Source organism: Cryptomeria japonica, chromosome 6 (genome assembly GCF_030272615.1).
Source record: "Cryptomeria japonica chromosome 6, Sugi_1.0, whole genome shotgun sequence".
NCBI classification, from domain to species: domain Eukaryota; kingdom Viridiplantae; phylum Streptophyta; class Pinopsida; order Cupressales; family Cupressaceae; genus Cryptomeria; species Cryptomeria japonica.
Window position 1 is genome coordinate 117,988,913 of NC_081410.1, and position 277,039 is coordinate 118,265,951.

Here is a 277,039-nt window from a genome sequence, read left to right on the forward strand (position 1 = left end):
AAAAGAGAAACTAAAGAGAAGAAGTAAGTAGAGTAATAGAGGTAAAGGAGGGATAATTTTCAAAGGTAGAGGTAGTTTTGGAGGAAGAAGTCCTAACCAAAGGTCTAGTGGTGAGTCTATCCAAGGAGAGAAATTTGGGGACTCAAGTAGCAGAGGAGGCTATTGTGGGAGAAGACCTAATGGAAGAGGTGGGACAAATGGATCAGGGAGAGGATCCAAGTTCTCCAGTATGAGATTTTATAACTGCAATCAGATGGGGAACCCGACCTACAAGTGTCCAGAGAAGGCCTCAACTTCTTAAGGTGGTGAGAGGAGGACCACTTTGACTCAAGAATATGCAAGGAGTGTGACATCTCCTGAAGTGAATTTGACATCAGAGATGGGGGAGAACCTGATGATCAAGAGGACACTTCTCAAGGAACCAGTGAAGACTAAGCCACCCCAAAGTAAGGCTTTGTTTAGAATCAACTACAAGCTTCAAGGTAAGGTTTGTAAAGTTGTCATAGATTCAGGATCTACAGATAATAGTGTGTCTTTGGAAGCAATAAATAAGTTGAATCTTCCCATAACCAAGAACAGTGCCCAAAATGTAAAATGCCAGACATAAATAAAAGAGCCATACCAGAAAGTATTTTTCTTGTCTTTGTTGATTTTTTGGAGGTTTGTCATGAGCTCTTTCAACATCACACTCCAGACATGATAGTGTGCATCCTCCTTTACCATTTGATGAGCAATCAAAATATTGTTTGCGGAGACATATTTTAGTAGGTTAGACTAATAGACATTGTAACCAATAATCATCACGACAAAATTTACATCAATATCCCTCACATCATCAACCCTCATTGATCATCCATCAAAATTAGTGTCGGTAAGTTTGTTGAGTTCTACATTAGATAGCTTACACCTAGGGCTGGGTACACCTCCAATTTTGTGTAAACAGGTGACATTCTTGATCACTTCCTCGGTGATTTTGTATGACCGATCCAACTAGATAAATTATCCATGAATGCGGCTCAAAATGTATCGGACCCATTCCACCTCATCAAAAGTGGGAAAATCCATGAATTGCATAAAACCCTTCCTCTGCCAGTGAGAAAATTTCGATTTCAACTAGTTGTCGGTGATCAGGGTTTCTGTGAAAACGCAAGAGTACAACTCATATCCTCCAAGCTCCTCGATATTGTAGATAATGTATGCCCTAATATATTCTATGTGAAGAACTCCATGGCAAACACTCAAGAATGCTCCCAAAGGTTCATCCAGAAGGGACTTGAAAGGATGCTTCTTGAAAACAGGATGAGGGTGGTTCTTGATTTCCACCACCAAAGGAGTGTCAATGTTCAATGAAGAAGCCATGATAACCAGATACTGAAACTAGGGTTTCTGCAAATGAAAAATACCTCAAGACACTACCGGGAGACGAGATTGCTTTTGAAAGAAAGTGCTTGCACAAATCACCTTGGACTCTGAATCGCTCTCAAAATAGACTGAATTATCGATCACTGTGTGAAGAAAATAACTTTACTTTTCCCTTTTATCGTCGTTAACCCTAATTTCTCACTGTCATAAAGGTTGCTAGGAGGGCTGACCGGTTCCAGTAAACATCTGAAATTTTTTAAGTGCCCATCCGCAATCAGAATTCTCTGACTACAAATCTAATCCAAGGTATTTGCATGATCTTCAATGATTTGCCTACCGCTACGGCAGAGTGCCTTAGTTACCAGTTGTGTCTACTACCGGTGTAGGACCTGATGACTCTATTGAGTGATCTACTGGTGGTGTATCTGATCTTCTTACCCATATTTTCTCATGTTGTTTTCTTATGTATTCTACTTTTGCCTTTCCCTTCTCATTTGCATTTCCATTAGTTGTCGGTGGGTTCTTACTTTTTCAATATTTAACAATATGTCCAATCTTGTTGCATGTATAAAAGACAATATTATTCTTCTGAATTTCTTTATTAAACCCTTGATTTCCTTGATTTCCTTTTGATATGCATTGGTTAGCCGTATGTCTAAATCTACTACATGCATGACATCTTACATTTACAAGACCGACGATTAATGCATTGTTCTGATTATTCCTATTTCTACACTGACTAGCCATATGACCATATTTATTGCAAACAAAGCATGTACCATTGAATTTGTGAGCATTAGGTAGTCTTACTGGTGATTTCTGGTTCCGGTTGTTGGTATGATTCTGCTTTTGTCTGAATGATTGATCTTGTTGTGCAGTACCAGAGCTTTCTCCTTCTTCATAACCAAGACCTCTCTTGTCATTTGCATCTCTTTGATTCTTCACTAGTTCATCAAGTTTAGTATATTTGTCTTTTAACTTTTCCTTGTACTGATTTGCAATGACCAAGTCATCTCTCATTATTATAATATGTCTCTCAAGTTCCTATTCATTATTCCAAGACTGGGTCAACTCAAGTTTCAACATGTCATTCTCATGTGTTAGTCTGTTGCATTCATCAGATCTATCCTTCAATGCTTGAGCTAGATTTTCTTCATTTTTCTTTCTATCCTCAATAGCCTTACACATCATCATGGTTAGAGCTTGCATGTCATTCTTCAAGATATTATTCTCTTGAGTGAGTTTGTGACATTGATCATTCATAGCATCTTCCTCATCACTGTTCTGATTTTGCAATTGATCACATATTTCCTTCCTCTTAACCTTAAGAAGTGAAAGCTTTCCTTGCAATGAAATTATGTGTTCTTTGAATCGCTTTAGTTCATTTTTCAATTTACTATTCTCCATCTACTCATTATCAAGATCCTCAAGAGCAAGTCAAAGTTTTTGCTACAGACCAGTTTCCATTTATTCCAAATTCCGGATCTTCCTCAAGTGGTTAAACTTCTTCCAAAGAACCAAGCTCTCATATGAATTGTTGGAATCCAAGAAGGGGGGAGGGGGGGTGAATCAGTGTTCTACCGATAATGTTAGTTTTGAAATTATTGCTTACTAACAGGTTAACATTAAATAAAATTAAAGTGCATACACCAAATAACACATAAAGAGTGAACACCATAACACCAATATTTATACGTGGAAAACCCTGCAAAGGGAAAAACCACAGTGGGGCTGATACCCACAATATCTATATACTTTATCAAGGTATACAAATATTACATGAAGGGGATTGCACATGCAATCAGACCAACCACCTAGAGCTCACTGCTCAACACAAAAGAAGAAGTCTCACTGACTTACAAAGCATTACAAAGTAATTACAAGAAGAAGTAACTTATAAGATGCATCCGACCATGCTAGATAAGTTCTGGTTCATGCTTAGATAACCTTCACTATGTATCGGTTTGTTGATGCTTTGTTCTGCCTTGTTCTGCTACCGATTAGGCTGTGTACGTGAAAGTGCACACAAATATTCTATTCACTAACCAAAATGCATACCGATAATCTTTGAATAATTCGCAACCAAAATTCACATTCCAAACTTTATATCTATCCATCGCTGAAAGGATCTCCTTAAATATCCTCCTAACTTCCACCATGTCGTCTTCAATGACAAGTATAAACCTGCCAGTTGCTAGATCATCATGAATATCAAACATAATCCCAATGATCATGTCAGACTTCACACAATACCATAAATTCCATGAAATAAATAATCAGGGCCATAATATCTCCTAGTCATGTCCTATCCATTATCGGGTTCCAAATACGTGTTACCAGGATCAGTTATCAGGATCAGGACTTAGCCGGTTGTGAAGCGAAGTGAATGTTGTATAAGTGTAATGAATGTTGGTTAACCCAAACAAAGCAAAGTGATAAAACAATGAATCCAAATAAAGAATATATACACCTGGAGATGAGTTCCCATGAGTTGCCATTAATGACAACCCAAAATGCCATTAACTCTTACAGGATGAGTGTCAATTGTCAACACAGGTGTGACCGCAATGACCAAATTTATCACAGTACTTAGACAACAACTAGTAGAGGTGTCCATCAACAATTGAGTGCACCTTCTAGGGGTGGTGGTGGTATGGGCTGGAATACAGGATATTTCTTTTGTGGACAATAGGGTCACATTGCTAGATATTGCCCCCAGTAGCGTGCATAGGGATCCAGTTATAGACCAGCTACCTCAGAACCTACAGTAGGAGATGCTGACAAGAGCCACAAGATTCATGTAGCGGTTGGAAACCGCCAAGCAGAACATCAGAGAACTATAGTGGAGGCATCAAGTGTGTTGCAAGGTACTACTATATCTGTTTTGTTTGATTTCAAATCATTTGATTCTTTTATATCACCTTCTCTTGTTAAGCGATGTGGACTAGCGGCAATAGAGCAGGGTGTTAGGTGGAAAATAGAGTTATCTTCCGGGGTTAAGGTTGTGGTAGAAACCTTGGTCCGTGGATGTGAATTGCAAATTGGTAAATTGCATACCTCTGCGGACCTGCGTATCATGGCTTTCGGTTCCTATGATATTGTTTTAGGCATGGATTGGTTGTCAACCAATCAAGCCGTCATAGATTGCCAAAATAAAACACTAAAGTGTTTGGACCGTTCGGGTAGTTTGATGGAAGTGGTTGGCATATAGAGATCTGTTTCTCTATGCTTGATTTCTGCTATGCAGCTCAAGTGATGTATGCATTAGGGATGTCAGTTATTTCCCGCGTCAATGAATGACTTGGAGATGGATGAAAGTTGGGAGGTATCCCTCGATGATCATCCCTTGTTGAAAGAGTTTGCATATGTCTTTCCGAGTGAGATATCGGGTGTGCCTCCTAAGAGGGACATTGATTTCAAAATTGACTTGATGTCGAGAGCTGAACCTATCTCACGTACACCATATCGGATGACAACACAAGAGCTCAAAGAACATTAGTTGCAGTTGGAGGACCGGTTGGCAAAAGGGTTTATCCAACCTAGTGTCTCTCCTTGGGGAGCACCTGTTATATTTCTGAAGAAGAAGGATGGGTATCTCCGCCTATGCATTGACTACCAATAGTTGAACAAATTGACAGTGAAAAATCATTACCCGTTGTCGAGGATTGATGATCTGTTTGACTAGATAAAGGAGCTGAAGGTATTCTCAAAGATCGTTTTGAAATTGGGTTACCACCAGTTGAGGATCATGGAGGCGGATGTTGATAAGACAACTTTCCGCAGTTGCTAAGGCCATTATGAGTTAATCATCATGTTGTCTTAGTTGGCTAATGCACCATCTGTTTTCATAAGCCTTATGAATGGCATTTTTCAGGACATATTTGGATAGATTCATCCTTGTGTTCCTTGATGACATACTAATTTATTCTAGGACCATGGAGGAGCATGAGGAACATATGAGTCAGGTATTGCAAAGTCTGAGGGAGAACAGGTTGTATGCAAACGTGGATGAATGTGAATTATTTCAGATTGAGATCAAGTATCTTGGGCATGCCATTTCAGGAGAGGGTATTGCAATGCATCCCTTGAAGATCCAAGATATTCTAGAGTGGTATGCACCTACGAACATATCTGAGGTTCACAGTTTCATGGGTTTGGCAGGTTATTATCGAAGGTTTGTTTAGGGGTTCTCTAGGATTGCTCATCACATCACTTCCCTGCAGAGAAAAGGGAAGAAATTCATGTGGCCAAAGAAGTGTCAAGTTTCCTTTCAGATTTTAAAGGAGAAGTTGACCAGTGCACCTATTTTGGTAGTCCTTGTTCCATCCAGTGATTTTTTGGTCTGCATAGATGTGTCTTTGGAAGGATTAGGTGCGGTGTTAATGAAATATAGGAGAGTGATTTCTTATGAGTCCCGTAAACTTAAGAAACATGAGCTTAATTATCCTACACATAATATAGAGATGGCGGTTGTAGTGCACGCTTTGGTTCATTGGAGGCACTTTCTCTTGGGGCATCGGTTTGAGTTGCATACAGATCATCACAACTTGCAGTACATATTTACACAACCGAACTTTAATGCTAGATAGAGAAGATGGATGGAATTCCTATGTGAGTACGATTATTTCATTGGAAAATAACTCTCGCATGCATTGGGAGTTATGGCTAGCGGGAAAATTATTTCATGGAGCTTTTTTGAAGGGAAAGGTAGAGAGGCTTTTCCCGTGAAGGAAAAAATTGAGGAAAAACTCTGTGCATGGAAAATCTATTTGGTTGTTGGGAAAATGGAATGGAATTTATTCTGAATTTTGCAAAGAATTTGAGTATGGGGATTGAAATCATTTGTTGAAGTCTTGATTTGGCTATTTGGCTCTCTGAATTAAAAAACCGAGGATCATTTGGAGGACTTTGCATCTACCTTTGCACACATTTTCCTATTGGTGATTGGAGGTAGGGATCCAGATCCTTCTCATTTGCATGAAAATATTTCTTTATGTTTGTAGGAAATTCTTGTTGAAAAGATAAATGGTTTCTCTATTTGCCTGCATCTACGACTGTGGGAAGCTTCTCCCACAACCATGGGAGAACCCACGACCGTGGGTGAAATCCCCATGGCTCCCCTTTTTATATTTGCAAACATTAAACCATCGACCAAAAGAAAATGTTGTTTTGTGCGATGTTTGATCATTCAACAGTTTAATTTTTATTTGATAAATTATATGTGTGTGTGTGTGTGTACACACACATATATATGTATGTGTATTATTTATTTACCATATCATATATGTACATAAATATTACTGAGACACTTTTTAGATTGGGAAGTTGGTATTTGAATATATATATATATATATATATATATATATATATATATATATATATATATATATATATATATATATATATATATATATATATATATATATATATATATATTCACATTTGCGATTTGTTCTTATAGTTCATAAAGACTGGATAATCTTCAATTTGTTCAGTTGTTAATCAAAATTATATGAATTAAATTATTAGAGGAAGCCTCGATTACCTTAATGTAGAAAAATTAAAATATTAATATAGGATTATTAGGAATGTATTGTGATTTAATGAATTATGTTGAGATATTGGAAATTAATGATTAATATATACCCTTGGTGTTCTTTTGAGATTGGGATCCTTATATTGTATGGCATAAAGAGACATGTATTTCTATTAACTTTGGTTTAATGGAGTAATGATGTCTTGTCATTTTAATGCTATTGTAGTCAACTTGTTATTCTGAATAAATCTTCTTATTCTTGATGTTATGAGACCTTATTCATTTCCTTGGATCTTTCTGTCCTTGTGGGGAAATGTTCAGTTGAGTAGTTCTATGTTTTGATTCTATGTTTTGATTCCAGAGGCTTTGGGAGGGAATTATATGGTTTCTTTATTGTATTGCCATGTTTCTCTTGTTGGATTATAGTTCCAATCTATATGATCTTGGAATCTAGATGGTGATTCCTAGCCTAACTTGGATCCTCCATGTGTGTTATCTTAATCTAGCAAGAGAGACTAGTCTTGCCATGGTATTCTGATGTTTTACCCTCTTGTGATTTTCGGTTGATCTTGGTACTGTTTGGTTTCCTAGGTGCAATCATGGGGGAGTGACTTTCATTGGGGGTCGACACCCAAACTGGTCACTAGGGTAACTCAATGAAAGTTTGTAATAAAGTGAAAACATAACATAATGAATTTGGGTGGGTAGTTAGATAACATTAAATAAGATTAATCTTGTTGCCTCTCTTACTCCTGAATGCTTGTATAGGTTCAGGGTAAGTTGAGAAGGCCTGGAATGGCGTCCACCAATCTTGTCCCCATGAAAGGTTGGTGTGGTTCACTAGAGTTTGTATGCGGGCCAGGGGCTAGGAGAGGTCACCAAGGTAACCCAGGATGGGGGCCGAGACCTAGTGAAGACCTACCATGGTAACTCATGACAACCTAGTGATGACACTCTCCCTAGTTGCATACCTAGTGGTTTCTTTGGTTGATCATATGTGATTGCTTGGGCCTCTGGAAATTGGATGTTGTCCTTGTGATTTTCTTTGATTTTATCTTGAGGTTTTCTTGAGATTGTAACTTCGTGAGCCTTGTGTGAGTCCTTGTATCTTTATGTATACTTCTTCTATCTCTTGGGTCTGACTGATACCTCATAGCACAGGGGGTGGACCTAATGGTACCACATGGTTGGGTGGAGTGCTATTCACACCCATTGGGTTTTGGTTTGACTTGCATCCTGATCGAGATTGTTTGTGAGAAGACTGAAGATGTACATTATGTTCCAAATTTTGTACTCACTTCATTATTGTACTCTTGGAGACTATAACCTTATGGATACCTTTTAATGTAAACAATGATCATATCTATACTCTCTTGGCAATGTATTATTATACCTTGTACCTTGTAAAGGACAATGTAATCTTATTTGTAAAAGATCTCATTTATTCACATATGTTTGGATGAGTTTATTTATGTAATTTCATTGTGGGGCCCTGAGGAATCTTGTATGATTTTATATTATCTTGTATCATCATGTTGTTCATTATAATTGTATGGTTTATTCTTCGTTTTAAAAAAAATATTTGCATTTTTGTTGTTTATTATGTTTTTTCCTTTGGGCCTCATAGCGGGGGCATTACACAATACTTGTCTAAATAGTTTTCCCTCTCTATCATGATGGATATAGATATATTTTTTCATCTCTTTTAGTCTTTTGTTTGCAATTTCACACTATCACTTTGAACTTTTTCGTCCATTCTCTTATGAAAATTTAATCTCAACTCTAATTAACTAGGTAATTAGTGTTGAAAATAGTTTTATTTGCACCATATTACATGCACTAATTTTTTATCTAAAAGTTCTTTCTCATTTACAAAGTTAAACCAATTCATATTTAACCACGATGCAAAAAATTATATTAGATTTAATCTTATCACATTACCTCTTACTAATCAACATGATACTTCCACTCCTCTCCCTAAGGGCTATGATATTAAGGTGTTTATGGATGTCATTGGGTTGCAAGACACGAGAGCCAATGATGTATGTTCTTCCTTTTTCTTTTACACATACTTTACTTTGCACTCTTTATGAACTCTATAGCTTGTCATGGCATGTTGGTGGTTTTTATTGTCTGTTACATTTTTATTTGGTTGCATGGTTTGAAGATTTATCATACCATGAATCAACCAATCTCCATATATTATTTATTATTGTTATAGTTCATTCAATATCAGTCCAAATAAATGACCAAATACTCAAACATTGAAAGAGCGTGAAGTTGAGAATGTGAAGAAAAGATCTAACAAATGAGGCTACTTAATGAAAGTAAGAAATTTAACACCGTAGAATTATATATATAATATAATAAACTAAATATGTACATGAAGCATCCACTCAAGTCATGTAAGAGAAGAATTTGGAGAAAAAAATGCAACAAATGCAAAATCTTTGTGTAATAAGAAAGCGAATCATGAAGTTAGAGGTACAATCTCTTTTCCATCTCAAGATGATATTGAACAAATTATTAATCACCAATTGACAATACAATAAACATGCCAAATATTCATAACACAATAATTTATGCCTTTTAAATATTAAGGATGAACAATTTTTTTCTAAAAATACAAATATATGTAATAAGACATACCTATAGAGCTCAATAGTTGGACATAAAATTCAAGTTATGCAAGGACACATTTTTACTTGGTACCATCATTTCAATTGTATTCTTGGTAAGGAACTATACATTACAACCACATAATGAGGTTCAATCATAATACAACCACACTTAGGCCGCTACATTTGTGCATATAGAATTCATTCATGCACTTGATAGTATAGAGAAATAAATAAATATCCCAGGGGTGTATAATTTTTATATTAGTGATGAGTGCACTCATTTTATAGAGTTTGTGTAAGGTTTATCTGAGATATCCCATGATACTATGTTTAGCGAGAACATCACATTTGGTTAGGAAATCATATAGTTAGATAATTGTGCATCACAATTCAAGAACTCATGTATGTTCTATTAGTTGAGTGGGATGCATAAGATGAGTGTTGTTCAACAGATATGAGATTTCTTGTAGTTTAGGCATGAAAAATGGGAGAATGATGGTGTAGAACCATGCATTAAAAGAGCCTTAGCGTGACAAGATTAGAAGGACAAGTATAGTGAAAATTTTATTGATGCACCATCTATTATTGAAGGATGTGATGCTACAATAAGTGTAGATAACAAAGGTAAGTCTATAATTCATGGATTTTTTTGGTTTGTCGTTGAAGCTAAAATTAAAAATTATGAGGATTGTTGTACATTAATATGATCAATTGAGCTCCACTCTTTTAGAATCTCAAGTGTAGGTTCATGGACTATTCATACAAGGTATATGACATGCTTTTGTTATCCATATGCATATATTACCTGGAATAATTGTGACTCAAAAGAGTGGATGGATGAATGGTGTATTAGAACTTTAAGCCTATTTGAGACACATTGACTTTTGGGAGCACTAGAAATTAGAGATGAAATCATAATTTGAATTTGATTAGATTTTAGATCTAGTTCAACTAAGTATTGTAGATTTGTATATTTAATAAAATTTTGTTTTTTGTTTATTTCATAGTATTTTTATATTGTTTAATAAATTCATCTTATTAAATGCACAAATCAATGTAGAGTGCATCTTTATGTAGTTATTATAGATGAAGATAATGAAGAAGGATCACATTATTATTTCAACATTATGTTGAAGAAAAAATAAATTGGGTTCCTCTAGTATAGATGGAGAAAATATTTAGTATCCTACAAAATTAGTGGTTATTATTGGAACATAGCTTAGAAAGTACCCAATGAAGCATCTAATGTGTGGTTGTTCGAGGACTTTGACACACACGTATATAACCTTGTTGTGGCATCAAACATTTAATTGATAAAAAATAGTGGTAGCTAAATAAGAACTTGCGATACTTGACACAATAAAGAGTAAAATAGATCTACATGGTTTGTTGGATTGAATTGGTTGAATGACTCAATGGTTGTACATGGTTTGTAAGTATATTTTGCACCTTTTAATCAATTTAATTCTAGGTTGTTATGCACTTCTAATCTAGGACTTTAATTTGATCATGTTATTGGACTTTTAAAAATATAGATTAGTGGTGTCAAATAATATTTTACCTTCTCATGGTTGGTGTAGTAGATATTTTTTATTTATTTTTTAGCTCATTTACAATCCAACCATGATGAAAAATTCACTTTTATTTCCAAGTCCTCCATCTTGGTTAGCCACTTGATTATTCATTTCACTTGTAATCATGTTAGAATTTTGCCAAATAAAAAATAGCTCTTAACTAGTCAGATGGGCTTTGTTTGATAACAGTTGTTCAAGTTGGCCTAGGCCCTATGGGGTGCTTGCATTTCCTCTTTGGGATGTTTTCATATGTGTCCTAGGTGTATTCATCATTACATACCCTTTTTCATGACTTCAAGGTATTAATCACACATGTGTGGATCTGCAACATTTTCTCCTATAAATAGTTGGTTGCATTAGTTTTTTAACTGATACATAGAGTTGTATAAAGGAACCATAGGTGCCTAATGTACATCTATACCCTTTAATAAAATGTCTAGGTGTACATACAAGGTTTTTTTTAACTGATGCATAGAGCTATAAAAAGGAACCATAGGAGCCTAATATGCATCTATACACTTTAATAAAATTTAGTTGTACATACAAGGCTCTTAAGCTACTTTATTTTATCATTTTATCCTTGATTTTTAACTTTATCGGGTGTGGATTCTTTCCTTATTTTATTGGCAAAATGGAGATCCCCTAATTTTTCTTGAGCTTTTGAGTGAGACTCTACGTTCTTTCAAATTTTTAACTTGTTTGGATGACATAGATCTTGGTTGGTGAGTTGATATAATATTTATAGGTTCTAGTTGACTTACATGTTCTATATGTATTATATGCTACAATGTGTTTTAGTTGGGATTAGTTTGATATTATTTCATTCATTTTAAGGGTTTTGACATGGTATTAGTTTGAAGAGTCTTGTATGTGGATGAACTTCATTGCTTCATTCGACTTCTTGGCTTACATGGATATGATTACAATACTATAGAAATAAATCGACAAGAGTATTTGAATCCACTTTGTGACAATTTGATGGTTGGAGGTCTTTATGTTGAATTTGAATATATTTTTAAATCATAATTTAAGATCCAACCAAAATCTAGATCTACAAACTAATTCAACAAAATTCAATAGAGAACTACTATGCAATGTAAATGAAAACATAAAACAACAAAGATTATACCTTTACATGCATGATAGGCTTGTCTCCATTGTTCTCCTATCCTCCATAATCATATATTGATGATGGTTTGCTCTCAAATTTGTGTTTCATTTGCACAAGAGCTCAAGGAAGAAGGGATGCAGTTAGGATGATGTATGCTAGAATAATTTTGGCAAAATGTAGGTATGATTGCTTGTAGATGTTCTTTTGAAATAAAGGAAGGAAGCCTCTTTTATAGAGATCATCTTGAGAATGGAGAGTTTAGATTAAGAGATTAAAAGGTGTGTGTGCGGGAAAAGCGGGTCAATGAAACTTAAAAAGTGAAAATGTGGTCTCAAAGAGGCTTGTTCACACACCCAGGGGACTTCTTGGTGCAAGTTAAGGAGTTATAAAGAATGACTCAACTTCCCAAGGTTGGTTCCATGGTTCTCTATCTCACAAGGTCCCTCAAACCAATGCCTTTGCTCTCAGATCACTGAGAAAAGTGGCTTAGGGATGACGAATGCAAGAACGAGGGATGCTTATGATTGGTTTAATTATGAAAATGCATCCTATCTATGCATGATTGTACAAATGCAATAAACTAGATTATAAGATGACAAGATTGGTAGCAATACTATCCTAACATGATATACTAGTTTATGATTTAAACTAATGATAAAGGAAATAGTCTAAAATGCTTATTAGATTCATTCCTATTACAAAGAGAAGCTAGATGTATTGATAAATTTGAGCATAAATGAGACACTAAAAGCTTGCATGGATCCTTAAAATAGAGGAATGAGAGCTCTATTTATAGTGAAAATAGGGAAATGGATGGTCAGGATTGAAAGAGTTAATCAAGGGTCAAGTTTGAAAGTTGTCAATCCATGTTTACAATTTTCACCAATGAAATGGTGACAATCGTCAACATAAGACTGGTTGAGAGGAGAGGTAAGAAGCATTAAATGCTTGAGAAGACCTCATGGTTACCCTAGGAGGTAAGGGTTAAGGTTAGGTAAGGGTTATCCATTGGATAAAGCTGTTACCCAAGGGGTAAACTGTTGTGCAAAGGTTAAAGGAATAACCATGGTCAAAGCAATAAATGTTTGATGAGACCCTTGGGTTAGATGGAGGTTAAGTTAGTCAACAAGTCTCTAACCATGCCACTAAGGGTTAGTTAACCATTAATGGTTTGAAGACTTTGGGGACAAATTTGTAAGAGTCCTTCCAAATTTGGGGGTACTTCAATGGATAAAGGCTTTAATGTCTTTTGAAGACTTTACTCCAAATTTGAGAAGTGACCTCCTCAAATTTAGGGAAAAGGGATAATGGATGAATTTGGGGTTAATTGATTAGGATTAGATGGATTCTAGAAGAAATTAGGAATAGGGTTTAGGATGCAAGTGGGAGATGTAGGAAAATGCAAGTGGGTGAGGGAAAATAGAATTAATTAAAATAAATTGCTTTATTTCAATTTGGTTGCAATTTGGGAAATTGAATTAATTAGATTTATTCAATTTGGGGTAAACTTTTAATTAAATGTAAATTTAATTAAAAAGTAAGAAGAAGGGATTTAAGTAAATAAAATGATTTATTCAATTAAATGACATAAAAGGGCTTAAGTGAATTTAACTAAATAAATTGAATAATTTACTTAATTAAGTAGAAGAATGTGGGTGATTTAATTAAATTAGATTTAACTAAATAGAGGAATGAACATAAAATATTCATTTAGGAATATGGTCATTTGTATATGTCTACGTTTTGCCCCTCTTTGAAGTGACGTGTGTACATATGTTGATTCAAAGAAAATGATGTGTCGTTATGATTTAGTTATGATCAATTTTTATGTCGAGATGTTCATGTCGTGCCCCAGATTTGATAAATGATGCCCCAGATTTGATAAATGATGCCCCGAATTTGATAAATGATGTTGATAATGCCCCCTCGGGAGATGAATCAAAATTTTGAAAATTTCATTTGTCATGATAAATTTGATTGTATTTTAAATTTTTGTCTATGTTGAATGCGATAAATTGATTCATCTCTCGATAATGATGTTGGGTAGGGTTGTATGAGACACCATGAGCAATTTTCGCATTCCTCTACGTAACCCTAATTTTGATTTACCCTATAAAAGGGAAAAAGTGATTTCTTTTTGTCTCATTTGTGCTTGTTGACTTGAGAGAAATTGACACTTGGAGAGAAGTCAACATGCCGATTCCATATTCTACTCATCAATTCGAGCGCGTGCGGAGGTATTGGAGGCCCGTTGCGTATGGACCATCGGTAAGTCAACCTTTTTGACCCCCTTTGGATTTTTTATTTTGTCATTTTTGGTCATGTTTTCAAATTTGTCATGCGGATTTGTCAGGTTAGTGCGTCGGGGTCAAAACATAGCGCATACGATATGTTTTAATGAAATAGGGTAGCGTCTGAAAAGTTTAGGGTAGCGCATCGGTAGTTTAGGGTAGTGCTTAGGATTAGGTTAGTGCACCGGGATTACAGGGTAGCACAGAGGGCAAAACGGGTAGCGCATATGGTTTCTAGGGGGTCGCATGGGTAGATCTAGGTAGCGCGTAGGTGTGACCTAGCGCATAGGGTTAGATATGTAGCGCAAGAGCAGGATAAAATAGTGCATAGGGTAGTTTAGCACTTAGGATAGGTAAGGTGGCGCTTTGGGAGAAAAGGGTAGTGCTTAGGTGCTGGCTAGCACATAGGGTGGATTGGGCAGTGCATGTTAAGCAGTTTAGCGCGTAGACAAGATTGTTTAACGCATAGGGAAAATTTTTGGTATAGTGTGATTTGTGAATGAAGAAAATTGGTAGGTTGATGCTAGTTCTGTCGGGATAGGTGCAAATTGTCGGTTTGCGTGTTTGCTGTCATTGCTTTGATAAGTTGTCCAATATGAGTTCCAATATAACTTGATTTGATTTGCAAATTTTCAAGTTGATATAGATTTGATGTTGATTTGATATGATGTGGTTTTTGATATGGATGTTTTTGATATGAACTTGATTTGATTTTCATTGTTTCAAGCTTATATATATGCGGAGCTCGAGTTGTTTTACAAGCTGCATTGATTATGGAACTTGAGTTGTTTTACAAGCTGATATGGATGTGAAACTTGAGTTATGTTACAAGTTGATATGAAACCTGAGTTGTGTTACAAGTTGATATGAATGTGAAACTTGAGTTGTGTTACAAGTTGATATGATTTAATGGATTGATATGATGTGGAACTTGATTCAGATTTTCAAAGTTTCAAGTTTTGATATGCATTTGATTTTGATATCTATGTTTTGATGAGGAAACTGATATTGGACTTGCTTTGCTTTTCGACAGGAGTGTCTTGGAGTGGTTCAATCGCGTGAGTGATTTCTGAGACCGTGGTCATTGATACCACAATTGACACAGGCTGATAGAGATATTATTGAGAGGTGTGGCATGTCCTTGTTGTTAGACATGCCTCAGTTTTTCATGAACCGGGGTTTATTTACAACATTGGTAGAGAGGTGGCACAGTGATACGAACAACTTTCATTTGGCAACAAGCGAGATTAAAGTGATGCCTGAGGATTGTTACTAGATTCTACGAATTCCTGTGGTAGGTGCATTGCTACCCTATGAGCAGACTGAGGAGGGTGGGACTGAGGCACTTCGCCGAATTCTATAGGATGATACCGTTTGCGGGTATGAGATCCCCTAGCATGAGTTCTTAGATTTGGATCACGCTCCTCTACCATTAGTTTTGGTAGGTTTCATAGGTGGTTTCTTATGTCCCGATCATAGGTTGAAGGGACTGGCCATGGGGTGGGGATTGGTTCTGGAGGACATGGTGACGCAGGGTTGCCGATTTGCATGGGGGTCAGCTATGCTAGCCCACTTATATAGGGATTTGCATCAAGTGGTATACTTGGGTTATGGCAGTTTATCAGCTGGAGTGACACTGCTACAAGTATAGGCGTGGGAGCATATTCCCGCAGCTAGGCCACTGGCGGACAGAGATAGGCCTGTTGGTTGTGCATATGCATACGTATACTGAGGGATAGTTGTCCAGCGTAAGCTAGGCAAACTAGAGCACTGGAAGAGAGTTTTGGATGATATTGATACGGTCGTCTGACGACCATATACAGGTTGCAAGGTATGGGCAGAGGATGGGATGGAGATGCCCTATGTATATATGACCAAATATTTGATAGGGCAGACGTCCTTTGCTATTGAGGGGTTTCTACATAGCCAGGTGTTGCGACAGTATGGTTGACAGTAGGGGATTCCACTGGGAGCATGTTTTTATGCTCGATGGAGACAAGATATTCCAAATTGGGGACCTACGATTGACAGCGCGATGACAGTGGAAGAGTTCTTTCATTTAGCCGACCAGATTTGGGATTGTGCCCCTGAGATAGTGGATGTTGGGATGATAGATGAGTTTGCAGCACATGCAGTGGCTAGGATATCAGATCCATGATTCCCGCTTTTGATGATGAGGAGGAGGTAGACGACGGAGGTGATGATGGACGAGGAGGTGATGACGGAGATGGTGAAGGAGGTGGCCGAGGTCGGTGAGGAGAGGAGATAGAGGGATACAGGTGGAGAGAGCAAGGCGACAGGCTGCGATGGATAGAGAGAGAGGAGGTTTGGCTATCAGAGCTGGGGGTGAGGAGAGGGTTGGGGAGGTGATAGTAGTAGTGGGAGGGTATTATGACTTTAGATGACTGACCCAAAGGAGGAGGTCAGATGTTTTACCTCCACCTGCACCGAGGAGAAGTAGAGGGACAAGGGGTACCCCTTCATAGGTACCGTCGTAGATGCGGATTCCGACGCATGTGGAGGATGTGTAGATTAGATCGCTACAGTTGTCAGTGCAACAGTTGTTTGCGTGTCAACGTCAGATTATTCAGCTGACCACAGAGTGTGATACTGAGATAGAGCGGCAGGGTCGAGCAGAGGAGCTCATAGCGAGTTTGCAAAGAGCGGCAACAGGTGGCCTGATGAGAGACACCTTGAGAGAGCTGGCTTTGAGAGCCAAGGAGGCGGAGTATTACTAGCGCCATTATGAGGATGCGGTGCCCAGGGAGCATTGAGTGTAGAGTTTCACCACGTCGAGATCCAGTCGATCTCGAGAGACTGGGTTGAGGACAGAGAGCATAAGCGTGAAAAGACCTCCTAGATAGGATCCACTTGAAGATCCAGGTTTTGGGACATTTGTAATGAGACTGTCTCCCTCAAGAGATAGTCATACCTAAGAGATGTTGTCTCTATTGTATTTTGATCATTTTGTTGCATTGGCATAGACATGACATATTTTGTACATTGATCATTATATATATATATATATATATATATATATATATATGACACCATTTTCTTTGATCCTTATGTGATGTGTTATGGATTATGCTTTCTATATGATTTTGTTTATTCTATGATGATGCAATGCTTAGATAGATGCCTATGATGTGATATGTGATGAATATGATGTGATAATGTATGATGTTGTGAGATGTATCTTGAAAATGAGATGTATGATAATGATATGCTGTGAGATGTATCTTGAAAATGAGATGTATGAAATGATATGTTGTGAGATGTATCTTGAAAATGAGATGTATGACATGATATGCAATTAATTGTAAAATGATATGCAACTAATTGTAAAATGATATGCAACTAATTGATTTTAAGCATCCTCATTCTGGATTTGTCATCCCTGTATAGCAACATGTTGTTTGCTTTCTTTGTATGTATCATCATTGACCCTTGATTTGTTTTGGGATATGTTGAAAATTTATACAAGCATAATGGTATAATTGAACCATAATGACCTGAGAAAAATTTACATGATTTTTTATTTTGCAAGATAGGACAAGCGTCAAGGTATAATTGAACCAAGATGACTTGAGTGCGAATTGCGTATAAACAGACAAGATTAAACCATTTGTATGCGCAAAGTGGAATCATGTCTTCAGTGATATGTTGTGAATCACATCTCGAGACAGGTATCAACACAGTACAAGTGATCGCCTCACAGACAAAAAACTAAAAAAATATTGGAGTCCTCATGACATTCTCCAACTTTGAAGCATTGTTGAGAAAATTTAGAGGATCCAATAATTCAGAAAGTTCAAGTGCAAAAATAGTCAAAACTTTATGCAAGATGCAACATTTGATACTTCAGAAAATCATCCATCATATTTTGTGAATCTCGTTAAGTGATCAATGTGTGGTTTTGTGATTCTGTGAGTTTTGTTTGCTCGATATGATGTTTTGAGTTTGCGACAAGTTTTGATATCTTGAACGTGCTGCAAGTTTTGATTAATAGTGCCCCTAGCTGAGTGTGCCTCTTAATGTGGATATGTATAGGGATTACTAAGCCATGGTGAGATGTGATGAAATGATATGATGATAAATCAAGATATTGACTACGCTAAGTATGTCCTGGATGGATATTATGATAAAAATGTCAGGCAATGGCCGATACTGCTTTACTGTGGATATAATGGTATGGATATAGATATAGGAGTTGTCCTCTCACAATAGCGCCTGTTGCCAGGTTTTCACCAATTGCTTTTATTGTACCTCTTTATTTGTTTTTTCTTGATTTTTTTATTTTTTGACTTTTCCGTGCATTAGACTACTTAAGTGTAGTATATCTTCATATGGATGCTGTTAGTTGGTTCGTCGAGCACATCTCCTTCTGAAGCTATTAGCTGATAGGCACCTGATCCATAGGCTGATATAATGACATAGGGACCTAACCAGTTAGGTTGAAATTTTCCTTTCTTTTCCCGATCTTGCTGATTTCTAGGATTTTCTTTGAGTACTAGGTCACCAATTTTAAAAATTCGGGGAATGACCTTATGGTTGTAACTCCTGCACATGAGTTGCTGATATGCTTTGAGATGAGTGTAGGCACATTGGCATCTTTCATCTAGAAGTTCGAGCTCTTGCAGTCGGTTAACTCGATACTCTTCATCTGGGATTAAGCCTTTCAAAGAGACTCTGGGAGATGGAATTTCTACCTCCAGGGTTAAAATTGCCTCTGATCCATATACCAATGAATATGGTGTAGCTCTTGTAGGTGTGCAGATGCTAGTTCTGTATGCTAAAAGTGTTGGATTGAGTTGTACATGCCAATCTTTGCCTACATCATTCACTATTTCCTTTAGGATTTTCAATATTGTTTTGTTGGATGCTTCTGCCTGACCATTCCCCTGTGGGTAGTAAGGTGTAGAAAAATGATGTTGGATTTTGAATTTTTCACATAGTTCTCGTACATCTTGGTTTTTGAAAGGTCGTCCATTATCTGTGATGATGGAACTTGGAATGCCATATCTGCAGATCAGATAATTAAGGATAAGAGAGGCAATTTGTTTCCCAGTCATTGTGGTCATGGGGACTACTTCAATCCATTTGGTAAAGTATTATGTTGTAGTTATAATGAACTTGTGTCCATTTGAAGATGAAGGATGAATTTTGCTGACCAAGTCTAGTCCCCACTGACAAAAGGGCCAGGATGTTGTGAATGGCTGCAGTTCCTGTGCTGATGCATGTATAAGATTGCCATAGATTTGGCATTTAGGAGACTTCTTTGCAAAGTGATAAGAGTATTTTTCATTGTCGGCCAGTAATATCCCATTCTAAGAATCTTTTTAGCAAGAGTAGTAGCACTTGAATGTGTGTCATAGATACCTTCATGAAGCTCGTGTAAAGCGGAGTCAGATTCATTACGATCAAGGCAACGACGAAGAGTACCATCTAGACCTCGATGGTACAAAGTATCAGCAGTAAGAGTATAACGGGTGGCTTGTCGGATAAAGTTATGTTCTTGGTTTTGGGACAGGTCAATGGGTAGGATATTGTTCTTTAGATGGTCATATATCGGTCCATATAACAGAGAGTTAGAACCAATCAAGGCATAGATAACATGGGATTCAGAATGGTCATAGGCTGGGGAAAACAATTGCTCTACCAGAAACTCATAATGATTCTGTTGCTCTAGAATTTGCAGTAGTGAAGCGATAGTAGCCATGGCATCGGCTGCTCTGTTGTCCAACCTTGGTATTTGCTTGAAGGTGATGTGTACAAAATATTGTTTAAAATCATTCACCATTCGCTTGTATGGTAGCAGCTTGTCGTCCTTTGTCTGATAGTCATCGTTGATTTGATTTATAACTAGTTGTGAATCTCCGTAGACTTTTAATTTTGTGATTCTCCATTCTACGACCATTTCGATGCCTATAACCAATGCCTCATATTCAGCAACGTTATTTATGCATGGAAACATAAGCCTATATGATCTTGGTATAGTGTGCCCTTCAGGAGTGATGAACAAAATGCCAACACCTGAGCCATGTTGTGTAGGATCCATCAAAGTATAAGGTCCATTGTTTGGTGGAGATAGCAAGAACATCTCTGTTTGGAAATTCGATCTCCATAGTTTGTTTTCCAGGTAGTGGTGCTTCCGCCAGTTGATCTGCAATTGCTTGTCCTTTGATAGCTCGTCGCTCTGTGTAGTGGACATCAAATTCACTGAGAATCATGACCCATTTAGCCAATCTACCTGTAAGAGCTGCTTTGCTAAGTAAATATTTGAGAGGATCAATTTTTGCAACTAGCTTAATTGTGTGAGCTAGCATATAGTGCCAAAATTTTTGAGAAGTAAATACCACTGTTAGACAAGCTTTCTTAATGAATGTATAGTTGAGTTCATATCCGTTCAATGTCCTGTTGATGTAATAGATAGCTTGCTCCTTGCCTTGTTGATCCTCTTGTGCTAACAATGCCCCCAATGATATGTCTGTTGTTGAAATGTAGAGAATGAGTGGCTTCCCTGCGATTGGTGGTACTAGAACTGGTGGGTTCATTAGATATTGCTTGATTTGGTAGAAGGATTCTGCACATTTGGCTTCCCATCTGAATGGTACATTTTTATGTAGCAAATGATTGAATGGTAGACTTTTATCTGCTAGTTGAGCGATGAATCACTTGATTGACTGAAGTCGTCCTTGTAGAGATCTGAGCTGGTTGATGTTCTTTGGTGGTGGCATATCCATAATGGCTTGTACCTCTGCTGGATCCACTTCAATACCTTTAGCTGAAACTATGTAGCCTAGTAACTTGCCTGATGTAACCCCAAAGACACACTTCTTAGGGTTGATCCTGACTTGGAATTTCTCCAACCTCTCAAAAATCTTTTCTAAGATGCTTAGATGTTCTTCTCTGGTGAAGGATTTAGCTAGTAAATCATCCACATAGTCTTCCATGAAGGTATGCATCATGTCATGAAAGATTGTTGTCATTGCTCGTTGATAAGTTGCTCCTGCATTCTTTAAGCCAAAAGGCATGACATTCCAACAATACGTTCCCCAAGGAAAGGTAAACACTATTCTATCTTGATCCTTCGAAGCTATCTTGATTTGATTATAGCCTGAAAAATAGTCCATTAGTGATAGCATTGCATGGCCTACTGTGAGGTCTACAATTATGTCGATACTGGGTAAAGGAAAGTCATCCTTTGGACAGGCTTTGTTGACATCTCTGAAATAAGTGCATATTCTAATACTGCCATCTAGTTTTGATACTGGTACAATGTTGGAAATCCATTCAGCATAGTCGATAGGTCGAATGAACCCGACATCTAATAGTTTCTTCAGTTCAACTTTAACCATGAGTGCCACATGTGGATTCATCTTTCATAGTTTTTGCTTGGTTGGCTTAGCTCCTGGAGTAATGGATAGGTGATGCATGATCAATTATGGATCAATCCCAGGCATATCTGCATATGACCAAGCAAAGTTGATTTGCTTTTCTTTAAAAAATTTAATAAATTCTAATCTTTCTTCCTCTGTCAGAGATTCTACAAGGTGTATATTTTTGGTTGCTTCTGTAGTACCAATGTTGATTGATTGAGTGGGCTCAATCAATATGGGTGATCGCTCGTGATAATGCTCAGGAAGAGTGTCAAGTATCCCATCTTTAGGTGCCTTAAAAAGGTTTTCACCTCAGATGCATCCTTTATTTTTACTTTTTTGTGATCTATTGCTGCCATTGACTGGTTTTCAGCAGTAGATCTTTTATTTTGTTCATTTTTGTGACTGAGAGACTTGGCACTCCCCTGGTTGCAAATGTCGTTACTTTGTTCACTGGTAGAGTATGTTTTCGGGTTAGCGGTACACAAGTAATGGATAATGGATTCGTCATTTGGGAAAATTGTTATATCATGAGTTTCAGGTTCGTCCTAGTCTATGAGGTTAGGAAAGACAAGTGGTAAGGAGTCATTAGGTGGATCAAGTTATGTTGCTATAAGTGTCAGAATAGAGGTATCATTGTGATTGGCTGGGGTGTTAAGGAAGTTAAGAATTTCATCGAGGTCTTCGATGGTATCATCTTCCGTATAGACTTGCTCATAATGTCGTTGCTTGTTTTCCTTGACATCATAGATATTTTGTGGACCAAATTCCAACAGTCTAGATTTTGTGTCGCGTTCTTCTTGAAAGATGGTGCATTATTATCATTTGCACAAATATCTTCAGTAATGTTAGAACAACTGCCCCATTCATATTCATTGGAATCAGTCTCAGAGGTATTATCCCAGATTCTTGCAGTGTTGTGAACTGGTATGTTGTAGGGTGAGAAGAGGTCTTTGATGATTGATACAAGTTTGATAGTTTTCTCTGATTCTATGTCAGATCCTGCTTCCACTCTTTGCATTTGTTCATATACTGTCTCTCCTCGGGGAGGAATAATGTAATTAGGAGGTGATTCTTCTTTGTTGGATATTAGTTCTTGAATATGATGTGCTTCTACAGTAGATGCTTCCTTCTTTTGATTGATAGGTTGCCTTTGATATTGCTTTTGTTCTTGATGTTCACGTTCTTTGTGTATTGTCTCAGTTGATTCAAATAGTGCCTTCTGCTAAGAGTCTTCTTTGTATTTCTTCTTTTCCTTCCACTGAGGTTTTTGATATTTATCTGGTGCCCTCTTTGGTAGTAGAGTGAGTTCAAAGCCCAATCCTTTTTTGTCTTTACTGAATTGTGAAGGAGGATCCAATGGTTCTTTGATGCCTTCCTGACGCTTACCAATAGGTCCTTTGCCATTGTATCCCATTTGTTGCATGATTAAGTAGCCTTTTCCATACAGGTGTGTTGGTATAGCTACCTCCATAGTAGTCGCTCTGTCCTCTTCCTCATCTTTGTACAGCCAACTAAGGATGTCCTTTTCCTCTGATTCATGTGCTACAGTGCCTAGTTGGATAAATGTGCCATCAAACTTGGTGATGGGCCGAGTTTCTTGATGTGTTGATGTTGTAGGTAATCCATGAGATTTAGGTGATGTTGGTAAGTTGGCCAAACACATGGGTTCCAAAGAGTACTCTCCCATGCCTTGCTCTTTAATTTTCATTTTCTGCTTGAAATCTATAGACAGTGACGTAGACTTTTCTTGCTGAGGATCTGGTGTTGAGTAACTTTGTTTTTCTCTATTATGCAGAACCAAACTGTCTTGGGCTGCCCCCATAGTATTACAATATTGAAATGGATTATGATCTGCTGATGTAGAAATATCCTACCCATTGTAGGGGAATTTAACACACTGATGATAAATAGAAGGTATTGCTTGCATTTCATGTATCCAAGGCCGACCCAATAAGATATTGTATGTGAGGTCTATGTCTAAGACTTGGCACATAGTGTCCCTCTGTATTGGTCCTACTTGAATTGGCAACATTACTGCTCCTTTAGATGATCTTTCTTCATCATCATATGCTTTGATAGTGATCTATTTGCGTGGATCAATAGATTGCTCAGAGAAGCCTAATGCACAGATAAGTTTTAAGGTACAGATATTGAGTCTAACTCCTCCATCTATTAATACTCTTTTGACTCGATGCTTGTAGACCAAGACTTCAATGTGTAGTGGAGTATTGTGTGGATGGCTCAATGAGATACTATCATGCTCAAAAAAAGTGAGGTGATGAGGCCCTATCATATGAGCCACCATGGCTTGGAATTTGTCGGCATCCAGATCTTGAGGTACATTTGTTTCTAATAACGCTTGTTCTAATATGTCTTTGTGTTTTGGCGAAAGTTTCAACAACTCTAGTATAGATATTTGAGTAGGAGTTTTGTTTAGTTGACTTACTAGATCATATTGAATTTTGGCTACGGTGTTTGTTGCTGACATATGTCCCTTCAAGACATATTTTTGAGCTCTGGTTGTTACGTTGATGGATTCATGTTCATGGATGTCCTTGATTGTGATAACATTTACTTGATTGTCTTCAGTTGATATATGATTGATGGTGTTATTGTATATGTGATTGATACGAGCTCCACATGTATCATTTGAGGTTGAAGCTTCATCCTTCTTGTAGTTTGGAAGAGGATTCTTGAAGGCTCCATGGTCACCATTTGTCTTGAGACCATCGACTGTTAAATGACCTCTATAAATCATGTCCTGAACAATGTTTTTCAACCTTATGTAATCATTGGTTTGATGACCTTTGTTGCGATGAAAATCACAAAAGTGTGAGTCATTCCACCAGGGTGGTTTGATTTGTGGTTCAAAGTTGTTGATTACTGGTAAAGAGATAATTTTGTTTGCCAAGAGTTCTCTGAATGCTGACTCTAGTGATTTCCCTAGTGGTGTGTAAATGCATTTCGGAAAGTTGTTTGCATTACCTCATGAATTGTTATTAGGTCCTCGATTGGTGTTATTGTTTTGGGTATGGTTGGTGTTGTTTGTGTTGAGTTGATCTTGATTGGTATTCGGTGCATAAGTGTTAGTGCCTTGGTTAGCACCTTTGGGATTCTTTGTAGCTTGAGGATTACCTGATAATGCAAGCACAGGCTGCTTTGATTTTGGATCATTTGATTCATTGCTTCCTTCATTTCTAGTGTTTTTGTTTCTAGTCCAGAACCTGGATTTGTCTAAGTTGTTGTTGTTTTGGTTGTTGTAATTGGATGAACTTGTTCCTTCTTTGAATAATTTCAATGTTCCTTTCTTGACACATGCCTCTTCTACTTGGATACCATTCTCAATCAATTTAGCAAAAGATGGTATGCATTGAAGTTTGAGTCTGTAACTCATCTCACTATTCAAGTTGTCGATGAAAATTTCCATCTTTTCCTTTTCGGGCACATCACGAGGATATCTCGAAACCATACGTTGCCAACATTGAAGGAATACCATGAATGTTTCATTATTTTTCTTTTGGGTATTACAGACATCTAGCATAGTGATAGCATGTTGAATGTTATAGGAATATTGAGTAATGAATTTGTTGACTAGTTCATTGAATGATCTGACAGGAGGCATGATTTTGGATAACCAGTCCATTGTTTTCCCTCCCAAGATTCTTGGGAATAACCTCATCAAATAGGTATCATCATGATCAAACTCAAGACTCATTGTACAAAATTCTCGAACATGATCACGGGGATCGCTTTTCCCATCATATTTGTCAAATTTGGGAACGTTTGAGTTTGGAGGAAAAGGCACCATGTTCAATCATCTGTCAAACGGATAAGGACAAATGTCAATTAATGCATACCGTACTGTTGTCCCTTGTCGCATGTCTTGCATTTACCTTTGTAACATTTGCATTTGTTGAGTGAGAGCAATCAGAGGTGCATTATTTTACCAAGGGAAGAGTTCCTCCCTTGCATTAGTTCTAGGCTGAAATGGTGTATGGAACGGTATGTTTTACTCGGGGATGTTTTGCTTAGGTATATTTTGTTCTAGTAGATTTTGTTTAGGAATATCTTGCTTAGGGTCACATGCTTCTTCCTCTCTTTGTCGTTCTTGATATTCGTAATGTTGAGATCTTGTTCTAAAAATGTTTGTGTCTAAATCTTCAGGAAGTTTAACACCTTTTCTTGTGAGCATGAGTAGATATTTTTCCTTGTCGTTTTCCATGAGTCTTTCCACAAGCTTTTGAAATGAAGAGCTTTCTTGACATTCTTGAAGAAGTTCTTTAGAAATTTCGGTGTCCTCTAGATTTGGACGCTCGAAAGGATTTGATAATCTCCAATTCATGCTGGATTTCGGTGGCATTTTGCTTTGTTTGTTTCATTGAGAGCGAGTAACAGCGGGTATCTAGTAGAAGCTTTCTGTAACAAAAGGAATGAACTATTCTTCAACATTTTGTTCAAGGGTTGGTGGTTCAAATCGGGGTATGTTGTAAGTGATGCAGTCTTTGGGAAAGAATGTTGGATTGATCTTTCCTCCACAATTTATTTGTTGGTTGAGTGCGAACTTTTGACAAAATGCTCTACTCCTCAATGGTTCCTTGTCAAATTCATTTGTTTTGTCTTGAAGATATAAACGTATATGACGAAGGAATGTTCAATGAGATTTGAAGACTTGACGATTGATGTATAAAAATTTATTTCTTTTGGCAAGTTTTGAAGAACTCGGTTGCTGTTTCTTTAACTTAGTGTTATGATAAATATTCTTTCTTAGAATATGAGGATTAGTCATGCACAAGCGATCAATGGTTTCCTTTGATTTGTTTTGGATTCAGTTTAGATTATTTTGGAAACTCAATTTTTACTTTATCAAAGTGAAGGTTTAGATGCCCGCTCACGACAAAGTGTGTCAAATGATATGGAATACGAGCTTTCCTGATATGGAAACTCAATTTGACAACTTGGATTTTTTAAAGCAAGTGTGTTTTGGGATAGAAATCCGTTTGATTGAAGGACCTGTTTGCCACTTGTGATGATGTTTCCTGATTTTGATAGGAGAGATATGTTTATCCTGCGACTAGTTTTAGATTTTAGACAACTTTGTTTGATGGAAATTTTGCCTTAGAAACAACTTTTGATACTCTGTTTTTGTTTTTCTGCTTGATGAAGTTCAGGCTGATGAAGGAAAGCTTTTGAAATTGTTTTCAAAATTTTCAAAATTGACCTTTGTTTTGCCCCCCGTTTTTCTGGTTTTGGCTATGCGCTAAAACATAGACGTAATGCACTATAGAAATTTCTCAATGCGCTAGCGAAAAGACTCTATGCACTACGCTGCCCTCTGATACGCGCTAACTGGTTTATTTTGCTTTTGCCTTGGTTCAAAAGGTTATGCGCCAATATGGGTCGCCTATGCACTAATTGTCAAACCCTACACGCTAGAGTTTGGCTTCCACGTGCTAAGCTGATGCTTCAACGCGCTAAACTGTTTTCAAAACACGCTATTTGAAACTGCTAGTTTTGAATTCTGGTGAAGCGCTAATGTCAAGACTTAATGCGCTAAGTAGAAGGTTTAATGCGTTAAAAGATGGTTCCCACACGCTAAGAAGTTTCTCTTATGCACTAAACTGCCTTGATATATTTTGACTTGGTTGTTTTTCTGTAATTTTGGAATTTTGCTTTGAGTTTTTAGTGCTGATAGATGATTTTCTGAAGTAACAAATGAAAGCACGACACCAAAGAGACAACCATTTTTCTTAATCTAAACAATAAGTGTATGTTCTGCGAGGATGTATTCAAATCCCCAATGTTTCAACAGGTTTAGATACAACATGCACTTCAGTCAAACTCTTTATTCAAGGGTCATAAGCAATATCATAGCCCACTAGTCTCGATACTCCGTCAGCTCAAACAGCTGTGTCACCCCCTAGGGGGCGCCCGTTTTTTTGCCTTTTGCCAGAAATTAACTCAAAGTGAATTGCTTCACAATTGAGTAGTTATCTTGGGAGATATATGGTGAACGATCTTGGGGGCAAATTCTTCCCCACCCTTGCACTATGATATTGCAAATGTCTGGTTACTGACTCGGCTCAAAGTTTCTATGCTAAGGTTTGTAATCAAGCTTCCTGTTTGACCGTCAGTGATAAACTCCCTCAGGAGGCTTCCCAACCTTTAGAACAAAGGCTTTATGTATCTCAAGGATACTAGGGGGAGACTAATCGCTGCGCGCAACCATTAAAAAAGACTTTCATCACTTTCCACTTTTGATTATAGTGAGTTGGAACACTTGGCGTCAAAGTCGTTTCCCACTTAGGTCGTTCCCTTCACATTGACCAAAAATGGCTTTAAGAGTTTTTCAACCCCTCGGGAAGGCAGGCCTGCTAAAGGATTTATTGCTTGAAGTAAAGAAAGTTTTAAGAGTGGTTTGGCTTTTTGATCACCCAATTAAGGGGAGAGCATATACCTTCCACTTTCGAGACAAAGCACACAAGTTCTTTTTAGCCTTTCAAAGCAATGATTTGCTAATTCTATATGGAGATGTTGCTCCACGAAAACATGGTGTTCCTTTTGACTTTTCAAGGCAACGATTTTCTGATCTATTAAGAAGGAACTTGGTCAACACAATAAATGTGATGTTTCGTCAACAAAAGAAATCGATTGAAAGGGGAAGATCTTCCCTCTTTAGTTGCAAAAGACTTTTGGAATTTGTCTGTTTCTTTACTTTGCTAAAACTTAAAATGGATCCTTTTATGCACCAAAGGATGGTGAAGTTCTTTTTAAGCCATTTGTTTGAAAAACTTGAAAAAAATTGATTTGTTCTTTTTAAGATCCAATTTGAAATTTTTCTCTCCTAGAAAAGCAAGGAAAATCGTTTTGTGGTTCTTTTTAAACCCAAACAAAGTGAGTTCAATTTTATCCAACAAGAATCAAAAAGCGTTATATTTTAACTAACTTAACTAAGCTAGTAAAAACCTTAAACTATTTATGATCCTAGAAATAAAATTAAGCTCCCATCTACAATAAACTGTTAAAAACCCTGCAAGATACCAAGTAAAATCGTTAGAAAATCTGTGGGTTTGGTGGACTTCAACAAGTCTAATTTCACATTCGGTTATAGTTTTTAATTTTGCCTCTGTCTGTGATGCGCTACAGAATAGACTGTACGCATTACGAGATAATCCGAATGCGCTATCGGATAGACCCGATGCGTTGAACTGTTTTCCAAATGCGCTACTCTGTTATTCTCCCACACAAGATCTACAGGAAAATATTAGTGTGGATGATGCGGTAAGGTATGGTCTGCACGCGATGGGGAATGAGTCCCATGCACCAAACAGTGAGTCAGATCGCTAAAAGATCAACCAGATGTGCTAAGGGATGTTCCCTATGCATTGATTCTTGTTTCCCGCGTACCTCCAAAAGTGTTTATTTTTTAAAAACCGATTTGATTAATGGGGTAATGCCCCATGGTGGGCACCAGAAATGTGTGCGGGAAAAGTGTGTCAATGAAACTTAAAAAGTGAAAATATGGTCTCAAAGAGGCTTGTTCACACACCCATGGGACTTCTTGGTACAAGTTATGGAGTCATGAAGAATGACTCAACTTCCCAAGGTTGGTTCCATGGTTCTCTATCTCACAAGGTCCCTCAAACCAATGCCTTTGCTCTTAGATCACTGAGAAAAGTGGCTTAGGGATGATGAATGCAAGAATGAGGGATGCTTATGATTGGTTTAATTATGAAAACGCATCCTATCTATGCATGATTCTACAAATGCAATAAACTAGATTATAAGATGACAAGATTAGTAGCAATACTATCCTAACATGATATACTAGTTTATAATTTAAGCTAATGATAAAGGAAATAGTCTAAAATGCTTATTAGATTCATTCCTATTACAAAGAGAAGCTAGATGTATTGATAAATTTGAGCATAAATGAGATACTAAAATCTTGCATGGATCCTTAAAATGGAGGAATGAGAGCTCTATTTATAGTGAAAATAGGGCAATGGATGGTCAGGATTGAAAGAGTTAATCAAGGGTCAAGTTTGAAAGTTGTCAATCCATGTTTACAATTTTCACCAATGAAATGGTGACAATTGTCAACATAAGACTGGTTGAGAGGAGAGGTAAGAAGCATTAAATGCTTGAGAAGACCTCATAGTTACCCTAGGAGGTAAGGGTTAAGGTTAGGTTAGGGTTATCCATTGGATACAGCTTTTACCCAAGGGGTAAACTCTTGTGCAAAGGTTAAAGGAATAACCATGGTCAAAGCAATAAATGCTTGATGAGACCCTTGGGTTAGATGGAGGTTAAGTTAGTCAAAAAGTCTCTAACCATGCCACTAAGGGTTAGTTAACCATTAATGGTTTGAAGACTTTGGGGACAAATTTGTAAGAGTACTTCCAAATTTGGGGGTATTAATGGATAAAGGATTTAATGCCTTTTGAAGACTTTACTCCAAATTTGAGAAGTGACCTCCTCAAATTTAGGGAAAAGGGATAATGGATGAGTTTGGGGTTAATTGATTAGGATTAGATGGATTTTAGAAGAAATTGGGAATAGAGTTTAGGATGCAAGTGGGAGATGTAGGAAAATGCAAGTGGGTGAGGGAAAATAGAATTAATTAAAATAAATTGCTTTATTTCAGTTTGGTTGCAATTTGGGATTGAATAAATTAGATTTATTCAATTTGGGGTAAACTATTAATTAAATGTAAATTTAATTAAAAAGTAAGAAAAAGAAATTTAATTAAATAAAATGATTTATTCAATTAAATGACATAAAAGGGCTTAAGTGAATTTAACTAAATAAATTGAATAATTTACTTAATTAAATAGAAGAATGTGGGTGATTTAATTAAATTAGATTTAACTAAATAGAGGAATGAACATAAAATATTCATTTAGGAATATGGTCATTTTTATATGTCTACAAGGTGAATGACCAAGTAGTGAAAAAAGAATCTATAGGATTGAAGGGTAGGTAAAGATGAAGGGAGAAGATTAAGAGGTGAGTTGACTTTGGAGAAAAAAAAAAGTGAATGAAGAGGCAATTGACGCTTGTCACATGCCTACAAATTTAGATTGTGATCCATGTAAACAAGATGGAGGGCTAAGATTAAAGAGGACAAGGGCGAGTGAATTAATTAAATAAATAAAAGTATTTATTTAATTTATAGAGGAAGGCCTAGATAAATTAAATAAATTAGATATTTATTTAATTTAGGAAGGAGGGATCTAAATAAATAATAAATATTTATTTAATTAAAAGACAATTTTAGGTGCCTATAGGAGGTATGTAGTCTTAAAAGCCATGAAATCCTTCAATTTTAAGCCACTTGATTTGCTTGAAATGATAATTATTGAATATGTGTATAAGAATTTAAGGTTATGTTTTTTTGTCCTCGGCCATGCTATTTCTTGCCTTTATAAGTGCTACTACACATGCTTTTATGAACACCATCATGCTTGCACATGTCTTGAGATGGGATATATATTACATATGTAAAGGAATTATAAATGAATAAATTGGGTATTTATATTTTTGTGATGTTTAAACCCTTTAAATATTTGTGTAAAAAAGTCCTCCAATAGTCCTAAATCAACCATAAAACCCAAGTTGACTAAATTTTTTACTCTTATTATAATTTTGCGGCATTGCAACAAGAGAATAATGTTATTTTAGAAAATTGTTTTGACAATTCATACATGATAAGTGAGTTTGAAATAAATTAAAAAATTCATGATTATATACATATTTCAAGCCAAAAACCAAGTCAAGGGATAAATGAAATGTTATGCATTAAGTTTTATTAATTGTCATACTCGAGTACCACTATTCATTTATTAGAAGGATACTATGTTGTTCCTAGATGGTCATACAAACCCAATCAACATGTTGGGTAGTCTTCTAGTTTGAGTGCAATCAAAAATTCATTTTGAAATCATTTGGAAAAAAATAAAGAGATTAATATGGAATGGAAAGATATCACATAAATGGAAAAGAACATCCTTCATGGAAGATTCAAATTGTCACAACTAGGACAATTATGAAACTATTTCTAATACCTTACCCAAACGTTTTTGGTCCTTTCTATGAGTATGAGGATGAAGCTAGTGTATTATTAAAATTTTCAAAATAGAATCACCAAATGAAAACATGATTATACTCCTCAAATGCAAATGAAACTATCATATCCATGAGGCCAGTCATAGGTTGTGATTAAGAATGTAACCCTTGTCTTAACAAACTAAGTGATCGCTTTTATTGGAAGTTTTCTTCTCATGTATCATGCCAATATCTCTCCAAGACTAAGAGCTCCTAAAACTCATCAAATCACAAAAATGTTACTTGGTGGGGGAAGGACCTAGTAACATCTAAAAATCATGCACATTGTTAGACTATTACACCCACATTACACCTCACTATCATAGGATAGTCATTTTGCTAGCTGGATGGTTGTAAATACTTGTACATAGTAGCCTATTCTACGTAATTCATTGGGATTATAATTTTTCTGAAGAATGTGATGATTGAAAGAGGATTTTTCACTATCAAAACAACCTTTTGACTATTATAACAATCCTAAAAATATATTGTGGTTGTCACAAATCATCTAGATCAACCACAAGCATGTTGGTTCCTAATTTTTCTTGGTGGCTTAATTCATGTAGAAGGTGATGGATATATAAGACATGAAAATCAAGAATGTAAAAGCCAAGTGGATGGCAAATTTGTGAATTTGTCAATGACACCAATTTTTTTAAAGTATAAAATTGATAGAATTAGTGATTAACATGATGCATTTTACTATTTATTGATTGACTTGATTATGAAAATTTTGATGCTCTTCTTTTTGGTTCCATGTGTCATGGGGCCAAATTGACTACACCAAAACATCAAGATGGGTGGTTGAATTGTAGGGGATGCACCAATTCAATCCCTTGATCTGCCAATTCTTTCAAGCTACATTATTTTGAGACAATCTCTTAAGAGCCTTGGGAGAAAAAATACCAAGTATGACGAGTTAGTTCTAAAAGTTTGTGGTAGTTACAAGTGTTTCAATCCACAATCATCTATTTTCGTCCATTTCCTTTCCTTATTTCTTTACCATTTTCCAAAATGTACCGTAATAAAATTATTTATAATATTAACAATTAAATCATTATTTGTTGTCATTTTGTGGTATTGCTCATCTTTTCTTATTGTGCATGTAGGTGTTGAATTCCTAGATTTGATTACACTTTATATTTTTGTTCATACAAGATAGTATCGTGTTGCACAAATGCCCTCACAAAGCATTGATATTTACAACAAAGAGTCATCTGTTTAGTCTAGGTTCTTTATTTTTAAAATTTTTGATTCTATAATCAAAAAGTGGTTTTAGTCTCTCAATTTGTTGTCATTTCCACCAATTCATTTCTTAGAACATTTTAGCTTGTTTTTAGTAGCATTTTCCTAGTCTTAAAGTCAAATTTTAAAAATGGGTACAATCAACATAATATATATAGTAGATTAATATAATGATAAACTTTTGTTGATTTATCCTAATGTAATTAATAGAAATCACTCTCAAACAAATCTATAAATTATCTAGTAGAGTTAAATTTCATCTCATACAATAATATCATCTCTATACTTTTTTCACTTTTATATATTTAAAATATAGATAAATTATTTAAATAAACAAATTATGAATTATTTATTATTAAGTATCACATTAACTAGTTACTTTTAGGCCCCAAATTCTATTATATATTAAAAAAACGTAATATTAAGGTAGCAATTCTAAATAGGACTCCCTAAAATATTTCAATGATTTACCCTAATGTAATTAATTGAAGTTACTCTAAAAAAAGCTATACCTTTTTTAGTAGAATCAAATTTCATCTCTTGCAATAGTATCACACCTATACTTTTTTCACTCTTATATATTTAAAATATAGATAGTATGTCTTATAAACTAGTAGGTAAGTTGTTTGTTATTAGTGGTTAAATAAACAAACAATTCATGAATTATTTATTTTTAAGAATCACGTTAACTAATTGTTTTTAAGTCCCAAATTCTATCATATATGTGTAAAAACATAACATTAAGGTAGGGGAAGAGCACCGATAGCCGTCATAGCTAACTTCGCGCATCCACATATCCTAAACAGTACATCGGATTTTAATTTTTTTTTTTAGTTGTCTTCGTATGCGACTTAACTACTTATAGCTATTGATCTGGCTTCTGGGTAGTAACGATGCACGTTGTGAAATCAATTATGCGCACAAAGGTCAAAAAGTACACATTTCAAAGTGTCACCTGATACCTAACTAAAGATGTTCTAGTAACCGTAAACTCAAAATCGCTAGTACTTGTTGACAAATGTCCCAATAGTGGTGCACAAATGTTCCAATAGTGGTACACAAATGGGACAAATGTTCCAATAGTTGTGCACAAATGGGCCAATTAATTACAAAAAATGATCGGCTATTGGTACAAAACAAATTTATTAATGGTGTTTTCACTATGAAGACTATTGGGGGGTCAACATGACAATAAGGTGACGGTTATTGGAACTATGGTATCTATTGGTACTCTTCCCCTAGTGACTCTCTAAATAGAACTGCCTAGAATGTTTTAGCAAGTGTTGCTAAGAATTGTTAGAATCATTTCACAACCAAATGGTTTCATAGATTTTATAACAACAAATACACTCAAAACTTTGACTTGGAAAATTTCAAAAACTTACAATGTCATAATCTAATTTACACAAACAAATGTTAAAAATGTTAACGAAATTTCTTTAACAACTAATACTACAAATTTTAAACTCACTAGACATTAATTTAATACTGAAAAAATCTCAAATTCCTAAACTCATCCTAAAAACACCCAAAAAAACAAAAAAAAATTGAAAATATAAAAATGTATTTATCCTATATAAATTCCTCCTAAAACCTCCTCCATAAAACCACTTTCACATGTAAGACACTGCTATATTTTGTAAAGTGTGGGGAAAAAGTTATTAATAATTTATTGATAAATTCGAGAGGAATATAATTAATTCTTCACGAGATGCATCCAAATAGAACAGACAGGCTCACGTATGTCACGGGAAATAATATATAGTGGTCAAATATCAATAATTTCTCGATCAGATCTTTTCATGATTACTCTAAACTTTCTTAATTAAGTTTTCTTTGGGACTCTAGTTAACTCATACAAAATAATAAATATATAACCAAATGTTAACACTGGACAAAAATCATCTTTTCATGTTGTACCCAAAGCTGATCTCAATCAAATCGGTCTTAAATTGCATTGGCTTGCAAATGAAAAAGGAGGTTCAAAGTATTTTCCTCCCAAAATTTGCCTGGTTAGAATTTTGTTGGCCTCATCAGTCCAGTGGACTCCATCCCAATTTATATAAGTGGCTGGATTTGCACATGACTCTGCCTTTACTGTTTGGCCATTGAGTTTGCCACTTACTCCACATTGTATAGAGTATATATAATTGTATTTCCCTCCAATTCCACAACACGCTCTAACGGTCTGCTTGAACCCTGTAAAAACGTTTCAAGTATTGTATAAATTTAAGTAAGTTTGTAGATTAGCGATAAAATCATAGATGAGAAATACATACCCACTTAGTATATTTCAATATGAGACATACATATCCTACCTCCTACAAGATTTGAAGTTACGGACTCGTAGATTTTATGACTCACCGTATTTTGATGAATTGACGATGAAGTCATAGATGATGTCGAAGGTGTTGACGTAGATAATGGTAGCCCCCTTGAGCTGGGCCCGCAATCCTGCTAGTTGTCCTCTCAATAGCTGGTTGTAGTAAAGCACTGCATCATTGTAAGAAATAGAGCAGCCATTCTTGTCAAAGTCTGAGGAAGAATGAGAGAAATAAGTGAGCCAAAAGGGTTGGCATCCTTGTGGCCCCACATCCTTTACTAGAATTGTGCTTGCGCCTGCATTATACAAGTCCTATATAGATGGACCCATTGAAACATTAGTCATTATCAATTTATTAGACAAATGTAAATACCTACATTAAAATAGATTATTCAAGGCTGGAATAGTAAAGATTCAAATCTTATTCTACAATCCTCGAGAAAATTATATTCAATTCAACAAAGGAAAGAGGAATGTTTAGACTGAGTCAGTAAAGACTCATTTCTTGGTGATTGAAAAAAAACATTGGAATAGGTTTCAAATAGTTAATAGACTTTATAAAGTTGAGTTAGTAAAGATATGAAAACGAAAGTTTAAAATAAGATATGAAGAATCAAAAAGAAGATAGTACAGTCAGCAACTTTAAATATTAAATTAAGCCAAAAGAATACAAATTATACACTATTTAAGATAGCTCTATTACATTAGAATATGTTTCAAACAGTTAATAGACTCTTCTAAAGTTGAGTTAGTAAAGATATGAAAACAAAAGTCTAAAAGAAGATATGAACAATCAACAGAAGAGAGTACATTCAACAACTTTTTATATCAAATTAGGCCAAAATAATACAAATTATACAGTATTTAAGATAGCTCTATTACATTAGAATATGTTTCAAACAGTCAATAGACTCTTTCTGAAGTTAAGTTAGTAATGATATGAAAATTAAAGTCTAAAAGAAGATATGAAGGATCGACAGAAGACAGTACAAGTTAACAGCTTTAAATATCAAATTAGGTCAAAAAATACAAATTATACACTATTTAAGATAGTTTTATTATATTAGAATAGGTTTCAAACAGTTAATAGCTGAGTTCCTAAAGATACGAAAACAAAAGTCTAAAAAAAGACATGGAGAATCAAAAAGAAGGCGGTACAAGCCAAAAGAATACAAATTATACATTATCTAAGATAGGTCTTACAGATTAAAATACCAGTATCTGTATTCTGATTTTTGATTTAATTAATAAATACAGAAAAATGTCTAAATCAAGTTGCATTCTATATGCTACATAGACATTGTTGACTAAAACAGTATCAAAACATTTAAAGACAGAAACCATTGAAATGCAAAAGACAACATAAAGAATCTAACAGAATACAGTACAGTAAACAAATTTTCCTATTTAGTAAAATATTGAATAGAAAATCTGATTGTCATACCTTAACAGCATTTGCAACACCCTTTGCCACAATGGGCAGAATAGTCTGCTTGAGTTGGGCAGGGGTGAGTTTGAGGTTCATGTAACCATAGCTGAAGTCATTTCCACCTATTTCCACTATATAAATTGCTTTTTTAAATGTATCTGCTGTTGGAAGATATCCCTGACTACCTGCAAAACACAGCAAATAAACATCTTGCCATTTAAGAGGCACTGTTGCATCATGCATGGTCTCTTTTGTTTTTATTTCTGTTTTTTACCCACACGTGATTTTTGCATTGCACTTTGCTGCAGAGTTTGCAGGAACCCATGACTATCACCATTCACTACTGACTACTACCAGAAATGGAACTTCTAATTTTACACACAGTACCTTATTGGTTGACTCCCTATATCCAGCAGACTGAAAGATTTTATTATATTTTAATGACAGTGATCCATAGCTCCTTATAAAACAAACCTTGCACATATACCAATTTGGACTTGTTGCAGACAGGAAACAAAAACTGTCCTTTTGTCTGTAGTATACAGACACTCTGTCTTTATTATACTGAAACGTATACACGTGAGGCTGACTTATAAATTTGTTTAGAAGAGTTTAAATCAAAGTGCATGCACCACATAAGGAAAGAGTAAGTGAGAAGAATGATTGAAGATAATGACTGGTCAAGAAAAAATGATGATATTGCTATTAAAATTCAACTGTATAGTTTTTAAGTCAAATTTATTGATTTAGGTTAATGAGTAACGATTTACAAGAATTCATGTTAATTTGACTCATGTTTCGTGAGTAGTGATTCACAAGAACTTATGTTGCATCTAAATGATATTCACTCATAAAATGAATGATACACTCAGTACTCATTACATCTAAACGATATTCACAATATTATAAAAGTATTTATAAAATCGATTCAGATTTCACAATAAATTATCTGAAAATGTAACTGTAATGAATGCAGCAGCCGACATATATACCTTTTGTTGCCAAGACTTGCTGCTTGAAGATCTTGAATTGATTGACTTGAACAGTGAGAGAAATCGGAGCAATGAATGAGAGATCTCGCACTGTGGCCCCCGCTGCTGCAAAGTTAGCCCCGTGAGCGTAATTAGACCCCACAGACTGCAAGTATGGACTCAGAAATGGTAACCCAAGTGCATATGCTGTTTGAATCCATCGAAAAATTCGAACTTTTTGTTAGAGCACCTTCGAGACACTGAATCTGGCTTAAATGTCAAATCAAGAGTTGAAATTCCACCAGTTTTAACAAAGAATCGACTTTTCATCTACATTTTATTAAAAGCAAAGAAAGTTAAGAATTCATATGAACAAAAAATGGATAGAAAGGCTTAACAGATGGTGATATCTGTGTAATCCAGTTGTTTTCATTTGAGAATTTAAAAAGAATTAAGAATATATATGGAATACAGTTGTGAAAAGACATGGTGGAAATAGATGAAAGATAAAAGACATTTGAATTCTACAAATCAGTGATAGTACCCATTTAAAACTGTATTAATCAAGGTGATTTAAGCATGTTTTAGCAGAAAAGTAGATGAATTCCCAGCTAATTGAACCCGTGACCTTCTAGTGATCTCTGGACTGGTTTTTTAACTGAGTTTTACTTGTAGATATGCCTAATTTAAAACAGTGAACCCATTATATTCTTAGGAGCTAAAGGCATGGGCAATGGCATCCTCTGCATTATGCTGATACAACTGGATAACCTGCAGGAGTTGGGACTCCTCTGGGTTTAGCTGTTTCTATAACCTGCATAATGGCATCCTCAGAAGAAGTTAAGACTGTTATTCTCAATCTCTTAGACTGTTCAGTCTCGTAGACGTCATTCATTCATAGCTTTACGTCATAATTGATCATCAGAATTACAGCTCTGTCCATGGATGTTTCTAGTGCCATCAGAAATGTGGCCATGCAGATTAGCAAATGGAACTTAGTGGACTGCATTTTGGTAGCAGTGCAAAAGCCCATAGGAATCCCTGTGTGGAGCTATCTGATCTTGGACTGTGTCACACATGGTGGAAAACAACAAGCTGTTATCTAAACATATATTCAAAATAGAATTTGTTGTGGGTATTACAATCGAAATAGCAGGTAGATTCATGAGATTGTTTCTAGAATCAATTGTATATGATTTTGAATTCACAATTCAGATCATACTCAATAGAATCCAAGCGCTAAACAAGTTTATCACAGATCAATTAGTGTACATGAAAGACCTGAGAAAAGACATTAAAAAAAGATGGGTTTTTGAAAATCAACACCACACAAATTCAATTTTTTGAACAACTGATACACAAACACATTTGGATTGCAGAAAGATGCACATACATACCCATAAAATCAATGGACAATCTCCCATCGCTGTACCTATTAACTGGCCTTCCAAAGTATGTTCTCCCATAGGGAGGATTCTCAGCAAGCATATTATACGGAAAGACAAAATGGATGGCCCCTGTATCAGAGCTAGAGTCCCCAAAATTGAAAATTGCAGGAAAGTTGCAGGCCCCCTCACACAGTACAGCCAGTCCAACAACTCCATACAACAAAAGCAAAGCCCACATTCTTCCTTTACTGTAACCACGATCCATCAAATGATGATTACATATAATAGCAAACTTCTTTCCTGATCCTTTGCAAGTTCCAAAGCATCTCCCCCACACACAAATATACTCTGAAAAAGTTTAGGTTCTAGTACTCGTCACGTTACAAAAAGGCTGCAAAATACTGAGTGTAGTCCACTGCAGAGAGTTGAATTGTGAAAACAAATGTCCGCTGTTATCGCTAATCAGTACAACTGTCAAAAAGTGATAAAAATTATGCCCATTGGCATTGTTCACTGCCCGGATTAGTGTCATCGACTGACAAATAGGATTGAATCTTTGATTCGATCGTAGTGTTTTGTTTTTCTGATATGAATTTGTTTAGAGTATAGTGTGACTGACAGCGATGGAGGAGATGAATCACATGCTGGCTGTCGGATTGCTTTGTGTTTGCATGTGGGCAACTGCTAAAACCTAAGATCAAGACGATTGATGTCACTGTGGGAAGATTAACCAAAAATGTGCAGAAAAAATCTCTTCTTTCAGTTGTAGGGTCCTCCATTGTTTTTATCTGTAAGTGCTCTAAATATGGGTGGTCCAAGTCACTTTCCACGGTTGGATATCTTCTTGTGTGATTCAATGACCTTGGGGAATGGTTGCTCTCTTGGTTTTAGTGGGTATTTTTGGGAATTATCTATTATGGAGATGTTTGTGCTCTTGGTTTTAGTGGGAATTATCTTGTAATTTGATATGTATTGGTTTTTGTGAGTTGTTGAAAAATATAGATGATAGTTGTAGATTCGATTTTTTTGGGTTTAAAAGAATTCGTAGAGAAGGAGGTTATAGTGGTGTGTGTTAGGATTTCGGGTCTTATTAGATATTCAATTCTCTAGGTTTACCTTTACATGGGTCGAGGGCAGCTCATGCAATGTAGGTTATAGTGGTTTGTGTTAGGACTTTGTTTCATGGGTCTCATCAAATATTTGATTATCTAGGTTTTACCTTTGCATTGGTAGATGGCAACTCATGTAGATGTGGGTTATAGTGGTGTGTGTGAGGACTTTGTTTCATGTGTCGCACCAATTATTCAATTCTCTAGGTTTACCTCTGCATGGGTAGAGATTAGCTCATGTAGATGTGGGTTATAGTGGTGTATTTTAGGATTTCGTTTCATGGGTCCCAACAGACATTCAGTTCTCTAGGTTTACCTCTACATGAGTGGAGGGCAACTCATGCAGACGTAGATTATAGTGGTGTGTGTTAGGACTTTGTTTTCAAATAAATGCAAATTATTATAACTAGAAGCATCACTTTCTATCTAATATGATTGATTGATTTATATTCTCATAAAATGTAAAACCTTAAAAATACAAAAAGTAACATATTTTAATAAAGATATCGATAACAAGAAAAAGACATTTGAATTTTAAATTAATAATTTTAAAATTAATAATAGAAATTTAAATCCTCTACCTACTCTTACGAATTGAATTGATAGACTAATATTCTTATTTTTTTAATTACACAAAAAAATATTTTTTTAAATGAAAAATATAATAAATTATTGAATGTTATGAAAATATATTACAAGCTGTAATTACAACGTTATTCCATCAAATTCACCCCATTTATGAATGTTATGGAAGGGAATGTAGAAAATATTTTAAAAACTTCATTTTCAACTTAAATGCCAATATAAAAAGTTGGACATACACAAAGAACTAAGTATAATTTTTTGTACTACAAGAGCATATTTGAATTAGATAAAAAAAAAAAAAGAAACACTTTGTCCAAACATTCATACCAAAGAACATGAGCATTATATTATATTTTAAATTGTCAGTGGGCCTCTTAAACTATTGATTATATCAAAATATTTTCACTGAATCCAATCTCTATTGTGAATATTTAATGCTAAAGATATTTAGCCCTGCAAAGTGGTATGGGCATTTCCTTTTTTTTTTCATTATATTACTCAATGCACCATATCACATAGAGAATAAATAAGCAAATCTATATTAGGTGCATTCTTAGTAAGAATTATATATAAACAAAATTCCAAAACAAGAAGCAAGGTCCTTTTAATTATAACCAAAGATATAATTCTTCTAGATTTGATTTTAATAATTAAATTCTTCTTGTTAAATAATGTCATATTGTATAATATGATAAAGTTGTATTTGTTTGAAATTATTTCTATAATATATATTTATATATAATTTTCTTTTTAATAAAATAACACTTTTGTTTCTTTACCATCTTCATAAAAAAAAATTTATTATAATTTGAAAACCTTAAATCTCAAAAGCTAATAGAAGTAACTAGAAACTTATTTCCTTGGTACTTTGGGGAAAAGGTGAAAGGAGGACACTCACATGAAATGGATTATGGAGAAAATGACATGTCACTATCTACTTATAAAAAGTGACCAAAAAAATATTTAGGAAAAGTTAAGGGACCCACAAAAAAACTAGAACTCTCTAAATAATGTCATAATGGAGTTCTTGAGATATAAAGAGTTGGAATTGTTAAATGTTTAAAAATAAAATAATTAAAATAATAGTATTTAGTTTAATTTTGATGAATATTTTTTAAATTTTTCCTTTTTTAAATTGTCAGTATGTCAATAAATTTATTGTTTGTCATTTTAGTTTTTTTTTAATGACTATAAAAATAGCTTTCATATGTAAAGATTTGAATCATGTGTATGGATTTAAAAGTTGATAATTTGAATATCAAAAAATCATTTATCTTGCTATTTGTAAATGGATTGTTTGTGTTAACATCGTTTAGTATTGCGCTAGGCTAGGATTGTCCTTCTTTGGTCAAGCCATTATTATTCATTTAATAATTTGGTAAAATGAAAGAAAAAAAAAACAAGAAAATATAAATGATGCATAATAGATGTCAATATAAGTTGACCATGCAATGTAGATGGTCTGTGATTCTATGAATACGTCTTTATTTCTCTATTTGATTTCTCCGATATTTTCTCCACTGAAATTCATAAGTGCAAATTGAAATAGTGTTTGTTCTTAATTAGAACACACTAGCTCACAAATTTTGTGCCCAAGTTGACATATAACAACTAGTTGGGGGGTCAACTTAGGCTCAAAATTTAAATTCTTAAGTTCTAGAGTCCTTTATCTACTTGTAGAACTAAATTAGGTAAATTCTATGCCTATAAATTTTACCTAATATAATATATGAATAAACTAAAGATCAAAGATCAAATTCCCTTGGAATATGTGTAGATATGATTAGATTACTTGTTGACTTTAATGGCAAAAATATGTTACTTGTACATTAGTCATTACACAAAGGACAACCTCTTCAACATGGGCCCATAATGAAGGGAAAAGAGAAAGGTGTAAAAAAATCCACTTTACATTTTGTCCATGTTTGGTTTATATGTGATCTACTATGAAAATGCATGATAATGTAAAACAAGTCAATATCAAATTAAATATTCATATACTCATTTAAAGGATACATTTTTAAGGATGATAATTTTGTGCACTCTCCTTGCTTTTAGTGTTCCATCTTGTAATCTATAAATAAAAAAAAATTAAGAAATAGTTCATATATTAAAAATAAGCATAGACAATAACTTTTTTAAAACTATATATGGACAAAAAGGAAAAAGGAAAAAGGGTGAAGTACATTCTTTCTAGAATAGAAATAGAACTTTAATTGAAGTGAAATGGATAATATGAATCCATTTGGAATGAAAATGGTCATGAGTTAATCACAACCCATACTCATCAAAGAAATAATAATGACATTATATGTCCTCCTCTAATTGGTTGCACATAAGTGATTCGAGGATTCAGATGATTAGAGAAAAACTATGATCATTTAAAACCAAAAAATCATGAAATATCACCATGGGATAAACAAAGAACATAGTGTAGCTCATATTTTTTACATATACTCTATTTGAGAAATCCACATTGTAGTAGATGGATTCCTCTAGTTACCTTCATGTGATGCATTCTTTGATCCTTACATCTTCATTATGATCCATGGGTTTCACTTCTTTAAGTCATAGATCATTTTAATGATTCACACAACTCAATATTTGAACTACAAGAGTCGTGGCTAAAGGTTTCATTTGGCTCTTGATGCCTTGAAGTCATTCATAACCTCCATTTTCATGTTTTTTGTATAAGACCTTAGCCTACACATTATGAAAATCCTTCAATGTCATAGTCTAACATGTCCAAAATATTTATTATTTGTGAATCCCTTACTCACATGAACCCTACCTCCAAATTGGTTTCATGACATTTTGCATCCTTTTTATGACTTGGTAGAAAATTATTCATATATTATTTATCATAATCCATCTCTCTCTATCTCTCTCTCTCTCTCTCTCTCTCTCTCTCTCTCTCTCTCTCTCTCTCTCTCTCTCTCTCTCTCTCTCTCTCTCTCTCTCTCTCTCTCTCTCTCTCTCTCTCTCTCTCACACACACACACACACACACACACATGTTCAAAATAATTTTAAGACCTTCACCATGTTGGTATCCTCTAGGATGTGCTAGTCATTGATCTTTGATGGTTTCCAATGGCATAGTTATATCTATATTGCCTAGTTTACATGTTATTGATCATAAATTTCTCATGAATCCCATTCTATTTTTCTATTTCTAATCCTTTTCAAGAACTTTTAGAGTTTCTAACACATATACACCATTCGTATTGTACCATTTATCTATGTTGAAGACAATCTAATGATTTAGATATTCTTGATCTATCCTTTATAAAATGAATCAAAACCCTTCTTTGAATATCTTCATATGGTAGGATACACTCCTCTTGGTGATGTCAACATGATTATCCTCTAGCCAAAATTATTTGGCCTTTTTAGTACAATATGATATCAATCTAAGATGGCTCTTTCTATCTCATGTTTGATATGCACCTCTACCACTTCAACATATTGATCACAAGTGCCATAGAATTTATTCATCGAAGTGTTATAGATGGTGCATGTAACTAATAGAATTAAAAAATGCTCCAAACATTTGTAATCAAGTTTCTAAATGGTTATGTGCGCCTATCTTCAACCATTTATTATGTATTGACTAGAGATCATTTGAATAATGGTGCAATTATTTTGATATCTATCACTTCTCCTCTTATTCTCCGTTCTTCATAAACTCTTCCAATCTCCTTCAATTATGATTGCAAAATGATTCTTGTAGTTGTATAAATTTGGTTTCATCCCCAATGCAAATATATTGTGTCTTTTGATTGATAGAAGTACATGTTTTGACTTTTATTCTCCATAATTCATCTCAAAGAGTGCCCACTAGTTTGATTCTATGATTGTTTTCCCATATGAGAATGAATTATTTGTGTATATTGAGTGCTCACTATCCATAGATGTCAATTAATGTCATTATATATATATATATAGGTAGGTGTGGATACCTAAAATCGATTACATCTCATGACATGCCTAAAATCATCTCCTAACATCATGTCATCACCATATTACTAATTAATTAATTAAGATAATTTATCTTATTCATCTAAAATGAATAGATCAATCCATTGTCCGGGTAAGTGCACAAAGATGGTGGTAAAAAAGGGGGGTATAAGTGGACACTTTTTTTTTCTGAAATCAGGTGAACCTAAACTTGGAGGCAAAATTTGAAAGTCGTCCACTCAAGATATGAAGATAATCAAAGAACAAATATTGTATTACTCTGAATCTAGTTTCCAAACTACTAATTTTTTTCAAAATTGTATAAGATTAAGGGGGTCGAATCCTTCGCGCATTAAAAACAGACCCTAATTTTTTCTAAGAAAACATAACATAGTGTTTGACGTGCGCATCAAAAAAGTCATAGTTAGATTTAGTATTTTGACAAATCCTTTGACAAAAAGATAGTTGAGAGTGAGCACTAGAATATGTGTATTTGTTTGTAATTTTTTGTTTTTTATGATTTTTCCAATCGAGCACATCCTGAAAATTAGGTACCTGTTCGTGCGTGAAGCATAAGTTGCACTAAAAAAATCAAAAAAATACAATTTTTTTTTAAATTGTAAATAATCAAGTGCACTACAATAATATATAAAGTTTTTAAAAATTGGATAAGTATATCAAAAGTTATTAAAAAAATGGTACACGTATGTCTGTGAGAACTATGGAGACACTCGTAAAAGAAATTCAATAATAATATGTTGTTGTTCAAATTTTTTTTTAAATATATGGTTAGAAAGCTCAAAAGATGGGTGAAAATATGGTGGCAATTTTAGAAATACCCACTTGATAAAGTGTAAACTTGATGATGACAAAGTCGAGAAACCAAGTTGATAAAATAAAACACGTCAAAAAGGAGGGAAATGGAGGGAAATCAAACTTCCAAAACGTAGCTTTGTCATCCAGGCCTATTTCCAAGCCTAAACAGTCAAAAAGCGCATACGGGATACATATGGTATAAAAAGTGCGTACGGGATACTTATGGTGTAAGAAGCACGTACGCTCTATCTTTACTATAAACAACATGTACGCGCTACTTTTGTTTAAAATTTGGGAGTGTGTATAATATGATATTGTATATATATAATATGTGTATATACATATAATATATAATATTTATATTGATATGTACATAATAATATATAATATACAATATACTAAGTATACATACACACATATGTGTGTATGTATGTGTATTGTCTCCCTCTCTCCCTCTCTCAAGCACGTACAAGGTCTCTCTCTCTCTCTCTCTCTCTCTCTCTCTCTCTCTCTCTCTCTCTCTCCCCTCTCTCTCCTTCTCCCTTCCTCTATACCCCATCCCTCTATCTCCCTCTCTCCCCCTCTCCCTTCATCCATACCCCATCCCTCTATCTCCCTCTCTCCCCCTCTCCCTTCATCCATACCCCATCCCTCTCTTCTTCTCTCCCTCCCTACTTCTCCCTTCCTCAATACCTTCTCCCTCTCTCCCCTTCTCCCTCCCTACTTCTCCCTTCCTCCATACCCCATCTCTCTCTCTCTCTCTCTCTCTCTCTCTCTCTCTCTCTCTCTCTCTCTCTCTCTCTCTCTCTCTCTCTCTCTCTCTCTCTCTCTCTCTCTCTATCTCCCTCCATACACCATCCCTGTCTCTCTTCTTATCTCCCTCCCACTCTCCCCCCGCTCTCTCTCTCCCTCTCTCTCTCCCTCCCTCCCTCTCCCTCTCTCCCTCTCCCTCTCTCCCTCCCTCCATTTTCCTTCACATTTTCTTTACTACAAATAGCGTGTATGGGGTATTGAGTCTATTAGTTCGCTGCCCTATCATAACATTTTTAAGGCGTAGGAGCACGTACAAGGTGGAAAAAAATATAGTTGGGCTGAAAAAGAAAGACAAAGACAATGTATGAAGAAATTACATGACATAAGAGCAATGGGAGAAGAAGGTATGTCATCCTCAACATCTCAATTCGATTTACCAAATAAACATAATGCACCTTATGCAATTGAAGAAGAGACATTTGATTTACCATATGAACCTAATGCAATTGAAGAATATACCACATTGAATAATCAATTAAATGATGAGCATACACCTGTTCTATTTGATGAATTGAATGTACACAATGCATCGATGTTAACACCTCCTAGAATCATTTGTAGCTGTAGACACCTAAAATTGTCTAGTCTAATTAAATAAATATCTTTATTTATTTAATTATTTTAAGCCTAATTCTTCTATTAATTAAATAAATCTTTATTTATTTAATTAATTAATTTATCCTCTTCTAGCCTTATTTCTCATTTAAATAAATACATTTATTTATTTAAATTATCCTTTTTCTAAATTAAATAAATACTTATTTATTTAATTGATCCCACTTCCTCTATTAATTAAATAAATCTTTATTTATTTAATTAATTCATTAGCCTTTTCTACCCATGACACATGTCATTCATCTCTTAATTCCTACACTACCCACCCTCTTATTATTTTCTTATTTTCTCTACCTACCCTCTAACTTTAGCCGACCATCTATCTTTTACACCTCTCAATCTTATCCCTCCATTTCTTATAGTGTCTTCTATATAAGGAGATGCTTCCTTCATAATCATCCTAATCATTCTAATCATTCTATTCAACTAATCAACTATTCAACTAATCGATCTTTGAAGCCTTTTAGCATTCAAACTTTCATATGCGATCAAGCCTACTTGCAACCACATTTATATTATTTGTTGAGCTCTTGTGCACACATAAAATCTGAGAGAAAATATATCAAACAAGATCAATGGAGATAGGAAGAATGGAGATCCAAACTCTATTGGACATGTGATGGTATAATCTTTGTGATTTCATTTGATTTGCATTGTCTTAGGTAATCTTCATATGTTATGGTGGATCTTTGTTGTTGTTAGGCTAGGGTTTTGTGGTTGAATTTATTTAGTCTTTCAATATTGTTGTTTCCATTTTCACCATAAACAGTAGGAAACCAAAATATCTAATTGACATTGATGAGAATATATTGAAGCCAATGCCTGATAAAATGAATGAACAAACTTGTAGGAGAATGGTTAAAATAATATGGCAAAACTATTTTGAAAACTTAAATCAAACCGGAAGATGTCAATTAATTGTTCAAATGATTAAAAATTTGAATTTTAGAGAGGCAATGAAAATTCTGGGCCTAAGATCATCTAAAGTAACAGCGAAAGAACTATTGTGAGAAATCTATTTGATGCATATCAAGCTATTGGTTCAAAATCACATAGTAAAGATTCTAATGCTGCTCAAACAAAATTTTATGAAAGATTCCTTGAAAAGTTTCCTCAAATAAGAATTTCTCAAAGATTTTTTCAAATGGAAAAACTTTTTTATATTAAGATTAATCATGTACGCACCACGTGTTGTTGTAGGATGCATATTGAATTTTTCATGCACTATGATATTTTTTGTCATATTTGTTCTACTTTGCACACTAACAATGTTTTGCAGGAGTGCAATATACAAGCACCTCCTAAGTCGGTAAGAGAATTTATTTCAAGTGTGCTATGTAATAGGCATGATGGTTGCATTTATTATAAGATGCCTTGTTTGGAAGGGTCTTGTGCTATATGTGGTGGTTTGCAACATTTACCAAGATGTGTACATTTGAAGAGCACACATGAAATTGGTAGGAAACTAGTTTCTTTTGGAAAATACAAGATAGTTGCATATGGAGTTAAAGATGGAAAATATTTGAAGAGATGTGATATAGTGAAAAATGATATATGTGTAGCTGAATTTATGAAAATGTTTCAAGAGAAACTAGTTTATGAGTACATAATGCATACGCATAGATCTCGATGGTTAGATGAGCAATTCAAGTTATGTAAGGACACATTTCCTCTTGGCAGCATTGTCTCTATCGTTGATTTTGCTGAAAATTATACACTACAACCTCAAAATGAAGTGCAATCTATGTATTATCATTCTACACAAGTTTCTATTTTTGTACACATAACATTCATGCATACAGATGATATCACGGAGGAGGATAGAAAGGTTGTAAGAGAGTATCACTTCTACATAAGTGATGATCGTACTCATTCATCAGAGTTTTTACAAGGATGTTTTAAAGTTTTTTATGATAATTTAAAGGGAAGAAACATACAATACAATCGACACTTAATATGGTCAGATAATTGCACCACACAATTCAAGAATGCAAGGATATTTTATTGGTTGACAAGGATGTATATCACAAGCAGTGTACAACATTTTTGGAATTTCACTAAGGCTGGACATGGTAAGCGAGAGCACAATGGTGCAAGAGCATGTGTAAAAAGAGCCCTAGCTAGAGAAGACTTGAAGTATGAGGTGGTGTTGAGTTGATAGATGCAGAAACAATTATGCGATGGTTTAAGTCTACGATGGGTCCAGGTAATCAAAGTACGTCAATGGTTCGTAGATATTTTTAGTTGATCACTGAATCTAACATTGCAAACTATCTATATTGTTGTACAGTTGTAGGATCAAGTGACATGCACTCATTTATGAGTTCAAATGCAACTTCACTAGAAATTTATACGAGACAAATGGTATGTTTTTGCTCTTCATGCATGTATTGTTTGTGGGAAGAATGTTAATCACAAGAGTGGGTTGACAAATGGTCTTGTAGACCATTGGTTCCCATTGATACATATCAAATTCCCAAAGAACTACAATTAAGCCAGATGGAGACTGTAGACGTATAAAAATGACCATATTCCTAAAATGAATATTTTATGAGTCATTCCTCTATTTAGTTAAATCTAATTTAATTAAATTACCTACATTCTTCTATTTTATTAAGTAAATTATTCAATTTACTTAGTTAAATTCACTTATGTCATTTAATTGAATAAATCATTTATTTAATTAAACCCCTTCTCTCTACTTTTAATTAAAATTATATTTAACTAATACTTTACCCCAAATTGAATAAATCTAATTTATTCAATTTCCCAAATTGCAACCAAATTGAAATAAAACATTTTATTTTAATTAAATCATTTTAGTCCTCATCCACTTGCATCCTAACTCTCTTCCTAACCCCCTTCTAGACTCTTCTAATCACTTCTAAATTAACCTAACCCATTTCCTAAATATTGTCACATCCCTAATCAAAGGAAAGTCACTTCTCAAACCTTCAAAGTCTTTGAAAACCATTAAAGGCTTCAAGTCTTCAACAACTTAAAACCTTAAAAGTCTTCCAAACCATTAATGGTTAACTCAACCCTCTTGCATGGTTAGAGACTTTTTGACTAACTTAACCCTCATCTAACCCAAGGGTCTCATCAAGCATTCATTGCTTTGACCATGGTTATCCCTTTAACCCTTGCACAAGAGTTTATCCTTTGGGTAAAAGCTTTATCCGATGGATAATCTTAACCTAACCTTAACCCTTACCCCCTAGGGTAACCATGAGGTCTTCTCAAGCATTTAATGCTTCCTACCTCTCCTCTCAACTGGTCTTATGTTGACAATTGTCACCATTTCATTGGTGAAAATTGTAAACATGGATTGCCAACTTTCAAACTTGACCCTTGATTAACTCTTTCAATCCTGGCCATCGATTGCCCTATTTTCACTATAAATAGAGCTCTCCTTCCTCCATTTTAAGGATCCATGCAAGCTTTTAGTATCTCATTTATGCTCATATTTCATCAATACATCTAGCCTCTTTTTGTATTAAGAATTAATCTAGAATAGCATTTTAGAGTATTTCTATTATCAATAGCTTAGAACATCAACTAGTATATCATGTTAGGATAGTATTTCTACTAATCTTGTCATCTTATAATCTAGTTTACTTCGTTTATAGAAGCATGCATAGCTAGGGTGCATTTCATGGCAAATTTAATCTAAAGCATCCCTTGTTCTTGCATTTGTCATCCCTAAGCCACTTTGCTCAATGATCTGAGAGAAAAGGCATTGGCTTGAGGGACCTTGTGAGATAGAGAACCATGGAACCAACCTTGGGAAGTTGAGTCATTCTTCATGACTCCATAACTTGCACCAAGAAGTCTCATGGGTGTGTGAGCAAGCCTCTTTGAGACCACTTTTTCACATTTTGAGTTTCATAGACCCGCTTTTCCTGCACACATTTTTGGCGCCCACCGTGGGGCCTGAACCCACGACCCCATTAATCAAATTGGTTTTCAAAAATAAGCACTTTTGCAGGTACGCGGGAAACGGGAATCAACGCATGGAGAATATTATTTAGCGCATACCGTACACTGTTTAGCATGTGAGGTTTATACTCTAGCGCGTCAAGTCCTTAGCTTAGCGTATAATCTTAATTGACCTTTTCTTGTAGGTCTCGGTGCGGAAGGAAAACAGAGTAGCGCATCCAAAAAATAGGGCAACGCATCCAGAAAACAGAGCAACGCATTCGAAAAACAGAGCAGTGCATCCAACTCATCATGTAGCACGTACAGTCTATCCTGTAGCACATAACAAACAAAAAACAAAAATGAAATTGTAACCAAACTTAAAATTAGACTTGTAGAAGTCCACCAAAACCTGGATTTTCCTAACTGTTTGATTGGAACTTTTGCAGGACTCTGACAATTTCTTGTAGGTAGAGCTGGATTTTATTTGTAAAATTAAAATAGTTTTAAATTTTACTTAGTTAAGTTAGTTAAAATTTAGAGTCATTTAAATTTTTTTGTTGGATAAAATTGAACTCACCTTACTTTGGGTTGTAAAACGAACCACAACAACAATCTTTTCTTGCTTTTCTAGGAGAAAAATTCTCAAATTGGGTTCTAAAAAGAACAAAACAAATTTTCATTTTTGCAAAATCAAAGGGCTTAAAAAGAATTTCACTATCCTTTGGTGTATAAAAGGATCCATTTTAGGTTTTTGGCAAAGTAAAGAATCACACAAAGTCCTAAGATCATTTGCAACCAAAGAGGGAAGATCTTCCCCTTTGGATCGATTTATTTTGTTGGCCAACAATCGATTTATTTTGTTGATGAAACGTCAGATTTACTTTGTTGACCTTTCTTTTCAAATAGATCAGAAAATCATTGCCATGAAAGGTTGAAATAAACACCATGTTTTTGTGGAGCAACATCTCCATATAGATCTTAGAAAATCATTGACTTGAAAGGTAAAAAGAACCTTGTTTGCCTTGTCTCAAAAGTAGAAGGTATATGCTCTCCCCTTAATTGGGTGATCAAAAAGCCAAACTACTCTTACGCTTTCAGTCATACAGCATTTAAATCCTTTAGCAGGCCTGCCTTCTCGAGGGGTTGAAAAACTCTTACAGCCATTTTTGACCGGTGTGAAGGGAACGACCTAAGTGGGAAACGACTTTGACGCCAAGTGTTCCAACCCACTATAATCAAATGTGGAAAGCGACGAAAGTCCTTTTCAATGGTTGCGCGTAGCGATTAGCCTTCCCCTAGTATCCTCGAGATACATAAAGCCTTTGTTCTAAAGGTTGGGAAGCCTACCGAGGGAGTTTATCACTGACAGCCGAACATGAAGCTTGATTACGAACCTTAGCATCGAAACTTTGAGCCAAGTTAGTAACCAAACACTTGTAATATCATAGTGCAAGGGTGGGGAAGAATCCGCGCCTAAGATCACTCACCATATATCTCCCAAGATAACTACTCAATTGTGAAGCAATTCACTTTGAGTTAATTTCTGACAAAAGGCAAAAAAATGAGTGCCCCCTAGGGGGTGACATGACTGTCAGAGCTGACAGAGTATCGAGACTAGTGGGCTATGATATTACTTATGACCTTTGAATAAAGAGTCTATTTGAAGTGCATGTTGTATTTAAACCTATTGAAACATTGGAGATTTGAGCACATCCTCACAGAACATACACTTATTGTTTAGATTAGGCAAAACTGTTATCTCTTTGGTGCTGTGCTTTCATTGGTTACTTCAGAAAATCATCTATCACTGAAAAACTCAAGGCAAAAACTCTAAAATTGCAGAAAACAATCAAGTCAAGGTAGTTTAGCACATAAGAACAACATCTTAGTGCGTTGGAACCATACTTTAGCGCATCAGATCCTATCTTTAGCACATAAAGTCTTAACAGTGACGCTTCATCAAAAATCTAAAATCAACAATAGCAGTTAGCACATTCTGAAAATAATATAGTGCGTGGAAGCATCAGCTTAGCGCGTTGAAGTCAACCTTTAGCGCATAAAGTTTAAATGTTAGCGCATAGAAGGCCCATGTTAGCACATGACCTTCTGAGCAAAAACTGAAATAGTATAAATTAGTTATCGCGTAGAAGGGGGCAACATAGTGCATAGGGTCTTTTCATCAGCGCATTGTGAGCTTTTTATAGCGCATCGCGTCTCTACTTTAGCGCGTGATAGAAACCAAAAAAATAGGGGACAAAACAGAGGTCAAATTAGAAAATTTGGAAACCTCCTTTCATCAGTCTAAGCTTCATCAAAACAGAATACCAAAAACCAGAGTATCAAAAGTTATTTCCAAAGTAAGTTTCTCATCAAACAAAAGTTGTCCAAAGTCTAAAATTGGTCGCACGATAAGCATACCTATCCACTCAAAATCAGGAAACCTCATCACAGATATCAAATAGGTCCTTCAATCAAGCGGATTTACATCCCAAAACACACTTGTTCTAAAAACTCCAAGTTGTCAAACTGAGTTTCCATATTGGGAAAGCTTGTATTCCATATCGTTTGACACACTTTGTCGTGAGAGGGCATATAAACCTTCACTTTGATAAAATAAAACTTAAGTTTCCAAAACAAGACAAACTAAATCCAAAACAACTCAAAGGAAACCATTGATCGCTTGTGCATGACTAATCCTCATATTCTGAGAAGAAAGAATATTTATCATAACATTAAGTTGAAGAAACGACAACCTAGTCCATCAAAACTTGCCAAAAGAAATAAATTTTTATACATCAATCATCAACTCTTCAAATCTCATCGAACTTTCCTTCGTCATGTGCGATTATATATTTAGAACAAATCAAATGAATTTGACAAGGAACCTTTGAAGACTAGAGCATTCTGTCAAAAATTCGCATTCAGTCAACAAATAAATCATGGAGGAAAGATCAATCCAGCATTCTTTCTTGACGAGTGCATCACTTACAACATCCCCAGATTTGAACCACAAACCCCTGAACAAAACATTGAAGAAGAGTTCATTCCTTTTATCACAGAAAGCTTCTACTAGATGTCTGTTGTTACTCACTCTCAACAAAACAAACAAAGTGAAATGCAATCAAAATCCAGCATGAATCGGAGATTATCAAATCCTTTCGAGCATCTGAATCTAGAGGATACCAAAATTTCTGAATAACTTCTTCAAGAATGTCAAGAAAGTGCTTCATTTCAAAAACTTGTGGAAAGAATCATGGAAAATGACAAAGAAAAATGCCTACTCATGCTCACAAGAAAAGGGGTTAAACTTCCTGAAGACTTTGACACAGACATGTTTAGAACAAAATCTCAACATTACAAATATCAAGAACGACAACAAGAAGGAGGAACACGTGACCTTGAGTAAGATATCCCTGAACAAAACATACCTGAACAAAATACACCAGGACAAAACATCCCTGAGCAACACATCCCCGAGCAAAACATGTCGTTCCATACACCATTTCAACCTAGAACTAATGCAAGGGAAGAACTCTTCCCTCGGCCAAATAATGCCCCTTTGATTGCCCTTACTCAACAAATGCAAATGTTACAAAGACAAATGCAAGACGTACAACAAGGGAAAACGGTAAGGTATTCATTAAATGAAATTTGTCCTTATCCGTTTAACAAAAGATTGAACATGATACCTTTTCCTCCAAACTCAGACGTTCCCAAATTTGACAAATATGATGGAAAAAGCGATCCCCATGATCATGTTCGAAAATTATGCACAATGAGTCTTGAATTCACTCATGATGGCACCTATTTGATGAGGTTATTCCCAAGAAGCTTGGGAGGGCAAACAATGGAATGGTTATCCAAAATCACACCTCCTGTCAGATCATTTGATGAACTGGTCAACAAATTCATAACTCAATATTCCTATAACATTCAACATGCTATCACCATGTTAGACATCTGTAACACCAAGCAGAAAAACAATGAAACATTCATGGTTTTCCTTCAACGATGGCGGCGTATGGTTTCAAGATATCCTCGAGATATCCCCCGAAAAGGAGAAAATGGAAATTTTCATCGACAACTTGAATGGTGAGATGAGTTACAGACTCAAGCTCCAATGCATACCATCTTTCGCTAAATTGATTGAGAATGGAATTCAAGTGGAAGAAGCATGTGTCAAGAAAGGAATGTTAAAATTCTTCAAAGAAGGAACAAGTTCATCCCATTACAATAACCATACCAACAGCAACTTGGACAAGTCTCGATTCTGGACTAGAAACAAAAACAATGGAAATGAAGGAGGTAATTAATCAAATGACCCAAGATCTAAGCAGCTTGTGCTCGCATTATTAGGTAATCCTCAAGCTATAAAGAATCCAAAGGGTGCTAACCAAGACACTAATACTTACACACCAAATACCAATCAAGGTCAACCCAACACCAACAACCCCAACCATGCTCAAAACAATAACACTAATCAGGGACCTAATCCAAACTCAAGGGGAAATACAAACAACTTTCAAAAACGCATTTACACACCACTGGGACAATCACTGGAGTCAGCATTCAGAGAACTCCTGGCGAACAAAATTATCTCTTTACCAACAATCAACAACTATGAACCACAAATCAAACCACCTTGGTGGAATGACTCGCACTTTTGTGATTTTCATCGCAACAAAGGTCATCAAACAAATGATTGCATGAGACTAAAAAGCATTGTTCAGGACATGATTGATAGAGGTGATTTAATGGTGGATGGTCTCAAGACAAATGGTGACCATGGAGCCTTTAAAAATCCTCTTCCAAACTACAACAAGGATGGAGCTTCAACCTCGAATGATACACGTGGAGCTCGTATCAATCACATCTACAATAACACCATCAATCATATATCAACTAAGGATAATCAAGTCAATGTCATCATAATTCGAGATCAACGTGATCATAAATCTGTCAATGTAACAACTAGAGCTCAAAAATATGTCTTAAAGGGACATACGATGACAACAAACACCGTACCCAAAATTTAATATGATCTAGTCAGCCAACTATGCAAAACTCCTGCTCAAATATCTATACTAGAGTTGCTAAAACTTTCACCAAAACACAGACATATTGGAACAGGTGCTATTAGAAATGAATGTACCTCAAGATCTGGATACTGACAAATTCCAAGCCATGATCGCTCATATGACAGGCCTCATAATCTCACTTTTTCTAAGCACGATAATATCTCATTGAGTCATCCACATAATACTCCTCTCCATATTGAAGTCATAGTCTATACACACCGAGTAAAATGAGTATTAATAGATGGAGGAGTTGGACTTAATATATGTACCTTAAAACTTATTCGTGCATTAAGCTTCTCGGAGGAGTCTATTGATCCACACAAAAAGATTACCATAAAGGCATATGATGATAAAGAAAAATCCTCTAACGGAAAAGTGGTGTTGTCAATTCAAGTTGGACCGATACAAAGAGATACTATGTGCTAGGTCTTAGACATAGACCTCACATACAATATCTTATTAGGTCAACCCTGGATACATGAAATGCAAGCAATGCCTTCTACATATCACCAGTGTGTTAAATTCCCCTATAATGGGCAGGAGGTTTCTATATCTGCTAATCACAATCCATTTCAACATTGTAATGCAATGGGGGCAGCCCAGGACAGTTTGGTTCCACATAATAGAGAAAAACAGAGTTCCTCAGCACCAGATCTTCAACAAGAGAAGTCTAAATCATTACCTAGAGATTTCAAACAAAAAATGAAAATCAAAGAACAAGGCATGGGAGAATACTCTTTGGAACCCATGTGTTTGACTAACTTACCCACATCACCTAGATCTCATGGATTACCTACAGCATCAACACATCAAGCAACTCAGCCCATCACCAAGTTCAATGGCACATTCATTCAACTCGGCACTTTAGCACATGAATCCGAGGAAAAGGATATCCTCAGTTCGCTATAGAAAGATGAGGAAGAAGACAAAGCAGCTACTATAGAAGTAGCTATACCCACACACCTATATGGAAAAGGCTACTTAATCATGCATCAAATGGGATACAATGACAAAGGACCTATTGGTAAGCATCAGAAAGGTGTCACAAAACCATTGGATCCTCCTTCACAATTTAGTAAAGACAAAAAGGGATTAGGCTTTGAACTCACTCTACTACCAAAGAACGTACCACGCAAATATCAAAAACCTCAGTGGAAAGCAAAGAAGAAGTACAAAGAAGAATCCTAGCAAGAAGCACTATTTGAGTCAGCAGAGACAATCCGTAAGGAATGTGAACATCAAGAAAGGAAGCAACATCAAGGGGAGTCCATCATTCACAAGAAGACAACATCTACAGAAATCAATCATATTCAAGAGCAAATATCCAACAAAGCAGTATCATCTCCTAATAACATCATTCCTCCCCAAGGAGGGACAATATATGAACAAATACAAAAGGAAGAAGCAGGATCTGACACAAAATCAAAGAAACTATCAAACTTGTCTCAATCATCAAAAACCTATTCTCACCATATAACACACCAGTTCACAACACTAATAGAATCTGGGATGATACCTTTGAGACTAATTCCAATGAATATGAATGGGGTAGCTACTCAAATGCTACTGAAGATGCCGCTGAAAATACTAGTTCTATATCCCTTTCCCAAGAAGAACATAGCACAGAAATTAGACTACTTGAATTTGGACCGCAGAATATCTATGACGCTAAGGAAAACGAGCAGCAACATTATGAACAAATCTATACGGAAGATTTTACCATCAAATACCTCGACGGAATCCTAGACTTCTTTAACACCCAAACCAATTGCAATGAAACCTCTATCTTGACACTTACAACAGCAAAACTTGATCCACCAAACGATTCCTTACCACTTGTCTTTTCGGACCTAATAGACGAGGATGAACCCGAAATTCATGATATACCAATTTTCCCGAATGATGAATCCATTATCCATTACTTATGTACCGTGAACCCAGAAACAAACTCCACCAGTGAACGGAATAGTGATGTCTACAATCAAGAGGGTGCCAAGTCTCTCAGTCGCAAAAATAAACCAAATAAAGGATCTGATGCTAAAAACTAGTCAATGGCAGCTCTAGATCACAAAAAGTAAAGATAAAGGACACATCTGAGGGTGAAAACCTTTTTAAGGCACCTAAAGATGGGAGACTTGACACTCTTCCTGAACATTATCATGAGCGATCACCCATATTGATTGAGCCCACTCAATCAATCAACATTGGTACTACAAAAGAAGCCAAAAACATACACCTGTCGGATTCTCTAACAAAGGAAGAAAGATCAGAATTTATAAAAAAATTTAAAGAAAAGCAAATCAACTTTGCTTGGTCCTATGTAGATATGCCCAAGATTGATCCATATTAATCATGCATCACTTGTCTATGGCTCCAGGAGCTAAGCCAGTTAAGCAAAAACTACGAAAGATGAATCCACATGTGGCACTCATGGTCAAAGCTGAATTGAAGAAACTATTAGACGTCGGATTTATTCGACCTATTGACTATGCAGAATGGATTTCAAACATTGTGTTAGTTTCAAAACCAGATAGCAGTATCAGAATATGCACAGATTTTAGAGATGTCAACAACGCCTGTCCGAAGGATGACTTTCCTTTACCAAGTATTGACATAACTGTAAACCTCACAGCAGGCCATGCAATGTTATCACTAATGGATGATTTTTCAGGATATAACCAAATCAAGATCGCTCCAGATGATCAAGATAAAACAACATTCACCTATCCTTGGGGAACATACTGTTGGAATGTCATGCCTTTTGGCTTAAAGAATGCTGGGGCAACTTATCAACGAACAATGACAATAATCTTTCATGACATGATGCATACCTTCATGGAAGACTATGTGGATGATTTACTAGCTAAATCCTTCACCAGAGTAGCACATCTAAGCATCTTAGAAAATATTTTTGAATGATTGGAAAAATTCCAAGTCAGGCTCAAGCCTAAGAAGTGTGTCTTTGGGGTTACATCAGGCAAATTTTTAGGCTACATAGTCTCAAAAAAGGGAATTGAAGTGGATCTAGCAAAGGTACAAGCCATCATGGAAATGCCACCACCAAAGAATATCAGCCAACTCAGATCTCTACAAGGATGGCTCCAATCAATCAAGTGATTCATCGCTCAGCTAGTAGATAAAAGTCTACCATTCAATCATCTGCTACATAAAATTGTACCATTCAGATGGGAAGCCAAGTGTGCTGAGTCCTTCTATCAAATCAAGAAATACGTAATGAACCCACTAGTTTTGGTACCACCGATAGCAGGAAAGCCACTTATTCTCTACATTTCGACAACAGATAAATCTCTGGGGGCACTGTTAGTACAAGAAGATCAACAAGGCAAGGAACAAGCAGTATACTACATCAACAGGACATTGAATGACTATGAGCTAAATTACACATTTATTGAGAAAGCCTGTTTAGCTGTGGTCTTCGCCTCTCAAAAATTCTACCACTACATGCTAGCTCACACAATTAAGCTAGTCACAAAAATTGATCCTCTCAAATATTTACTTAGCAAAGAAGCTCTTACAAGCCGATTGGCTAAATGGATCATGATTCTCAGTGAATTTGGTATCCACTACACGGAGCAAAGAGCTATCAAGGGACAAGTAATATCAAATCAACTAGCAGAAGCACCACTACCTGGTAAACAACTAATGGAGATCAAATTTCCAGACAGGGATGTTCTTGCTATCTCTACAAAATAATGGACCCTATACTTTGATGGATCATTTACCCAACACGGCTTAGGTGCCGACATTTTATTCATCACTCCAGAAGGACACACCATACCAAGATCCTACAGACTCATGTTTCTATGCACAAATAACATTGTTGAGTATGAAGCACCGGTCACAGGAATCAAGATAGTTGTAGAATGGAAAATCACATAACTAAAGGTCTACAAAGATTCACAACTGGTTATCAATCAAATCAATGATGACTATCAAACAAAAGATGACAAGTTGCTACCCTACAAAAGAATGGTGGATGACTTCAAACAGTACTTTGTAAACATCAGCTTCGCACAAATACCAAGGTTGGACAATAGAGTAGCCGATGCAATGGCTACTATCACTTCACTACTACAAATTCCAAAGCAATGGTCTCGTTATGAATCCCTGGTAGAGCAATTGTTTTACCCAGCCTATGAAAATTTTGCATCCCAGGTCATCTACGCCTTAACTGGTTCTGACTCTCCCTTATATGGGATGATATATGAGTATCTTAAGACCAATATCCTACCCATTGACTTGTCCCGAAACCAAAAACATAACTTTATCCAACAAGCTGCCCGTTATAGCCTTACTGCTGATACTTTGTACCGTCAAGGTCTAGATGGTACTCTTCTTCATTGCCTTGATTGTAATGAATCTAACTCCGCTTTACACGAGCTTCACGAAGGTATCTGTGGCACACATTCCAGTGGTACTACTCTTGCTAAAAAGCTTCTAAGAATGGGATATTACTGGCCTACAATGGAAAAGGATTCTTATCACTTTGCAAAGAAGTGTCCTAAATGCCAAATCCATGGCAATCTTATACATGCACCAACACAGGAACTGTAACCATTCAAAACATACTGGCCCTTTTGTCAGTGGGGACTAGACTTAGTCGACAAAATTCATCCTTCATCATCAAATGGGAACAAGTTCATTATCACTGCAATAGAGTACTTTACCAAGTGGATTGAAGCAGTCCCCATGACCACAATGACTAGGGAGAAAATTTCCTCTTTTATCCTTAATTATCCAATCTGTAGATATGGCATTCCAAGTTCCATCATCATAGACAATGGGTGACCTTTCAAAAATCAAGATGTGAGTGAACTATGTGAACGATTCAAAATCCAACATTGTTTCTCTACACCATACTACCCACAAGGAAATGGTTAGGCAGAAGCATCCAACAAAATGATATTGAAAATTTTAAAGAAGACAGTCAATGATGCAGGCAAAGATTGGCATGTACAACTCAATCCAGCACTTTGGGCATATAGAACTAGCATCCGTACACTGATAGGAGCTACGCCATATTCATTGGTATATGGATCAGAAGCAATTTTACCCCTGGAGGTAGAAATTCCATCTCTCAGAGTCTCTTTGAAAGGCTTAATCCCAGATGAAGAATATCGAGTTAACCGACTGCAAGAACTTGAACTTCTAGATGAAAGATGCCAACGTGCCTACACTCATCTCAAAGCATATCAACAATGCATGTGCAGAAGCTACAACCACAAGGTCATCCCTAGAAACTTCAAAATAGGTGATCTAGTACTCAAAGAAAATCCTAGAAATCAACAAGAACTCAAAGAAAATCCTAAAAATCAACAGGATCGAGAAAAGAAAGGGAAGTTTGAACCTAACTAGTTGGGTCCATATGTCATCATCTTAGCCTATGGATCAAGCACCTATCAACTAACTACCTCCAAAAGAGATGTGCTCGATGAACCCACCAACCACATCCATTTGAAGAAATACTACACTTGAGCAGTCTAAATGCACGGAAAAAGTAAAAATACAAAAAAATCAAAAAATTAGAAAAAGCAAAGAGAAAGATGCAATAAAAACAAATGGTGAAAACCTGGCAAATAGGCGCTATTGTGAGAGGACAACTCCTCCATCTATTCTTATCAAACTTTTGTATCCATGCATCCAAGTACTATTGGCCATTGACCAACACCTTTGTCAAGCTAAGCATTATCCAGGACATACTTAGCGTAGTCACTGTCCTTGTTTATCACAAATCATTTCATCATATCCCACCATGGCTTGGTAATCACTATACATATCCACATTGGGAAATACATTTAGCTAGGGGCAACATCGATTTGCATCCTGTCCTATCAACATATCACACATTGCAACAGACTAGGCAAATCGTGTCAAAACCAAAATTCAACAAAACGTGAAGAGAATCAAACATGGATACATTTAACGGATTCACAACACATGATGGATGATTTTTTGAAGTAACAAATGTTTGCATCTTGCATGAAGTTTTGACTATTTTTGCATTTGAATTCTTTTTGCACTATTGGATCCTCTACATTTTCTCAATGATGCATCGAGCTAGAGAAAGTAACGAGGACTCCAATATCTTTTTAGTCTTTTGTCTGGGAGGCGATCACTTGTACTGTACAAAGACTTGTCTCGAGACGTGATTCAAAGCACATCACTGAAGACATGATTCCACTTTGCACATACAAATGGTTTAATCTTGTCTGTTTATCCACAAGCAACATTCAGGTCATCCTGGTTCACTTATACCTTGACGCTTATGCTATCTTGCAATATCAAAAATCATGTAAATTTTTCTCAGGTCCTTACGGTTCAATTATACCATTATGCTTGTATAAATTTTCAACATATCCCAAACAAATCATTGCTCAATGATGACACTACAAAGAAAGCAAAACAACATGTGGCTATACAAGGATGACCAATGCAAAATAAGGATTCTCAAAACAATTAGTTGCATATCATTTTACAATTAGTTGCATATCATTTTACAATTAGTTGCATATCATATTATAAATTAGTTGCATATCATGCATCTCATTTTCAAGATACATCTCATACATCCTACATTATCACATCATATTCATCACATATAAAATCGTCTAAGTATTGTATCATCATATAAAAAGCATTATCCATAACACATCACATGAGGATCAAAGAAAATGGTGTCATATATATATATATATATATATATATATATCAAAATGATCAAATGTACAAAATATGTCATGTCTGTGCCCAACACAACAAAATGATCAAAATATAATCGAGACAACATCTCTTAGGTGTGACTATCTCCTGATGGTGATGATCTCGCAGCAGATGTCCCAGCACCTGGATCTCCAGGTGGATCATGTCTAGACAGCCTTGTCACGCCTCTGCTCTCTGTCCTCGACCTAGTCTCTCGGGATCAACTAGATCTCGACTGTGTGAAACTCTGAACTCGGTGCTCCCTGGGCACCACGTCCTCATAGTGCCTCCTATAGTACTCTACCTCCTTGGCTCTCACAGACAACTCTCTCAAAGTGTCTCTCATTGGGCCACCTGCTATCGCTCAACTCCCTTCAAGCTCCTCAGCTCGACCTAATCGCTCCAAAACTGTATCCCGCTCTATGGTCAGCTGTGTGATCTATCGTTGCTGTGTCATTAGTTGTCCCTACAACTGTTGTACTGACAACTGTAGGGCCCTGATCTATGCATCCTCTTGATGGCTCAGGATCTGAATCTTAAGGGGCACCTGGGAAGAAGTACTCCCCATCCTTCACCCTGTCCTCGGTACTGGTAGGGGTAGCACATCAGTCCTCCTCCTTTGAGCCGACCATCTCAACTCTTCAGTCCCTCCCATTGCTCCTATCACCTCTCCTACTCTCTCCTCAGCCCCCTCCATAATTGCCAAGCCTCCTCTCCCCCAATCCATCGCAGCTCGCCGTACCACTCTCTCCACCTGAATCCCTCTACCTCTATCTCCTATCCTCCCCTGATCTTCTCTCCCTCGTTGACCTCGGCCCTCTGCTCCATCATCTCCCCCATCATCAAATCCTCTATCACCACCTCCCTCCTCCTCCTCATCATCAAAAGCGGGATGCATCTCCGTTGGACCTGATATCCTGGCCACTGCACGAGCCGCAAACAATCTGGCAAAATCCTCTGTCATGCCCGCATCTAATATCTCAGGGGCGTAGTCCCATATCTGGCCAGCTAGCTGAATGAACTACTCTACCACTACCGCACTATCAAGAGTGGGTCCCCAATCTGGTATATCCTGCCTCCGTCGAACATATAAGCAGGTCCCCTATGGTATCCCCTGCTGTCGTCCATACTGTCGCAAAACTTGAGTGACTAGAAATCTCTCTATAACAAAGGGCATTTTCCCTATCAGATTTCGGGTCATGAAGACATAAGGCATCTCCATCCCATCCTCTTCCCATACCTCACAACCTGTATAGGGTCGATAGATGACCATATCAATATCATCTAGAACCCTCCTCCAGTGCTCTAGCTTGCCCAGCTTATGCTGGACAACTATCCCTCGATATCTGTATGCATACACACACCCGATAGGCCTATCTCTGTCCACTAGTGGCCTGGCTACGGGAATATGCTCCCAACACCATACCTGTAACAGTGTCACTCCCGCTGATAAAATACCATACCCCAAATATACCACCTCATGCAAATCCCTGTATAAGTGGGCCAGCATAGCTGACCCCCATGTAAATCAGTGACCCTGTGTCACCATCCCCTCTCGAACCAATCCCCATCCTACGGACAGTCCCTTCGACCTCCGGTCGGGACATAAGAACCCACCTATGAAACCTGCCAGTATTGATGGAAGAGGAGTGTAATCCAAATCCAAAAACTCCTGCCAAGGGATCTTGTATCCGCACACTGTATCATCCTGAAAGATCCTACGTAGTGCCTCTGTCCCACCCTCCTCCAACTGCTCATAAGGTAGCAATGAACCTACCACAAGAATCCAAAGAATCCGATAGCAATCCTCTGGCATCACTATAATCTTGCATGTAGCCAAATGAAAGGTGTTTGTATCACTGTGCCACCTCTCAGCCAGCGCTATCAATAACCCTCGGTTCACAATAAACCGAGGCATATCTAATAAGGAGGACATGCGACACATATCAATAATGTCTCTGTCAGCCTGTGTCAATCGTGGTACTAATGCCCACGGTCTAGGAAATTGCTCACGTGACTACACCACTCCAAGACACTCCTGTCAAAAAGAAAAACAAGTCCAATATCAGTTTCCTCATCAAAACATAGATATCAAAATCTCATTCATATCCAAAACTTGAAAACTTTGAACAAATCTAAATCAAGTTCCACATCATATCAATCCATCAAATCATATCAGCTTGTAATACAACTCAAGTTTCAAATCATATCAACTTGTAATACAACTCAAGTTTTCAAATCATATCAACTTATAACACAACTCAAGTTCCATATCAGCTTGTAACACAATTCAAGCTCCGCAATTCATATCCAACACATTCATATCCAAAAACTTGAAAACTTTGAACAAATCTAAATCAAGTTTCACATCATATCTAAATCTACATCAAATCTATAATAACTTGAAACATCACAAAACCAATCAAGTTATGTCAGAACTCATATTGGACAACTTATGACAACAAACACACAGGCGGACAATTTGCACCTATCTTGACAAAACTAACCTCAACCTACCAATTTTCTTCATCCAAAAAAAGTACACTTTACCACAAAAATTTTCCCTATGCGCTAAACAAACTTGTCTATGCACTAAAATATCCTCATGCGCTAACTTGTGCTCTTCATGCGCTACCGAACCTACCCTATGCGCTAGACAAACCCTGCGCGCTCCCCTCTTCTTCCAATGTGCCATCCAATCTGCCCTATGCGCTAGACAAACCCTACACGCTACCCTATCTTGCTTTTACGCTACCTATCTAACCCTATGCGCTAGGGTACACCTACGCGCTATCTGGCTCTACCCATGTGACCTCCTCATCCCCCTATGCGCTAGGTCTATCTGATGCGCTACCCGTTTTATTCAATGCGCTACCCTATGCACCTAATGCACTAAACTACTGCTATGTGCTAATCTAGTTGACCTATGCGCTACCCTATATCTTTCAGACGCTACCTAACTTGACAAACCCTACGCGCTACGAAATTTATCGTATGCGCTACGAAACGACCCCAATGCGCTAAAACGTAAAATCTGCCTGACAAAACTAAAAACATGATCAAAAATGACAAAATCAAAAATCAAAAAGGGGTCAAAAAGGTTGACTTACCAGTGGTCCATACGCGGCAGGCCTCAGATACCTTCGTATGTGCTTGAATCGATGAGAAGAGAAAGGAACCGAAATTTTGTCTTTCTCTCCAAAAGTCTCTCTCTCCAAGGTCAACAAGCACAAATGAGACAAAACAATGCACTTTTCCCCTTTTATAGGGTGAATTGAAATTATGGTTTGGAGATGGGGCATGTATCTTGCTCGCCATCTCCATCTAACCCTAACAAACATTATTTATCAGGAGATGAATCAACTTTTCACACTCCACATTGACAAAATTTTAAAATGGAAACAAAATTATCAAATTAAATCAAATTTTCCAAAGTTTGATTCATCTCCCGAGGGGGCATTATCAAACATCATTTATCAAATCTGGGACATCATTTATCAAATCTGGGGCACGACATGAAAATCTTAAAAATGACATCACACTGATCATAATCAAATTTTGACGACACATCATTTTCTTTGAATTAACATGTGCACACACGTCACCTCAAAGAGGGGCAAAATGTAGACGTATAAAAATGACCATATTCCTAAAATGAATATTTTATGAGTCATTCCTCTATTTAGTTAAATCTAATTTAATTAAATTACCTACATTCTTCTATTTTATTAAGTAAATTATTCAATTTACTTAGTTAAATTCACTTATGTCATTTAATTGAATAAATCATTTATTTAATTAAACCCCTCTCTCTACTTTTAATTAAATTTATATTTAATTAATAGTTTACCCCAAATTGAATAAATCTAATTTATTCAATTTCCCAAATTGCAACCAAATTGAAATAAAACATTTTATTTTAATTAAATCCTTTTATTCCTCATCCACTTGCAAAATCCTACATCTCCCACTTGCATCATAACCCTCTTCCTAACCCCCTTCTAGACTCTTCTAATCACTTCTAAATTAACCTAACCCATTTCCTAAATATTGTCACATCCCTAATCAAAGGGAAGTCACTTCTCAAACCTTCAAAGTCTTTGAAAACCATTAAAGGCTTCAAGTCTTCAACAACTTAAAACCGTAAAAGTCTTCCAAACCATTAATGGTTAACTCAACCCTCTTGCATGGTTAGAGACTTTTTGACTAACTTAACCCTCATCTAACCCAAGGGTCTCATCAAGCATTCATTGCTTTGACCATGGTTATCCCTTTAACCCTTGCACAAGAGTTTATCCTTTGGGTAAAAGATTTATCCAATGGATAATCTTAACCTAGCCTTAACCCTTACCCCCTAGGGTAACCATGAGGTCTTCTCAAGCATTTAATGCTTCCTACCTCTCCTCTCAACTGGTCTTATGTTGACAATTGTCACCATTTCACTGGTGAAAATTGTAAACATGGATTGCCAACTTTCAAACTTGACCCTTGATTAACTCTTTCAATCCTGGCCATCCATTGCCCTATTTTCACTATAAATAGAGCTCTCCTTCCTCCATTTTAAGGATCCATGCAAGCTTTTAGTATCTCATTTATGCTCATATTTTATCAATACATCTAGCCTCTTTTTGTATTAAGAATTAATCTAGAATAGCATTTTAGAGTATTTCTATTATCAATAGCTTAGAACATCAACTAGTATATCATGTTAGGATAGTATTTCTACTAATCTTGTCATCTTATAATCTAGTTTACTTCGTTTATAGAAGCATGCATAGCTAGGGTGCATTTCATGGCAAATTTAATCTAAAGCATCCCTTGTTCTTGCATTTGTCATCCCTAAACCACTTTTCTCAGTGATCTGAGAGCAAAGGCATTGGCTTGAGGGACCTTGTGAGATAGAGAACCATGGAACCAACCTTGGGAAGTTGAGTCATTCTTCATGACTCCATAACTTGCACCAAGAGGTCCTATGGGTGTGTGAGCAAGCCTCTTTGAGACCACTTTTTCACATTTTGAGTTTCATAGACCCGCTTTTCCTGCACACAGGGACATTAGTGGAATTTGACCATGCATCCGACCTAGTGGATTCAGATGATTTTTTGACTTAATTTTTTTGCAAGTATTCTTTTTGGTTCATTTTTTTATACATCACACTTTATTTTTGGTATTAATTATCACTTTATAAAATGCAGGTCATGTGTATGCTGTTGTTGCAGAAGAGAACAATGAAGAAGGAACAAATTACTATTTGTGTCATTGTATTGAGCCTAAGATAAAATTGACAACCACAATCATTGACAGAGAGGGTATTGAGTACCCAATAGGGTCTGTTGTCATGACAGGAACATGGCTTAGGAGATACCCTATCAAGAATTCTGATGTTTGGTTGTTCGAGGACTTTGAAACACACAAACATATTCTTTATTTCTCTAACCTTGTTGCAACAAATATTCATTTCATGAAGTATTGTGGTAGACCTCATAAAAAGATTTATGGAAAGTTCGTGAATCTGACCACGAGACAATACTTGACACAATACAGGTTAGAGTCGATCCTGAAGGCTCACTTGATTGATTCTATGGTTCAAAGTAGAATGATTTTCAGAATTTTGTATATATCATCAAGGAATTGTTCTATATTCATTTTTTGTATATATAAATGCTCATGAGCTGATTTTTACATGTTTAGGGGCATACTTTTGTATATTTAAATGGCAATGAGTTGATTTGTACATATTTAGATGCCAAATTTTGTATATTAAAATGGTGATGAGTTGAATCGCACATATTGTAATGCAAAATTTTGTATAAAAGCCCATGAGATAATTTGTAAGAATTTTTTTTGTATATTCAAATAGACAAGAGCTGATTTGACCACATTTAAAGGCAAATTTTTGAATAATATGTGACAATGTTTTGTGACTATATTTTGAGTTTATGTGATGTGATAAGGTCAATTATGACCATTATTGATAAGGTCAATCATGAGAATTCTTGATTCCTTTATAATCATGGATAATTATTTGAGTCATTATCGGGTCATAGGAGTCATACATTGAGTCTAGATACAATCTGAGCAAAAATTGTCAAAAAAGTTGTCAAGCAACTTGTACATCACGTCAGTAGAGTATGACTCTCGACATTCTGGTGCTTTGGCATGCACGAGAAGAGAGTGCCTAGCATAAACCTGCCCACCTGGACACACTCGTGACATCAGTTTGTGCACATGATGAGCCAAATCAAGTCTAGCATATCTTGCAAATTTGCATTGCATGCAACTGACAGTTTTTGCAATAGGCAAAAAAATACTACCAATTGAAAATGGCTCTGAGTCGTAAAAAAATGAGATAGGCCATTTTAGAGGAGCCTCACATGACCCCATAGGTTCAAATGGATCAATCATATGTGCCTTGGATTGAAAGAAATAGTTTGTCAAAGTTTGACAATTTTTTGGACTCAGGGCACTTGAGAAATCACGTTGGTAGGGTGGTGCAGGAGCACCTAAGGGTTGAAATGCCCTTAACCAATTTTGGTTTGTGAGACCTTCTAGTGGTCATGTAGATACATAAGGACTGGCTCTAGTCCATTTTGTATGGTTGTTTACTTGCAGTTTTTAAAATTTCTCTTATCGGCAAGACCTACCCTAGATCGACAAGTCTTACCTCGATGGGTTCGCCAGCATTTGGAGTGGTTCACACTTACCTCGATGACCCAATAAGTCGTCAGTGCTCGAAGTATTATTATCAGGTATTGGAGGGAGTAGTTTCAAGTTTCCCCGATGATTAACTTGACCTATATTCGAACGGTGATCACAGATGATCCTACGGTCGTCTCTATACTGCGATGGGAAAATGATCACCAGATAATCCTCACGACTTGGCAACAAAGAATGTACAAAAAAAAAGAGGCGAGTTAACGACCATGCAGGTTGAAGGTGGATCAACGGCGGTCGCTATACCTTAATGGTGAGATGCACGAATGTTATTCCACGTGACTTGGCGACCAAGTGGTGGGACCTGACAAGTTAGCAACTCAGGCGAGTTAATGAGTGAGAAAGTTCGGGATGATCGGACGATTGTCACTATACCACTATGGCAAGATTCACAAAGGTTATCCTCTGTGACTTGGTGACCAAGGTGGGGCCTGGCAAGAGAGCTTCATTCTGGGTGGTTAGTGAGGTCGTGCTAAGGTGGCAAGGTAGGGACCCCGGAGCCAATCAGGGGGTGCCACGTGGCAAAGCGCTGAAAGAGATCAAGGAAGATCAGATGGTTAAATTTCAAACCGTTGGTGCAGTTGCAAATGGAGACCATTGGTAACGAGATTTATCTCCTCCAATAGGAGGAGTTCCAAATAGAGGTTGTATTTATAAAAAGACCCAACGGGCATCTGTAAGAGGCTAATGATTAATCGTGGATCATTGATCGTTGTTTATTGATTGCCTCGGAGAGCGCATTTTGTTTTTCTGAAATGCAATAGAGAAGTCCATTTTTTGGTTTTCAATTAGAGTTTCATTTCTATTCATTTCACGTAAGTTGTTAATGTAATTGTTTCATTTCTCCATTCTGTGAGTTGTTGGTTTGAAATCGTGAATAAATTTGGGATCTGTAAATAAAGCTTTCCTTTTCAGTTTTTGTTCCCTATTTGCAATAATCAAATGGCTCTGACTTGAAACTCCACAAGATCTTTGGAGATTGTCAGGCAGAGCCAGAAATGTAAAGTAGGTTTTCATTTGAGAGAGACCAGGAAATGGAAATCACCATTTCTACACACTGAGCCTAGGTGAGCTTGGTGATAGTCCGGCTAGGTATCAGTAATTTGAAGGAGATAACTTGCAGGGGAAGGAAACTGCTGAGAACTAGGTAAAGATCTAGAAGGCTACAAGCCTGAAAACAAGACATTGTGTAACCATAGGGAAAAGTTTGTTAAACCAAACAAGATGGGTGGTTTTGCAAAAAGAGAGCGAATGTGTGTGTGTCCTAAACCCCTGCAAGGATTTCATGAACAATCTTACTTTGTAAGCTTGAGGAAGGTGAGATAAGCAAACAAATGGTAGGGAAGCCCTTAGAAGTCTAGAGGGGTAGACTTGGAACCCGGAAATGGATAGAAGAAAACCATCAAAGAAACCAAATTGATGGCAAACTAGGTTGCCTCCCTATCATATTGGTATCAGAGAAAGGCTAGACTTGGGAAGAAAGTAGTTGATGCTAGGCACTAAATCAGTAGGAGAAAATAGTCTCAGAATGGTGGCCAATGCAGAGTTAGCCAAGAAGATAGAAGATCAGAAGGAAGAGAATAGAATCGTGAAAGAAAAATTGCAACAATTGGAGAGCAAACTAGATGCAGTTGAGGATAAAAATGAGAAGGTAACAATCCAGGTCAATGAAGGGAAGGGTAAAGAATTAGTGGAAGAGGATAGGATACCTACCCCAAACCTTGTCCTACCTGAAGAACCTTTCCTTAAAGCAATTAAAGCCTTAGGAGGAAAATCCCTAGAAGGGGTGCAACTATTTTATGGGAAAATGGATCCTGAAGTAGTTATGGAATGGATTGAAGGATTGGAGAATCACTTTGTGTGTGATGGAATTAGTGAAGCCCAAAAGGTGAAGGTAGCTAAGTCTAGATTGAGAGGAGCAGCCTTGACTTGGTGGAAGTTTATCCAAGAAGAAAGGCAAAAATAGGGTAAGAACCAAATAGCCAGTTGGAACAGAATGGTAGCCAAGGTGAGGGAAGCCTATGTCCCTGAAGATTATGAGATCCAACTGCACAAAAGGAAACAAAACCTGAGACAAAAGAGATTTGGATGTGAGTAGTTACACTGAGGAATTTCAGAAATTATGTCTGAGATCCAAGGTAGTAGAGGATGAGAGCATCAAGGTAGCCAGATACTTGAATGGTTTGAGATGGAATATTCAAGAGGAGTTGAGTTTGTTATGTTCTAACACTGTGCATAAGTGCTATCAAATTGCACTGAAGGTGGAGGAAAAGAGTAAAAAGAAGCAAGAACAAAGCAACAGAGGAAGAGGCAGAGGAAAAGATGGTAGAGTCCAAAGAGGCAATTTTGGTGGAAGAGGAATAGATCAAAGGTCCCAAGGAGAGTCCAAACTTATAGAGAAAAGTGAGGATTCACATAGCAAGAGTATCTATAGAGGAAGGGGATCATCTAGCAACCAAGAAGAGGTAGATCTAGTGGCCCGAGAAGAGGGTCCTACTTCTCCACCATGAAGTGTTACAATGGCCAAAAGTTGGGTCACCCTACCTATAGATATCCATAGAAATCCTCTCCATCTCAAGGAAGTGAAAGAAGAGTGTCATATGCGCAAGAAGACGCAGAAAGCAGTAAGACACAAGATGTGAGCTTAGCTCCTAAAGATTGATAAAATTTAATGATGACAAGAGCTTTGATTAAGGAACCAATCAAAGAAGAACCAACTCAAAGAAGAGATTTGTTTAGAATCAAATGCAAGGTCCTTGGTAAGGTTTGTAGAGTGGTGATAGAATCAGGGTCTACTAACAAAAGTATGTCAGAAGAAGCAGTAAGTAAACTGAAGTTGAAAATAATTCCACATAGTAATCCATATAGGGTCACTTGGCTCAACAAGGAGCAACATGTGGTAGTGAATGAACAAACATGGTTTGAGTTCAACATAGGTAGTTATAAGCATAAAGTCTTGTGTGACATCCTTCCTATGGATGCTTTCCATCTATTTCTTGGTAGACCATGGCAGTTTGACAGAAAGGCCATTCACAACAAAGAGAATAACTCTTATTATTTTCAAAAGGATGGAGTTACATACCATATTTAGTCCCTAAGTGATGAAGGAGAGAGCAGCAAAACTAAAGGCCCAAATGTGTTACTGGTAGGTGAAAAGGAGTTCATTAACACTCTCAAGGAAGGACAAGGAGTGGAGTTTGCTCTTATAGTGAAACCAAAAGAAGCAAAGCAAGAAAAGAAGGTTCAAATACTTCATGAAGTGCAACAGATACTAGAAAATTTCAAAGTGATCATATGTGATGGAGCACCAACAACCCTACCTCCTATTAGAGCCATAAGCCATCAGATTGATTTCATTCTAGGAGCATCATTACCCAACAAGGCAGCCTATAAGATGACTCCTGAATAGAGCAAGGAAGTGGTTAGACAATTCCAAGAATTGTTGGACCAAGGGTTGATAAAAAAGAGCATAAGCCCTTGTGTCATACCTACAATGTTAGCACCCAAGAAAGGAGGAACATGGACGCTATGCACAAATTCAAGAGCCATAAATAGAATCACTATAAGGTACAGATTTCCTATCCCAAGAATTGAAGACTTGATGGATTGCTTAGGAGGTGCAAAGTACTTCACCAAGATTGATCTCAAGAGTGGATACCACCAGATCAGGATAAAGGGAGGTGATGAATGGAAAACAACCTTCAAAACCAATGAAGGACTTTATGAGTGGCTTGTTATGCCATTCGGTCTTAGTAATGCTCCCAGTGCATTCATGAGACTCGTGAATGAAGTGCTGAAAGATTTTATTGGTAAATTTGTTGTTGTATACCTAGATGATATCTTGATTTTCAGTAGAATTAAAGAGGAACATCTAGATCATCTTCGTATTGTATTGCAAAAATTATATTATGAGAAACTAACAATAAACTTAGAGAAGTGTGAGTTTATGAAGCGGGAACTTGTCTATCTTGGATTTGTAGTTTCAGGAGGAGATTTGAAGATGGACACATCAAAGGTGGAAGCCATCATAAAATGGCCAACACCAAAGATAGCAAGTGAAGTAAGAAGTTTTCATGGTTTGACACAGTTCTCCAGGAAGTTTATCAGAGGGTTTAGTGAGATTTGTGCACCCATACTGGATACCATCAAAGGAGGTGTTAAGACTAAGTTTCAGTGGACCAATGTAGTTAACAAAAGGTTTGAACTTTTGAAACAAAAGGTAGCTACACAACCAGTACTCATTCTTCCTAGTTTTGATAAGTTGTTCACAATTGAATGTGATGCAAGTAATATAGCAGTTGGTGTTGTTTTGAGTCAAGAGAATAGACTTGTAGCTTTCTTTAGTGAGAATCTCAATGATGCCAAGAAGAAGTATTCATCCTATGATCTCAAGTTGTATGCTCTTGTCCAAGCTCTTAGGAAGTGGAGGCACTACTTGTTACCTAAGGAGTTTGTTGTTTACACAGATAATCAAGCTTTAAGTTTTTTGAATTCACAAGATAAGTTGAGTCATAGGCAGGTTAAATGGGTTGAGTATTTGCAGTCATATACTTTTCTATTAAGCATAAGGAAGGACAATGTAACAAAGGTGCAGATCCTTTGAGTAGAAGGCTACTAACAGTGCAAGAAGTGCAAATTCACAGTATTGGAGTTGATTACTTCAAGGATTTGTACCCCAATGATGAAGATATTGTAGCCATTTACAAGGTTTGTCAAGAATTTCAGAATCACTTTCATAGTGAAAAGCAAAATGGATGTTTGAGTGGTCATTTTGGCCTTAATAAGGCATTGGAACTTGTGCAAAGGTTCTACTATTGGCCCAGAATGCAGAGGGATATCCGAAGGTATGTTGAGCAATGTATGGTTTGTCAGAAAGCTAAAGGTACAACTACTAATGTTGGTCTTTATCAGCCATTACCTATTCCTACAAGGCCATGCGAATGTGTAAGTATGGATTTTGTGGTTGGATTACCCAAAACAAAGCTTGGCTGTGATAGCATTTTTGTTGTTGTTGACAGATTCAGTAAGATGTCACTTTTTGTTCCTTGTAAAACTACCCATGATGCTAGTCACATTACACACTTGTTTTTCAAAGAGGTTATAAGAATCCATGGTTTGCTAGTTAGTATTGTTTCAGATAGAGATGTCAAAATCCTTTGACATTTTTGGAAAACTCTTTGGAAAAGACTGGGAACTTACTTGTCTTTTGGTTCAGCCTATCATCCCCAAACAGATGGTCAAACAGAGGTGGTCAATAGGACACTTGAAAACCTTTTAAGGTGTTTGAAAAAAGAATATGGATAGAGTTGGGATCAGGTTCTTTACCAGGCGGAGTTTGCCTACAATGACAGTTTCAATAGATCTACTGGGAAGAGTCCTTTTGAGACAGTGTATGGTATGCACACACGAGGTGTTATGGAATTATGAGATCTTGGTAATCTGTCACACAGAAGTGGTCAAGCTGATGAAGTCACTCAATCTATGAAGGAGGTTCATGACCAAGTCAAGCGAGCTCTCCAAAATTCTTCACAAAAAGTTAAAGCCTGCGTTGATGCCACCCGGAGAGATGTGCAATTTTTGGTTGGAGACTTGGTGATGGTACATTTGAACAAGGCTTGACTTTAGAAAGGGGTTCCCAACAAGCTACAAATGAGGAGACTAGGCCCATGTAAATTTTTAGCCAAGTATGGCTCTAATGCCTATAAGATTGATTTGCCATTTGATATTGCTTTGTCTCTCATTTTCAATGTCACATATTTGGTTGTCTACAAGGGACAACTTCCCAAGGAGGATGCACAAGTTTCAAATGTTCAACAATTGCTTGTCGACCTGCCATTACTTTCTCCTTCCATGCCTTAGGTTGAGAAAGTGTTGGATTCTTGTGTTCCCAACCAAGAAGACTAGACACCATGTCTACATGGAACATTTGGTTAAGTGGCTGCATAAACCTGATTCTGAAGCGATCTGGGTCCCTGAATCAAACTTTGTTAAGTCAAGAATTGATCTTTCATTGTTGTCGCATGCAGTCACTTTACTTCTTTGTTTTGAGGGGAGTATGGTGCAGGAGAACCTAAGGGTTGAAATGCCCTTAACCAATTTTGGTTTGTGAGACCTTCTAGTGGTCATGTAGATACATAAGGACTGGCTCTAGTCCATTTTGTATGGTTGTTTAGTTGCAGTTTTTAAAATTTCTCTTATCACAAGACCTACACTCGATCAACAAGTCTTACCCCAATGGGTTCACCAAAGTTTGGAGTGGTTCACACTTACCCCGATGACCCGATAAGTCATCAATGCTTGGAGTATTGTTATCGAGTATCAAAGGGAGTAGTTTCAAGTTTCCCTTAACTTGACCTATATTCGGACGGTGATTGCGGATGATCCTACGGTTGTCGCTATACCGCGATGGGAAGATGATCACCAGATAATCCTCACAACTTGGTGACAAAGCACATGCAAAAAAAAAGAGGTGAGTTAATGACCGTGCAGGTTGAAGGTGGATCAACGACGGTCGCTATACCTCAATGGTGAGATGCACAAAATTTATTCCCTACGACTTGGCGACCAAGTGGTGGGACCCGACAAGTTAGCAACTCAGGCAAGTTAACCAATGAGCAAGTCCAGGATGATCGGACAATTGTTGCTATACCGCTATGGCGAGATGCACGAAGGTTATCCTCCATGACTTGGCAACCAAGGTGGGGCTCGACAAGAGAACTTCATTCCAGGCGGTTAATGAGGTCATGCTAAGGTGCCAATCAGGGGGTGCCATGTGGTGGAGCACTAAAAGAGATCAAGGAAAATCAAACGGTTAAATTTCAAACTATTGGTGCAATTGCAAATGGAGACCCTTGGTAACGAGATTTATCTCATCCAATAGGAGGAGTTCCAAATAGAGTTTGTATGTATAAAAAGACCCAAAGGGCATCTGTAAGAGGCTAATGGTTAATCGTGGATCTTTGATCATGGATCGTTGATCATTTTTTGTCGATTGCCTCGAAGGACACATTTTGTTTTTCTGAAATGCAATAGAGAAGTCTATTTTTTGGTTTTCAAATAGAGTTTCATTTCTGTTTGTTTTACATAAGTTGTTAATGTAATTGTTTCATTTCTCTGTTCTGTGAGTTGTTGGTTTGAACCCATGAATAAATTCGGGATCTGTAATAAAGCTTTCCTTTTTAGTTTTTGTTCCCTGTTTGCAATAATCAAATAGCTCTAACTTGAAACTCCACAAGATCTTTGGAGATTGTCAAGGAGAGCCAGAAATGTACAGTAGGTTTTCATTTGAGAGAGACCAAGAAATGGCAATCGTCATTTCTGCATACTGAGTCTAAGCGAGCTTGGTGATAGTTCGGCTAGGTATCAATAATTTGAAGGAGATAACTTGCAGGGGAAGGAAACTGCTGAGAACTAGGTAAAGATCTAGAAGGCTACAAGCCTGAAAATGATACATTGTGTAACCATAGGGAAAAGTTTGTTAAACCAAACAAGATGGGTGGTTTTGCAAAAAGAGAGCGAATGTGGGTGTGTCCTAAACCCCTGCAAGGATTTAGTGAACAAGCTTACTTTGTGAGCTTGAGGAAGGTGAGATAAGAAAACAAATGGTAGGGAAGCCCTTAGAAGTCTAGAGGGGTAGACTTGGAACCTGGAAAGGGATAGAAGCAAACCATCAAAGAAACCAAATTGATGGCAAACTAGGTTGCCTCCCTATCATACGGTATGAATCTCAACGTTTTGTCACTTTGGGATGCATGAGAGGAGCATTCCTAGTATAAACCTGCCCACCCGGATGCGCTCATGACGTTGGTTTGTACACACGATGAACTGAATCAATTCTAGCCTATCTTGCAACTTTGCATTACATGTAACTGAAGGCTTTTGTAGCAGGCAAAAAAATGCTACCAATTGAAAATGCCTCTGAGTCATTAAAATAAGAGATAGACCACTGTAGAGGAGCCTCACACGACCCCACAGGTTCAAACGGATCGGTCATATGTGTCATGGATTGGAATAAACATTCTCAATTTTTGGACTTAGGGCACTTGAGAGATCGCGTTGGTAGGGTATGAATCTTGACATTCCAGCGCTTTGGAATGCACGAGAGGAGCATGCCTAGCGTAAACCTGCCCACCCAGACACGCTCATAGCATTGGTTTATTCACACGAGAACCAAAATTTGACCATTGCGAGCGTGATGGTGCTCTTGCACCACACACATATTATTGTTTATATTCATATTGTTGATTACATAGGCAAATATTTATTTAAATTTATAAAAAGCCAGCCACCAAATACAACGAATACACAATAATAAACTAAATACAAGGAGTTTTGTAGGGTTAATTCGACATTTTAGAAACTTTATCAAATCATATTCCACGATTGCAATATTTTATATCATAGATTTTTGTTGTTTATATTCATATTGTTGATTACATAGGCAAATGATCAATTAACTTTATAAAAGGACAACCACAAAATACAATGAATACACAATAATGAACTCAGTACACATTTATTGGATCAAATATCAATATTTATATATATATATATATATCAAAAAAAGGCATGTCTGCCAAGTCAATACAAGTATTACAATAGTGTGGCATATGCCATGTCCAAATCGACATACAATAAAAATGTAGAATATATCTACATGTATTGGTCATTCTATGACCACAACTAACACTATATGATCCTAAACTTGTGGTGGATCATCAAAATCAAGCCTCTTCGATGCAGTACACAGCTCTATAGATGGCTACAAAACCACAATTCAAAGCCAAGTTAGAATTCTTTTGTAGAAAACAGTTCACAATTAACAACATAAGTATGCATTTAACTATAATTCCTTTGCAATTGAAATGTAGATTTCCTCATCAGTTGATCTCGGAGCTAATGTCTTTGCTCTCCTCTCCTTGTCACTCTTAGGAGTTTTCTTGAAGACAAACTTAAAAGGATCCATGTTATGGCCGAACTGCGAAGGGGGCTATTGTAGATTAAATGTACAATTAATAAAATGTACTAACATAAATACATCAAAAATACTTAAAAGCTATAATATAGAGAACAATGACGTACCAGTACCTGAGATGCTTCTCCAATGGACTGAGGATGGCTCACCATCAATGGAGAAACTATCGCTATTACCTATACAAAAAATGATCAAAGATTAAATACAATTAATATAATGATAAGTATTGTAGGTTAAAAATAATTAATGTAATATATCAAAAAAAAGTGTACCGGATCCTGAGATGCTTCTCCAGTGCATGGAGGAGGACTCACCATTGATGAAGCAACTATGGATATTTCTTGTATGAAAAAATTATAAGATTATAATTTATCACAAGTTCACATGTACACGTGCATATAATCATGAAATCAATAAAATAAAGTAGAGATGCATACCTCCACCCTCTCTCGATCCACGGGTGAATCAGGTGCATTCAATAAATCCACATAGCTCAATGGCTACTGTACATGTAAAATAGACAAAAAACACCAATCAATCTGCAAACCCCAACTAAGACTTGATTTCAACATTTTCAAACAATTGTACAACTAAAAATGTGTTCAATTACCTTCTTCCCACGTTTTAGCGTCTTCAAGGAATTGTTTTGCTTAGGACGAGGCCTAGACGTGGAGGGGGTACCCTAAAAAAATAAAATTAACATGAGATATTAGTACAGATAATATATTAAACATAATTTTAAAAATCTAAAATGAAATGACCTACATATTCCATCAAAACAATACATAAAAAGGGTTGTACAAAATATGATACCGTATAGCCTTGTAGGCCAAAATCGATTGTTGAGAGTGTGATGTCATGAATCTGGGACATTTGGTCCCTGTTAACACCTACAAACCAAAAATTAGACCAAGCATTAAAGATAGTTAGTATATCTTTTAATTTTTTTGAATTCAAAGTGTACTACTCTATTTTAACATGTTACAAAATTTATACCTCAAACATCGAAGTTGCAGTTGTAGTAACTACGAGAGGAGTATGGGATACCGTTGCTACATCCTAAAATGCATATTATTGTTGGTATTTGCATGAACATTGCAATAATGATATGTTATGTTGTCATTGATGTCAATAAACCGGTAATGATATTGTTGTAATATTGTTACTATAACCGATAGGAAGAATTTGTGAGGAGAACCGGTAACCGGTGTAAACCCTATCTATTGATGTAACCGCTAAACCCTACCTGTTGTTTTTTATAAACCCTAACCGATTAAGTTTGGTGAATTGGTTATATTGGTTTATGATCTGATGATCAGCGGTAATGATTATAGCACATATGATTATTGTGTGAAGACAATTTGAAGAGATATTGGCGAGTTGTTGTAACAGTTTTGTCTAGGGAATGAGAAAATGTATTGCATCTAATGCAAAGCGTGTGATGAGTTACTAAGTTCGATGAAGCAGTGATCAAGGAGCGATCAGGGTTTTCTTGATTGATGTGCAGAGGTTGCTATGTAATCCAATGGTCATACTTGAACTGATTTGTTTGTAATCTCTATGAGAATTAGGTTTTCATTGTGTTACTGACCTAATTGATTTGTTTATAAGGTCGATGAAGTTGTTTAGTTTAATGAGATGGCAAAGAGTTAGCACAGATCAGTTGAGTGTGTGGTTGCCGAACGGAATGACGTATCTACAGTTTGAGTAAAGGCAGATAGGAGCATGAAATGGATCTGATTAAGCAAGTGTAGTGCTATTCAGACAGATCAACAAACTCTTGTTGTTTTCTAACAATTACAATAAAATTGAAATCCCCTAACCAAGTAGGCGCTAACAAGCTTGGTGTTATTAAAATTCTCTAACAAGGTGATCCATTAGTTTGGATTTTCAAATCTTCTACCGAGGTTACTCCTTACAAGGTATTGCTTCTAACAAGGCATTGTAGTCAATCCCTTAACCGGGTGATTCATAATAGGATCAGTTCTTAACAGGACTTTTGTAAAAGCTTTAATAGGCTAGGCTCCTAACAAGGTGAACTTCAGAAGAGTTCAGATAGTTATCTTGTGAGTCTCATCTCACCGTGGTTTTACCTATTCGGGTTTCCACGTCAAAAATATTTGTGTCAAGTGGTTAATGTTTTTGTGGTTATGTTTCTTATAGTTGATTTACTTAACTACTTAGCTATTTTGATAAGTCATGATAACCGGAAGCATTGAGAAATGAAGAAGTTGTTTACTGTTAATTTATTGTAACATTTAACCAGTTTATCTTATGAGTTTTTATCTTGACAGTGGTATTTCATTGATAGTTCTAAGTTTACTTTGAGAGATTGAATTTTGAGATTGGTGAAGTTTCTATCAATTTTTCTATCTGCTGATTCACCCCCCCTCTCAATAGTTGACCGGATACTTATTCTTTCATCATACCATCAATTATTTGTCTCAATTTAAATTGATGCATAAATGAAAATTCATTTATGTAATTACAAATTTAAAGTGACTGATAAATAAAATGCTATGAATTCAAATCAACACACCTATGTCTGTCGTTGATGGGCAAAGACCATGTCCATCAACTCCTCTGTTAGCGCCAAATCCTCAATCATGCGAGTCTGCCATCTACTCCCACAAATCGTACACGAATGCGATGTGGATCCATCTGCAACGACCTCATCATCTTTCCCTAAGCATATCCTTGAGCAACTGACACACATATGATGAACGGGCTCTCTATCGCCACCTGGAGAAACTAATGGCTCATCATCCAATACAAGAGGGTGTGCTAACGACGTCCCATGTTGGATGATGACACCAGTCAATATTGTGGCTGTCTGAAGAGTCTGTAGCTCGACTCTTTCAGCTCTACTGGGATAGCCTGGTGCACCTTGGGTTTGGGTGCTAGGGGGTGACGACTCTCCAGGGCTACTCACCTATGGGCTCTAGGTCTATCTTGGGCAGAGTTGCCACCTCTACCATGGAACTCTCTCGTGTCAAAATAGTTTGGCCGCACATTGAGGACAATCTCACAGTATAATTTTCTCAAAAAATATAATGGAACCTCATAATTATTACAAGGTGGATCATCAAAGACCATCCACCACCTCTGCCAAAAAAGATTCTTCATCTGCACATTGGTACACCAATGTATGGGAAACCTCTTTGCATTAAGAGGTAACAAATCACCAGTTTTAGGATCAACAAAAAGGGCACATATTTGTTGTTTACTAATATTTTTGTTTTTCACTCCCTTGTATGATAACCCATCAACATAGTATTGACAACACCTATCCCTAAAGTTTCCCCATTTTGTAATTTGTGTGGAAATGGTTGTGGCACCACTAGCTAATGTTTCTAAGCTAGTGGCGAGGGATTTATGATGCTCAAGCTCAGATGTTTTCAATTTATTAATCAGTCTATTTATCTTAAACATGTTTTGCCCTAACTGATCAATCAATAGCTCATGTGTTTCAAGTGTATGGTCAAAAGGAGGAACTGGAGGTGTATCTTGTGGGTTTTCTTCGAGGTTTTTAGGAGGTGCATTTTGTTGTTCTTGTTGTGGATTATCAAAATCTGGTTTTTGAAACAAAAAATTAAAAAACCTAATCAAAATAAATGAAATTAAATTCAAAACGTAAAACAAATTGAATAAACGGGAAAGAAACACAAAAATTAACAAAAACTAACCTTGATCCATAGCATCTAGAGGTGAAATGAGGTAGCTTGTTTGTGGTTTCGTGGAGGATATGGAGGAAAAAATGTCGTGGTCACAAGAAAATAAGACCTACTTTTTTTAAAAAAAATTGTAGGTACCGCGTACTCGATTCTTTAGGGCTTATGAGTGCGTACGCGGTCACTTTCCTAAAAGCAGCGCGCACACACTCACTTTCCTAAAAGCAATGCTTACACACTCACTTTCCTAATAGCAGTGCATACGCGCTCACTTTCCTAAAGACATCACGTACGCGCTATCTTTTTTAGGCTCGGGAACAACAAACCTAAGCGTATACAGGGTGATTTCAAATTTTAGAACCGCCTACGCACTGCTTGTTTTTTCATTTTTTTTTTGGGTGGTGTCCACTTTTCTGACCACCATCTTTGTGCACATACCCGTCTAATTAACTAAATAACTTTATTATTATTCAATTATTTTATTTAATACATTATTCTAAAATAAAAAATATATTCTATTTTCTCTATTATCTATAAATAAATAATTCAACTATTCACATGACTAACTAGTAAATAAAAATCTGAACTAATCTTACATCTCCACCATTCATTATCATACTACATCTTTAAATCTTGAATCCATTCATATCTTCAACCAAGAATTTATAAATCAACCTCCAATCCTTAGTCAAATCATAAACAGATGGTAAATTCATAGGTACATGCTACATAAATCTTGCATGACTCCTTCAGCAACCACGTCAATCACACCATAAGCAATCAAATTCAACAAAGAGGGTTTATATTGGTAAGAATATTAAATAATGTTTTTTTAAAGTTTTGTTTAGCTCAATTAAAGGCATGGTTTGATTTAGAATAAATGGTTTACGGCCAATGAAAAGGGTTATGCATCTTGTATAGAAATAGTTATTTTGGATTGATTAAAAAGAGAACTTGGAGAAATTTCCAAAAAGTGATCACCTTAAATATATGCATCAATACCATGAAAGATATGGTAATCTAAAGTTGATTATTGATAAAATTTTTAAGTGTGACTTTTAGAAAAAATTACATCTTACAATCTAAATGAGGAAATCACATTCTATTTTTTTCAAGTTGATAGAAATGTTCAAATCTATTTTTCTATATTTTTTCTTTTCAAAATTATGGTAGAAAATAGGATTTAAAAGAAATCGAACCCTAGTTTATGACATAAATTTTGCATATGAAATCAAATTTAACATTTTTTTAAAGATTATTATAATACTATAAAGAATCCATAAGTTACCTCTACTTTTCTATTTGGAAAGGTTATTTTCATTTCTAATTTTAATTAAGTGTATTCATTATCATGTCCAAGAACTTGAACAATCTAACTACTAATGCTTGTGTGCAAGTTCGCTTGTTAAAGACTAAAAAATAAAACCATTTTTCACATATTTTACTTTTATTAAGAAAAAATAACATTTTTTTATGTGTTTTCTTTAGTTTACATTTTTGTGTACATTCATGGTTAAGGAGGTGCATTCTTTCCTCTTACACTACAAGTTGAACTTGAAGATCAAAAATATATTTTCTGAGTTGCATCTCTATGCCTTAGCACCTAGAGATCAAAAACAAGTGTCACTTTTTAATTTTAATTTTAGTTGACTTGGATTCATCACCAAGTGTCAACTCAAACCCTCATGTTCAAATGATGTGTAAAAGTTTGGGAGAGAATCAAAACAATATCCCATTTAAGGACATTTATCATTTTTTACTAATCTTGTAAGGAACTATACCTTGAAAAGTGAAGGAGGAGAGTGGTTTACACTCTTGAGAAAAGATATTAGAGATGCCCCTTATTTAACAAAATTGGACCTCATCTACCTTTGAGTATATCAAGGACTGCCTTTACAAAGTCATGACAAGTCTAATTAGAAGACTTTAGTCATACATAATTGCACGATGCACCCATAAGTGGTTAGTGTCAAGAAGTTACACATCATGTGCCTCTAGAAATGGAGTTGTAGGACAAATATGTTCTCCTCTCACATCTCAATGTGATATTTAGGATAAAAAGTGGTTAGTGACTCTTAATGTGCATTATGTTCCATGCTTAGACAAGACATTATCAATGGGTTCAGAAATTTATATGCACCCACTATAATAATTAGGTTGGTGTATCTATTTTGTCTTCTATACCATTGTGCAAAGCCCATAAAAAAGCTCAAAATATAAACAGTTTAAATCCAACCTAACAAAAACAAGTAGAATAGACCCCTTTTTGATGAGCTTATTAATTTTAATATTTTCAACATAGAGACCCTTGAAAAGAGTTTAGATACATCTTTCATTCTGAGTTTTCTTCCTACGTGTCACTTTCATGAATGGGAAGATCTAATGCATACACCTTTGGTATTGTTTCTTCCTAAGGGGAGGAATTTTATTTGACGATCATAGACTATTTTTTACATCTGTTTTTGAGTAGCTACCATTGGCTCTACAGGGGGGGGTTTCTTTGTCCTTCCACTTTATTTCTCCCTCTATTTTGGGGGAGAATACTTCTTTTTGTGGGAGGGGGATTATTCTTTGGGGGGATATTCTATGTAAATGGGTACCAAGCATGGCTTCATTTGTTGGGACCCATCATCATATTTTCACCCACCTTAGAACCTATTCTTAAGGGGGGTGTTAGTGTAGGTTTTTGTTTTCCTAGTAGGATATTTATTTTCCTTTAGTCATAGGTTTTTCCCACACTTTTACTAAGATTTCTTAGGTTCATAAAGTGAGTTTAAATAGGATATGATGTTGAGGTGTTCTCTTCCATAAAAGGTGGTGTCCCCATCCTTAAAGCATGGATCATTTTCTATTTTTAGACTACTTACTGGTCACACCCTATTGGTTGGATTTTTCACCTCCATCCTCTCCTTAGTTCTATATAAATTCATTACCTAGCTTCCATTTGTCATTATTTTACATATATTTTGATGCTCTTGCATAGGTTTGCATTCATGTACTTTGATTCATGTAGTCATTCTTCTACAACATCTATTTAAGCTCCTAATGCAATATCATTATCTTGACATTTGCAAATCTCTTGGAATCATAGGTCTATAATTGTTATTTTTCATTTACATTTTTATTGCTTATTTCTCTCATATAAAGATATTGGTTATGCATCTATTTCAGGTTTCTATTACAATCATATATATCATCCAATCATACCTTATACAAAAAATATATAAAGGATTTTATGCAAGGGCTAGTAGCAAAGTATCGCCATCTACATAGAAAAAAAATATGAGGAGTCTAGCGACATCCTCAATCCAATGCCATGATTCTCCTTTAGAAATTACAAATATATTGTTAGTTATAACGACATCAACCCAAATGATATTAAGGTTATCCAAGAGCCTCCTAGTACAATCCCCTCCTAACATCATGAGACATCATACAAGAATAATAGTGATCCAAATTCTATAAAGGAACTCCAAGATCCCTTTGACCTATCATCGCTACAAGTTAACTAATGAGGGAAGGAAGAAAAATATGTTTCATGATATCCATAATATCTGAAATCCATAAGTGCCATCAAGCCTAGAGATAAACTACTAACCAAAAAATAGTATTAAAGGTTTCTATTAAAGGCCTAATCTACTATGGAATATTGACTAAACAATAAATCCATCTTAACAACAAATAAATTAAGGCCATATGAGGAGCACATTTTTAAAAAAGATCAATTTTTCTCCCGACCAAATCAAGATCAAAGAATCCAAGACAATTCCATCCATCCTACAATAAAACCCCATGAATAAGAAACCAACATCTATCATATCCATCATCAAATCACCTCCTCTTCCTATAATGAGACACTTGATTCCCTCATACACAAATAAACAAAATGATCGCATGGAGCATATTGAAAATCTATTTTAAAAAGATGTTGATCATATTGAGCATGAGGACAAGAAAGTTATGATTATTCACACTAAGAATATAATTTATCAAGGTACCAAAATTATGGATGAGGAGAAAGTGAAAAAACTTATAAACTTTTCCCAACCACCTTTGTTTAATTTTCTTTCCTCCTAAAGGAGAAAAATTAAAAAAATTGTGACCTCTAGGTAGCTTAAGATGGATTTAAATCTTTGGCCTAATAGTGGCATGTTGTGATGGTTAAGTTAATGTGTTATTGTTCTTGCCATCAAGGTTCAAATCCCATCGGTTCATAGCTCCCGCTTAAAAGCATTTACCCCTTTAAAAAAAAAGATGGATTTACATCTTATTTTCAAAGTGACAAGTATCCTATCACAAATTCATTATGTCAAATCATGAAATATCAAGGCAAATGATTATACATCCATGTGAAAGGAAAGTTAGATTTTATACACATTGATGCAAATCAAGGATTTTAGGGCGCCAGATAAAAAATATCCTAATGAACAAACTAAGGATGTTACTGATATTTTTGTAGATTCTAAGGAAGCCTCTTCAAAAATCCAAAATGATTCCTCATTTTGCTCCTAAAAAGAGTTTGTTTCCACTAACCCTTTTATTAACATCATTTTATATCACCTAAATTATTTGATCAAGACCAACAAAATTACACACCATACAACTTATTCCAAACTAATGAAGTAATCATGAAATTCATGGGATTCAATGATAATATTTCCCCATGGACCTTTATATAGGTTTTCAAAGTGAGTTGGATACACTAGAATATGAAGAAGTATCCGACAAGAATCTACAATTCACCATGTTAGAAAGTATCAATATGCAATACCAAATCCAAATATCACTCCAAATTGAAACATGGGTACAGCAATAGAAAAGGAAGGAAAAAGTGATTTGAATCCAAAAATAAGAGAAGTAATTAATTAATTTAAAGCATCCAAATATGTATCTATAAAGCCTAATTCCATCTTTAAACCCAAAAATCTAGCATACCAACATCTGAATCTTATGCCCACATTCCATTCCAAGAATATACATATTCCATCTAAAATCCAATCCCAAAGTATTGATTTCAAATCCAAACATCCCAATCCTAATCCCAGTTTTTCAAAATTCATGTGTTTCCATAAATCCAAAAATCTAAAATCCATTTAGATTCTTATATCCTAAAACCTATAACTCAGACATCCAAGATTCACTTAGATTCTTGAATCTCAAAGTCTGAACTCTAAAATTCCAGGCATATTCAAAGTTCCTAAATCCCATACACAAAAAATACAAAATTTGTCATCCCATCAAAAATTATCATCTCATATAATGGGGCATGGTGAGTCAAATTGTTTGGTCCTAATTCTGCTTGGTCAATTGACATCTACTCATGCCTTCGCAACCACATACTCACATCCACCCATTTTACATAACCAATTTTATTATCCAATGTATCTCTTTAATTACATCATTTTAATCCATTTTTTTTTGTATAACCACAACACATAATTAATCCAACCTACCTCCCATCGCATTTTTCTTGGTGACATCCTCTGAAATAAGGGATCTGGTGATACCAATTTTAAGGTATTTGCATTTGGGAGAAGCTATCTTAGTAATAAAAAAAACACAACAACATCCATAGAGCACATTACAATAGCATTGTCCATGTGAATTAATTTTAAAATAGTACAACATTGGTTTACCATGGAAAATGATGGTTGAGAGCTAGAACTAATTACCATCATGCATCTCTAGCCTAATGTAGCATCAACTTAGAAAAAAATAAAAAAATAAAAATATAGGAAAAATCACAAATATATATAAACATACATACAAAATATAAAACAAAAATTATAAATTATAAATTAAAAAAAAGTAAGTGGAATAATTTCATAAAATGGTGAAACCCATTCTTATGGTACTTGTATATTAATTATATATACAAATCCTGCACTTGGTGACAATCTGTCTTATCTACCTACACTATTCATCATTTAGAGTCCCTCTTTAACCATCCATACCATCTCTGCATGCATGTCCATCATACTAACATGCTCATTTAATTTTGTGCATCCATCCCCCCTTCCCACTTTTGATCTTGATAAGAACAACAAAATGATTATGAGACATGCTCTGGAAACTTTCTTCACATATCTTATATCCTACCATGAACATGTCCTCCAACAATCATTGTAGTGCAATGTCATGAGAAACATATCTAGAATGAGGGCATGTTATTCCTAAGTGACATAGTCCTTAGATATCATATCTTATATTCCTCTATCAATCCATCCCCCATCCATCCCATCCTAATTCCTAATCCCTCAATTATTCCATCTAGTTTGTCCTTCATCCTTGTCTCTAGACTTGGTCATCCCTTATCATTTAATTGAGACACAACCCCATCTAGTAATCAAAGAATAATAATATCCAAAATAAAAATACATCTAGGAACAATAAAATCATATCCATATAAATAATCTCAAATTCAAATCTTCTAAACATCCAAACATAGGAGCAAAGTAAAAACACTCCAAATAAATCTCACCAAATAGATTAACACCCACCCAAAATAATCCATAATCTTTGTTGCTCATATTTATACAAACCATGTTAACTTATTGATGCCAACTTGGGAGGATTCTTATAATGACATACAAATCAGTCTCTAGCTTAGCACAACAAACAATCAATTAGGGAGATATTTCTTCCAACTCACCTAACAACCTAGATGTCTTTGTGCATAGACAATATCATGCATATTTGGTTCCATGGCTTTCAATGCTTGAGACACTACCAACATTGATCTCCTAAGGCTTATGACAACCTACTATACCACTTTCGAATATAATTTAAATTTTTTAGTTACCAAAACCGTTGGTTCCTTCACTATCCCTCTACCCAGCTTGTAGCCCTAGGTTTCTAGTTTTTCAAACACAAATCCCAACCGATGTCTGAACTCAATCAAATCTCAATGGTTTTGGATACAATTTTCCCTCTTACAAAATATATGTCAAAATTGTCATATGGTGTTTTGGAACACATTGGTAAAATTAGGACTTGTGACAGTTTTAGGGGCTCAATTAGCCTTGTTTGACAAAGAAACCCCTCCAAAAACTTGCTCACTTTCAAAACCATTGGTTCTAATAGATGTAAAACAACACCAAACTAGGGACTTCATAGGTTTTTGGCACCCCAAACACACCAGGTTTCACACAACACTTCAATTTCACTAAATTATTACTATTTTCAAGCTTGACACATAGAGATCTCAAGCTAGGGCTTCTTCAAACTAACCCAAACTCAATCTTCCTACTTTGGACCACCAAAATCATTTAAATCAAACCAGAAACTCCCATTCCATTGAATTTCATAGAATTTCATCGGCAGAATGGTTTAGAAATTCATTTTCTTTGTCAAAACCCTAGGCTTTGTGACTATTTTTAGGAAAAATTCAATATCTCCCTTGATACTTGATGGGTCAACTTCAAACCACTACCAAAATAAATTTAACTCATCCCTCTATCTAGCCATGTTAATTTTATGCCCATACTACTAAGTGACAGATCGTACAGGTCTCAGAAATAACGATAAACACAGAAAATTTACAAAAAAGCAGAGTATTCATATTATTTCTTCACTAAAAACAACAACCAACCATGCCTCTGATATTTTGAGGCCATATATACATGTTTACAACTACCTCCAATGGTTGGAGTTGCCAAAATGCAACATGACAACTTTTCAAAGTTGTAAAGTTGCTTAACAACTTTTACACATTCTTGACAAAAATTCACCTATGAACCCTATATGACTTCTAATCATCAAAAAAATGTCCAATGAGGTCAAATAAACTTTACAACACAGTTACACACAATAAGATTCTCATTGACAATTCCTTACCTTATTATGACAATAATTGACATATCTTGATTGCATGGATTGATTGACCAACATGACTCTTTCAAAGCATTACAAATGGTCCATATGAACTTATTCCAACCTTGACATGACATAAAAGACTCAACCTATCCTCATAGAGGCCTGAAACACATTGGGTTCCCCTGCACCATACACCTGAGGTGAGAAAGATTTCATTCTCTAGATCAAATGAGTTGTTGAATTGAGACTCCATGTTGTTTGATGTCCTCCTCTGATATCCAGGAATCATATTCATATGGTAAACCATGCCACTTGACCAAGTATTCATTGTATACCATGTGTCTTGTCCTCTTGATCTCCCTTGTGTCCAATATAGTTTCAAGTTTCATGGGCTGGTTAGGTCTTTAACCCATACTTCATCGTCCACTTTTGCTACACCTGATTCCTGACCTGCAACCATGGATCCCTTAAAGGGATAAAGATCAACAACATTAAATATAGGGGAGATAGCCACTCCAGGAGGGAGTTCTATCTCATAAGCATTTTGTCCAAACTTATGGACCACTTTGCAAGGTCCTATCTTCTTCATCATTAGCTTGGTGTATTTTCCCTTAGGTAGCCTTTCTTTCTTGAGATGTACAAGCACCATATCCCTAACCTTGAACTTAACATTCCTCCTCTTTTGATCTTCATGCTCTTTATACTTCTCCACACTTTTCTTGAGATTTTCTCTCACTTGCTCATGGATGTCTTTCATTGCTATTGCAAACTCCTATCCTTCCTCACTTCTCCTCTCCATACCTTTCAAATCTCTGACTTCATATACCCCTCTTGGTCTCATGCCATAGACAACTTCAAATGGGCTATTTCCTATGCTCCGGTTAATTGAATCATTATATGCATACTCTGCTTGGGGAAGTACAAAATCCCATTGTTGACCATGCTCCTTTGTAAGACATCTTAAATAGTTTCCAAGTGACCTATTAACTACCTTTGTTTGTCCATCCATTTGGGGATGGTAGGAAGAACTATATGTCGAAATTGGTGCCCAGTTTTCTCCACAAGGCCCTCCAAAAGTGACCTATGAACTTAGAATCTCTATCAAATACAATGGTTAAAGGAAGCCCATGAATCCTTACAACTTCTTTGAAAAACAAACCTACAATAGTAGAAGCATCATTTGTGCACTTACAAAGAATAAAATGTGCCATTTTACTGAATCTATCTACCACCACAAACACATTGTCAAACCCTCTTTATGATCTAGGCAGTCCTAAGAAAAAGTCCATGCTTATACTTTCCCAAGGCCTCTTTGGTATAGGCAAAGGTTGATAAAGGCCTGCATTTGAAGTTGTTCCCTTTCCTCTCTGACATCTGGTACAATTTTCCACAATTCTCCTCATATCCACCTACATCTTATGCCAAAAATAAAATCTCCTAACCTACTCCAATGTTTGGTCAATTACAAAGTGTCCACCGAGACTCCCACAGTGTTTTCCTTGATCAAGTTGGCTCTCATAGAGAACTTTTGCACACACAACTGAGCACCTTTGAATAATAGACCATCTTGTAACACAAAGTCTGCAAACTCACTATGAAAAACATCTGATAATTGACTACAAATAGAAATGCATCCTTGAAATTATCATCATCTTGGTACATACCTTTGAGCACCTCTATGCCTACACTTTGGAGTTGGATTTACTGCACCATCAAGTATCTCCTGCTAAGAGCATCAACAACTTTTTTTTCTTGACCTTTCTTATTCTTAATTTTGAAGATGTAGTCCCAGAAGTATCCTACCCACTTCATGTGCCTATGATTCAATTTGTCTTGACTATTCAAGAAGCTTAATACATGATTATCAGTGAACACAATAATTTCCTTTGGCAAGAGGTAATGTCTCCATTTCTTGAGGGCTTGTTTCATTGCATAGTTCTAGATCATATGAGGAATACTTTCTTTTGGTTTCATTTAACTTCTCACTGAAAAATGCCACCAACTTCCACTCTTGACTCAAAACTGCACCTATAGCATACCTGCTTGCATCACACTCAATGGTGAATATCTTATTGAAATTAGGTAATGTGAGTATGGTTTGTTGATTCATTCTCCTCTTCAAGTATTCAAAGCTTTTCTCTGCTTAACTAGTCCATTGGAACTTACTCTTCTTATCTCCCTTAATAGTGTTTATGATAGGTGAACAAATGTGATTGAAATTCTTAATAAACTTTCTATAAAAGGTTGCAAGGTCATGAAATCTCCTTACCTCTGCTACTGATTTAGAGGTTGGCCAACTTAATATGGCATCTACCTTTGTGGGATCCATCTATAATTCACCTTTGGAGAGTACAAAACCAAGGTAGACAATCTCTTCCCTCATGAACTCACATATCTTGAGATTGATCATTAACTTCTCATTCAGCCTCCTTAACACCATGTCTAAGTATTGCATACGCTCCTCTTTTGTCTTGTTGTATACAAGGATATCATCCAAGTACACCATGACAAATCTACCTATAAATTATTTTATGACCTCGTTCATCAATTTCATAAATGTGTTAGGGGCATTGGATAGCCCAAATGGCATTGTTGGCCACTCATACAAACCTTCATTGGTCTTAAAAGAGGTCTTCCACTCATCTCCTACCCTTATCCTGATCTGATGTTACCCGCTCTTCAAATCAATCTTTGAGAAATAACATGTACCCCCTAAATTGTCCATCAAATCCTCCATCCGAGGTATAGGAAATCTATACCAATCTCCATCTTTCTTGGGTGCCAAAACAATAGCCACTACACAAGGGCTCAAACTTTCCCTTATAAGGCCTTTGTCCAACAAATCTTGAATTTGATTTTTGATCTCCTCATTTTATGCAGGTGTCATCATGTAGGTTGCTTTATTTGACAAGCTTGCATCGGGTATAAGATCAATGTGATGAATCACATCCCTCATGGGTGGTAGTGAACTAGGCAACTCCTCCACAATTATATCTTCATACTTGTCCAACATGGCCTGCACTTCTTTTGGTAACTCTTTTCCATCTGTTGTTGTTATAACTGATGTAAGCTGAACCCAATGATGGAATAACCAATGTCTCCTTCACTCAAACTCTTCAACAACTCTTTCTCCTTGACCACCAACACACTTGGTCCTTAATGGTTTGCCTTGTCACTTTCTTGTAGGGGTGAAAGAGTGTCTGACACTCCATCCTTCATTATCATGTTTGTATTCTTCTCCCCATCATGCTTGGCCTTTCTATCAAACTGCCAAGGCCTTCCTAGGAGTAAGTGGCATACATCCATAGGGATGATATCACAATGTATCTTATCTTTTTAGGCAGCAATGTTGAATTCAACCCAAGTCTTCTCATTCACCAAAAATTGCTACCCTTTATTAAGCTATGAGACTTTGTAGGGTGTAGGGTGAGTGTTCCTCTTCAACTTCATTTTTTCTACCATCTCCAAAGACACAAGATTATCAATAGAACTAGAATCTACCACTACCTTACATACCTTTCCTTCTGCTTTGTAAGTTGTCTTGAACAATTCCTTCCTTTGTGGGGGTTCTTTGGTGATTGGTACTTTGAGCAATGTCCTCCTTACAATCAAGGAATCACCTACCTTAGGAGTAACATGTACTGAAGGTGAATTCACACTCTCTCCAACCTCTTCTTGCACAAATTGAGCCCTACGCTCGCCTCCATGGGAACTTGATGCTTCCTCTGGGCATTTGAAGGCAGGGTGACCAAATTGGTTATAGTTATAGCACCTTCCAGAGAATTTAATAGAGCCTCTACCATGTACATTAAACCTTCCTCTACCATTAGGCCTCCTACCTCTGAAGCCACCCCTCGTTTCACTACTTTGTTCTTAATTCCCACTTGATTCACCTTGCGCTTTTTGTGAAGATGTTCTTCCACCAAAAGATCTTCTTCCTCTAAATATTTTTCCTCCGCACCTTGACTATTTTTCTTGCATTCTATTTATCCTCTCTTTTGTTTTACATGTCATTTGGAAGCACTCCTCAACTGTCCTGGGCGACTAGGCTTATCTCATCTTGGATATTAAATCTTAGGCCATTCATGTACCTGGCCACCTTCTCTCTCTCATTCTCCATATGGCCAGACCATATACTAAGTTTATGGAACTCCTCGCTATAGGCTGCAACATCCAAATCCCTTTGCTTCAAATCCTGCAATCTCCTAAAGACTTGGATTTCAGAGTCTACAAGTAAGAATCATGCTTTCACCTTGTCCACCATTCAGTCCCATGAAGTGATCTTGGGCTTGTTTTTCTTTACCCTCTCTTCTTGGGTGTAGTTTCACCATGTCAAAGTCGTTCCCTTTAACTTGGTTTTTTTAAACTTAACTTTCTTGTCCTTTGCTACCTCTTTGTACTCAAAGTAATTATTTAGAGCATCTACCCATTCTATCACCTCCTCTCCATCCATTTTCCCCCATACATAGGAAGGTCTATCTTCACATCAACAGTCTCTCCTGTTACAGTCCTCAATGCATTTAGAAACCTTCTCTCTTCAGGAGTCATCTATTCTTCTTGAGGTCTTTCCAGAGGGTTCCTACTTTCACCCTCTTCCTCTTCCTCAGGGTGACTATCTTTTGTAGTTCCATTACTCCTTTTGTATGCATTGATATAAATATGTAAGGTTGCGTGTGTTTTGAGATGCCAATCTACAATATTATTTATTGAAGGTGCAAAGCTCACACTTTCTAGAGTTGTAAGGTGCAAGTATGCAACATAATTGCCTAGTTATAAGATTGTTTAGGTTGAGATCAAATTTGAATAGATTATATCTTCTTTAAGGTTGTACATGAGCATATACCATTACACTTTTCTCAAAATAATTATCATTACTCATAGATTCAAACAAGGAGAACTTGGGACATAAGGGTGACTTTGCATGAACTGAAATAAACACAATGGCAAGCAAGTCAGAGAGACCAATTGTGTGTTGGTGTTGAAAGAAGTAATATATGATGTATGGTATGTCTTCGAGAAAAGATGCATGCCTATTGTTTTTCCTCTAATAATATGTGGTGAAAAATAGGCTTCATTATACGTAGTACTATAGTTCTCGTGTTCTTTTGGTTGTGGAAATTAAGTTTGGAATTTTTTGATAGTGTACTATTATTCCTAGTAACTTGGTGTAGAAACCTATAAAAATGGCTATGAATGAAAAGGGATATATGGGGTATTTTTGCACTATAATGCTAAGAAAGAGACTAGCAGAAATAACCACCAACTCATTAAGAGGGATCCCTATACATGAGAGAAGAACATAGATTTGTGTCTAATGAATGTTATGTGCTCTAAACTTAGTGAAATCTATGCAAAAAGATATTGGAATGTATACATAAGTGAAATTTTATTTGATACCAATGTCATACAATGTAAGAGATCCATAAATGTCTAGTAAAAGTCTATTCATCTATTGAACAAAATTCAGATTGAGAAATAACATGTCCTCTAGCATTGAGGATAATTGTGAACCTTCATGTCTATGCATGGGATTTATCATCATAGTTTTCCATCTAGTGATGTGTTGATTTAAGTATATAACTTTTCCAAAATGTATTAATGCAAACTAACCTGATGAGAAGAGAAAGTATGTGGTATTGCAACTAGTGCATGCAAAGTAGTGTGACAAGGAGTGTTATTTTCCCACACAATATTGATATTAATATCTTGATGTTTACATTAGTTACCGACTATGGAATATACTTAGCCCCAACTAAGGACACATCCAATCACAATGTAATCTCACATAATGGATATTTTTCTATCCAAAGAGATATTAAAAGCAACACATAAACTTGTGATAAATTACTTTCTCCAAAGATTACAAGGATGAAGATCCCAACAATGTCCAAATGTATGAACTTTGCACTTCCAATGGTTGCATATGATGGGGTTGCAAAATTATGTATTTCCCAAATTTCTTTACATCTAGGGTGCAGCTAAGACATATGTTGTTCTTGGTGATGGTGGTGTTGTATAAAGATATATGGTTTATCTTGCAACATATGATGTAGTCTAAAGTACCACTAAGAGGATTGTGCTCTTTCTCAAATAGGCAATTTCATAAAATATTGTTGAGAAGCCCATACCCCTTTTCCCGATTAAAAAAAGATCCATTAAGTTGGAGTATATTGAAGCATAACTTGAAACACAAGTGATGGTGGGGCATAAAATGTGATAGAGATATGCCATTAGTATTTAGATATGGAAAAATGATGTAGGAGCATCCTCGGTTCTTGTTAATCTTGCATCAACCAAAAACATTTCCTTTCAGTTTGTTTTTCGTTTTGCAGTTTCAACATTCCTTTCTGTATTTTCTTGCATTGGTTCACCAGATCTTGTGGAGCTGGATTTTGCTTGAAGACGTGATCATCTTCCTTATTCCTAAACCGTGAAGCATTTGAATCATTTTCCAGCAAGTTATCGCTTCCAAATTCCGAGACAGTTTCAAGCTTTGGATACCGGAACCGCCTGGACCTATTTTCCTATTAGAGAATCTTGCGGATCCTTTACGTAGCTTGTGGAGCCCCAGTTCGTTGATCCCGGTGTCCCTTGGTGTATCGTCGACCTTCCCTCTAATCCGCACTTCATCCTTTGGATTTTCTGGAGGAATCTCTTTGGTGGAGGCCGACCTGTTGGTTCCACGCGTTTGATCTTGTTCTTTGGCATTTGATCCCTTTTGGGGCTGATCGGATCCCCTTGGATCGTATAAACCAATGTAATTAAGCTTGAGAATTCATTCCAGGGAAGTCAGATAGAACATAGAGGATAGATCTTAGATTTAGAGGTCCGAAGTTGACCTGTTCTGTAATTGAGCATGTATGTGGTAGGCCAATGAGCCGAATCTTGTAACCCAGAGGTTACCAGTTGCTTGTAATCAGTTTTCATGATCTAATACATTCAGTTCTACATTGTCTCTGTCATAACCCTCTTGTTTTTGTTGAGTTTACACTTGCTGCCCGGTCTGAGTGGATCTATTTGAGGTCCCTCTTAACCGTTGACTACACCAAAAAAGTAAGTAGGACTTTCTCTACCTACCTTGGGGTCAATATTGTTCTAAAATCTAAACTTCACATGAAGATAATTTGTTGTGCATTAATCAACTTTGTCAAAACATTGGCCATTGTAACCCATTTTATTTAGTAATTTGAAATGTTTCTAAATAGGCTAAAGAAACTTGATGAAGACTTGGAATGTTATGTACATAGGCTTTCCAAATGTTCATCCATCATTTTATCATGTAGCTTATGTATCACATGTGACAATTTATTTATTTTTGTTTTTATTAAAGAGTAAATAGATTTAATGAGCTCCTGAAAGCCAAAGACATCAAAATATTAGAACAAAATAAGATAATAATAGAAAAATAAAAAAACTAGACTAGGTTTTGAAAGCTCTTTGAACCTTTTACGACTCCTCTAACTACACAATGACATTTCCCTTCCTTTCAATTTGCACACCCTTAACTTAGGGATGGGGATTCTAAAACAACTTCAGGAAGACCTTTCTTCCTTCTTTGAACAACCATCCAAGACATACCATTTTCAAATTCCTTCAGTTGACAATAGAGGAGGGATTCCTCAATCAACACCTTGATTAGTGTCTCCTCACACAATGAGGAAGAATGTCCAACCAAATATATAGTATCTTGTAACAAATATACAAATTAAGTAGGAGCATGATTATTCCCATAATCTAACTCCATGGCAATACAAACATATGAAAGAAAAGTCCAAATGGGTTCCAAAACAAAAGCTATAGTAGGGAATTTCAAAATCACTTCGATTATATCATTCCCAACAAAATTCATCATCATAATCAAGTGTAATCCACCACACACTAAGGAGGTAGGAAAAGGATCCACATCGAATATAGAGTTAGAGAAAACATAAGCATGCATTATCAAATCATCAAGGAGGGCATTACTACACCATACACTTGATCCCATAGTATTATGATGAGAGTAGGAACACTCAAAAGAGATTTTTTGGTAGCAAAGCATCATCTAAATAAGAGCTCAATGATCTTGTAATCAATTACTAGAGTCAATTTCCTATCCTCAACCATCAAGGCACCCCCATGAAGACCCCTAGAAATGTCAATTGTCACAAATATATGAGCAAAAGTAGAACAATTAATATTAGGATGTGGAATGCACCTTTAGAAAGTGGTTGATAGCATTGTTGATATCCTCAATGTTGGCAAATGCACACTCCAATGAGATATTGTAGGTGATTGAAGGTTTTGTCATTGATGGCAACCTTACAATCCTATGACACTGGCAAGACAATTTACCGACACCAACAAGGTCAGACTCTACGCCGGCACACAGACCACCGGCAGTGAAAGGAAGTATACCAGCACAGAAGTCGACAGGAATTTTGTTTATAATATATTTTGTAAATTATTGTAAAATCATTGTAAGTCAACTTGACAAGTTGTAAAATGACTCATATATATAAGAAATCATTGTAGAACATTTTAGTGATGGATGAAAAGGAAGTTAATAGGCGAAATAACGCATACCTATTATGCGAATTATAGGTTAAGGGTTTATGTATGAAGCAGAGCTATAAACCGGTACTGGATCTGGCATAGTGGATGCTATTTTGAAGTAGTACAAGACATTGGATTTATATAATCCATTTTGTAAGTTAGTGAGACTTCCATTTTCTAATTGAGCAGTGAGCTCTAGGCACTTGGCCTTCTTGCATGTGCAGGCCCCTCTTGTAGCAGTAATATTCTCTTATTGGCCAGTAAGTGAATATTGTGGGTCACAAGTCCCACCGAGGTTTTTCCCACACCAGGTTTCCTCGTTAAACTACTGTGTTATGGTGTGTTTTTCATGTGGTTGTTGTTATCTCTGTTTATTCCATTATTTCTTGTTTACCGGTATACAGTATTGATATGTTTTACATGTTTTAAGTTAAGAAAATCTTACAACCGGTTAGATACTGATTCACCCCCCCCTCTCAGTATCTTTGGGAATCCTAACAATTGGTATCAGAGCTTGGTCCTCTATTTTTAGAAGCCTAACAGCTTGAGGAAGATCTTGACACCGGTAGAGATGGAAAACTTGATGAAGCAATTAGAAGCAGCTCTCTCAGACTATGATACAAAAAAGTTGAAAAATATCAAACTTGAAGATGATCTAAAGGCTGCACGGGATATTATTCAAGCACTTCAAGAAAATCTTACCATTGCAAGGAACAAGAGAAGAGAACTTTGTGAAAAAATGCAAAATGAGAACGATGAAAAGGAAACTCTTAGTGATCTAATGAATAAGCTGAAACAAGAAAACATGACAACAAAGAATGAGATGCAAGATATGACTATGAGATTCTGTAAGGAAATTGACGATAGGAAGAAGAATGAAGAAAATCTAACTAGAAGACTGAATGATGTTGCAAATGAAAACACAAGACTTATGAAAATGATATGTTGAAAACAGATCTGATGCATGCACAAAATAGCTCAAATGAACTCATGAGACAGAAAGGTATCTTGGAAAGAGAACTGGATACTGCAAATCAGCACAAAGAAAAATTCAAGAAAAGCTCAGAAGAACTTGGTGACTTGTTGAAGAATCAAAAACCTAATGGTGACACTAATGGCCTTGGCTTTGAAGCTGGTGAAAGCTCTGGTACTGCAAACACACAAGATCAAGGCAAACCGATAAGACAACCTACTGCTTATAAATTTAATGGCAAATGCTTTAATTGTAACAAGTATGGTCATAGAGCAAATCAATGTAGATCCACTAATTAGCAAAATACCAATACACCCACCGGTCAATGTTCAAAATGCAACAAAGTTGGTCACAATTCAGAAAATTGCAGAATGAATGTAAGATGTTATGTTTGTGGAAGATGTGGACACTTATCTAATCAATGCAGAACACAAACCGGCATAGGGTATGGAAAAGCTATTCAGAATAATAATGTGACTTGTTATGCCTGTAACAAGATTGGACATACTGCTAAATTTTGTAGAAGCAAGTCCTCACCGGTAAATAACAAAGGTCCTAGTTTGAAAGGTAAAGAAAAAGTTCAAGAGGTAAAGCAGGAATTCTCAAAACAATAGATCAGGGAATTAGAACTAAATAGTGATAGGAATACTCCTCCACCGGCAGAACAGAGTAACACTCCACCGGCAGGAGACTCTTCATCCAACTGAAGAAAATTCCTTTGAGGGTTTGGCAATCAAATGTGAAACATGCTATTATTCCCTCGGTTGATGGTGAGAAGTTGAAATTACTTCTATTACGGCAGATAAGTTAAGTCATTATTTAACCGGCAAGCATTAAATGTGGTGGTTGGCAAAAATAACATTATAAAACAGTGTTTTGGCTCCATTTTCATTTCACCGAGCATTCAAACCTTCGAGAGCGTGAAAATTCCAGAGCAAAGGCATTCCGAGCAAAGAAGTGAAGCAACTCATCAAGAAATCATTCCTAAGGCAGATAAAGGTATTTATAATCATGGCTTCTTCATCTGTTCCTGAATTCATAGCAAACCCTACTATTGTCGAAGTGATTAAACACCCTAGACCCGTATTTCAGTTAGTTCCTGAAATTGCCAAGAAAGATGATAATGTTGGTGCTTTTTCTCAAATCCCTAAAGGAGTAGTTTTTGTTGAAGACCCTAGAATGTACATTCATTGTCACATAGAAGAATTAGGTGATTAGGAAATCAAGAATATGTATAAGTCTGTAATTTGTGATGAATCTGGTAATGTTAAACCTGGACACAAGATAGTAGAAACCCTAGGTTTCATTGAAATTCTCAGTATTCCGGATTTTCCTAAGGATGTTATAAGGATAGTACTAAGCAGAGTACATGGTGCATTCTTCTGGTTGGACTCAGTTCACAAAATCACTAAAGAAGCAGTAAAAGTTGTGACAGGGTTACCCTCCACCGATAACAGACCTGATAAAACAAAGGTGGTCTCAAATGACCCAGTGATTAACCTAACCGGCACAACATCTGATAAAAGATCCTTAAGGGTAAATGATGTAACAGATATCAATGTTAGATTCATCAATATGATCATAGGCTATGAAACCACACATGCAAATAGGTTAAACTCAGTCTCGAGCCTATGCATAAAGAGTGCCTATGACATGAATAATGATAATACAAAAATAGATGTGTGTGAATGGCTTAAAGATGAGCTAATTGACAATTTGGGAAAGATTAAGAAGACAAAAAGGGGACATTCAGATTTGGAAATCTACTTGTCTGTCTAATGCTACACAAAACCAAACAAGTACCTGGTATCAGTAACAGAAATCTTGGTTTTGACATACCGATAGGCAAACAGTTGTCAGATTTACTAAACAACATGGGAGAGAACAAAGAAAAGAACATAGATGAGTATTTTCAAGCATTGAAGGCCCGGATGAAGACCAGAGTCAGATTGTCACAAGAAATTGTAAACAAGTATAAGGATGAAATTTGTTTTGTTATAAAGAAGGATGAAATTTGGATGGAGGCAGTTATACCAAGAACCATTTGGGTTACTGAAATGGGGTATGAAACTGATGACCACATAATAGAAACATATGCAAAAGCCCTTGTGGAAGCTCCTAAGGAACCTAAAGAAGAGGTATTTGGCAGTGCTGAGACTATTGAAAACCAAATTCAATCAAAGAAAAGGGTTAAGAAGGTTGAAGCAACAGTTAGAAGAGGATCCAGGCAAGCAAAAGCTATTAAGGATGATGTACTCAAACAAACTGGTATTACTAAAGATGAGTTAGAAGCACTTCAACCAGAAACTCACCTTTCACTGGTTGGAAATTCTTCGAAAAGTGATATACCAACTGCATTCAAAAGAGTTGTGAAAAAAAGGAAACCTTCACCGATATCTACACCTTCTCCTAGAAGAACCTGACAGAAACAATAGGCAGTAAGGTCCACAGCTAGGAAATTAACTCCAAAGAAGAAGTTAACCCCTAAGAAAAAAACTCAACAAACCATTGCTCCAATTGACAAACTTCTCAATGAAATAACAGAGGATGGAAAGCTGAAAAACATCAACAAATTATATGACTCATTATCAACTGATGATAAGGAAAAAGTTGAAAACAGTGTAATCCTACACTTGGATATTTACAAGAAATTTTTGATGCAAGTTGTGGACGAATTACCGGCAGAACTATTCAAAAGACTTGAAGCTAGAAGGCAAGCTGTTGTAGAGCTTGATAAGAAAATAAAAATTGAAAAACTACTTGTTGTATATCCAGTCAACTCACCAAATGAGATAGATAAACTGATCTCAGAGGCTAACCGGTCAGTATTTTCAACTGCACACCGACATGTAGCACTTATGGTTGGTAGAGTGAATGAAGTTGCAGAGGAAACAACTAATGCATGGGACATATTCCTTGTACAAAAGGAAAAGCAGGAAGAATATCGAAATCCTAAACCCATCAAAGTATACCAAAAAGATAAGGATAAGGGAAAAGGTAAGGTTGGTGGTCCACCCAGCATAAAAATAACATATAACTTATCCCCACCGCCTCTAGATACTCCACCGGTATTTACCACTGACAATCAACTGGCTAGTGAGAGTATGGATGTATCACATGAGGACACAAATCCAGATTTTGAGGTGTTATATACAATGAACATTGACACTCAGAAAGTCAATATTGTGGTAGATAAGGATTCAACAGAGAAAACAGATATGGCAAATGAGCCACCAGCAACAGATAGCACAGAAAGTAAACCGGCAGGTGACAACACTAAGAAATAGGCAGAGCAGCCAGCTCCCTCACAGCAATAGGTTCATGCAGAGACAGTGCCACTGGCAACAACTAAGCAATCTAAACCTTTGCTTAAAGAGATGCAAACACAAATTGACCTACCAGAGGTCACCACAAGCAAAGAAATTGCTCCCACCGACGGAATACAAATTGTTGACTCTTCAAATGCAGAATTCAAATCGAAAAATGTGACAGAAGTTCTTTTGGATTCTATCAAGAAGATAACAAAATGTAGTTCACAAGCATACAAAGCAATTGATGACACAATTCCAATTTTGAAAATGATAGCACCTAAGTGCAATGTAGATAATAAAGATTCTTTGAATCAACTTGACACATTGTCTAAGTATATTACTGACAACACTGTGACAGTTGAACAAATAAAAGAGGAAGCATTCAAGGAAAGACTAGAGAAGGAAAAACACAAATTCTTTGAAGAAGAAATAAAGAAGTGTACAAGACAATTTGACACTCTTTTACCGGAATTATGTAGTACATTGAAGGAATTTAAAACCTTGTACAGAGATCCATGTAAAACTAACTTTTTGACAGTAGATATAGACTGGAAGATCAGCAAGATACATGAAGAAATAAATCAACTAGCTGATAATTTCATTAATTTATCTGAACCATTATCAATTTTTGAGCAGAAAATAACAGGTTTCAGGAGGAACTTCTAAAGTTGGAAAGAGAAAAGGAGAGAAGAAAAGGAAAGGCTAAAGATCTGAAATGGAGACTTAGTCCAAAATTGGACTACCTCGCCTCCTTAAGAAAAGAAATGTCTGATGCTTTAATTCAAAGACAGAAAACACTAGCAAAACAAATGCAACACCTCACCGGTACAATTCAAAGGACAGAGGTCGCATTAAAAGATAGCAAATGGTTCATTAAGAGCCTGAATCTGTTATTGGCAGATCTTTTTCAGATTGTAACCAACCGGTTACAAGTATGAAACAGGAAACCATACTCAATTGACACTTTGACAACCTTTCTCATTGATGCCAAAGGGGGAGTAGTGGAATGAGAAAAATAACCAGCAAATGACTCATCAGCTCAAGGGGAGCACATATTCTTTTGGTACACAAATTTTGGCAAGACAGTTCTGGCAGATTCTTTTGGATAACAATTTTTGGATTTTTCTCATGAGTGTTGCCATCAATGCCAAAGGGGGAGATTGTTGGCAAATACACACTCCAATGAGATATTGTAGGTGATTGAAGGTTTTGTCATTGATGGCAACCTTACAATCCTATGACACCGGCAAGACAATTTATTGGCACCAACAAGGTCAGACTTTACACTGGCACACAAACCATCGGCAGTGAAAGGAAGTATACCGGCACAGAAGCCAATAGGAATTTTGTTTATAATAATTTTGTAAATTATTGTAAAATCATTGTAAGCCGACTTGGCAAGTTGTAAAATGACTCATATATATAAGAGATCATTGTAGAACATTTTAGTGATGGATGAAAAGGAAGTTAATAGGCAAAATAAGGCAGACCTATTATGTGAATTATAGGTTAAGGGTTTATGTATAAAACAGAGCTATAAACCGATACTGGATTTGGCATAGTAGATGTTATTTTGAAGCAGTACAAGACATTGGATTTATATAATCCATTTTGTAAGTCAGTGAGACTTCCCATTTTGTAATTGAGCAGTGAACCCTAGGCACTTGATCTTCCTGCATGTGCAGGCCCCTCTTATAGCAATAATATTATCTTATTGGCCAGTAAGTGAATATTGTGGGTCACAAGTCCCACCGAGGTTTTTCCCACACCAGGTTTCCTCATTAAACTATTGTGTTATGGTGTGTTTTTCATGTAGTTGATGTTATCTTTGTTTATTGCATTATTTCTTGTTTACTGGTATACAGTATTGATATGTTTTACATGTTTTAAGTTAAGAAAATCTTATAACTAGTTATATATTGATTCACCTCCCCCCTCTCAGTATCTTTGGGAATCCTAACACTCAAAACAAGAGTCGTCCTAGAACTAGAAAGGAAGGTTAGATAATCCCACCTAAACTAGTGTAATTTTGAGAGATGGTGACTTGTTCAATACTATTAAAGTTGTCACTCTACATGCAAATAGACTAGTTATTCTTCCTTGGAAGTCATCATGTTTCTCAAATTTTGTATGACTTGGTTATATTTCTCCTTTACTTGAATTGAACTACCAAGGAAAAATTCAATGAGCTAAGAACTTCACACAACGAGGTCTACTAACTTTCCCATAGCAAGGATGAGGGTTTCTATCTTTTAATAGAGTGTGTCTTGCAATTCTTCATTTCCGCTTTTGAGATGTTGAATATCACTAAGCAAGCATTAATTTCCATCTATGGACTTGAAAAGTGTTGCTTTAACTTGGTGACTATTTGATTCCTTTCCTTCTTTTCTCTCAATTACATCACAAAAGGTTACTAATCAAAGTATTTATTTTTTGGTGTTGGTGATGTTTTGAGCACATGTACCTCTTATCCCTTGCCAATAAAATTTTGCATTATTCACAATAGTTTCTTAGCCCAAGTAGTCGCACAACCCATAAGGTTCATCACTTGTAGAAAAATATAAATTTCCAACTTGTAGGTCTACAATTTGTGAAGTTCACATCTTATACAGAAAATATTTTGGATTTACTCTAACAATACATCCAACCTTGTTTGGATATTACAACACAAGAAGCCTTGTATTTTTACCTTTTGCATAATTGCACAAGCAACACAAGCACCTTCAAGAAAGGTTCATGCATCTTTAAGGCCCATTTGTAGTTACAAACATTTCAAGCCTAAATTTGTTTTATCTCATAAAATCATTTATGTATCTTGTAGCTGATTTCACACCTTACACAACATAAATCTACCACGTTGTGTAAAACTAACTCTGTATATTATGTAAAGATTGTGTACAACAAATATCACTAGATCAAGATTCATGCACACTACAAGATAAAGTTTTGACAACAAAAAGCACACATCTACATAAGTCTAGGTTAAGGGAGTTGAAGTGGTTGGCACACAAATGTGTTCGTATAAGGAGTTATCTCTAGTAACGTTGTAATAACACCAAATTTTGACCTTAGACAAAACGAGAGAATTCAAACACAAAATCCATCATATGTGGAAATTCCAATCCCATAATCCTTCTAATGCTTTGAGTCGTTTACATTAATTTAACCTTGGATACATGAATCCTGCATTGCATTCCTCTAGATACTATATGATGTTAATGGTGAATACATTAGCTCTATATGTTATTTGTTAGCTCTATTGAAGGGCATAATAGTGCTATTACACATGGAAATGTTTGATTCCCATTGTATTTTCACCATTTATCATGTATTAGTTAAGTAAATTTCTCTTAGTTTGTGGATTATCCTTCATGCATTTCATCAATATGGAATAGATAATTGGTATTAGACAAAATCTAACCATTCTTTGTTTAGTCTCCAAATCGATATAAAAGAATTAGTAGCCAAGAAGTTTCTACCTCACATCTCAATTTTTATTTGATCATCACATTAATATGGAGACTTGGCATTTCAATATATTCTTATTCATAAATCATTCTTTGTGTGGTCATCATATCAATATAGATAATCAATTTAAGTGTGATTCTTACATCATATATTGATTTTTTTAAGCTATTTACGGGAATTGGTATTGTTATCCATAGTTGGGTGCTATACTAAATTAGGGAATTTAAGGGGTTAGAAAGCTTATTTACCCTCTGAATCAAATGTAGAGAGGTAGAGTTGTATGATTGGAAAACTATTCCAACTTTTTGGGCTTTTAGTTATTTTTATGGTGCTATATGATTATGACTTTGGGCAAGCAACATATCTAAGGCGAAGTAGATGCAAATAGAGAGAATTCAAAAGCAAATGATCACCAACAAGTTTAGAATAAAAGAGTCAAACCCTTATGAGACTTTACTAGCTAAACAAAGGGATGTTCATATGGAAGCCATTATTATGGTTCATTTGTAAGATATTTCAAAAGAATTGATAAGTTGGAAGCAAACAAATGGCCTAAGATTGTCTTCAATGAAGTGATAGAATGAAGTCATGGATAAGGTAAAACAGCAAGTGGATGAACCAGTGAAATATTTATTTAAATGTTTGTCCTAGTGACAAGAAAGTTAATAAGGCATTTGTCATAGAGAAATTTTGCAAGCCTATGTGGGGAAGAATTCTCAACAAAAAGAAGAAATATTATCTTGAGGAATTAACCCTAAATGTGATCATCAACAAAAAGCATACATAGGAGCGAATGTCCCTTAGAGGACAAATATTCTAATAGCCCAATTAAAAACTAATTCACATCAGCTTAACTGTGAAATCGGGAGGTAGAAAAGGACAAAAGAAGCTTGGGAAGCGAGAGTGTCTTTTGTTCTTATGGAATAGAAGAATTAGAAAAACACTTTTTTTTATTGCAATGCCTTCAAGAACAAGCTAGCTATAATTCTGGTTAATGCTACTCTACCTAGTTTATTTATTGATGAGTTAGTTGAGAAAATTGGAGAACTCATTGGCACTTTCAAGGGAAATATAAATGAAAGCCAAAAGGCTTGATTGGGTGACTTTTTTATTTTACTGCATGAATGTCAAAAGTTATTCTATTCTATTTTGATTGAATGAATGAAGAATGTTAATGACATTGTTGAACACAAGCTACCACTGAGAAGGGGGGGGTGAATAAACGATTACCAAACTTTACCCTTTTCTATCCTATGTGTGCATACCAATTAATAGATCTAACATAAAGTAGACATAATGGTTAGATGGGAGAACGACACAAATGCAACCACATAAAAGGGAAATCACATAACATCAGATGTACGAGGAAAACCCAAGATGGGAAAAACCTCGGTGAAAAATGTTGTTGGAGACTACTGCTCCAATCCATCCTCACAATGAAAACCTTAATTACAACATTTAGGGCAACAACCCAAGGAGTACCACTCCTGCTTTAAGGCACCAACCCAAGGAGCACCAATCCCTGATTTTAGAGCACCAACCCCTGCACAGAGCTACAACTCAATGATTACAAAGTCATATATTAAAAGAAAAGTAATATCCTTGTTACAAAAGAACTTTGTAACTCGCACATATGTCTCTACACCGATTCACCTCTACACAAATCTTTGTCGGTTCTCTACTTACCTTCTCTCTACTGCAACCTTATCTCCTATTGAAACTCACTCTCTACTACAACCTCACCAGTTCAGATTCTGCTTCTTCTTCTCTGCCAGTCCTTTTCTCTTTGTCGGTTCTCTTCTATCACACTGCTGCTAACTAGCACCGGTCTTCTTCACTCCACCAATCCTTTGCTATCTGATCATTGGTGCTTCTTAGCTAACTGATTCTTCACAGATTATGACTCTACTCTTCTCTTATGTGCAATCTTCTATGTCGGTTCAATCACTACCAGTGCAATTCACTGTCTGACTCAATGATAGTTTACCGGTCTTCTCACCCTCGCCCGTTGAACTCTTCTTACCAGTTCTCTCTCAAGCACACAATCTCCTATGTGATTGGCAATGGATTCTTTGTTGCTCTTTCACTCTCTATCTATCATCACCTGGCCTACAACATCATCAATCATCTTCAGTCATGAGTCGACATGTTTATCCTTGAGTTTTCTCGCCATGACTGACATTCAAACTTCTGGCTCACTAGGGTTTCTTCATCGACCACGAGGCAAACCAAATCCAATCAAATCTTCATCCAAAGATCGACCTCCTGCAATGGATTAATCACTGTACCAATCCTGTTGTGTTCAGAACACGTTTGCCCTATTTGGCAAACACGACACCTCCTTCGATTTGCACTTGTCAAAACACCTATGAAGCGATCACGCAGATAGCTTTACCTACCCTGATCAGCACCTGGACACTCGGCCTTGATCATGAAGTCATCAAATAAGATCACTGTCCTCTAATCAGTCTCGATTCGCCTTTACTCTTATGTCTTATCTCGAAGACCTATGATGCATTCCATGCATAATAAGAGATAAGCTCTACTTACCGATGGGAGTGGATCCTTGTCATTTGCATCTGGGATAGCACCAATATGGCTTCCCTGTTAGAGTAGGCATATCTTCAAACAGGTACATGTGATCTGGTTGGGCACGCTCTATCAATCTTCTCATCAACCTGTGATATCTTCTTCATTAGGTGACTGCATCTTTATTCGGTGGGAGTTTTGTTGTTTCACATCCAAACATTATACCAATTGGCACTTCTGCATTAACTAACCCTGCAGATCTACTTGTCGATTGACAACAAAACACTTACCGATTGTTATACCATACCGGTCTCCAGACCATGTCTTCAACACAAGTCAACACTCACTTGTGTACCAGTGACTCCAGTGACCATTATGTAGGTTGACACTCTCTTCTTTACCGGTGACCTGCTATGCTAGTTGACATCAAAGGCACCACTTCTGGTATGCATCAATGACAACCCTGCTCATCAATCTCCCATACTAGTTGTCATCCTATACTAGTTGATATCAATGACAACACAATGCCAACAATCTCCCCCTTTGGCATTGATGTCAACACATGTAGTATTCAGTATACTACAAATTCTCTCTCTCCCCCTTTGTGTGTGCTATGGATTCTCACACATGTAGTATCTGACATACTATAGATTCTCTCTCCCCCTTTGACAACAATGGCAAAGTGCACTGACAGGGTATCTCTCCTCCTTGTGTCTATCGGGCACTAACAGAGTTTTCTCTCCTTTTTCTCTATCGGATGCTTCTCCTCCTTTAACCATCATACATTGCATCCTCTCAATTCACAGCACTTGAGATGAAGGGCTCAACCACCAACTAACACCAATTGCTCAGCAACTAAGTGTATATACAAACCGGAACCCTATTGCATATACAAGTCTGAAACCAATTGAAGGCACATGTGTCAGTGAATACAACATACCTGTCAGTCAAACTACATCATCTGCCCTTAATATGTAGAAGCCATTCTGACCCCAAATTGTTGATACCAAGTGTTGAAGCTAACACTGATCCCAATTGTATCTGTTTCGATACCAAATGCATGTTCTCCTGTGCAAGTAACTTTCCCTCTTTGCAAGCAACACTCTCGATGGTCCAGTTGTGATTTGAGTTGGATAGACATTGAAATATCTCACAACCCTGGACACTTCCAAAGAAACAATCATACCGGTACAGTCATGGACACATGCACTCCACCTGTGTCCAACATGTTTGATAACAATCATAAGATATGGTTGTCAACTCCCCCTAAGTCATAGACCTTAGGTCCTCATTGCCTGTCAGGTTCTAAATTGGAGCTCCAATCTACACCATATACTGGTTGAGTTGTGCATATGTGATCAACTAATGATCTTTCAACTCCATTATATCCATCACAATTTATGACATGATCCTAGATGTACACAATGTCATACAATATCACTATCACGCCACATATCAAACCGGTTAGCCTACAAAGGATGCATGCATACAAGATTAGCTACTCGGCCAACATATGTCATTCATGAATTTTTCAGTACCACCTGAGACATAAACTTTTCAATCCATGCTACCAGAGTTAATGCAATGATCTCAGACTTCATTGACTTACATAACCTACACTATCGATTAGTATTCATATCGATACCATACTACACATATCGATTTCCTGCATCGGTCCATCATCTCTACCAGAGCACCTACCTTTAACTCATGTCTTCTTGTGTCAATTTGCTTCCGATCCCAATTGCAAATTTGCCATCCATTGACACATGCAGCACTGATTCATCTTTCATCTGTAGATGTGTAGTCAAGGCAGCCACTACACACACTTGTCATCTCATTTTCTTCCTTTATGTTGGCAGCAACTTGTTCTTCCATTTGTCCTCTTCCACTGACGGGGTGAATAATATGGTCAATGTACTACTCCCCCTAAGGTCCTGCATCTCCTTTAAGCCTTAGGAGATATCACTTGTGCATTGAATGCACAATGCCAGTCCATGGTCCTACTCCCTTCCTTCTTCTTCCATACCTACTTGGTCTCATTCTTCTTCCCATTTTCAGTCTTGGGAGAAGATCTTACTTTCTTTTGCTGATTGGTCCTTTCTCTACCGGATTCTGCATTACTACCAGAAGCATTGCTAAAGAAGCAAATAGTGTTCATGCCATATGCATGAAAGGAGGACCTTTTGTCATACCGGTTTGACCATCTCCTTCTGGTCATGCTTTTGTAACCGATGGACCACTTGATCTTGCAAGGGCATTTCTCCTTTTGTTCCATGCAAGTCTTTGACCTCAATATGCTCTATATCCATTTCTATGTTGAGCATAGCTGCTATATCGGTTGTCATATGATTGCAATCCCATCTTTCTGCAATCAGGGCTTCCATGGCCAAAGCCATTACACCTCCGACAAACAACAATATTGTTTCTAGGAAGAGCATATTGTCTATTCCTAGACTTCATTTTGCATTCACCTGCCATATGGCCATATTCTTTGCATGCAAAACAATAACCGAAGAAAGGGGGCACATAACTTACAAATTTGTTTTGCCATGCTTGTGGAGATCTTGTCAGCTTAGTATCTCCATGTCTGTTTCTCTGGGGATGGATCCTGGGATGCTCACTTTCTACAGTTCTTCCATATGATCCCTTCATTTCCCACACTTGTTTTGTCTTGTGGGCGATAGCATTTACTTGTCTTCTATCGGTAGTAGGTCTTTTATGTTGTCTTCTTATGTTCTTGCTTCCGGTGAAGCTGTCTTCTCCCATCTTTCCTTTTCCTTTGGGATCTATATTGTTTCTCCTTCCTGCAGCATCGGTCTTCATCCTTAGCTTCATGTCTTCACTGAGTGTAGTCAGGTCAACCTTCTTCCTTGGAGCATTCCGAACAGTGAAGGTTTGTCCCTTGATATCTCCATTAGAGGAGACAAATAGAATGTCTTGGTGGGGGAGATTCTTGCTGGTGGAGCATTCACCAGCACCACTCCCTAATCCTTCGGTATCCTTGGAATGCTTTTGTTTCTTTAGCATTTTATCCAAGGCATCATTGCTGCCATCAAACTGGATTCTTGCCTTGAGCTCATCCTGACATTTCTCAAGGTCATTTTGAAGATTCTCCATTTCTCCTTCTAGTTGTTGATACTCTTTATTCTTGTCCTCTAGCTCAGACTCTAAATCTTTACACCGGCACTCATTGATCTCTTCTTGTTGAGTCTTCGACTCTGAGATACATTTCTCAGATTCTTCAAGGCATCTGATCAACCGGTTACGTTCCACAACCGCAACATTCTTGAACAACTTGTATTCATTCCTCACTCTACTGAATTCTTTGAGTGCACTTAAAAGTTCTCTTTCAAGATCTACTTCTGCTTCATCTTCTTCTTCACCTTCACTATCACTGCCAAACACATCTTGTTGGTAGGAATGATCTGCATGATCATTCTCAGATGTGTACCTCTCATCTTCTGATTCTTGAGCCATGAAGAGGTGAGTTTCTTCTTCATCATTTTTGTTGTTGCATACTAATCTACCTTCATCTGCAAACTCATGTGTTACATTTTCCTTCTTGCTTCCACAAACTGGTTCTGCAGTGCTAGGCTCATTTCCATGGAGCTTCTTCAATCCGTCCCATAAACTCTTTGCTGATTTGCATCTATCCACCTGTGAGGAGATATCATCTGTGAGACCACAAAATATAGCCTTCATTGCTACATCATTGCACCGATATCTTCTTTTTGCTTCTGAATCGATGGGAGGACTGACTTGACTAGGGTATCCATTAACAACTGGCATCCACACATCAAACCCTAAGGAGGATAGCTAGACTTCTATCCTACAACTCCAAATAGAATAATTTGAACCATCAAAAACTAGAGTAGGGATTGACACTAAACAAACCATTTTGTTCAAATACCAGAATCTACCCAAGTTGGAGAAAGCTTATCAACCGGGAACATATCCTATGATACCAATTGTTGAACACAAGATGCCACTGAGAGGGGAGGTGAATCAATGATTACTAAACTTTACCCTTTTCTATCCTATGTGTGCATACTAGTTAATAGATCAAACATAAAGCAGTCATACCGGTTAGATGGGAGAATGGCACAAATGTAACCACACATAAAAGGGACATCACATAACATCAGATGTATGAGGAAAACCCAAGATGGGAAAAACCTCGATGAGAAATGTTGTTGGAGACTACTGCTCCAATCCAGCCTCACAATGAAAACCTCGGTCACAACATTTAGGGCAACAACCCAAGGAGTACCACTTTTGCTTTAGGGCACCAACCCAAGGAGCGCCAACCCCTAATTTTAGGGCACAAACCCCTGCACCGAGCTCCAACTTAGTGATTACAAAGTCATATATTAAAACAAAAGTAATATCCTTGTTACAAAAGAACTTTGTAACTCGTAAATATGTCTCTTCACCGATTCACCTCTACACAGATCTCTGTCGGTTCTTTGCTCACCTTATCTCCTGCTGCAACTCACTCTCTGTTGCAACCTCACTAGTTCAGCTTATGCTTCTTCTTCTTTGCCGGTCCTTTTCTCTTTCACGGTTCTCTTCTATCACACTGCTGCTAACTACCACCGATCTTCTTCACTCTGCCAGTCCTTTGCTATCTGGTCACCGCTGCTTCTTAGCTTACCGGTTCTTCACAGATTATGACTCTACTCTTCTCTTCTGTGTAATCTTCTATGCCGGTTCAATCACTACCGATGCAATTCACTGACTGACTCAATGACAGTTTACCAGTCTCCTTACCCTCGCTAGTTCAACTCTTCTTACCGGTTCTCTCTCTCAAGCACACAATCTCCTCTGTGATTGTCGATGGATTCTCTGCTGCTCTTTCACTCTCTATCTATCATCACCTTGCCTACAACATCATCAATCGTCTTCAGTCATGAGTCGGCATGTTTATCCTTGAGTTTTCCAACCATGACCGACATTCAAACTTCTGGCTTGCTAGGGTTTCTTCATCGACCACGAGGCAAACCAAATCCAATTAGATCTTCGTCCAGAGATCGACCACCTACAACGGATCAATCAGACTCCGCCAATCCTATTGCGTTCAAAACACGTTTGCCCTATTTGGCAAACACGACACCTCCTTCGGTCTGCACTTGTCAAAACACCTATGAAGTGATAACGCAAATAGCTTTACCTACCCTAATCAGCACCTGGACACTCGGCCTCAATCATGAAGTCATCAAATCAGATCATTGTCCTCTGATCAGTCTCGAGTCGCACCCTTCTGCTCTCGACCCGTGAAACACGCTATCGACATAAATATCGACTAGTCACCAGCTACTTCACTGACAATGCACGGTCCATAGGTTTGACACTTGGACTCCATGTGGTGTCTCTGTCGACATCCACCTCTGCTGAGTCTTTTGAGTCAGTTCAGACAAGATCACCGACCAACCACACAACCGAGTTCATCTACATGTTCTCATATCAACTGGTTTGTCAAAGTAACAAACATATCCTTCATTCTCTATATCGACAACATGTCATGTCTACCTGACTGATTTGGTGCATATCTTTGATCTCATGCACCCAAGGCAACTTAGTGTTTCGCCTGTTGATCTTGTATGAGCCTTAAATCACTTGCCTTCTACTCTTATGTCTTATCTCGAAGAACTATGATGCATTCCATGCATAATGGGAGATAAGCTCTATTTATCGGTGGGAGTGGATCCTTGTCATTTGCATCCGACATAGCATCAATATGGCTTCCCTATTAGAGTAGGCATATCTTCATTTGCATCCAGCATAGCACCAATATGGCTTCCCTATTAGAGTAGGCATATCTTCAAACAAGCACATGTGATCCGGTTGGGCACACTCTATGTCAGTCTTCTCATCAACCTATGATATCTTCTTCATTAGGTGACTACATCTTTATCCGGTGGGAGTCTTGTTATTTCACATCCCAACATCACACCAATTGGCACTTCTACATTAGCTCACCCTGCAAATCCACTTGTCAGTTGGCAACAACGCACTACCAACAAAACACTTACCGGTTGTTATACCATACCGGTCTCCAGTCCATGTCTTCAACACAAGTCAACACTTACTTGTGTAACGGTGACTCCAATGACCATTACGCTGGTTGACACTCTTTTCCTTACCGGTGACCTGCTATGCTAGTTGACATCAAAGGCACCACTCTCGGTGTGCATCAATGACAAACCCTGCTCATCAATCTCCCATACTAGTTGCCATCCTATACTGGTTGACATCAATGACAACACAATGCCAACAAACATCACGAGACCCCACGATTTAAGGGAACAAAAGATGCACAATTAACCCATTTTTTTATTCATTTATATGTTGGTTCTTCTCTTATGGATCTTGAGCAAGAAACACCGCATTTTGTGAACCGTCAAGTCATTATCAAACTAACTATAGATATCTTCATATGCTACATACTCATTGATAAAATGTCATTCAGAAAAATGCTAAGTCTTTTCTTTCTTCCCAATCTTTTAGATTAATTATCTTCAGAATTAAGGAATGTATAATTCAGAATTCATACTATCTTAGGTCAGTAATTGTGAAGGATTCTACTTAGCTCTAGGAACAATGATGAAGAGTGGCATGAGGAAGGGTAGGGAGGAAGTTACTTTGGGTTTCCACTATCTGCAGACTGTCCCTCATCACTTCATCTATGCAGTGATGATGCCTTCCAGCTACACGCTGAAGCACATGAACCGCATGATGCTGAAAATGGAGAAGCGACCTGCCTCTTCCTTGAGGCGGTCCACAAGGGGGTCATCGGCCACTTCCGAATCCAACTGAAATCCTTGACAGTCTGAGTGGAAAGTGAGGACTATGAGGCCAAGGTTTTCACATGTTTGGGGTACTTAGTAGTTCTAATCTATCATATGATATCACACAAAATACAATGAAAGCAGACCAAAATTCCTTCACCTTTAAATTCATTGGATGTCTTGCTCTCAACTCAACTAAATTTGTTTGTAATGACGATGAGAGTCTTCTAACCCATTCTATGCCGTGAAAATGGATCCAAACTGCTACTTCTGGTCTCGAACCACATACATGGAGGGCTTTCTGGAGAAGGCCACATAGAAAAGAATTCCTTTACCCAGTCACAACGAGGCTGTGGAATTGTATAGATTATAATTTATATGAGATGAAGTTCATACACTGAAAACCAAATTTATCATCATATCCCTTGGAGCAATGTCCCAGCCTTGTGCGGAATATAAAAATTTCAAGTACAGGACATGTCAGTTTCAAACAAAGTAGTTCTCCAAGGTACCATCACAATGGTAATTTCTTCTGATTAAAAATGGAAAATGATCTAAGTTGTAATTGGAAATATGTTTGTATGCTCGGAATTCTATTTTGCAAATCAAACACAGTAGAGAGAAATCCTTAAACTGTAGATATTTCTATTCTGAATTTAAGAAATAGAAGGAAAATCCATTTTAATAGAGTTATCTACTAAATCATGTGAATGCTATGATTGCACCAATATCCACAAAATGATGGTAACCATATTTAAGCCGCACATATTGGTATGCATAACATTTGTTGAACTAATCCTATAGACGAAAAGCTACGACTTGATAAATCAAAGTTTCATTAAGTACTTCTAATTCCCTTTTCACACATTAGAAGGTATTCCATCCGGTCTCCAGAGATTCCCCCATCAATAGCACATCAATATTTACAGAGCAACTCTTGAGAATTTGAGTAACTAAATCTGTGTGTGCAAGAAAATATGTGTGCCTGTTTCTCGTGTTGCATCATAGAGCTCAACAACTATCTAAAAGTATGGATATAGATAAAAGCATCATAAATTATTTGTTCGTGCATGTCCACATGTGTTAAAGAGTATGCCTGTTCAGGGTGCTGCATACAACAGAGACCCGTGGCTGAACTCTAAAACTAGATATAGAAAACTGCATGTAAAAAATGATGGTTTACTAATTTAAACATGGGTAGTAGAACAATTGAGTTTTCTAATTTGAATCCTGACAATTATTCTATAGCAAACATTTACCAGATCACAATTCACCAATATCAAGCTGATGCCTTTTCATTAGCCAGCAAATCCTTATCGTCATTATCACTAGGTACATCAGGACCAGGAGGGACCCCTCCTGGATAATCTGTTGTAACTAGACTTTTCCCAATTGCACTGCAAATAACAATGATGTTACGTGTCAAAATTAATGAAATAACAAATATGGAATGGAAAAAATGATATGTTTTTAAGGGCTTTGGAATGGCACACAAATAAAATCATGGTCGCAAAGAATGAGTTAACCACAAACAGATCTTATGGTGAAAATTGCCCTATTGCCTGTTAGACTCGGCTGAATTTGGTTGAGATGGGCTGTCGCTGTTCACAAACCATTAGTTTAGAGCCTCAAAAAATTTGAAGGGAGAGGATTTGACATCCACAAATGGACCTTGGTTAACTAAGTCTCATAGCTCTCTTATTAAATAAAAAAATAAAAGAAAATTAGGATCTTCCAAAAAGGAAAGTGTAAATTTGTATTCACCTTCTGTCTGTGAGAACCATTGATCTAAGCTCACAGTTGGTAAAACTGCATAAATGAAAGCAAGAACCAAAAATGCGAGTCAGCAGTAAAATCTGAAAATATGAATAATGAATACATAGTATTGAACTCTCAATCCTACAACTGTTTTTTCATTAAATCTGAAATGAAATACACTGCAGTCCCTCCAAATTGGAATGAACATATCACTCACACTCCTGCCTTTCTTTTATAGATGAAGAAGGCTACAGAAAAACATAATATCCATCTCTGCGCATGCACAAATTAGAAGCTAGGTTATTTTTTACCCTAACAATTTTGAATTGTAGCTGGAAGCACTTTCAAGTTTCAAGTCTCATTGACCTCTACTTTGGTCATTTCTACACATGAATATAGCTATTCCTTCTTTGGTTTTGTTCTTGTTTTTCGTTTCTTCTACACACTCTTTCATATATTGTTTGCGTAGTATACTAAATTTTTCATCAAAAGTAATTATCATAGTCCCATATTTTAATCAATACCAAATTACAGCAATATTTATGAAAAACAATTGAATTTTCTTATAATTTGGAGCATTAACCAAAATCACAACTAATCTTAAAAATCCTCTGTTTTGCAACATTGTGTTTAAGGTAACAATCATATTATATGCCTTATACTTTAAATATAGTGCCAACTCAAAATCCCTAGTACAGACAAAAGGTGAGAACACATCTGATTCATATATGCAAACTACTTCCCAAATGCTATATCTTGTGGTTATGTCAACGAAACAAAACCTATTTTGTTGTCCCTATACTTACTCGTTGCAGATCTCATTTCTAACAGATGGGTCGCAATCTACCCCAAAGAGAGCCAATGTATGTCGCAAAAATCCACCATGTGAAACAATTGCTATTTCCTTTTCCTTTCTTGTCCATAACCTGCAAAAGTGCCATCTTTATCAACAAAATGAAGTGATTTAAAAAATTTGAAATAATAAATGTTATTTATAATATGCATTCCCAAAGATGTTTTTGTTTCAGAAAGGGAAAAAAAAACTTTCAGACAACCATAACATGCAAGTGATGGAAGGAACCAACATGTTTCATGGTTCCTCTAGGATAATTGATGTCACTACTTTAATTTAAGACCACTATGTTATCTTTCAAAATATGTTCTATACTCAACACAATCATACCAAAATCTGATTTATCAACACAGACTTAAGATAATTATGTGTTGTCCCAAAGCAAACTGCTACTGAAACTAACATTTATAAAGCAGAAGTTCGATGTATATTACAGATCTTATCTCGTATCACAAATTTTAATTAAAATTGGCTACATTACACAACCTCATGCCTACACTAGTGTGAATAAGATTTCACACCCTTGGTGCTACTACCAACATATGATTCTTAATTTCTTTCCATTCATAAATTCAATGATATAATAATTATTATACAAGAAGTATGGTGATACTCCAACTTGTTCATGACTGATTTTGCTTCTACTTGCTACTGTGTACCAAGAACTATGCTTGAAATCAACTGAATGTGCAATTGTGATGCTTCTTAGTGCTAGAAATGTGAATCAGCTTGCAAGTACAAAGAATTCAGTAAGTGCACAAAAAAACATCACACTACAAGGAGGACACAAGATACACCCAGGAGAGACCTAATGTTGGAAAGCCCCAGCATGGAAATGGGGCTGTACATCCTTTCAACCAAACAGCAAGATTAAAAACCAATTCTTCTCTCATGGAGCTTTCAAGAACACCATGAACCCATACATCCATGTACCACACTCTAACTTTCTCCTACTCTAATGATGCAATCAACAATCGTCATGCTCAAGTAGAATGCATATTGACATGACAATTCCAGAATTCACTCCAGATGATTATTTGTTGCTTTTCTTAACCCTGCATTGCTTTCATAAGATTCCGACTATCATTATTATGCACACATTGGGTCAGAAAAAGGAGAATGCAACAAAACCATCTCAATAGTTGGAAGGGTATGTGCTCTAACTTCCAATCTATATTGTCTGTTTGTATGCCCGTTTTCTATGATAGGATTTCAGAATTATAAAAATCTGTTACTGATGTGAAAATTACAAGTTCAGGGGATCCCGAGTCTCTTGTTGCAGTCATTAAGACAAGTTCACTCTGGATCAAATCCATCATGTTTGCATGATAACAGCTTCTGGTTGAATGTACAAGTTCCGTCTGGGCAAAATCTGTCACTGACAAGTTTGGGTAGGATCTCCCACAAATTTCTGGATGCCATAGCATTGTTTAATGGGCTCTGTTGTTTTCTCCTGATGGAAGCATTGAAAAGCTATTGAATAGCTGTCTCCATCCAGGCTGCACAAGGTTTTGATAAGCTTTTATAAGTTCCCCATGCCCATCAAGCATGTGTCTTTATGTTTAAAAGCTAGATTTGTCAACCAAGGGATCAACTAAGTGTCCCCTTGGTCATACAACCATGCTCCTGAATATGACTAAAATACATTACATACAAGTAACCCAATTTCTTATCAAAATGAATCTTTCCAATAATGCTTGGATTAGATGAAGTAGGTTTATATATCATCCTTGTGGGAAACTTACATGATCTTGTTGATACATCTTTTATTACAATCCATTGTGTTTCAATTTAGGTATTGCTCTATAAACTAAATGTGATTGAAAAAGCCACCTCATGGCCCTTTGATATCTCAATGATGAAAAGAGTATGTAAGTAACCACTGGGTAGCTTTAGCCCTGATATTAATAAATAAATAAAAATTCCTAGCATGAAAATGTCCTGGAAAGGTGAGTTACAACCATAGTTTATCTGTATATTCAACAAACTAAACCAAGTCATGTCAACAAGAAGGAGAACTGTGATTAGTATAGATATTCCATATCTAATTTACCAACATAAATCTGAAATTTAATTCCTACAAACTAATTGTTCTACTTGCTTTCCCTTCAAAATTTGCTTAAGAAAACAGTCTTGGTATGCTTAGAGATGAGCTGCTTAAGTGCTGTAATTAATTGTATATATTTGTATTCATGAATTGAAAACAACAAGATTTAAAACACATCACAAAGTAAAGCACTAACAAAAGATAATTGTGGAAAGCAAACAGTACAGGAAAACTAAAGATTTTAGACTTTCACAATTAGACATAATAGCATGTATCAGGATGCCACTGTGTAATGTTTTTCAATTGACATTTTGAGTCTCCTTTAAGACCTCTCATCAAATAAAACATCCAGAAGTATAAGGCCTTGATTTCCCTTGTCACTATCTCCTTATGACATTATAAGTTTAAACTTAAAGCCCTTGTCAGACCTTCAAGGATACCACACAACAGTTTCTTAATCCGTGAACAGTAAAACAGCTCTGCAACTCGCTAAATTCACATACTATATGGGACTCAATACACCCAAAACCACTAAGAGATTATCAAAACAAATATTGGTGTCCACATAAAGAAAACTCATCAAATAAATCAAAAATAGTATCTAAAGAATGTTAAGACTTTAAAAAATGAAACTCAAAATGTATCTCCCTCCTTAGAGTTCCATGGAGTCTGCTATTTTGTCAGGTAGCAGAAATTTTCAACTCCAATCAAAGCCATTTGAAGTGTCTTGGTTGGTGCAGGACAGTTTCTATTGCAGCCAAACATGTATGACAGGTTTGACCTCAGTCAAACTTGTCAGATGTACGTATTTCCACACTTGCTTCTAACTCCTAGGTGTCCAGATCACCAGGGAAATCATTTTGCACCTGTGCCTATATCTATAACTTCTGCAAAGTCCGTTTTTCAGCTAAACTTGTCCTGTAAAGGATACGTATAGTGTCTTCAAGTAGCACAATTAGTCAATTAGACTAATAATTTTGATATGATTAGATCAATTAGCTTTGATTACTAATAGTATTGATCTAATTTGGATCACCTAGGCAAGTGTTTGCACAAGTAGCTAATAAGTTGTACCCAAGTTCATCTATTTTCCAAAGCCCCTCTCTATTTCTTCTATTAAGACACAATATTCTCTTCTATTGTGACAAACTGCCAGAACTGTAAAAGTTGTTCAATTCTCAATTCAATATGCAAGATATATTTCTATTATCTGATATGTATTATTACGTTCTTATTGTATATGTCTAACTATCTTCTTGCTTGTGGCAAATGAGAGGAGCATTTTAATATTTTCTATGTCCTATCTCACGAATGCCACTTACTCTAAGTATATGAGAAACAAGGCACGGTCAAGCAATGCCTTGATCGGTCATGACCGATCAAGACATTACTTGATCGTGTCTTATTGTTAATAACTTAATACTAATAAACTGCATGTTACGTAAATGTCAATCGGTGTGGAGTATAACCGATAATTATCGGTGTTAACCAATCGCTACCACCCGATAGTATATTGGTGGCTGTCAATGCTAACAGCCGATAGTTATCGGTGTGTTAGACTTGACAACCAATAACTATCGGTGTAGACTAACACACCGATAACTATTGGTGACTAACATAACACTACCTGATATGCATTCGATATATACTATATGCACCCCGATATAATATGCAATCCGATAATATATTAATCGTAGTCATCATTATGTTAGATCGATATTCATCTAGATACAAGATTTATTAGATAGATGAACATGAGAAAGATGCATAGTATGATTTAATCAATAGTTTGGTCATATACAAATATAGAATGACTATCAAGGATGATTCAATTGCTTGATGGTTTTATCATAGTTATCAATATGATAAATGATTGAATGAGAGACTTCATTTATCTCTCATTCAATCATTTATCTTACCGAAGCTATTATGCATTAACAAGAACAAGCAAGACAAATTGCAACTTGTGCAAATGATGTGGACTTGGAGACCATAAAGACACTAGATGTCCAAAGCAAAAGGCTCGCATCAACGTGATCTATGTTAAAAGGGAAAATAAAATATTGCCCATAACTCAAGCCCAAGCAAAGAAGGTTGTGTACCCAGATCTACATAAATAAATTAAAAAAGTTGGTCAAGCAAGAGCCAAAATGGAAAATGTTATGGTTAACAAAAGACACCACACAAATGCAAATATAAGTACGGTAACAAATCAATTACAAACATATAAAATATTGCAAGGCAAGTACTTCAAACCACCACACCAATTAAAGTAGTGGATTTATTACAAAGTATTCCTGAACTTCAATGCAACACCTCTCGCATTTGCATTCTTACATTATTATTTTGAGATCTGGTTCATATAGCAATACTTATATATGATCATTCTAGATCATGTGTACCACCATTCTTTTTGTATTGGCACCTATTTGGTGAACTTTACAAGACATTTATAGTATTATTATAGTGTGTGTATAATGTTGTTGTTATTTCAGTGATTATGCACATGTATGATCTTGCGACTCTTTCATGTTTATGATGTTGACCCCATTCGGGGAAATTGTATGCACTTTGGCTATTATATGTGCGCACAAGTACCCTTGATGTGTGTTGAGTAATTACAAGTACAAGGTATCGACTTCACCTAGCTCGACACCTTTCAACGTACCCTAATGGTTGTTATGAGGAGATATCACATTGGCCAATTCCCACTATACCTTACCCATTGAACTCAGTTGAGTATGATTTCCCATGTTATAACCAATGTTATATTCTGAATACCGTGATCAATAATGTTTTGAAAAAACCTAATCCCCTTACTAATTGACCAGTGAAGAGTGTTCAACTATATTAATTTGCATTTTTCGTAAAATTTATTATGGAAATGAATTTTGTGGTTTTGAAGGGCAATTTAATATGTGAAAATCAATATGGGGCTTATGTCTATTCATTTTAATGCATTGCATAATTAGGGTAAAATTTACTTATTTGGGAATTAAAAAGTATTATTTTATTTCAAAAAAGGAAAATGTGAATTGGGGTCTATTTTCGAGAATTTAAGTGCATGAAACCCTCTTTGTGCATGAAATTTGGAATTTGGATTGGGAAGCCATTTGTGAAGGGAAAACAAAAAAATTTGCATTCATGTTGTGAATATGCTAACCAATCATGCACACTTCTTTATTATTTCTCAACAAATGACCAAATTATTTTTCAAAGAAGTGATTAAGTTAAAGGATTACCTAATAGCATTGTAAGTAACAGAGATAGTAGATCCTTTAATGGTAACCATTATTTCAATTGACAGGTGCAAAACTCACTCCAAACACAAACTACCACCTCAAACCAATGGATGGACAAAGATAGTATAGTTCCATGAGTATTTGAGAAGCTACATTTCAGATAGCAAACAACATGGGTCAATTTGCTCCATTTGAGAGAATACAACAACACTCCCTACCATATGTCTATAGATTTGTCTACATTTATGGCACTATATGATTATGATGCTCCAACTTTGATTAATTTGGTGTTTACAGGTATCAAGGTATTGGCTGCTAGTGACTTCATTAAGTATAGCCAAGACATGTGAAGAGAACTCAAAGACCATCTTCAACAAATTCAAAATCAGTAGAAGCTCTATGACGTCATTGCCATTAGAGAGAAGAAGTTGACGAATAGAAGCTCCATAGAGTACCTAGTGTGTTGGAAGATTCTCCCTGCAAAAGATGCGGAAAGGCGGAGAGATACTTGAGCATCCAGATTTGCAAATGCTTTCAAGCAACCAATTTTAGAAAGGATAGATTGTCATGACCCTTTCACAAAAATGGTCTAATTGAAGACCCACATCTTATTTCTATTTCCCATAGGCTAATCATCTTTTTTAAAAGGGTAATTTAAATATCATTATTGATGCTAATCAAAATCAGAAATTTTAAAGTCTATGTATTACTTTATTAATTATTTAAAAGGTACCTTTAATTTTACTTACAGGGAAAAAGTAAATTAATAAAGAGCCCAAATACAAGGTGCCTATATAGTGTTTTGCGTTGCACACGCTCCCTATCGCCGACAGGGTCCCCTTTCCTTTTTTGGTCTTTTCGCCTTCACCTTGTTGAGTTCCGCACAGAGTGTCTCGCGTCCTTTTGAGTGAGCCCATAATCAGTCCGTGAGATGATGATGTTATGATCGGAAGAGCTTGTGAATCCGTATGATTAGTTGAGCCTTCGGGCATGAAAATTTCAAGAGATCATTTAAGCTTGTGAAATCGCCTAAGATAGGCGTAGGATGATAGAAACCGGCGAAGTCCACCAAGTAAAAGGATAAAGCATCTGAAGGTCACATGAGGACCCAAAGACGTCGATTTTCGTAAGAGGATATAGGAGAGATAAGAGGAGGCAAAAGTATAAATTTTCAAAACCTCCTTCGAATCCTGAAATTCGCACCAAAGAAGAATCACATGATGTTTTAAAGAGTTTGCAAGATGGATGAAAATGGCGATTTTCGCCAGCTAGAAGGTAAAAACGCGAAAAGAAAAAAGAGCTTGCAAAGTGCCCCAAAATGCCGAAATTGGCAAAAGCACTTAAAGGACCAAAATTCGCATTTTGGGGGGCAAATGTAAAAGGTTAAAAGGCTGGCAAAATGACTCCAGACGCCGAAGTTTTCAAACACCACTAAAGGTCCGAAGTTGGCAAAGTGGATGAAGTCGCCGAAAAGCGCATTATGGCGTGAAAGTTTTAAAGTTAGAAAGTTGGCAAAACCTCTTAAAGTGCCGAAGTTGGCAAAGTGCGTGGAAACGCCAAAGTTTTCAAGGCATCTTAAAACGCCGAAGTTTGCAAACTCCAACCAATCGCCGAAGTTTTCAAATCCCCCCTAAAGCCCGAAAATCGCATAAGGGAGGAATAGTGCGTAATAAGGTTTCAAAACATTCAAAAACCCCGAAAACGCATACAAAGGGGTAAGTGGAAAGTCTTTTTAAGTTTGCAAAGGGCACATAAAGCCCGAAAATTGCACTTTTAGGTGAAAATGCAAAAATACAAAAGCTTCCAAAACCCATGAAAACTCCCGAAGCTTGGCAATATCGTGGGGTTAAGAGGATTTTCGAAGCACCGTTAGGAGAGAAAATTGCCATAGAAGAAAATGCAAAAGATTAGAAGTTTAAAGGGAGAGTTGTAAGGCACCCATCTTTGACGCCCAAGGTAAAATCACGCAGAAGCAAATCACCGAAATCCAACCAAGGTAAGTTGCTAAACCTAAGTCCTCGAAACTGCAATTTTTTTTCTCCAAATTTTAGGCGCGAAAACCTAGAATAGGGAGTTAACCGTTAAAAACTCAAATTGCAGAACTCTCCCATTCAAATTTGCAAGTTGTGCGGATTCACGTCATTCATTTCGCCGGGTAAGTTGGCTTCGCCTCTCTCTTGAAATCGTCCGAAATAAATGCAAAATCGGATAGATCTATGTGCAAAATGAATTGAATTGATTAAATCTGAAACCGCATCTGTTTTCATTTATAAGACATTAGGAGCAATTAAAATCAGAGTCTGTTCCTAAGAATCAGCTAGAAAACACATTTTCAGACTTGGGAAAATTTCTCAAGCTTCGTCCATTTTGAAAATTGATCCTAAAATGCCTAAGTATAAATTCGTAATCGAAAAGCTTCATAAGTATCCATGTTTAAATCAATTAAGCTTTTAGCTAAGGTGTCATATTGTTCATTAAATTCGGTTTTCAAATTGATCCTTGTATGCTGGCATATCCGTTATCTAGCTCGCTTCACTCCCTTTATATCACCTCGTAATACGCGTCTGGTTGTGCAGGATAGATGCCTAAATCGGCGGTAGAATCATCAAAGACACCTGCTGTAGCCGAGACATCACGAGCGTCCAAATCAGATATCCCTCGCAGAGTCAAAAGGATGAAGTATCAATATTAAAGAGGGGGATTGAGGGAATCAAAAGTTCAGAGGGTCTGGGAGAATGTAGGTGATACTGACCTAGGGCATATTGATATTCAAGATTTCAGAAACCGAGTCTTCTCCCCTAATGCCTATGGCAGGCCTAGGTGGATGATGGAAAGCGGCATTGCCTAGGCAGCAGGATCTCCCCCGGCAGTGCAAAACTATGAGCTAGTAGTAGAGGCTGCCCGACACTACCAACCAGGCTCCAGATTGGTGCTCCTCGAGAACATAGTCCTCGCTAACTTCACTCTTGAAGCCATTGGAGACACATTTGACATTCCCTTCCCGAACAACCCCATAGCAACAACAATAGATGAAGTGCAGGGGGCATATGATATGAACCCCGCCAGATGCAGAACACTGATAAATGAAGAGTGGTACAAGGAGAGAAGACCTCCAAGTGTCAGGATTGGGAAAAAGACCCCTAGAAGCAACTTTCACAACGAGCATGGGGACATGGTCACATTACGCAGTAGGATTATGGGACTTCCCCAATCCAACTACTTTGAGGAATGGATGTTCTACTTCACAGAACAGGTCTTCACTGGGAAATCCAAGTTTGATTGGGCCCAGATTATAAGCGACAACATCCACACCCAACTAATCGAACTTGGGACAAAGAAGTACTTCACTATGACCTCCAATTTGGTCTACATGTTTGCCAGAAACCAGCCACTACCGGGTTTGATCATGAAAGGTGAAATTGGGAATGGGCCTGATCAGGTGAAGGTATACGATTGTTATCCACAGCTACACTATCAGGACATAGCTCAAAGAGAAAGGAACAGCCCTGCCTATGGAGTTGGTCAGTATGAGCACGTCAATGACGCCTTCACAATGCGCCTGGTCAGGCTGATGCAGGGAGGATTACACATAAGGCTTTCAGAGCAAGCTACTATTCTAGTACAGAGGTATGGGGCCTAGTTCATCCAGTTCCCAAGGTTCTCCTACATCTAGATAGCTGGCTTTGAGGGTGCTCATTTTCGACTTCCACGGTACCCAACCGACAAGATAGTTCTCCTGGAAGTCACAAGGCAGTCACGTCCAGCAAACAACTTACTCAGAGACAGGAAGCAGTCTGAATTCGCATTCCCTATGGTTATAGGTAATCAGGATGTCTATCTAAAGAACCCATCCCAGTTAAAGGAATCCTTTGCAGAACTAGCCTCCTATGGCCTACAAGAGCATCTTCCAAGGAAATGCTTTGATCGCGACAATCTGGCAAAGAGGGCCTATGGCAGGCGATACAGAGCAAAAGAATCAATTGAAGATTATTGGAAGAACTGCTCTGATGACTATGAGGTCCGAAGGCGCGAATATTCGAGGTTGAGTGTGCAACAAATGCGACTCTATGAATACCGTTGGATCCCAGATCAATTGACAGATTCAGGAAATTGCCTGCAAGTCCGGATTTTTGAGGCGATAAGACATCTTTTGCCAGGAATCGATTGGTCGCAAGACCCGATCACTGATTTTGAGGCGGTCATGGCAGCCCTAGGAAGATATACTGATCAGTGGTTGCACCAGCAAATTGAGCGACTTATACATGAGGGAGTCCAGTTCACCTACCACTTGATGGGTAACCTTGATTCTTAGTCCTTTGAAGATAAGGGAACTTCCAGTGCACCTAAGGAAGAGATTGAAAAGCCTGAGAAAAGGAAGAAGGCTAAGGCCAGCAGAGGAACTCGAACATCCAAAAGAACAAGAAGGGAAAAGATCACTATTAGGAGACCAGAGGTCACTTCACCATCAAAGGACCCCAGTTCGTCTGATGATGTAGTCGAACTAGATTATATACCTGCTCCGCCTTCCCAAAGTGATATTGACGCATTTGGAGCTGATGATCCTCCTGCACCCGACGTGTTGGATGTTGAGCCAAGAGCCATTGAATCAGCCGAACCTGATAACCAAGTTGAGGAAGGAGAGACTCCATCCACTCAGGGGATTGAATTGCATGAACCCACCCAACAGAGCCACCATGAATTGCTACTCCATAATACTACCAAGGATGACTCCACTGTTGAAGGAGAGCAAAGGATAGATGATACCCACGAGCCTGAAAAGACTGAAGAACAACCATCACATGAAAATACTAGGCAATTGTTCAGTGAAGTGGGAGAGAATTCGGCTGCGAGCAAGGAACTTGACACTTCCTCTACTCCTCCTATAACGGAATAGCTGCAAATATGCGATGAGCCGGCTGAAAACATTAAAGAACAGAGTGCCCATTTAACCATAGCATCAGCCCAGACTGTACCTCAAGAATGGTTAATTGCTCGAGCTCAGCGCAAGGCGCCACCAAGCCATCCATCGACTTGGAGGACATCTTCTCACATATAGACCAAGCCAATGCCAAGGGGAAGAAAAAGCCCAAGGCGTATTCCAGGATAACCAAAGATGAGCAAAGGAACCGTACCCTTCATATTGCCACCCCACCTGTAGACAAGCCAGTAGATAAGATTACACTGGCTGATTATAGCATCACGACTATCCCCATCGGACGAGCCACTAAGGACCCGGAAAAGGAGGAATTCAAGGATTCAGTACAGAACATGCTCAGGCAACTTGAAGAGATGACAGCTGAAAAGAACATGTATCAAGCTCGTGCTGAACAGGCCGAGGGGTACATTGACCAACTCCTACGACCATTGCACAATGCTTCTAAATCCCACATTCCCCCAACAGCATTCGCACAAAGAACCACGATAGAATTTGAAGGAGTACGAGATACTGCAAAGGCCGTCAAGGAATGGATGCGAGACCTTAAGGAAAAAGGAGAGCAAATTATTGAGGAGGTAAAAGAAATGGCCCACCATTGAGAGACCATTTTGGTCAAGTTACTCAAGGTAAAATGAGAATGCCTTAGAATCCATGAGGTAGCTGCTACAACCCTACCTCTTGTAAGGGCCCTTTTCTGGACCCAAGCACAAATCCCCACGCTCTCCGCCATCCTGGGCCCCCATGATATCGTGTAAGAACCCAACTTGGCTCTCCTCTGCTGACTGTTTCTTTTGAATGCAATAGATTTGAATTTGTTTTGGTTTTTGAATGTTTATAGATTTTTTTGTGTTTTTTTTTGGTAATAATGAGCAATGAAACAATACTGGAATAAACTCCTATGCTTAAAATAATACTGGAACAATAATATTACTGCTGGAATTAATTTACGAAACTATCAAGGGAATGTTTGTTCTGTTTTATGGCCAATATGCCTAGAAAACAAATTCATTACAATGTAAGATAAAAACTTGATTTTTGCTGTCCCAGTAGTTGAAAAAAATCTGCCAACTGCAAATTTTAATTTTTTTGAAAAAAATTACTGTTCACGCGGCACTGTAGCAATCCGTACGGCGGCACTATTCATGCGGTACTGTTCACGCGGCACTGTAGCAATCCGTACGGCGGCACTATAGCGTTTACTGTAGCGCGGGTACTGTAGCAGCAATTGTATTTTGAAATGATTGCTTCAATTCTGATTTTTAATGGCTGCCAAATGAAACTGTAGGTCTGCAATTAATATATATTCGAAAATCTGCATACCCTAGATGTCTTCCCTTCTTTTTAAAGCCCAAATAGAACTCCAGAATGAAGCTCTCCTGAAATGCCAAATTTAGTGGATATTTCACCACCTCAAATGGTTGCAACACTGAAGAATTGTCGCTCTCCAATGGCTGACTGAATCAGAAACCCTTGGCTTCTTCTCCCAAGTTCATAACAAACAAATATCAATTCTCTGGATGGATGATATAAAATGAGCTCTTAAGTCCCTTCTTATTCTTTCTTATGAGAGCTCGAACACTTTCTTGGCCAATGTGGGATTAAAGACATATTCACACATTATAATATTAAAGTGACTTTATTATTATAAAGTTACTTTATAACTTTATAATAACATTAAAATATTTAAATAAATCACTTAAGTCACTTTTAATTAAATTAATTAAATATAAAGTCACCTTTTTTTATTTTATTTTATTTAATGACTTAATAAGAAATTAATTTAATCAATTTCTCCTTATTTCTCCACTTAGCCTTCGGAGAATGTAAAGGCTAAGAACTCCAATGAGATGCTAAAAAGGTGGGGACATTACAGTCCGCCCTTCCTGAAATTGCTTGTCCTCAAGCAACTTCAACTCCGGATGCTGCAAAATCTCCTCATTCTCCCAAGTAGCATCCTCTACTGGCAAATCCTTCCACTTCACCAAATATTCCCGGATGTTACGTCTCCTCAAGTTCCTTTCTCTGAAATCAATGATAGCCTCCGGTATCAAAACAAGTTTTCCCTCATCATCCAGGGGTGGTAGTACTGTAGAAGGCACAATATGATGTCCTAGCGCCTTCTTGAGGCGTGACACATGAAAAACGTTGTGCACCTTGCTCTCTGTCGGTAAATCTAACTCATAAGCCACCTCTCCCACTTTCCTGATAATCCTAAATGGACCATAGTATCGTGGCTTAAGTTTCTCGGCACCACTCTTCTTGAGAGTGGATTGACGGTAAGGCTGCAACATAAGATACACCATATCTCCAACCTCAAAAGTCCGCTCAGTCCTCTTCTGATCTGCATACTGCTTCTGCTGATTCTGTGCCTTAGTTATATTATCCTTGAGAGTCTTAACAATGTCTTGACTCTCCTGTAACAAATCACCTGCACTGGGCACTCTACTGTCACTCAAAAGCAGATCCATAAAATTGGGTGCCTCATACCCATACAGGGCCATAAAGGGTGACATCTGAATAGACATGTGATAAGTGGTATTGTAGCAATACTCACAGAGATAAATCCACTTTACCCATGCCTTTTGTTGCCCTGCTATATAATTTCTGAGATATCCCTCCACCCATTTGTTCACTATCTCTGTCTGACCATCTGTCTGAGGGTGGTAGCTAGTAGTCGGAGTGAGCTCTGTCGCACACAACCTGAATAGCTCCTGCCAAAAGTGACTCATAAACCTGCTGTCCCTGTCACTCACAATGCTCTGAGGTAAGCCATGTAATCTGAATATCTCCTTGAAGAACAACTCTGCCACCTGTGTAGCAGTGTATGTAGCAGTGATCGGAAAGAAGTGTGCAAACTTCGTAAGGCGATCCACAACCACATATATGCAGTCCCTGCCTTGGGCCCTAGGCAGTCCTGTGATGAAGTCCATAGACAAACACTCCCACTTCCTATCAGGAATCGGAAGTGGCTGAAGTAAACCGGCTGGATAGGAGTGTTCTTGCTTATTCTGTTGGCAGGTGGGACACTCCCTAACATACTGAAGTACCTCTGCTTTGAGCCCTTTCCATGTGAAGCGCTCTCTAATCTGCCGGTATGTCTTGTAGTAACCAGGATGTCCTACCATAGGTGAATCATGAAAAGATTTCAGAACCATCCTCCTCACTGCTGATCCTGGAACCAAAAATATTCGCCCTTTGTAAATGATGAGCTCGTTCACAAGGGTGTATCTGCTGTCCTGAATATTCCCATCTATGAATCCAGCTGCCCAAGTATCCTTTGCATACTCTGCAAGGATCAAGTGTCTCCAATCCTCCGATATGTCTGTCAATAAGCTCAAATGGGGCCGACGTGATAAGGCATCAACAACTACATTCTGTGTCCCCTTAAAATATGTAATGTCAAAGTCATAGGACTGTAACTTGCTCACCCACTTCTGCTGCCTATCATTGAGATCTCGCTGCCCCAAAAAGTATTTTAGGCTATTATGGTCGGTTTTGATACAAAATTTGCTACCTACCAAATATTGCCTGAATTTAGCCAAAGCATGCATAATGGCTAACATCTCCTTATCATAAATGCTGAAGCTCCGCTCTGGCCCTCTCAATTTCCTGCTCTCATAAGCAATAGGGTGCTTCTCCTGCATAAGCACCGCTCCAATGCCCTCCCCGGAAGCATCACAGTGTAGCTCAAAAGGTTTGCTGAAATTTGGTAATGCTAACACTGGACAAGAAGTCATCAACTCCTTAAATTTCTCAAAACACTCCTATGCCTCAGGAGTCCACAAGAAAGCTCCCTTTCTCATCAAATCTGTCAAGGGTGCTGCATGCCTAGAATATCCATCCACAAACCTCCTGTAGAAACCACATAATCCCAGAAAGCCCCTCAACTGTGTAAGGTTCACCGGTGAAGGCCACTCCACAATGGCACGAATCTTTTCAGGATCCATGCGTACGCCCTCTGCACTAATGATGTGACCCAAGTACAACAACTCTGTCATGACCAAATCACACTTTGACTCCTTTGCATACAAGGACTCTCTGCCCAATATATCCAACACCGTGTCAAGGTGAACCAAGTGCTCCTCCCAAGATCTACTGTACACCAAGATATCATCGAAGAAGACAAGTACAAATTTCCTCAACTGAGGATGGAAAACCCGATTCATTGTTGCCTGAAAAGTAGCAGGTGCGTTAGTTAGCCCAAATGGCATAACTACAAACTCAAAATGGCCACAATGACATCTAAAGGCTGTCTTCTCAATGTCCTGCTCTCTAACTCTGATCTGGTGATAACCTGATCTCAAATCTATCTTTGAAAAGAAGCAAGCTCCATGAAGCTCATCTATCAACTCATCGATCCTAGGAATGGGGTACCTGTTTTTAATTGTCTTCCTATTAAGCACCCTGTAATCAATGCACATCCTCAATGTCCCATCCTTCTTCTTCACTAAGACCACTGAAGAAGCGAAAGGAGACTTACTTGGTCTAATGTGGCCCATAGCAAGTAACTCCTTTACGGTTTTCTCAATTTCATCCTTCAACCTCTTCGGATGCCTGTAAGGTGTAATCATAATGGGTTTAGCCCCCTCCTCTAACTCAATGATGTGCTCAATACCCCTGTCTGGTGGTCTACCTGGTGGAATGTCACTGAACACCTTAGAGTGTTTAACTCTAAGCACCTGAATATCAGGAGGATATTCAATCTTCTGCTGTCCCTCCTGTGATGGCATCAACATGCACTCTGCTGCCCACTCTACCTGATCATGTCGAATCAATCTAGCCATCCCCCGGAAAGAAACCATCCTGAGATCACTGTCCCTGATTGCCTTAAGAATATGTGTCTTCCCATTCACTTTAAACCTCATCTCCATCTCCTTGAGGTTAAGAGTGAACTCCCCAATATCATGCAACCAACTCATCCCAAGGACTATATCTGTATCTCCCATAGGCACAACATAGAAATCTGCCTTAAAGTCATAATTATTAACTTTCAATGGGAGTCCAGTGATCTTACGATCACATTTGAGGACATAGCCATCAGCTACCCTCACTCTAATTCCCCCAAACTCCTCTGTTTGTATGCCACGCTTCTCCACCATCCTAGCATCAATGAAATTATGAGTGGCACCTGTATCAACCAAAGTTATGACTCGCTGTCCAGCAAGCACTCCTCTCATCCGGAATGACCCTTCTTGCCTAATACTTGTGAGACGAGCTTCCCTAAGTTGCCCATCTCCTTCCCCATCATTGGACTCCATTTTAGACAAGTTTTCAGCCTTGTCTTCCTCTTTTTCACCATCTATTTCCTCTATATCAGACTGCTGGTCTGAGTTATCTGATTCTGATTCCTCATAGTATGCCCACATAACTCTGTTAGCTTTGCCCTTTGGTCTAAGAGGACAATCATGGTTTGCATCATAGGGTCCTTTACAGTAGAAACATAATTTTTTCTTCCTCAAATCATTTAATGTTTCCCTGTCAAAAGGTGCTGGAGTTTTATCTTTAGAATCATTTTTAAAATCAGTCCTCTCTGGTTTTTTATAAAATGGTTTGTTATCCTTACTAGAAGATGCTCCTTTGGACTGAAATTTGTTTGTTGGGACTGCATGTTCCATACTTCTTGCCTTTTTCATAGCTTCCTGTAAAGAAATAGGATCAAATGCCTTTATCCAACCTCTCAGTGGTTCGAATAGGCCCTCAATGAAAAGAACTATCAATCTACGCTCTGAAATGTTTGGCACCATGACTACCAACCGCTGAAATTCACCAATGAAATACTCCAAGTTGCCTGTTTGTTTTAGCTGTGCTAAGTCCCGGAAGTAAACCTCTGGATCTTTCTTGTCAAATCTTTCAACCAACCTATCCACGAAGTCCTGGTACTCTGTCACCTGATTATGTTGAAGTGTTACCAAACCATGGTACCACCAATCATGTGCTACTCCCTCCAAATGCAAAGTGGCGTATTTGATAGCTTCAATCTCTGTCATTGGCCTCAGTGCCAAAAATGTGTCAAGCTTATGAATCCAAGCTTGAGTTGTCATCTTACCACTCCCATCAAATGTAGGCATAGTAAGCTTGCCTGTAACTCTATTCAGCTCACTATTTTGACCTCTAGGCCTCCTATCCTGTCTGAGTGACCTATAATGCTCTCTCCTCTGATTTACAAACCTCTCGAATGTCATCCTCTCTCGTACCTGTGGAGTTAATAAATCCCATTCGTCATTCGCAGCCATGAGGATATCTGCGAACATCTCCTCTCCTGGTTCTCCTGTAGGTGCTACCTCAGGCTCATCTCTAATGAAGGTAGGACGTGTAGGCCTGTCTGCTGTCCTGGAATGAGTCCTATGAGTTCTAGGTGACCCCACTGCACTCCTGTTATCCCCTTGCTCCTGATTCTGTCTGTCTTGTGGGTTCATGCGCTCAATCATGGTGGTGAGTGCCTGCAAGGCCTGAGCCATCTGCTGCTGTCCTGTAGCCATTACTCTGAAAAATTCCCTTGTTTCTTGCTCCTCATTCCTATCGCCTCTGGGTGGGCTACCCCCTTGCCTGTCACCCATGGTGCCCGGCTGCCTGTCAAATTCTTGTTCCCTGTCAAACAAAGCTCGCCTGCGAGTGTAATATCTGTGAGAGCCAACCTCAGGCGGCTGCATGTGATTGCTAAACCCTCAGGATGGCAGGATTTAGCTCTGATACCAATGTAAGAACCCAACTTGGCTCTCCTCTGCTGACTGTTTCTTTTGAATGCAATAGATTTGAATTTGTTTTGGTTTTTGAATGTTTATAGATTTTTTTGTGTTTTTTTTTTGGTAATAATGAGCAATGAAACAATACTGGAATAAACTCCTATGCTTAAAATAATACTGGAACAATAATATTACTGCTGGAATTAATTTACGAAACTATCAAGGGAATGTTTGTTCTGTTTTATGGCCAATATGCCTGGAAAACAAATTCATTACAATGTAAGATAAAAACCTGATTTTTGCTGTCCCAGTAGTTGAAAAAAATCTGCCAACTGCAAAATTTAATTTTTTTGAAAAAATTACTGTTCACGCGGTACTGTAGCAATCCGTACGGCGGCACTATTCACGCGGTACTGTTCACGCGGCACTATAGCAGTCCGTACGGCGGTACTGTAGCGTTTACTATAGCGCGGGTACTGTAGCAGCAATTGTATTTTGAAATGATTGCTTCAATTCTGATTTTTAATGGCTGCCAAATGAAACTGTAGGTCTGCAATTAATATATATTCGAAAATCTGCATACCCTAGATGTCTTCCCTTCTTTTTAAAGCCCAAATAGAACTCCAGAATGAAGCTCTCCTGAAATGCCAAATTTAGTGGATATCTCACCACCTCAAATGGTTGCAACACTGAAGAATTGTCGCTCTCCAATGGCTGACTGAATCAGAAACCCTTGGCTTCTTCTCCCAAGTTCATAACAAACAAATATCAATTCTCTGGATGGATGATATAAAATGAGCTCTTAAGTCCCTTCTTATTCTTTCTTATGAGAGCTCGAACACTTTCTTGGCCAATGTGGGATTAAAGACATATTCACACATTATAATATTAAAGTGACTTTATTATTATAAAGTTACTTTATAACTTTATAATAACATTAAAATATTTAAATAAATCACTTAAGTCACTTTTAATTAAATTAATTAAATATAAAGTCACCTTTTTTTATTTTATTTTATTTAATGACTTAATAAGAAATTAATTTAATCAATTTCTCCTTATTTCTCCACTTAGCCTTCGGAGAATGTAAAGGCTAAGAACTCCAATGAGATGCTAAAAAGGTGGGGACATTACATATCGGCATTTTTAAAGAATGGTACTGGATTATCACTACAAGGAATGAGACAAGGGAAATCATTGACAAAGAGCAGGATGCATGCGATGGAATTCTGAACAACACGCAAGAGCTTGGCAAGACAATCCTCCGATCAATGGTTTTGGGGTGGAAGAATGATCTGTCTGATGACATGATGCCACCAGACTAGGAGAAAAGATTAAGAACAGACAAGATCGCCTACTCGGCAGAGGACCTTGGTTTTGCCGATCAACTGCATTCAGACATATTGTGTTTTGAACGTAATCGGTCCAGCTAGCAAGATGGTTTGAGGCATGTAAACTGTTATCTAGAGGGCATGCAGTATAAAATTCGTCATCCCCCTATGCCTTCGTTCAATTTACTATTCCAATTGTGCACCAGGTTTCTGGAGTATGTTCGCAAAGAATGTGCAGCACGTAGGGACCTTTGGAAAGAATATTTGCATGGCGAAGATGAATTCCTGGTAAAAGGATATGAAACTGGAAAAAAAAAAGTGCTTTCCTAAAGTGCCTTTTTTCTTTTAAATTTTGAAAAGTGCACTTTTTGGCCAAAGGGTCATATTTGACTTCCAAGTCAACTGTAAACTTAAAACTTTGTGTATGTGCACTTTTTTGAATTATTTTGGATAAGTTTTAATTACCTTTTTAGGTAGTTATTGCTCCCTTTGGTGTAGTTGCTGATATTTACCCTCCATTTATGGGTATGGGTACCTTCTGTAAGGATGAATCTAGGCCACTTGTTTAGATTAAATCTTAGCCATTCATCTATTTTTGAAGCCTATTTAAGGGGACTGGTTTTCCCTCATTTTGTAAGAAGTTCATGGATTGTTGTTGAAGCTCTGGTGAAATTTATAGGATTTAATGCAAAGTTAAGACTGTTTCAATTTTATTGTGAGTGCATGGTCTCCTTCTTCACCAATTTGAATTATTCAGTTATATTTCTTTCATTTCCATAGCATTTTCTAGATGAACATCTGATAGAATCCTCGTTGTTCATACCATTAGGGACTAACTGATTGTCTTTCCTTCTGCATGGTTAATCTGAACCCTTTCACATGCTTAGTTCGGTTATTGAATACTCACTGAATGAATGTTAAAGTTCTGAAGTTGTGTTTAATAGCATGAAAACTCTATTTTTCCTTGAAGATCGCACTAGATTCATACAAATATTGTGCTTAAATGGCTGATAGTGTTTAATCTAGTTATTTGGAGGTGTATGTCTGTTTTCTTAATATGCTATCTTAGTTAAATAATTTAGGCTTGCTGTACCTCTCTTTCCCTATCCCTCTTTTTTCCCTTTTTTTACCAAGAAGAATCCGCAGTCCTGCTGAAATAGTATCATGCAACTGAAACCAATCAATAACGAGACTGTCAAAGTTTTAGGGAACTTATCCGGCAATTATCCACATAACCGTAAGTCCCCTTCATGTTTCCAGCAAAACACATCAAACCACTGAGCAATCCCGCAGTCAATACCTGACAATCAAAACCTTGAGGTCATCCCCTTTGATCAACAGAAACAGTATTAGGGATTTCCTTATCTCAAGAGAGGATAGGATACTCAGCGAGTTCATTCTATTCTGCGTTGGCCGGATGAAGTCGCAGGTTCAACGATTTTAGACACGTCAACATATAGGAGAGGCAAGCACCCAAGTTAGTCAAGATGTCCAAGATAAATGCAAAAGCATCATAAGGAATTCCAAACATTATGAAAAATGCCTAAGAAAGGAAGCAATTCAATATTTCGGAGTTGAAAGTGGAAAAACATTATCAAGGAGAAAACCAGGTGCATTCCCAAACATGAAGATGGAAATGCGTCACACAAAGAAGGATTCCCAAAGTTGAGGAGTGAAATATGATCAAGGAAAAATGATAAGTTAAGCAAAGTTAGAAATTTGGTCAAAGATGATGCAATTTGGGAATATGATCCATCACTTTCGTCAAAAGGCTTGGAAATGTTTAGTATCAAAAGATATTGTTCAAAACACAAACACTTCTTTGTGATGATCTACAAAGAGTAGGCTGAGTTGGCACCCATTCATCATCAACCAATCAGGAGATGCCACATCGACATGTCCAAGCTCAATGTGCCTGACTCATCCTACAATGCAGACAATTACACATGTGGCACTACATCGAATATTGTTCCATGTACCTAACCTCATTTTTCATTGGTTCACATTCAAAGAAGAATATGTGTCCTAAATAATAAAATATTGTAATTTTCTCATTGGTTGAAGGAAGTTAGTTATAACTAACCTTAATTAGGGTTTCATCATGTAATCTCGGCCATTGATTCACAATCAATCTAGGCAATTCAATTGTAATTGGGTTGCCTATATAAGGCTCAAACTTCTCATTTGTAAGGGATAATAGACAATGGTGAATAGTTAGTAGATAGTTGATAGTTAGCAGTTAGAATTAGAGGAGGGGGAAGCTTGAAGTTGTTGCCAAGACTTGTTGAAATTAATACATGATTTTCATTGAAGCATGGTGAATCTTTGTGTTGTTGCAACATTTTGCATGTTTTCTTGTTACTTCTCAAATATAGTTGAAGTTCATTGATTATAATGGAGAAATGTGATGATATTTGATGGAATCCCGGTTCATACCATTTGTAATTTGTTGATTGCAAGTTGCAGTGCATGGTTAGTTTGAGCCTCACTAAGCACAAGTTCGATTGTGGATATTCATTTAGATTGCGCCAATCTTGGGTATTTGATGAATGTTTACAATATGAAAATTCTTTGTTATCCTTTGGAGATTGCATCAGTTTTGTGTAGTTGTTTCTGCATGGTGAAGCAAGGCTTGATTATGGATTCCATCTATCAAAGCGTCATCCTTTATCATTATTGTTCTTAGGATTACCATAGACTCTCTTAACTTTTTATCCTTTTGCCTTTTTATTTTCCAAGTCAATTTAGATTCCACGTTCCAGCTGTGTTCATAAGCGTAAGTCCCTTTGTGATTACCAACATATCACATCACATACACTGAGTCTGTCCACAATATATAGTCAATTTTTCACATTGCAAACCTTGTAGTTGTCTCATTTGATCATATTCTTTAGCATATGAGGCTTCTTTGTTCAAGAGAAGATAGAATACTTGATATTTTATTTTGTGTATAAAGTGTATTAAAAACACATCAATGGTAATAAACTGTGATGAGGATATCACCAAGAGGAGATGATTTCATCTAAAATCAAAGCCAAATGTATATGGAGAGCACCTTTATGGCTAACAGTGATGCCTCGAATTAAGGTGCTAGAAGGTAACCTATGCCTCTAGAACTACGAATACCCCCTGATCAACAAGTCTTACATCTGAATGCCAAACCCAAACATAGAATATAATTGGAGGAAGGCCTTCTTGGGCTGCACCTGAGTCTTAATAAGAAAGATAACATCTCATGATACAATATCCTAGAAGGTACCTGCAGAAATAAGATTTCAAATCAGTAGACAGTATGTCATTGCATCTATGACATACCCATGCAGCACAGCTGTAAATTCATCTCACCATTTGACCACTTTATAATTCATCTCATTAGTATTTGCTTTTCTACAGTCTTATTTTTATAATTCAATCATGATAGGCACACTTACTCTTTAGAAGCTAAATTTTTCTCTGTTGATAACATTGACACCATCTGATTTTCTTTATCTGCCAAAACTCTCACAGTTCCAACTAATAGCCTGCATATCTTACATGTCAGCTAATACCTTTATTTTTCACTCCCCTTCATTTATCAACAGCCTCCTCATTCCTAATGATTGGAAAAAATTATAATATGTGAATATAATACCAGGCATTGTGAATATCTTTTCCATGTGTTTGTTTTGTTACCTGCCCTAAATTTTATCAGCCATTCAAGATATAATACTATTTTAATTTGCAGTAAACACCTTATATGTGGTCAGGGTAGTGATTCTATGTAATGTCCTCACTTTGAAATAAAATTTAATAATAAATGATAATAATAAAATTAAAATATTTAAAATTAAATTAAAATATAAAATAATATAATTAAATATGATTAATTAAAAATTAATTAAGTTAATGAAAAGTCAAAAGACATGAAAGGAAAAGTTGCGACTCCCTCAACAATGAGATGTAAAAGGGAGAAGAGAACCTCATATGAGAGGGGGGATAATTTGGAAATGAGAAGTGCAGATCTAATTTAAATAAAAAGTACAGATCTGATTATGAGAGGTTGTGTCCCTTTCAAAGGGCAGAAATAATGAAGAGTTGCACTCTATCAAAGGGAATGGTGAAAGGGTGTGTCTCTTGCCAAAGGGCATACATGATGAAGAGGTGTGACCTCTCCCTCACATTGAGAGATATAAAGGAAAGGAATCAAAAGCATCTAGTAAGGGCACCATGGATCAGATCAGGTCAGAACTGTTATTAAGTTACAGGCAGTAACATCCTTGTTCTTGGTGGTATGCATGGGGATGTGTTTAATAAGTATCCTTAATATATGAAGCCCAATAATGTTCTTATGAAGAATTAATAGTAATACTAATATGCACTGCAATATGTATGATAGTCATACTTAATTTCATATACGTATTCATAATACATAAGAAATATATATACTTATAGTCTAAATCATGTTATTACTTTCCGTATTTAAGAAGATGGGATTGAGATGTTCCAAAGAGGGGCAGTCTAAATCCAAGCAATAGGTTAAGTCCCAAGATAGGGTGGGGATCAGTGACCAATAAGCCTTGAGGGTATAGACCCAAGATAGGTAAGGGCTTGGATCTATAAACTTTGAGGGAACCTATTGTAGTTGGTCTCTAAGCGCTTTGGTAACATAAGTAAACCCTTCTCCCTTAAAACTGAAGTAGTAGCAGGGTTTGATATCTATATTAAGAACTATGAACAATGAAATAAATCAGCTAATGAGGAAAATAGACAAGCACTTGTTAATAACTTACTGAAGAAAATCCATCAATTTTAGTATATTTAAATAGATCAGGTAGGGGACATTACATTCTACTATTTGGTAAAGTTTCAAAACTTAATGTTTCTTTTGATGACAAACTATAAACTTCAAGCCTTGGCACTGCTGTGAAACATACATTTATGGTTGGATGCTACAAAACAGAAAAGATGGGTTTCCTACCTTCCACAGATATTTCCTCTATTGCAATATTGTACTTTCAAATTCATTTTGAATAGCCTTGTCAACCTTGGTGAAGTACAAACCAGTTATAAAAGAAAATCCCACGTGCTGCAATTTCTTCTTCTTTTTCCCTGACATCTGGTTGCCACAGAATATCTTCATCTGCTTCGATCTACAAGACAATTCCAAAGAATCCAGTAAATTTTTTATTGTAACCAAGATAATAAAACTCTCTGTTCTCTTCCACTATTCCACAAGTACAAATACACCTTTCTTCAATCTACCATAAACAAGCAATGTAAATCTTAAATCAAAGGGTGTCAAAGAATTGACCATAAATATACCATTGGATTAAAAAGATGAGAAATGCACCAGAGAAAAATCAATGGCAGGGAAAATAGGTCGATATTCGCTGATGCTTCTCCTTTTGTCACACGGAAGTACTCCCTGAAAATGACAAAAGATATTGCTTAAATTTGTGGGATTAAACAATTAAAGAATAGAATTTGTAATTTAATTAAGTTTAGTCATCACCGTAAAGAAAATATTTGCAATCTTGACAAAAATAATACACTAAATGTGATGGGTCAAATACATAGTGAGAATTGAGGGTATACAATGACATAACAAAATCCTCTATTTCAGGAAACATAACTTGCAATGTAAATACGAATAATGAATATACATTCAATGAAACATAAGGAGGGAAAAACTGATTCTATTGCAATAGTTCTATTAGGAATTTAGGAGTTCTATAGAAGCTTTTACTTTCTAGAACTACTATACTAAGCAGGGTCCCTGTTTCAACCGGTGGCCTCTTCTCCAGTTTGAGCATGGGGATTAACATCACACTACTCCATTGGTAGAGGATAGATGGGAAAAGCGGTATTCATTGATCTTATGACCCATTTAGCAGCTAGTTGTTTCTTATTGTATTGAATCACATAAGCAAGTTCCACTCTAGCTTTGTCATTGGTCAAGAGCTGTTCTGTAGCTTTGGTACAAAAACTCTTTTGCAGCAGTTTGTTACTAGTTGGCCTGTTATTTAAGGAGATTTTAGAGTGCCATATTGTTGTCGCTTAAGTACTGCACATTATTAATAGCAGGTTAATGTGATTCTATTGAGCATCTTACTCTTCACTTTTTGCCTAGAGTCCCTGCAAGCTGCATTGATGTTGACCAGAGCAATGTGGATAGAAGTTTCTTCAGATTTCAGCTGACTAGAAGGTTGAATTTCGGTATGTTGAGGGTTTAGGACAGCATGAGTGCTCTGAGTATGGGTTATAAGAATTTCCTCATTTTAACAAAGAAAGAAAGGGTTTATTCCCTTGACGGCACTTGGCACAAAGATGATATTCTTAGAGAAGGTCAGCATGAAAAACCTATTAGCTACACTATCAATGCAATAATGTACAGATAAAGAAACAGTTCATACCAGATTTTATTGTATTAGAATAACACAATAGATGCTTTATTGAGGGTAAGTGCACCCTCCCCTAACTACGGAAATTCTATTTAGAGTTCCAAACAGTTGTCAGATAGACCACAACCATTGGTAACCACTTATGATTATTTATTAACATACTAACCAATGAAGACAATCAACTAACAAAATAAGTTGGTCTCACAAGTTCTAAACTAAAGTGGACATTCTACATGCATAGTCATCAACTCACAGATTTATAACATAGTTTTAGAGACCATACATGACTGAAATTGTTAAGCATCTAATGTGCAAGGAAATAAAACATAAAGAGAGCACAAAACACCATGAAACAAGACACATACCCTGGAGAAACCCACACGGGATATAACTCCAATTTGAGCATTCACTCACTTATGTACTTCATATTGGCAATAGAAGAGGTAGCAGCCCATAGGCCTGCAAATTAAAGTTTTATGATTTATCCTGACATAACTAGCTCAAACAACCTCTCCAACATTCTCCATTTCCCCTGCATCTACTCTTTAGCAGATTTTTAGACTTAGAGAAATAACAGTGTCAATCTCCAACTACAACCATCAAAAATGCATATTAGCAACTAAAAGTGATTCACACACGTCCTACAAGGACTATAAATAGATTCACAATGAATTTGGGAGCTGAAGAGACCGATAAAATGCACAAGAAGAGGAGAACATGAGAACTAGTATGTCACTGGATGCTTATAGAGAAACATGACAAGTTTATCATTTTGCACAATCTCGAAAACTTTACTTCTGCTGCCTACCACAACCAACAATTTTTCCAAAGTCAATAAAACATTTAGTTTCTCATCTTCTCTCATCTGCCAAAACCTGCATTTTAATGTCCAGTGCCATCTACTACATTTTTCAACATTCAAAAGACTGTCCTCGTTCCAAAAACATGTCATGCAGTACAAAATCTAAATCCTTTACAAATCATTTTGCATCAAAAAACTAAGCTTCCATGAAAGTGTTATTTTAAAATTATGTGCTAGCTTTTGATTTATCTTTCATGCAAAGTTTGTAAACCATATAAATAAATGTCATTTGCAGTTAGATGAAGAATAATTTAATAGTAACTAGTATTGTTGTGTTGCTGCTAAATTGCTCTTGAAATCTTTTGTGTTCTTTTTGTGTTATCGTTCTTTTATGAGTTCAATATCACTTAATAGTTATTAGAATCTTCTATTGCAATAGATGTTGAGTTGGTTCTAGTTATGGATATCTATTTTGGATAGGTTTGATTTTAGACGTTCAAAAGATTGTCTTCTCCCTTCATTTTAGACCTTCAAAAGATCGTCTTTCATCGTCATTGCACATCCAAACATATCTTGTGTTGAAATCCCCTTTGTAATCATTATCAATTGTGAAATCCGAAACGGTATTCGTATGTATATCATTGAAGATTTTGTTATTCACCTTTATTGAGTTTTATGTTTTCACCTTTATGTACTTTCAGGTTAAAAGTACACGAAAATCCTAAAAAACTCTATCATACGAGGGAGCTGCCCCTCTCAAACACGGTTGTCAGTGCTCTTCGAGCAAACATGGTCAATTTTGGAGACAAAACTGTAGTGACAAAACCGTTTACCAACACCCCTCATGAAATCCCAAAATTGAAGCAAACCAATCAGAGTCACAACTAAGTCACAACTCTGAAATCTGCCAACTACAGAATGTCTCTATAGTCACCAACTGAAATCATCGCATCGACACTTAACCTCCAAGTGTCAAAAGAATGGTTCCGAACACACCAACACACCCAACCCACTTGTAATGTCCCCTTCTCATTGACGCTCTCTCAGTGGTCCATTAGCCTATTCCTGAGACCCGTAGACTAGGTGGAATGAAGAATGAGGGTCTAGCATTGATGAAACAAGAACTTACTATTTTTAGTAAGTCAGGGAATGGTCATTCTGGTGTTACTGTACTACTGAGTTCTCCATGTTTTGCCTCTAGACGCGATGATCATGCTTTTCTGAGCATTAGTTCTTGACTTACTATTTTTAGTAAGTGGCAGTGTGGCACAATTCTATTTTTGGCAGTAGACAGGGTTCTGATTCTACAGCAGTTTTGGTGGTCGTCCTGACTTAGTTTCATCCTAGAAATGTTAATAATCAGTACCAGAGTCATATGCGCAATAATTGAATATTAATTCCTTATCCTAAGGTTTAATATTTAATTAATCTGATTATTGATGACCGATTTATTAAAATTTGGGACTAATGCTTATTTTTCCTAAGTTCTTGGCGAATTTCATGTTTATTATGAGATATCAAAATATTGAGAAAGATATTATATTTTTTATAACTTATCTCTAATATTTGCCTAAGTGTCACGTGGATCCTTGCCTTAGGCGTGAGAAGTTGACTTGTGGGAAATGGCGCCACTCTTGGGGTCCACATGTAGTGGAGCGAAATACAAATGAGAAAGCGTTGAAATTGAAGGAAATGGCATTTGGGTTTCAGGTGTGTGGAGTTATAAATATGAGACTTGGGCTCCCATTTCCACATCTTTGAAAATTGCATCGTTATGCTGCCGGTTTGGCTACTAAAAATCTGAGCTTCAAAGTTGGCTTCCTAGCTGAGTCTTAGTTTCGTACTTGCAATATAGTACCTAGTTGTGCCCTTGTGTTCCCATTGCAGATTGGTTAATGAGTTGCAGATTATGGAGTGTTCGATGTTGGATTTGATTGCTTCTGGTTGCTGGTCGCGGGACTGCTGAAAGTGAAATTTGCTCATATCACCTAACCAGGCGACTCCGTCCATCTGGGTACCGGCTCATCCTTCCTTCCAGACTATGGCGATACAATGTGTGAGTTTTTAGCATGTTAAAATGAGCAATGAATTTAATAGATAAAATCGAAATTCCTAGGCTAGGCGTGGGTTTTTCTATTTGCATTGGGATGTGTGCAAAATAAAAATGGGTTTGTTTGGGATGTAGGTTTGATTGGTTGTCATTGCATTTGATGTACGGTGGGATTGGGATTGATTTGAGTTGATTCGGACAAAAAATGAGTGAGTTATGAGTGTTTTGATGTTTCCATAGGCTGCTGAAACTGTATTTTCAGCCTGCAGATCAGTGTAACAAAAAATTACAGTCATGTTGTAGAAATCTGCAATTATTCATCTCATCTCATCTCTATATTGTAAGGTTGTTTAAGTAGTACTAATCATCCCCTTCTTTCTACTTTCTTTTGTAATTACCCACTGTATAAGTGGAAGAGGCTGGCTTGCCGCCTTTTAAGTTTTGTAATTCAATTTTGTTATCAGTCCTCCCGCTGAATAAGTGGTCGAGTGATAAGTTCAATTCAATGGTCCTCCCGCTGAAATATGCGGTAGAGTGATAGCTTAATGTACTGTCCTCCCGCTGAAATATGCGGTAGAGTGATTGAACTTCAGTTTATTGTAATTTTCCCTTGGTCGGTTTACCACCAAGAGCTTTGGTTTCTATCCTGTTGGATAAGCAGAAGGGGCTGGCTTGCCGCCCATGCATTGTAATTTTCAGTTTGAATATGATTGCTAACGATCCCCGGAACACCATATGCTCTCACCCTCCTAGTCTGGGCTCTCGGTGAACAAAAGGTGAAGGGTTCCCTTTCAGTTGTTTGGATTATTCCTCTAACCTTAACCAGTTATTTGTTGTGGATGAATTGTTATTGGTCTAAAAACAAAAAAAAAATTACTGGGATATTACACCACTGCAATCAGTAAGGCATCATCTGAAGATATGCATACCATTTGCATGAAGTATCTATTAACATAAATGAACTATGTTCGGAAAAACACTCACAACCAACTGCCCTAAAGCCTGTCAAGGCTCAAAATCAATCTACTTATAAAAAGATGTCACCATAACCAACGTGAAAATATAAGGACAATGGTAATCAATCTAAAATCCCACTGAAAATATAGAGTATATGAGTATCGAAGTAACTGAAAGGTCATCTCCTATGATCAAATCACCCTACCAACAAGCCACAACCATAAAGTACTCAATTGCTGGTCTAGAGAAGTCATCCAACTCATCTGCGGACTAAGAACTGAAATCATGTTTAGGCTGATCGAAAAGTGGACAGTATCACTAACACTGGGATTTTGCCCATAACTCCAATGCATGGTATATCTCCTCGATGTTACGCAGAGTAATAACTACAAATGCAAACTCCTCCAATCTTCTTGCTAAAAGGAAAGAAATCCTTTGCAATAATCCAACAAACTAACCGACATAACACCACATGGATCTAACATGTCTCCTCAGTGCTAATCTTATACAATCATCAAGACTTGTGAAAACTCCCATTGTTCCAATTCTGAGTGTTTCTGAAAAATGAACCAAAGCACATAGAGGTTTGTTGTCTCGAATGTACTGCAAGAGTAATTTATCAAAATTTACTTCACAACCCTTCATAAGATGACCTCTTTGAGTTTGGAAGGTCTTGAGAAGATAATAATCGTTGCTGTCCAAAAACAAAATCAACGAAGTACAATCTGATGTAAGTGCTCTACACAAGGAACAAAAGCAGTACCAATGGAATTCCCAAGTATAAGCATGCATGATAAGCATAGCGCTGCACCAAATCAACTCAGAAGTGACTGGGAAACACTTCCAAGCAATTTACAACTGAAAACCTTTACTTCCTTGACAAAGAATTATGTGCCAAATCCCCTGAATGAGAGCAAAACATATTATAAAGTGACTGACCCACAACCAATCAGCTAGCTCAAGATTGAAAATATGAACCATTCTTTGCCAAGAAACACTCACAAGAGTAACTACTCATTCATTGATCCAATCCTTACTTAAAATCTCTCTCCAATCCATTTGTAGATGAGCAAATGTTATCACAAAATGTCTGGTAACAAAAAGAGCAGCACTATGAATTCTGAAATTTTCATCCTTATACCTCCAAAGATCATACCTACCTTTTCCAATAAGCTCCATCAATCCTTGTTGAGGATCCCAAGCATGAATATCCAACCAAGAATTAGAGCAAACCATATTGTAAACTAACTGATCCATAACCAATCAGCTAGCTCAAGACTGAAAATCTAAACCATTATTTGCCAAGAAACACTCCCAAGAGTAGTATTTTCATCCTTATACCTCCAAAAGATCATGCCTACCTTTTCCATTAAGCTCCATCAATCCTTGTTGAGGATCCCAAGCACGAATATCCAACCAAGAATTAGAGCAAACCATATTGTAAACTAACTGATCCATAACCAATCAGCTAGCTCAAGACTGAAAATCTAAACCATTATTTGCCAAGAAACACTCCCAAGAGTAGTATTTTCATCCTTATACCTCCAAAGATCATACCTACCTTTTCCATTAAGCTCCATCAATCCTTGTTGAGGATCCCAAGCATGAATATCCAACCAAGAATTAGAGCAAACAATATTGTAAACTAACTGATCCATAACCAATCAGCTAGCTCAAGACTGAAAATCTAAACCATTATTTGCCAAGAAACACTCCCAAGAGTAACTACTCGTTCATTGCTCCAATCCTTACTTAAAATCTCTCTCCAATCCATTTGTAGATGAGCAAATGCAATCACTAAATGGCTGGTAAGAAAAAGATCAGCACTATTAGTTCTGAATTTTTCATCCTTATACCTCCAAAGATCGTACCTACCTTTTCCATTAAGCTCCATCAATCCTTGTTGAGGATCCCAAGCATGAACATCCAACCAAGAATGATCTCCACCATACATAGAAAGATACACATTAGAACTACAAGTGCAATCCATAGCATTATGCATTGTTGCCGGGAATAATCATTATGTTATGTTGTCATATTATGTTTATGTTGTCATCGGTAATAATGAGTTACGACAGTCAGTTAGTTAGTCGTCCCGAAGGGCAGGTGGATGCAATAGTTGGTCGCACCCCTTCGGGTATTATATATTGCATACCGTTCCTTCTTAGTATCATCATGATAGTCATATCTGGGTGTAATGTTATAAGCACTTGATGTACATGGACTGTTGAATTTATACAGAAACTGGTTCTTTAATATATTTCCATTATGTTCTATGCATTTACTTTTTGCATTTAATCATTTACCCGTATGTGGCAAACATTTGGCATCGTTGCCTAGACATACTCGGGAAAGGAAGGAGCGGATGGCGCACGGACATGATGGGCCTACCCGTTGGTGAGATAAACCCAAAGGCCGACGACATGCAAACGGAGCTCTACGACGTAGAAGACACTGCAACGAAGGAATTCTCAATCCTGCTTCAGGTGGCCATCGAGACCTACATCCGAAGATAGGCCACGGAGACTGACACCCAAACAAGTGCAATGTGGACCGCACTGGAAGTTAGCCCCACAACGAATTGGTTGATGAATCACCTCCCTCGGTTGCTTGCACAGGCATCACTGGCACAATGAACTCGCCTGGAGGAGATTGCCCATGAGGAGCAACGCCAAAAGGTCCTCCGACAGTACGAAGAAAACAGTCGTCGCTGGGAAAGGGAGCGTGATGGCATGAGCCCAAGAGGAAATTGAGCCCTGTAATAATCCCGACACAATGTTGACATAAATTGTGGTCGAAAGGGAAAATAATAAAAGCTTTTTTTGTGTACATGGCATGTGCTTGCTATGTACGGAAGTGATTTATGCCCAATATACTAAATAAGGACAAAAATAAAAAGATAGGAAGTGACAAATGGAAAGTGGCACAAAGAGTGTTGAATCTCAAACAACAAATAGAACGAAGGCGTAGGCTAAGGCAGCTTGCCGAGGGACGACCGATCGAGGGGTTGCTCGAAAAGAACCCAGGAGATGTCACGGAGGTTGCGGAGGCAGAGATAGACAGAGAGAATTACACTCTCTACACTGTCGTAGGGTTGCCCAAAAGGAACCTAGGAGTCACGAAGGGTGCCGAAGGAGAACTCTACAGTTCGCCAGAATACCACCATAGGGTAAGAAGTCGCGAAGAGTTGGTGGAACAAACAAGGCGAAGTCTAAACCTGATCGACACTACCAAAGACCTACTAAAGAACTTGTCCATTTTGGAGGACAACCGGAGGGAGACGACCGAAGGTGGCGGTACGGCTGATGGTGCCAGGGGAGCACAAGGGTACCGTACGGGAGCCAATTTGTTCGGTTCGGGGTCAACAACCTTCTCCGGAGGACCCAAGAGTAGAGGGTCAGGTGCAGGAGGCGGAGGCAGACAATCACCAGGTACAAGCACACAAGGCACCAAAGGAGCGAGACCCAGCGATGGGAGGGCAAGTAAGCAGAAGCTACTGAAGTTCAACGGCGAGGGGAAGGAAGATCCCGTCCGCCATTGCCGCACTTGCAAAACCATATGGTCAGCGAACGGTGTTACCGACCGAGACAAATGGATGACACAATTCCCAGCGACATTCGGGGAGTTGCCATCGACTGGTACTCGGATATTGATAAAACTGCAGTGGCCACATGGGACACGCTGCGGAAAGCCTTTGAGAAGGAGTTTCGCCTACTTCGAGACGACAATGAAATAGTAGCCGAAATCTATGGCATAAAGCAAAACAAGAAAGAGACGGTCTGAGCCTATAGTCGACGGCTCAAGGAATTGTTGGGGAAAATGGAGAGTCAACCAGCGGATGGTTTGAAAAAGAGATGGTTCGTGGAGGGACTGAAACACTCCATCCGGAAGAAGATGAAAATTGTTCCACCAACCTCGTACGAAGAAGCATATAATAGAGCGATGGATCTCGAGAGTGAGACCAAGACATCCAAGAAGAAAAAGAAGAAGGATAGCTCGTCCGAGGATGATGACTCTTCCAAGGGAAGCAGTAGCGATGGCGAGTCCGGCAAAAAGATGCAAGCCTTGCAGAAGGACATGCTGAGAATGATGAAAGAGCTGAAGGTTATGAAGGGAGGTCCGAGCAAGACTGACGAAGGGGAGCTTTGGTGCATGGATTGTAAGACGGACGGCCACACGAAAGGCTCCTGCCCAAAGAAAGCCTATTGTGATATATGCCAATTGATGGGGCATCCCACCGGGGAATGCCCGTACAACATGAAAACACGAAACCAACTACGTTGGGCGGTACCGGCAGCTCCCAAGCGAACAACAATGCAACATCGGGAGGCTACCGAGATAACCAGTGGGGAGGACGAAACAACAATAACAATACAAGGAGCCGAATCCAATATGACTCCAAAGGCCGACCGATGATACAATGTAGAGCATGCAGCCAGTGGGGGCACTTCGCCCGAGACTGCTCGAAGGGAGAGGCCACACAATATTTGTGCAAATGGTGTGAACCGAGAGACCACGAAGACACCACCTACCCGAAGTCCGACGTCAACTTGCTCAATATCGATGAAACCAAAGAAGAGGAAGTGCTGGTTGTAACCCGCGCCCAAGCCAGACAAGCAATGTGCCCAGACCCAGAGAAGCGAAGGGTACGGGAAGAAATCAAGAAAGACATACGAGAGGGGGCGAAGGCGAAGGGTATGATAGGTACTTGCAGCCGACCGAAGGCGAAGGAAGCTATACTAAATCAAACTTTAAAACTAGAGGTGCCTGTGAAGGTACACGCTCCTCCAGACAATGCCTCAATTACGAATGGCATTGCTAAATAATCTCTCCTAACCACGCACCAATACCAACCACGGCACAGATGTTCTTGGGGGGTCTGCAATAGACCTCATGCTGCTAGCAGTTAACACTAGAAGGAACCCGGCCATTGTGGAGATGGGTATCCTTGGCACCATTCTAACCGTCGTCAATGGTGGATCAGGAGTGAATGTTCTTCCAGAAGAAACCTGGCGGACGCTGGGGAAGCCGGCACTGTGGCCATCTACATTCAATCTGCTGGGAGCAGATCAGCGTGGAATCAAACCCATCGCGACACTGATGGGCCAGCAAGTTACCATCGGGACGCAACCCTTCATACTAGACTTCGTGGTAATCCCACTAAAGAAAAAAGGGTATGATGCGATCTTCAGGAGAGGGTGGCTAGTGGCAGCCAAGGCCACCCACAACTGGAAGAAGAACACTCTGTCTATGGAGAATGGAGGAAGGAAGTTTATCATAGACCTTGGGACGCAGTTGGTTAGTGAGGAACTGGCATCATCTTCGGAATCGGAGGGTGAAGGAGAAGGTGACCTGAGGGACGAAGGACGGGGCTGCAGGGAGCCCAACGACGAAGGGATTCTCAAACTAGAAGAGTCCTCCGAGGATGAGACGGGGTCATTGAATGGGCTCTTCCACTGGCAGATGGAGGATTACGAAATGTTCCAGAGCTACAGGCTCGAAGTAGAGGAACCAGAGCAAGTAACAGAGGAGGTGTACCTGCCGGAATACACAGAATATTGGAAGGGAGATGCCCCAAACCTCGGTGACGTAGATAATCCCAAGATCATTCGTGTCGGCAACGATTGGAACCCTGTGTGGAAGGCTGCAGCCTTCAAAATATTTATTATTCTTCTTTTTCTTATGTACGGGAAGGAGACTGTGGTTCCTATAGAATTTATGGTTCCAGGTCTTCGGATGGCCATTCAAAATAGACTTGCCATCAACGGGTCCAAATTGAAACCCTGCCAAGAGAAGCGCAAGGGACCCGAGAGGCTGGAAGGACACCCGAGAGTTCGAAGGGGGACTCGAGAGGCACGAAACCAAAGCGGGAGACTCTCGGGCAAGGAAAACCGAGAAGGATGAAGGGCAATCCCAAAGACACGGGACCCAAGCTGAAGACTCTCTGGACAATTAAATTAGGAAATAAAAAAAATAAAAAATTTGAAAAGTGTAAAAATAAATAAATAAAAATTAAAAAAGGGAAAAATCGATGGAACCACCGTCGAGGGGCCACCGTACGGTGGAACCACCACGGTCGACCACCGTGCGGTGGGACACCATACGGTGGAACCACCACGGTCGACAATTGTGTGGTGCGACACCGTATGGTGCACCACCCTGCAGTGAGGTCCCGTACAGTGCACCACCGTGCAGTGAGGCCCTGTGCAGTGGGACACCGTACGGTGCACCACCATTGACGAAGGTCACCGGCCTAGGGTGGAACTCGACGGGTATTCATCCACCGTATGGGAGACCAATCACCGTACAACACCAAGCTTCGGGCAACCCCTGTCGTCGTACAACTCAGCCACCGTACAACAGACCACTCCCTCATACGACAGATAACCTCTATACGGGCTCGGAACACTACAGTCAGTAGGCCTAAAGGAGCACAGCGGCGACGGTTTAAAAGAGGGTGAAAGGGAAAATACCATGGCACAGTAGGGATAAACAATGGTGCTGGCACATGAAAAAAAACAACCACCAGATTTAAAATCATTCGATGGAGTCTAGAGAACGACACTGAAAACTTAGAGTGGAGCAGCAGGTTTTTAGCACCTTAAAATAGCACAAAAATGATGTGCGCCATGGACTTCCGTGTGGTTCTGCCCGGAGCGCACCTAAGGCGCTACCCCTCGACCTCGCTGGGGCGCTGCCCCAGACCCCCAGTTTATTTTTGAGCTACTATACACTTTTTGGAGTTGGGCGAAGGGCATCCGAGAAGTCAGGTAAGTGTTGGGGTTGTTCCATACTGTGAGAAAGAAGCCTGAAGCTAAGCATTGGCAGGGAAGCCATAAGCTATAGAGGGAGACGGATTTGGAGGTTGCGAACAAACAGAGTTTGAGGGAAAGCATTGCAAAAACGTGAAGTCGTACAGCACCAGACAGTTATTCAATTCAGTTATCAACCTTTGGGGAGTGTGATGGAGGATTTGAGGCGTCTCCTAGCCTTTGTGCCAGAAGGTTGTGGCCACTTCCAGGCATGAAGGGCACGCTTTGAGGAACTTCGAGTATGTCTCGGCTGGACATAAGGTTGCCTTGGTGGATGCACAGAGGGCTCGAGAGGAGCTGACCACCAAGTTGGAGGCAGTAGTAGCGTTGGACTTAGCTCAACATACCCAGGAGTTGGATGCCGAGAGGGCAGGGTGGCTATCAAGGACAAATTTGCTAGGGAGACAGTATCATTTGAGTAGCAGTTGGTGGAGGCTGAGACTAAAAAGCGTGTCTTGCAGACAAGTTTGGTTTAGGCACAAGAGGACTGTGATGTCAAGGAAAAAAGAACTCCTTACGGAAGCAATAATGGTGACATCCGCACTTGAGCATCGGATGGTAGCAGAACAGGGTTTTCAGGCAAGGACGCAGCAAGTGTATGGGTTCTAGGCTCGACTAGCATTAGCAGTTCCTGCAGTTCTCTACCTTGGTTCTGTTTAATGTCATCTCTATTTTGTATTAAGTTGTTCGGAGACGACTTCTTTTCTTGGGGGGGATGATGTTGCCGGGAATAATCATTATGTTATGTTGTCATATTATGTTTATGTTGTCGTCGGTAATAATGAGTTACGGCAGTCAGTTAGTTAGTCCTCCCGAAGGACAGTTGGATGCAATAGTTGGTCACACCCCTTCGGGTATTATATATTGCATACCGTTCCTTCTTAGTATCATCATGATAGTCGTATCTGGGTGTAATGTTATAAGCACTTGATGTACATGGACTATTGAATTTATATAGAAACTCGTTCTTTAATATATTTCCATTATGTTCTGTGCATTTACTTTCTGCATTTAATCGTTTACCTGTATGTGGCAAACCTGCACATCAAGAAAGTTTGTGACCCTTTTGGTAATCTCTTGTAACCCATGCATGAAAGAATCAACAATTGATTTGGAAGGAATAATTGTTGTCTTCAAAACCAAACCCAAAGAAAGATTAGTATAAGATAAAACATCACTCAATCCAAAGGATGGATTGTCAATTATGTGGACGTCATGCTTAGGTTCTTCTTCCTCTAGAGCTACACAAGTCACAAGCTTGAAATCTCCATTCCTTGCTCAATAACATTGTTTGGAAACTTTTCAAATTCTGAAATTTGGAAGTTTCCATGAATGAATTCATCCCATGAAGAGGATATCACCAACTACAATTGAAGGGCATTAATAACAACTCACCAACTCAAATAATTTGTGAAAAGTCCCAATTGTTGGCCCACTCCAAAATTCAAGACCAAACTTCATACAAGAATGATGCAACTCAAAGCAAGTACCAACAAAGAAAGAGTCTTCAACTGAAATCATCAAATTGCATACCCAATTTACCTTCCAATTCTGTATGCAGTAAGGAATGTTGATGCCTCCTAGTGTCATATCACTCCTAATGCAATCTTCATCTAGCTCCTCATTTACATATTTCATATCTGGCGGTCTCCTAGGAGGGTAACTAATCACCTCATAATGTGAACTCGGATCATTAGCAGGCTGAAAAACATATTCCAACTCAAGTTATGAATCTTCTCCTAGATCCCATACCTTACTATTTTCAACAAATGCAAGACTACCACCAAGAGTTGTTCCATCATCCAACTCAAAAAGTGGATTGTCATATGTCATATCATTACCCATCTCAAACAATCAGTTATCAACAACCACCACAAATCGATTCTACCAATCATGTTCATGCAAAGAAGTGAATTGCTGCTATGATGAATACTAAAATTAGAACATTCATACTTGTCATCAATGACTCCAAGGCTGTCCCAAAGCACCTGAGCCTCTCCATTATCATTTTCAGTAGTAAACCGTGGGTCCAAATCATCAAAGAATTCATCACCAATAGCTGATTTGAAGTCACCAAGGCTTTCATCTAAATGAACATTAGTAAAATCAGTGATGAAAATATCAGCAATAAATTATTTGACTCGCGATTTACCACGAGTCAAACTTGCCGAAGATTTAATTGATGAAAAGATCGCTGATGATATTCTGCAAAAAATCACACGGAATTTCAAAGAAAAAATCGCAAAAAATTGCGAGTAAAACATGAAAAAACCACAAATAAAAAACGTGTTCCATTTTTAATGGAAAACCTAAAATTTTTAAAGCGATATAAACGTGTTTTGACCTGCGATCATTTTCACATGAGATAGATGGCACGCAAACGCCAACGAAAGGAAAAAACATGAGTAGGGCATTTCATTTCAGGGCATTTTGACCCGCGGACGCCAACAAATGGAAGGAAAAAACACAGGTAAGGCATTGGTAATATGCTCTCTGTCATTGCTGCTATAAGGAGGTCAACGTACAAATCAGTAGGCGACATATTAATCATTTCTCTAATGAATTTTCTGTTTATAAAGTTAGTCACCGTTTTTTGAAGGCTCATTGTTCAAAATTCAAACATTAAAGTAACCTAGATAGACAACAAGTTAGTTGAGTTTTGGAGCTGAATTTTCTAACTATTTCAACATTTAAGTCGTTGCATTCTTCCCTGCAAATTTTCAATAGAAGTGGGCAACTTTTTCAATGCCATTTTTGGCACAAATGTAAAACATATTGATGGTAAGGATCTTGTGCATTCAAGAGTCACACATTTTGCCACTAATTTCCTCAACTATTAGGTGCATTGCCCAACCTGAAGCAGATATTTGTGAGTGAAAGATTGTTGGCGAGTCCTTATTCTAGGAAGTCTGAAGTAGAGAAGGTCATCAAGACCATTTTTTATGATAGATTTGCCAAACTCATAGAAGAGATCATCAATGTAATTTTCAAACTTCTATTGATGATTTATTTTTTAATTTTCTAATATTACACTTTGCTGATTTTTGTTAAATTTTTTATATCTAGTGTCTAAACCATTGGCGAGGGTTCTACGGATGGTGGATGGGGATAAAAACCCCACAGGGTATCTATATGAGGCCATGGATAAGACCAAAGAGGAAATTCAGCACTTGTATAGGTCAGACAGGACCAAATATGAACCCATATGGCGCATAATTTATCAAAGGTGGAACCAACAACTCCAACATATTCATGTGCTACCCATATCATTTGAACACCAATTTTTTTTTCTCCCCTACTTTCAAAGCAGATGCAGAGGTTCAAGTTGGCCTCGACGCGTGTATTAAAAAGTTAGTTGTTGATGAAAAAATTCAAGACCTCATACTTGATGAGTTACAAAGTTATAAGAAGGAAGAAGGGTTGTCATTTTCTTCACCTATTTGCATTCGTAAGAGAGACACCCCACTGCCAGGTAAAAAAAAACGTGCTCTTAAATGTCTTTTACCATTTATTTCAATCTTTAAGTCTATAAAAATCTTTACCAAGTTATAAATGGCAATTTTTATCCTTGCAAATTTGTGGTGGGAAGATTATGGTGAGACAACACCTAATCTTCAAAGGCTTGCTATCCGCATATTATCTTAGCCTTGTAGTGCTTCTGGTTGTGAGCGCAATTGGAGTGTTTTAGAGGCCATTCAGACAAAAAGGCACAATAGATTGACTCAAAAGCACTTGAATGACCTTGTATATGTGCGGTACAACCTTCGATTGTGTAAAAAGAAGGTACAAGAGCAAGGTTCACATAAAGCACTTGACCTAGATGACATTGATCCATATTCAGCAGAGAGGATTGTTAAACCTGATGGTGCTACTGCTGATGTTGATGTGGAACCATTTTTCGCTAATGATCACTTAGCTGAGTTGGAGAGGGAGGCAGTTGAATGAGCGGCAGAAGTGGCAGAACGTGAGGAGGCAAAAGATGAGGTTGGTGATCTAGCAGAGGCAGTTTCCTCACCTATTGAGGATATTGCAGCAGCACCACCATCTAAATCAACACCCACTCAGCTGCAACAAACTTTCTTGAGATTTAGTCATAGATGAAATTTATAATTTCTAATTTTCATTGATATGAAAGCTTGAATTTAATATGTATTCAAAGATTGTAGTTGTTTTGTGGTCTATGATATGCTTTTGACTCAAATTTATTCAGAGGTTGCACTTGTTTTTTGGTATATGATATGTATTTAACTCAAACTATGATTTATATATGATGGAAACCAATGATATGTTATTATGTTCTATAAATTTAGTGTATATGTGTGTTTTTTAAGAATATTTTAAAAAATTATATATTTTCAAATGTTTGATAAATTTGCCAATTTTTTGTTCTCTAGATTTTTTTTAATATTTGGGCCAAAAGAGTTATTGCAGAGTAAGAGTTTTTCATCTTTGAGTAAAATCATCACAAGAATTATTATGGAAGTCAATAGTCTTAGTAGCATCACCGGATAAATCTGAAAGTGGTTCCAAGCTATTGTTATGTCCTTTCCTTCATGGACTATTTCATCCATAGTAGCTACATGTTGACCAAAGTATCACCCTAAAGCTCAGTCACAATTAGTCAAGGCACCATCTTCATCCACATGTTCTATTATGAACCCCTCTTCTTTTTCTACTTCTCATTATTTCTCGCATTTGGTAGATTTCTTTTCATTTACTTCTGCTTTCTCTTTAACTAGAAAGAGAGCTCTCAACCACTCAGGATGCTCATACAATTTCCTTAAATTCTCACCAAGTTCTTGATTACACAACTACAATTTTAGTTACTTTTCTGCAATCATATTAGGCATTCTGATAAACGCTCTTCAAAAGTCTTCATCTTTCACATAAGACCCTTCAGAATGGCAGATACACTACTCCAAAACCACTGTAGTATGCTACCCTATCCTAGAACCATTTTTTTTTCCTTTCCCACTCTGCGTTATTTTGTCAAATAGTTAGCACGCATTCACTGACAAAGTACATTAACTTGTTGGTCATGAAAACTCATCTTGTTGATGATTTAAATGTTTGTTTCAGACTAAGAAATGTATTCAGATTTGCAATATGATTTGGAATAATATTTGTGCTAAATAGAGAAAACAAACTTACACCAAGAAGAGAACATCATAAACATTAAATATTCAGCAAGAACAGATTTCAAAAGATAAATGTGTGACCTTATTTGCAGCAATATTAAATATGAAATTATTCTGAAATGTTTTCTAGTGACCAGCATGGAAATGACATTGTTCTCTTAATTTTCTAATTTTCTATTACAGAAATACAAGGAAGTCTGATCTTTTACCTAGGCGAATCCCAATGCTACAGAAGCAAATAGATTTACTAATCTGAAGCATTAATCAACAGCTGCACTTAGGCCTCCTTCAAAGACCTCGTCTAAGTCTTCAGTTTCTACTCTGAGTGCAAGGATAGATACCACAAATACCATGAGTGGAAAAGTTAAACCATTCTTTATCTCTTGCCAACCTACACCAAACTTCACTTCTACTCCCACACCAAAGACAAGGGAAGTCTCACACGAGAAAAGAACAAACCAATGCCTAGAACAACGGAATCCAAAACTCCACACCAAAGCTGAGAAGGGTTTCCATGCCAAGAAATAAAGTTATTAACCACACCCAAATGAAGTGACAAACCCTCACCCCACAGTAAGAAGATTTCACTCCAAGAAGTGATATATCCATGCAAAGCAAGATGTAATGCAAACCAAGTAAATATGTTTCTTCTAAATCCTCCAAATTCCAACCCCAAAATCTCCTACAATCCAAACACTGAAAGAAACCACACAAAGAAATATCAAATATGAAAGCACTATGAAATACCTGTAAGATATCTCCAACAAATAACAGCCAAAGTTGATCTTTCACTACCGTAGCTAGTCTTCTTTAAGAAGGTTTTTGTTCTCTGGAAGGTTGAGATGGACCAAGTCCAAATCTCCAAAACCACGCAAGATATGCTCAAAGAGAAATATTAGAAATAATAAATTCAACATACCAAATGAGCTCTCCATTCCCCTTTTTATAAACTTTTTAGGGAAATTTCTAGAAACTCCCTCTTAAAATCACTTTATTAATTTGTTAAGCCTTTTAACTCCAAAAAGTGTTTTAATTTACTTTTTAAACATTTCCGGCCCTTGAAGTCACTTTTAACCGCCTCAATATTTAAAAATTTACATTCTCTTTCCAACAAGCTATAACATTGAGGTGCTTGATTAATTATTTTAATTAAAATGGCAACCTTAGTGAAATTAATTAAATTCAGCTCAATAACACACCTAATTAGCCATAATGGTCAAAATGCATGAGAATTGAATTTTGACCGCTTAATAGTGATCCTGTTGAAGCAAGATGATAAACGCACCCAACTGGGTGACTTACTAAAAATAGACGCTCCCTCCAAGAATATTGGAGCCCAAATAGAAGCCAAAAATAACGTTTGAAAGTGTCATAGGACTCCTCTAAATCATCTAAGCTCACTAGTAACATCAAATTACCCCTTTGAACAAGCTAACACAAACCCAGAAAGTGGGGGACAATTACAATGCTAGAGAACAAAAAATGGGGATATTATAGGAATGGTGTTTATGCAACTCAATTCAAGGAGAGTGATCATGCAAAGAATCCTTGTGGTGGGTTCACATAAAAGTATATGGAATATCCTCGTGCTAAGCTCTACCTCTAATCTGAATTGGGTCTTGAAATAAATCACATTTTGGTTGGGAATATTTGATTTATTCATAGATTGCATGACTAGTGAAGTGATTAAGATATATTCCACTCACTCCATGATGCAAATTTGAACAAACAAAAAGTGTAGAGAAAGGCAAGAGGTAAAATAGGTTCAGAAAAGACCTAGGGCTGATCCAAACGCTCTAGGACTCATAGCAGTTGGTATGAAGTAAAACAAGATATAACAATGCATTTGGGAAATCATAGTTAGCAAGCTCGGCAAGTTGCCGAGTACTTGCAAAATAATTCCCATGGCATTTTTTCTAAAAATTAACTCACAGAGTTTCCTGTTGAGTTTTTGACAGTTTTGGTGAGTTTCCAATGAGTACTTGACAATTATGATCCCTTGAGTCACACATGTCAAAAGCATAGATTAAACACTCCAAAAACAATATATTTGGGCTTTATAAGCACTATTTTTTTCATTTTAAAAAATTATGAAAATGGTGAGGCAAAGGCCTATTTTTTTGGGGGGGTGATGTGCTCAAACCCTTGCCAAACTCATTTGATTCATTTTGTAGTTGTATTTTGCATAAGTTTATTTATTTTTCAGAAAATTATGTTTTCTCAAAAAAATTAAGTATTTTTTAAGTTGCCAAATTTTGCCACGTCAAAAATTTTTGGTCTACCAAATCCAAGTTGAGTTTGATTTCGTGAACTATGATCCAAATAAGAAAAATCATTCAGCACCTGCAGAATTTTCCTAGATATGGCAGAACAGATTCATCAATGCCAAATCTGTCACCCTACAAAACAAAAATAAAACATCAACTGCCTAGAACTGACAATGAATGTTTCTCTTTTTGTCTATTAATGGGAGTTGTCATTTGGAGTGTTTACGAAGATTACTTTCTCATTTTCTTTATAAGCATATCCATTAGGGTCATTTATTTAGCATTTTGAAGTTGTAGGCTGTGTGCACAATTGAGTTCACAAGTGATGTGTGTTGTTGGAGCAAGTTCTAAGAGCAAGGGAAGCTTTTAGAAGATTAATGAAGCTCTGCCAAAGTCCCATGTTGTTCCTAAAAGCTCAATTTGAGCAATTGTCTTGTAAATCTTCCATGATGATAGTGGAGATGAGGAGGCACAGCCCCCGCTCTTAAGGTATAATTATACTGCTTCTCTCTTTTCATGCTGATTTATGTCATTTACTTGCTTAATTTTTTTCTATGCAACTAATTCATGTTATCACTTGAGCCTGCACCCCTGTTTGCTAAGCTCTTAACTCAGCAGGCTTGTGACACATGGGAACTCTCCTAGGCCTGTGGGTTGCCTAATACTTGGAGTGAACCTCTAGAGAAAGCTGGTTCTTAACTGGTTATCACCTAATTTTGACTATCCTAATGATTTTTTGAGAAAAAAGAAGGGAAACATGAAAAATGAACCTACTGCCTAACAGGTGATGCACCAAACTGAGTGTCTTGAGAAAGAAAGCAACAAACAGCAAACAGTATGACAGCAATAATACTCACCTACACAACCCAGTAGATCATAACCCTTGCATAAATAATTTATAAGAAGGCTAAAATCACAGTCCTTAGAAGAGAAAAACACTTCTCACAACCTAAGACTATTATTTCACTCGCAACTTATAACCTACAAATAATTATGTTTCTGCATAAGGTACATACATGAAAATACAGTTTAAAGGACAAGGATATCACAAAAACCTACATAAACACCAAGCACTCATAATGACAAAAGAATATGGGAAGGCATGGACTGCTTATTACTGCTCAAAGTTGTTACAATGTTCTCTTACTCCTGAAAAAGTGTTACAAAAACATTCCCTGTTGCAGAAAGAACTCAGAAATTACAGTCTGCCAAAAGATGAATGAAGAAGAACCCCTACAAAGAAGAAGGAAAGTAGTATATATGCTTTCCAAATATTCCACCTCCTCTTGGGCGAGCAGAAACAAAAACCCACCTTCAAAACACCTGAAACAAGTCTGAAAAGGGAAAAGCTGGGCCAAAAGTCAAGCCAACCCATACTGCAACCATAAAAGCTCTTAAAAGCACCATAAATGGCCCCAAAATATCACTGAGAGGCCTACAAGCCTTCATTAATGTAAAAAATCTCCCTTTTGACTTTATCAAATAAACATGAAAAATAATCTTATAAAGTGATTTTAAAAATTATTACTTAATTGAATATTTGTTTAATTTCCCTTTTAATATTTAAAGTCAAGATTTAATAAAATAAAGATAATAATGTTATTTATTTAAAGTGATTAAATAATGTAAATCACTTTAATAAGTAATATTATTATTTCTATTTACTAAATCAATAAATGTAATAAGAAAATATATTTAATAAAGTGTTTTAAATTAATCACTTTCAATAAATATTTAACTTACTACATTTATTAATTTTGATGACTTTTAAATATTAAAAAATGGAAGGAAACAATTATTTATTTAAGTAAATAGTTTATCAAAATACTTTAATGAATTATTTCTCATTTTATTAACCAAGCCTAAAACTCTAATGGACATATTATAGACATATTTATTAAGAGGTTATGATAATACCACTTAATAAATATGAATATTACAAAATAATTATTAAGTGATATTAACATAATCACTTGATAAATATGTAAAGGGGGATAAAACCATCCCTTTAGGCATTTCCATGAGGCTGAGAGAAGATAGAAAAATAAAAGGCAAGGCAAAACAAATGCCTTAGGCCTTCGATGCATATTTAGGCAAAATAAAAAACCTAAAAGTCACTTCTCTCTCCTTATGCGATATTTTCATTCCTCGTTGTTGTGGTGTGAAGCTAAGGTTTGTGGAAAAAAGAAAGACATTTTGGTTTATTGTTGGCCGCCATGTTTGATTCGCTGCAAGTTCGAGCTGTTGGAAATGATTTTTTGCGAGCTGGGAACTGAAACATACGAACTTCTTCGTATTCCTTTCGCATTCGATATCTTCATGGCACTGCTGTAGCATGATTTTTCAGTGCTGGGTGCCGCCATGAGCTTTCACAGGGGTTTGAGTTGAGGCTGCCTTCATGTCTTAAAACTGTTGTTACCTGCCGCCACAGGTAAGATTTTCCTGCTCCACGCATAGCAATCTGATTTTATGAGGACTGAAAAAGTAAAAAAGTTGTAAACCCTTCTTTTACTCTTCTAGATTTGTACTATGTTGTGCGCTAAAAGATGCATTTTCTAAAAACTGGGCATGATTTTTCCCTTGATCTGTTGTTGGACGCCATGCTGCTATTTTATGAAACTATTCTGCAGACCTCCGCCATTAATGGCTGCTTCAGGTGCATATATCTTGAATTTGACACTTCGATTTTTTAGATTTGTTGGAAAACGTGGGTTAAAGATGTCTTTGGCATAGATACAACTACTGTATATTGCTTTGTACAAAGTGATGGGAATATTCTCTATATCTCGTGACCCATCTGGAGAGTGTTGGTTGATATTTGCAGAGTCTAGCATAGCATATTAGTCCTCAACAGTCATTCCCTTGTGCATGAACATAGATCATAAATCTGCGATATACTTTTTTTTTTTCTTTTTGAACCTGTCCTTGAAAATTACTTCCAGCTGGTGGGCATGTGGAAAGTGACAGATTGTTTGACCCTGCTAATCAAAGAATTTTATTTTTACTTTTGCACAACTGTGCTAGTTACAGCTGCTCTGCACTCATTCTGTTTATATTTGAAACCCTTGTGCTCTAACAAGAAGAGGGCTTTTCTGTCCTTGTGCATAACAATGTATTTTAAGATGATTCCTTCTCCAAGAAAACGCTATGGACATCATTGTGCAGGCTATGACTCCTTTGTTTCTGTATTTTCCATATTTAGTGGATGTATCTGTTTTCACTCATTTTTACATGCAGCACTTTAGCTCTCTGTTGTATCTGATTTTATGCATGAAAACGTCTTATAACCGCAGTATTGGAAATGATCATGAGATTTACCTTTAGATTCCTCCTTTGCTATCCGCAATAATGCTGTTGTGTTGACCTTCATGATGATGCTTAAGGGTTGTTAGCATGGTGTTTTTGCTTTTATGCTTTAACTTTGGTGTATCATGGGGTCTTAGCCATCTGTGCTTTTAACGTAGAAAAGAAACTCTTGTTCTAAATGGCTGCCATTACTTTTACTAATTTTCCATGGAATGCAATCTGTATCATTAGTATTATGGCTATGTTGTGGCTGTAGCTCCTCAATGAATCTTGTTCTTACTTGCAAATCTATATATTTCTGCTAAAACTTAAACTAAACTGAAACATCCATCCATTATCTCCTCTTCATGTTGTCAAATGACCCTCTGATTTTCTCTTAACCTGATAATGCTTGACTGTTACATCGAACTCTCAGTGTGTATGGTGCAAATGGAAGTTTGTGACTTTAAAAATGTCCATGGTTGTTTTGCATTGAAAACAATTTGGACTGCACATTACTATTACTGTCCTTTGAGTCTGAGAGACTGAATATTGCATTTTCCATACTTAGTGGACAGCTTCACGCATGCACTGCATCTTCTCATTATTATGCATAACACGAACCTATCCACGCTCTTTAGAAAGGGCAGCCTTCATTCATGCTTATTTGCTGATCATAATCGCATACTTGCGTTTTGTTGCTCTTTCTCTATCATCAGTTCTGATATAACTTAATTGTATGAGACCTTGCTATTGTGTTTCATATGAGTTGGGCTCAACCTTTGTGGGAGCCTCATTTACCCCCACTCATTTATGAAGTTTACGACCAGCAAGCTACTTTTTCCTAGTCCTGCACATGAAGCAAACATGCTAGAAATAATATGCATACGTATGATGATTTTTCTTTTGATCGGATATTTGTTTTTCCTGAGATCTTCCGTGATGCTGACTATATGCACCTGATGCATGTAGGGACTATATGTACATGCATGCGTTAGTATACATGTTAGGAATGTAATCAGCCATTGCTTAGAACGAAATGTTCTAACTCATTGCATATTTAACCTTTTTGCAGATACCGGAAGGAAGGCAGATGCAAACAAGGACGATGCAGCAAGACAAAGGCAACATCAAGGCTACTCCAACCATTCTAGTCATTCAGGCAATGACTGGTTCCATTCTCAACATGCTCTCTTTATTTTTGTACTCATGTATACATGTCTATGTATTTCCTTCCTGCGCCTGATGTATGTAGCTAGTCTCACGGCTCTTTGTGTGGGACGCATGTTTGAATATCAATAAAAATACTTCCCTTTTTTTTATGAGATGTCTCTCTCTTTTGTTGTTACAAACTAGAAGTATTAAAATATAATCTTCAGTTCATTTTTTCTTAGTGCAGTTGGAATGCAATATAGCAGAAGTAATATGTACTTGTTTCATTTTGTAAGAACAAGCATATCTCAAATTATTTTTCAACTAGAAGTGAAAAATAGGTAACAATTCACAAGCTGCAGCACTTAAGGAATCACAATTCTAAATTTCTAATTACAATCATGTTTTTTAAGCATAATTGTCACAGAAATTTTAGTATGTTGAATTCATGTCAATAAATTAGGAATGGAATATCTATCCTAATCATGGATAAACCTTCTTACTAGCCAAAAACAGTCGGTCCTCATCATGATCAAGTACAGGGATTTTCCCATAATCAAATATAGAAATTCAAGTAGATTTGGAGGTAATAGTTGTTAATGCATGATAGCTTCGGTAAGATAAATGATTGAATGAGAGATAAATGAAGTCTCTCATTCAATCATTTATCCTATCGATAAACTATCAGGAAAACTTCAAGCTTTTTCAATTGATGATAATTCTTCATTTGTATATGTCCAATCTATTTAGTCGATCAATGTTCAAACTATCGCTAATCATATCATAGCATAGTATATTGATTAATATCGGTTTGCATTATAACTGTGATCACCAATTATTATCAGCTTAACCATGTATCCCGATTTATATCGGTTGATTTCTCAACAGTAAACAAATGATGATTATCGGATTGCTATCGGGTGGAAAAGCATACACCACTTGATATCTAACTATTAGTTAAGTGATTGGTATCGGTTAACAAGTCACTTAGACACCGATTGACATCAGTTAACATGTCACGTAAATACCGATTGGCATCGGTTATCACGCCACGTAAATACCGATTGGCATTGGATACTAAGTTACGTAGACCCCGATTAGTATCGGGCTATTGATTAGAATAAACACCGATTGGTAATCAAAGGGTGCAATCAAGTAATGTCTTGATCGGTCATGTCCATAAGACATGATTGGTCAAGGCATTGCTTGATCCTCCCCTCTTACATATATGTACCAATCGTTATTTGTGAGGACATTGAAATCCATAAACGCTCCTCTCACCTGCCACACAAAAGAAGATAATCAGATTTATAAGATAAATAGATAATACATAGATAGAGAGAATATAAATTAGAATACATCTTGCATATTGAATTGAAAATTGAACATCATTTACATGGTATCAGAGCTATAGTTAAATCAAACCTGAGGCTGTTCAATTTTGTGGAAAATTCAAAACAAGCATATATTCAACATCACAATTCTTTCAATGGCTAGCGCTATCAGATTTGAAGATAGACTCGGAGGAGGTGATGACTTCTCAGCATGGAAGTTCAGAATTCAAATGATTCTAAAAGAAAATAAAGTCGAATCATTTGTAAAAACTGAAAATGCAGAACCTGAGACTGAACCTGACAAAACAACTTGAAGAGAGGGAAATGAAAAGGCCATCAAAATCATAGTTGATGGGGTGAGAAATAATATTATGCCCATCATAAGAAAACATGAGACAACCTACAACATGTTCAAAGCACTTGAAAATGCATTTGAGATATCTAATGCCAGTAGAACCTAGGCTTTAAAAAGAGAAATAAATCACATAGCCATGATCAAAGGAGAATCAGTCAATGCCTACTTCATGCGAATATCTGCCCTAAGGGATGAACTGGCAACCCTTGGATATGAGATCCAAAGCAAAGAATTAACACTCATTGCTCTAGATGGGTTGCCTAGCATATGGAAAACATTCGTCCAAGGCATCAATGCAAGGGATGAATTTCCAAAATTCGATAGGCTAAAGGCTGACTGTCTCCAAGAGGAATCAAGGCAAAATAAAAAAGGGATCAAGCAAAAGAATATAGATGAAGATCTCCAAGTTCTAAATACGAACTCAAACAAGAAAAGCAAACAGAAACAATTCAAAAAGAGAAAAGGTCGTCACAACAAGAACAACTTCAAGAGGGACTTTTCTCAGATTCAATGTTACAGACGTGACAAATTTGGGCAATATGTTGCCAAATGTCCAGAAAGAGCTAAGCAACAAGCCACATTTGCCAAAACAGGAAAATCTAAAAGGGAAGAGGACACCGACAAGTATGTACTCTATTCAGCACTCACAAACCAAGCATCAAACAAAGATAACTCCTGGGTGATCGACAGTGGCTCATCTAGACACATTACAGGATTCAAAGAAGTGCTAGACTCCATGAAAGAGGAGAATGATGAGGAAGTAACTATCGGAGATGACTCTACACATCCAGTCAAAGGAGTTGGAACCTGCACCATCAAACTAAAGTCAGGTGTATCATTGCAACTTAAAGGAGTACTATATGTTCCAGGCATCAAGAGAAATCTAGTCTCAATATCAGCACTGGAGGATAATGGATACAGAGTGACCTTAATGGACAACAGAGTATTGGCTTGGCCAAAGAATTCATCCATCAAGAAAGCTAAAACGATTGGTCAAAGACAAGGCTACTTGTATGAGCTATGCACAGAGCCCAACTTAGTCCTAATCCATGAAACTACAGATGCTAATGAAGTCTTGCATAGAAGACTAGGCCACCTAAATTTTAGAGCTTTATCATCAATGGGAGATCTTGTCACAGGTCTACCTAAGTTAAAGAAATATCATTCAAGGGCATGCCAAGGATGTGCCCTAGGTAAAAATACTAAGGGTGCTTTCCAAAATAGTAAAAGGAAAACAAGTAAAATTTTAGAGTTAGTTCATTCTAATGTATGTGGACCCATGTCTGTAACCTTCTTTGGGAGGATTTTTGTATTATGTAATAGTTTTTAATGACTACTCTAGAAAAGCTTGGATCTACTTTCTGAAATGTAAAGAATCAGAAGAGATCCTTAATAGGTTTAAAGAATTCAAATAACTAACAGAGAACTACTCAGGAAATAAAATTAGAACCCTAAGAACTGATAATGGGGGGGAATCCACATTAGAATTATTTAAAGAGTTTTGTAAAAATTCAGGGATTAAGAGGGAGTTAACAATACCTTATAACCCTCAACAAAATGGGGTAGCTGAGAGGAAAAATAAGACAATCGTTGAAGCTGCCAAAGCTATGATTCTTGATCAGAATCTAAACGTCAATCTTTCAGCAAAAGCAACTAGCACTGCTGTATATATTCAAAATAGATGTCCTCACTCCCATCTTGAAGATAAGACCCCTGAGGAAGTCTTTACTAAATCAAAACCAGATATTAGCCACCTTAGGATATTTGGATGCCCTGTCTATATTCATGTACCTAAGTGTTGTGACGTTTTCACACATCGCCCCATTGCAAATGGGGACCCATTTTTTTTATTTTTTTTTTGCTTTTTAGGGTTTGTCTTTTTAGGTTTTTTAGGGTTTTGTCAGTTATCCTTTGCATTTTGAGTATCGCCGAGGGGATCACATGGATAGCAAGTCCGGCTTGAGTGATGTCTATGTCCTGAAATTTGGCTAAGTCTGGAATATCCTGAAATTTGGCTAAGTCTGGAATGCCCTGATCCTGAAATTTGACTAAGTCTGGAAACTGAAAAACCTCAAAAAACTAGATTTTGCAATATAACTCCTGGAGGTCTGAAACCACTCTCAAACATCCTGAAAGTATATATGGAATATAACTTAAAGTATAAGATCGCTTATACTTAAATGTTATATTCCATAAAAATTATCCTGATAGAGAGTTCAAAAAGCCAAATTTCCCTCCTGTCCTTCACTGAGGATCTAGAGCGAATTTCGCTCCTGTCCTTCTCTAAGGGACCAAGGCGAATCGCTCCTGTCCCTCACCAAGGGTCCAGAGCGAAAAGGTTTAGTGGAGTCATTCCTGACCTTGTTTGACCAAATTGAGACATCAAAGGCATGATGGAGGACGAAATGAGCATGATAGAGCATCCAGACTTGATCAAAAACAATGAAATGATGAAGTTTTTGCCTAGAAGGTCAAATTCGCTCCTGTCCCTCACTGAAGGACCAGAGCGCTTTTCTTTATATGCACAATTTTAGACCTTTTTTCGACATTAACTTTTATTCATAGCATGAAGTAAGATGATATCTTCCTTAGCCAAGACATTTTTTGATGAAAATTGTAACAATTTGGCCTAGAGAGAAAAATTCGCTCCTGTCCCTCACTGAAGGACCGGAGCTTGAATTCCAATTTCGCATTATCCTTGCAAGATTTAAGTGGTTTCGCGATTTGAAGAGGTCAAGGGAAGTATGTTTTGCCCATTGAATATAACTTAAGAACGCCACAATGAAGAAAATCGGCCTAAGTAACAAGTTCGCTCCTGTCCCTCTCCAAGGGACCAAGGTGACTGGCTAGGGTGCTCCTGTCCCTCTCCAAGGGACCAGAGCGATTTTCCCTCAAGACAAGATTCGGGCAAGAGAAAAGCAAGTTTCGCGTTTGAGGTGGGTGGAGGAAGACACAATCGATCCGTTGAAGATAATTTTCGAAGCTAGCAAAGGACGAATTGGCTTGTAATTGCAAAAGTGCTCCCATCCCTCACTGAAGGACCGGAGCTTGAATTTTAAATTTGCACTGTTCTTGCAGGATCAAGACAATTTTATGATTTGAAGAGACCAAGGAAAACATGATTTATCCATTGAATATAATTTGGAAGGCTAACAAAGGACGGATAAGCTTGGATTTGCAAAATAGCTCCTGTCCCTCTCCAAGGGACCAAGGCGAAAAACCTAATATCCAGTCCTTCTCGCCAAGTTTGGACAAATCTAAGCTAAGGCGCGGATTTGAAATGATGTTTAAGATGCTTCGAGGTGGAATTGAGATGTAAGAGTTGCAAATTTTGATGACAAATGCAAAAAGCGCTCCTGTCCCTCACTGAAGGACCGGAGCTTGAAATCCAAATTTGCATTATCATTGCAAGATTTAAGTAATTTTGCGGTTTGAGGAGGCCAAGGGAAGCAAGTTCTATCCGTTGAATATAACTTGAGTGGGTCACAAAGGAGAGAATCAACCCAAAAGACAAAAATCGCTCCTGTCCCTCACCAAGGGACCAGGGCGAAAATGTCCTAAGATACGCTCCTCCTAAAGATCAAATAAAATTAAACTCGAAGCTCCAATTAAAAGTACCATTTAAATGCCTAAATGAAGTTTTGGATGAAAAAAAGGAGATATGCAAGGTCTAGATTGAAAAATCGCTCCTGGCCTTCACCAAGGGTCCAGGGCAAAAATGATGATATCCTTCATTTTTGCATTAATTGAACATTGACATTCCTTGAAATTCAACAAAATTTGCTAACTTTGGAATATTTGAAAAAATTAATTAAATTGGCATTTAATAAATTAATTTTGGGCCTCAAAAAATCGAATTTCTATTATAAAGGCATTTAAAATTAATTTTTTTGTGAAATTAAAATTATAATGTGGAGCGCACAAGGCATTATTTTGCCTTTATTTGCTAGGTCGGCCTACTCCTTTTGAGGTTTTATTTATTATTTTACCTTTTATTTGCCAAGTCGGCCTCATGGGTAAATGGAAGGTGAGCGCTCTATATATTGGGGGTGTTGTTTCACAATTCAAATCATTCAATCATCCTTTCAAGTACGAAATTGGAGAGCAATTTGAGGAGCGAAATCGAGAGAAGTGGAGCGAATTTTTACTAAGTGTCGAGAAGCTAGTGGAGGGCGAAATTCATCTTGAAGGCTATTGGAGAGGCGTATTTCTTGCTAGTTTGGAGGATAATTTCCAGATTTTTTGAAGACATTTGAAGGAAAATCTCCAGATTTTTGAAGAGGAAGGTGGAGTTCTTTTCCAAGCTAAAGGAGGTGCATTTTATCCAAGGGAGAGCTTTGATCTACACTTTGCCTAGCAAAATTCATCTATTTTTACATCATTTCTTAGAGTTAATTCTCAAGAGGAGGTATGGCAAAATCATCTTGACACCCTTATTCAAGGTTTGATTTTTTTTTAGACATTTTTTAGAAAAGTCTAAGTATTGCATAGTTAATTAGGAAATGATAATTCAAAGATTTATCATAAGGTTTCCTAATTAAAATCTTGAATCTTCCTTTTAAAGTTTAATTTTTAGATTTCAAGATATATTACTAATTTTGAAATGTTGTGTAGGTATCAAGATGGCGACTCCAAGCTTGAAAGATCTACAAGTCGGAAGACTCTCCTCAAGGAAAATTAAGCCAGATCAAGAATAATCAAGCAAGGACAAGGATGACCTTCTTTGCTGCAGCCTAGCATCGACAAGGACGACCTTCTTTGGACTAACATCATCAAGGGCGACTTCTCCAATCCAGTATTCCAAGGCGAGGTACATCAATCATCCTACAAATCAAGGACACAAGAAGTCAGAGCAAGGGTTCGTTGAAGAAGCAGATAGTTCCAGAAGAATTAATTAAAGCTAGCTTCTCAACAACACCAAGTTGAATATTTACCAAGTTACAAGTGTCAGACGGGGTGGCATCCTAGTCATCACTTCTCCAATCAGTGTGGTCCACCTCAGCATGTCCAGATTCAATGTACCTAACTCATGGAAGGTGGCACAAACTCTGATGTACCTACCCCGGCTATCCATTGGTCGATTTTTCTAGAGAGGACATGTGTCCAAGCAATACAATTTTATCATTGGTCAAGCATTAAATGTTATGTAATGGTTGTAACAAATCCTAATTAGGGTTTTCATTGTTGAATCTTGGCCATTGATTTCGAATTGATCTAAGCCATCGAATTGTATTGAGGGCACTATATAAGCCCTGGCATTTCATTTGTAAAGATAGTTAGAGAGTTGGAAATAGTTGGAAGCAGTTAGTAGATAGAGAGTAGTTAGAAGTTGATAGAATAGCAATTAGAGTAGAGTAGAGAGAGAAGGCAAAGATTCTTGCCAAGATGTTGTTGTAAGAGACTTGTAAAACTTCATTGAAGAAATGGTGAAATTTATGGGTCGATTCGACAATTTGCATGGTCTTTATACTTCTCGTATTTGATTTCATGTTATTAGATGAGTGGAAGAAATGTGCTTGATTGATGGTGAAATTCGTATATCCATACTACTAGCAGTTTGTTGATTGCAGACTTGCCTTGCGTAGTCAATTGGAATCATTCAGCTTAAGCTTAACTTCAATTGTCGCTTCTTCATTGATATGCATCAACCTGATGGTGTCTATGCCTGTAGTGATGATTTGAACATCATAAAGCTTCCCTTCGAAGATCGCACTAGCCTTGTGGAGATGGTCCTGCGATGTCAAAACAAGACCTAGTTAGAGTTTCATCAAAGATCAATCATTGCTCCTACATTCTTAGTATTAGGATTAGATTCTTTCCTCACCCTCATCTTTTTTCCATTTTTTTCAAATCAAAGCTAGTGAAAGCCTGTGTTCCAGCAATATTCAAAGCAAATCAGAAGTTCAATCATCTAATGTAAGTCCCCTTGTGATTCCAGCAAATCACATCATACCACAGAGAGCTTATCCACACGTAGAGACCCTACATACAAGAACCTTGAAGTTTCTCCGATTGATCCTTTTCGCGATATCTTCAGCATTCGGAAACTTTATTCAAGAGAGGATAAGGTACGTTTAGGTATTTTATTCTGCGTTTGATAGTGTACAAAATACACGTCAACACTAAGGAGAAAAGATTAAAATTAGAGCCTTCTGGAAAAACGGGAATCCTTGTAGGATATAGTGAAACCTCCAAAGCCTATAGGATCTATATACCTGGTCAAAAGAATATTGAACTAAGTAGGGATGTGATCTTTGAAGAAGACTTAGCCTTCAAAAGAGCTCAAAGCTCTCTAGACCCTAAAGTCTATATCCTTACCCCTAGCATAGATAAAGATCCTACTCCTGAGCTTTAGAGGGAGAATACTGAGGAAACTATAAGTGATACTCAAATTCCACCTAGAGAAAACCTCAAGAAAAAACCACTATGGGCCACCAAGACTGTAGCAGAAGCTCAGAAATTTGTTGCTCCCTCAAGGACCTTCAGGGAAAGCAAAAGGCCAAATAAATTCACTAGCTATGTTGCCCTTATGAATGATCTCTCTAAAGCCGAACCAAACAATGTATCAGATGCACTTGAACATCAAGTATGGAAGGATGCCATGTCTAAAGAGTATCATTCCATTATGAAAAATGATGTTTGGGAGATTGTTCCTAGGCCAACTAAGAAATCTGTTGTTTCATCTAAATGGCTTTTCAAGATCAAACATGTTGCAGACGGTAGTATTGAAAAACACAAGGCCAGATTTGCAGCTAGAGGGTTCTCACAAAGCGAAGGAATAGATTATGAAGAAACTTTTGCACTTGTTGCCAAGTATACATCAGTAAGAGCTGTATTAGCCATTGCAGCAGCAAAGGGGCGGAAGGTACACCAGATTGATGTTAAGACAGCATTTCTAAATGGTGAGATCTCAGAAGATGTCTACCTAGAGCAACCTGAAGGGTTTGAAATTCATGATGCAGAGTCTCATGTGTGTAGACTCAAGTAAGCTCTCTATGGGCTTAAACAGGCTCCCATGGCCTGGTATGAAAGAATTGACACCTATCTCTTTGGACTAGGCTTCTCTAAGAATGATGCAGATCCTAATCTCTACTACAAAAGAAATAAAGTGATATGCTAATATTGATTTTATATCTTGATGACTTATTAATCACAGGAAATGATCACCTTATAGATCAATGCAAGAAAGATCTATCCAAAGAATTTGATATGAAGGACTTGGGACTCCTTCATTACTTCCTAGGATTGGAAGTATGGCAGAATTCTGACAACATTATACTAAACCAACAAAAGTATACCTTGGATATTTTGAAAAAATTCAGAACGCTAAACTATAGGCCCATGACCTCTCCTATGGAAACCAATTTACATAAACTTAAAGAAGCAACAGCAGAGTCACAACCCACTGACCCTACTCAATATAGGCAGATGATTGGGTCCCTGATGTACTTGGTGAATACAAGGCCAGATATCTATTATGCAGTTAATGCTTTAAGTCAGTTTATGTGTGAACCTAAGGAGATACACCTGGTTGCAGTAAAACACATCATGACATACCTACAAGGTACCCTAAACCTTGGTCTCAAATATGAGAAACTTGATATAGACCTACATGGATTTACAGACTCAGATTGGGCTGGAAGTGTGACTGACAGAAAAAGCACTTCAGGGTGTTGCTTCAGTCTAGGTTGAGCTATGATATCTTGGATCAGCAAGAAGCGTTCCTCTGTAGCTCAAAGCTCCACCGAGGCAGAATACATTGCAGTTTCTATGGCTGCACAAGAGGTAGTATGGCTTAGGAAGTTGCTTGTGGGGTTGTTTGGAGAACCTATGAAACCCACTATTATACATTGTGACAATCAGAGCTGCATAAAACTTTCAGTAAATATAGTGTTCCATGACAGATCCAAGCATATTGAGATTCCATATCACTATGTGCGAGATATGGTAGACAGGAATGTGATCCAATTAGAATATGTTTGTACAGGAGATCAAACGGCAGATATTCTGACCAAACCTCTTTCCAGAGTGAAGGTTGATCACTTCAGAAAAGGTTTAAGTATGATAGAAAGGTAATTTGCTTTGTAATTTGTATTTACATATCAATAAGATGTTTAATGTGTAAACTTCTTTGTCATGATAGGACATTTTGGATTTTATCCCCTGGGTTCATATCTAAGAGGTGACAATCTCTCAAGATAATGAACACTTGTATGTAGACATTATAAGGTGACGATCTTATGATGTCCAAACCAGTTATCATGTTGGATCTCTGGTGTGTCATGGATGTGCCATGATTGTGTTGTGATAAAACATTTGTATAAGATGTTAGTGCACATACCACAACTTGGATAAGATGAGAATTTAATCTTTTCTCATATGATTATCCTTAAGTATTGCGTGTTTAGGCAATACCGATATCACATGCTTAGGTGATATCCTATCATCACAAGATTGACGTGATGGACATTTGTATCACGTGTTTAGGTTATACTTCATATCATGTGATTAGGTGATATGATTTCCTAGAAAGTTAGATTGTGTAAAGAATACTAACCATCATTTGAATTATGATGCTTGATATATTGTTTTCATTTATCTTACCTAGCTAAGAGGGAGTGTTAATGCATGATAGCTTCAGTAAGATAAATGATTGAATGAGAGATAAATGAAGTCTCTCATTCAATCATTTGTCCTATCGATAAACTATAAGGAAAACTTCAAGCTATTTCATTTGATAATAATTCTTCATTTGTATATGTCCAATCTACTTAGTCGATCAATGTTCAAACTATCGATAATCATATCATAGCATAGTATACCGATTAATATCAGTTTGCATTATAATTATGATCACCGATTATTATCGAGTTAACCATGTATCCCGATTTATATCGGTTGATTTCTCAACAGTAAACAAATGATGATTATCGGATTGTTATCGGGTGGCAAAGCATACACCGTTTGATATCTAACTATTAGTTAAGTGATTGGTATCGGCTAACAAGTCACTTAGACATCGATTGACATCAGTTAACATCTCACATAAATACCGATTGACATCGGTTATCATGCCACGTAAATAACAATTGGCATTGGTGTAATATCCCAGTAATTTTTTTTTTGTTTTTAGACCAATAACAATTCATCCACAACAAATAACCCGTTAAGGTTAGAGTAATAAACCAAACAACTGAAAGGGAACCCTTCCACCTTTTGTTCACCGAGAGCCCAGACTGGGAGGGTGAGAGCATATGGTGTTCCGGGGATCGTTGGCAATCATAATCAAACTGAAAATTACAATGCATGGGCGGCAAGCCAGCCCCTTCTGCTTATCCAGCAAGATAGAAACCAAAGCTCTTGGTGGTAAACCGACCAAGGGAAAATTACAATAAACTGAAGTTCAATCACTCTACCGCGTATTTCAGCGGGAGGACAGTACATTAAGCTATCACTCTACCGCATATTTCAGCGGGAGGACCATTGAATTGAACTTATCACTCGACCACTTATTCAGCGGGAGGACTAATTACAAAACTGAATTACAAAACTTAGAAGGCGGCAAGCCAGCCTCTTCCACTTATGCAGTGGGTAATTACAAAAGAAAGCAGAAAGAAGGGGATGATTAGTACTACTGAAACAACCTTACAATATAGAGATGAGACAAGATTAATAATTGCAGATTTCTACAACATGACTGTAATTTTCTATTACACTGATCTGCACGCTGAAAATACAGTTTCAGCAGCCTATGGAAACATCAAAACACTCATAACTCACTCATTTTTGCCCGAATCAACTCAAATCAATCCCAATCCCACCGTGCATCAAATGCAATGACAACCAATCAAAGCCACATCCCAAACAAACCCATTTTTATTTTGCACGCATCCGAATGCAAACAGAAAACCCACGCCTAGCCTAGGAAGTTCGATTTTGTCTAATAAAATCATTGCTCAATCAAAACAGCTAAAAACTCACACATTGTATCACCATGGAATGGAAGGAAGAATGAGCCAGTACCCAGATGGATGGAGTCGCCTGGTTAAGAGATGTGAGCAAAATTCACTTTCAGCAATCCCGCGACGAGCAACCAAAAACACTCAAATCCAACATCAAACACTCCATAATCTGCAACTCATTAACCAATCCGCAATGGGAACACAAGGGCATAGCTAGGTACTATATTGCAAGTACAAAACTGAGACTCGGCTAGGAAGCCAACTTCGAAGCTCAGATTTTCAATAGCCAAACCGGCAGCATAACGATGCAATTTTCAAAAGATATCAAAATGGGAGCCCAAGTCTCATACTTATAACTCCACACACCTCAAACCCAAATGCCATTTCCTTGAATTTCAGCGTTTTTCCTTTGCATTTCGCTCCACTACATGTGGACCCCAAGAGTGGCGTCGTTCCCCACAAGTCAACTCCCACGCTAAAGCAAAGACCCACGCACTTTGGCAAATATTAGAGATAAGTTATAAAAAATATAATATCTTTCTCAATATTTCGATATCTCTTTAATAAACATGAATTTGCCAAGAGCTTAGGAAAAATAGGCATTAATCCCAATTTTAATAAATCAATCGTCAATAATCAGATTAATTAAATATTAAACCTTAGGATAAGGAATTAATATTCAATTATTTCGCATATGGCTCTGGTACTGATTATTAACACTGCTAGGATGAAACTGAGTCGGGACGACCACCAAACTGCTGCAGAATCAGAACCCTGTCTACTGCCAATAATAGAATTGTGTCATACTGCCACTTACTAAAAATAGTAAGTCAAGAACTAATGCTCAGAAAAGCATGATCATCGCGTCCAGAGGCAGAACATGGAGAGCTCAATAGTATAGTAACACCAAAATGGCCATTCCCTGACTTACTAAAAATAGTAAGTCCTTGTTTCATCAATGCTAGACCCTCATTACTCATTCCACCTAGCCTACGGGTCTCAGAAATAGGCTAATGGACCACAGAAAGAGCATCAATGAGAAGGGGACATTACAATTGGATACTAAGTTACATAGACCCCAATTAGTATCAGGCTATTGATTAGAATAAACACCGATTGGTAATCAAAGGGTGTGATCAAGTAATGTCTTGATCGGTCATGTCTATAAGACATGACTGGTCAAGGCATTGCTTGATCCTCCCCTCTTGCATATATATACCAATTGATATTTGTGAGGAGGACATTGAAATCCATAAACGCTCCTCTCACCTGCCACACAAAAGAAGATAATCAGATTTATAAGATAAATAGATAATACATAGATAGAGAGAATATAAATTAGAATACATCTTGCATATTGAATTGAAAATTGAACATCATTTACAATAGCCACTGGAGGAGGATGCGTAGCAAATGAAGCTCACATAAGGGAGGAACATTTAGTATTTGACAAACTTAACCTATAGAAGAACAGAATAGGAAAGGGTGACCCTTGGATGGGTAAACTAACTAAGGGGTACCTGGAAGTAGTCAGAGATAGCTGAGGATTAAGACATTCGCATCCAAGGTGACTCATCATTCCCCTTGTCCTGTCTATCCCGGGCAAGTCCTCCTCTGTCTCAACCTCACTTGAATATTCCTCCTTGTGCTTGATATATGTCAACCAATGATTAGCAATTATTATTGTTGATGTGGGGATTCCACATAATCACAGGAGAGATCAACTCAGCCCGCTGAACAGAAAAATCCTGATGCTATCACTTCTCCATGTTTGGTAAAAATGGAGAAAAAATAAGCCTAAGTCTAATATAAATCTTAAATGTTCCTATTTACTTTGATGAGCCTGAAATCATTTAGCATTAACAAAGAGATGAGGTAAATTATGAGAACAATATCAAATCAGATTTTCTTAATAATTTTTCCTTCTGACAGGATGCTTTACAGGAAAAGAAAATTCAATATTTCCATTATCAAGATTCAGAAAGCATATAGGGAAAAATCAACTGATGCTTCTCACCAAGTGTTCTCGACACCATTCCACAGCCATAACAGGTGGACATCCTGTGCTTGATATTGGTGTATGATTACTATTCCCACCACCAGCTATCATCAAGGGAGGAGTTGTATTATCAATACAATCACCTCCACCAAAAACTCCTACTGCTGTTTGCATAGTCCTGTAAAAATATAAAAAATGGTTAAAAGGACCAATGCTTGTAATTTGTTTACATCTTTATTTTATTATCTACATGATTGGTCAGATGAAAGCATTTTTGAATTTTAACAAATTATGTAAACCTTTTTATGGTATCACAAATTCAACTCATTGCTTGAATCAGAATGTGAAGATAAACTCAAATGTAATGGGAAGTATCAAACCTACTAATACCTCAGCAAAGGTGAGGTCACAACCAGTTCAACCTTGGATAAAATGCCATTTTCTGAAATATGCCTGCGTAGATTATCAACCTGTTGCAAACAGAATTCATATGAAATTTCCATTAGTACAACATAAGCCTGCACATCATTAGCTTCTGAAGGCAAATATGAAGAGATTACAGATTCCTGGCTTAGCCACCTGTCATGTTGAACACTCATGTATATGATATGATTGTATAAAGTTCATTTATGCAATCAAATGTGAAAAGTCTGCATAAGCTTGGATTTAGACATTAAATTATACAATGGAAATACAAGTAGCGCTTTCCAATTTCAAATAGACTAGAAAAGAAGTATATGCAGCCCAGGACAACAGAAGTTAAACCAGCACCATTACCAGCAAGTGATCTGAGTCATGCTAATGTACCACTTTAAATCAAAATTCTTATTACAACATAGTCCAAACACATTTGCAGTCTTGATGTATCCAGAAAATATAATAGAAACTAAACAATAGATAGATAATTTGAAATAAAAATTCATTGATATTGAACAGAAGATTCCCTATTATGAGCAACATGAGTATTAGTTAAATATGCTCCACCTAATCTCAAATGGAGTCCACATCATTTTCGTTTTCATACAATAGAGGAATGAATAGTTTCAACACTCTTCTGACACCTGAATATATTTTCCTAATCTCATATCAAACAAATTTTCCCCTAATCTTCTACACACGATAAATAAAAAAGACAGGTGTTATGGTTACAAGAGAATTACCTGTTGCCACCCTATAGGAGTAAGGCTAGCATCAAAATATTCATAGCAAAGGGCTGCATCCTTTTCTGTCAATTGTGCTACATTATGGAACCCCTGTCCATGTCTCACCTGAATATATTTGACCACATCAGTTCGCATCTTATGACTACCAATCTAAAACATAAAAAAGTAATATTTTCTGTCAAATCTACAGGTTTTATCTTTTAGAAAAGGCTATTAAGTACAAGATTGGGACCAAATCTTATTTTAAAGAAAATAATTTTCATCGGGCTATCTAGACTAATTGGGGATTGCCTGCTGTGGCTTTCTGGTAGTCGCAGCTGTCATCCTGTGATATTCCTTCAATGCTCTGTCATTTTGCTCAATTTACATACAGATTCCTGAACTATTTTGATCAAGTTTTACTCAATTTATTTTGTAAACGAGCTATAAGTTTAATTCAATTCACTCCATCAGCTAAATTAGAGATTACTATCTATCAATGTGTTTGATTGGGGTATTCATTATTCTTTTTATGATTGTCCTCTGATTTACTCTTTTGTACATATTTGAAATTTTCATATTATGTCAAAATTTTCATTTAAACCCTTGTTTTTTAACAAATCATGAGTCATATATCAGAATTTTGTCTTGTTAGTCTAGGACGTTATGTAATCTTTGCAAGGTTATGGTTAGAGTTTTACGGGCATCTATCATGAAAAATAATGAGTGTGTCATAACATTGAATGTGCATTTTCAGTTATGACAGATGATAATGTCTCATTTGGAGAGGCATATTGCAGGTTTCATCCTTGTCAAAGGATTGTTTTCAGCACTTGTCAAAAAGTTCCATTAATTTCTGCATACAAGAAGATGGCAAGGATCCATCATGGACAATTGCCCAGCATACAGCCAAAAGAGATAATAGATTACAGAGGTTTTAAAAGATCTATGCTACTGTGAGGAAAAGCGCACCATATAACAGAGAAGTCAGTTTGTAATTTCAGAAATATATGACATCATGTATTAGCGTGTGCCTTTATAGGACAAAACAAGGTTTTATAAACAAATAGTTTGCTACTTGCTACCATTCTCAAATGTACAGCCATGTAAAGAAAACAGGCATTCAAAATCAAACTTTGAAAATTGCTTATATTAGTATGCATTGGAATATGGTAGCTGATTAGAACCAAATAAAAGAAAGAACTTACAATATTAGGCACTCGCCAGAAAAGAGGATAGAGTTTTAAGTATCCAAAATGGTGCACAGCACGCATTGGCATGCACCTGTATGCATCCTATCACAAATTCCAAGTTAAAAATGTAAACAAATTATCAAGCAAATGTGTATATAAGGCATAGTTCCATGGAGTTTCCTGACAAGGGGACACAAAGATGAGTTTCAGGGATGGAGGGACCAAGGGCTTAAATTTGAGGACAATGGGGGCATGGTGGTGGAGCGGTGGTGGGGTGATCGCGCTAATATACATATAGTACTTTAAAAAATAGTTATTAAAGATATTTAAGTGTAAGAATTACAAATGAAACTTTGGTAAATTTAGTGAAACTTAAAAACTACTAACTTTGAAGTTTGAAGTGAACATTAACAATCTAACATTAAACAATGAAAATGTTGAATTTAAATTTATATTATATCAAAGCTTTCATAATGATGATTGTTATGAGTACATTGATGATTACAAATGTTAAAAATAACAAAATGGAGTAAAGTGAGGCCTCTAATCATCCCCAAACTCCACATCACTAGAACTACTAGACTCCACATGGTCAAGATCCTCCAAACTAAGTTACCAGTTCGGGTACGGATACGGATACAGAATCAGGTACAAATTCGCAGGTAAGGCAAAAAAAATCCTTGGGTATGGGTACATCCATACATATGTGTGTGTGTGTGTGTGTGTGTGTGTGTTTACCGCTGCAACTGGTAGCTTAAATATAGAAAATAACAATGTACATGACAATGCATACCAGACACGGCAGTAAAATATATCTTTATTCACACATGCAATCATTACAGAGAAGAAGACCAGAGATGGCCGGCCAAGGATTACACAGATCCGACAATACCATACTCCCTTCCTTGGCGGTACACAATATATTTAAAGAACTCGACGGTTTCCGAGAGGTACACAACCGTCAACCAACTGACACATAACTACCGAGAGTGACAACCACTTAATACAATTAATTAATACAATGTCAGGTGACCAAAATTATCAAACATAACCATATGCATTTTATGCCAACTACATTATCCCCCCCAAAGAAAAAGTCATCTTCCAGATGACAAGTTAACATCAAGTAATATCTGGAAAGACTAGTGAGACTAATGGCAAGAGTGTAGGTAATGAGTTGTACTGGACAACCCCATCATGTAGTGTACCCGTCAAATCAAAAGCGGGTTTGGGGGCAATGCCTTGAATGGGGTCAAGGGGCAGCGCCCCTTGTGAGGGTCTGGGGGCAGCACTCCCAGTGGGGTCAAGGGGCAGCACCCCCGCCACCAACATCAAATTACAACCTTCAAAACCCCACGAAACTCCATGGTGCACATGATTTTCGTGATTTTTTAAGACGCCAAAAACAATGCTAATGAAGCCAAAAAAGAGCTTTAACCAACATCTGCAACATGTCATGAAGAAACCACTTTGTTGTACGGAACAATGGCATTGAGAGGATTGTACCATATATGACACGATGAGAACTCCACACGAAGGCTGAGGTTGATGATGTACGGCTGATTGGTGTTCCCGTACAGAATGCAACCACTATCATACGATGCAAAAGAAATGCTCTGGCCGTACGGTGTCAACAATAGGCTTTGTCCATACGAGATGAAATATCGTCTGTACGGTGTGGGCAATATGATCTATCTGTACGTGACGAGATTCATGTACAGTAATAACTCCTTGGAACTTCGAAATGTGCATTGGCAGTAGGGAACGATGCACTAGGTGTCGTACGGAAGGAATGCACCTGTAATACCGTATGACATGAATGAACTTGCCATGTCATACAATACAAAGCAATGACCGTCGTGAAGTCCGTACAATTATTCCACAATTATGTCGTATGGTTGGACGTACGGTTCTGAGGTGATGTACATGGCAAGGAGAAGGTGGTCGTACTGTGGTGATTCCCTCATGGTGGTTTAATGTTGGTACGGTGATTCCTTCCTGGCAATTTGATATACGTACAATGGTAATTTCCTCCTGGCAGTTTGATGTGATGTCATCTTGGTCTTTACTTGCCTTCGTGTCTCCTTCTGTACGAACTCCTTCATACAGGTTAAGCCTTATTCCCTTCGTCCAACCCCGGACCCTACCAATGTACGGTTTGTCTGTGTGGCTTTTCTGAATTTCACCTCTGTATGGATATGTGGTACGAGACTCTTCTGACCCCAAGTCTTTACTCCTTGTTTGGGTAGTATTCCGTAGGGCGTACGGATCCTTTTGAGCTAAATGGTGTGCTTCCAAATTCCGTACGGATTTGTTGTACGGATGATGTGCTTTCAACTTGTACAACCTTCTCTCATACAACCCCCCTATAGCATACAGATGACGTGCTTCATTATTCCTGCAACTTTTTTTCTCCTTCTCATACTGCCTAACCCCGTACAATTCCTTTGAGCCTATTGGACTTTGCACTTCCTCAATTTCACCAATTTGTAGCATGTTATAGTTGAGGTGGAAGACTTCATAATCCTCCATCTGCCAGTGAAATAATCCATTAAGAGAACTTGTCTCATCCTCAAAGCAATCTTCCAGTTCGAGCACCGCTTCATCATTGGGTTTCATGCCTTTCCTCCCTCCGTCCATACCTAACCTCAAGAATCTCCTATGTGAAGAGTTTGAATACTTCGTCTTGTTCCTTTTTCGTACCAGAGTTTGAATACATCGCCGTCTTTGTTTGTGCTCTTGTGATTACTAAAACTGCATCCTCTTGTTCCTCCACATCCAGTATATTAACACCCTTCTAATTCAGGTAGTTGGTGTCTTCATAGTCACCTAGTCCACACCATTTGCACAATAATTGTATGTTGTCTTTCTTGTTATGGCAGTCTCTCGCAAAGTGTCCCCATTGACTACATTGTCGACATTGTATGATACGACGTCCTCTGGAGTCGTACTGTATTTGGTTTCGCCCTCGTTGATTTCCATAACCACTTGGCGATACATTATGTGATTTTGATGGGCTGGACTCTCCCTATGTGAAGAGTACTTGTGTACTTCTCATCTTCAAATTGTACGGGCACTCCTTGATTGAATGCCCCAGCACTTGCCAAATTTCACAAAACATATTTCGAGGGCAATTACCTTTCGTGTGCCCCTCCCTTTTGCACTCAATAGACCATAGTTCATTACCTTCTTCGTTGGTTCCTTTCTTAGCCTTCAATTCTTTCATCATTCTCAACATATTCCATCGAAGGGCTCGTACGGTTTTGGATTCTTCATCACTACTACCTTCGGTGCTCTCATCATCATCAGTCTTCCTCTTCTCTCGGGAGGAGGTTTTATTTTCACTCTCTATGTCCATCGCTCGATTGTACGCATTGGCGTATGTGGATGGAAGCACTACTTTCATCTTCTTGCGCAGTGAGGGTATCAATCCCTTCGTGAACCACCTCTTCTTCAACCCGTCGGCTGGTTGGTTTTCCATCTTGTTCAATAGTTCTTTGAGCCTACGATTGTAAGTGCGTACACTCTCATTTTTCCCTTGCTTAGTATTATAGATTTCGGCCACATTCTCATTATCATCCCTCAAGAGTTTGAATTCCTCCTGGAATGCCCTCTTCAGATCACTCCATCTAGTCTTGTGTTGGGCGTTGAGGACTGTTTACCAATCAATGGCGATCCCTCGAAGGGTGGCGGGAAATGCCTTCAGCCAGTAGTCCCCGTCATCTTGGCCATTTGCCTCCCAAATGGTTATGCATGTTTTGCAATGTCGTACCGGGTCCTCCGACCCGTCTCCCGTGAACTTCGGCAGTTTCTGCTTCTCCTGGGTGTTCAACATTGTTTTCACTCGAAAGGTACATGCATATTCGCCTTGTGTGTTGGACCTGGGTGGAATGTTTCGACCAATACGTTCTGGTGCTTTCCCTGCACTCTCGGCCACGCAGGTGTCCTCTACACGTCCACCTTCAGCGTCCCCAACACTTCGAGTACTTCCAAGTGTGTCGGAGCTGAGTGAACTGTTCTGACCGCTACATTCTGATGCTTTCCTTGCACTCTCTGACACGTGCACGTCCTCTACACGTCCACCTCCAGCGTCCCAACACTTCGAGTACTTCCAGGCTTTGACTCGTCTTTGTGCTCCCTTCCGCCGAGGGTCAACGGATCACCTAATCGCTTGGTCTTGACCACAATGTGGCCTCTTCTCACCTTTGATGGGATTACAAACATGAATCACTCAAGGCTGACCCGATTTCTTTTAAGGCAACGACAATCAAGAACAGATACCCTATTCCACGCATTGATGAGTTGTTGGATGAGCTTCATGGAGCTATCTACTTCTCTAAGATTGATCTTCGTTTAGGTTACCATTAGATACGTGTACGAGCAGAGGATGTACACAAGTCTACCTTCCGTTGTCACTATGGGCACTATGAGTTTCTGGTAATGCCTTTTGGCCTTACCAATGCACCGGCCACTTTCCAGTCCTGTATAAACCATATCTTCAACAAGCAATTGAGGAAGTCGGTTCTAGTGTTCTTTGACGACATATTGATTTACAGTCGTACTTGGGAGGACCATCTCAGACATGTTGAGGAGGTACTTAGCATTATGGAGAGCCAGTCTCTATTTGCTAAGTTATCCAAATGTGAGTTTGGACTTAGGGAGGTTTTATATTTGGGCCATGTGATCAGTGCTGATGGGGTGAAGGTGCATGAGGAGAAGATTTAGGCAATTCGGGATTGGCCCCGCCCTCAAAACATTACTGAGTTACGTGGGTTCCTTGGTTTATGTGCTTATTACAGAAGATTTGTGAGAGGTTTCTCTCAGTTGGCAACACCTTTGACAGACCTCACAAAGAAAGGGGCGTTCAGATGGACAGAATAGGCACAGGGAGTCTTTGATAGACTCAAGGAGGTTATGAGCACTTGTCTAGTTTTGGCATTACCTGATTTCTCGTAGCCATTTGTCCTAGACTGTGATGCTTCAGGTCTGGGCATAGGAGCTGTGTTGATGCAGAACAGACATCCCATTGCCTATGAGAGCCGGAAGCTGCGAGATAATGAGAGGTTGTACTCTACCTATGATAAGGAAATGTTGGCTATTGTGCATGCTTTAGCTAAATTCAGACAGTATCTTGTTGGCAGCAAATTTGTGGTAAGAACCGACCACAACAGTTTGAAATATTTCCTAGATCAGACAGAGCTCAATAATCGACAGCAAAAATGGGTGAGCAAGATTCAAGCTTATGATTTCGATATCGAATTCATAAAGGGGAAGAATAATACTGTGGGTGATGCACTCTCTAGGAAACCCTCACTTGCTGCCCTATGTTCATTGAGAGAGATTTCAACAGATTGGAAGGCTCAACTTTTGGTTGAGTATTCCAAAAATCAGCATGCTTGTGAGGTCATGGATGGTTTGATAGTGGATGACAGATACAGTGTGGTAGATGATATTATCTATTACAAGGGTAGGGTTTATCTCGTTCCGGGTTCATAGTTGAAGGAACAAATTTTGCATGCTTTCCATGATACTCCTACGGCAAGACATCCAGGGTATGTTAAGACTTACAAAGCAGTTCGAGAGAGATTCTCTTGGAAGGGTCTCAAAGATGATGTTTTATGACATGTTCGTGAGTGTATGACTTGTCAGCAGAACAAGTCGGAGCATACTTATCCTACTGGGTTGTTACAGCCCTTGCCTATACCAGAATAGAAGTGGACTGGGATTTCTATGGACTTCATTACAGGTCTTCCTTGGGTGCAAGGGAAGGATTGTATCTATGTGATCATGGATAGGCTAACAAAATATGCCCACTTCTTTCCCATTGCAGTTGATTTTACATCATCTCAGGTGGTTGAGCTATTTTTCAGAGAGGTGTTTAGACTCCATGGTCTTCCCAAGACCATAGTGAGTGACAGGGATAGCAGATTCATGAGTTCCTTTTGGCAGGAACTTTTCAGGCTAGCAGGCTAGCAGGCACTGAGTTGATACATAAGTTGACGGATATTATCGCAGGCTGTTTTTGCAGAGGCGATGACATAGCAGACACACCCCGTGAGCACAATTACGGATATAGTTGCGCTACAAAGATGATAGAGTATGTGGCATAAAAATGCAGGAGAGATGATCTTCCATGTTCCAAGCAGACACTGCAAAGCAATGCAATGTGGAGAGACTTCCCTTCATCTTGTTTTCTCGGCAGGGTCACGCAAATACGTTTCATTTGCTTTTTGAGAAAGGAGCTGAAGTAGACGTTCAAGATGATCGGAAATAGACACCGTTGGACAATGCAATTACATGTAGACAAGATGCAGTCACAAATGTCTTTATGAAACTAGAACAAATTGTTGTAGTAATAAAAAAAAAAAATTTAAAAAATTGATCAACAACGAAAGTTCAAGGGAGGCGGCAAGATCTCGATCTGACATAGATCTGATGGATTGTCTATGTATCGAATCACTTAGCAAGTTTTTGTGATTAATAGTTCCATCTATTGAATTGGGTATTAAGGTTTATCTTTAATGTTGTTTGGCGCTAGCGCCACAACATTGGAAACAATACTCATATATATGCCAGTCAGAGAGCGACATGAGAAACGGTGGTCTTACTGTAGACAAAACCAATTCGATACTCTCTTTCCATAGCATTTACAGATTTGCAGAGAAGGGTCTTCATTTGAATGCATGGCTGGGAAGATTATTGAGGAAGATCGATGCCACATTGATACTACTGAGTGTCGTGTACGTGGCATATGGGCTCAACATCTCACAGATCCTGTTTATGTCAGATGAACACAACAACTAAAAGTATGTGTATCAAAGAGCAACCATCAAATGAGATCGAAATCTTCAAGTGCAAAGAATCAAGAATGAACAATTGTTGGATTGCGAGGAAGACTAACAAACAAAGAGATAAGTAATCCATGTTTGATCAATGGTAATGAATTTCCTATGTTGTTATTAATTCATGCAATTACATTATGCGTGTTATTTGTGAATCAAACATTGTCAGTAGGTGTCCACACACGACAAGCTGCATTTGAATATCTTGTTTCAATTTCTTCAACATACTATGAGAAACTTGCCCCTTACATGCAGGACTTCTTTGGAATCACAACAAAAGCAGTTAAAAGTGATGAAGAGCTTGTTGCTCCTTAGGCTATAGAGTTTTGATGTACTATTTGTGATGAAGAATTCAGGAAGAATATGGAGGGGACTTTAGTGAAGATTCTGAGATTTCAAATTTCCATCTATAAACAAGTATTTGCCTGCAGAAGTGCAACAATCCATGAGGAAGCAATGTTGACCATAGGGGCTCTTGTTTATGCTACTAGTGGTGAATTTGCTAAGTACATACCAGAGTTCTATAAGTCATGTTTTGCAGGTGATCTTTCAAGATAAAGAAAGGACAGACCAAGAAGCATAAGAGATTTCATTCAAGGGAGAAAGAACTCGATGCTTGCAATCATAGGACTGAGTTGATGGCAGTAAGCATTTATCGAAGAAGAAGAACCCATACAGTTTGTCCTTGCGATCTAGTTCTTCGAAGAGGAGGTCAGATGGTTGATATCAGATTCAGAGGGAGTCTAACATTTCATCAGAAGCAACCTTAGACAAGGAGGTCAGATGGCTGATATCAGAATCAGAGGGAGTCTAACATTTCATCAGAAGCAACCTTAGACAAGGAGGTCAGATGGTTGATATCAGATTCAAAGGGAGTCTAACATTTCATCAGAAGCAACCTTAGACAAGGAGGTCAGACGGTTGATATCAGATTCAGAGGGAGTCTAACATTTCATCAGAAGCAACCTTAGACAAGGAGGTCAGAAGGTTGATATCAGGCTCAGAGGGAGCCACACCATTAGGAAGATATGCTTAATGCATTCTTCTCTATGAGATAGAAGTTTGAGGAGCAAGCCCTTGCTAATACACTCTTCTCTGTGAGGGTGAAGTTTGAGGAGAAGGCCCATGTTCCACCCTCTGGAATAGCCATGATGAATGTCATCATGTTGGGTACCGTGATGAATCGTGTTCCACCCTCTAGGAGTAGCCATGGTGGATGTCATTTCATAACTATATTATTAACAAGGATTCCTCCCTAGCTAATAGGGAGTGTTGATGTTGTAGTGGCCACCCTTGTGAAGAGACAGATGGTGTCATTGAGGACCAACCCCTTGTGAAAGGGTGCCTCCCTCATATATATAGAAGATGCAAACTCATTCTCTGATCCATTCAATTTATGTGAAGAGAAGTTTATATATCAGTTAGAGCAGATCGATCCTGTGAAAAAGGACAATAAGATTTGTTCTTGTGAAATTTGCTTCAAGGAGTGAAGCAATATATATTGGGCCCGTATCTTGCATTATTGCTAGACATATTTGATATATAAAGAAGACATTTTTATGCTGGGTGTTTCTCCCTCGAGTAGGAGGGTTTTCCCTTGGAGATCAAACTGCAGATATTATGACCAAACCTCTTTCAAAGTGAAGGTTGATCACTTCAGAAAAGGTTTAGGTATGATAGAAAGGTAATTTGCTTTGTAATCTATATTTGCATGTTTAATGTGTAAACTTCTTTGTCATGACGACATTTTTTGGATTTTATCCCCTGGGTTCATATCTAAGAGGTGACGATCTCTCAAGATAATGAACACTTGTATGGAGACATTATAAGGTGACAATCTTGTAATGTCCAAACCAGTTATCATGGTGGATCTCTGGTGAACCATGGATGAAGCCATGATTGTGTTGTGGTAAAACATTCATATGAAGTGTTAGTGCACATACCTGTTGTGACCATTTCACACATCGCCCCATCACAAATGGGGACCCCCTCTTTTCGCTTATTTTTCGCTTGTTTTCGCTTTCGTTTTTAGGGTTTTGTTAGTCAGTTAGTTGTCTGGATTTAGGGCTAAGCCTTAGGGTTTTAAATTTTGCCTTTTCAAGCCAAAATCCAGTCATTTTTGAGAGCTTTTGAGCTTTCTTTTCTAGAATGCAAATTTTGAATGCAATGAATTCGCCAAATTGGTCTAATTTTCAATTGGAATGTTCATGCAGAGCTTAAACTTGTCTAAATGTTGACCGTCAATATGAATTTTTGTCTGATTGAATATTTTGACCAAATTTTGACTTTTTTGAAGTTTGATCCTGGGCATTGGAATTGATTTGTTTTCGCCTCGTGAAGTGTTAAAATGTGAAAAATCTTGTTATTTTGGCCTGTAGGAGCAAAATCGCTCCTGTCCCTCAGTGAAGGACGGGAGCTCATTTTCAAATATCTCATCATCCTTGCAGAGTCCAGACAAATTTTACGTTTGAAATGATAGAGAACGACAAGATCTTTCATTTGAATATAAATTGAAGATTTTCATGAGCACAGAAAGGCCTCCAGGAAGAAAATCGCTCCTGTCCCTCAGTGAAGGACCGGAGCTACAATTCAAATTTCGCCTTGTCCTTGCAAGATTTTGAGAACTTAATGATTTGAGGACGTCCGAAGGAAGATACTTTGCCAAATGAATATAATTTGAGATGCAAAAAAACGAAGGAAAATGACCTATATTGACTAAATCGCTCCTGTCCCTCTCCAAGGGACCAGGACGGGGTACCTTGTAGCTCTCGTCCCTCTCCCAGGGACCAGAGCGATTTCCTTCATTTTGCAAAATCCAGACAAGGGTCGAGGCAAGTTTACGTTCAAAAACAAGGGAAAACATGAGATGAGCACATTGAATATAAATTGAAGATTTTTGGGACGTCCATACCAGTGTTAAATGCCTAGTTCGCTCCTGTCCCTCAGGAAGGGACCAGAGCGATTTTTGATATAATTGCTTTTTTTGCAAAATTACAAACAATGTCAAGGCATGGACGGATAGAGTAAAGAAGGACAAATCCGTTGAATATAAACTTAGCGCATGGCAAAGTGAGATGAAAGCCACAAGGGAAGGATCGCTCCTGTCCCTCTCCAAGGGACCAGGGCAATACAATGGTGATGATACGTCCCTCCAAAGTTCAAGGTCGTCCCTCCAAGGTTCAAGGCCGATCCAAGCCAGGACGAAGGGTGGCGAGGACATTTCAAGGCATTTCCATCAAGCGCAACGTTGCAAAGGTCATCACATGGAAGGATTTGCACTCTAAAGACCTAGATCGCTCCTGTCCCTCTCCAAGGGACCAGAGCGATATCTACATAATGGCGTAAATTTCAAAAGGCAAACAAGTTTCAAGTTACCAAAAGGGTCGAAAGGACATCATTCCACGCAATGAAGATAATTGCAAGTTGGTACAAACAAGAACAAGCATGTTATGATGAACTTCGCTCCTGTCCCTCAGGAAGGGACTAGAGCGATATTGATATATTAGATTAATCCATGCAAGATTTACGTAAAGACAAAGATACACAAGGTTACATATGCTCCAGGACATCGTTTGAAGATAATTTGCAAGAGTTTTAAACGTCCAAACATTGCTAATCAAGGTAAAAGTCTCCCATCGCTCCTGTCCTTTGGACAAGGACCAAGGCGATACTATTAAAACACTCCCGTTCCTTCAAAGATCAAGGCGAAGCGAGGTTAGGAAGTGCGAAGGACAACGTTTGAAGGACATTGCAAAGGAGATCGAAATTTAAAAGTCGCCAAGATCAAGGAGAAATAATGGATCGCTCCTGTCCCTCTCCAAGGGACAAGGGCGATGGTCCCTTTAATGCATCCAAACACATAATGAAAGCAAATGGAAATAAGCGCAAAGGACACGAGCAATGATATTTCGAAGGTCAAAAATGCAAGGTGAACGTGAAGACATGGACATCGCTCCTGTCCCTCTCCAAGGGACAAGGGCGATGTTAGACAAAGCGCATGATATTCGTTGAAAATCAAGGACGCACAGGGTTTTAAATGACATTCAAAAGATGATGCAAGGAGAGGATCGTACCAAAATGAAGAATTTCAAGCAAAAACATGGAGATCGCTCCTGTCCCTCTCCAAGGGACCAGGGCGATAATGGTCATGGGATGCACTTGCTCGCACAAGGAAGAAATTCAAGTTCGAAGGACCACCAGATGATCGATTTGGGACGTGGAAATGAAGGGGTTGAATGTTGAAAACGCAAGAATCATGCCAAAAATCATGGATCGCTCCTGTCCCTCTTCAAGGGACCAGAGCGATGAGGTACGTCCCTTTGTTTTCATATTTTGTGGCGCCAAATTAAACAATTCAAATGCTAAATCAATTTAAAAAATTGAAAATCCATTTTTTATTGGCATTTAATATGGCGTTAACATTTATTAATTATTTTTGCCTTATTTAAAAATCGAAATTTGCAATTTAAAAACGCAAGGCATTAATAGTTAATTATTTAATTAATAAAAAAAATCGATTTGAGCGCTCATATATGGAGGTCGGCCTTGTTATGTCATTGCAAATCATTTAAAAAATGGTTTTATTTTTATTAAGTCGGCCTAAGGGGTAAAGGATGCAAGCGCTATATAAGGGGGGTGGAATTATCATTTTCTACATCATTATTTTACCTTCCTTCATGCGAGTTGACAAGAGGCGAATATAGTGCGAGTTTCATTTATCCAAGGTGGCGAAGACACTCCAAAGGTGGTGCGAATTGCATTGAAGACCAAGGGTGGCGCGCTTAGACATTCCAAAGGTGGTGCGACTTCAAACCAAAGGTGGCGTAGACATTCCCAAGGTGGTGTGAGGCGTGCGAAGTGTGTTTGAAGAGGTGCGAATTGCATTAAAGATCACATTCTCTCCAGAGGTGGCGAAATCAAATTTAAGGGGATCATATTGAAGATTATCTTTATACCTCAATTTTGCCTAGGCAAATTTTGTTTTTGCATTCTAGAGTTAGCTCTCTATCGAGGTATGGCGATTTAATTATTATTGTTTTATTCATTCATCGTCATATTTCAAATTTTGAATTTTAAATCTCTTAGCTCAATCGTTGTATTTTAGGAAATGATAACTCTAGAGACTTATCATGAGGTTTCCTAAAATCTATCTCTCTTATCTACGTTATTTATTGCAAAATCTATTTCTTATAATGAAATGTTGTGTAGGTATGGCGACCCCAAAGGCGGGAGCATCCACCAGTCGCTCGGCTCTCATGAAAGAAGATCAGAAGACCGAAGAAGTGGAGACCAAGATCGTGTCCAAGTGGAGCAACATTGGAGATACCAACTTGGGGAACTTTAGCACGAAGAAGTTCCGAGAGGTCCCTTACATCGGCAAGCCATCACATGTCGCCCGGAGAATAATAGAGAGTGGCATCATCAAGGCAGCCGGTTTTCCTCCAGCCATTCAGTGCCACGAGTTGATGATCGAGTGTGCCCGTCATTACAATCCACAGTCCAGGACAATTGTGTCCAATGAGGGAAACACTTTGGCGTACCTTTCAGAGGAGGCCATAAGTGAAGCCTTCCATCTTCCAGAGCACAGGGACATGATATACAAGAGCATTGAAGGAGCCAGATCAGTGTACGATGATGATCCAGATGCTTGTCTAAGCATAATCAACAAGAACTGGCTACTCAAGAGTCGTCCCCGTCTGAGCAAAGTACCGAACACACCACACCGGATTGATTTCCAAGAGGAGTACAGAGATTTGATTACCATGCTCAACAGAGTTACAGGAGCACCTCATGCCTTCTATTTTGAGAAATGGATGTTTTACTTCATCCAGGTGATTGTTCAAGGAAAGGGTACCATACATTGGGCTAGGATAATTAGCCATTGCTTAGACGTACAGTTGAGAAGACTCAGGGCTACTAAGTCCTTCCACATGAGTTCATACGTCATCTATGCTTTAATCAGGAGCGTTGAGTACGCAGGACTACCTCACAGAGGAGTGATTGGAAGAGGACCCGGCGAGGTCAGAGTTTGTGAATCCTATACCTACTTGCATCATCCACCAGGGAAGAACTACAAGTTAATCAATGATACTTTCACGATGAACATCACAAGGACGTTGCAAGGAGGGATTCACAACAGATTATCTCAGGATGCCCAGGAGTTAATCAAGAGGTACGGTGCTTGGTTCATTCAGTTTCCCAAGTTCACTTACATTAGAGTGTATGGATGTCCTTTACCCCCATACATGTTGCCGAGATACCCGACAGACAGAATTGTGTTACTTGAAGTAACAAGGCAGTTGGCAGCATATGTGAAGGCATTCAGACACAGACATCAGAATGGAGTTCAGGTACCTATTATTTTGGGTAATTCAGTTGAGGTATGTCCCAATGTCTCAGCCATGGATGACGCAGAGAGGGAGTTAGCCTTGTATCCTTTTTCATCTTTTGCTTGGAGGAATAGTTTTGATCCTCATGGACATTTAGAGGAGACGGTCGGTAGAAGATTTAGACATGAGTACCAGATTGAAGATTTTATGATGAATCTCCTAGATGATCTTGAAGTGAAACGTAAGATACATTCTAGATTGCCTTTGGATTTTATCAGGAAATGTAAGATTTACAGAGTAGCCGACCAAGCTCAGGACAACGGCAGGCACATCCAATCTTCATATGATAGAGAGAGCAAAACAATAAGTTTGAATTGGAATGAGCCCGAGGCCGTGGATTTAGATGATTTGATGGCACCAGTCTTGTCTTGTACTCGCAGATGGGTAGACGTTCAGCATCAGAAGTTGAGAGAACAAGGCATAGCCATGTCTTTTACTTTGGAAGAAAAGCCAGCCGAAGGTGGAGCCAGTGTTAGTGAAGGCAATCCTAATCCTAGGAATTCAGGTGAAGGTAACCTTCGATGTGCCAGTGAGGGCAATCTCCATTCGAGAGGATCGAAGAGAAAAGAAAGATCAGAAAAGAAAGAGCCTTCCAAGAAAAAGCAAGGTGCTAACAAAGATCAAGCACCAGGTACTTCTTCCAGACCAGAGGATAGAACAGTTCGAGTGGAAGAATCAATGGAATCGATGGTACAGAATGACAGACAGGAGGAAGAACAGGCACAGCATGTTTCATCCGATGGATCTCTCCAAGACTATGATTTAGATAATGATAATGAAGTAACATCTCCTCCCAGACAAGAAGAAGTAGTACACAAAGAAATTCAAGTTCAAGAGACAAGGTCAAATATCCCAGATTGGTTGAAGGAAAGATTGACTAAGGTGATCGTAATTGAGGACGAGGACAGTGTAATTGATTTAGAGAGCCTTGTTGGACGCTCACATATGACAACAGAGAAAAAGAAGGCTACAAAGATGTCCAAGATGATTCGAGATGAGACTGGATCAAGAAAACTGCAGATAGCTACACCGGCAGCAGACAAATATGAGGGTGAGATCCTAGCAGAAGACTATCATATACAGACTATTGAGTTGGGACCATCCACAGCAGAGCAGACTCTAGATGATGCCTCCGACACATTTGAGGCATTGAAGGACAAGTTTAGAGAAGAAGTAGAAAAGAATAGAAAGCTTGAGAAAGAGGTCGGTGCATGGAGGACATATTTCAGTCACATCAATGAACCTTTGGGACGTCAGGATCCAGTTAGATCACCATTGCAGGCATTGCCCCTTCAATCAATCAATGAAGCAGAAAGATTCAGGAATATGGTCCAGCGTACATGTAATTGGATGGATAGATCTCACACGGTGGCCATTGAGTTTATTACAAGGATGTCGAAGATCACCCACCAGGCTATCCAAGTTCTTGAGATAATCCACAGATTGATGGCAACAGTAGCTGCATTTGCCCATACCAAGGACGTTGTCATCCCTGTCTTGAAAGTTATAAGACATACATCTAGAAGAATTTTAGCACAAGAGAGGATCTTAGAAGGTGATTCTCACAGTTTGTTTCAGTGGTCAACCTTACTCCATATAAAGAGTGTCCTCTTTGAGGACATCAGTGTTAGATGTGGTCAAGTTGAGGAGGTGATCAATCCGATCCAGGACAGAGTATTTGAGGTACTTCGTACCATTCTTGGCAGAGGGATCGAGGTCGAGACAGATGTGGATTTACAAGAATTTGAGGATAGAATCAAGATCATCTTTCGCAAGGACGCAGATGTTACAGATGAGCAGTATGATCAAATGTATGCCACCATGCTCCTGATTGATAGAACAAAGGAACTTGAACCTACTTGGGACACAGCTCTTCTAGATGCATTTGATCAGGTTATCCACTTAGAAGAGAGTATCAAGAATCTTCCCGAGATTCCAATCACAGAAATCGAAGGAATCGTGACAAAATTCATTGCATATGCTAAGAAGGAAAATTGGAAAGGGAATAAGATTCTAGATGAAAGGTTGTTACAGATGACATGACATCTTATTTCTCATTGGTTGATACCTCCTAGATTTTTGTGCCAAATTTAATATTTGGCTATGTATTTAATATTGTTCAGTAAAAAGGAGGTCATTTGTAACAAACCCTAATTAGGGTTTAGGTGTCATGATCTTGTCCGTTGATTTACTTTCAATCTGGACCTTTCATTGTAATTGGGGATGCTATTTATACCCCCATTTTTCATTTTATTTGGAGTCAGTTAATAGAGAATAGAGTTAAGAGTGAAATAGAGAGATTAGAATTGTAAGCAATTTTTATTTTGTAGCAAGATTGAGTCTTGAAGAGAGAAATTCAAGCAATTGTTGTATATGATGACTTGGAAATCAATAAAATATTGAAGTTATGGTGTTTTGTTGCAAGTTTCTTGAGTTATCTTCATGGTTGTTGGATGTACTTGAATCACGCTCAATCAAAGTAGTTTGTTAATTTGAAAGACTAAGTGTGAGATTTGATATTTGGTAGGATTCGCAATCCAAACCACTAGCTTCTTGCTGATTGTAGGAACGCCTTGCGTGGTCGACTGGAAAACACTTTGAGCCCTTAACCTTCAAGCATTTTCGCATCTAGGATATGTACCTTCGTAGTAGTGTCCTTGGTCTTTGATGCATTGAACACCATTATTACCTTAGAAGATCGCACTAATTTCAGTTGAGTTGTTATCTTATGGCAAAATTGAAATTGGTTGAGTCTTGCCAAATCTCATTCATGCTAAGTCGTTCCTAGGGTTAGGCTAGATTAGATTTACTTAAACCCTGTCCTTTTTCCATTTTTTTTGAAAGTTCTTTTTAGATTAGTGAAATCTTCGAACCATTGAATCCGTAAGAAGCCTTGAAGGAAACAGCAAATCACATCATACCACTAAAAGCTTGTCCACACGTGGAGACCCCACTAAAAGAACCTTGGAGTCCATCTAACTGATCCTTTTTGCAGATCTTCAGCAGTTAGAGACTATTTTCTCAAGAGAGGATAAGATGCCTGTCGGTATTTTATTCTGTGTATGATTGTGTACAAAATACACGTCAACAATACCACAACTTGGATAAGATCAGAATTTAAATCTTTCTCATATGATTATCCTTAAGTATTGCGTGTTTAGGCAATACTGATATCATGTGCTTAGGTGATATCCTGTCATCACAAGATTGACATGATGGACATTTTTATCATGTGTCTAGGTGATACTTCATATCATGTGATTAGGTGATATGACATTTGTATAAGGTGTTTTTGCACATACCACAACTTGGAAAAGATGAGAATTTAAATCTCTCATATGATTATCCTTAAGTATTGCGTGTTTAGGTAATACTGATATCACGTGCTTAGATGATATCCTGTCATCACAAGATTGACATTTGTATCATGTGTCTAGGTGATACTTCATATCATGTAATTAGGTGATATAACATTTGTATAAAATGTTAGTGCACTTATCACAACTAGGATAAGGTGAGAAATTAAGCTTTCTCATATGATTATCCTTAAGTATTGCGTGTAGGCAATACTGATATCACATGCTTAGGTGATATCCTATCAATCGCAAGATTGATGTGATGAACTTCAAGATCACGTGTTTAGGTTATGCTACATACCAAATGATTAGATAGTATGATTCTCATGAATGACTAAAATGATTACTATCAATTAAATTATGATGCTTGAATATATTGTCTACATTCATCTTACCTAGCTAAGAGGGAGTGTTAATGCATAATAGCTTCGGTAAGATAAATGATTGAATGAGAGATAAATGAAGTCTCTCATTCAATCATTTATCATATTGATAACTCTGATAAAACCATCAAGCAATTGAATCATCCTTGATAGTCATTCTATATTTGTATATGACCAAATTATTGATTAAATCATACTATGCATCTTTCTCATGTTCATATATCTAATGAATCTTGTATCTAGATGAATATCGATCTAACATAATGATGACTCCGATTAATATATTATCGGATTGCATTAGATCGAGTTGCATATTATATCGGGGTGCATATAGTATATAAGGAATGCATATCGGGTAGTGTTATGTTAGTCACCGATAGTTATTGGTGTGTTAGTCTACACCGGTAGTTATCGGTTGTCAAGTCTAACACACCGATAACTATCAGCTGTTAGCATTGACAGCCACCGATATACTATCGAGTGGTAGCGATTGGTTAACACCCATAATTATCGATTATACTCCACACCGATTGACATTTACGTAACATGCAGTTTATTAGTATCAACAATAAGACACGATCATGTAATGTCTTGATAGGTCATGACCGATCAAGGCATTGCTTGACCGTGCCTTGTTTGTCATATACTTATAATAAGTGGCATTCGTGAGATAGGACATAGAAAATATTAAATGCTCCTCTCATTTGCCACAAGCAAGAAGATAATTAGACATATACAATAAGAACGTAATAATACATATCAGATAATAGAAATATATCTTTCATATTGAATTGAGAATTGAACAACTTTTACATTTTTATCTTCTGATAAGTTCCCTTTCCAAAGAAAGGTTCTAATGATCTTTTCAACTTGCAAAAGCACAGACTTCGAGGCTTTAAGAACTGAAATGTAGTAATTAGGAATGGCAGTTAAAACAGATTTGATAAGTAGGATTGGACCTGCAAAAGACAACCAGCGAGCCTTCCATGATGATATACTGTGCTTAATCCTTTCAATCACAGTTTTCCAATAGGAGGTCTTATTAGCTCCCATGAATAGAGGTATACCCAAGTATATGCTTGGTAAGTCATTTGCCTTAAAGCCAAGAATTTTAATCATCTTTTTCCTTATAGGAGCCTTCATATTAAGAATGTATATTGTGGATTTATGGCTATTGATCTACTGACCTGATACTGATGTGTATAACTCCAGAGCCTTCTTCATTTGACTTGCTTCTCAAGCTCAAGATTTGGCATATAGTAATGTATCATCAGAGAAGAAGGAGTGTGCAACAGATAAGGATGTGTTTGGTAAGTGTATCCCTTGCCAAAGACCCTTGTCATGATTGGATTTGATCAATCTACAGAAGGCTTCTGCCATAATGATGAACAAGAAAGGAGATAGAGGATCTCCTTGCCTTCCTCCTTGGGTAGCTGCAAAAACACCTGTTGGGGTTCCATTTATAATGACTGAAAAGTGAGCTCTTGAGATGCATGCTTTTATCCATTTGCAACATTTCTCAGAGAACCCAAACTTATGCAAGACTTTAAGTAAAAAACTCCATTTCACCTTATCATAAGCTTTCATCATGTCAATTTTTGCAATAAAGGATGGCAGGTGTGAAGTGTTAACTGAATGTAGGACCTCAGTTGCTATTAGTGCCCCTTCAACTATTTCTTTTCCTAGTACAAAGCCACCTTGTTCTGGGGAGACAATGTTTGGGATTAAGAGTTGTAATCGCAGATAGATGGCCTTGCCGATGATATTATGGATAATATTGCACAAAGAGATAGGCCTAAAGTCTGCAAATGTTTTTGGCTCTTTCACTTTTGGGATAATGGCAATGTTTGTGACATTGAAATTCTTTAGAACTGTTTTGCTTTTTCTTGATTCTTCAATTGCAAACAGCAGATCAAACCCTAATACATCCCAACATTTTTGGAAAACGATGCAATGAATCGATCAGGGCCTGGTGCTTTATCAGCAGCTAGTGAGAATACTATTTTCTTAACCTCTTCAACAGTGAATGGTTTCATTAGGTCTTCATTGTCTTGTTGAGTAATAATTTGTGGAATGACATCCAAAATTTCTATTTCATCTTGATGGAGGCTGAATGAGGTGCATTGGTCAAAGCTAAAAGATTACCTTCATTTTGGATGGCTGATGCATTGGTGAGTGTGTTACCTGTAATATGATCATTAATGGAGAAGATTGTTGATGCTACATGTCTGGACTTGGCAGATGCATGGAAAAAATTTGTGTTCCTATCCCCTTCTTTTACCCATAACTCCCTGGATTTGTACCTCCAGTATATTTCCTCTCTCTCACTTAGTTCTTCCCAAGTCTCTTGTAATTGTTTTTGCTTATCATATGTAACTAAATAGGGACCATGGAGAATTATAGTCTCCTGAATGTCTGATAGCTGTTTTACAACTGAACTTTTCTCAACAAAAATGTTTTTAAAAACTTCCACATTCCACAATTTTATTTTACTCTTGACATATTGCATTTTCCTGTCTAGTTGGAACATTTTGGTACCCTTTTGATGAGGAGCACTTACCCACCATTGGCTCGGGGGTGGAAGAAAATGTGGATGCCTAAACCACATTTTTTCAAGTTTGAAGGAGGGGCGATGCACATAAGGTTTCTGGCAATTCATAACTTGTAATGAAATAGCATAGTGGTCCTTATTTGGCTCGGCCTCCATTGAATTCATGATAGATAAAGGTTGTGAATTTTGGCAACCAATTAATGGAGAAAATCTTTGGTACATTAGTCCTTCATCTTTAGTCGATCTGGTGTATTCATCATTTTGATGGTCTGTTAGGGTTAACTTACCAAACAGATTATCATTATATGTATATCTTTGCAGCCCTCTTTATCCGACTTTAAAATTAGCAATTCTTTGTCCATATGTGGTATTTGTTCTGCATTTACAACTAGATTATCCTCCTTTAAAATCTGTTCTGCTATTTCATCAAACAGTTGAGATACAATTGAATCCAATAATTCCTCAACCATCTTTCCTAGGTTGGGTGTAAACCTAAATTGTCCTTGTGAGTAATTAGATGATAAGTTGATGATTCCCTTCTGAGGGGGCATCAAGATATTCATGGCATTTTTATCAAACATTAACTTCAGCATAAGATCATCAAGAGGAAAAGCAATTTGCCTAGCTATGCCTGGGTACTCAGGATACAATAGAGATCTCACAACTGCTTTCACCTTGCCCTGACTATTCCACATTGAACTGAGAAGATGACAGTTTAAAGGTGCACTTTGAGAATTAGTAACAATGTGTAGATCACCTTGGGATATTAGGCAATGGCTTGATATTTCGTTCCTTTTTTTTCCAATAATGAGTATTGGTTTCCGTGTAGGGCAGATTCCTTTAAAGAGAAGGCATCAGATTTGTTATTTTTCCAACAAAGCATTTGTGAACCCCTGTTTTCCTGGCTTTGCATATCTGATATAACTTTTTTCATTTGATTATTCCACACTTATCTGACAAAAATGTCAATTCGAGGGTTAGCCAGTGTGCGCAGACCTTCTTTGAGTAGTAGATGGCAGATTGGTATTCCCTTATTTCTCCTTACTAATGATGCCCAGTGCGTTTTCTGGAGACCATTTTCCTGTAACAATTCTTGGGAATCATTTTCTTGTACCACGGGGACATGAGAATCCTTGTTACTAGTGCATGTCATTTGCGGATCTTTGTTTTCCTAGCTTGGAGTGTCTAGTTTGGCTATTTTCTGATTGACTTCACATGTATGACCATACATCGAGCACATTAGAGGGTCTGAAGAATGATCGTTACAGACTATAACTGTCTCACATTGGCCTTCTTGACACTGAGAATTAAAATGGCCCAAGGAATCTGAAAGGCAGTCCACTTCTACTGGTTTTTGAATAGAAATCTCTTGCTTCCATGTGCCAGATTTGGAAGTAACAGATAGAGTGGTAGGAAATGACTTTTCTACTTCTAGCAACAAGCATACTCTAACTGTGAGATGAGTTAGCTCATAAGGAATAAGGTCGTGTTGGATGAAGATTCCTAATTTATTTGCCAGGATTTCAATGAGATCCAAATCCCTTAACTCCAAAGGTAATGCAGGGAAGGAGATCCAAAATGGGGCAAATTTATAGATAGTTTCATCCGCCTTGAAATTTGGGATCCAAGGAATAGTGAAAAGACCATATCCTCTGCAGAGCCACCCCTTAAATCTATGAGCGAGATTTCTCTCTTCTTCTGAATGAAAAATAGCAATTAAAAACCCTACCCCATTATCTATGTAAAAAATATTTTTAAGCCCTTTCCATTTTTTTGTTGCCCATGTTTGTAAAGTTGAAAAGGAGGGTATAAATTTCCAAAACTTACCAATTAGTGCTCTCCCCCGAAGATGTGATACTTGTGGCATAATCAAGTGGTCTGGGAGTGTAACCCTTGGCACGACATCATCTCGGTTTGCGTTGCTCTTCACAAGCTTGTTTTGCTCTTTCTTCCTCCAAACCCTAAGCTCTACTCTCCTTGTATTGTGAGCTTTTGGAATAACGGCCACTCTATTTTCTTGTTGAACTTTTAAGTTGTTCGGGCCTGGTAGGAATCTCGGATTCTTTATCGTAACAGTATTTGGCTAGGATACATACGATGGCAGCCATCTGCCGCTGTCTTCTTCGATGGGTCCTGTATATTTTAAATCAGCCTCTGAATCTGTTAGCAGTTTTTTCAAGAACCCTGTATCATTTTCTAGTTCACATTCATATTGTGGCAGGGATTCATCACAAATGTCAAAAATTTCCTTTTTCTCTTTTCTTAGTCGTTTGTGTTGATGCCAGTGGGTCTGTAACGTTTTTGTCGGTATCATGCCTTTTCTCTGCACTTTTCTATCTGCATACAGGCCCCTATGGTACGATCTCCCAGTCTAGGACCCTTGACTGCTCTGTTCTCTGTATCTGCTGTGGGAAAAATTTTGAAAAAAATTTCCCGCCCAAGGCCATCTGCTATAAGCAGTGTCTCATTATTAGAATTATTAACACTCTAAATCCTTTTTCAAAGATTATTTTAAGTTGCTTACCATAACGTAATTAATTTTTTTTAACTTTTTACCAAGTGTCAGAATGAAATTCAAAAACTTTGCACTTTTTTATCAACAAGATCCCGATGTGGGAAAGGTGAGCATATAGCAATTGGGACACCAATTTATTAGTGGCAAGATGCACAATTCTACAATGTAAGCAATATACAAATTTAAATAGTTAACCATGACTTGGCGGCATTGCCATCCAAACTTATGATTCAAAGCTAATATTGTGATAAACTGTATAAATGTTTACACTATAAATGATAAAGAAATAAATACTCTTCTATTTTCAATTCGAGGAATTATAACAAACAGTTTCCCAACAATCTGCAGAAACACAAATTGTCAAATAGATGGAAAACAAATTGTATAACAGATAAAATGTAAAATACCCAAAATAGTATCTCATAGATTCGGGAGTACAAATGAAGGATGAACAAGTGTTGCAAAGTGAACCAAAACCTAGTGAATAGTTGAAGAAAACAACCAAATAATTGGTGTAGCAATCAACCACTTAACTGTTGTGATAAATAGCCATGAACAACTCAAAACCCCAAATAATGGGAGGTGTCTTACAAAGTCTATAGCCATAAATGGCCAATAATATTGATACTGGAAGAAAGACAGCCTAATAGAAATCTGTTACAGCAGCTATGACTGCTGCATTTGTTGCACAAATGGCCCACTAGGCCACTACAATCTCCATAAACTCCCAAACGCCCTTACCTTAAATATGTGCTCAATGGAAACTATCTAGTATGGTTGAACTGGACTGATACAATTGATATTACAGAAGTGCAGACAGCGATAAACGCAACAAATGCTGATACAAATCTACCAATGTGGTGTAGCCAACTTAGTGTAGAAGTAACTTACCAAAAGTACACATGATTAGTAATATGTGTACAAATGCATAAAGTATTTTACTACAATATTTAGCTCAAATGTGACCTCTGTGTGAAACCATCAAGTGGATTGCAGGGTTTTTGTTCTCAAAAGCAAAGATAAACTCTGTTTAATCTTAAAAAGAAGTTTTTGTTTTGCAAAACGGTAGCTTATTCTTTACCAAACCGCTCTTTTATATCATTTTGAGGGAATTTAATATTCTTTTCTGTTTTTACCTTTTCCCTCCAAAAATTAATTAGTGTTTTTAAAATCTTGTAGATGCTATCATTTAATAAGATGAACCTAAGTCACCTTTACAAAATTACTTTTTTGGATGACTTGAATGAGATTAGTAAATAAATCTTCCCTTTGCAACATCCCAATAGCCTATGAGAAAATAAAAAATAGGCTAAGGGTCTTCTGTCATCCTATGTCTAGAAAGGAGACATGACCTTCGTAAATGTTTTGTCTCTAGATATCCTTTTCTTTTTCAAACTAGATCATGCTATTTAATCGGAAGATGCTCAAGAACATGCAATCAAGTTAGAGGATGATATGATCACTTAAAGAAAGATCTAGACAGATTCAATCAGGCCACTAGTACAAAGATAAACTGATCCTTTATTGCAAAGAATGATGAATGATGTAGCATATATGAAGAAATAGCTTCCCTTGAGTGTTCCATTGTAATGTCCCCTTCTCTGCAGTGATTAGTTCAATTGGTCGTTAGCCTATTTCAGAGGCCCGTAGGCTAGTCGAGAGCAGAAATTAGGGTTTCCTATTTTCTAAGAGGATTCTTTGGTGTTTTCAGGGGGTGTATGTGGGAGTTTGACAGTTTGGATTCTGGATTCCTTCTAGGTTTTCATAGAGCTTCAAGATGTTTCGACATGCATCTGCATCGGGTGACTTTTTTCGGACTTCCTCGGCTGCTCAAAATGTGGTTAAAATCACTTTGGAAACACTTACTATTTTTAGCAGTATGCTATTTTTAGTAAGTACTATTTTTAACAGTTCTATTTTTAGCAGGATGTCAGCAGGCCTGTTCAGATGGCTATTTCCAGTAGGTTAGTTTGAGCAATTGGTCTTCCAAACATTTTTTGGTACTATTCATGGCAAGGGTTCTTCAACTCAGTTCGATGACTATTTCTAGCAGGGCAATTCTCTCAACTTGTTTCCCCATATCCTTGGAGCTTGTTTTGGCAGATTCAGTATTGGATGAAAAATGGTGTTTTCAGTTAAATTATAACTTAAGGCAAAGGTTGGACGATTTATTTTAAAGGGATTGCTTAAGTTATATTGATATCTAAGTCATTTCCTTAATTATATATTGGGCGATTTATTGTTGAGGAAAAATATAAAGTGAAATATTAATAAGGCAAGATGGATGCCTTATGTAGAAATAAGTTGATTTTATAATATATTTCACTTATCAACCTTGGATGCCACATTATGATTTTATTGTCATTTTTATAAAGTATATTTGCTCCTATGACAAGGTTGATTTGGAGAAAGGAGAAATGAAATGTAATTTCAAAATAATGTGAAGTGAATGTGCATTTGGGTTTGGCGTTCATTTGGAGGGAATGTGAATTTGAATTTGGAGACACAAAGTCTATAAATAAAAGTGTTGGACTCTTGTTTTTGGTATCCAAAAATTTTTATAATGAAATGCTGCCGAAATGCAAAGGGAAAGCTTCAGCGAACGCTTACCTCCTAGCCATAGCTTGATTTCTTGCTTGCAATACAGCAACTAGTCGAGCCAGAGACTGCGCTTCATTCAGGGGAGTGGATTGAAGATAATGTTGCAGATTTATATATTAGATTTCTGATTTTGGGAAGTGTTGTAGTGTGTTCTCGTTGCTAGTCGCGGAGTGTGCTGAAGTGGATTTTGGATCGCAGGTTTCAGTGTGTCATTCTCCTCATTCTGGGTATTTCATCTATCTTTCTTTATGGTTTAGGCGATTCATTTTGCAAGTTTATAGAGCTTAAAATGGTGTTTTGGATTTTATTTTTGCAAAATATACCTTAGTTGGTCGTACCATATGGCTGAGCGCTTTGGAATGCATGCATAAATTATTGGGGTTCGTTTGTCATGTTTTGTTGTACTAGGAATGATCGCCTACCTCCTAGTGATCATTTTCTTTCAGTTTCGTGTCATTTGGTTAAGAATTGGGTGAGTTGTGAGAGTTTTAGTGGGATTTGGCGTTGCTGGTCTGTGTGTTTTCAGCATGCTGGGAGTATATCAGAATTAGAATTTTTGGTGTTTGGAGTTGGTTTTGGGGTGTGTGAGTTCATTGGTGTGAAGAGAAAGGACTTGGTTTCATTTGCAGTTGTTGGTCATGTTATTGCACTTGGTTCATCACTCTTATATGCTATGATTCATATTGCAATGTTGGTAGTAGTACTAACAGCAGTTTCTATTGTTCTTTCTTGTCCCACTGCATAAGTGGAAGAGGCTGACCTTGCCACCTATCTTTGGAATAGTGATTTCCCTTAAATTGTAATCCATATTGTGCATTGTAAAGCTAGTTAGTAGTACTAACAGCTATCTAATTAGATTATTGCTCTTAGTCCCACTGCATAAGTGGAAGAGGCTGGCTTTGCCGCCTATTTTGAATATTGTAATACTGTCCTCCCGCTGCATAAGCGGTAGAGTTGATTGTAATTTCATCTCTAGTCCTCCCGCTAAACAAGCGGTTCACTGATTGCATTCTTCAGTTCTTTAGCTTGTCCTTGGTTGATTTACCGCCAAGTGATTGAATTGTTTTCATTATCCCACTGTATAAGCGGAAGGGGTTGGCTTGCTGCCCAAAGATTGTAATCATTTTCAGTTATTGGCATCTAACGATCCCCTCGACACTGTATGCTCTCACCCTCCCAGATTGGGCTCTCGATGATCAAAAAGTGGAGGGTTATTTTCAGCAGCATTTGGTTTTCATTTCCTAACCATAACAAGTATTGTGTTGAATGTAATTGTGGAAAAAATTAAAAAAAATTAAGGGGAATATTACATCCACATCTTCAGCAATATCCATTTCCTTCGAGCATAAATAGTTATTTCATCAATTATAACAACAATAGGCTTCATTTGCCTAATCTAACAAGGATAATAGCAAATGTATCTTCTTCATCTCACACGTGCTATATGTTCCATGAGACAAATAAACATGATGGAAGATGTAAGATGTCTTGAAATGCAAAAGCTCAAACAACTATCAACAACTTCAAATGTAAATCTGGGGTCTTCGGATCATCCTCAAAGTCTATTAGATGAACCCATGGCGGCTTTATGATGAGATATGCCCAATATATATTTGATTTTGATAAGGAATCATTTTCATAATCATACATTGAATAATAACATGTGTTCATATAATCAAGAATTACAAATACAATCATAGTACCAACTAAAAAGTATATAATATGTCTATTTTGCACAGATTCTTTGAGGCTGACGAGGGATTGCTGATTGAAAATGAACCTAATATTACAAAAGTATGCCATATATTCTTGGAGGAGAATGAAGTCAAGTAAGGATTTCAGGAGTGAAGTTGTTTTCCAATTCTTCTCAAGTAAGATGACACTAGAGAAGACAATGAATCAAATGGCTTCTTTTCTTCATTCAAAGAGTTGTTTGAAGAGCCTGTATAAAATCAGATTAAAGGTCATATCATTCCAGTTGTTAAGGCAATGTTTAATAAAGAGATGGAGATAGAAAATTTGATGATAGGAAAGGTCGATATTTCCGTTCATGACTTCAATGAAAGATTTGTCATGTCCCCTCTTTAGCTCTGTCTAGCAGAGACATGTGAGTCAGCTTATTATGGGGTCTTGTAGGCTGACAATGATGGATAGAGACTCAGTGTGGTTATACAGTGTTTGGGACTTGGTGTTCTGGCAATAGTTGATCAGTTTGGAGCAGTTCCTTATTTTTAGGAGGCAGTTCCTACGTTTATGGAGGATATCCCTACTATTTAGGAGGTTATGACCATACCCAGGGTTGGGTCTCCTTGAGATTATTCCTTGGGTTCAGTTTCAGAGGATTTGGGTTTATTTCCTAGTTTCTAGGAGCATCCCTATATTTTAGAGATGAGATTGCCAGTGGATCCTTGATTTCCGACTTCAATCACAGACAGGTGGCAGGTTGACTTTCTGGTTTGTGGTGTCATTTGAGCATTTTGCAACTATTTGGGTTATATTTTTCATATTTCCTAAGTTAGCGTTTATTATTTAAATAAGGCTATGTTTATAGCCATTTTGGAGTAATAAGGGGTTTTTGGCCTCATCTGGATGCATATCCCTTGGTGTAATAGCTCGTTGGAAAGGTCTTGGACTTTTCTAAATATTTCTCTCTTGACTCAGATCCTTTCGGTGAACAAATTTCTTTATATTTGAAAAAAGGTCGTTTTCTATGCACTTGGCAACTTAAAATGAGAAATATAACATTTTAACCCTAAACGCTACATTGAGTCACTTTTAGGGTTCGAGCTAAGTGGGAAGGTGTTATAAGGAAGTTGAGACCGAATTCTTGGTTATCTTCTACACATTTTACATCTTGGATTTGAGATTTTGGCTCTGGAAGAGCTTTTCAGCAACACCAACCCCAATGCCTTGCCTCTTTGGGACGTAGCCCCCAATACAGTGGTTTGGATTTGCTTGCAGTTATTAGCATCTTGGAGATTGTACGGCACACTTTCTGGAGGTTTCAGTGATTCTGACAAAGTTCAGCGTGGGGTTTGGGGGTTTCTATCCAATTGGGTGTACTTGGCAGCCGTACGGCTGTACCTGGCAGCCACTTCCCTTCCCACGTGCAGCACTTGGAGGGCTGGAATCTTGCCGCAGCTTCATTCCTGGTTATATTGCTCTTTCAGCATCCAGGTTGGGTTCATTCCTGATTGTAATCTTCATGAAATTATTGGAAATCTTCATCTGGTCAAATATTTGATTTTATATTCAGAAATCTGCCTTGAATCGAATTTGTTTTGGCTGTATATGAACTTCATTTTCAGTACTCTGTTCATGTACTTGTACTTCATTTATTACTTGTTGAAAAATCATCAAAACACAAAAAGAATCCAACCCTTCTGCAACTTCTGTCTATTTCTAAAAGAAAATATTAACAAACGGGACAAATCAATTTAAAATAATAAAAATTACAGCAGATCAGCAAAAGAGATCCATCAGGGATCTTTCAGGATCACAATTAGATGAAGAATAATTTATTGCTCTTAAAAATAGTTCATTTCTAGAGGCACACACGATATCAAAGATATATGTGGAGAATTCATCACCACTCCTTGGCAGTTTTCTACAATACCTTGAGAGTAGGTCTTCAATGGAGGACACAATTAATTTCCTTTTGAGGTTTGACCCATCGTCATCATCATCCCCCATACACATCAAAGAAGAAGCTAATATCAAACTTTTGACAATTTGCAATGAGACTATGCTAGAAAGAGTTAATACCTATGTTCCACAACATTTTGGGGATGAGGACAACAAAACAGCAAGTGTAAAATCCCACTATAAACCCTCCATAATTTTTTCACCTTATTTTGCACTCTTCCTGTCAACAATATGACAAACAGTTGCATGTATAGGGTAACTGAGGTATTGCTGTTGTGGTTTTCTGATTTTGCAGCCATCTTTTGAACTCACATAATACTTATGACAGTTTTTGATATTCATTCATAAATAACAATAGTTGAGCACCGTGAACATTCTTATAAGAGAGTTGGCAAGAATGTGGATATAAAGTTCTCTGTTTGCAGATTTGAACGATGTTGCTTTTCAAGAGTTTATGATGCAATGACCTTATGCCAATATTGGATACCAATTAGCATACATTCACTACACATGGAATGATAACTGATACAGTAAGGATTTCATTCATATATCTTCTGTAGATGAACATTTTTAAGAACAGAAAATGACTGATTACAATGATATTTTCTAAGTAAACAGCATATAGAAATGTGCATTTAAATGAGTTCTGATGTCTCACATTGCACATGTAAAGTGCTGCACTAACCAATGAACAGCAGGAATCAACTCAGAAGTTAAAGACAAGGAAGTGTAGGCCTGCTTTAGGAATAAAACAGACTCTAATCCTCACATCCAGGTGCCTGGAAGGCCAGAAAACCTCCCACGCTCACATAAACCTTTCTTATTGGCTCAAAAATCTCAGACCAAGGAACTCTGTACTCAGCGACAGCAACAAATGTCTTTCATGAGTGACAACAACATCCAGCAACCAATATAAATGCCTTAAAAGGATTGATCAACACCCACAAACTGCCGTCACATTCACATGCTTAGACAAGGGAACTAGATTTCTACTTCGAACACCCCCAAAATCAACTTATTTCTTAATCACCCAGCAATACATGAGTCACACCAGCAGACAAGGGAAATAACTCCATAAATCACCTACCACTATGCAGAAATCAGAGCTCAACTGGAAACTCTTCCCATGGCATCCCAATCTATTCTTTGTAGATTCTTATTGCAAACACAAGCTCAATGATTTTATCTTACAACCCCTCAAACCTTCGAAGTCAGATTAGCAGCTTAGACACACCTTTTGCATCTCAATTTTGGCTACTCTAAGTTTTATTAAAAAAATTTGGAGGTGGACAAGCTCTAGAACTTTGGTGTGCAAAAACAAGAATGTCAATTTCAAAGTATTTTTTCAAAAAATTGAGAGCCTGTGTCTAAGAGTTTTCTTCAAGGGACTAGATTCTCAATAGAACCCTCCCATCAACTGAAATATTTGTCCTTGGGGAGAATTTTGAGTAAGTGTTTCTAAATTCACAAGATGGGTAGGCTCGTATCCAAGATATGGAAAAACTGATCAACCTCGAATTCAGCTCATTTTGTCCTTTGAAAAAGCATGGTGATCTAGTGCCCTATTGTCAAATTCTTATAAACTTTATATTGATAACCTATCGGTTATCCTCCACAATGGCAGTTTAGAAATCTCCAGCTTTTTCACTTCACCAGACATTTCTAAAAGTGAATTCTATCCAACTACTAATCACTCCTCCTTGGAGTTCAAAGTTAAGGTAAAATCGAAGGAGATGGACGCATCTGTTTCAGGTCCATATTCTACCTGTGTTAACATTTTGAGTGGCAGTTTTGCATGCAAGCATTAGTATTTTAACTTTCTGTGGACGTAGTTTTCTGAGGTTTTGGTCCAGCACTTGTTAATTTCAGTTTTTTGGCTTCTCCCAGCTTCTATGCCTTAATGTATTCACTTTTCTTTCTAGAGAATGAACCCCTCTAAAACCCACAATTAATCTATCAAAATTATAATGTACACCTCTCAAAATGGGTTTGTACATGGACTGGTACACTTGCTTCTGAATCCAAATCTTTTATTTATTTATCATCCTTTAAGATCTAATCTATTGAAGAAAAATAAATAAAATGCCATAGTTGGGAGCAGTATACATACCAGGTGCAAAATTTTGCATCTATGCAAAGGATATAGACTTGAACTTATGCGTTCATCAATATCTGTTCAAAGTAACGAAAATAATTTAATAAAATTCTCAAAGAGAAGTGGTGGAAACACAATTTAATTTTCGTGAATCAATCCATTTTTGATAGTTTAAAACAGGTGGTGAGTTTCCTTCAAGTCTCTTATTTAGAATTTTCATACTGCATCATCAATATTTCATCGTCCTTATCTTGTACTTGTAAACTTCAACATAAGCTTATAAATTCATTACCTTGATAACAAGCAAAAACTAATCAATGTTCAACTTGCCTCTCAAAAAATCCATGTCCATAAGCGTGAACTACAGTCTGAAGGACACACTGAACATTATACTACTCAAAGTTTAAGATATTAAATCACTGTCACTCGTATAACAATTATATACATACACTCCTAAGCCCACTTTATTTTTAACGGTTGGGAAATCATCAAATAATTATAAAATCATAAGTGAATGCCTAAAAGTTTCACTTAGGAGGCAATGCAACATTTTTCACTAAACGCGCTATATCAATGTTGGAAGACTCAAACATGTTAGGTTTCCAAATACAAAACTAAAATGATTGAGCATAAATTTACCAAACTTAATGCCATGGTGTAGGGCATGAAGCTTCCTGAGCAACTAAAGCATAGTAAATTTATGGCATGGAGAGAAGCAAGATTTGAGAGAGATTTATAGACTACCAACCACATTTTTACTAGATCTATCCTTATGGAGGCTGGTCGGAAGTCTTCTAAAGTTTGTCGCTACTTTGTATGAATTACAAAGGCCTTTGACTCTGTAACCAAATATTTGTTGCTATAAAGGTTTCACACTACTAGCACTTTAAAGTGATTTATTGTTGTCATGATGAAGCCATATCAAGTAGCTATTAGCTAGCTTCCAACTACACAAACTTTGTAATTTTGTTAAGAGTACTGATGGAGTCAAACAAAGTTCCCTCTCTCATGAATTCTATTTGGGATCTAAATAGACAAACATGATGAATTATAAAAATCACCATTGTTTAAAAACTCAGACTCAGTGCAAACTCAACAACCCAAAATAGAATAAAAAAAACATAATGACACAAAAAATAGACAAACTTGTTGAGTTATACAAATCATATAATTTGAAAACTCAAACTTGGTCCAGACTAGCCACCTAGAATAAAATTACACAAGAAAATAGAAACTAATGCATTTAGAGAACACATAAGTCTATTCTAATCATCATTTTGCCATAATTCAAATGTCGCATATGTCACATGACCCTCAAATCAATAAACGATAGAGTTTCACAAAGTCTCAAAATAGAGGGATCAAGGGCTTCCATGTGGGGACAACATGGGGATAGTGGCAAGTGGGGGTTACGAGGTAAAATCCAAACAGGTTTGAGGGGTAGCCCCCCTCATGAGGGTCTAGGGCAGCACCGATATTCCTTGTCAAGGTACAAGCCAAGGTCAAGAAGCAAAAACCCCACAACCTGTTGATGCCCAACTTTGCAGTGCCTAGATTTGCTTGTTAGGCCCCTTTGTGCATTTGGCCTCATTATGCCCACCATATATAACTAACCTAAGAAAATTCTGAATGGGTCTCCCTTGGTCGAATTTGTATATGACTCTTCATCATCATCCATGTCCTTATCAGTTGTTGAAAGTTGCCAAACACCCCCAAAAAGTTCTATGTATAGGAGTTTTCTAGTTGTTTTCTACTAGTTTCACAATGTTGCAAACTTTCCTAGGACTAAAACATTTTCTCCATGTCCAATGTCTTATTCAGACCTCCATCCCCACATGGAATCCCTTTCATTCTCCTCTATTCCCTCCTTTTGCAAAACCCTAATGATGGTCCAAACCTCCTTTCCTAGTCCCTACATCCGGGCCTCAAATCCTCTCCCACAATCTTCTTTATACCCTTCTTTGCAGACTTTTGAAGTGGATTTCGATACCCTTCTGCACTTCATCCACTTCCCCCATCCTATTCAACAAGATTTTCCCGCCCCCCAATTTCATCTCCTTTGCAAGATTTTGGATTGGAACTAGACTTCTTCCTTTTCCCTTCTATTTCCTCCAATACCCATGTCCTTTTCAGCAAGATTTCTCTACAACCTTCCATCTCCTCCTTTTGCTAACTTTTTAAGTCCATTAAAATACTTCACTTCTCCCTTGCCCTCCTTTCTTAATTCCCAACTTTAAACATCTAAACATCTAGTTCCCTTATCAATTCTTGCATTTCCTTCCATTCCCATTCACAATATTCCTTTGCACATCCACACATGTGGACCTCCATCCCAAATGTCCACTTCCCTCATGCAATTTCGCATACTTCTCTTACAACTTCTCCATTTTGCTCTCATTTCTCTTTTCACCCCTTTTACAAAGTTTCCTTGGACTTCAAGGCCTCCATTCCCCCATCCAACTCTAACCTTCAATCTTGACCCGCTTGTTCTATTTCACATCCTATTACACTTCAAACCTCTACATTTCTTCCTATTCACTTCCTCCACTTGCCGGATCCTCCCAAGACATAATTAATGCTAGATTTGATCCCTACAACTACCCAAAAATCATTTTTTATCTTAAAGGCACATATTCACATGTGATTTCAACTATGGAGGATGAGGCCAACCATGCTGCCATTAATGCAATTATTGAGCTCCAAATCTCAATGATCCTTGTGTCTTATCTAAACTGTTCATTTCATGGATTGCATTTGCACTGCACACCAAAGTCACCATTATCCAATTCTTAGTTGAATTTACAAATCTAATTGCCATTAAATCAACATCTATTCTAAATAACGAGGAGGTATTAATACTGTAAATGGCTTGTGTAACTAAGTCTCTCCGTGGTTCCATTCATAGATCTTCAAGGGAACTCTATGCTTAGATTCCCTCCTTTCACACTTGTAGGTATGAAAGTAATTATGACATGATAAATGAAAAAACATTTTAATTCATTACAAGATTTGTAATGGTTTTTTCCTTATTACATGTGGATTTCTACAATCTAGGATGGATAACTAAAACTATTCAGTTGTTTGATATCATTATTTGTGGTGTTTGCATATGCATAGCTCCTATTCCGTTGTGATTTCTATATGTTGTCTCTCATGATATGTTGTGACTTTGTAACCCAATCCATAGATACCATTCCTAGAAATAATGATCTACCATGCACTGAATTAAAATACATCTTTCACCAATAGAGTAGGAGTACATGTTAGTTTGTATGCATTTCGTGATTCAATGATACAACCAAAGAAAAAATTTCTAGTGAGCCTTAAGAGTTCTTATCTTGGAGAATCATGTTTTGCATAGCCACATCTTGCAGTTGTTCAATGATGTGCTTATCAACTTAATAAGAGGTCCAATGAGGAATGGGTTAGTCTTTGTAGTCGCATAAAATGCCTATTGTTATATTTGATTATATTTGTTACCGACAATGTATTAATTAATTGTATTAAGTGGCTTGTCACTGTCGGGTAGTTATGTGTCTGTTGGTTGACGATTGTGTACCTCTCGGCAACTGTCGGATCCTTTATATATGTTGTCTACCACCAAGGAAGTAGGATATATTGGATCTATTGTAATCCTTGGCCGACCATCTCTGGTCTTCTTCTCTGTAATAATTGCATGTGCGAATAAAGATATATTTTACTGCCGTGTCTAGTATGCATTGTCATGTACATTATTATTTCCTGTATTTAATTTATCAATTGTAGCGCTAAACATTTTGGCGTCGTTGCCTTAAAAGAAATCCAGTCAGCCTTGAGTGATTCATGCCTGTAGACCCATTAAAGGAGAGAAGAGACCACAGGGTGGTCAAGACCAAGTGATTAGGTGATCTGCCAACCCTCGGTCAGAGGGAGCACAAGGACGAGTCAGAGCCTGGAAGTACCTGGAGTGTTGGGACACTGTAGGTGGACATGTAGAGGACGTGTGTGTGACCGAGAGTGCAAGGAAAGCATCAAAACGTAGCGGTCGGAACAGTCCACCCAGCTCCGACACACCTAGAAGTACTCGGAGTGTTGGGGACATTGAAGGTGGACGTTTAGAGTACACATATGTGGTTGAGAGTACAAGGAAAGCACCGAAATGAAGCAGTCGAAACACTCTGTTGATGTGTTTTTTACGCACATGCGAACACAGAATAAAATACCCAAAAGTATCTTATCCTCTTTGGAACAAAGCTTCTCAAATGTTGTAGATTGGCTTAAGGATCACTTGAGACAACTCCAAGGTTCGTAAATGTCAGGTCTTGATGAGTGGATAAGCACGAGTGGTCGTTGTGATTGTTGTTTCATCAAGGGGCCTTTTAACTTGAGAGGAGACTCTTGAAGTACTTTGCGGATGATATGCAATGAAGTCTTTTCCTACTACTATGAGATGTTCTATCAAAAAATAGCAAAAGATGAGGGTTGAGAGGATAGTACTTTGCGGATGACATGCAATGAAGTCTTTTCCTACTACTATGAGATGTTCTATCAAAAAATAGCAAAAGATGAGGGTTGAGAGGTTCTAAGCTATCCTAAGAATGAATGGATGAAGGATGACATAAGTGAAACTCTACTAGTCTTAGCATCGCCATACAAGAACAACTTTACCAAAACTAGTGCAATTTTCTAAGGACGTTTAGAGATTTTCAAATCATTACTAGGCATAGACACCATCACTTGAATGCATACCCATGATTGAGCAACAATTGAACTTAAGCACTTTCAATGATTCCAATTGACCACACAAAGCACACTTACAATCAGCAAGAGGCTAGTGGTATGGATTACGAGTTTCACAATAATCAAGTACGACATTCCATCATTCAATTTAAGTACTTAAAGTAATATCAAAGATTGACTTGAGAGGATGAAAAACCATGTAACAAGCTTCAAAGATTGAATAGAAACACCATGACTTCAATGTTTTATTAATACAAAAGCCAAACAACAACAATTCTTCAAGTCCTCTTATCACTCTTGAATTCTATCTCTAACATCTAATCTCTCTAGCTTTCTCTCTTTAACTTATAAGCTTACTAACTAACTCTTTACAAATGAAATGAGTGGAGTTTATATAGGACTCCAAATACAATGAAGGGCCGAGATCGAATGAAGATCAAGGGCCAAGAGTTTGCCACCTAAATCCTAATTAGGATTTAATACAAATGAAACCCTATCTAGATAAACATCATCATGGAATCAACCAATGAGAAAATAACATGTGCTAGCACAGAAATCAAGGAAGCATCCTCCAATGAGAAAATGAACTGCCAAGTGGGATCATAACAAACTGTCTTCTAGAACCTTGTTTCCTTTCTCTCCTTCCCATCTGGCGTATTCAACGAATCTGGTCACTGTCCCCTCTATCTCAGTCATCCGAACTTCACGTAGAGACTTCAATTGTTCCTCCATGTGCATGACTTCATCGAAATCTTTGACAATGGCATTCTCCCATTCAAGTTCAAGCTCTTGAGTTTTGTTGGCTAACACCACCAGTTCAAGCATATCATCCAACTTCCCTTTGGTGATCATTCCATCTGTCCCATCAAAGATAACTCTTATTCTTTCTTCCAACTCTCTGGCCTCTATAACCATCCCTGGATCAATCTTCCTCTCCGAAACGATCTGTGCTACTTCTACTATCTTATCATGAATATGATAAATATCATCTTGAACTTGACTACATCTGTTTCCAATCTCCTCAAAAATGACCTTCTTTGTGCGAAGTACACTAATCCATTGTAGAAAGTTGGGTGTAGATCCTTCTTTTCTTATCTTCTCTCTTGATAAGACTTCCCTGGGTGTTTTCCTTATTACTTGCAATACTGGAATGATGACATCTCTAGCATGAGCAAATGCTTCAAAGGCCTCTATGAGAACATGAGTTCTTCCAAGGAGTCTTATGACTGTGTTGAGTGTCTTCATTATGCCCTTTATGAACTTGCTAACTCTGGTATATGAATCTTCTATCCATGTGTCCATCAATTGTGCCAAATTCATCATCTTCTCCATGTGATCAAATGATTCCGCAAGAAGCAAGGCTGACGATGTAGCTATTGAACTCTGATGTCTCAATGGCTCCTAGAATTGTTGGAAGTAATTCCTCCACGCACTTAGCTCTTTCTCTAACCTTTTATTTTTTCTACTTCAGCTCTTAACATATCATTAAATGATTTCAATGAATCATTTGCATCACCTATGGCTTGCTCGGAAGTAAGTGGACCCAAATCAATAGTCTCCATATCATACTCATCTGTTGTGATCTCACCTTCATATTTATCAACCCTTTGAGTAGCTATTTGCAACTTCCTTGATCCGGAACCATCTCTAAAACATCTTTGTAGCTTTCCTTTTCTCGGTGACTTCTCGAGTCTGGCTTAGAAGGCTCACTATGTCGTATGTTGGTTCTTCATCCACTACTATCACTTCTTGAGCTAATCTTTCCTTAAGCCATTCAGGGATAGAGGATCTCCCTTCTTGAATTTGTGTTTCTTCACGCATTTGCTCACCTCTAGGTGGTGAAGTAGTCTCATCATTGTCTTCTTCTTCATCTCCTTCGATCTCTTGGGTGTGATGAGTGAGATCTTCTTGTCCTTGCGATGATTTCTCTTGGCCTTTATCATTGTGAACTACGGATTCCATTGATCCATTTGCTCCTTGACTTGATTCCTTTTCTACTCTCTATTCTTCGTGTCTTCTATCTTGATTCAACTCTTCTTCATGCCTGAAGGAAGGATGACTGGAACTTGTCTTATGCTTCTTCCTTGATGGCTCTTTTTCTCCATGATCTTCTTTTCTCTTCGAACCTCTTGAGTGAGATAGTTGAAGAGCACTCCCACTTGCGCTTGCTTCATCTTCACAATCTGCTCTTTCTTCTGAGTGGAATGTCATTGTTATGTTCTGCTCTTTCAATTTCTAGTGTTGTACGTCTATCCATATGTGAGTGCATTCCAAGACTTGTTTCATCAACTCCTTCAAATCAACAATCTCCATGTCAACCCACTTGATGTTGATCTCCTTGTTTTCTTTGGCGTAGACCGATTGAAGATATTTGCCGCTATCCTAGACTTGATGAGCAGCATGAAACAACTTACATTTCCTGATGAAATCGAGAGGTAGCCTAGAATACATCTTCTTCTTCACTTCCACATCATCTTAAATGTTCATCCAATAATCCTCTAACTGCCACTGGTGTCTATACTTCTTTCCCAAAATTCCTTTTACATTATCATATGGATCAAAGAAATCTCTAGGAGTGAATGGCTTGAGTGAGTAGAGTGCTAACTCTTTTTCGGCATCCTCAGCTACTTGAAAGGAAGGGCATACTTCAATAGAGTCTCCAAGCGTAATAGGAAAAGAAACACCGGTTCCATGTTTATGCCTTTATGCCTTGATATACGCCACCGTATTACCACCTCAAGTAACACCACTCTGTTTGTTGGGTAGTGTGGCAACATGTAGGGAGGAGAAGGACATCCTTGAACTCTGATATAAGTGAACTTCGGGAATTGGATGAACCGTGCACCATGTTGTTCTACCAATGCTTGTGCTTTTGGAGAGAGTCTTTGTTGAAGTCCTCCTCGAAGCATCCTCCTGATATTTCACTCTCCTACAGTGATGTTTAGGTGGATGATGAAGCTGTGTATAACATTCATGCACCTTTATCCCTCCAGGTCTTCTTCCAACTACACCCATATACATCAGTCCTAGATGCTCGTAATTTCTTGCAAGAGAGTATACGACGTAGGAGCTCATGTAGAATGTTCTAGTGCGCATCAACCTTCTTAACTCTAGATCAATATTGTTGTCGATGAGCCTCGCCCAATTGATTGCATCCTTGCCATGAGTGACAGTCCCCATGAAGTAAAACATCCAGTCTTCGAAATAAGAAGCCTTGGGTGCACCAACCACTCGATGAAGTAGGGTGATGAAGTCTTTGAATTCATCTTTGAAGTCCACCCTATGTAATTTGTCGGGCCATCTACTTCTACCACCTCTACTCTTCTTCAACCAAAACTTGTCGATGATCTTCAAACAAGCATCTGGATCATCATCATAGGCGGACTTAGCTCCTTCCATGCTTATGTAGACCATGTCCTTAGGCTCAAGTAGATGAAATGCCTCACTAATTGCCTTTTCCGAGAGATATGCGAGCATTGTTCCATCCTTCGCCACTATTCTTCTTGAGGGAGAGTCATAATGTTGGGCACACTCCACAATTAACTCGTAGTATTGCACCGCGGGAGGGAAGCCAGCTGCATTTATGATCCCACTATCAATCATCTTCTTAGCTGTAGCAGTAGGTTCACTTGTGTATGACGGGTGTCGGAACTTCTTGGTGTCGAACTTTCCGAGATTGGTGTCTCCAATTTTGCTCCAATGAGACATGATGATCCTGGTCTCCAATGCACCGCTCCTCGAGTCTTCCTTGATGAGTGCATGACGGGTCATGGTTTTATTTGGTTTAGGAGCCGCCATCTTTCACCTATAAGAGATATGTGACTTGGGACAATGGTAAAAGGTATGGGAAATGTTGATATAATGAAGACCATTCACTTAGTAAGCTACGATATTAGTCTAAATCAATCTTATATCCAAAAGAATGTGAAATTAATTGCTAAATAAGACTGATTTTTCAATCCATTTGCACCTTTAGATGAATTAAGGAGGTCTGATTTGCTAAACAAAATCAATTTCTGACCTTAATCAGACCTGTACCTGATTTTATATAAGTCAATATAATGCACTTACCTTCTGATTTCTGATATTTGACCTTAAAATCTGATCAATGGTGTGACTATTAATGTCCAAGAGTTCGCTGTCTTCTTAAATTCGCCTTTATTTTTTATTGATGTTGCTGTTGAAAGATGAAATTCACCCTTTAATATGCAATCTTAATGCTGTAATGATGAATTTGCTGCTCCTTGGGGTAAATTTGCTTTTGATAATGATTAAATTCGCTGTCTTGCTGATGAAATTCACTAATTAGAGAGAAGAGTTTGATTTAATTCCATGTTTGAAATGAATGTTTGGATCCCTTCTTATAGGTGATTAAGGAAAAGTTATGTCTCTCCCTATGTAGGCTGACTTGGTTTAATAAAATTAAATTTGCTTTTACCCCTGCTAGCCAACTTGATATAATTGAAACAAATTTATATTTCTCCCTTTTTGGGCGCCAAATTTATGTTTGATTAGTTTAAAAGTGCATTAGAATATTAAGGAAATTCGCTCCCCTCCTTGAGTTCATGAAGTTCGCTCCCATGTTGCTAAAGGTGAAGTTCGCTCCCCTGCCTCAAGTTGTGAAGTTCGCTCTTGTATCCTAAATCATGAAGTAGGAAAATTCGCTCTTGACGGCCAACACATGAAGTTCCCTCCACACCCTTCGTACATGAAGTTCACTCTCCTCCTTCAAATCCTGAAGTTCGCTCCCCTATGCTCAAACCTGAAGTGAACTTCTTACTTGCCTTTCATCATCTTAACTTCAAAATTGTTCTCTCCTAAGCATGTTAAGGCATCAAATTAGCTCAAGGACATGATCTATTAGCTGCTTTGTATCTTATTTTGGGCAAATGAAACAAATTTGCTCCCCGAGGCCTGAATATGAAGTTCGCTCCCCTCCTTGAGTTCATGAAGTTCACTCCTGTATGTATGCCAAAACATGAAGTTTGCTTTCAACCCCAAATCAAATCAGCTCAAGGTAAATGCTCTCACATCCTTTTCACTCTCTTACTTCCAAACATGAATTTCGCTCCCCTTCTACCAATTATGAAGTTCGCTCCCCTAAGCTCAAACATGAACTTCGCTCCTGAGGGTTTGAAGGTGAAGTTAATTTCAAACAAGCTTGTCTTCAATCACTTTTTTGCTTATTGATTCAATCCTTAGGTTTTTAAAGTTATCTCGTTCAAACGCTCAAACTCACACTCAAGCAAGGCTCTTAGGGAAAATTCACTCTCATACCTCCAAACATGAAGTTCGCTCCCCTAGCTCAATTCCTGAAGTTCGCTCTCCTGTGGTCAAACCTGATGTTCGCTCTCCTAACCTTGAACATGAAGTTCGCTCCTGGAGGCTTGGAGATGAAGTGGATTGAGATGGAATACTAAGTGTTTGCTCACCCTCTCCATTCAAACTTGCAAGATAAGGCTCTTAGAACAACTTTGCTCTCAGTCAAGGTTATTCGAAGTGAATTTCGCTCCTTATGAGAAGCACTTGAAGCTTTCACGTTTAACCTCGAGCACTAAGAGTGTCACTAACTAGCAGTTCTTTAGACTCCTCGGTTGAGCTCATGACTAACTCACACAAAATCTAGACCCTATGAACTTACTCATTTCACTTGCGAGAGGGAGAGACTAGACTAAGAGGCTAGGACCTTAAAAAAAGGGGGGGTCCCCATCTTGTTGGGGCGATGTGTGAAATGGTCACAACACACTCCACCTAGGTCCAACACACAAGGCAAGTACACATGGTACCTTCCAAGTGAAAACAATGATGAACACCAAGGAGAAGCAGAAACTCCCAAGGTTCACAGGGGATGGATTAGAGGACCTCGTACGCCATTGCAAGATATGTATAATGTAATGTCCCAACGGCACCCCCAGCCGTACAACACCTCCCCCGAAGGCTCTCACCCCGTACGGTGGCTAAGAACTCAGTGTACAGTGCTATATCGTACCGTACAACAAACTCCAGGTTGTGCTACTCCGTACGAAAACAATTCGTACGGTGGCTACACTCCACCCGTACTGTGGTGTTATGTTGCTCGTACGGCAAGAATGTGACAGTACGATCACTTCCTTCTACCCAGCGTACGGTCTAGAGGTCGTACGGTATCAATTCCCTTCCCTCCATGCAATGAATACGGTTGTCGATTCACTACCAACTACTTTCCTTCGTGTATAGACAACTCCAGTATTGAGATGCAAAGGGAAACACAAAATATTATGTCATGTAATGCAAGGTAGACAATATAATTAGATTAACACAATTTGGCACAGGAATGAGCACACCAGACATGCAAGTAGAAATTTAGATTCAATAATGATAGCACTTCAGATTACAATAATCTCGGACTGGGAGCAGAGCAAAGTAGGTTGAGGAGTTACTCCCACTGAAACCGCGGATGCCAAGTAGGGAGAATCTTCCACCTCTGAAATGGCTGACAACTGAACTCCAACAAGAAGTCGCACATACAGAGAAAACACCAAATTCGCATACCTACAACTAAGACAAACTTAGCCATATAAATGGACTTCGGGAAACTTCCCGAAGGGTTACAAATGGGCCGATAAGGCAAGGTAAAAACTTAACTAATAAAAGGGCCCGAAATATTTTATTATTAAATTTGGGGCCATACAATAGTCAATTAAATTATTTAATTATATCGGGGACATTACATATAACAATATGGGAGGTGAATGGCCAAGATGACAAGGACTACTGGCTGAAGGCATTTCCCACCACCCTTCAGGGGATTGCCATTGATTGGTACACAGATCTCAACACTAAGCACGAGGCGAGATGGACTGATCTAAAGAAGGCGTTCGAGGAGTTCAAACTGTAGAGGGATGACAACAAGATTGTAGCAAAAATCTACAATACCAAGCAGGGTAAAAATGAGAGTGTATGCGCTTACAATCGTAAGCTCAAAGAACTGTTGAACAAAATGGAGAACCAGCTAGCCGACGGGTTGAAGAAGAGGTGGTTCACTAAGGGATTGATCCCTTTGTTGTGCAAGAAGATGAAAGTAGTGCCTCCATCCTCGTACACTAATGCTTACAATCGGACGATGGACATCAAGAGTGAAAACAAAACCTCCTCCTGAGGGAAGAGGAAGACCGACAATGACAAGAGCACCTAAGGTAGCAATGACGAAGAATTCAAAACTGTACGAGCCCTTAGACGAGATATATTGAGAATGATGAAAGAATTCAAGACCGAGAAAGGAACCAATAAAGAATGTAATGAACTATGGTGTACTGAGTGCAAAATTGAGGGGCACACGAAAGGTAATTATCCTAGAGATATGTTTTGTGAGATTTGCCAAATGCTAGGGCATACAATCAAGGAGTGCCCATACAATTTGAAGATGAGAAGTACACAAGTACTCTTCACACAGGGAGATTCCATCCCATCGAAACCACAAAATGTATTGCCTGGCAGCAATGGAAATAAACAAGTGCAAAATCAAATACTATACGACTCCAAAGGATGTCCTATCATACAGTGCCAACAATGTAGCAAATGGGAACACTTTGCGAGAGACTGTCAGAACAAGAAAGAAAATGTACAACTATTGTGCAAATGGTGTGGATCGGGGAATCATGAAGACACCGACTGCCCAAAGCATAACGGTATTAATATGCTGGATATGGCGGACCAAGAGGAGGCAGTGCTCGCAATCACGAGAGCATATTCAAAGAAGGGGATGTATTCAGCCTCTTGTACGGAGAAGGAACAATTCCAAGAAGGTAGAGATGAGGTAGAACAAGTGCTAGCGAAGGAACGAGTAACCTACAATGGAACTACAAGTATGTCATTGCGGGAGTTAGAGAAGAGCATAGTCCGGTAGGAGCTACAGACAACCGTACCCATCCAGGTGGCAGACCTTCTTCAAACTATGCCGCAATTGAGAATGGCAATTGCCAACACAGTCAGTGACGACACAGTCATCTAGAAACAATGTAAGCCACACGAGGAACTGATGATAAAACCACCACCCAAAGGGAATGAGTCCAGTGATCCACTGTTGTTGACAGTAAGCATCGGGAGAAAGCCAGTTGTTGTCAAGATGGAAATAATGGGCCAAAAGTTAGCAAACACCATCGTCGATAGGGGCTCAGGAGTTAATGTGCTACCGGAAGACACTTGGAAATGTCTGGGGAAGCCGACACTCTAGCCGCTAACCTTCCACTTGGTAGGTGCTGACCAACACGGCATCGAGCCGTTGGAAACATTGATGACACAAAAAGTAATGATTGGGACACAACAATTTTTCTTGGACTTTGTAGTCATCTCGTTGCTAGAAAAAGGCATATGATGCACTCCTTGGGAGGGGATGGTTGATTACAGCCAAGGCAAATCATAACTGGAAGCGGAACACACTCTCGATCAAGAGTTAAGGGAGGAAGCACGTCATCGACTTGAGGAACCAAGTGCTGAGTGAAGAATTGGCAACCTCCCACTTAGAGTCTGAGGGTCGAGATTTTGGGATGAAGGGAGGACAGGACACAATGGAACCTAATGACGAAGGGGTGCTTGCACTGGAAGATTTCTCTGAGAATGAGATGAGTTCTCTCAATGGATTATTTCACTGGAAGATGGAGGATTACAAAGTCTTCCACCCCGACTATAACATGCTACAAATTGGTGAAATTGAGGAAGTGCAAAATTAGTAAACGGGCCAAGTCCAAACATTATGTATAGGAACAGGCTCAAGGAAATTGTATAGGGTTAGGCCATATGAGAAGGAGAAGAGAAGTTGCGGGAACAATGAAGGGAATTGGGAAGCACGTCATCCATATGCCATATGGGGGCTCTATGAGAAAGGGTCATACAAGTTGAAAGCACGTCATCCTTACAACAAATCTATACAGAATTTGGAAGCACACCATCTACCTAAGAAGGGTCCCTACGTTGTACGGAATACCAGCCGAACAAGGAGTGAAGACTTGGGGTCCGAAGGGTGTCGTACCACGAATCCGTACATAGGCAAAATTCAGAAAAGCCACACACACAAACCATACATTGGCAAAGTCAAGGGCTAAACGAAGGGAATAAGGCTCAACCCGTATGAAGGAATCTGTACGGAAGGAAACACGAAGGCAAGTAAAGACCAAGATGTCATTGTACGGACATGGGACATTCCGTACATCAATGACCAAGATGGCATCACATCAAACCGCCAGGAGGAAATTGCCACTGTACAGATACCAAACTGCTAGGTGGAAATTCCGTACGGAAAAATTTATTGCCAAGAAGTTGTACAGACACTAAGCTACCAAGAATTTTCGTACAACTAATTGGTCTAAGGAAAAATTTCGTTCAGACAAGACCGAAGGGATTCACTAGGTGAAGGAAAAATTTCGTATGGACAGGATCAAAGGGATTGGCTGGCCAAAGGAAAAAATCCATACAAGCAAGATCAAAGGGAATTGTTGGCCGAAGGAAAAAAATTGTACGGACAAGAACGAGTTGAGACCACACCATACCTTGAAGGCATCAAGCAACTAGCCAAACCTGCCAACCCGTACAAAGGGATACAAAAGTTGAGCACCATAGGACATATTTGTGGAGTAAGCGTATGACGGCAGCACCATGTCATTCCCATACGGCAAGACCAACATGCTATTCCTGTACGACACCAACAGGTCATTATGTACGGCAGCACCAACATGTAATCCCCATACGGCAACACCAACAAGCCATTCTCATACAGCAGCACCAACAGGTCATTCCCGTACGGCAACACCAACAGGCCATTCCCATACAGCAGCACCAACATGTCATCCCCATACAGCAGCACCAACAAGCCATTCTCATACGGCAACACCAACATGTCATTCCCATACGACAGCACCAATATGTCATTCCCATACACAAGTACCAACATTCCATCCCCAAACGGAATCTTCATCACGTACAACAATACCAACATTTCATTTTTGTACAGCACCATCAGATTTTTGGAGTACTGACTCATATCAGCAGGCACGTATGGTACTTTCATTGTCAAATTGTACAGTCGACTCTTCTAGGGCTCATACAACAACTTCATCAATTCAATTCTATGCAACATCTTTTAGTATGAGGAAGCAAATTCTTCATGAAAAAACAGATTTTAAACACTTCAACACCTCTATTATCGAAGTTTCTCAGTATTGCTTTTGGCGACTTAAAACATCAGAAAAATGATGTGCACTATGGAGTTTCGTGCAATTCTGAAGGTCTTAATTTGGTGTTAGCGGCGGGGGTGCTGCCCCTCGACCTCGCCCTGTATCACGACAAGGAGCGTGCCCTAGGCGCTACCCCAGGACCCCGTGAGGGGCACTGCCCCTCGACCCACAAAGGATGCTGCCCCCAAACCCACATTTGATTTGGCAAGTACACTACAAGTCAGGGTTGTCTAGTCCAAGTCATTTTCTGTCATTAGTCTTCCTAGATATTACTTGATGTTTACGTGTCATTGAGAAGATGACTTTTTCTTTTGGGGGGAATGATGTACTTGCATAAAATGCCTATTGTTATATTTGATGATATTTGTTACCGACAATGTATTAACTAATTGTATTAAGTGGGTTGTCACTGTCGGGTAATTATGTGTCGATTGGTTGATAGTTGTGTACCTCTCGGCAACTATCAGGTCCTTTAAATATGTTGTGTACCGCCAAGGAAGGTAGTATGGTATAGTTGGATTTATTGTAATCCTTAGCTAACCATCTCTGGTCTTCTTCTCTATAATAATTGCATGTACGAATAAAGATATATTTTATTGTCGTGTCTGGTATGCATTGTCATGTACATTATTATTTCCTATATTTAATTTATCAATTGTAGCGGTAAACAGTCTTTGGTCTAGAGACAACCTTTGACTCCAAACATGCACTAGGTACTATTGTGAAGTTTTCACACATTGCTCCATTGCAAATGGGGACCCCTCTTTTTTGGCTTTTTAGCTTGGCATTTTGTTCTCATTGTCTAACTTAGCAATAATTTTGTAATCTTTACCCTTTGTGAGTTTCAAGATTGTAAATTGAGGGCATGATAGTTAAGAATGCAAACATGGTTGAAAATTGTCGATGTTGTTAATAATGTTGAATTGCTGTCAAGGTGTGAAAGTGCAAATATTGTCAAGAGTGTAAAAATGTAGAGTGAAGTACAAATTTGGAAAAGTTACTTGTGATTCCGTCAAGAATTGCAAGTGTTACATGCAACCTTGGTATCAATTGTTTGTAATTTGTTCAAAATCAACTTCACATTTTTCATTCAAAATGTTGCAATTTCTTAGCAAATTGTTGCACCTTTATTGCAAAATGTTGAAATATTGCATTTCTTATTCAAAATGTTAATTTTTTTGCAATTTGCAATTGAAAATGTTAAACAAGGTCGAATCTCCACTCCAAAATGTTGAAGAACACTTGATTTTCGCCAATGTTGATGAGCTTTAGAAGTCCACCAATGATGTTTTGCGGGAAAATTTTGCATTAAGGTTTGAAAATTGTAAAACTTCATCAAACTCTGCCATTCATGAAGGCAAATTGTAAAACCTCCCTCTACGTCCGCCAATTTTTGGGTGGAAAATGTTAATCAATCATCAAAGTCCACCTTGGCAAGTGCGAAATTGTTGAAAGAGTAAAGTCTGCCACAAAAAATGCTAAACTTGCCTATAGTCCACCATCCAAAAACGTTAATGGAGCACCCAAGTCCACCAATGTTGCAGTGTAGACCTAAATTCGTAAGGCAAAGCAAGGAATTAATCAGTACAAGTGTGAATTGGATGATTGAAAGGTGGAGCAATCAAACTCTTATTTATACCCTCAAGCAAGATGGAATTCACACATTAATAGGGTCAACCTGGTCTAGAAAAGAAAACAAAAAAACAAGTCAAATTCATTAATGAACCTGGCCGACCTGATTAGGGCCTCAATGAAACGTGTGAAAACAATTTAAATGTAATCAGGCCGACCAGATTGAAAAAGATAAATGAAGGGGTATAAGTATGAGATCATTTAGCAATCATCACTCAGATCATCAAATTCAAATCATCAGCAATAAATCCAACAGCAAAATGCAAGGCAAATAAGGGGCAGATCAGAGAAGAGCAGATAGGAGCAGACCTGATCAAGAGCGAATCACAGGCATATTCAGGCAGAAAGAGACAAATTCAATCAGATGCAAGCACCTTTTGAATCAGAATTAAGATGCTGGAGGCAGATGGAGAAGAAAGAAGAGGGATTCAACAAGGCCCTACAAAGGAGTTCACAACATTTGCAAGGACAAGCTCAAGAATTTCAAAGAGGATGCAACATGAAAGAGACAACAAAAGGAATCAAGGCTTGAGTTCTAGAAAGGACCAAGAACAACATTGCAAATGAAGGGATGAAATTCTCTACAACATTGGAAGGATATCAAGGTCGAGAGTTTCTTCAAGTTGACATCATGAAGAAGATAGCGAAACATCTCAACAAGATCAAAGAAAACAACATAAAAACATGGAGGGTTTTACATCAAAGACATCGAAATCAAAGGTTGCTTGGCGTGAAGAACACTCTAACATTTATCAACATTGCAAGTCAAGAATTAGGATTCATCATCACAAAATCAAGATCAATACCTTGGAGGGAGAAGAACTTTACAAGATGAAGAAAGTGTAATTACAACAAGGACAACACAAGTGAAGAAATCAAGTTTCAACGATGCAAGTGAAAGATCAAGAACTAAGATTGCAAATTGGAGAAGTTGTAACAACCTTGAATTTTCTTCGGAAATCCAAGAATCAAGGTCAGAACAACAAAGGAGTGCACTATAACTATAAGGGATTTCAAGATCAAACATCATCAAAGGAGACAAGTTCAAGAAGTTCAAGATGAGGATGGAAATGCATCACAAAGAAGGAAAATTCCAAAACATGAAAATGTGAAACTGAAATGTGATTAAGGAGACAATTTCAAAAGAGTAATCAAAGTTAGAAACTTGATCACGAAGATGATACAATTTGGGAATATGATCATCACCACATCAGTCAAGCAATTGAAAATGTTGAGTATCAAGAAGTATTGCCCCAGGCACAAACACTTCTTCGTGATGATCTACAAAGGCATGATGACGTGGTAGCTAGTCACATTCAACCAATCAGAGGGTTCCACGTTAGCACGTCCAAGTTTGTTGAACCTGACTCATCCAATGAAGGAGCAAGTGACATGTGTCATTTCATCAAATATTGTTTACCTTACCTACCTTCTTTTATCATTGGTCCACATTCAATGAAGTAATGTGTCCATTTTATTGTAAATTTTTCATTGGTCAAAGGGAGCTGGTTGTAACTAACCCTAATTAGGGTTTCATCATGTAACCCCAATCATTCATCTCAAATCGATTTGAGCTATTTAATTCTAATGAGACCTCTATATAAGGCTCAATCCTCTCATTTGCAAAGGTTAATAGTTACTAGTTAGTGAATAAAAAGTAGCAGTAGAGTAGGAAGAGGAAGCTCGAAGTTGTTGCCAAGACTAGTTGAAATAAGTACTTGATTTCATAGAAGTTATGGTCGATCTTTGTGTTATTTCTACAATTTGCATGGTTCCTTGTTACTTCTCAAATTTAGTTAAATTTCATTGATCTTAATGGACAAATGCAATAATATGTGATGAATCCCTTGGTTCATACTTTTTGTGGTTTGCTAATTGTAAGCGATAATGTAAAGTTATCCTGAACCTCATTATTGTGCTAAGTTTGATTGTGGATACTTGTTCAAGTTGCACCAGCATTCGGTATTTGGATGATGTATTTGCAGTATGAAAATCTTCCATTTCCTTAGAAGATTGCATCAGTTTTGTGTAGTTATTGTCATCATGATGAAGCAAGGTTGATTTGAAGGAATTTGTCTATCAAAACATCATCCATTATCATCATACTTGCAGACTTTGCGCTGCCATATGCTGTACAGTGTTCTTATTGCATCATACTTGCAGACTTTGCGTTGTTATATGCTGTAAATTGTTCTCATTGCATCATTCTGAAAAGGGTAAATACAAATCTAGAAAATCAAGACTTTGTTTTTGGTTACAGTTTTCCCGTCCCGGAGGAAGTGACGGAAGTTTTTGTGCTTTCAGGAAACTTCATTTCCTCTCTTGGTTTTATTTTAAATTGCTGCTATTATTACTTCAAAGTTGTTATTTCTTTTTGGTGAAGAGGAAAGAACATAATCTTTTCTGAAACAAGAGAAAAGGTTGTTGTCCCATCCATTTTAGATTAAATTAGTATTAGTTAAGTGTTAGAAAAGGGGGAGCCTTCCCTAAATTAGGAGAGTTTATACTCACGTGCTGTGGTTGAAACCACAATTTTCCACATCCTCACGGGTGTACAAAATTTTCAGCCAACAGATTCAACTTGTTGGTTTGGGCGCTGTTGACGTGTATTTTGTACACAATCATACACAGAATAAAATACCCAAAGGCATCTTATCCTCTCTTGAATAAAGTCGCTAACTGCTGAAGATATCGCAAGAAGGATCAGTTAGGATGACTCCAATGTTCTTTTTAGTAGGGTCTCTACGTGTGGATAAGCACCAGTGGTCGTTGTGATTGCTGTGTCATCAAGGGGCCTTACGTCGCCGAAGATTTTTCCTAAACTAAACAAGCTTTCAAAAAATGCCAAAAGAGTAGGGTTTGCAAGAGGTCTAATCTAGTCTAACCCTAAGAATGACTTAATGCGGACAAGACTTGGTGAGATTCTACCAACTTCAATATTGCCATAAATTAACAACTCAATTGAAATTGATGCGATCTTCTAAGGTAACAAATGATTTTTCAATACATCAAAGATCAAGGACACTACCACGAAGGTACATATCCAAGATACAACAACGATTGAAGGTTTAAGCGATTCAAGTATCTCTAGTCGACCACGCAAGGCGTTCCTACAATCAGCAAGAAGCTAGTGGTTTGGAAAGCGAATCCTACCAAAGATCAAGTCCAACACTTTGTCCTTCAAATTAACACACTACTTTGATTGAGAATGATTCAAGAAAAATGAACAACCATGAAGATAACCAAGAGAATTGCAACAAAACACCATAACTTCAATATTTTATTGATCTCAAAGCCATCATGTACAACAATTGTTTGAATTCCTTTCTCAAAGCTCAATCTTGCTACAAAATAACTTACTTCTAAACTCTATTCTCTCTAATGCATCAATAATTTCTAACTCTCTCTAATTGATTTATTACAAAATGAAAAGAACTGAGGGTATAAATAGCATCCTCAATTACAATGAACGGTCCAGATTGAAAGAAGATCAATGGCCAAGATTATGACACCTAAACCCTAATTAGGGTTTATTACAAATAGCCTCCTTTTTACTGAACAATATTAAATGCATAGCCAAATATTAAATTTGGCACAAAAACCTAGGAGATATAGACCAATGACAATTAAGGTGCCATGTCATCTATAATAACCTCTCATCTAGAATCTTATTCCCTTTCCAATGCTCCTTTTTAGCATATGCAATGAATCTTGATACGATTCCTTCGATCTCAGCAATTGGAATCTCGGGAAGATTCCTCATTCTTTCTTCCAAGTGGATGACCTGATCAAAGGCCTTGAGAAGAGCAGCGTCCCATTCAGGTTCGAGTTCTTTGGTCTTTTCAATCAGGAGCATGGTAGCAAACATCTGGTCCTGTTGCTCATCTGTGATAACATTAGCATCTTTGCAAAAGATGACCTTAATTCTATCCTCCAATTCCTGCAAATCCACATCTGTCTCAACTTCGATCCTCCTACCAAGAATGGTACGTAGTACCTCAAATACTTTGGTCTTTTCAATCAGGAGCATGGTAGCAAACATCTGGTCCTGTTGCTCATCTGTGATAACATTAGCATCTTTGCAAAAGATGACCTTAATTCTATCCTCCAATTCCTGCAAATCCACATCTGTCTCAACTTCGATCCTCCTGCCAAGAATGGTACGTAGTACCTCAAATACTCTGTCCTGGATCGGGTGGATAACCTCCTCAACATGGCTACATCTAGTACTGATGTCCTCGAAGAGAACTTCCTTCATTTGGAGTAAGGTTGACCACTGAAGTAAACTGTGAGGTCCTCCATCCATGATCTTTTCCTGCGCTAAGACCTTCCTTGATGTTTGTCTGATTACTTGCAAGACAGGAATGATAACCTCTTTGTTATGAGCAAAAGCGGCTACCGTTATCATCAAGTTGTGGATGATCTCAAGAACCTGAATAGCCCTATGAATGGTCTTCATCATCCTTGTTGCAAATTCTACGGCAACTGTATGAGATTTGTCAATCCAAGTGCTCATACGCTGGACCAAACTCCTGAATCTCTCTGCTTCACCAATTGATTGAAGGGGAAGTGCCTGTACGGGTGATCTTGCTGGATCCTGACGTCCCAAAGGCTGATTGAGATGGCTGAAATATGTTCTCCATGCACAAACCTCTCTCTCAAGCTTTCTATTTTTCTCCATTTCTTCCCTAAGCTTGTCTTTCAATGCCTCAAATGAATCGGTGGCATCATCCATTGTCTGTTCGGCTGTGGATGGACCTAGCTCAAATGTCTCTACATCATATTCTTCTGCGAGGATCTCACCTTCATACTTGTCCACGGCCGGTGTAGCTATCTGCAACTTTCTGGATCCAGTCTCATCTCTAATCATCTTGGACATCTTGGTAGCTTTTCTTTTCTCTGTCACTTCCTGGGAATGTCCAACAAGGCTCTCCAAATCAATCACATTGTCCTCGTCCTCGATCACAATCACCTTCGTTAATCTTTCCTTCAACCAATCTGGGATGGCAGATCTTGTCTCTTTAACCTGTATTTCTTTAAGCAATTCTTCTTCTCTGGGAGGAGATGTTATTTCATTATCTTCCCTATCTTCATGCAACTCATTGTCTTGGATAGATCCACCTGGTGCCTGTCCTTCTTTATCATTCTGTACCATTGACTCCATAGACTCCTCTATCTCAAATGTCCTCTTTTCTTGTCGAGAAGACGTATCGGATGAACGATCTCGGTTGGCCTCTTGCTTCTTCTTGGAAGATTCTCTCTTCTCAGGTCTCTCTTTCCTCTTCGAGCCTCTTGGATGGAGATTGCCTTCACTTGCACTTCGAAGGTTGCCTTCACTTGTATTTCTGGGATTAGGATTGCCTTCGCTTACACTTGCTCCACCTTCAGCTGGTCTCTCCTCCAAGGTGAAAGTCATAGCTATGCCCTGTTCTATCAACTTCTGATGCTGTACATCAACCCATCTGCGAGTACAAGACAAGACTGGAGCCATCAAGCATCTAGATCCACAACCTCGGGCTCATTCCAATCTAACCTTACTGTTTTGCTATCTCAATCATAGGATGATTGGAGATGTCTGCCACTGTCCTGAGCTTGGTCGGCCACTCTGTAAATCTTGCATTTCCTGATGAAATCCAAAGGCAATCTAGAATGCATCTTTCTTTTCACTTCAAGATCGTCTAAGAGATTCATCATAAAATCTTCTATCTGAAACTCATGCTTAAATTTCCTACCGACTGTCTCTTCTATATATCCATGTGGATCAAAGCTTTCTCTCAAAGCAAAGAATGAAAAAGAATACAAAGCTAACTCCTTCTCTGCGTCATCCATGGCTAGAGCATTAGGACATACCTCAACTGAATTGCCCAATATGATAGGTACAGGAACTCCATTTCCATGTCTATGTCCGAATGCCTTCGCATAAGCTGCCAACTGTCTTGTTACCTCAAGTAACACTATTCTGTCTGTCGGATATCTCGGCAACATGTATGGAGGTGAAGGACATCCATGGACTCTGATATAAGTAAATTTCGGAAATTGGATAAACCAAGCACCGAACCTCTTTACTAGCTCTTGTGCATCCTGAGATAGTCTATTGTGAATCCCACCTTACAACGTCCTTGTGATGTTCATCGTGAAGGTATCATTGACTAACTTGTAGTTGCTTCCTGGCGGATGATGCAAGTGAACATAGAAATCACAAACTCTGACCTCGCCGGGTCCTCTTCCAATCACTCTTCTGTGAGGTAGTCCTGTGTACTCAAAGCTCCTAATCAAAGCATATATGACGTATGAACTCATGTGGAAGGATTTGGTAGCCTTCAATCTCCTTAACTGTACGTCCAAGCAATGGCTAATCATTCTAGCCCAATGAATTGTTCCTTTTCCCTGAACTATCACCTGGATGAAGTAGAACATCCACTTCTCAAAGTAGAAGGCCTGAGGGGCTCCTGTGACTCGGTTGAGCATCGTTATCAAATCTCTGTACTCCTCCTGGAAATCGATCCTATGTGGTGTGTTCAGGATCTTGCTCAGGCGAGGGCGACTGTTGAGTAACCAGTTCTTGTTGATGATGCTTAGGCAAGCATCTGGATCATCTTCATACATGGACCTGGCTCCTTCTATGCTTTTGTAGACCATATCTCTGTGCTCTGGAAGATGGAAAGCCTCACTTATAGCTTCCTCTAAAAGATAAGCTAAAGTGTTTCCCTCCTTGGACACGATCGTTCTGGACTGAGGATCATAATGACGAGCACATTCGATCATCAACTCATGGCACTGGACTGCTGGAGGGAAGCCGGCCGCCTTAATGATGCCACTTTCAATTATCCTCCTGGCGACGGGTGATGGCTTGCCAATGTAAGGGACCTCTCGAAACTTCTTCGTACTAAAGTTGCCCAAGTTGGTATCTCCAATGTTGCTCCACTTAGACACGATCTTGGTCTCCAGTTCTTCGTTCTTTTGATCTTCCTTCATAAGAGCTGGACGACTGGTGGATGCTCCCGCCTTCGGGGTCGCCATTGTAACACCTACACAACATTTCATAATAAGTAACGGATTTTGCAATGTATAACTATAGATTAGAAATTAAATTTAGGAAACTTCAGGATAAGTCTTTGAGTTATCATTTCCTAAATACGACTGAGCTACTTGAAATTCAAAATTTCAAAATTCAAAATTTAAGGCTATGACGATCAAAATTCAAAATTAAGACAAGGGAAGATTTCGCCATACCTTACTTGAGAGCTAACTCTAAAATGCAAAATCAAGAAATTGGCCTAGGCAAAAATCGAAGCTTGGAAGATTTCAACGTGATCCTTTTCAAACGAACGTCCTCCTTAGCAACTTCGCCACCTTTGGGGTCTTTGATGTCTTGATGGCAAGCTCGCCTCACTTGAAACTAAGTTCGCACTCCCCTTTGATGATGTTTCGCACCTCCTTTATGAAATTCGCACTTCTCCTAGTACTCTCCAAATCGCATGCAAAGGAATGTTCGAATGATGATTTGAAAATGAAATAATTCACCTCCCCTTTATAGGCGCTCACCCTCTCAATTACCTTTAGGCCGACTTTGCAAAATAAGGCAATTTAAAACAATTTTTAAATAAAAACCAAGGGCCGACTTTGTAAAATAAAGCAAATAAAACCCAAGTGTCCCAATTTAATTTTTAAATAATTAATTAATTAAATGCCTTCGTTTTTAATTAATTCGATTTTTTAAAGGCAAAAAATAATTAATTAAATGTCCATGCGCAAATTTTAAATGCTAACTTTAATTGAATATTCAAATTTTATCGATTTTAGCATTTAATAAAATTCAAAAATGTTATTAGCGCCAAAATTTGGGAGTTGTAAAAAAAATACAAACCATATCGCTCTGGTCCCTGACTGAGGGACAGGAGCGAATTAGCATTTTAGCCTTGATTCTCTTGCCTTTTACGTTCAAAACCACCATCTCCACGTCGTAACTGGCATTTTTGTTGGGAAACTCGAACTTGATCGATTTAATTTTGAGGAAGAATGCCTTTTAAGGTCAATATCGCCCTAGTCCCTTGGTGAGGGACAGGAGCGAACCTTGTGTTCTCCTTGATCCTTGTTTCTTTGATCGCTAATCTTCATCACTAGGCAAGTAACAACGTTACCCTTTCACTCCACGCATACTTTACTTGTCGTTAACAAGGCACATTTGATGTTTGAATGATTTTCGCCCTGGTCCCTGGGCGAGGGACAGGAGCGAACTTTATGCTCTAGCCTAAATTCGTCATTTTTTAACCTCAGCTTCTTGTTCATCGCCTTCCAAATGACATTTTCAACCTTGTATAATCTTGCTTTGACGTGATCTTTTGGGACGAATGATTGATTTAGTGAAAATCGCCCTGGTCCTTGCCTGAAGGACAGGAGCGAATTTGCCTCCTTGTTCAAGTTGATCACCTTTTGACGTTTGGTTTCTTTGCATATCATCTTCTTAAGGACACTTTAACCTTTTGCAACCTTGTACGACCTTGGCTTGACGTAGTTTTCGAAAGAAATGGCCAATATAATGAATATCGACCTGGTCCTTGCCTGAGGGACAGGAGCGAATTTGGGCATATAGTGTAAATCCTTCATCATATTGACTTGCAATTGTCTTTGAGGAGCAAAATGATGTTCTTTACTCCCTTTCGAACACTTGAAATGTGAGTGGCAACTTAAATTTGGACACATTTGAACAGTTCGCTCTGGTCCCTTGGAGAGGGACAGGAGCGAACTTGGGCATTCCCATCACCTTTGCAATCTTTGATACTTCATTCTTCGTCGAGACACCTCAAACGTCATTGCCACCTTATACTTTGACTTGGAGTGACTTTAAATTTGTAAGGAAGGCAATATAACTAATATTTCGCCCTGGTCCCTGGCTGAGGGACAAGAGCGAACTTCATTTTCTAGGTTCAATCACACTTTGCCACTGCTTAAAATTATCTTCAACAGACTCGTCATGCATCCTCTCATTCATCCTTGGCATGGAATTTGTTTCAACTTGGTGAGAATTTGATCTAAGGAAGAAATCGCTCTGGTCCCTTACTAAGGGACAGGAGCGCCTAGGCAAATATGGGCCTCGCTTCAGTGTCTTGCAATCTTCAATTTGTCTTCAATGGGTCCGTTACACCTTCTTTACCTGCCTCAAACTTAAAACTTACTTGATCTTTGCCCACATTTTGCCCTATAAGGAAATTCGCTCTGGTCCCTGGGAGAGGGACGGGAGCTATCATCAAATTTCGCCCTGGTCCCTGGCTGAGGGACAGGAGCGATTTTGCATTTAGGTCTAATTTTCCTTACGTTGGCAATTTCAAGTTATATTCAACTGATAAGATGTACTTCCTTGGTTCTCCTCAAATCGCGAAATTGTTGAAATCTTGCAAGGACAAGTCAATGTTGGATTTTAAGCTCCGGTCCTTCAGTGAGGGACAGGAGCGATTTTTGCTCCTGGCATATTTCCATGTTTGCGAAATTCTTCAAATTATATTCAACGGAAAGGACATGCCTCCCTTTATCTCTTCCAATCCAAAAATCATCTTGATCCTGCAAAGACAGTAAAATTTTGAGAAACAAGCTCCGGTCCTTCAGTGAGGGACAGGAGCGATTTTGCTTCTGCAGGCCAAAATATCAAAATTTCAAGACTTTAGTCACTTCACAAGGCAACAATAAGACCTTTCCAATGCCCGGGATCAATCATCAAAATTCCAAAATTTGATCAAAATCATTCAATCAGACAAAATTCCATAATTCTATCACTTAACACTTAGACAAATTTGGACTTGCACTCAAAATTCTGACTGAAATTAGACCAACTCACTTGACCACCTGACGAATTCACTTTATTTCCAAAATTGCATCCTACGGGAGGAAGCTCAAAAAGCTCTCAAGATTGACTGGACTCTGGCCTGAAAACATCAAAACGGAAACCCTAAGGCTTGACCCTAGTCCAGATAACTAACATACTAAACCAAAACCCTAAAAAACAGAGAGAAGGACAAACAAAAACGAGCAAAAAGAGGGGGTCCCCATTTTAATGGGGCGATGTGTGAAATGGTCACAACAGGCGCTTACCTTAAATTTTCTTATACACTTTGTTGAATTTGATTCATTCCTATGAAGTTTCCTTTACTTTTGATGGATGTTTTGGTTCTAGATGAATTCTTTGCTCCTTTTTATCCTATAAATTTGGATTGATGTTGGGTGTTTGATACTTTCTTTTTTTCCTTGATACCCTTGCCAAAGAAGTTCTATGTCATGATATTTTCCATAAATTATTGAAATATATGAAAAAAATGGCATCTCCAAGTACCCCGTCTCCTATTTTCAAAAATAGACATATCTGTACCAATACTAGTCTCTCGTACCAGTGGAGTACTAGCCTCCTATCAACCTAGATTATTTTAATGTAGGAATTTAAAAGGCTTTCGAGAAAGTTCTACAGCTTTTCATAGAAGGACATTTTAGAAGCTCATTTCTTCATGCTTGGTTTATTTCCTTTATTATAGATTTTGGAGAGCTTCTTGTGGAGCAAAATCCTAGGAGAAAAACCCTAAGGGAAATTGATTTTTACTAGTGGAAGATGTACCCTAACTGGCTGCATGTGGAACCACTCAGGTTTCATATTGGATTCAACAATTGAAGATTGAGAAATTTGTGAAGTCTAGTTCCAAGCCGAATTTCTAAGTTTGGAAGAATGAATGTTTGCAAGAAAATATGGATGCCATGGTTGATGAGTTTGCTATTGTTGGGCACTTGATTTACCTGTGTTTGGGCAACTTATTTGTGTATTGTTGGGTGTCATTTTTACTAGGTTGGGTGTAAGATTGTGTAAGCAGTTCAAGGGAGTTTGAATATGAAAGATACAAGTTTCTGAAGGGCGTTGGAATTGAGTTTGGTCAGAAACTCAAACATAGGAAGCATGGAAATAATTCTAGCTGATCTATTTGTCCTTGTGAGGCATTGGAAGTTGTTTCCCTTGTTTGGTGTCAAGTTATATCACTGGAAAAAGTGATTTGGAGTTTGAGTTGCGGCTTCCATTCATTGCTCTAACCTAGGCGTGAGTTCTGGGGGCAGTCTGTTAGCTTATTTATAGTTGGCATTCACTTATTTCTGGCATAGAAGCTTCAACCTCACAATTTGCAATTGTAGAAAAGCAATCGCATGGTTTAGAACTGAACTGGAAGACGTTAGACCCTGAGTTCAATTGGGACTTGTTGCAAATGATAAAAACATTGATCTATGAGTTTTGGGGCGAGTTATGTGACAATTGTACATGTTCTGGGTTAGCAAATAAGGTCAAAAACAAGTTTATTTGCCTTTGTATTTTCTGTAACAGCAAATTGATATAAAATCCTTTGTATTCTAATTCTTGCATAAAAGTGTTTCATGTACTGCACTTAGAATGAATTAAACGTATGCAATGCAATACCATTCCATTTAGCAAACCCTTTACAGCCTGAAAACACATTACAAAAACAAGCAGAAAAAGATTTGATAATTTATTGACGCATTAATCTTGGAAGACATTGAAATATTTTATTTTGAAGTTGTAGAAAATTTGGGTATAAATTACAAAGGGATTTTACAATGGTAACAGAGAAGTGATTTGCTAGGGGTTATGAATCCCAAGGATAGACCATTTATCACTTACAAGAGGAAAGGTGGTATTCTTAGTTCCAAATCAGAAGAGGAAGGAAGTATGTGGGAGAGACATGAACTGCTCGATCCCAGTATCATGGCAGAATTAATTGATCTAGCTAGAGGACAGCAGCAGTTGGTTCAATCTATAACCTAGATGATGGAAAACATGAACACAAACAATAGGAATCAGTGTGGTCATGAGAACAATCACAACAATGATAATAATGCTAACAATGGAAACAATGGCAACCAGGAAGAAGGAAGTAATACTAATGTTCTGGTAAACAACTCCAAGGCAGCCAGTAGAACCACTCCTAGGCCTCTAATTCCTAAATTCTTAAGAGGCACCACCAAGGGGACCAGCAAGACAGCAGGAAGGTGGCGAGGGTTTTAAAGATTATTTGAGAGACTATCAGTCATTGGATGAATATTTCCATGCAGCTACGTCCTTGGCAGATTTTTGCCAGATAAAATACAGAAACAGACCTGGAGGAGAAAGAGGGCATGGGCACAACAAAGATTTGCAATGCAAGGTAGGTAAGGTAACCATTCCTAGCTACGATGGGTCAAGCCAGTGTACTGCATGATCATGGGTACAGAAATTAGACACCTATTTCTACCTAAACACCATGACAGAGTTGCAAGCAATTTAGTATTCCACAATTCACTTAGATGGAGAAGCACATGAGTATTGGTACCATGGCCTAGTGACCTTAGAGCATGACAGTATCACTTCCTATGCTGATTTCACTCAGAAATTTATGGACAGATTTGATAGGAAGGATCTAGAGCCACATTTCAGAGAGTTGGCTCAGTTGCAGTAGGGGAATCAGTTGATTCATACATTTCAGAGTTCCAGAATCACGGATGTTTTAAAGCACAATTTAATTGTTTTGTTCATGGGGGGATTTTCAGAACCACTTCATGGTTGGATCAAAGCATTTGATCCGAATACCTTGCAAGATGACATTAAAAGGGCTAGAAACGGGAAAGCTTTAAACCTCACACCAAACGATTCTCCAAGTATGAATTGCCAAATCACCTTAAAATTAATAAGATCTCTCTAATAACAAGAAGCCTTTGATAAGACATTCCATAATGCCTAGGAATCCAATTGACCTTTAACAATAGAGAGTAGCCATAATCATATAGGCAAACAAAAACAGCCAATCAAATATATAAAAGAAAGATTAAGACGTATTTTTAAAAGGAAAACTTACTTTTGTAAAATTTAGAAAGTGAACTCATCAAGGGCAATGAGTTTTTATTTTATTTATAATACAAAGGGCAGGAGACACACCCAAACATCAACCTTTACTTTTTTTTGACATACAAAGGGCAAGAGATCCGCCCAAACATCAAGCCTCTAAACCCCCCATTTTTACTTGAAAAGGGAGGAGATCCCACATACATATCATTGGAAGAATATACCCTTTCAATATGTCAGTGAGATTTCACTGTAGATTGCTCCCAAAAGAGAACACCCACCTTTACCAACCACGCTCGTCACTTTGACAAGGGCAATGAATCTTTTGAGAGGGGTGTTGATATTCAAGAGATATTACAAAGAAAAGTAAGAAACGAGATATGTATGTGGAATACAAGTTAGGCCCAACGAAAATTGATGGTAGATTATCTCCTTGTTATAACATCATCATCCAATTGGAATAGAATTTTAGACAAGGATTTTAATTACAATCTTGACTGGCTTGGACATAATTAGGCTGCATGTGCTGATCAGGACTCAAAGGAGAATGAATGAAAGCTTCTAATAATGTTTGGAATACCTAACGATCTATGTGACCTCTGATCAATAACTAGGATTTAATATGAACAACAGCCCCTTAGAACAAAAGTAGCCCAACTAGGCTTGTGATAGTCATTTGATTCTTGAAGTCAGAGTAATATGCACAAACACCCGTTGAGAGAACAAGGAATTGAAAATGTAAGACCTAATGGTGTATGGGAAAATAAATGTTATAGCTGTCTCAACCACCCAAATGGACGATAATCGAGGGCAATATTGCTCCATATGGCATCAGCAAACCAATTCTAGTTAACCTATACCTTCTAATAACCAAATTGACCGTTGTCTGAATGGAAATTATCTTTCGAGCAAACTGTCTGTTGGGGTTCAGTGGGTAGTCCACTCAATATGTACAGAGCAGTAGATTTAAGAGAAAACTGTCAACGTCTACTAAAATTGTACCTATTGCTAAGGTACACCGGCTGTTTCATACAAGGCCCCGGTTCAAAGATTAATAGTGATTGCAGCCCAACCTTGTGAGCGAGTTCACTGAGACAAGATCCAGAAGAGGAAATTGATAGAATTACCTCTGCCTACAAAAATTATGCAGCTAGCAGCTGCATGGGACCATGATATAATTACTCAAAATACAGTTTGAAAAAAATATTAAAGAACGGGTATATAAAAAGCATTTATAACACAGGCTCTAAATTTTTCGTGATAACGAGTCCAGTAGGAGGACCCAAATTTAAGCAAGTTACAAGGTCTGATCCAGAAACTTTTAGCAAATCAGGACAATGCTAAGAAATCACTCACAAAGAAAAGAAAAGAAGAGGAATAGTAACACTCCCTAGTAAGCATTCCAGTCGAAAGCCTATTTCTTCATTACTAAAGTTACACATAACTCGAAACACAAGTGTACTAATAAATACACAGGCATTAGACCAAGTATATTTTAAAAAATGAAAATAGATTTAGTTGTTAGCTTACCTCCCATGGCTGAGTGAGAACGAAGAATTGAAGCGAAGGGATCCAATACCTTGGAAAATCCTGTTTCAGTAAGTTCGAATGTTACCAAATATTTAAAGATGGTGGGTTGGTATTGTATATTCTTGGCATGGCACTATTCCACCAATACCAGCGAATCCACTGTACTATGTTCCGTGTGGATCGGATGCTCTCGTTTGTGGACTCAATTTAAATTTGGCAGAGGCATCCCACTAGTAGTTTTAGTTTATTGATTGTGTAATTTGAATGGGCCCAAAAGTGCAAATAATTGGATTTTGTAAATGGAAGGAAGCAATTTTTTATAGAAAGAACAGCAATTCACAAGGTAGCTGTCCAATAAATGTAATAATTGAGTTTAATGTCTATATATTATATAGATTTGAATGTTTACTTTTAAAAAAACAAAAATTTAAAGAATGACTAATAAAGTATTTTATAGAATGGTTGCGTTTTAAATTTTATTATAAATTAAGGTAAATTTGTGGTTTTCATATGAATTTATTTATGATAGGTAGTCTAGTTTAATTAAATATTGTATAAAATGTAAAAGACGGCATACATATGTGAAAACCTAATGGATTAAATAATTGTTCTTTTTAAGTAAAATATATTAAAAAGGTGAAGGAAGATTATAAATAGGAATATGTTAAATAATAGTAAGAGCATATGAGTTAAAGATGTGTATTGAGAATAGAATAATAATTTTTCAAGCAGGGCAATATCCCAATACTCTTCAAGCAAGATATTATTCTCCATTACATCTCCAATTTGATATCTCGCTATCATTTTTGATGGAGATGTCAACTACTGATTTCAATAAATGAAGATTTGTTGTTTAATAGAAAATTAATTATAATAGAAGTACTAAATATCATTATCTCCATTACATGTAACCCAATATAACCATCTAATTGAGACATGTACTAAATATCACTATCTCCATTGCCTAATAATATCATATGCATAGGTACATTTTGTTGTTAAAATATGATAAACTACTACAAATGTTAGATCTTCAAAGAGTATACAAATGTGTTATTTGTTAATCCAACGTTAGATTGACCATTATAAGATTATGTCTAAGTATAAATCAACAAATCAGAATCATTCATCACATAACACCAAAAGTATATGGAGAAACCTTTTCAAAAACCACTTTACCATTAAAGAAAGGCTCAAATATGTATTGAACAAGAGTGTGTAAACAACATACTTCTCTCTTCAATACAACTGCATTTTAACAACATCTTTGAACCTACAAAGAACCCCTAAGACCTCTATCCAAAGTGTACAATTTATAGAGTAAAGTTAAGAGGAAACCATAAGTGGATTTCTCAAACTATGTACCACCAAAACCATGGCACGAAAAAACACAACGACCTCATGTTCTCAATCAATGCATACATATATAGAATACGTAACTCATAAGTCATCTTCAACCAATAACTCTTGATGGTTCACATCTTCAAGTTAGTGCTCACTGTTGACATTTTAACATATGTGGAGCTTGTCCATTATGAAAATATCCTTCACTCTCAGTTCTAGCGGGCCTATAAGCAGGAAAGTATTATAAATGAGTTTTAATTTATTTGTAACTACCACTGATGTGCTACACTTCCTTCATGAAAGCCACTACAACTAATATCCAGGTTAACTTGAAGAATAATTAAATAGTATTATCTTTCATCCACCCAAGAGAGAATTCATGTACCCTCTTGAAGACGTATAAAGACATGACATACAGTCTATACTCTCGGATTGCAATTAAATATCACACTTTCCTAACACATAATGTGTCATCTCACCTTGGCATTCTTAATCCTCGAAACATTAGAAGAAGTCAAATAGTTGGATTTATGTAAATCATTTTACACATGATGACATGCTCCATTGTCGAACCATCTAGATATGTGATCTTTTGTGTGTATTATTTTATGCAATCATATTTAGAGAGCTAGTTGAATGGTAACATTTACCTTGCAACAATATTTTCCAATACAATTTTTGAGAGGATGCACCAATTAATCAATTCCTTATATCTCAAAACACAATACTTTACACCTATGCTAGACTTAAAATGATTTTTCTCAGCCTAGTCTACATATTAGTAGGATCCCTTAATAAAGTATCACAATTTTCTCAAAATATTTTACTCATATTCCCCATTATATTATGACATATCTTCAATACCCTTGCAACACCACATACAAGACTAATTTTTAATAGTAGAGGACATATTTTAAACATATTCAAAAAGTAAAGCAAACAAAGATAAGTTGTACATAACATAATATATGAAAATTATTGATGTCATTCATAAAATTACAAGATCACACGAAGTTTCTTAGAGATATTTGAATATATCTCCCCCGTACAAAAATCATACATAAAATACTCTCAACATCGTAAAATTAATTTCAACCTATTTTAAGAACAAGAGACTCTAAAATAACTCTACAAGAAATAAAATATCAAGCTTGACAAAATTGACAAGTTCTTCTTGAGTTCTCAAAATATCATAACTAACTTCAAAAGTTTCTTTCCATATTCAACTTTCAATGATAAAAGGAAGAGCTAACCTCATTTTATTAGTTTATTGTATTTTGTAAAAGTACTAGAGTTTGAAGTGTTTTATGTGCAAGATATCTTGAATGGACGAAGTCTAAGCTGACCATTGTATCTAGAGGGTCTAAAAAAGTGGTTAATTTTTTTTTTTAATTTAAATCAAACATCCAGATTCCAACTCATTTAGGCTTGTATGTCACTTGTTGTTTATGAATTCTTTAATATAACTTCAATTTACTATATTTTTGCAAGATATTAAGCATGCCACCGTGTCCAAAGCAACTTAAAATCTTAAGACTACATATACATATACTAAAATTTGAGCACTTTCCTCAAATCCTTAATCAAATTTGTTGCTCGTAGATCAAGTAAAGTTTAAGGTTATACTAGACACTATGTTATTTTTTAAAGATTTATGCATGTATTTTTTTTGGAAAAAATAATTAAATTTATTTAAAGTGTAAGAAGGATAAACTATCTTTTTAATAGAGTATTGAAGTTTATAGCTAACCCCACAACTCCCAAAAATCACCTACAACCAAAACGCCTATAACATATAAAGAGAAAAAGTCATGATTGATGTTACACAACCTTGAAAAAGAATTGATCCAAAGAGGAATCTAATATTGAGATTAACTTGTAAATGAATTGGATAAATTATAATGAATACTTAGACCACCATAAAAATAAAACCCTAAATGTAAACCTTAGGAGATAATTAAATTAGTGCATGACAATTGTCTACACCATAATGAATGAGACAACATGTGCTAAATATAGCTCAATCCCTAAGTTTAGCTTAAGTGAATAAAGTATATTAAGGATCTAATTAGATAATTAACTAGTTGATTCCTAATTACTCTAGCATCCCCTTAAGATTAATTTAGGAAGAAGCTAAAAATCATAATTAAGAATGCAAATATAGTTTCATGAATAGATTATGGATAAAAGGCCTCATCAGGTACCCATGTACAGATAAATGAAATCTCTCACAAGCAAAAAAAAAGAGAGAATCACATGGGAAAAACTCATCTCCAAAAGAGAAAATAGAAATAACTGCACTAGTGAAAGAAGGATAGAAAGAGGACTAGATGTCACCCCCAAGGACTACTTATATCACACAAGTACAATAGATGCCTCCCCTATAAGAGAGAGAAAATGAGGATAGTGTTGGTTGAAAATTTTGTACACTTAAGGAAATATACAAAATCGTGGTTTCAACCACAGTGTGTGATTAAAACTCTCCTAATTAAGGGAAAGCTCCCCCTATCTAACTACAACTTTCAAAATAAAATAGGATGGGACAACAATCTTTCTTCTTTCAAAAAAGACAATATCCTTTTCTCTTCACAGAAAAGGATAGCAATTTGATATAAACAACAGTAACCACTTTCAAAATGAAATGAGCGAAAGGAAATGAAGTTTCTTGAAAGCGCAAAGACTTCCGTCACTTCCTTCGGGACGGGACAACAATATCAAGCTCAAAGACTTGATTAGGTGAAGTCCTATCTACCCTTATGCTATAAAGAATAAATTATAACAGCTCAAAGACTAGGATATCTTATTCTTTTCTACTTAAAACAATGGCAAGCAATATAAGGTCAAAGACTTACAGCTATTTCTCATAGAATATATTCCTAAATTCTCTTAAGAACAAGTGAAAGCACCAAGACTTGCAGCTTCTCTCAACTGAATATTTATTTTAATCTATATTAACCTCAAATACTTGCAGCACAAAGACTGCAAATCAAATGTGATTAAGCTCTTTAAGAAACACTTGCAAGAAAGATAATATAGAACACAAACTGAAGTATGTAGCACAAAGACTCAAAGTTTGAGCAATTTTCTTCTATTCCTTTCAATTCTTGAATTTACACATGAAAACTCAAAGACTTCTTTGTTGTAAATTTGGCAGAGTTTTTGTTTGCTTTCCAAAAAGATAAAGATTACAATAGACCCCTCAAGTATTTATAGAAGAGGAGCCCTGAGAAAAAGGTGGGAGGATCCTAACTAACTTGAGAGATTCTCTCAACCACCAAGACTTATTCAATAACTAACTAAGACTTCAATAACTAACTAAGACTTATTCCAAATATAGTCCTAATTGGACACAACTTGTAGTTGCCTTACATGTAATTACAAAAGTGCAAGTAATAAGTTAACTTGCAATTAAAAAGTTATTTTTTTACATGTAACTTGTCAAAACGAAATTATCAATGCATAACTAAAACTATTCCATGTGTCTAAAGACACGACTCTATCTGCATCATCCTTTGTCTGTGATGATCTTCATGTCGCTTCAGGATGCTAGAACTTGAAGTATTCTGGATTGGTAAAGACATCTTGAACGGGAACAGGAACTTGCATCCTTATCTTCTTTCTGGGGGTAGTACTGGCTTTTCAAGAGGGAAAGGGCGGCCTTCCTCTTTTTATGTCATGACCATCTTTGTCTTGAAAGCATTCTATGTTCTCAACCATGAATTCTTATTGTATCTCTTCTTTGTATCATCCTCCAATCTTGAAATCTGCTTGCAAAATAAGGCTCATGCCTTAATTCATTGATTTGGTAGGTCGTGTGTGCAAACCGGACTGACAAGGGAAGGGATAAATTGATGCAAAAATGAGCTCACAAGTGAATTTTAGGTTTTGGAAGTTGCATTACATGTGTGGGGAAAACAAGAGCATTAACTTGCAATTGTGGGGAACAAACATGCAACTTCATATGTGTAATGGGTAACTACAAGTTTGCACTTGTAATTGGACCTTTAGAACTCATTTTCAAGTGTTTTTTAAGTGCATTTTGGACCAATTCCGAGTTCTGGATGGCTGACCATGGGTAGACTTTAAATGGGGAAAATGAATGAAAGTGTGAAATGAGTGGATGAAATGGTATGTACGGATGATGGAAATGAATATGAAAATATTTTGGGAAGATCATCTTCAAGAAAATGGGAATAACTTTCAACATGTAATTTTTGAAAGAAAGGGTATTTCTCATCTTTGCAACTTGGAATTTCAACAAAAGATGGTTAAATCTTTTATCCGTAAGGGAAGAACAATTATTTTCATCCAACTTGTAATCAGGATTTAAAATCCCGAATACAAGTAAAGAGGGAAAATGGGGAAGAACAATACAATTCTAAAATTGCTTTACAAAGGGGAAAATCTCTCTCACAAAAACTGGTTTTTGGGGAAGAACCAACCATATTTATAAATTTACAACTAGAAAGAAAAAACAAGAAAACAAGAAAATGAAACAAAGAAAGAAAAGAAATCAAACCTTGCTTCAAACTGAAAATGCCTCTTCAAAAGGATTCAATCTTTGAAAGATGGAAGGAGAACTCTTAAAAAGAAATTAATCGCATTCCAAAACCCTAGCCACGTTTTTGAAAAAATGCCCAAAACTGAAAAACGTGGCAGCAAATGCATGAAAAATGAATCAAACAAAGCTCCAATCTCCACGCCTAGATGAAAGAATCCAAAACGACTTACGAGAGGTATGATTCGTGGCATTTGAAGAAGTAAAACGTGGCATTTTCTAAAACATTTTTTTTGTTGTTAAAACACCTTCAAACCAGTAAACAAATCCACCAAATGGCATGAGAGGTGTCTACCAATGCATGAAAATAGGAAGGAATCCAAAACGCCTTCTATCTCCAAAAATATCTCCATAAAAATTTGCCTAAAATCTTTAAAAAAACATTTTTCCTTGCAATTCGGGTTTTTTGGAACCAATAACAAGTTCGAAATGCATTGAAATAATGAAAATCGGGTTTTTTAGAAGATATAACAAGTTTAAATTTTCACTTTTTCAACATGTTGGGCAAAATCGGGATTTTTTGGCCAAATAGCAAGTTTAAAATGTCAAAAATGCACTTTATGAGCAAAATCGGGTTTTTTGGACCAAATAGCAAGTTTAAAATTGTCACTTTTTCATTTACAAGGCAAAATCGGGTTTTTGAGAGAGATATGCAAGTTTAAAATTGTCAAAAATGTACTTTACAAGCAAAATCGAGTTTTTTGGACCAAATAGCAAGTTTAAAATTGTCACTTTTTCATTTACAAGGCAAAATCGGGTTTTTGAGAGAGATATGCAAGTTTAAAATTACTTGCAAAGGGGAAATAAAATCCCTACAACAAGTTTTAAATCACTTGCACATATGTAATAGGGGTTTAACATCCCTATTACATGTAAAAACCATTAAAGTAGGGGTTTTTGGAAAGAATTACAAGTTTACTTGTAACTTAACCAAAAAATCCCTATTTTAACTGAAAAAGGCCAAAAAACAACAAAGGGGAATTAAAAAGAAAATTACAAGTTTTTATTTTTCAATAAAGTGCACATGTAATAAGCTAAAAGTTTCCCTACAAAGACCAAAACAATGGAAGTCATTAAAACTTGCAGTTCAAAGAAAATTCTCCACCTATAGTCAGGGAGAAAAAACTCGAAATTGAAGGAAAGACATAGCAAACGAATCCAGAATGCGATGAAATTTGAAACGTAGTTTGAGGATGGACTGAGGATTAATCCAATCCAAGGATTAGCCAAAATTCTGCCTCAGGAAGCATGCCATAGAGAGAAAAAATTCATTTTTTAACAAAAATTTCATGTAATGGTCCTTCATTTTTTTAAACAAAAATGAGGACAACAGATAGGATTCCCCCATGATAAAGAAGTAATTCCTATGCCAAGGATCAAAGCTTGAAGATAGAACACGATCCAATACCTATATACATCTTTTTTCCCATTAGGAATAAACAAATCCATTAAATATTAGAGTAGCCATTCTTATAAGTTGGAAGAAGTAAGAATCCAAATTCAAATAGTGTGTGCCTCTAGAAATTGCTCAAATGTCATTATGTCAATAAAATATGATTATTTCACAAACCAATTTGATACATGTCCAATGAATATAGAAGGCGGCAATCTAGGACTACAAAAACTGATGTAGAATAAGCACCATGGGAAATGAAGATGAGTTCAAGACACTAATTTGGTTGTTTAAAAAGACAAGATGAATGTTCTCAAGATAATCCTCTAGATGTGTAACCTGAGACTCCATAAGAAAGGATGATATGTCTATAAGATATGAATCCCAAGTAGTTATGTATGAAGAAATGAATATGATGGGCTAACATCAATGATGTAGCTATCAACAAAGAGGAGATGAATGTCCTCAAAGTAATCCTCCAAATTTTCAACATGAGACTCCCCAAAAAGGGATGATATGTCACCAAGATTATAAATCTCAAGTAGTTGTGTCTAGATGATGAATGTCATGTTGTATTGAAAAAATGGGGTTCATGCATGGGCCAATGCCAAGCTAATCAAAAAAAAAAAAGATGTAGATGGGATCTCAATGTGAGGAATGAGAATTGAGATAAAATCCTCTAATCCATCAAAACATGCAAGACATGTGATCAACTCAGGCATCTCAAAAGTATTACGATTATAGGGTATACAATCGACATGTTCAAGGGTAATGAGACAATCTTCTGCAAGATCCTCTAGAAAAGAAGAGATTTAAGGGTCTCCACAGATCCTTGAAAAGTGATTCCAAACTATGTTGGGACAATCAATGTTCGATAAAACACACATAGTGTCAAGATCAACACTAGACAAAATGATTGCTAGATCATGGTCAATGATGATCCTCCAAGCATACTTACCCCTCCATGTGATTGGTTTATGGATGAATACATATAGACAGGGCAAAAAATAATGCATCTAAGATGCATCAAGATTCGCTTTTGCAAAAACTCATAATTACTCTTTACCAAGATGATAACAAACAGATGAAAAAACCCACGGTAACTCCTCAAAGTTAAATAATTAGATCCCAATAACTCATTCCATGTAAATCAGATCAAATAAATTCATCTCCCACAAAAAGATCCTTTTTAAGTGCCAAAATTTCTAACTAATTGACTAGAATGTGAAAACACAAAAAGTTGAATAATTGTACCTAAGGCAAATTCTAGAAAAATTGCATGAATAGGCCCAAAGAGCTCTAAATCACCTTTCCAATGCCACGAGAATTGTCAAAATTAGAGATACTGGTGAAAAGATATGAGCTCAAAAGTAGAAACAAAAGATCTAACTTTGACTAAGAATAATAGAATTTTGGAGCAAATTAGGAAGATGAAACCTCCAGCATTAGAAATTTCTCAAAACCATCTTTTCAACAATACCTTTTTTTTGAATAACCCACTTTGTCAGGATCCCACTCTATTTTTAAAATTTCAAACCTGCATCTAATCATTGCACATGGAGTCCATGGAGGGCGAGGTCCATGCTCCCCTGCATACAGATCCTCCTTCGAACACTACAGTAGTGTCAACTTCAAAGGAATCTCTTCTAATCACTACCAAAATGTCCTATTTTGATGACACCACTTTGGTTAAGGTTGATTCTCAACCTATGAGATTTGTTGATCCCGATATGGAAAATAAATATAATGTTGTTAACCCCAATAAATTGGAGCACGTGCATCCAAAGGAGACACACAATCCAATGGATGGAAGAATGTGCTTGTTGAAGAGACTCAAAGTCACATTAACCTCAACATAGTCTTGGAGTGCATACAAATAGAGGTAGGCACTATTATTTTGTTACTGGATTCCGTGGTGGACAACATTGTTTCTTCAATGAATATTACTCTTGTTGGGAAATTTTCTCCTTCAGGCCAACAATCGATATGGTAAGGAAATGGGTGTCTCTAAAATGGAGGTTGAAGGGAAGTGTCATAATAAGCTCCATGCTTGACGCTCTCTTGTTCAAATTCATTGTGAAGCAAGATCTGGTTGTGGTCCTCCTAGGGTCATGGGCTTATGGGAAGCACCATCACTTACTTTGTAGATGGGAACTTGGATTTGATCCTACAAAATATTTAAACAAGGCAGGTCCTATATGGGTTTTCTTGTTGAGAGTCCCACTTGAGTTATAGGATGAGCAAATTTTTTGAAGGATTGGGAATACATTTGGGCATTACGTGTCTATAGATGATGTGACCAAGATGAGATCCATGTTATTTTTTGCTCTTTTTGTGTAATGATTGTTGTTAATAAGAATCTCCCTAACTTTATTACCTTGCAATCTAAGTTGGGAAGTTGGACCCGGGCATTAGTTTAAGAGAATGCCACGGTTTAAATTGTTAAATATATTGTAAATTAGAACACCTGATATCTAAGTGCAAGGCCTCTCCACAAAAACTTTTGAAAGAAAAGGAAATATGCACGTCCATAGTGTATATGGTTGTGGATAAGGTGACAAGTGGGGATGGCTTGGAGGCAGAGAGAGATGAATACCCTTTCACTGAAGGGCTCCTCAAGATGATGGAAACCCCCAATAAGATGACTCGGGGGGAGAAAATCAATAAAACTTATAAGAAAAGAGGACCCAAACTCGAAGGATAAATTCCTCCCCCTTCTCCTACTAAGGCTACACAAGGGGAACAAAGCAATATTATGAAAATGAGACCCATGAAAGAAGGGTAGATTCCTCTCCCTTCCACCACACCAGCTAGAAAAGTTGCAGATGAGGTCCCAACTCCTATCACTCTAGCAAACCATAAATCTATCGGGCAACATGAGCCTGCTAAACCCCCCTACAAACTTTATAGGCCCCCTCCCCAAGTTTGGTGCAAACTTTCTCCTCACCTGCTGCTTCCTCAAGTGGTTGTGCCCAAATAAGTGATGATGGTTGGATGACACATAAGAGGAAAACTAAGAACAAGGAGATGATGTGGATGTGGGACTGAAGACAAAACTCCCATCACAGAGACTCGCTAGGCATAAGGGGGTGGTAAGGTAAATCGGTAATGGAAGGAAGAGGACCCTCAACTAATCAACCAAAATTAAAAATAAAATTTCTCTCATAGAATGTGAGGGGCTCAAACAACTCACAAAAACAATATGCCCTCATGGACTATATTTTAGAAAATAGAATTGACATTTTATTACTTCCAAAAGTTAAAATGGTGAATAGCTATTTCAACACTATTGTAGGAAACATTTGGTCGGGCTCCTCTTTTTTTATAAGTAATGCTAATGGAGCCTCCAGGTGAAAGTTGTCACTATGTAGGATCGTATGAAATTGGAAGGCTCTCTTATTTCTTCATTAATCAGTTCTTTAACTATTAAGGTTGCCTCTCAATTTGACTCTTAGTGTCTTGTTAATGTGTATACCCCCATCACCTGGATAGGTTGTATGGTGCTTTGGGATGAGACCTCTTCCTTGATCCAACATGATCAAGATTCTCATTGGATTGTGGCGGGTGATTTTAATTTCCCTCTTTTTCCCTCAAAGAAAAAGGGAGGTCTAACTAATTACTTTGATAGTATGGCAAATTCAGTGGAGTTCATTATTAGGAATGGTTTTCCCAATATAGACTTGATGGGCTAGCTATTCACTCGGTCTAATCATAGAAATGTGGAGCACGTCATACAGGTTCGACTGGATAGTTTTTTGGTCTCAGCTAATTGGGACACTAGATATAATTCCACTACAAAATCATGTGGGCAACACATGTAGAGTTCAGAGATTGTATCTATAACTAGTGGAATGCTCCAATTTAGGGAGCCCCTATGTATAGAGCAGCCTAGAAACTTGATATGATAAGAAATAATTTGAAAGATTGGAATAAATTCACATTTGGAAAATATTTGCAAAGAAGAAAGAAATTAATTCTATATTGGTTGTGATTCAAGAATAAATGGTTTATGGGGATTCCTCAGAGTCTACTCATAGGGTGGAGGAAACACTAAGAGAAAAGTGGAAGGAAAATATAAAACAAGAGGAAATTTATTGGAAACAAAATTTGAGGGGTCTTCTGGTAAACATAGGAGGAGGAATATGATTTTGAGTCTCATGAATGACTCAAACCAAGAAATCAAGGATGACACTCAACTAGGAATTCTAGATTCAAGCTATTTTTGTAACACTTTTAGAGAAGAGAAAAAAGTCAGGAGTATGTTATTGGAAGACTAGTTACTCTAGTGCCTTCCTTACACTCTGGATGATGTTGATAATGATTTGATCCTAGCCATAGTTACTGAAGATGAGGTTAGGAATGCAATATCTACTATGGGGGCTTATAAAGCCCCAAGACCAAATGACTTCCCTCTAGCTGTTCTTTTTCAGGAGTTTTGGGATACTCTGAGATTTGATGTGACCATGGCAACTAAGTACTTCATCTAGACTAGAAAACTACTGAAAAGATTGAACAGTTCTTACATCGTCTTGATTCCCAAGATACAAGACCCTGTAAGACTATTGGACTCTAGACCCATCAACTTATGTAGTACTACCTATAAAATCTTCTCTAACATTTTGGTGAACAAAATCAAGCCTTTCCTAGATGGTCTCATCAACTATAATCAAAAGGGGTTTTCTCCTGGAAGGCAAATTCTTGATGTTGTGATTACTACTCGTGAAGCTATTCATTCTATGGACAAGTGTTGTCAACTAGGGATGGTTCTCAAACTTTACATCTCTAAGGCATATGCCAAAGTTAATCAAGACTTTCTTGTCAAATTCCTTAGGAAACTTGGATTTGGAGATAAAATAATCAACTTAATGAGAGAGTGTGTTACCACGGTGAGGTGTTCCATGCTAGATAATGGAATTACTAGAGGGACTTTTGGAGCAGTTAAAGGTATTAGGCAAGGTGACCCCCTGTCCCCTTACCTGTTCATTATTCTTACTGAGGTTCTTGGAAGAAATTTTCTCTGTCTTGTCGATAGGAGAAATATACAAGGGTCTCCTTTATACTGTCAATCATTCTACAATAGTTTGAGGATGATACCATCTTGTTATTGCAAGGTGTGCACCCTTGGTCTCCTTGTGTTGTGTAGTGCAACACTCGGGTTTGTGACATGGACTAACTGCCTCCTGTGGATTCTATAAGTCTAGTGGTTGTATCGGGCATTAACAGATCAATTTTTTGGTGCAACAACAACCACACCTATAACAAGTGGTATTAAAGCTTGGTCATAGTTTCAAACCCCTTGCTTGCGCTATGGGGGATTTTTGCAAGGTGTGTGAGCTTGGTCTCCTTGTGTTGTGTAGCACAACACTTGGGTTTGTGACATGGCTTAACCACCTCCTATGGATTCTATAAGTCTAGTGGTTGTATTGGGCATGAACAAGTCAATTTTTTAGTGCAATGACAACCTCACTTGTAACACTTATTTGGTGTGGCTTCAGCAGTGGAAGCACGGAAATGGAAAGGCTTCCTTAATCAATACGTGAAAGATTCAAGACAACATATAAACTATGATAAAAGTAGCATTTAATTCTTTAATGCTACAGATAAATTGCAATACAAAATCAAATCTATCCTAGGCTGAAAGAGTGTTGTTCTCCCTAGGGTCTATTTGGGGTTGCCTCTCATAGTTAAGAATGTTTATAGTACCTTTTAGAGCTCTCGATTTTAGAAAGAATATAAAGGAAGATAGTTGGATGAAAGGGAAAACATTTTAGCAATGCAGGAAAACTTCAACTCTTAGTTGCCTCTCTACAAGGTATCCCTACTTATTTCCTTTCCCTATTCAAGATTTTGGGCTCCATGGCAAAGAAACTTGAAATAATTTAGAAGACCTTCTTATGGACTGGCATGGAAAAAAAGAGAATGGCTCTTGTCATTTGGCATAAGGGTTGTTGTCCAAAAACACTAAGGCTTGGAAATTAGAAAAAATTCCTTTCTCAATAAGTCCCTCATGGATAGAGTTGGATGGAAGTTGGCCCTCCATAAGGCCAATTGGTGCAATATAACGAGTGCTAAGTATTTAAACCATGAGACCAACTCAAGGATTCCCAAGTGGTTCTAATATCTTCAATAATGCTCTCGAATGTAGGAATATTATTCAATCTAGCTTGATGTGTCAGAGTGGGAATGGAGGCAACATCCACTTTTGGGAAGATGCCTAGCTAGGGGATAAACCTATAGCCTTGCATCAATGCTTCAAGAACATTTATGGGTGTGTTAAGACATTCTTTTGATAGTGGGTTTGGGACTATGTTGCCCCCACCATGTCTTGGAGGGATATTTCCCAGTGTTGCCCCAATCAACCCCATTTGTTGCAAGTGGCTCTAAAGCTGTAGAACCTGCTAAAATAGACCAAAATCCCCCTCTTCCACAGAGATGACAAATTCATTTGGAGAATGAACCCTGGAAGTGAATTTATTGTCATTTCTACTTATCATATTATCCTCAAGGAAAATAACACACTTGGATGGCGAGGAAAGGTTCAGAACCCTCTGTTAATTCGCAAAAGTAACTTCTTTCAATGTACTATTTTACACAACAAAATTCTTACTCAATATAAACTAATTAAATGGGTATTCCAACTCCCTAATCATTGTGTTTTATGCAAGCAATAAGAAGATATCATTCCCCACTTATCACTTCGCTATACCTTCACTAAAATCCTTTAGGGTATGGTGCTACAAAAGATGGATATTCCTTGGGTCATGAATGGAGAACTACAACAATTAATTATGGATTGGTTGGGGCCTTCACATAACCCTTTTTTCAAACAATTATGGTAGCAAATTCCACCCCATTTTGGTTGGATTATATGGAAAGAAAGGAACAATAGGATGTTTCACGATTTGGAAAAACCAGGGGAGGAGGTCTTTATCATTTTCCAAACTACTCATGGAAAACCTCTTTGTCACTAATTGCCCTTTCCCATCCTATGCCCCTACACAAATTGATGATAAATTTGCTAAATTTTGGGACTAAACTGTCTCTTATGCCAAATTTGTCAATTCAAAAAGGATGAAGAGGAAGAACATTAGGTGTCCACCTAGATCGATGGTATAAACTAAATTTTGATGGTAATTAAAGATATTTCCAAGTCATGGTTGTTGGGTCGAGGGGAGGGGTTATAAGGATTCATTTGAGGGAGTTAGTGGCATACTACACTAAGAACTTCAAGGGAAATACCAACAATCAAGCTAAAGGGATGACCTTACTTTAGGGTCTCAAAATTCCCCTTTCAATCGGTATGAGGGCTTTGGCCATTTAAGGTGAGTCTAAAATTGTAATTGATGTTGTCAAGTGATTGAATAAGATTAATTGGTCTATTGAAGGGATTGGTGGAGATTTCCACAAACTCCTTTTGGTGTTGGAGTTCTTTGAAAACAAACATGTCTATAGAGAAGACAACATGGTGGTTAATGTTATGGTCGTGTTAGGCCTTCAGATGGAAGGGTTGAGATGTTGGATGAAAAAAGGATTCCCTCCCAAGCAATGTTCAATTACTCCTAAGAGAAGAGTCTCAGGCAACTAATTCCCATGGGTGATATTTTCCTTTATTGGAATTGGATTTTGTAGCACATAGCTATTTTGTGGTTATTGGACTACAAGTTTAAAATTTAGTGACAAGACAATTGTGTTGATAGCAGGGTAGCAACAATGTAGGAAAACTGAGAAGGTGGTGGGGGGGGTGGCTAAATCAGTTTTCACCAAACTCAACCAAATTAAACTTAAGTTTAGATCTGATTAGGAACAACAACAACAAGGATAAACACCACATCAACAATACACATAACACAAGGATTTTTTACATGGAAAACCCAGTCAAGGGAAAAACCATGATGGGAACCTACCCACAAAAAGATGATACTCTGCAATAGTATGTGTAAATATTACAATAGTGAATACACATGCATTCAGGCACACTACCTAGAGCTCACAGCTAAAAAAAAAGAAGGGCTACAACCCTGAGGAAGGCTCACTACCTTGTAGAGATCAGACAACAATCTGAATTACATGAACTGAAAGAATAACATCTCCAAATGGCTGATTATAGTTTTGATTAAGCACATTGTCTGCACAATAACTCTTCTTTGCTCTTCCACGCTTCTAAATGATGGATTCACTTATTCTTATTTACAACAACCTCATACAACTCACAAACACACACATACATACAACTAACCTGATCACAACACTTATTTATACAATTCATTAACCTTAACCTTAAAGTCGGCTCGACACATAAGACCTGATTAAAAAATTATATCACATGATACATAAATCCATAACCAGACCAATACAATGTCAGCAAGTACATGACATGGACCCAAATCAAATCCTCGAACATGCTACACCATCAAATAATTCACCAAGATCATCTGCAACACACTACACCACCAAGTATGTCGCATAACGTGAAGAATACCACGGAACCAATAAAATATTCAATAATGCGCACCACGATCAATGCAAAATTATACAATGCATAGAACACGATTAGAGAATATCAACTAGCAACGTGAATTCCATTGCAATCATCACAATAACTCGGATAACAAGATTCATAATTACTACATCACCGGAGGTCTAAAACACCAACTGACAAACTGAAAGATACTCTTGCAAAGTTCCAAATCATGAACCATCCTATCAGAGGACACACATGAATGTCACAAACACTCTCCAAAATCTGCAACTCAAGATATCATCATTCCAAAGCAATATGGATCAAATACTACAACTCTGCAACATATAATACTAAAAAACCAATCCACATACCAAACCTCATAACTTGACTAGATCACCTCATAACATGATGAAAATCATACTGAATCAACTAGAGGTAGGTATCTCAAAACCCATTAAACCACATTAGCACATCTGCAACAGATCACCAAAACAACTCTCAGCAACATAGTAATATGTTGACATCAATGACAACAACACATCCCAACAACTCTAATATCCAACAATCCCCCCCTTTGGCATTTATGACAATATATGAATGTGAAAAACAATCAATGCAAAGAAAGAAATCAACAACCAACAATCTCCCCTTGAGATCATAAGGATCAACTCCCCCTTAAGGGTTTTTCACATGTTTCTCTCCCCCTTTGACAGTAATGTCAAAGAAAAATACAAATCATGCATCTCTCCCTCTAAGAAGGATGATCTATCCCCCTTAGGATAAACTCATAAAATTGAACAACTGAAACATACACTGACTACACCCCCAGAGTAGCAACACCAACTCATCAATTCGGATAACAAAATAAGACAATGAAGTCCATTGGATTGATTCAACATTATGCATCTAGTTCTCAGTAGAAGGGTTATCACCCCTAACTTCTCTCTCAGATATACAAATATATCAGCAGGCAAGAGCTTAGTAAATATATCTACAATCTGTTCCTTTGTAGATACATACTCCAATCTGACTTCCTTATCACTAACTTTCTCTCTTAGATAATGAAATTTAATTGATATATGCTTTTTCTTAGAATGAAACACTGGATTCTTAGAAATACTGATAGCACTAGAATTGTCACAATAGATAACAGTAGGTTCATCATAAACAACTCTAATATCCTTCAACATCTACTTCATCCAAATAACCCGAGTATAGTTGCTAGCAACAACAATGTATTCATCTTCTGCAGTAGATAAAGAAATGGCATATTGTTTCTTACTTGTCCAAGTAATCAACTTCTTTCCCAAAAAGAATGCTCCATTGGTCGTGCTCTTCTAGTCATCAACATCACATGCCCAATCAACATCAGTATAAGCATTTAAAGTGAAATCATCATTCTTAGGATACCACAAACGATAATCAATTGTTCCCTTCAAATTTTTGAATATCCTCTTCACAATAGTAACATGACTTTCCTTAGGATCAGTTTGAAATCTTGCAACAAGGAATACAACATTCATAATGTTGGGTCTAGTGTGAGTCAAATATAGCATTCCACCAATCATAGATCTATACAGGGTCTGGTTAGCCTTTGGAGATTCATCGTCTTTTGTCATCTTACATCCAGTCACCATAGGAGTTCCAACAGGGTTGGAATCATCTAACCCAAATGTTTTTAGCAATTCCTTCACATGCTTAGATTTAGATATGAAAATAACTTTGTCAATTTATGTAATTTGCAATCCCAGAAAGAATTTCATCTCACCTATCATAGACATCTCAAATTATTTTTTTATATCATCAACAAATTTGTTACTCAAATCATCATTTCCTCCAAAAATAATGTCATCAACAAATACTTCAACAATCAAAATATTATCATTATCAATCTTGAAGTACAAATTACTATCAGCACTACCTTTACAGAATCCCAATTTCATCAAATACCTATCCAATCTAGAATACCAAGCTCTAGGGGCTTATTTAACACCATGCAATGCTTTCTTCAATCTGTATACCATGTCTTCTTCATTTGTCAATGAAAATCTACCTGGTTTCTCAATGTGGACTTCCTCTTCCAATTCACCATTCAAAAAGGCCAACTCCACATCCATTTGATATACCTTGAATTTCTTATGAGCAACATATGCAAGAAATAATCTAACAACTTCAATTATAGCCACTGGAGCAAAAGTCTCCTCAAAATCAATACCTTCCATTTGTGAATATCCCTTATATACCAGTATTGCTTTGTTTCTAACAACTTGTCCATCTTAATTTAGCTTATTCTAGAACACCCATTTAGTATGAATTACATTCTTGTCCTTAGGTCTCAGAACAAGTTCCCATGTTTTGTTCTTCTCAATTTGATCTAACTCTTCTTCCATAGGTTTTACCCAATTTTCATCTTTACAAGCTTCAACAACATCTTTAGGCTCAATTTTATAAATCAAACATGTCTCTTCAACAACAATCCTTCTCCTAGTCATCACACCTTTATTTTTATCACCGATAATTTGATTTTCTAAATGATTTAATCTTACATACCTCGGGGTCTTCTGATTATTCTGATTTTCAGGCTCTTGAACTTCTTCACTAGCAATAGTATCAACATTTACTATTGCTCTCTATAGGATCACTCTGCTTCATGTTCAAACTTTGCACTTGCTTTGCAGTAATATCCTGATCATCATATTCATATCCGCATGTTCTGATTCGCTTCTCATGATTTTCATCTACCTTCACATTTGCACTTTCCACTATCTTTCTCAGTCTCTTGTTGTGACACTGGTAGGCTTTGCTCTTAATAGAATCTCCCAAAAAAAATTCTTCATCACATCTTGCATCAAACTTTCCTATGTCCTCATCTCTTTTGATATAACATTTGCTTCCAAAGATTTTGAAATATCTAAGTGTAGGAACATGACCAAACCATAGTTCATAAGGGGTCTTATCGGATTCACCTTTTATATGCACCCGCTTGAATGTGTATATAGCAGTGCTAATAACTTCTCTCTAGTAGATATGTGGAACATTCCCTTCAATCAACATAGTTCTGGCAGCATCCAAAATTATTATGTTCTTTCTTTCAACAACTCCATTCTGCTGAGGGGTTCTTGAAGCAAACAACTGTCTTATGATTCCATGCTCTTCACAAATGGAATTAAACTCATCGGAGGTGAATTCTCCACCTCTATCAAACCTCAAATACTTCATCTTCAATATAGTCTATGTCACCACTCTAGCTTTGAATATTTTGAACTTCTCCAATGCTTCAAATTTCTCCCTTAGAAAAGTGACCCACATCATCTTAGAATAGTCATCAATCAACAACATAAAGTATCTATCTCCCTACAGTCTTCTCACTCTAGAAGGTCCACATAAATTAGTATGCACAAGATATAATAATCCATTAGATGTATGCAGTTTGCTCTTGAATTAAATTCTTGTTTGCTTTCCCAATTGAAATTCTTTACATATCGAATTAGTAGGCTTCACAATCTTAGGCAAATCTCTAATAGCTTGAGTAAAACTAATCTTAATCACGCAGTCAAAGTTAACATGAGACATTATTCTATGCCACAACCAACTCTCATCAATTTGAGCAATTGAGAAACTTTTCTCACCACCATTCAGATGAAAGATATTACCTTTAGTTTTAGTACCCGATGCAATCTCTATATTGGAGCTATTCAAGATCTTACATTTCTTGTTCTTAAATTGAAAATCATATCCATTATCAACCATCTGTCCAACAATCAAAATATTATGCTTCAGACCTTCAACATATAAAAAATCATCAGTATTATGCTTACCATCAAGACAAATAGAACCTCTACTACAGATTACACAAGCTTTATTGTCTCCAAATCTCACTACACTGCCATCATACTTCTCCATATTCAAAAATTTACCTTTATCACTTGTCATGTGATGTGAACAACCACTGTCAATTGCCCATTCATCTTTCTCATCAATCTTGGCAGCCAAAGCTCTGTCTTTAATAATAAAGTTTGTAGAATCATTAGATACCAAATCATCTTCCTTGATGGCAATGAGCATGAATTCATCTTCATAATTCCCTTTCTCAAACTCCTCATCAGGCACACCTTCATCAGCAACATGATAACACTTCTTATGATATCTATACTTCCAATTAGGCTTGTAAGGCTTATCATACTTAGACACTTATCCTGCTCTTTCAGGACACCTAGAGGCAAAATGACCAATCTTATTGATTAAGAAACATTTCAAAGGTAACTTCCCTTCATACTTATCAGCTCCCTTAGGAAGTCTTCTAGCAATAAGTGCTTCAAGCTCTTCCAACTCTCTTTCTTGTTTTTCCATCTCTCTCATTTCTCTTTCATACCTGGATACCCTAGTTGAACTTTCTCTCAAATCATACTTTTGCTTCCCAGATATAGTAGCTTTAAATGCAGTCTTAGATTTGCCATGTGATACACCAAGTTCTCTCAACTCAAAATCAACAAGCTTACCAACTAGCATATCTCTGTCACAATTTTCACATACTGGGTCTCATCAATAGCAACAAATTTATGTTTATAAGCAGAAGGCAAAGATCTAAACACTTTAGCCACAATCTCATCTTCTTCAAGAACTCCATTGACACACCTAATGTTCGACACAAGATCATTCACTTTAGCCATAAAGGATTTCATATTCTCATCTTCTCCCATTCTCATCAACTCATATTTTCCTTTTAAGCTCTACAATCTAGCAACTTTCACATGTTTATCTTCTTCATACAGGGTTTCAAGCTTCACCCAAATCTCATGTGCAGTTTGCCATCCCATGACATTAGTCGTCTTTGCATCACTCAGGGCACTCAGGCATGCTTCCTTATCTCTTATATTACTTTTAACATCCTTGATTTTAGTTGTAGTAACAAGACCATTCTAAGGAACAATGTATGCATTCTTTGTGATCTTGCAATAATCTTCACCAAGTCAATTCAAGTGAACTTCCATCTGGTGCTTGCATATAAAGTAATTAGTTCCATGAAATCTCAGATTCTTCTTCTTGAAAAAAATAACTGTCATCTTGGATCACCTCAAGCGGTCAAGTTCCTTCTAGAGGATCTAGATCTAATACCAATTGTTGATAGTAGGGTAGCAACAATGTAGGAAAACAGAGAGTGGGAGGGGGAGTGAATCAGTTTTCACCAAACTCAACCAAATTAAACTTAACTTTAGATCTGATTAGGAACCACAACAAAAAGGATAAACACCACATCAATAATACACATAATGCAAGGATTTCTAATGTGGAAAACCTGGTCAAGGGAAAAACCACGGTTGGAACCTACCCACAATAAGATGATACTCTCCAGTAGTACGTGTAAATATTAAAATGAGAAATGCACGTGCATTTAGGCACACTACCTAGAGCTCATTGCTAAAAAATGAGAAGCATCTCCAAATGCCTAATTACAGTTTTGGTTAAGCACACTATCTTCACAACAACTCTTATCTGCTCTTCCACACTTTTGAATGATGGATTCACTTATTCACACATACAACAACCTCATACAACTCGCAAACACACACATACATACAACTAACATGATCACAACACTTATTTGTATAATTCATCAACCTTAACCTTAAGGTCGGCTTGACACATAAGACCTAATTACAAAATTACATCACATAATACATAAATCCATAATCGGAACAATACAATGTTAGAAAGGACATAGCATGGACCCAAATCAAATCCTCGAACATGCTACACCATCAAATAATTTTCCAAGATCATCCGCAACACGCTACACCACTAAATATGTTGCATAACACAAAAAATACCACTAGACCAATAAAATTTTCAATAACACGCATCACGATCAATGCAGACCACTAAAACGCATAGAACATGATTAGAGAACATCAACAAGCAATGTGAATTCCACCACAATCACCACAACAACTTAGATAACAAGATTCATCATTACTACATCACTGGAGCTCAAGAACACACACTGACAAATTGAAAGATACGCTTGTGAAGTTCCAAATCATGAACCATCTGATTAGATAACACACATGAATGTCCAAAACACTCTCCAAAATCCACAACTCAAGATATCATCATTTCACAGCAATATGGATCAAATGCTATAACTCTGCAACACAAAATACTGAAAAACCAGTCCACATACCGGACCTCATAACTTGACCAAATCACCTCATTCCATCATGAAAATCATACTAAATCAACTAGAGATAGGTATCTAAAAACCCATTAAACTGCATCATCACATCTGCAATAGATCACCAAAACAACTCTCTACAACACATGAATATGTTGACATCAATGACAACAACATATCCCAACAACTCTAATATCCAACAAATTGGAATAAGGGGTTGAGTGTACTTTGGAAGATGTGGACCCAAAGTCAACTGATGTGGAATCTTTAATTTGGGTTTGGAATGGTCATGATGAAAATAGTAATTTTCTATCATTGATGAGGCAAGGGGTGGATCACGGGTGTCACATGATCATTATGGATTGCCCCATTATGATGCATTGGCATCATTCCAACAAGACGCGTGGAAGACTAGGTAATTGTGATCAATTAATCCCAAAAGAAGAAAGGCCATTGAAACTAGCCCAACAATCCCATCATGTTGTGCATTGTGCCATCAACACTGGTGGTGGATTAAGAGAGGATAGAGGCGCAATCGTATCCTAGTTAGCTTGCATGATTTTGGTTTTCTCATTAACTACTTATTTCTTGCAACAATTTTCTAGTAAAAAAATTGAAATTTTATCCTAGTTTTCTAGAGAAGACTCTCTGTTATTCCAACCATTGTTCTCAAAATAGGTGGGGATTGAGTTCAATATGAGCCTGATAAACCAAATGAATTTAAAAATGATGGTACTATGTGGCATATTTGCATGCATGGAAGGGTCAATGAGTATATTGAACATATGAACAGGTTTGATGAGGAGTTATTTATACAATTGGCAACCTCCTAGAACAAAAAAAGAGTCACGATGGGAGGAATCTCATTTGAAATTAGTGAGGAGGTGATTAGACAAGCCACTAGTCTTTCTATGGAATGTAGAAAGTGGAAAAGGACGAGTCATGTGGCGAACAACGAGTCTCAAATCTTTGGAGGGAAGGAAGCCTTAGTTAAATTACAGGGTGTGTACGTGAGAGAAGAGCTACCTAACCCGTGGAAACAGGTATGTTTGATGATCATGAAATACTTTCCTTTGGAGGGTGATTTCAAAGTATATTTTTCCTATTGCATGTTGCTTTTAAACCATTTTAGAAACCATGATGTAATTTCCTTCTTGTTGTATTTGTTACATTCCCTAAAGCATTCTATTAATAAAGTCATTGATCCCACCAAAAATCAAGGCAAAAAACCTATGCCCTTGCACTAGAGTCTTATCTACATGCTCTATTCTTTCCATTTGCCTCTGCGTCTGCTTAGAAATATAATGGTGTTGGAAACTCCAATTTAAAGCTCCTCCCCTATTGCTATCATAACAAACACCCTTGGCTCCAATAAAAAGCAGTGTATTGTCAAACTTGATCTTGTAGTCTTTGAGCTACTTATCACATTTGAAGCTAATGTTTCATGCTCAAGCAAAGATATAACTTGCAATCTTTGTTTTGTTTTTACCTTCCATATTTGTGCATTTAAGGTGAGTTGTATGTTGAAGTATTTGAGCTACGCACATTTCATCTTTGTTCTTGAAGCTTTATAGGAAATCATGTAAATTCTTTGAGCTTTCATGAGCTTCTTGATTAATTATGTTTGGTTCTACTTGAAAGGTTTTTGTAAGAAAGGATCATTTATTCTGAAAGAAGAGGATATGATGAAGGAAATAGACCTATTCTGAAAAAAGAGAATACGGTTAAAGTAACACCTTATTGATTAGCTTAGTGTACATAATTTGAGCTCCTAGTTAGGTGTTAGTGGTTTTAGTAGTAATAAACAGGGGGAGTCTTCCTTTATTAATAGGAGAGATTATACCTTGCCTCTTGAGAGGTATTTTCTCACACACTATGGTGAAAATCCATATTTTGTAAGCTTCCTCGAGTTTAAAAATTTTTCACCCAACAATTTTTGGTGACTCCGTTGGGGATATGATACACATCCAAAGCCCTCATGCTTTTGGTTGAAGTATAGAAATATCCTATTCATTATAATTTATTTTTTTATGATTTGTCAATCTTTCAACAAGGACATGAAAAATGGCTACCTAAGGTCCTTGGGGGAATGTTTTTGGTCCATTGAATTTGACTCCACCTCTTCATGATTTTCCTGATGGCTCACAAAAGAATATTCCCAAGTTCTATGGGGATGGAAAGCAACACCCGTATGAACACATCATAGCTTTCTATATTGAATGTGGAATTCTTGGTGTGGAGCATGAAGATGTCTCGATGCGAAATTTTGTTCAGACATGTGAGAGTTGAGAAATAAAACACCACAGGAGCCCAAATGATCTCTGCAAGCTGAAATAAACCTGTTACAAGGAGAAGAAAGGAAGCAATAATGAAAAACCAAATACACAAAAGAATGCTCAAAAAGATGATAGGTCAACATTCACAAAAATGTGTAATGTGATAATAATCATACAAAGAAAAGAATTAACCTCTAATAGGTCAAGAAACCCTAAAAGGGAAAACCCTAGGCTTGCACATAATAATTAATAAAAGAATTAATTATTATGCACCTAATGTTAGCTTAAGGGTAAAGGAGATAAAAGGAACTTAAATAATTAAACAAATATTGTTTAATTAATCAAGTAAAGACCCGATTACTCTAACACCCGCCCTTAAGCTAGACCTAGGGAGAAGCTAAAACCTAGAACAACTACTCAAAGTAGGAAACATGGGTCCCGACAACGAGGCCTGATCAGGTACCCAAATACAACCAAATATCTATAAACCGGAGAAATAGAGAAAACCACGTGGGAAAAAACTCTACTCCAAACAAAGATGGAAAGGCAAGAAGAACACCACTGAAGCAAGAAAAAAACTACAAACACTGTCAAAGAGTAACTGCTGATCTGAAGAACCTCCACTGAAATAGAACATGACCAAGTAGAGAAGACTATAATCTGTATGAGTACCCTCAAATGACACTACTCGAATCAAATGGCAAATAAAAACAAACAACTGAAGTCGAAGATACAGATGGCATGAGAAACCAAAGCCTAGACAGTTGATCAATCAAACCATAGAAGCATTAGAGCCAATAGGACAAACCTCCCCATAATGTTGAAGAGGGAGAGGGACATGTACATTGAAAAGAACAACCAACAAGAACTGCACGACGAAGAACCAAGAACATCGAAAGTGCAGAGAAAGTACATAGTGTCGTGGAAGGAACACTCACTTGACATAGATCATGAGGCTAATGTCATGGAAGGAACACTATTTGGACAAAGGTAGATGGCAAACAAAAGACAAACATCAACCCCCCCATGGCACTTTATAAGTAGTGCATGTACAATAAGGCACAAGATGTGCAAGATCCCAAGTAAACAATGCATGATGGCACTTTATCTTAGTGTGTTTGCATAAATTAAATGCTACAATGATAAGAATACTGGAAAAGGAAAGAACAGTCAAAACTGAGACATCCTACTCAGAGAAAGAGATCCCAAGACCTAAAACATCCAAGATATTCACCATAGTGCTGAAAAGCAAAAAATTGAATAAAATATCCCTGGAGCAGAATTTGGAAAGAAAACTCATATGGCTGGAAAGTACATAGAACAATCTTTCCAACAATATAAAGTTTTCAAAAAATGGAGTTTGGATGCTCATTCTACGGCCCCGGGAGTGCAGAAAAAAGACCCCACTTTGACTGGAAAAAAGTACAGTCAAACAACAAAATTGAAAAAAATTCAAACACTACGAGGTCCAACTCGGAACCATCTTTCCGACGCCTATTAGTTTTCGAAAAAATGACTTTGTTTGCCCAAGTTATGACAAAAAAAAACCAACCCCCCCTTCAAAGGCAAGAGAGAAGGGCAACAGTGGTTGTCTGGTGGTAGGGTCAGGCGAAGGTGGCCTGTGGGTGGCGCTCTGGTGGTGGAGTGGTTGTCGAGTGGTGCAGATGCAGTCGGGCGGAGGTGGGCAGAGGTGGTGAGTGGGTGCTGTTGGTCGACCGACAAGCCGGAGGAGGTCGGTGGTTTAGGGACTGGCGGCGGCAGGGAGAGGTCAACGCCGGCGAGGGGCCAGTAGGGGGCAGCGGGGGCCGGCAGCAGACAACGTGGGGCCCAAGGCCAGGGCTGGCAACAATGGTAGCCCACTATAGTACCAAGGGGCTCCACGGTACCTTGCGTACTATGGGGAAAACCCCTTAAAGTTTTTTTTCTTTTTTAAAAAAAGAATCTTTTTTGCCAAAAAAATTTTGCCCTCGTTTTAAATGATTTTTTGATTTTTGATTTTTTTGGTAAAAAATCAAAATTCGGCATGCATGTCGTAAAAGGCAAAAAAATAAAAATTGATTTTTTTTTCTTGAACTATGTGTCAGGGTCGTATGACCTGATATTGAAGAAAAAATACCCCCAGAGGCTCAAGAGTTTAAAAAAGGTCAATTTTTACATGACCATAGGGGTTTTTGGGCCTTTTGAGCACGATGGTGAGGTCTATTTAGGTCCAAAGTGCTTAGAAAAAAAAAACCTACCTATCCCTAGGTGCACAAAAAAACTTATGAAAAACCTCATATCTGCTTCCAATGCAAAATACTCAAAATAAGAATAGGTAGTTGCTGATTTGAAACTTTGATACCATGTCAGAGTTGAGAAATACAAGACCACAGGAGCCCAAATGATCTCTGCAAGCTGAAATAAACCTGTTACAAGGAGAAGCAAGGAAGCAATAATGAAAAACCAAATACACAGAAATATGCTCAAAAAGATGAGAGCTCAATATTCACCAAAAATATGTAATGTGATAATAATCATACAAAGAAAAGAATTAACCTCTAATAGGTCAAGAAACCCTGAAAGGGAAAACCCTAGGCTTGCACATAATAATTAATAAAACAATTAATTATTATGCACCTAATGTTAGCTTAAGTGCAAAAGAGATAAAGGGAACTTAAATAATTAAACAAATGTTCTTTAATTAATCAAGTAAAGACTTGATTACTCTAACACCCCCCCTTAAGCTAGACTTAGGGAGAAGTTAAAACATAGAACAACTACTGAAAGCAGGAAAGATGGGTCCTAGCAACAAGGCTTGATCAGGTACCCAAATACAACCAAATCTCTATAAATTGGAGAAAAAGAGAAAACCACGTGGGAAAAAACTCTACTCCAAACAGAGATGGAAAAGCAAGAAGAACACCACTCAAGCAAGAAAAAAGCTGCAAACACTATCGAAGAGTAACTGCTGATCTGAAGAACCTCCACTGAAATAGAACGTGACCAGGTAGAGAAGACTATAATCTATATGAGTGCCCTCAGATGACATTACTCGAATGAGATGGCAAACAAAGACAAACAACTGAACTTGAAGATACAGATGGCATGAGAAACCAAAACCTAAAGAGCTGATCAATTGAACCATGAAAGCATTAGAACCAACAAGACAAACCTCCCCATAATGTTGAAGAGGGAGAGAGATAGGTACACTGAAAAGAACGGCCAACAAGAACTGCATGACGAAGAACCAGGAACATCGAAGGTGCAGAGAAAGTACGTAGTGTCGTGGAAGGAACACTCACTTGACACACATCATGAGGCTAATGTCGTGGAAGGAACACTCATTGGACAAAGGAAGATGGCAAACAAAAGGCAAACATCAACCCCCCCATGACACTTTATATGTAGTGCATGTTCAATAAGACACAAGATGTGCAAGATCCCAAGTAAACAATGCATGGTGGTACTTTATCTCAGTGTGTTTGCATAAATTAAATGCTACAATGATAAGAAGACTATAAAAGGGAAGAATAGTCAAAACCGAGACATCCTACTCAAAGAAAGAGATCCCAGGACCTGAAACATCCAAGATATTCACCATAGTGTTGAAAAGCAAAAAACTGAATAAAATATCCCTGGAGCAGAATCCGAAAAGAAAACTCATATGGCTAGAAATTACACAGAACATGCTTTCCAACAATATAATTTTTTTGAAAAATGGAGTTTGGATGCTCATTCTACGTCACCGGGAGTGCAGAAAAGAGACCCCACTTTGACTGGAAAAAAATACAATCAAAAAGAAAAATTGGAAAAAAATTCCAACACCACGAGGTCAGGCTCGGAACCAACTTTCCAACGCCTATTCATTTTCGAAAAAAAACTCTGTTGGCCCAAGTTATGACAAAACAACCAACCCCCCCCCCCCCCTTCAAAGGCAGGAGAGAAGGGCAACGGTGGTTGTTTGGTGGCAAGGTCGAGCGGAGGTGGCCCGTGGATGATGCTCTGGTGGTAGAGCGGCCGTCGGGCGGTGCAGAGGCAGTCTGGCGGAGGTTCTTATAGTGGTATTCGAGCTCCGATCCTATCTTCTTGGAGGGTTAGAAGTTCTTATTCATCAGTGTCAGTTTGGGCCTCACAGGTTTTTACACATGCAAGAGGCCTGGTTTACAGGTAAACCAAGATCAATTTGTAGTGATACCATCATTGAGCTCACACGGTTGACATTTGAGTGACCAACACTCTTGCATTGTTTAAGGTTGGGTAAAATGAAGTCTATGAATGATCTCGTGCCAAAGCTCATGTAGGCTTTTCAAAACTATGATAAGGATCTAACAAGGCTTCTACAACATCTAGAGATATTGGATCCTTTGTTTGCAAAAGAAATGAAAACACATGCTAATTCAAATGATTTTACCAATACAAAAGATGCATTAGGGAAGGAGGAAGTCCTTGGAGATGTTGAAAACATGACACAAAGGTATGACAATAATTCTTATTTTTGTAACTGCAGCCAAACTATTGACCATAATCATGATGTAGATGTGATGGTACATGAGGAAAATGATGAGGAAGGATCTAAAAATATTGACACGCAAATTGGAAGTGTCAAAGTTGAAGAATGTGCAGAAAAGATAAGTCCTCATAATTCTGATTTTATGAACAACAGTCGATTACCTTCACAAAATCATAAGGTGACAAATAAATCACATGAAGATAACCATGCTATGGAGTCTCCTAACATTAGCATTGAAGTTTTGCATGTTGAACATGAAGGTTGTATTGTGGATTCAAGCCACAAACAATCTAATGTTGTATATCAAACCTTAGGAAACTAGCTAGAAGGTTCATATGTTGACATGGAAATAGAAGTGTGTGAAGATACTGTCATATCAACAGCTTCTAAATTGCCAGTTAATCCATCCGATGAGGTGCTTAGTAACATTACCTTGGATGTTGATGTGTGCAATGATGATAGCACACAAGTTGTTGTTAATCATGAAGTGAGTGATGTGGATACAACCTCATATCATAGTATATATTTTAGGTCAGAACACTTACCTACGAGTCATTGGTTTCATATTCCTCATCATTTGGTTGGGCAATTTAAGGTTAATGATGACATGATTGCCAAAAGCTTAGAGCACTTTGATGGTGCTCGTCAGATGTTGGCTACATTTGGTCGGGTTACTCTTTTATCATATGAGCATGGTGATAGTGGCCTTTCTCTTGCAGAGTTCCATTCATTACGAGAAGCCATTGCGATAATGAAACATATTTACTTCCAGCTACTTGCTGATAGGGAATTTCTTTTCGAGTGGGATTGTATTTGCTACGATGCACTTAAGGGGAAGGAAGAGGAGGTTGACAAGCTCACTCGTGAGCTTGAGGTGACTACAAACTCATTAGAGAGCACATAGTTGGCCCTTCAGGAGTCACAATCACAGTTAGAGGAGTTTACCATGGAGTTGATCCGAGCTCAATCTTCACCATCTACAGTTACAATATAGTTTCCTGCAGTGGCAGTTGGTGATAATTTGATATCCACAAGTTGTAGCGGGGATGAGGTTACATCCATCACCGATACAGGTGCAGTAGTCTTGGATGGGATGAGTATTTTGGTTGAGAGCAACGTAGAACCACATGTTGCATTAGGTTCTCTCGAGGTTAGTACTATGACAGATGATGTTGATCATATTGTTGATAGCTCTCATGTGGCAGCAGTGGATTCTCTTGAGAGTGGTGTGTTAGTTCACAATGTTACTCCAACATCTTCACAGAGGACTCATAGAGTGTCATTTGGTTGGGAGTATGGTTCTCATGTAGATTTGTTCCCCTCTCTTGGAAGAAAATCTGTTATTACACCCCATTCAGCTGATTCTAAATGCCAGCTTGTCATGTCACATAGTCGATGTGATCAGCTTAAGGTTGTAGAAGAAAAGATTGATTCTACCTCAGATTGTTTTTACTGCACGAATTTGTTTATTGAGTACCTACTTGAAAGTCCAGAGTTTTAGGAGGGATCGTTTGGAGTCACTAAGGATACACTCATCCAAGATTCATGCAGCATTCAACGTTTGGTGGGAGTGATTGCAGATACTCTGACTACAATGCTTCCTCATAGAGATTTTGTGGTTGGGATTGTAGAGAGGGTTAACAGAGCCCCTACCCAATCAATTATTTGGGGTCAAAGATTGGAACCATCTCTTGATTCCAGAGTTGTCATTGATGAGCTATTGACAAAGTTTGGAGCTTTCTATCGAAATTACATAGTAAGGAGTGCTCATCATTTTTCTTGATCCACATGTGGAGGAATTGATGATGCATCGGTGTGGATTGGCTCTGAGATTATACCATCCTCAGTGGGATGGGTATTCACCATCTTCAGTAGATGGAATCAGTAGCTACAAGTTGGTGGGGGACTACTTGCAGAGTTAGCACATCCAAGGCAATTTAGCAAAGGATGAAGATAGTGGTTATGATATAGACACTTTTCAGAGTTCTTATCTAAATAGTACAGATGGATGTGAGTCTAGGTTGCATTGGGACACAGGTGGTGAACAGGTTAGCACTGCAGTTTGGGTGGGTTCTATTGGTTGGCTTCACCACTTTTGGTATGGTGAAGTTGGGATCAATGTTAAGGAGCAAAAGTCTGAAAATGTTCATTTTGGCAGTATTTTATTCAAGATTTCGGATCCTCGCATTCAACCAACAATTGAGTATAGATTTTAGGATTCTTGGGGTACTTTGGGATTCCAAACAAGGTTTACAATTCAGCATTGCAGCATGTTCAATGTGTTGAGAGTATACCAGTTCATCCTTGGCCTTCTTGAACATGTTTTGATGTTGATGTACTATTCTTGTGCCCAGGGGTTGGGTAGTCGGTCTGATGTTTGTCCTTGCATAGTTGTGTATATTTTGGTGCTACGGGGGCTGGTTGGAGATGTGTGAGACATTTTACAGTTCATTTTTTGGACATCTGATGGAGTGAAGCTACTTTACAGTAGAGATTGATTGAGGAAAAGCAATTTCAAGGAGGGCGAACTATAATGTCCCTATTTTCATGAGCACCAAATTTCAAGGGATTCACCTATTATTTGGACTCTTGTAAGCTAATATGTTTAGATAGAGAGTGATGTAGAGGGTTTGGGATGTTATATCACTTTCTTGGTTTTTACTCAAAAAGGATCTCCACTTGGTATCACCTAATGGACCAATGTCTTTAACCTTATCAAGGTTTCTAGAGCTTTCCTTAGATCCTTCCCAAGGATCTCTTCACTCAGGACAACTCACAATTTACAAGGAATCTCCTACCCCTAAGGTTGCAACCCTTCAACCAAGGACACCTAACAACCCCAACCCCCAAGCAATAGGATCTTTACTCAAAAGGTGGAATCTAACCTATGTGAGTGTTTAAACATGTGTTATACGAAATTTTCACTTATCTTTACCCCTTAGATGGGTGTTTACTTTCCCTTTGTATCGTTTCCCCTTTTGGACCTAGGAAATAGGGCTATAAGCAATTAGCCCTCCATTTGGAATTTTCTTGATTTGTATCAAAACCTACTTAAAAAAAACCCTACAAAATTTTGATATTCGAATACCCTTTTGGGAATTATTCAAGATTCCAAACTTCTGTTTCTGGGTTTTGAGTACGGATGGTCAAACCCTATTGACCCTATTTAGCCTCTTCTAGCCGGTATTGGGGATTAAGCTCTCAAAAGCTTCACCAGTCGCAAAGGAATGAAAAGATAACAATTGCCAAGGGTCTAAAATTGTTCAAGGGTCCTTCTCATGCCATTTTTTACCATCCTTCAATCTGTTGTTCAAGGTTTCCATCCTCTTTTCCTGCTGCACAGGCTTGCCACATGAGTGATGTCAAGCCAAGGGCATCATCTTAGGAAAGATAAATGACACTTACTATCTCCAAAACCACTAGGAACATCTAGTATACATTTCAAATCAACATCCTCCCAGTTTTTAGATCGATCCCATAGAGAGATGTTGATTTGTGTCACTGTTTGCATCCAAACTCTGGTTTTGAGGGTTTTGTCAGGCCAATGGGATAGAAAATTCTCTTTCTTCCAAGCCCAAAAGATTCAAGACCTTAGTTCAAATCAAAATGGATGATTAAACTCTACTAAAACTTTCCAAAATTTTAATTCATGCCTACCATTCACAGGAAATTATGCAAGAACAAAAAATTCAAGAAAAATGCAAGAAAACACAATAACCGTTTGCTTCAATAAAAGAAATTCATTCAATATCATCTCTCTAACCAGTAGGCATCATTTCACTAGGATTATATCATTCCAGGTAACTCCTCCAACTACCTCCAATGCATACAATCAACCAACTAATCGTTGGGATAACCATATTTCAAAATCTTGCAAGAAAAGTTGCTTAAGACAATAATGCAACTTTGCAACTTTTGACAACTTTCTACAATTCGGTCTTGCCTTCACACCAAAGGTCAAGAATGAACATACCACACATTGCAAACCACTAAATATCAAAAATACATATAAAATTCCCATAGAAGGCCTTTGACCAAGTTGACACCTCTTGGGGCCTTAAGGCTTATTACACTGACTAGACCTAATCAACAGGCCTTCAAACACACACATTGAACATTCTATTATTAACATAACCATTAATTAAAATGATGTAGACACACATCAAAATTAAGTAGACACATGTCCTGGTGCCCCTACACCATACTCCCCTGGACAAGAAAACTCAAGTCCCTCGAGTTGCCAACCAGTTGATTGTAGTTCCATGCTTGAGGATACCACTGTCACTCATCCAAGTAGCTTCAGATTCAGGAAGCCCCTTCCATTTGACTAGATAGTCTTTGTACACACCTTTCCTTTTTTTTTTGATCACCTTGGAGTCAAGAATGCACTCCAATTCCAATGGCTTGCTAGGTGGTAGATCCTTCATTCATTCTACATCCTCTTCCTCGAGAGATGAATCAGGTGTTGTATCTGTCAAGAATCCTTTGAAGGATATCAAATCACATAAATTGAAGATGGGAGATATTCCCAAGTCTGCTATAAGTTCAACTTCATATGCATTGTTGCCAAATTTATGAACCACTCGGAGGGGACTTATCTTCTTAGTGAGTAGTTTAGAGGGTTGGCCTTTAGGTAACCTTTCTTTCCTTAGATAAGCCATCACCAAATCCCCTACTTTGAACTAAACATATATCCTCTTAACATCTGCTTTGAGTTTATATTCATTTGTACTTTCTTGAAGTGAAGTATTAACTTGTTCATGAATATCCTTCATGGTGACAACAAAGTCTTCTCCTCGGGCACTCCTTTTGTCCATGCCTCCAAGATCTCTGAGTTCAAGTATCCTTCTCGGATGTAGGCCATACACAACCTCAAATGGAATTCTCCCTGTGCTCCTACTAACTGAATCATTGTATACACATTCAGCTAGTCCAATCACTAAATCCCAACTTTGTCCATGCTGCTAGGTAAGGCATCTAAGGAGATTTCCAAGGGATCTATTAACCACCTCAGTTTGTCCATCAGTCTGAGGGTGGTATGCTGATGAAAATGACAAATTGGTACCAAATTTCTTCCAGAGAGTCCTCAAAAAATGACCAACAAACTTGGAGTCTCTATCAATGGCAATATTGAGAGGTAATTCATGTATCCTTACAACTTCTTTGTAAAATAGACCTACAATATGAGATGCATAATTTGTGCATTTACACGGCACAAAATGAGCATCTTGCTGAACCTATCAACAATTACAAAGACACTATCAAACCCCCTAGGAGTTTTGGGCAATTCAAGTACAAAATCCATACTAAGGCTTTCCCAAGGCCCAGTAGGAATCGGTAAAGGCTGATACAAACCAACATTGGTTGAAACACATTTTGCCCTTTGACAAATAGGACAATGTTGCACAAATCTTCTGGCCTCTGCCTACATCTTGGGCCAAAAACAAAACCTTGATACCTACTCTATGGTTTTGTCCAAACCAAAATGACCTCCAAGACTGCCATTGTGTTTTTCTCTTATGGTATTCTCCCTCATAGAACATTGAGGAATGCATAATTGATGGCCCTTGAAGAGCAATCCATCTTGCAACATAAAATCCAAA

General features: G+C 37.5%; 2 protein-coding genes and 1 long non-coding RNA gene across 8 annotated transcripts; all 3 read right to left on the reverse strand.

Annotated features, from left to right (window-relative positions):
• Window positions 1-34,972: 34,972 nt before the first annotated feature.
• On the reverse strand, window positions 34,973-39,815 carry LOC131074822 (GDSL esterase/lipase At4g01130). Its single transcript, XM_058011527.2, has 5 exons — window positions 39,350-39,815; window positions 37,974-38,159; window positions 36,997-37,166; window positions 35,594-35,864; window positions 34,973-35,428 (listed from the first exon to the last, which is right to left on the reverse strand). Exons 1-5 carry the CDS (start codon window positions 39,603-39,605, stop codon window positions 35,166-35,168), a joined length of 1,146 nt encoding a protein of 381 aa, XP_057867510.2. The 5' UTR covers window positions 39,606-39,815; the 3' UTR covers window positions 34,973-35,165.
• Window positions 39,816-78,250: 38,435 nt separating this feature from the next.
• LOC131074794 (uncharacterized) lies at window positions 78,251-79,535 on the reverse strand. 2 transcript variants are annotated; one of them, XR_009113118.1, is made up of 6 exons: window positions 79,458-79,535; window positions 79,255-79,326; window positions 79,082-79,144; window positions 78,917-78,984; window positions 78,752-78,820; window positions 78,251-78,431 (listed from the first exon to the last, which is right to left on the reverse strand). It is a non-coding gene; the product is annotated as an uncharacterized LOC131074794 (long non-coding RNA). The 2 variants fall into 2 exon arrangements; XR_009113119.1 differs by having other exon boundaries at window positions 79,082-79,147.
• A 37,239-nt stretch (window positions 79,536-116,774) lies between these two features.
• On the reverse strand, window positions 116,775-243,020 carry LOC131074823 (phosphoglycerate mutase-like protein 1). 5 transcript variants are annotated; one of them, XM_058011530.2, is made up of 12 exons: window positions 242,744-243,020; window positions 211,808-211,869; window positions 180,241-180,348; window positions 179,471-179,550; window positions 179,099-179,258; window positions 141,917-141,991; window positions 141,628-141,716; window positions 118,302-118,421; window positions 117,502-117,546; window positions 117,300-117,338; window positions 116,997-117,134; window positions 116,775-116,845 (listed from the first exon to the last, which is right to left on the reverse strand). In XM_058011530.2, the coding sequence occupies exons 1-11, from the start codon at window positions 242,748-242,750 to the stop codon at window positions 117,017-117,019; spliced, it is 903 nt and encodes a 300-aa protein (XP_057867513.1). In that variant the 5' UTR covers window positions 242,751-243,020; the 3' UTR covers window positions 116,775-116,845; window positions 116,997-117,016. The 5 variants fall into 5 exon arrangements, 4 of the variants coding, with proteins under 4 accessions (XP_057867513.1, XP_057867514.1, XP_057867516.1 ...); XM_058011531.2 differs by having other exon boundaries at window positions 116,775-116,895; XM_058011533.2 differs by lacking the exon at window positions 117,300-117,338 and having other exon boundaries at window positions 242,744-243,016.
• Window positions 243,021-277,039: the final 34,019 nt, after the last annotated feature.

Bases quoted from the DNA above. Each gene is read 5' to 3' on its own strand.
- LOC131074822 (XM_058011527.2), bottom strand. From the start codon at position 39,605: ATGGATCGTGGTTACAGTAAAGGAAGAATGTGGGCTTTGCTTTTGTTG. The intron at 38,160-39,349 runs GTATGTATGTGC...GGATTCAAACAG, and splicing joins ATTGTCCATTGATTTTATGG to CATATGCACTTGGGTTACCA. The intron at 37,167-37,973 runs GTATATATGTCG...TGTGTTTTGCAG, and splicing joins GCAAGTCTTGGCAACAAAAG to GTAGTCAGGGATATCTTCCA.
- LOC131074823 (XM_058011530.2), bottom strand. The intron at 180,349-211,807 runs GTATGTATACTG...AAATATATTCAG, and splicing joins GATGCAAAATTTTGCACCTG to GTGAGACATGGACAGGGGTT. The intron at 118,422-141,627 runs GTTTGTACTTCA...GCACTTTTGCAG, and splicing joins GGGATTTTCTTTTATAACTG to GTTATGGACAAGAAAGGAAA.